This window comes from Grampus griseus, assembly GCF_964374135.1.
Source record: "Grampus griseus genome assembly, chromosome: 9".
In the NCBI taxonomy this organism is placed as follows: Eukaryota; Metazoa; Chordata; class Mammalia; order Artiodactyla; family Delphinidae; genus Grampus; species Grampus griseus.
In genome coordinates, this window is record NC_139003.1 from 107,237,090 (window position 1) to 107,518,581 (window position 281,492).

Sequence of the window (281,492 nt, forward strand, 5' to 3'; positions counted from 1 at the left end):
GTCGCTTATGCGCTTTGTTTTAAAAGAAGTACACGTCCGGGGACCCCTAGGCCCCACGGGTGTGCATCATTTTCCCTCCAAGGTCACTGAGTGCCTCCAGACACCTGTGGGCCGGCTGAGAAACGTTGAGGTCCATTGTTTGATTCCCTCGGAGCACCCCTGTGCGTGCCGAGTGCTGGGCAACCACACACTGCGCGTTCCTTGAGGAGCGCTACATCTCCAGAGCCCTCGAACGCCCTCAGGGCAACATGGCTGGTGAGTGCGAAGTGCCCAGGAAGACTCTGTCATGGCCCTTGTGTGAGCTGCCATGAGAGAACGCTGTGCTTGGAACACTGCGAGGCCCGCCCTCATACCTGAAGTCACTCTGCTCGAGGAGAAATTCAGCATCTTAGCATGCTATGTGGCTCCCGTCACGCCCAACATGAATCCGTGCCTGGAAGTAAGGCCCTGATTTGCCGTGCAGAAGCGGAGGCGTGCTGCAGCTTCCAGGAGGCGGAGGCCTCTGCTCTGCATACCTTGAACGGCAGCACAGCTTTCTGGACACCTGGGAGGCTAGCTGGGGCACCCTGTTCCCGGCAGGAACACTGAGTAACCCCAGGCGCACCTGGGTCTGCTAAGCAACATCCAGGCCCGTAGCCCTTTAGAGCCCCTCTGTGCACGCCGAGCGTAGGGAAACGCACTGCCCTCTCTTTTGGAGCAGCTTGGTTTCCTCAGCACTCGCACACGTTCACGAACACCGTTCTGGCACATCCCACATGGTGCGGAGGTCTTACGCGTTGCCCTAATCGGAGCTGCGCTCAGAGTAACCCTCGTCTTCGCATTCCATCCAGGACCTCCTGACTGAAGGCACCGTGCCTCCTAGAGGACGGCGGCTTGGGTTCTTACTGCAATTCAAGTCCTGTTCCTTCTTTGGCACTGCAGGCAGCCCCAGGCCCAGAGGAGCAGCTACGGCGTTCCTTGGTTGAGACAGTTCGCTGGATGCGGGACTCCCTACTGCGATAAGTTGACTCAGGGAAGGAAACACAGGGTGACCGGTGTCTCTTGGGACTCGTTAGAAACCACAGGGATGTACGCTGAGTGTGCCCATGGAAACGGGGGCCTGCTGGAACTAGCCCTGCTTTCCCATTTGGAGGGCGGCATTCATGCCTGCCTTGGAGCTCCGTGACATTCCCGGCTCCCGACAGGCCAGTGAGCCCTGGAAGAATGCTTCGGGGAAAATTATGTTTGCTCTCTCTAAACCAGGGGCTTCCGTGGCCGCGGTGGCGGTCCGCATGACAGGCTCTAGAGCTAAAGGGAACCTCAACGTGAGAACTCGCCTCCAGGTTAGGCCCTGAGTAGCCGTGCAGAAAGGGAGGCATGCAGCTCTTTCCAGGAGTTCTTAGTCGCTTTGCTTTAAAGGAAGTACACGTCCGGGGACTCCTAGGCCCCACGGGTGTGCATCATTTTCCCTCCAAGGTCACTGAGTGCCTCCAGACACCTGTGGGCCGGCTGAGCAACGTCGAGGTCTACTGGTTGATTCCCTCCGAGGACACCTGTGCGTGCAGAGTGCTGGGCAACCACACACTGCGCGTTCCTTGGATAGTGCTACATCTCCAGAGCCCTCGAACGCCCTCAGGACAACATAGCTGGTGAGTGCGAAGTGCCCAGGAAGACTCTGTCATGGCCCTTGTGTGAGCTGCCATGAGAGAACGCTGTGCTTGGAACACTGCGAGGCCCGCCCTCGTACCTGAAGTCACTCTGCTTGAGGAGAAATTCAACATCTTAGCATGCTGTGTGGCTCCCGGCACACCCATCGTGAACCCATGCCTGGAAGTAAGGCCCTGATTTGCCGTGCAGAAGCGGAGGCGTGCTGCAGCTTCCAGGAGGCGGAGGCCTCTGCTCTGCATACCTTGAACGGCAGCACAGCTTTCTGGACACCTGGGAGGCTAGCCGGGGCACCCTGTTCCTGGCAGGAACACTGAGTAACCCCAGGCGCACCTGGGTCTGCTAAGCAACATCCAGGCCCGTAGCCCTTTAGAGCCCCTCTGTGCACGCCGAGCGTAGGGAAACGCACTGCCCTCTCTTTTGGAGCAGCTTGGTTTCCTCAGCACTCGCACACGTTCACGAACACCGTTCTGGCACATCCCACATGGCGCGGAGGTCTTACGCGTTGCCCTAATCGGAGCTGCGCTCAGAGTAACCCTCGTCTTCGCATTCCATCCAGGACCTCCTGACTGAAGGCACCGTGCCTCCTACAGGACGGCGGCTTGGGTTCTTACTGCAATTCAAGTCCTGTTCCTTCTTTGGCACTGCAGGCAGCCCCAGGCCCAGAGGAGCAGCTACGGCGTTCCTTGGTTGAGACAGTTCGTTGGATGCGGGACTCCCTACTGCGATAAGTTGACTCAGGGAAGGAAACACAGGGTGACCGGTGTCTCTTGGGACTCGTTAGAAACCACAGGGATGTACGCTGAGTGTGCCCATGAAAACGGGGGCCTGCTGGAACTAGCCCTGCTTTCCCATTTGGAGGGCGGCATTCATGCCTGCCTTGGAGCTCCCTGACATTCCCGGCTCCCGACAGGCCAGTGAGCCCTGGAAGAATGCTTCGGGGAAAATTATGTTTGCTCTCTCTAAACCAGGGGCTTCCGTGGCCGCGGTGGCGGTCCGCATGACAGGCTCTAGAGCTAAAGGGAACCTCAACGTGAGAACTCGCCTCCAGGTTAGGCCCTGAGTAGCCGTGCAGAAAGGGAGGCATGCAGCTCTTTCCAGGAGTTCTTAGTCACTTATGCGCTTTGTTTTAAAAGAAGTACACGTCCGGGGACTCCTAGGCCCCACGGGTGTGCATCATTTTCCCTCCAAGTTCACTGAGTGCCTCCAGACACCTGTGGGCCGGCTGAGCAACGTCGAGGTCCATTGTTTGATTCCCTCGGAGCACCCCTGTGCGTGCCGAGTGCTGGGCAACCACACACTGCGCGTTCCTTGAGGAGCGCTACATCTCCAGAGCCCTCGAACGCCCTCAGGACAACATGGCTGGTGAGTGCGAAGTGCCCAGGAAGACTCTGTCATGGCCCTTGTGTGAGCTGCCATGAGAGAACGCTGTGCTTGGAACACTGCGAGGCCCCCCCTCGTACCTGAAGTCACTCTGCTCGAGGAGAAAGTCAGCATCTTAGCATGCTGTGTGGCTCCTGGCACGCCCAGTATGAACCCGTGCCTGGAAGTAAGGCCCTGATTTGCCCTGCAGAAGCGGAGGCATGCTGCAGCTTCCTGGAGGCGTTGGCCTCTGCTCTGCATACCTTGAACGGCAGCACAGCTTTCTGGACACCTGGGAGGCTAGCCGGGGCACCCTGTTTCCGCAGGAACACTGAGTAACCCCAGGCGCACCTGGGTCTGCTAAGCAACATCCAGGCCCGTACCCTTTAGAGCCCCTCTGTGCACGCCGAGCGTAGGGAAACGCACTGCCCTCTCTTTTGGAGCAGCTTGGTTTCCTCAGCACTCGCACACGTTCACGAACACCGTTCTGGCACATCCCACATGGCACGGAGGTCTTACGCGTTGCCCTAATCGGAGCTGCGCTCAGAGTAACCCTCGTCTTCGCATTCCATCCAGGACCTCCTGACTGAAGGCACCGTGCCTCCTAGAGGACGGCGGCTTGGTTTCTTACTGCAATTCAAGTCCTGTTCCTTACTTGGCACTGCAGGCAGCCCCAGGCCCAGAGGAGCAGCTACGGCGTTCCTTGGTTGAGACAGTTCGCTGGATGCGGGACTCCCTACTGCGATAAGTTGACTCAGGGAAGGAATCACAGGGTGACTTGTGTCTCTTGGGACTCGTTAGAAACCACAGGGATGTACGCTGAGTGTGCCCATGAAAACGGGGGCCTGCTGGAACTAGCCCTGCTTTCCCATTTGGAGGGCGGCATTCATGCCTGCCTTGGAGCTCCCTGACATTCCCGGTTCCCGACAGGCCAGTGAGCCCTGGAAGAATGCTTCGGGGAAAATTATGTTTGCTCTCTCTAAACCAGGGGCTTCCGTGGCTGCGGTGGCGGTCCGCATGACAGGCTCTAGAGCTAAAGGGAACCTCAACGTGAGAACTCGCCTCCAGGTTAGGCCCTGAGTAGCCGTGCAGAAAGGGAGGCATGCAGCTCTTTCCAGGAGTTCTTAGTCGCTTATGCGCTTTGTTTTAAAAGAAGTACACGTCCGGGGACCCCTAGGCCCCACGGGTGTGCATCATTTTCCCTCCAAGGTCACTGAGTGCCTCCAGACACCTGTGGGCCGGCTGAGCAACGTCGAGGTCCATTGTTTGATTCCCTCGGAGCACCCCTGTGCGTGCTGAGTGCTGGGCAACCACACACTGCGCGTTCCTTGAGGAGCGCTACATCTCCAGAGCCCTCAAACGCCCTCAGGGCAACATGGCTGGTGAGTGCGAAGTGCCCAGGAAGACTCTGTCATGGCCCTTGTGTGAGCTGCCATGAGAGAACGCTGTGCTTGGAACACTGCGAGGCCCACCCTCGTACCTGAAGTCACTCTGCTTGAGGAGAAAGTCAACATCTTAGCATGTTGTGTGGCTCCTGGCACGCCCAGCATGAACCCGTGCCTGGAAGAAAGGCCCTGATTTGCCCTGCAGAAGCGGAGGCATGCTGCAGCTTCCAGGAGGCGTTGGCCTCTGCTCTGCATACCTTGAACGGCAGCACAGCTTTCTGGACACCTGGGAGGCTAGCCGGGGCACCCTGTTTCCGCAGGAACACTGAGTAACCCCAGGCGCACCTGGGTCTGCTAAGCAACATCCAGGCCCGTAGCCCTTTAGAGCCCCTCTGTGCACGCCGAGCGTAGGGAAACGCACTGCCCTCTCTTTTGGAGCAGCTTGGTTTCCTCAGCACTCGCACACGTTCACGAACACCGTTCTGGCACATCCCACATGGCGCGGAGGTCTTACGCGTTGCCCTAATCGGAGCTGCGCTCAGAGTAACCCTCGTCTTCGCATTCCATCCAGGACCTCCTGACTGAAGGCACCGTGCCTCCTAGAGGACGGCGGCTTGGGTTCTTACTGCAATTCAAGTCCTGTTCCTTCCTTGGCACTGCAGGCAGCCCCAGGCCCAGAGGAGCAGCTACGGCGTTCCTTGGTTGAGACAGTTCGCTGGATGCGGGACTCCCTACTGCGATAAGTTGACTCAGGGAAGGAAACACAGGGTGACCGGTGTCTCTTGGGACTCGTTAGAAACCACAGGGATGTACGCTGAGTGTGCCCATGAAAACGGGGGCCTGCTGGAACTAGCCCTGCTTTCCCATTTGGAGGGCGGCATTCATGCCTGCTTTGGAGCTCCGTGACATTCCCGGCTCCCGACAGGCCAGTGAGCCCTGGAAGAATGCTTCGGGGAAAATTATGTTTGCTCTCTCTAAACCAGGGGCTTCCGTGGCCGCGGTGGCGGTCCGCATGACAGGCTCTAGAGCTAAAGGGAACCTCAACGTGAGAACTCGCCTCCAGGTTAGGCCCTGAGTAGCCGTGCAGAAAGGGAGGCATGCAGCTCTTTCCAGGAGTTCTTAGTCGCTTTGCTTTAAAGGAAGTACACGTCCGGGGACTCCTAGGCCCCACGGGTGTGCATCATTTTCCCTCCAAGGTCACTGAGTGCCTCCAGACACCTGTGGGCCGGCTGAGCAACGTCGAGGTCCACTGGTTGATTCCCTCCGAGGACCCCTGTGCGTGCCGAGTGCCGGGCAACCACACACTGCGCGTTCCTTGGGTAGCGCTACATCTCCAGAGCCCTCGAACTCCCTCAGGACAACATGGCTGGTGAGTGCGAACTGCCCAGGAAGACTCTGTCATGGCCCTTGTGTGAGCTGCCATGAGAGAACGCTGTGCTTGGAACACTGCGAGGCCCGCCCTCGTACCTGAAGTCACTCTGCTTGAGGAGAAAGTCAACATCTTAGCATGCTGTGTGGCTCCCGGCACACCCATCGTGAACCCATGCCTGGAAGTAAGGCCCTGATTTGCCGTGCAGAAGCGGAGGCGTACTGCAGCTTCCAGGAGGCGGAGGCCTCTGCTCTGCATACCTTGAACGGCAGCACAGCTTTCTGGACACCTGGGAGGCTAGCCGGGGCACCCTGTTCCCGGCAGGAACACTGAGTAACCCCAGGCGCACCTGGGTCTGCTAAGCAACATCCAGGCCCGTAGCCCTTTAGAGCCCCTCTGTGCACGCCGAGCGTAGGGAAACGCACTGCCCTCTCTTTTGGAGCAGCTTGGTTTCCTCAGCACTCGCACACGTTCACGAACACCGTTCTGGCACATCCCACATGGCGCGGAGGTCTTACGCGTTGCCCTAATCGGAGCTGCGCTCAGAGTAACCCTCGTCTTCGCATTCCATCCAGGACCTCCTGACTGAAGGCACCGTGCCTCCTAGAGGACGGCGGCTTGGGTTCTTACTGCAATTCAAGTCCTGTTCCTTCTTTGGCACTGCAGGCAGCCCCAGGCCCAGAGGAGCAACTACGGCGTTCCTTGGTTGAGACAGTTCGCTGGATGCGGGACTCCCTACTGCGATAAGTTGACTCAGGGAAGGAAACACAGGGTGACCGGTGTCTCTTGGGACTCGTTAGAAACCACAGGGATGTACGCTGAGTGTGCCCATGAAAACGGGGGCCTGCTGGAACTAGCCCTGCTTTCCCATTTGGAGGGCGGCATTCATGCCTGCCTTGGAGCTCCGTGACATTCCCGGCTCCCGACAGGCCAGTGAGCCCTGGAAGAATGCTTCAGGGAAAATTATGTTTGCTCTCTCTAAACCAGGGGCTTCCGTGGCCGCGGTGGCGGTCCGCATGACAGGCTCTAGAACTAAAGGGAACCTCAACGTGAGAACTCGCCTCCAGGTTAGGCCCTGAGTAGCCGTGCAGAAAGGGAGGCATGCAGCTCTTTCCAGAAGTTCTTAGTCGCTTTGCCTTAAAGGAAGTGCACGTCCGGGGAATCCTAGGCCCCACGGGTGTGCATCATTTTCCCTCCAAGGTCACTGAGTGCCTCCAGACACCTGTGGGCCGGCTGAGCAACGTCGAGGTCCATTGTTTGATTCCCTCGGAGCACCCCTGTGCGTGCCGAGTGCTGGGCAACCACACACTGCGCGTTCCTTGAGGAGCGCTACATCTCCAGAGCCCTCGAACGCCCTCAGGGCAACATGGCTGGTGAGTGCGAAGTGCCCAGGAAGACTCTGTCATGGCCCTTGTGTGAGCTGCCATGAGAGAACGCTGTGCTTGGAACACTGCGAGGCCCGCCCTCATACCTGAAGTCACTCTGCTCGAGGAGAAATTCAGCATCTTAGCATGCTATGTGGCTCCCGTCACGCCCAACATGAATCCGTGCCTGGAAGTAAGGCCCTGATTTGCCCTGCAGAAGCGGAGGCGTGCTGCAGCTTCCAGGAGGCGGAGGCCTCTGCTCTGCATACCTTGAACGGCAGCACAGCTTTCTGGACACCTGGGAGGCTAGCCGGGGCACCCTGTTCCCGGCAGGAACACTGAGTAACCCCAGGCGCACCTGGGTCTGCTAAGCAACATCCAGGCCCGTAGCCCTTTAGAGCCCCTCTGTGCACGCCGAGCGTAGGGAAACGCACTGCCCTCTCTTTTGGAGCAGCTTGGTTTCCTCAGCACTCGCACACGTTCACGAACACCGTTCTGGCACATCCCACATGGCGCGGAGGTCTTACGCGTTGCCCTAATCGGAGCTGCGCTCAGAGTAACCCTCGTCTTCGCATTCCATCCAGGACCTCCTGACTGAAGGCACCATGCCTCCTAGAGGACGGCGGCTTGGGTTCTTACTGCAATTCAAGTCCTGTTCCTTCTTTGGCACTGCAGGCAGCCCCAGGCCCAGAGGAGCAACTACGGCGTTCCTTGGTTGAGACAGTTCGCTGGATGCGGGACTCCCTACTGCGATAAGTTGACTCAGGGAAGGAAACACAGGGTGACCGGTGTCTCTTGGGACTCTTTAGAAACCACAGGGATGTACGCTGAGTGTGCCCATGAAAACGGGGGCCTGCTGGAACTAGCCCTGCTTTCCCATTTGGAGGGCGGCATTCATGCCTGCCTTGGAGCTCCGTGACATTCCCGGCTCCCGACAGGTCAGTGAGCCCTGGAAGAATGCTTCAGGGAAAATTATGTTTGCTCTCTCTAAACCAGGGGCTTCCGTGGCCGCGGTGGCGGTCCGCATGACAGGCTCTAGAACTAAAGGGAACCTCAACGTGAGAACTCGCCTCCAGGTTAGGCCCTGAGTAGCCGTGCAGAAAGGGAGGCATGCAGCTCTTTCCAGGAGTTCTTAGTCGCTTTGCCTTAAAGGAAGTGCACGTCCGGGGAATCCTAGGCCCCACGGGTGTGCATCATTTTCACTCCAAGGTCACTGAGTGCCTCCAGACACCTGTGGGCCGGCTGAGCAACGTCGAGGTCCATTGTTTGATTCCCTCGGAGCACCCCTGTGCGTGCCGAGTGCTGGGCAACCACACACTGCGCGTTCCTTGAGGAGCGCTACATCTCCAGTGCCCTCGAACGCCCTCAGGGCAACATGGCTGGTGAGTGCGAAGTGCCCAGGAAGACTCTGTCATGGCCCTTGTGTGAGCTGCCATGAGAGAACGCTGTGCTTGGAACACTGCGAGGCCCGCCCTCATACCTGAAGTCACTCTGCTCGAGGAGAAATTCAGCATCTTAGCATGCTATGTGGCTCCCGTCACGCCCAACATGAATCCGTGCCTGGAAGTAAGGCCCTGATTTGCCCTGCAGAAGCGGAGGCGTGCTGCAGCTTCCAGGAGGCGGAGGCCTCTGCTCTGCATACCTTGAACGGCAGCACAGCTTTCTGGACACCTGGGAGGCTAGCTGGGGCACCCTGTTCCCGGCAGGAACACTGAGTAACCCCAGGCGCACCTGGGTCTGCTAAGCAACATCCAGGCCCGTAGCCCTTTAGAGCCCCTCTGTGCACGCCGAGCGTAGGGAAACGCACTGCCCTCTCTTTTGGAGCAGCTTGGTTTCCTCAGCACTCGCACACGTTCACGAACACCGTTCTGGCACATCCCACATGGCGCGGAGGTCTTACGCGTTGCCCTAATCGGAGCTGCGCTCAGAGTAACCCTCGTCTTCGCATTCCATCCAGGACCTCCTGACTGAAGGCACCGTGCCTCCTAGAGGACGGCGGCTTGGGTTCTTACTGCAATTCAAGTCCTGTTCCTTCTTTGGCACTGCAGGCAGCCCCAGGCCCAGAGGAGCAGCTACGGCGTTCCTTGGTTGAGACAGTTCGCTGGATGCGGGACTCCCTACTGCGATAAGTTGACTCAGGGAAGGAAACACAGGGTGACCGGTGTCTCTTGGGACTCGTTAGAAACCACAGGGATGTACGCTGAGTGTGCCCATGGAAACGGGGGCCTGCTGGAACTAGCCCTGCTTTCCCATTTGGAGGGCGGCATTCATGCCTGCCTTGGAGCTCCGTGACATTCCCGGCTCCCGACAGGCCAGTGAGCCCTGGAAGAATGCTTCGGGGAAAATTATGTTTGCTCTCTCTAAACCAGGGGCTTCCGTGGCCGCGGTGGCGGTCCGCATGACAGGCTCTAGAGCTAAAGGGAACCTCAACGTGAGAACTCGCCTCCAGGTTAGGCCCTGAGTAGCCGTGCAGAAAGGGAGGCATGCAGCTCTTTCCAGGAGTTCTTAGTTGCTTATGCGCTTTGTTTTAAAGGAAGTACATGTCCGGGGCTCCTAGGTCCCATGGGTGTGCATCATTTTCCCTCCAAGGTCACTGAGTGCCTCCAGACACCTGTGGACCAGCTGAGCAACGTCGAGGTCCACTGGTTGATTCCCTCCGAGGACCCCTGTGCGTGCCGAGTGCTGGGCAACCACACACTGCGCGTTCCTTGGGTAGCGCTACATCTCCAGAGCCCTCGAACTCCCTCAGGACAACATGGCTGGTGAGTGCGAAGTGCCCAGGAAGACTCTGTCGTGGCCCTTGTGTGAGCTGCCATGAGAGAACGCTGTGCTTGGAACACTGCGAGGCCCGCCCTCGTACCTGAAGTCACTCTGCTTGAGGAGAAAGTCAACATCTTAGCATGCTGTGTGGCTCCCGGCACACCCATCATGAACCCATGCCTGGAAGTAAGGCCCTGATTTGCCGTGCAGAAGCGGAGGCGTACTGCAGCTTCCAGGAGGCGGAGGCCTCTGCTCTGCATACCTTGAACGGCAACACAGCTTTCTGGACACCTGGGAGGCTAGCCGGGGCACCCTGTTCCCGGCAGGAACACTGAGTAACCCCAGGCGCACCTGGGTCTGCTAAGCAACATCCAGGCCCGTAGCCCTTTAGAGCCCCTCTGTGCACGCCGAGCGTAGGGAAACGCACTGCCCTCTCTTTTGGAGCAGCTTGGTTTCCTCAGCACTCGCACACGTTCACGAACACCGTTCTGGCACATCCCACATGGCGCGGAGGTCTTACGCGTTGCCCTAATCGGAGCTGCGCTCAGAGTAACCCTCGTCTTCGCATTCCATCCAGGACCTCTTGACTGAAGGCACCGTGCCTCCTAGAGGACGGCGGCTTGGGTTCTTACTGCAATTCAAGTCCTGTTCCTTCTTTGGCACTGCAGGCAGCCCCAGGCCCAGAGGAGCAGCTACGGCGTTCCTTGGTTGAGACAGTTCGCTGGATGCGGGACTCCCTACTGCGATAAGTTGACTCAGGGAAGGAAACACAGGGTGACCGGTGTCTCTTGGGACTCGTTAGAAACCACAGGGATGTACGCTGAGTGTGCCCATGAAAACGGGGGCCTGCTGGAACTAGCCCTGCTTTCCCATTTGGAGGGCGGCATTCATGCCTGCCTTGGAGCTCCGTGACATTCCCGGCTCCCGACAGGCCAGTGAGCCCTGGAAGAATGCTTCAGGGAAAATTATGTTTGCTCTCTCTAAACCAGGGGCTTCCGTGGCCGCGGTGGCGGTCCGCATGACAGGCTCTAGAACTAAAGGGAACCTCAACGTGAGAACTCGCCTCCAGGTTAGGCCCTGAGTAGCCGTGCAGAAAGGGAGGCATGCAGCTCTTTCCAGGAGTTCTTAGTCGCTTTGCCTTAAAGGAAGTGCACGTCCGGGGAATCCTAGGCCCCACGGGTGTGCATCATTTTCACTCCAAGGTCACTGAGTGCCTCCAGACACCTGTGGGCCGGCTGAGCAACGTCGAGGTCCATTGTTTGATTCCCTCGGAGCACCCCTGTGCGTGCCGAGTGCTGGGCAACCACACACTGCGCGTTCCTTGAGGAGCGCTACATCTCCAGAGCCCTCGAACGCCCTCAGGGCAACATGGCTGGTGAGTGCGAAGTGCCCAGGAAGACTCTGTCATGGCCCTTGTGTGAGCTGCCATGAGAGAACGCTGTGCTTGGAACACTGCGAGGCCCGCCCTCATACCTGAAGTCACTCTGCTCGAGGAGAAATTCAGCATCTTAGCATGCTATGTGGCTCCCGTCACGCCCAACATGAATCCGTGCCTGGAAGTAAGGCCCTGATTTGCCCTGCAGAAGCGGAGGCGTGCTGCAGCTTCCAGGAGGCGGAGGCCTCTGCTCTGCATACCTTGAACGGCAGCACAGCTTTCTGGACACCTGGGAGGCTAGCTGGGGCACCCTGTTCCCGGCAGGAACACTGAGTAACCCCAGGCGCACCTGGGTCTGCTAAGCAACATCCAGGCCCGTAGCCCTTTAGAGCCCCTCTGTGCACGCCGAGCGTAGGGAAACGCACTGCCCTCTCTTTTGGAGCAGCTTGGTTTCCTCAGCACTCGCACACGTTCACGAACACCGTTCTGGCACATCCCACATGGCGTGGAGGTCTTACGCGTTGCCCTAATCGGAGCTGCGCTCAGAGTAACCCTCGTCTTCGCATTCCATCCAGGACCTCTTGACTGAAGGCACCGTGCCTCCTAGAGGACGGCGGCTTGGGTTCTTACTGCAATTCAAGTCCTGTTCCTTCTTTGGCACTGCAGGCAGCCCCAGGCCCAGAGGAGCAGCTATGGCGTTCCTTGGTTGAGACAGTTCGCTGGATGCGGGACTCCCTACTGCGATAAGTTGACTCAGGGAAGGAAACACAGGGTGACCGGTGTCTCTTGGGACTCGTTAGAAACCACAGGGATGTACGCTGAGTGTGCCCATGAAAACGGGGGCCTGCTGGAACTAGCCCTGCTTTCCCATTTGGAGGGCGGCATTCATGCCTGCCTTGGAGCTCCCTGACATTCCCGGCTCCCGACAGGCCAGTGAGCCCTGGAAGAATGCTTCGGGGAAAATTATGTTTGCTCTCTCTAAACCAGGGGCTTCCGTGGCCGCGGTGGCGGTCCGCATGACAGGCTCTAGAGCTAAAGGGAACCTCAACGTGAGAACTCGCCTCCAGGTTAGGCCCTGAGTAGCCGTGCAGAAAGGGAGGCATGCAGCTCTTTCCAGGAGTTCTTAGTCGCTTATGCGCTTTGTTTTAAAAGAAGTACACGTCCGGGGACCCCTAGGCCCCACGGGTGTGCATCATTTTCCCTCCAAGGTCACTGAGTGCCTGCAGACACCTGTGGGCCGGCTGAGCAACGTCGAGGTCCATTGTTTGATTCCCTCGGAGCACCCCTGTGCGTGCCGAGTGCTGGGCAACCACACACTGCGCGTTCCTTGAGGAGCGCTACATCTCCAGAGCCCTCGAACGCCCTCAGGGCAACATGGCTGGTGAGTGCGAAGTGCCCAGGAAGACTCTGTCATGGCCCTTGTGTGAGCTGCCATGAGAGAACGCTGTGCTTGGAACACTGCGAGGCCCGCCCTCGTACCTGAAGTCACTCTGCTCGAGGAGAAAGTCAGCATCTTAGCATGCTGTGTGGCTCCCGGCACACCCAGCGTGAACCCGTGCCTGGAAGTAAGGCCCTGATTTGCCCTGCAGAAGCGGAGGCGTGCTGCAGCTTCCAGGAGGTGGAGGCCTCTGCTCTGCATACCTTGAACGGCAGCACAGCTTTCTGGACACCTGGGAGGCTAGCTGGGGCACCCTGTTCCCGGCAGGAACACTGAGTAACCCCAGGCGCACCTGGGTCTGCTAAGCAACATCCAGGCCCGTAGCCCTTTAGAGCCCCTCTGTGCACGCCGAGCGTAGGGAAACGCACTGCCCTCTCTTTTGGAGCAGCTTGGTTTCCTCAGCACTCGCACACGTTCACGAACACCGTTCTGGCACATCCCACATGGCGCGGAGGTCTTACGCGTTGCCCTAATCGGAGCTGCGCTCAGAGTAACCCTCGTCTTCGCATTCCATCCAGGACCTCCTGACTGAAGGCACCGTGCCTCCTAGAGGACGGCGGCTTGGGTTCTTACTGCAATTCAAGTCCTGTTCCTTCCTTGGCACTGCAGGCAGCCCCAGGCCCAGAGGAGCAGCTACGGCGTTCCTTGGTTGAGACAGTTCGCTGGATGCGGGACTCCCTACTGCGATAAGTTGACTCAGGGAAGGAAACACAGGGTGACTGGTGTCTCTTGGGACTCGTTAGAAACCACAGGGATGTACGCTGAGTGTGCCCATGAAAATGGGGGCCTGCTGGAACTAGCCCTGCTTTCCCATTTGGAGGGCGGCATTCATGCCTGCCTTGGAGCTCCGTGACATTCCCGGCTCCCGACAGGCCAGTGAGCCCTGGAAGAATGCTTCGGGGAAAATTATGTTTGCTCTCTCTAAACCAGGGGCTTCCGTGGCCGCGGTGGCAGTCCGCATGACAGGCTCTAGAGCTAAAGGGAACCTCAACGTGAGAACTCGCCTCCAGGTTAGGCCCTGAGTAGCCGTGCAGAAAGGGAGGCATGCAGCTCTTTCCAGGAGTTCTTAGTTGCTTATGCGCTTTGTTTTAAAGGAAGTACATGTCCGGGGCTCCTAGGTCCCATGGGTGTGCATCATTTTCCCTCCAAGTTCACTGAGTGCCTCCAGACACCTGTGGACCAGCTGAGCAACGTCGAGGTCCACTGGTTGATTCCCTCCGAGGACCCCTGTGCGTGCCGAGTGCTGGGCAACCACACACTGCGCGTTCCTTGGGTAGCGCTACATCTCCAGAGCCCTCGAACTCCCTCAGGACAACATGGCTGGTGAGTGCGAAGTGCCCAGGAAGACTCTGTCGTGGCCCTTGTGTGAGCTGCCATGAGAGAACGCTGTGCTTGGAACACTGCGAGGCCCGCCCTCGTACCTGAAGTCACTCTGCTTGAGGAGAAAGTCAACATCTTAGCATGCTGTGTGGCTCCCGGCACACCCATCGTGAACCCATGCCTGGAAGTAAGGCCCTGATTTGCCGTGCAGAAGCGGAGGCGTACTGCAGCTTCCAGGAGGGGGAGGCCTCTGCTCTGCATACCTTGAACGGCAGCACAGCTTTCTGGACACCTGGGAGGCTAGCCGGGGCACCCTGTTCCCGGCAGGAACACTGAGTAACCCCAGGCGCACCTGGGTCTGCTAAGCAACATCCAGGCCCGTAGCCCTTTAGAGCCCCTCTGTGCACGCCGAGCGTAGGGAAACGCACTGCCCTCTCTTTTGGAGCAGCTTGGTTTCCTCAGCACTCGCACACGTTCACGAACACCGTTCTGGCACATCCCACATGGCGCGGAGGTCTTACGCGTTGCCCTAATCGGAGCTGCGCTCAGAGTAACCCTCGTCTTCGCATTCCATCCAGGACCTCTTGACTGAAGGCACCGTGCCTCCTAGAGGACGGCGGCTTGGGTTCTTACTGCAATTCAAGTCCTGTTCCTTCTTTGGCACTGCAGGCAGCCCCAGGCCCAGAGGAGCAGCTACGGCGTTCCTTGGTTGAGACAGTTCGCTGGATGCGGGACTCCCTACTGCGATAAGTTGACTCAGGGAAGGAAACACAGGGTGACCGGTGTCTCTTGGGACTCGTTAGAAACCACAGGGATGTACGCTGAGTGTGCCCATGAAAACGGGGGCCTGCTGGAACTAGCCCTGCTTTCCCATTTGGAGGGCGGCATTCATGCCTGCCTTGGAGCTCCCTGACATTCCCGGCTCCCGACAGGCCAGTGAGCCCTGGAAGAATGCTTCGGGGAAAATTATGTTTGCTCTCTCTAAACCAGGGGCTTCCGTGGCCGCGGTGGCGGTCCGCATGACAGGCTCTAGAGCTAAAGGGAACCTCAACGTTAGAACTCGCCTCCAGGTTAGGCCCTGAGTAGCCGTGCAGAAAGGGAGGCATGCAGCTCTTTCCAGGAGTTCTTAGTCGCTTATGCGCTTTGTTTTAAAAGAAGTACACGTCCGGGGACCCCTAGGCCCCACGGGTGTGCATCATTTTCCCTCCAAGGTCACTGAGTGCCTCCAGACACCTGTGGGCCGGCTGAGCAACGTCGAGGTCCATTGTTTGATTCCCTCGGAGCACCCCTGTGCGTGCCGAGTGCTGGGCAACCACACACTGCGCGTTCCTTGAGGAGCGCTACATCTCCAGAGCCCTCGAACGCCCTCAGGGCAACATGGCTGGTGAGCGCGAAGTGCCCAGGAAGACTCTGTCATGGCCCTTGTGTGAGCTGCCATGAGAGAACGCTGTGCTTGGAACACTGCGAGGCCCGCCCTCGTACCTGAAGTCACTCTGCTCGAGGAGAAAGTCAGCATCTTAGCATGCTGTGTGGCTCCCGGCACACCCAGCGTGAACCCGTGCCTGGAAGTAAGGCCCTGATTTGCCGTGCAGAAGCGGAGGCGTGCTGCAGCTTCCAGGAGGCGGAGGCCTCTGTTCTGCATACCTTGAACGGCAGCACAGCTTTCTGGACACCTGGGAGGCTAGCCGGGGCACCCTGTTCCCGGCAGGAACACTGAGTAACCCCAGGGGCACCTGGGTCTGCTAAGCAACATCCAGGCCCGTAGCCCTTTAGAGCCCCTCTGTGCACGCCGAGCGTAGGGAAACGCACTGCCCTCTCTTTTGGAGCAGCTTGGTTTCCTCAGCACTCGCACACGTTCACGAACACCGTTCTGGCACATCCCACATGGCGCGGAGGTCTTACGCGTTGCCCTAATCGGAGCTGCGCTCAGAGTAACCCTCGTCTTCGCATTCCATCCAGGACCTCCTGACTGAAGGCACCGTGCCTCCTAGAGGACGGCGGCTTGGGTTCTTACTGCAATTCAAGTCCTGTTCCTTCCTTGGCACTGCAGGCAGCCCCAGGCCCAGAGGAGCAGCTACGGCGTTCCTTGGTTGAGACAGTTCGCTGGATGCGGGACTCCCTGGTGCGGTAAGTTGACTCAGGGAAGGAAACACAGGGTGACCGGTGTCTCTTGGGACTCGTTAGCAACCACAGGGATGTACGCTGAGTGTGCCCATGAAAACGGGGGCCTGCTGGAACTAGCCCAGCTTTCCCACTTGGAGGGCGGCATTCATGCCTGCCTTGGAGCTCCCTGACAATCCCGGCTCCCGACAGGCCAGTGAGCCCTGGAAGAATGCTTCGGGGAAAATTATGAGTTTGCTCTCTCTAAACCAGGGGCTTCCGTGGCCGCGGTGGCGGTCCGCATGACAGGCTCTAGAGCTAAAGGGAACCTCAACGTGAGAACTCGCCTCCAGGTTAGGCCCTGAGTAGCCGTTCAGAAAGGGAGGCATGCAGCTCTTTCCAGGAGTTCTTAGTCGCTTATGCGCTTTGTTTTAAAGGAAGTACATGTCCGGGGCTCCTAGGTCCCATGGGTGTGCATCATTTTCCCTCCAAGGTCACTGAGTGCCTCCAGACACCTGTGGGCCAGCTGAGCAACGTCGAGGTCCACTGGTTGATTCCCTCCGAGGACCCCTGTGCGTGCCGAGTGCTGGGCAACCACACACTGCGCGTTCCTTGGGTAGCTCTACATCTCCAGAGCCCTCGAACTCCCTCAGGACAACATGGCTGGTGAGTGCGAAGTGCCCAGGAAGACTCTGTCATGGCCCTTGTGTGAGCTGCCATGAGAGAACGCTGTGCTTGGAACACTGCGAGGACCACCCTCGTACCTGAAGTCACTCTGCTCGAGGAGAAAGTCAGCATGTTAGCATGCTGTGTGGCTCCCGGCACACCCATCGTGAACCCATGCCTGGAAGTAAGGCCCTGATTTGCCGTGCAGAAGCGGAGGCGTACTGCAGCTTCCAGGAGGCGGAGGCCTCTGCTCTACATACCTTGAACGGCAGCACAGCTTTCTGGACACCTGGGAGGCTAGCCGGGGCACCCTGTTCCCGGCAGGAACACTGAGTAACCCCAGGCGCACCTGGGTCTGCTAAGCAACATCCAGGCCCGTAGCCCTTTAGAGCCCCTCTGTGCACGCCGAGCGTAGGGAAACGCACTGCCCTCTCTTTTGGAGCAGCTTGGTTTCCTCAGCACTCGCACACGTTCACGAACACCGTTCTGGCACATCCCACATGGCGCGGAGGTCTTACGCGTTGCCCTAATCGGAGCTGCGCTCAGAGTAACCCTCGTCTTCGCATTCCATCCAGGACCTCTTGACTGAAGGCACCGTGCCTCCTAGAGGACGGCGGCTTGGGTTCTTACTGCAATTCAAGTCCTGTTCCTTCTTTGGCACTGCAGGCAGCCCCAGGCCCAGAGGAGCAACTACGGCGTTCCTTGTTTGAGACAGTTCGCTGGATGCGGGACTCCCTACTGCGATAAGTTGATTCAGGGAAGGAAACACAGGGTGACCGGTGTCTCTTGGGACTCGTTAGAAACCACAGGGATGTACGCTGAGTGTGCCCATGAAAACGGGGGCCTGCTGGAACTAGCCCTGCTTTCCCATTTGGAGGGCGGCATTCATGCCTGCCTTGGAGCTCCCTGACATTCCCGGCTCCCGACAGGCCAGTGAGCCCTGGAAGAATGCTTCGGGGAAAATTATGTTTGCTCTCTCTAAACCAGGGGCTTCCGTGGCCGCGGTGGCGGTCCGCATGACAGGCTCTAGAAATAAAGGGAACCTCAACGTGAGAACTCGCCTCCAGGTTAGGCCCTGAGTAGCCGTGCAGAAAGGGAGGCATGCAGCTCTTTCCAGGAGTTCTTAGTCACTTTGCCTTAAAGGAAGTGCACGTCCGGGGACTCCTAGGCCCCACGGGTGTGCATCATTTTCCCTCCAAGGTCACTGAGTGCCTCCAGACACCTGTGGGCCGGCTGAGCAACGTCGAGGTCCATTGTTTGATTCCCTCGGAGGACCCCTGTGCGTGCCGAGTGCTGGGCAACCACACACTGCGCGTTCCTTGAGGAGCGCTACATCTCCAGAGCCCTCGAACGCCCTCAGTACAACATGGCTGATGAGTGCGAAGTGCCCAGGAAGACTCTGTCATGGCCCTTGTGTGAGCTGCCATGAGAGAACGCTGTGCTTGGAACACTGCGAGGCCCGCCCTCGTACCTGAAGTCACTCTGCTCGAGGAGAAAGTCAGCATCTTAGCATGCTGTGTGGCTCCTGGCACGCCCAGCATGAACCCGTGCCTGGAAGTAAGGCCCTGATTTGCCCTGCAGAAGCGGAGGCATGCTGCAGCTTCCAGGAGGCGTTGGCCTCTGCTCTGCATACCTTGAACGGCAGCACAGCTTTCTGGACACCTGGGAGGCTAGCCGGGGCACCCTGTTTCCGCAGGAACACTGAGTAACCCCAGGCGCACCTGGGTCTGCTAAGCAACATCCAGGCCCGTAGCCCTTTAGAGCCCCTGTGTGCACGCCGAGCGTAGGGAAACGCACTACCCTCTCATTTGGAGTAGCTTGGTTTCCTCAGCACTCGCACACGTTCACGAACACCGTTCTGGCACATCCCACATGGCACGGAGGTCTTACGCGTTGCCCTAATCGGAGCTGCGCTCAGAGTAACCCTCGTCTTCGCATTCCATCCAGGACCTCCTGACTGAAGGCACCGTGCCTCCTAGAGGACGGCGGCTTGGGTTCTTACTGCAATTCAAGTCCTGTTCCTTCCTTGGCACTGCAGGCAGCCCCAGGCCCAGAGGAGCAACTACGGCGTTCCTTGGTTGAGACAGTTCGGTGGATGCGGGACTCCCTACTGCGATAAGTTGACTCAGGGAAGGAATCACAGGGTGACTGGTGTCTCTTGGGACTCGTTAGAAACCACAGGGATGTACGCTGAGTGTGCCCATGAAAATGGGGGCCTGCTGGAACTAGCCCTGCTTTCCCGTTTGGAGGGCGGCATTCATGCCTGACTTGGAGCTCCCTGACATTCCCGGCTCCCGACAGGCCAGTGAGCCCTGGAAGAATGCTTCGGGGAAAATTATGTTTGCTCTCTCTAAACCAGGGGCTTCCGTGGCCGCGGTGGCGGTCCGCATGACAGACTCTAGAGCTAAAGGGAACCTCAACGTGAGAACTCGCCTCCAGGTTAGGCCCTGAGTAGCCGTGCAGAAAGGGAGGCAGGCAGCTCTTTCCAGGAGTTCTTAGTCGCTTATGCGCTTTGTTTTAAAGGAAGTACACGTCCGGGGCTCCTAGGTCCCATGGGTGTGCATCATTTTCCCTCCAAGGTCACTGAGTGCCTCCAGACACCTGTGAGCCAGCTGAGCAATGTCGAGGTCCACTGGTTCATTCCCTCCGAGGACCCCTGTGCGTGCCGAGTGCTGGGCAACCACACACTGCGCGTTCCTTGGGTAGCGCTACATCTCCAGAGCCCTCGAACGCCCTCAGGACAACATAGCTGGTGAGTGCGTAGTGCCCAGGAAGACTCTGTCATGGCCCTTGTGTGAGCTGCCATGAGAGAACGCTGTGCTTGGAACACTGCGAGGCCCGCCCTCGTACCTGAAGTCACTCTGCTTGAGGAGAAAGTCAACATCTTAGCATGCTGTGTGGCTCCCGGCACACCCATCGTGAACCCATGCCTGGAAGTAAGGCCCTGATTTGCCGTGCAGAAGCGGAGGCGTGCTGCAGCTTCCAGGAGGCGGAGGCCTCTGCTCTGCATACCTTTAACGGCAGCACAGCTTTCTGGACACCTGGGAGGCTAGCCGGGGCACCCTGTTCCCGGCAGGAACACTGAGTAACCCCAGGCGCACCTGGGTCTGCTAAGCAACATCCAGGCCCGTAGCCCTTTAGAGCCCCTCTGTGCACGCCGAGCGTAGGGAAACGCACTGCCCTCTCTTTTGGAGCAGCTTGGTTTCCTCAGCACTCGCACACGTTCACGAACACCGTTCTGGCACATCCCACATGGCGCGGAGGTCTTACGCGTTGCCCTAATCGGAGCTGCGCTCAGAGTAACCCTCGTCTTCGCATTCCATCCAGGACCTCCTGACTGAAGGCACCGTGCCTCCTAGAGGATGGCGGCTTGGGTTCTTACTGCAATTCAAGTCCTGTTCCTTCTTTGGCACTGCAGGCAGCCCCAGGCCCAGAGGAGCAGCTACGGCGTTCCTTGGTTCAGACAGTTCGCTGGATGCGGGACTCCCTACTGCGATAAGTTGACTCAGGGAAGGAAACACAGGGTGACCGGTGTCTCTTGGGACTCGTTAGAAACCACAGGGATGTACGCTGAGTGTGCCCATGAAAACGGGGGCCTGCTGGAACTAGCCCTGCTTTCCCATTTGGAGGGCGGCATTCATGCCTGCCTTGGAGCTCCCTGACATTCCCGGCTCCCGACAGGCCAGTGAGCCCTGAAAGAATGCTTCGGGGAAAATTATGTTTGCTCTCTCTAAACCAGGGGCTTCCGTGGCCACGGTGGCGGTCCGCATGACAGGCTCTAGAGCTAAAGGGAACCTCAACGTGAGAACTCGCCTCCAGGTTAGGCCCTGAGTAGCCGTGCAGAAAGGGAGGCATGCAGCTCTTTCCAGGAGTTCTTAGTCGCTTATGCACTTTGTTTTAAAAGAAGTACAGGTCCGGGGACCCATAGGCCCCACGGGTGTGCATCATTTTCCCTCCAAGGTCACTGAGTGCCTCCAGACACCTGTGGGCCGGCTGAGCAACGTCGAGGTCCATTGTTTGATTCCCTCGGAGCACCCCTGTGCGTGCCGAGTGCTGGGCAACCACACACTGCGCGTTCCTTGAGGAGCGCTACATCTCCAGAGCCCTCGAACGCCCTCAGGACAACATGGCTGGTGAGTGCGAAGTGCCCAGGAAGACTCTGTCATGGCCCTTGTGTGAGCTGCCATTAGAGAACGCTGTGCTTGGAACACTGCGAGGCCCACCCTCGTACCTGAAGTCACTCTGCTCGAGGAGAAAGTCAGCATCTTAGCTTGCTGTGTGGCTCCTGGCACGCCCAGCATGAACCCGTGCCTGGAAGTAAGGCCCTGATTTGCCCTGCAGAAGCGGAGGCATGCTGCAGCTTCCAGGAGGCGTTGGCCTCTGCTCTGCATACCTTGAACGGCAGCACAGCTTTCTGGACACCTGGGAGGCTAGCCGGGGCACCCTGTTTCCGCAGGAACACTGAGTAACCCCAGGCGCACCTGGGTCTGCTAAGCAACATCCAGGCCCGTAGCCCTTTAGAGCCCCTCTGTGCACGCCGAGCGTAGGGAAACGCACTGCCCTCTCTTTTGGAGCAGCTTGGTTTCCTCAGCACTCGCACACGTTCACGAACACCGTTCTGGCACATCCCACATGGCGCGGAGGTCTTACGCGTTGCCCTAATCGGAGCTGCGCTCAGAGTAACCCTCGTCTTCGCATTCCATCCAGGACCTCCTGACTGAAGGCACCGTGCCTCCTAGAGGACGGCGGCTTGGGTTCTTACTGCAATTCAAGTCCTGTTCCTTCTTTGGCACTGCAGGCAGCCCCAGGCCCAGAGGAGCAGCTACGGCGTTCCTTGGTTGAGACAGTTCACTGGATGCGGGACTCCCTACTGCGATAAGTTGACTCAGGGAAGGAAACACAGGGTGACCGGTGTCTCTTGGGACTCGTTAGAAACCACAGGGATGTACGCTGAGTGTGCCCATGAAAACGGGGGCCTGCTGGAACTAGCCCTGCTTTCCCATTTGGAGGGCGGCATTCATGCCTGCCTTGGAGCTCCCTGACATTCCCGGCTCCCGACAGGCCAGTGAGCCCTGGAAGAATGCTTCGGGGAAAATTATGTTTGCTCTCTCTAAACCAGGGGCTTCCGTGGCCGCGGTGGCGGTCCGCATGACAGGCTCTAGAGCTAAAGGGAACCTCAACGTGAGAACTCGCCTCCAGGTTAGGCCCTGAGTAGCCGTGCAGAAAGGGAGGCATGCAGCTCTTTCCAGGAGTTCTTAGTCGCTTATGCGCTTTGTTTTAAAAGAAGTACACGTCCGGGGACCCCTAGGCCCCACGGGTGTGCATCATTTTCCCTCCAAGGTCACTGAGTGCCTCCAGACACCTGTGGGCCGGCTGAGCAACGTCGAGGTCCATTGTTTGATTCCCTCGGAGCACCCCTGTGCGTGCCGAGTGCTGGGCAACCACACACTGCGCGTTCCTTGAGGAGCGCTACATCTCCAGAGCCCTCGAACGCCCTCAGGGCAACATGGCTGGTGAGTGCGAAGTGCCCAGGAAGACTCTGTCATGGCCCTTGTGTGAGCTGCCATGAGAGAACGCTGTGCTTGGAACACTGCGAGGCCCGCCCTCATACCTGAAGTCACTCTGCTCGAGGAGAAATTCAGCATCTTAGCATGCTATGTGGCTCCCGTCACGCCCAACATGAATCCGTGCCTGGAAGTAAGGCCCTGATTTGCCGTGCAGAAGCGGAGGCGTGCTGCAGCTTCCAGGAGGCGGAGGCCTCTGCTCTGCATACCTTGAACGGCAGCACAGCTTTCTGGACACCTGGGAGGCTAGCTGGGGCACCCTGTTCCCGGCAGGAACACTGAGTAACCCCAGGCGCACCTGGGTCTGCTAAGCAACATCCAGGCCCGTAGCCCTTTAGAGCCCCTCTGTGCACGCCGAGCGTAGGGAAACGCACTGCCCTCTCTTTTGGAGCAGCTTGGTTTCCTCAGCACTCGCACACGTTCACGAACACCGTTCTGGCACATCCCACATGGTGCGGAGGTCTTACGCGTTGCCCTAATCGGAGCTGCGTTCAGAGTAACCCTCGTCTTCGCATTCCATCCAGGACCTCCTGACTGAAGGCACCGTGCCTCCTAGAGGACGGCGGCTTGGGTTCTTACTGCAATTCAAGTCCTGTTCCTTCTTTGGCACTGCAGGCAGCCCCAGGCCCAGAGGAGCAGCTACGGCGTTCCTTGGTTGAGACAGTTCGCTGGATGCGGGACTCCCTACTGCGATAAGTTGACTCAGGGAAGGAAACACAGGGTGACCGGTGTCTCTTGGGACTCGTTAGAAACCACAGGGATGTACGCTGAGTGTGCCCATGGAAACGGGGGCCTGCTGGAACTAGCCCTGCTTTCCCATTTGGAGGGCGGCATTCATGCCTGCCTTGGAGCTCCGTGACATTCCCGGCTCCCGACAGGCCAGTGAGCCCTGGAAGAATGCTTTGGGGAAAATTATGTTTGCTCTCTCTAAACCAGGGGCTTCCGTGGCCGCGGTGGCGGTCCGCATGACAGGCTCTAGAGCTAAAGGGAACCTCAACGTGAGAACTCGCCTCCAGGTTAGGCCCTGAGTAGCCGTGCAGAAAGGGAGGCATGCAGCTCTTTCCAGGAGTTCTTAGTCGCTTTGCTTTAAAGGAAGTACACGTCCGGGGACTCCTAGGCCCCACGGGTGTGCATCATTTTCCCTCCAAGGTCACTGAGTGCCTCCAGACACCTGTGGGCCGGCTGAGCAACGTCGAGGTCTACTGGTTGATTCCCTCCGAGGACACCTGTGCGTGCAGAGTGCTGGGCAACCACACACTGCGCGTTCCTTGGGTAGCGCTACATCTCCAGAGCCCTCGAACGCCCTCAGGACAACATAGCTGGTGAGTGCGAAGTGCCCAGGAAGACTCTGTCATGGCCCTTGTGTGAGCTGCCATGAGAGAACGCTGTGCTTAGAACACTGCGAGGCCCGCCCTCGTACCTGAAGTCACTCTGCTTGAGGAGAAAGTCAACATCTTAGCATGCTGTGTGGCTCCCGGCACACCCATCGTGAACCCATGCCTGGAAGTAAGGCCCTGATTTGCCGTGCAGAAGCGGAGGCGTGCTGCAGCTTCCAGGAGGCGGAGGCCTCTGCTCTGCATACCTTGAACGGCAGCACAGCTTTCTGGACACCTGGGAGGCTAGCCGGGGCACCCTGTTCCTGGCAGGAACACTGAGTAACCCCAGGCGCACCTGGGTCTGCTAAGCAACATCCAGGCCCGTAGCCCTTTAGAGCCCCTCTGTGCACGCCGAGCGTAGGGAAACGCACTGCCCTCTCTTTTGGAGCAGCTTGGTTTCCTCAGCACTCGCACACGTTCACGAACACCGTTCTGGCACATCCCATATGGCGCGGAGGTCTTACGCGTTGCCCTAATCGGAGCTGCGCTCAGAGTAACCCTCGTCTTCGCATTCCATCCAGGACCTCCTGACTGAAGGCACCGTGCCTCCTAGAGGACGGCGGCTTGGGTTCTTACTGCAATTCAAGTCCTGTTCCTTCTTTGGCACTGCAGGCAGCCCCAGGCCCAGAGGAGCAGCTACGGCGTTCCTTGGTTGAGACAGTTCGCTGGATGCGGGACTCCCTACTGCGATAAGTTGACTCAGGGAAGGAAACACAGGGTGACCGGTGTCTCTTGGGACTCGTTAGAAACCACAGGGATGTACGCTGAGTGTGACCATGAAAACGGGGGCCTGCTGGAACTAGCCCTGCTTTCCCATTTGGAGGGCGGCATTCATGCCTGCCTTGGAGCTCCCTGACATTCCCGGCTCCCGACAGGCCAGTGAGCCCTGGAAGAATGCTTCGCGGAAAATTATGTTTGCTCTCTCTAAACCAGGGGCTTCCGTGGCCGCGGTGGCGGTCCGCATGACAGGCTCTAGAGCTAAAGGGAACCTCAACGTGAGAACTCGCCTCCAGGTTAGGCCCTGAGTAGCCGTGCAGAAAGGGAGGCATGCAGCTCTTTCCAGGAGTTCTTAGTCACTTATGCGCTTTGTTTTAAAAGAAGTACACGTCCGGGGACTCCTAGGCCACACGGGTGTGCATCATTTTCCCTCCAAGGTCACTGAGTGCCTCCAGACACCTGTGGGCCGGCTGAGCAACGTCGAGGTCCATTGTTTGATTCCCTCGGAGCACCCCTGTGCGTGTCGAGTGCTGGGCAACCACACACTGCGCGTTCCTTGAGGAGCGCTACATCTCCAGAGCCCTCGAACGCCCTCAGGACAACATGGCTGGTGAGTGCGAAGTGCCCAGGAAGACTCTGTCATGGCCCTTGTGTGAGCTGCCATGAGAGAACGCTGTGCTTGGAACACTGCGAGGCCCACCCTCGTACCTGAAGTCACTCTGCTCGAGGAGAAAGTCAGCATCTTAGCATGCTGTGTGGCTCCTGGCACGCCCAGCATGAACCCGTGCCTGGAAGTAAGGCCCTGATTTGCCCTGCAGAAGCGGAGGCATGCTGCAGCTTCCAGGAGGCGTTGGCCTCTGCTCTGCATACCTTGAACGGCAGCACAGCTTTCTGGACACCTGGGAGGCTAGCCGGGGCACCCTGTTTCCGCAGGAACACTGAGTAACCCCAGGCGCACCTGGGTCTGCTAAGCAACATCCAGGCCCGTACCCTTTAGAGCCCCTCTGTGCACGCCGAGCGTAGGAAACGCACTGCCCTCTCTTTTGGAGCAGCTTGGTTTCCTCAGCACTCGCACACGTTCACGAACACCGTTCTGGCACATCCCACATGGCACGGAGGTCTTACGCGTTGCCCTAATCGGAGCTGCGCTCAGAGTAACCCTCGTCTTCGCATTCCATCCAGGACCTCCTGACTGAAGGCACCGTGCCTCCTAGAGGACGGCGGCTTGGTTTCTTACTGCAATTCAAGTCCTGTTCCTTACTTGGCACTGCAGGCAGCCCCAGGCCCAGAGGAGCAGCTACGGCGTTCCTTGGTTGAGACAGTTCGCTGGATGCGGGACTCCCTACTGCGATAAGTTGACTCAGGGAAGGAATCACAGGGTGACTTGTGTCTCTTGGGACTCGTTAGAAACCACAGGGATGTACGCTGAGTGTGCCCATGAAAATGGGGGCCTGCTGGAACTAGCCCTGCTTTCCCATTTGGAGGGCGGCATTCATGCCTGCCTTGGAGCTCCCTGACATTCCCGGCTCCCGACAGGCCAGTGAGCCCTGGAAGAATGCTTCGGGGAAAATTATGTTTGCTCTCTCTAAACCAGGGGCTTCCGTGGCCGCGGTGGCGGTCCGCATGACAGGCTCTAGAGCTAAAGGGAACCTCAACGTGAGAACTCGCCTCCAGGTTAGGCCCTGAGTAGCCGTGCAGAAAGGGAGGCATGCAGCTCTTTCCAGGAGTTCTTAGTCGCTTATGCGCTTTGTTTTAAAGGAAGTACACGTCCGGGGCTCCTAGGTCCCATGGGTGTGCATCATTTTCCCTCCAAGGTCACTGAGTGCCTCCAGACACCTGTGAGCCGGCTGAGCAACATCGAGGTCCACTGGTTCATTCCCTCCGAGGACCCCTGTGCGTGCCGAGTGCTGGGCAACCACACACTGCGCGTTCCTTGGGTAGCGCTACATCTCCAGAGCCCTCGAACGCCCTCAGGACAACATAGCTGGTGAGTGCGAAGTGCCCAGGAAGACTCTGTCATGGCCCTTGTGTGAGCTGCCATGAGAGAACGCTGTGCTTGGAACACTGCGAGGCCCGCCCTCGTACCTGAAGTCACTCTGCTTGAGGAGAAAGTCAACATCTTAGCATGCTGTGTGGCTCCCAGCACACCCATCGTGAACCCATGCCTGGAAGTAAGGCCCTGATTTGCCGTGCAGAAGCGGAGGCGTGCTGCAGCTTCCAGGAGGCGGCGGGCTCTGCTCTGCATACCTTGAATGGCAGCACAGCTTTCTGGACACCTGGGAGGCTAGCCGGGGCACCCTGTTCCCGGCAGGAACACTGAGTAACCCCAGGCGCACCTGGGTCTGCTAAGCAAAGTCCAGGCCCGTAGCCCTTTGGAGCCCCTCTGTGCACGCCGAGCGTAGGGAAACGCACTGCCCTCTCTTTTGGAGCAGCTTGGTTTCCTCAGCACTCGCACACGTTCACGAACACCGTTCTGGCACATCCCACATGGCGCGGAGGTCTTACGCGTTGCCCTAATCGGAGCTGCGCTCAGAGTAACCCTCGTCTTCGCATTCCATCCAGGACCTCCTGACTGAAGGCACCGTGCCTCCTAGAGGACGGCGGCTTGGGTTCTTACTGCAATTCAAGTCCTGTTCCTTCTTTGGCACTGCAGGCAGCCCCAGGCCCAGAGGAGCAGCTACGGCGTTCCTTGGTTGAGACAGTTCGCTGGATGCGGGACTCCCTGGTGCGGTAAGTTGACTCAGGGAAGGAAACACAGGGTGACCGGTGTCTCTTGGGACTCGTTAGAAACCACAGGGATGTACGCTGAGTGTGCCCATGAAAACGGGGGCCTGCTGGAACTAGCCCAGCTTTCCCATTTGGAGGGCGGCATTCATGCCTGCCTTGGAGCTCCCTGACAATCCCGGCTCCCGACAGGCCAGTGAGCCCTGGAAGAATGCTTCGGGGAAAATTATGAGTTTGCTCTCTCTAAACCAGGGGCTTCCGTGGCCGCGATGGCGGTCCGCATGACAGGCTCTAGAGCTAAAGGGAACCTCAACGTGAGAACTCGCCTCCAGGTTAGGCCCTGAGTAGCCGTGCAGAAAGGGAGGCATGCAGCTCTTTCCAGAAGTTCTTAGTCGCTTTGCCTTAAAGGAAGTGCACGTCCGGGGACTCCTAGGCCCCACGGGTGTGCATCATTTTCCCTCCAAGGTCACTGAGTGCCTCCAGACAGCTGTGGGCCGGCTGAGCAACGTCGAGGTACATTGTTTGATTCCCTCGGAGGACCCCTGTGCGTGCCGAGTGCTGGGCAACCACACACTGCGCGTTCCTTGAGGAGCGCTACATCTCCAGAGCCCTCGAACGCCCTCAGGACAACATGGCTGGTGAGTGCGAAGTGCCCAGGAAGACTCTGTCATGGCCCTTGTGTGAGCTGCCATGAGAGAACGCTGTGCTTGGAACACTGCGAGGACCACCCTCGTACCTGAAGTCACTCTGCTCGAGGAGAAAGTCAGCATCTTAGCATGCTGTGTGGCTCCTGGCACGCCCAGCATGAACCCGTGCCTGGAAGTAAGGCCCTGATTTGCCCTGCAGAAGCAGAGGCATGCTGCAGCTTCCAGGAGGCGTTGGCCTCTGCTCTGCATACCTTGAACGGCAGCACATCTTTCTGGACACCTGGGAGGCTAGCCGGGGCACCCTGTTTCGGCAGGAACACTGAGTAACCCCAGGCGCACCTGGGTCTGCTAAGCAACATCCAGGCCCGTAGCCCTTTAGAGCCCCTCTGTGCACGCCGAGCGTAGGGAAACGCACTACCCTCTCATTTGGAGTAGCTTGGTTTCCTCAGCACTCGCACACGTTCACGAACACCGTTCTGGCACATCCCACATGGCACGGAGGTCTTACGCGTTGCCCTAATCGGAGCTGCGCTCAGAGTAACCCTCGTCTTCGCATTCCATCCAGGACCTCCTGACTGAAGGCACCGTGCCTCCTAGAGGACGGCGGCTTGGGTTCTTACTGCAATTCAAGTCCTGTTCCTTCCTTGGCACTGCAGGCAGCCCCAGGCCCAGAGGAGCAGCTACGGCGTTCCTTGGTTGAGACAGTTCGCTGGATGCGGGACTCCCTACTGCGATAAGTTGACTCAGGGAAGGAATCACAGGGTGACTGGTGTCTCTTGGGACTCGTTAGAAACCACAGGGATGTACGCTGAGTGTGCCCATGAAAATGGGGGCCTGCTGGAACTAGCCCTGCTTTCCCATTTGGAGGGCCGCATTCATGCCTGCCTTGGAGCTCCCTGACATTCCCGGCTCCCGACAGGCCAGTGAGCCCTGGAAGAATGCTTCGGGGAAAATTATGTTTGCTCTCTCTAAACCAGGGGCTTCCGTGGCCGTGGTGGCGGTCCGCATGACAGACTCTAGAGCTAAAGGGAACCTCAACGTGAGAACTCGCCTCCAGGTTAGGCCCTGAGTAGCCGTGCAGAAAGGGAGGCATGCAGCTCTTTCCAGGAGTTCTTAGTCGCTTATGCGCTTTGTTTTAAAGGAAGTACACGTCCGGGGACTCCTAGGCCCCACGGGTGTGCATCATTTTCCCTCCAAGGTCACTGAGTGCCTCCAGACACCTGTGGGCCGGCTGAGCAACGTCGAGGTCTACTGGTTGATTCCCTCCGAGGACCCCTGTGCGTGCAGAGTGCTGGGCAACCACACACTGCGCGTTCCTTGGGTAGCGCTACATCTCCAGAGCCCTCGAACGCCCTCAGGACAACATGGCTGGTGAGTGCGAAGTGCCCAGGAAGACTCTGTCATGGCCCTTGTGTGAGCTGCCATGAGAGAACGCTGTGCTTGGAACACTGCGAGGCCCGCCCTCGTACCTGAAGTCACTCTGCTCGAGGAGAAAGTCAGCATCTTAGCATGCTGTGTGGCTCCCGGCACACCCAGCGTGAACCCGTGCCTGGAAGTAAGGCCCTGATTTGCCGTGCAGAAGCGGAGGCGTGCTGCAGCTTCCAGGAGGCGGAGGCCTCTGTTCTGCATACCTTGAACGGCAGCACAGCTTTCTGGACACCTGGGAGGCTAGCCGGGGCACCCTGTTCCCGGCAGGAACACTGAGTAACCCCAGGCGCACCTGGGTCTGCTAAGCAAAGTCCAGGCCCGTAGCCCTTTGGAGCCCCTCTGTGCACGCCGAGCATAGGGAAACGCACTGCCCTCTCTTTTGGAGCAGCTTGGTTTCCTCAGCACTCGCACACGTTCACGAACACCGTTCTGGCACATCCCACATGGCGCGGAGGTCTTACGCGTTGCCCTAATCGGAGCTGCGCTCAGAGTAACCCTCGTCTTCGCATTCCATCCAGGACCTCCTGACTGAAGGCACCGTGCCTCCTAGAGGACGGCGGCTTGGGTTCTTACTGCAATTCAAGTCCTGTTCCTTCCTTGGCACTGCAGGCAGCCCCAGGCCCAGAGGAGCAGCTACGGCGTTCCTTGGTTGAGACAGTTCGCTGGATGCGGGACTCCCTACTGCGATAAGTTGACTCAGGGAAGGAAACACAGGGTGACCGGTGTCTCTTGGGACTCGTTAGAAACCACAGGGATGTACGCTGAGTGTGCCCATGAAAACGGGGGCCTGCTGGAACTAGCCCAGCTTTCCCATTTGGAGGGCGGCATTCATGCCTGCCTTGGAGCTCCCTGACAATCCCGGCTCCCGACAGGCCAGTGAGCCCTGGAAGAATGCTTCGGGGAAAATTATGAGTTTGCTCTCTCTAAACCAGGGGCTTCCGTGGCCGCGGTGGCGGTCCGCATGACAGGCTCTAGAGCTAAAGGGAACCTCAACGTGAGAACTCGCCTCCAGGTTAGGCCCTGAGTAGCCGTGCAGAAAGGGAGGCATGCAGCTCTTTCCAGGAGTTCTTAGTCGCTTATGCGCTTTGTTTTAAAGGAAGTACACGTCCGGGGCTCCTAGGTCCCATGGGTGTGCATCATTTTCCCTCCAAGGTCACTGAGTGCCTCCAGACACCTGTGAGCCGGCTGAGCAACGTCGAGGTCCACTGGTTCATTCCCTCCGAGGACCCCTGTGCGTGCCGAGTGCTGGGCAACCACACACTGCGCGTTCCTTGGGTAGCGCTACATCTCCAGAGCCCTCGAACGCCCTCAGGACAACATAGCTGGTGAGTGCGAAGTGCCCAGGAAGACTCTGTCGTGGCCCTTGTGTGAGCTGCCATGAGAGAACGCTGTGCTTGGAACACTGCGAGGCCCGCCCTCGTACCTGAAGTCACTCTGCTCGAGGAGAAAGTCAGCATCTTAGCATGCTGTGTGGCTCCCGGCACACCCAGCGTGAACCCGTGCCTGGAAGTAAGGCCCTGATTTGCCGTGCAGAAGCGGAGGCGTGCTGCAGCTTCCAGGAGGTGGAGGCCTCTGTTCTGCATACCTTGAACGGCAGCACAGCTTTCTGGACACCTGGGAGGCTAGCCGGGGCACCCTGTTCCCGGCAGGAACACTGAGTAACCCCAGGCGCACCTGGGTCTGCTAAGCAAAGTCCAGGCCCGTAGCCCTTTGGAGCCCCTCTGTGCACGCCGAGCGTAGGGAAACGCACTGCCCTCTCTTTTGGAGCAGCTTGGTTTCCTCAGCACTCGCACACGTTCACGAACACCGTTCTGGCACATCCCACATGGCGCGGAGGTCTTACGCGTTGCCCTAATCGGAGCTGCGCTCAGAGTAACCCTCGTCTTCGCATTCCATCCAGGACCTCCTGACTGAAGGCACCGTGCCTCCTAGAGGACGGCGGCTTGGGTTCTTACTGCAATTCAAGTCCTGTTCCTTCCTTGGCACTGCAGGCAGCCCCAGGCCCAGAGGAGCAGCTACGGCGTTCCTTGGTTGAGACAGTTCGCTGGATGCGGGACTCCCTACTGCGATAAGTTGACTCAGGGAAGGAAACACAGGGTGACCGGTGTCTCTTGGGACTCGTTAGAAACCACAGGGATGTACGCTGAGTGTGCCCATGAAAACGGGGGCCTGCTGGAACTAGCCCAGCTTTCCCATTTGGAGGGCGGCATTCATGCCTGCCTTGGAGCTCCCTGACAATCCCGGCTCCCGACAGGCCAGTGAGCCCTGGAAGAATGCTTCGGGGAAAATTATGAGTTTGCTCTCTCTAAACCAGGGGCTTCCGTGGCCGCGGTGGCGGTCCGCATGACAGGCTCTAGAGCTAAAGGGAACCTCAACGTGAGAACTCGCCTCCAGGTTAGGCCCTGAGTAGCCGTGCAGAAAGGGAGGCATGCAGCTCTTTCCAGGAGTTCTTAGTCGCTTATGCGCTTTGTTTTAAAGGAAGTACACGTCCGGGGCTCCTAGGTCCCATGGGTGTGCATCATTTTCCCTCCAAGGTCACTGAGTGCCTCCAGACACCTGTGAGCCGGCTGAGCAACGTCGAGGTCCACTGGTTCATTCCCTCCGAGGACCCCTGTGCGTGCCGAGTGCTGGGCAACCACACACTGCGCGTTCCTTGGGTAGCGCTACATCTCCAGAGCCCTCGAACGCCCTCAGGACAACATAGCTGGTGAGTGCGAAGTGCCCAGGAAGACTCTGTCGTGGCCCTTGTGTGAGCTGCCATGAGAGAACGCTGTGCTTGGAACACTGCGAGGCCCGCCCTCGTACCTGAAGTCACTCTGCTCGAGGAGAAAGTCAGCATCTTAGCATGCTGTGTGGCTCCCGGCACACCCAGCGTGAACCCGTGCCTGGAAGTAAGGCCCTGATTTGCCGTGCAGAAGCGGAGGCGTGCTGCAGCTTCCAGGAGGTGGAGGCCTCTGTTCTGCATACCTTGAACGGCAGCACAGCTTTCTGGACACCTGGGAGGCTAGCCGGGGCACCCTGTTCCCGGCAGGAACACTGAGTAACCCCAGGCGCACCTGGGTCTGCTAAGCAAAGTCCAGGCCCGTAGCCCTTTGGAGCCCCTCTGTGCACGCCGAGCGTAGGGAAACGCACTGCCCTCTCTTTTGGAGCAGCTTGGTTTCCTCAGCACTCGCACACGTTCACGAACACCGTTCTGGCACATCCCACATGGCGCGGAGGTCTTACGCGTTGCCCTAATCGGAGCTGCGCTCAGAGTAACCCTCGTCTTCGCATTCCATCCAGGACCTCCTGACTGAAGGCACCGTGCCTCCTAGAGGACGGCGGCTTGGGTTCTTACTGCAATTCAAGTCCTGTTCCTTCTTTGGCACTGCAGGCAGCCCCAGGCCCAGAGGAGCAGCTACGGCGTTCCTTGGTTGAGACAGTTCGCTGGATGCGGGACTCCCTACTGCGATAAGTTGACTCAGGGAAGGAAACACAGGGTGACCGGTGTCTCTTGGGACTCGTTAGAAACCACAGGGATGTACGCTGAGTGTGCCCATGAAAACGGGGGCCTGCTGGAACTAGCCCTGCTTTCCCATTTGGAGGGCGGCATTCATGCCTGCCTTGGAGCTCCCTGACATTCCCGGCTCCCGACAGGCCAGTGAGCCCTGGAAGAATGCTTCGGGGAAAATTATGTTTGCTCTCTCTAAACCAGGGGCTTCCGTGGCCGCGGTGGCGGTCCGCATGACAAGCTCTAGAGCTAAAGGGAACCTCAACGTGAGAACTCGCCTCCAGGTTAGGCCCTGAGTAGCCGTGCAGAAAGGGAGGCATGCAGCTCTTTCCAGGAGTTCTTAGTCGCTTTGCTTTAAAGGAAGTACACGTCCGGGGACTCCTAGGCCCCACGGGTGTGCATCATTTTCCCTCCAAGGTCACTGAGTGCCTCCAGACACCTGTGGGCCGGCTGAGCAACGTCGAGGTCTACTGGTTGATTCCCTCCGAGGACCCCTGTGCGTGCCGAGTGCTGGGCAACCACACACTGCGCGTTCCTTGGGTAGCGCTACATCTCCAGAGCCCTCGAACGCCCTCAGGACAACATGGCTGGTGAGTGCGAAGTGCCCAGGAAGACTCTGTCATGGCCCTTGTGTGAGCTGCCATGAGAGAACGCTGTGCTTGGAACACTGCGAGGCCCGCCCTCGTACCTGAAGTCACTCTGCTCGAGGAGAAAGTCAGCATCTTAGCATGCTGTGTGGCTCCCGGCACACCCAGCGTGAACCCGTGCCTGGAAGTAAGGCCCTGATTTGCCGTGCAGAAGCGGAGGCGTGCTGCAGCTTCCAGGAGGCGGAGGCCTCTGTTCTGCATACCTTGAACGGCAGCACAGCTTTCTGGACACCTGGGAGGCTAGCCGGGGTACCCTGTTCCCGGCAGGAACACTGAGTAACCCCAGGCGCACCTGGGTCTGCTAAGCAACATCCAGGCCCGTAGCCCTTTAGAGCCCCTCTGTGCACGCCGAGCGTAGGGAAACGCACTGCCCTCTCTTTTGGAGCAGCTTGGTTTCCTCAGCACTCGCACACGTTCACGAACACCGTTCTGGCACATCCCACGTGGCGCGGAGGTCTTACGCGTTGCCCTAATCGGAGCTGCGCTCAGAGTAACCCTCGTCTTCGCATTCCATCCAGGACCTCCTGACTGAAGGCACCGTGCCTCCTAGAGGACGGCGGCTTGGGTTCTTACTGCAATTCAAGTCCTGTTCCTTCTTTGGCACTGCAGGCAGCCCCAGGCCCAGAGGAGCAGCTACGGCGTTCCTTGGTTGAGACAGTTCGCTGGATGCGGGACTCCCTACTGCGATAAGTTGACTCAGGGAAGGAAACACAGGGTGACCGGTGTCTCTTGGGACTCGTTAGAAACCACAGAGATGTACGCTGAGTGTGCCCATGGAAACGGGGGCCTGCTGGAACTAGCCCTGCTTTCCCATTTGGAGGGCGGCATTCATGCCTGCCTTGGAGCTCCGTGACATTCCCGGCTCCCGACAGGCCAGTGAGCCCTGGAAGAATGCTTCGGGGAAAATTATGTTTGCTCTCTCTAAACCAGGGGCTTCCGTGGCCGCGGTGGCGGTCCGCATGACAGGCTCTAGAGCTAAAGGGAACCTCAACGTGAGAACTCGCCTCCAGGTTAGGCCCTGAGTAGCCGTGCAGAAAGGGAGGCATGCAGCTCTTTCCAGGAGTTCTTAGTCGCTTTGCTTTAAAGGAAGTACAAGTCCGGGGACTCCTAGGCCCCACGGGTGTGCATCATTTTCCCTCCAAGGTCACTGAGTGCCTCCAGACACCTGTGGGCCGGCTGAGCAACGTCGAGGTCTACTGGTTGATTCCCTCCGAGGACCCCTGTGCGTGCAGAGTGCTGGGCAACCACACACTGCGCGTTCCTTGGGTAGCGTTACATCTCCAGAGCCCTCGAACGCCCTCAGGACAACATGGCTGGTGAGTGCGAAGTGCCCAGGAAGACTCTGTCGTGGCCCTTGTGTGAGCTGCCATGAGAGAACGCTGTGCTTGGAACACTGCGAGGCCCGCCCTCGTACCTGAAGTCACTCTGCTCGAGGAGAAAGTCAGCATCTTAGCATGCTGTGTGGCTCCTGGCACGCCCAGCATGAACCCGTGCCTGGAAGTAAGGCCCTGATTTGCCCTGCAGAAGCGGAGGCATGCTGCAGCTTCCAGGAGGCGTTGGCCTCTGCTCTGCATACCTTGAACGGCAGCACAGCTTTCTGGACACCTGGGAGGCTAGCCGGGGCACCCTGTTTCGGCAGGAACACTGAGTAACCCCAGGCGCACCTGGGTCTGCTAAGCAACATCCAGGCCCGTAGCCCTTTAGAGCCCCTCTGTGCACGCCGAGCGTAGGGAAACGCACTGCCCTCTCTTTTGGAGCAGCTTGGTTTCCTCAGCACTCGCACACGTTCACGAACACCGTTCTGGCACATCCCACATGGCGCGGAGGTCTTACGCGTTGCCCTAATCGGAGCTGCGCTCAGAGTAACACTCGTCTTCGCATTCCATCCAGGACCTCCTGACTGAAGGCACCGTGCCTCCTAGAGGACGGCGGCTTGGGTTCTTACTGCAATTCAAGTCCTGTTCCTTCTTTGGCACTGCAGGCAGCCCCAGGCCCAGAGGAGCAGCTACGGCGTTCCTTGGTTGAGACAGTTCGCTGGATGCGGGACTCCCTACTGCGATAAGTTGACTCAGGGAAGGAAACACAGGGTGACCGGTGTCTCTTGGGACTCGTTAGAAACCACAGGGATGTACGCTGAGTGTGCCCATGAAAACGGGGGCCTGCTGGAACTAGGCCAGCTTTCCCATTTGGAGGGCGGCATTCATGCCTGCCTTGGAGCTCCCTGACAATCCCGGCTCCCGACAGGCCAGTGAGCCCTGGAAGAATGCTTCGGGGAAAATTATGAGTTTGCTCTCTCTAAACCAGGGGCTTCCGTGGCCGCGGTGGCGGTCCGCATGACAGGCTCTAGAGCTAAAGGGAACCTCAACGTGAGAACTCGCCTCCAGGTTAGGCCCTGAGTAGCCGTGCAGAAAGGGAGGCATGCAGCTCTTTCCAGGAGTTCTTAGTCGCTTATGCGCTTTGTTTTAAAGGAAGTACATGTCCGGGGCTCCTAGGTCCCATGGGTGTGCATCATTTTCCCTCCAAGGTCACTGAGTGCCTCCAGACACCTGTGGGCCAGCTGAGCAACGTCGAGGTCCACTGGTTGATTCCCTCCGAGGACCCCTGTGCGTGCCGAGTGCTGGGCAACCACACACTGCGCGTTCCTTGGGTAGCGCTACATCTCCAGAGCCCTCGAACTCCCTCAGGACAACATGGCTGGTGAGTGCGAAGTGCCCAGGAAGACTCTGTCATGGCCCTTGTGTGAGCTGCCATGAGAGAACGCTGTGCTTGGAACACTGCGAGGCCCGCCCTCGTACCTGAAGTCACTCTGCTTGAGGAGAAAGTCAACATCTTAGCATGCTGTGTGGCTCCCGGCACACCCATCGTGAACCCATGCCTGGAAGTAAGGCCCTGATTTGCCGTGCAGAAGCGGAGGCGTACTGCAGCTTCCAGGAGGCGGAGGCCTCTGCTCTGCATACCTTGAACGGCAGCACAGCTTTCTGGACACCTGGGAGGCTAGCCGGGGCACCCTGTTCCCGGCAGGAACACTGAGTAACCCCAGGCGCACCTGGGTCTGCTAAGCAACATCCAGGCCCGTAGCCCTTTAGAGCCCCTCTGTGCACGCCGAGCGTAGGGAAACGCACTGCCCTTTCTTTTGGAGCAGCTTGGTTTCCTCAGCACTCGCACACGTTCACGAACACTGTTCTGGCACATCCCACATGGCGCGGAGGTCTTACGCGTTGCCCTAATCGGAGCTGCGCTCAGAGTAACCCTCGTCTTCGCATTCCATCCAGGACCTCTTGACTGAAGGCACCGTGCCTCCTAGAGGATGGCGGCTTGGGTTCTTACTGCAATTCAAGTCCTGTTCCTTCTTTGGCACTGCAGGCAGCCCCAGGCCCAGAGGAGCAACTACGGCGTTCCTTGGTTGAGACAGTTCGCTGGATGCGGGACTCCCTACTGCGATAAGTTGACTCAGGGAAGGAAACACAGGGTGACCGGTGTCTCTTGGGACTCGTTAGAAACCACAGGGATGTACGCTGAGTGTGCCCATGAAAACGGGGGCCTGCTGGAACTAGCCCTGCTTTCCCATTTGGAGGGCGGCATTCATGCCTGCCTTGGAGCTCCGTGACATTCCCGGCTCCCGACAGGCCAGTGAGCCCTGGAAGAATGCTTCGGGGAAAATTATGTTTGCTCTCTCTAAACCAGGGGCTTCCGTGGCCGCGGTGGCGGTCCACATGACAGGCTCTAGAACTAAAGGGAACCTCAACGTGAGAACTCGCCTCCAGGTTAGGCCCTGAGTAGCCGTGCAGAAAGGGAGGAATGCAGCTCTTTCCAGAAGTTCTTAGTCGCTTTGCCTTAAAGGAAGTGCACGTCCGGGGACTCCTAGGCCCCACGGGTGTGCATCATTTTCCCTCCAAGGTCACTGAGTGCCTCCAGACACCTGTGGGCCGGCTGAGCAACGTCGAGGTCCATTGTTTGATTCCCTCGGAGGACCCCTGTGCGTGCCGAGTGCTGGGCAACCACACACTGCGCGTTCCTTGAGGAGCGCTACATCTCCAGAGCCCTCGAACGCCCTCAGGACAACATGGCTGGTGAGTGCGAAGTGCCCAGGAAGACTCTGTCATGGCCCTTGTGTGAGCTGCCATGAGAGAACGCTGTGCTTGGAACACTGCGAGGCCCGCCCTCGTACCTGAAGTCACTCTGCTCGAGGAGAAAGTCAGCATCTTAGCATGCTGTGTGGCTCCCAGCACACCCAGCGTGAACCCGTGCCTGGAAGTAAGGCCCTGATTTGCCGTGCAGAAGCGGAGGCGTGCTGCAGCTTCCAGGAGGCGGAGGCCTCTGTTCTGCATACCTTGAACGGCAGCACAGCTTTCTGGACACCTGGGAGGCTAGCCGGGGCACCCTGTTCCCGGCAGGAACACTGAGTAACCCCAGGCGCACCTGGGTCTGCTAAGCAAAGTCCAGGCCCGTAGCCCTTTGGAGCCCCTCTGTGCACGCCGAGCGTAGGGAAACGCACTGCCCTCTCTTTTGGAGCAGCTTGGTTTCCTCAGCACTCGCACACGTTCACGAACACCGTTCTGGCACATCCCACATGGCGCGGACGTCTTACGCGTTGCCCTAATCGGAGCTGCGCTCAGAGTAACCCTCGTCTTCGCATTCCATCCAGGACCTCCTGAGTGAAGGCACCGTGCCTCCTAGAGGACGGCGGCTTGGGTTCTTACTGCAATTCAAGTCCTGTTCCTTCTTTGGCACTGCAGGCAGCCCCAGGCCCAGAGGAGCAGCTACGGCGTTCCTTGGTTGAGACAGTTCGCTGGATGCGGGACTCCCTACTGCGATAAGTTGACTCAGGGAAGGAAACACAGGGTGACCGGTGTCTCTTGGGACTCGTTAGGAACCACAGGGATGTACGCTGAGTGTGCCCATGAAAACGGGGGCCTGCTGGAACTAGCCCTGCTTTGCCATTTGGAGGGCGGCATTCATGCCTGTCTTGAAGCTCCCTGACATTCCCGGCTCCCGACAGGCCAGTGAGCCCTGGAAGAATGCTTCGGGGAAAATTATGTTTGCTCTCTCTAAACCAGGGGCTTCCGTGGCCGCGGTGGCGGTCCGCATGACAGACTCTAGAGCTAAAGGGAACCTCAACGTGAGAACTCGCCTCCAGGTTAGGCCCTGAGTAGCCGTGCAGAAAGGGAGGCATGCAGCTCTTTCCAGGAGTTCTTAGTCGCTTATGCGCTTTGTTTTAAAAGAAGTACACGTCCGGGGACCCCTAGGCCCCACGGGTGTGCATCATTTTCCCTCCAAGGTCACTGAGTGCCTCCAGACACCTGTGGGCCGGCTGAGCAACGTCGAGGTCCACTGGTTCATTCCCTCCGAGGACCCCTGTGCGTGCCGAGTGCTGGGCAACCACACACTGCGCGTTCCTTGGGGAGCGCTACATCTCCAGAGCCCTCGAACACCCTCAGGACAACATGGCTGGTGAGTGCGAAGTGCCCAGGAAGACTCTGTCATGGCCCTTGTGTGAGCTGCCATGAGAGAACGCTGTGCTTGGAACACTGCGAGGCCCGCCCTCGTACCTGAAGTCATTCTGCTCGAGGAGAAAGTCAGCATGTTAGCATGCTGTGTGGCTCCCGGCACACCCATCGTGAACCCATGCCTGGAAGTAAGGCCCTGATTTGCCGTGCAGAAGCGGAGGCGTGCTGCAGCTTCCAGGAGGCGGAGGCCTCTGCTCTGCATACCTTGAACGGCAGCACAGCTTTCTGGACACCTGGGAGGCTAGCCGGGGCACCCTGTTCCCGGCAGGAACACTGAGTAACCCCAGGCGCACCTGGGTCTGCTAAGCAACATCCAGGCCCGTAGCCCTTTAGAGCCCCTCTGTGCACGCCGAGCGTAGGGAAACGCACTGCCCTCTCTTTTGGAGCAGCTTGGTTTCCTCAGCACTCGCACACGTTCACGAACACCGTTCTGGCACATCCCACATGGCGCGGAGGTCTTACGCGTTGCCCTAATCGGAGCTGCGCTCAGAGTAACCCTCGTCTTCGCATTCCATCCAGGACCTCCTGACTGAAGGCACCGTGCCTCCTAGAGGACGGCGGCTTGGGTTCTTACTGCAATTCAAGTCCTGTTCCTTCTTTGGCACTGCAGGCAGCCCCAGGCCCAGAGGAGCAGCTACGGCGTTCCTTGGTTGAGACAGTTCGCTGGATGCGGGACTCCCTACTGCGATAAGTTGACTCAGGGAAGGAAACACAGGGTGACCGGTGTCTCTTGGGACTCGTTAGAAACCACAGGGATGTACGCTGAGTGTGCCCATGAAAACGGGGGCCTGCTGGAACTAGCCCTGCTTTCCCATTTGGAGGGCGGCATTCATTCCTGCCTTGGAGCTCCCTGACATTCCCGGCTCCCGACAGGCCAGTGAGCCCTGGAAGAATGCTTCGGGGAAAATTATGTTTGCTCTCTCTAAACCAGGGGCTTCCGTGGCCGCGGTGGCGGTCCGCATGACAGGCTCTAGAGCTAAAGGGAACCTCAACGTGAGAACTCGCCTCCAGGTTAGGCCCTGAGTAGCCGTGCAGAAAGGGAGGCATGCAGCTCTTTCCAGGAGTTCTTAGTCGCTTAGCCTTAAAGGAAGTACACGTCCGGGGACTCCTAGGCCCCACGGGTGTGCTTCATTTTCCCTCCAAGGTCACTGAGTGCCTCCAGACACCTGTGGGCCGGCTGAGCAACGTCGAGGTCCACTGGTTGATTCCCTCCGAGGACCCCAGTGCGTGCCGAGTGCTGGGCAACCACACACTGCGCGTTCCTTGGGTAGCGCTACATCTCCAGAGCCCTCGAACGCCCTCAGGACAACATGGCTGGTGAGTGCGAAGTGCCCAGGAAGACTCTGTCATGGCCCTTGTGTGAGCTGCCATGAGAGAACGCTGTGCTTGGAACACTGTGAGGCCCGCCCTCGTACCTGAAGTCACTCTGCTCGAGGAGAAAGTCAGCATCTTAGCATGCTGTGTGGCTCCCGGCATACCCAGCGTGAACCCGTGCCTGGAAGTAAGGCCCTGATTTGCCGTGCAGAAGCGGAGGCGTGCTGCAGCTTCCAGGAGGCGGAGGCCTCTGCTCTGCATACCTTGAACGGCAGCACAGCTTTCTGGACACCTGGGAGGCTAGCCGGGGCATCCTGTTCCCGGAAGGAACACTGAGTAACCCCAGGCGCACCTGGGTCTGCTAAGCAACATCCAGGCCCGTAGCCCTTTAGAGCCCCTCTGTGCACGCCGAGCGTAGGGAAACGCACTGCCCTCTCTTTTGGAGCAGCTTGGTTTCCTCAGCACTCGCACACGTTCACGAACACCGTTCTGGCACATCCCACATGGCGCGGAGGTCTTACGCGTTGCCCTAATCGGAGCTGCGCTCAGAGTAACCCTCGTCTTCGCATTCCATCCAGGACCTCCTGACTGAAGGCACCGTGCCTCCTAGAGGACGGCGGCTTGGGTTCTTACTGCAATTCAAGTCCTGTTCCTTCTTTGGCACTGCAGGCAGCCCCAGGCCCAGAGGAGCAGCTACGGCGTTCCTTGGTTGAGACAGTTCGCTGGATGCGGGACTCCCTACTGCAATAAGTTGACTCAGGGAAGGAAACACAGGGTGACCGGTGTCTCTTGGGACTCGTTAGAAACCACAGGGATGTACGCTGAGTGTGCCCATGAAAACGGGGGCCTGCTGGAACTAGCCCTGCTTTCCCATTTGGAGGGCGGCATTCATGCCTGCCTTGGAGCTCCGTGACATTCCCGGCTCCCGACAGGCCAGTGAGCCCTGGAAGAATGCTTCGGGGAAAATTATGTTTGCTCTCTCTAAACCAGGGGCTTCCGTGGCCACGGTGGCGGTCCGCATGACAGGCTCTAGAGCTAAAGGGAACCTCAACGTGAGAACTCGCCTCCAGGTTAGGCCCTGAGTAGCCGTGCAGAAAGGGAGGCATGCAGTTCTTTCCAGGAGTTCTTAGTCGCTTATGCGCTTTGTTTTAAAAGAAGTACACGTCCGGGGACCCCTAGGCCCCACGGGTGTGCATCATTTTCCCTCCAAGGTCACTGAGTGCCTCCAGACACCTGTGGGCCGGCTGAGCAACGTCGAGGTCCATTGTTTGATTCCCTCGGAGCACCCCTGTGCGTGCCGAGTGCTGGGCAACCACACACTGCGCGTTCCTTGAGGAGCGCTGCATCTCCAGAGCCCTCGAACGCCCTCAGGGCAACATGGCTGGTGAGTGCGAAGTGCCCAGGAAGACTCTGTCATGGCCCTTGTGTGAGCTGCCATGAGAGAACGCTGTGCTTGGAACACTGCGAGGCCCGCCCTCATACCTGAAGTCACTCTGCTCGAGGAGAAATTCAGCATCTTAGCATGCTATGTGGCTCCCGTCACGCCCAACATGAATCCGTGCCTGGAAGTAAGGCCCTGATTTGCCGTGCAGAAGCGGAGGCGTACTGCAGCTTCCAGGAGGCGGAGGCCTCTGCTCTGCATACCTTGAACGGCAGCACAGCTTTCTGGACACCTGGGAGGCTAGCTGGCGCACCCTGTTCCCGGCAGGAACACTGAGTAACCCCAGGCGCACCTGGGTCTGCTAAGCAACATCCAGGCCCGTAGCCCTTTAGAGCCCCTCTGTGCACGCCGAGCGTAGGGAAACGCACTGCCCTCTCTTTTGGAGCAGCTTGGTTTCCTCAGCACTCGCACACGTTCACGAACACCGTTCTGGCACATCCCACATGGTGCGGAGGTCTTACGCGTTGCCCTAATCGGAGCTGCGCTCAGAGTAACCCTCGTCTTCGCATTCCATCCAGGACCTCCTGACTGAAGGCACCGTGCCTCCTAGAGGACGGCGGCTTAGGTTCTTACTGCAATTCAAGTCCTGTTCCTTCTTTGGCACTGCAGGCAGCCCCAGGCCCAGAGGAGCAGCTGCGGCGTTCCTTGGTTGAGACAGTTCGCTGGATGCGGGACTCCCTACTGCGATAAGTTGACTCAGGGAAGGAAACACAGGGTGACCGGTGTCTCTTGGGACTCGTTAGAAACCACAGGGATGTACGCTGAGTGTGCCCATGGAAACAGGGGCCTGCTGGAACTAGCCCTGCTTTCCCATTTGGAGGGCGGCATTCATGCCTGCCTTGGAGCTCCGTGACATTCCCGGCTCCCGACAGGCCAGTGAGCCCTGGAAGAATGCTTCGGGGAAAATTATGTTTGCTCTCTCTAAACCAGGGGCTTCCGTGGCCGCGGTGGCGGTCCGCATGACAGGCTCTAGAGCTAAAGGGAACCTCAACGTGAGAACTCGCCTCCAGGTTAGGCCCTGAGTAGCCGTGCAGAAAGGGAGGCATGCAGCTCTTTCCAGGAGTTCTTAGTCGCTTATGCGCTTTGTTTTAAAGGAAGTACATGTCCGGGGCTCCTAGGTCCCATGGGTGTGCATCATTTTCCCTCCAAGGTCACTGAGTGCCTCCAGACACCTGTGGGCCGGCTGAGCAACGTCGAGGTCCACTGGTTCATTCCCTCCGAGGACCCCTGTGCGTGCCGAGTGCTGGGCAACCACACACTGCGCGTTCCTTGGGTAGCGCTACATCTCCAGAGCCCTCGAACACCCTCAGGACAACATGGCTGGTGAGTGCGAAGTGCCCAGGAAGACTCTGTCATGGCCCTTGTGTGAGCTGCCATGAGAGAACGCTGTGCTTGGAAAACTGCGAGGCCCGGCCTCGTACCTGAAGTCACTCTGCTCGAGGAGAAAGTGAGCATGTTAGCATGCTGTGTGGCTCCCGACACACCCAGCGTGAACCCATGCCTGGAAGTAAGGCCCTGATTTGCCGTGTAGAAGCGGAGGCGTGCTGCAGCTTCCAGGAGGCGGAGGCCTCTGCTCTGCATACCTTGAACGGCAGCACAGCTTTCTGGACACCTGGGAGGCTAGCCGGGGCACCCTGTTCCCGGCAGGAACACTGAGTAACCCCAGGCGCACCTGGGTCTGCTAAGCAACATCCAGGCCCGTAGCCCTTTAGAGCCCCTCTGTGCACGCCGAGCGTAGGGAAACGCACTGCCCTCTCTTTTGGAGCAGCTTGGTTTCCTCAGCACTCGCACACGTTCACGAACACCGTTCTGGCACATCCCACATGGCGCGGAGGTCTTACGCGTTGCCCTAATCGGAGCTGCGCTCAGAGTAACCCTCGTCTTCGCATTCCATCCAGGACCTCCTGACTGAAGGCACCGTGCCTCCTAGAGGACGGCGGCTTGGGTTCTTACTGCAATTCAAGTCCTGTTCCTTCTTTGGCACTGCAGGCAGCCCCAGGCCCAGAGGAGCAGCTACGGCGTTCATTGGTTGAGACAGTTCGCTGGATGCGGGACTCCCTACTGCGATAAGTTGACTCAGGGAAGGAAACACAGGGTGACCGGTGTCTCTTGGGACTCGTTAGAAACCACAGGGATGTACGCTGAGTGTGCCCATGAAAACGGGGGCCTGCTGGAACTAGCCCTGCTTTGCCATTTGGAGGACGGCATTCATGCCTGCCTTGGAGCTCCCTGACATTCCCGGCTCCCGACAGGCCAGTGAGCCCTGGAAGAATGCTTCGGGGAAAATTATGAGTTTCCTCTCTCTAAACCAGGGGCTTCCGTGGCCGCGGTGGCGGTCCGCATGACAGGCTCTAGAGCTAAAGGGAACCTCAACGTGAGAACTCGCCTCCAGGTTAGGCCCTGAGTAGCCGTGCAGAAAGGGAGGCATGCAGCTCTTTCCAGGAGTTCTTAGTCGCTTTGCTTTAAAGGAAGTACACGTCCGGGGACTCCTAGGCCCCACGGGTGTGCATCATTTTCCCTCCAAGGTCACTGAGTGCCTGCAGACACCTGTGGGCCGGCTGAGCAACGTCGAGGTCCACTGGTTGATTTCCTCGGAGGACCCCTGTGCGTGCCGAGTGCTGGGCAACCACACACTGCGCGTTCCTTGAGGAGCGCTACATCTCCAGAGCCCTCGAACACCCTCAGGACAACATGGCTGGTGAGTGCGAAGTGCCCAGGAAGACTCTATCATGGCCCTTGTGTGAGCTGCCATGAGAGAACGCTGTGCTTGGAACACTGCGAGGCCCTCCCTCGTACCTGAAGTCACTCTGCTGGAGGAGAAAGTCAGCATCTTAGCATGTTGTGTGGCTCCCGGCACACCCCGCGTGAACCCATGCCTGGAAGTAAGGCCCTGATTTGCCGTGCAGAAGCGGAGGCGTGCTGCAGCTTCCAGGAGGCGGAGGCCTCTGCTCTGCATACCTTGAACGGCAGCACAGCTTTCTGGACACCTGGGAGGCTAGCCGGGGCACCCTGTTCCCGGCAGGAACACTGAGTAACCCCAGGCGCACCTGGGTCTGCTAAGCAACATCCAGGGCCGTAGCCCATTAGAGCCACTCTGTGCACGCCGAGCGTAGGGAAACGCACTGCCCTCTCTTTTGGAGCAGCTTGGTTTCCTCAGCACTCGCACACGTTCACGAACACCGTTCTGGCACATCCCACATGGCGCGGAGGTCTTACGCGTTGCCCTAATCGGAGCTGCGCTCAGTGTAACCCTCGTCTTCGCATTCCATCCAGGACCTCCTGACTGAAGGCACCATGCCTCCTAGAGGACGGCGGCTTGGGTTCTTACTGCAATTCAAGTCCTGTTCCTTCTTTGGCTCTGCAGGCAGCCCCAGGCCCAGAGGAGCAGCTACGGCGTTCCTTGGTTGAGACAGTTCGCTGGATGCGGGCCTCCCTACTGCGATAAGTTGACTCAGGGTAGGAAACACAGGGTAACCGGTGTCTCTTGGGACTCCTTAGAAACCACAGGGATGTACACTGAGTGTGCCCATGAAAACGGGGGCCTGCTGGAACTAGCCCTGCTTTCCCATTTGGAGGGCGGCATTCATGCCTGCCTTGAAGCTCCCTGACATTCCCGGCTCCCGACAGGCCATTGAGCCCTGGAAGAATGCTTCGGGGAAAATTATGAGTTTGCTCTCCCTAAACCAGGGTCTTCCATGGCCGCGGTGGCGGTCTGCATGACAGGCTCTAGAGCTAAAGGGAACCTCAACGTGAGAACTCGCCTCCAGGTTAGGCCCTGAGTAGCCGTGCAGAAAGGGAGGCATGCAGCTCTTTCCAGGAGTTCTTAGTCGCTTTGCTTTAAAGGAAGTACACGTCCGGGGACTCCTAGGCCCCACGTTTGTGCATCATTTTCCCTCCAAGATCACTGAGTGCCTCCAGACACCTGTGGGCCGGCTGAGCAACATCTAGGTCCACTGGTTGATTCCCTCGGAGGACCCCTGTGCGTGCCGAGTGCTGGGCAACCACACACTGCGCGTTCCTTGAGGAGCGCTACATCTCCAGATCCTTCGAACGCCCTCAGGACAACATGGCTGGTGAGTGCGAAGTGCCCAGGAAGACTCTGTCATGGCCCTTGTGTGAGCTGCCATGAGAGAACGCTGTGCTTGGAACACTGCGAGGACCTCCCTCGTACCTGAAGTCACTCTGCTGGAGGAGAAAGTCAGCATCTTAGCGTGTTGTGTGGCTCCCGGCACACCCAGCGTGAACCCATGCCTGGAAGTAACGCCCTGATTTGCCGTGCAGAAACGGAGGCGTGCTGCAGCTTCCAGGAGGCGGAGGCCTCTGCTCTGCATACCTTGAACGGCAGCAGAGCTTTCTGGACACCTGGGAGGCTAGCCGGGGCACCCTGTTCCCGGGAGGAACACTGAGTAACCCCAGGCGCTCCTGGGTCTACTAAGCAACATCCACGGCCGTAGACCATTAGAGCCCCTCTGTGCACGCCGAGCGTAGGGAAACGCACTGCCCTCTCTTTTGGAGCAGCTTGGTTTCCTCAGCACTCGCACACGTTCACGAACACCGTTCTGGCACATCCCACATGGCGCGGAGGTCTTACGCGTTGCCCTAATCGGAGCTGCGCTCAGAGTAACCCTCGTCTTTGCATTCCATCCAGGACCTCCTGACTGAAGGCACCGTGCCTCCTAGAGGACGGCGGCTTGGGTTCTTACTGCAATTCAAGTTCTGTTCCTTCTTGGGCACTGCAGGCAGCCCCAGGCCCAGAGGAGCAGCTACGGCATTCCTTGGTTGAGATAGTTCGCTGAATGCGGGACTCCCTACTTCGACAAGTTGACTCAGAGAAGGAAATACAGGGTAACCGGTGTCTCTTGGGACTCGTTAGAAACCACAGGGATGTACGCTGAGTGTGCCCATGATAACGAGGGCCTGCTGGAACTAGCCCTGCTTTCCCATTTTGAGGGCGGCATTCATGCCTGCCTTGAAGCTCCCTGACATTCCCGGCTCCCGACAGGCCAGTGAGCCCTGGAAGAATGCTTCGGGGAAAATTATGAGTTTGCTCTCCCTAAACCAGGGGCTTCCATGGCCGCGGTGGCGGTCCGCATGACAGGCTCTAGAGCTAAAGGGAACCTCAACGTGAGAACTCGCCTCCAGGTTAGGCCCTGAGTAGCCGTGCAGAAAGGGAGGCATGCAGCTCTTTCCAGGAGTTCTTAGTCGCTTTGCTTTAAAGGAAGTACACGTCCGGGGACTCCTAGGCCCCACGGGTGTGCATCATTTTCCCTCCAAGGTCACTGAGTGCCTGCAGACACCTGTGGGCCGGCTGAGCAACGTCGAGGTCCACTGGTTGATTTCCTCGGAGGACCCCTGTGCGTGCCGAGTGCTGGGCAACCACACACTGCGCGTTCCTTGAGGAGCGCTACATCTCCAGAGCCCTCGAACACCCTCAGGACAACATGGCTGGTGAGTGCGAAGTGCCCAGGAAGACTCTATCATGGCCCTTGTGTGAGCTGCCATGAGAGAACGCTGTGCTTGGAACACTGCGAGGCCCGCCCTCGTACCTGAAGTCACTCTGCTCGAGGAGAAAGTCAGCATCTTAGCATGCTGTGTGGCTCCCGGCACACCCAGCGTGAACCCGTGCCTGGAAGTAAGGCCCTGATTTGCCGTGCAGAAGCGGAGGCATGCTGCAGCTTCCAGGAGGCGGAGGCCTCTGTTCTGCATACCTTGAACGGCAGCACAGCTTTCTGGACACCTGGGAGGCTAGCCGGGGCACCCTGTTCCCGGCAGGAACACTGAGTAACCCCAGGCGCACCTGGGTCTGCTAAGCAAAGTCCAGGCCCGTAGCCCTTTGGAGCCCCTCTGTGCACGCCGAGCGTAGGGAAACGCACTGCCCTCTCTTTTGGAGCAGCTTGGTTTCCTCAGCACTCGCACACGTTCACGAACACCGTTCTGGCACATCCCACATGGCGCGGAGGTCTTACGTGTTGTCCTAATCGGAGCTGCGCTCAGAGTAACCCTCGTCTTCGCATTCCATCCAGGACCTCCTGACTGAAGGCACCGTGCCTCCTAGAGGACGGCGGCTTGGGTTCTTACTGCAATTCAAGTCCTGTTCCTTCTTTGGCACTGCAGGCAGCCCCAGGCCCAGAGGAGCAGCTACGGCGTTCCTTGGTTGAGACAGTTCGCTGGATGCGGGACTCCCTGGTGCGGTAAGTTGACTCAGGGAAGGAAACACAGGGTGACCGGTGTCTCTTGGGACTCGTTAGAAACCACAGGGATGTACGCTGAGTGTGCCCATGAAAACGGGGGCCTGCTGGAACTAGCCCAGCTTTCCCATTTGGAGGGCGGCATTCATGCCTGCCTTGGAGCTCCCTGACAATCCCGGCTCCCGACAGGCCAGTGAGCCCTGGAAGAATGCTTCGGGGAAAATTATGAGTTTGCTCTCTCTAAACCAGGGGCTTCCGTGGCCGTGGTGGCGGTCCGCATGACAGGCTCTAGAGCTAAAGGGAACCTCAATGTGAGAACTCGCCTCCAGGTTAGGCCCTGAGTAGCCGTGCAGAAAGGGAGGCATGCAGCTCTTTCCAGGAGTTCTTAGTCGCTTTGCTTTAAAGGAAGTACACGTCCGGGGACTCCTAGGCCCCACGGGTGTGCATCATTTTCCCTCCAAGGTCACTGAGTGCCTCCAGACACCTGTGGGCCGGCTGAGCAACGTCGAGGTCCATTGTTTGATTCCCTCGGAGGACCCCTGTGCGTGCCGAGTGCTGGGCAACCACACACTGCGCGTTCCTTGAGGAGCGCTACATCTCCAGAGCCCTCGAACGCCCTCAGGACAACATGGCTGGTGAGTGCGAAGTGCCCAGGAAGACTCTATCATGGCCCTTGTGTGAGCTGCCATGAGAGAACGCTGTGCTTGGAACACTGCGAGGCCCGCCCTCATACCTGAAGTCACTCTGCTCGAGGAGAAAGTCAGCATCTTAGCATGCTGTGTGGCTCCTGGCACGCCCAGCATGAACCCGTGCCTGGAAGTAAGGCCCTGATTTGCCCTGCAGAAGCGGAGGCATGCTGCAGCTTCCAGGAGGCGTTGGCCTCTGCTCTGCATACCTTGAACGGCAGCACAGCTTTCTGGACACCTGGGAGGCTAGCCGGGGCACCCTGTTTCCGCAGGAACACTGAGTAACCCCAGGCGCACCTGGGTCTGCTAAGCAACATCCAGGCCCGTAGCCCTTTAGAGCCCCTCTGTGCACGCCGAGCGTAGGGAAACGCACTGCCCTCTCTTTTGGAGCAGCTTGGTTTCCTCAGCACTCGCACACGTTCACGAACACCGTTCTGGCACATCCCACATGGCGCGGAGGTCTTACGCGTTGCCCTAATCGGAGCTGCGCTCAGAGTAACCCTCGTCTTCGCATTCCATCCAGGACCTCCTGACTGAAGGCACCGTGCCTCCTAGAGGACGGCGGCTTGGGTTCTTACTGCAATTCAAGTCCTGTTCCTTCTTTGGCACTGCAGGCAGCCCCAGGCCCAGAGGAGCAGCTACGGCGTTCCTTGGTTGAGACAGTTCGCTGGATGCGGGACTCCCTACTGCGATAAGTTGACTCAGGGAAGGAAACACAGGGTGACCGGTGTCTCTTGGGACTCGTTAGAAACCACAGGGATGTACGCTGAGTGTGCCCATGGAAACGGGGGCCTGCTGGAACTAGCCCTGCTTTCCCATTTGGAGGGCGGCATTCATGCCTGCCTTGGAGCTCCGTGACATTCCCGGCTCCCGACAGGCCAGTGAGCCCTGGAAGAATGCTTCGGGGAAAATTATGTTTGCTCTCTCTAAACCAGGGGCTTCCGTGGCCGCGGTGGCGGTCCGCATGACAGGCTCTAGAGCTAAAGGGAACCTCAACGTGAGAACTCGCCTCCAGGTTAGGCCCTGCGTAGCCGTGCAGAAAGGGAGGCATGCAGCTCTTTCCAGGAGTTCTTAGTCGCTTTGCTTTAAAGGAAGTACACGTCCGGGGACTCCTAGGCCCCACGGGTGTGCATCATTTTCCCTCCAAGGTCACTGAGTGCCTCCAGACACCTGTGGGCCAGCTGAGCAACATCGAGGTCCACTGGTTGATTCCCTCCGAGGACCCCTGTGCGTGCCGAGTGCTGGGCAACCACACACTGCGCGTTCCTTGGGTAGCGCTACATCTCCAGAGCCCTCGAACGCCCTCAGGACAACATGGCTGGTGAGTGCGAAGTGCCCAGGAAGACTCTGTCATGGCCCTTGTGTGAGCTGCCATGATAGAACGCTGTGCTTGGAACACTGTGAGGCCCACGCTCGTACCTGAAGTCACTCTGCTCGAGGAGAAAGTCAGCATCTTAGCATGCTGTGGGGCTCCCGGCACACCCAGCGTGAACCCGTGCCTGGAAGTAAGGCCCTGATTTGCCGTGCAGAAGCGAAGGCGTGCTGCAGCTTCCAGGAGGCGGAGGCCTCTGCTCTGCATACCTTGAATGGCAGCACAGCTTTCTGGACACCTGGGAGGCTAGCCGGGGCACCCTGTTCCCGGCAGGAACACTGAGTAACCCCAGGCGCACCTGGGTCTGCTAAGCAACATCCAGGCCCGTAGCCCTTTAGAGCCCCTCTGTGCACGCCGAGCGTAGGGAAACGCACTGCCCTCTCTTTTGGAGCAGCTTGGTTTCCTCAGCACTCGCACACGTTCACGAACACCGTTCTGGCACATCCCACATGGCGCGGAGGTCTTACGCGTTGCCCTAATCGGAGCTGCGCTCAGAGTAACCCTCGTCTTCGCATTCCATCCAGGACCTCCTGACTGAAGGCACCATGCCTCCTAGAGGACGGCGGCTTGGGTTCTTACTGCAATTCAAGTCCTGTTCCTTCTTTGGCACTGCAGGCAGCCCCAGGCCCAGAGGAGCAGCTACGGCGTTCCTTGGTTGAGACAGTTCGCTGGATGCGGGACTCCCTACTGCGATAAGTTGACTCAGGGAAGGAAACACAGGGTGACCGGTGTCTCTTGGGACTCTTTAGAAACCACAGGGATGTACGCTGAGTGTGCCCATGAAAACGGGGGCCTGCTGGAACTAGCCCTGCTTTCCCATTTGGAGGGCGGCATTCATGCCTGCCTTGGAGCTCCCTGACATTCCCGGCTCCCGACAGGCCAGTGAGCCCTGGAAGAATGCTTCGGGGAAAATTATGTTTGCTCTCTCTAAACCAGGGGCTTCCGTGGCCGCGGTGGCGGTCCGCATGACAGGCTCTAGAGCTAAAGGGAACCTCAACGTGAGAACTCGCCTCCAGGTTAGGCCCTGAGTAGCCGTGCAGAAAGGGAGGCATGCAGCTCTTTCCAGGAGTTCTTAGTCGCTTAGCCTTAAAGGAAGTACACGTCCGGGGACTCCTAGGCCCCACGGGTGTGCATCATTTTCCCTCCAAGGTCACTGAGTGCCTCCAGACACCTGTGGGACGGCTGAGCAACGTCGAGGTCCATTGTTTGATTCCCTCGGAGGACCCCTGTGCGTGCCGAGTGCTGGGAAACCACACACTGCGCGTTCCTTGAGGAGCGCTACATCTCCAGAGCCCTCGAACGCCCTCAGGGCAACATGGCTGGTGAGTGCGAAGTGCCCAGGAAGACTCTGTCATGGCCCTTGTGTGAGCTGCCATGAGAGAACGCTGTGCTTGGAACACTGCGAGGCCCGCCCTCGTACCTGAAGTCACTCTGCTTGAGGAGAAAGTCAACATCTTAGCATGCTGTGTGGCTCCCGGCACACCCATCGTGAACCCATGCCTGGAAGTAAGGCCCTGATTTGCCGTGCAGAAGCAGAGGCGTACTGCAGCTTCCAGGAGGCGGAGGCCTCTGCTCTGCATACCTTGAACGGCAGCAGAGCTTTCTGGACACCTGGGAGGCTAGCCGGGGCACCCTGTTCCCGGCAGGAACACTGAGTAACCCCAGGCGCACCTGGGTCTGCTAAGCAACATCCAGGCCCGTAGCCCTTTAGAGCCCCTCTGTGCACGCCGAGCGTAGGGAAACGCACTGCCCTCTCTTTTGGAGCAGCTTGGTTTCCTCAGCACTCGCACACGTTCACGAACACCGTTCTGGCACATCCCACATGGCGCGGAGGTCTGACGCGTTGCCCTAATGGAGCTGCGCTCAGAGTAACCCTCGTCTTCGCATTCCTACCAGGACCTCTTGACTGAAGGCACCGTGCCTCCTAGAGGACGGCGGCTTGGGTTCTTACTGCAATTCAAGTCCTGTTCCTTCTTTGGCACTGCAGGCAGGCCCAGGCCCAGAGGAGCAGCTACGGCGTTCCTTGGTTGAGACAGTTCGCTGGATGCGGGACTCCCTACTGCGATAAGTTGACTCAGGGAAGGAAACACAGGGTGACCAGTGTCTCTTGGGACTCGTTAGAAACCACAGGGATGTACGCTGAGTGTGCCCATGAAAACGGGGGCCTGCTGGAACTAGCCCAGCCTTCCCATTTGGAGGGCGGCATTCATGCCTGCCTTGGAGCTCCCTGACAATCCCGGCTCCCGACAGGCCAGTGAGCCCTGGAAGAATGCTTCGGGGAAAATTATGAGTTTGCTCTCTCTAAACCAGGGGCTTCCGTGGCCGCGGTGGCGGTCCGCATGACAGGCTCTAGAGCTAAAGGGAACCTCAACGTGAGAACTCGCCTCCAGGTTAGGCCCTGAGTAGCCGTGCAGAAAGGGAGGCATGCAGCTCTTTCCAGGAGTTCTTAGTCGCTTATGCGCTTTGTTTTAAAAGAAGTACACGTCCGGGGACCCCTAGGCCCCACGGGTGTGCATCATTTTCCCTCCAAGGTCACTGAGTGCCTCCAGACACCTGTGGGCCAGCTGAGCAACGTCGAGGTCCATTGTTTGATTCCCTTGAGCACCCCTGTGCGTGCCGAGTGCTGGGCAACCACACACTGCGCGTTCCTTGAGGAGCGCTACATCTCCAGAGCCCTCGAACGCCCTCAGGGCAACATGGCTGGTGAGTGCGAAGTGCCCAGGAAGACTCTATCATGGCCCTTGTGTGAGCTGCCATGAGAGAACGCTGTGCTTGGAACACTGCGAGGCCCTCCCTCGTACCTGAAGTCACTCTGCTGGAGGAGAAAGTCAGCATCTTAGCATGTTGTGTGGCTCCCGGCACACCCAGCGTGAACCCATGCCTGGAAGTAAGGCCCTGATTTGCCGTGCAGAAGCGGAGGCGTGCTGCAGCTTCCAGGAGGCGGAGGCCTCTGCTCTGCATACCTTGAACGGCAGCACAGCTTTCTGGACACCTGGGAGGCTAGCCGGGGCACGCTGTTCCCGGCAGGAACACTGAGTAACCCCAGGCGCACCTGGGTCTGCTAAGCAACATCCAGGGCCGTAGCCCATTAGAGCCACTCTGTGCACGCCGAGCGTAGGGAAACGCACTGCCCTCTCTTTTGGAGCAGCTTGGTTTCCTCAGCACTCGCACACGTTCACGAACACCGTTCTGGCACATCCCACATGGCGCGGAGGTCTTACGCGTTGCCCTAATCGGAGCTGCGCTCAGTGTAACCCTCGTCTTCGCATTCCATCCAGGACCTCCTGACTGAAGGCACCGTGCCTCCTAGAGGACGGCGGCTTGGGTTCTTACTGCAATTCAAGTCCTGTTCCTTCTTTGGCTCTGCAGGCAGCCCCAGGCCCAGAGGAGCAGCTACGGCGTTCCTTGGTTGAGACAGTTCGCTGGATGCGGGCCTCCCTACTGCGATAAGTTGACTCAGGGTAGGAAACACAGGGTAACCGGTGTCTCTTGGGACTCCTTAGAAACCACAGGGATGTACACTGAGTGTGCCCATGAAAACGGGGGCCTGCTGGAACTAGCCCAGCTTTCCCATTTGGAGGGCGGCATTCATGCCTGCCTTGGAGCTCCCTGACATTCCCGGCTCCCGACAGGCCAGTGAGTCCTTGAAGAATGCTTCGGGGAAAATTATGTTTGCTCTCTCTAAACCAGGGGCTTCCGTGGCCGCGGTGGCGGTCTGCATGACAGGCTCTAGAGCTAAAGGGAACCTCAACGTGAGAACTCGCCTCCAGGTTAGGCCCTGAGTAGCCGTGCAGAAAGGGAGGCATGCAGCTCTTTCCAGGAGTTCTTAGTCGCTTTGCTTTAAAGGAAGTACACGTCCGGGGACTCCTAGGCCCCACGGGTGTGCATCATTTTCCCTCCAAGGTCACTGAGTGCCTGCAGACACCTGTGGGCCGGCTGAGCAACGTCGAGGTCCACTGGTTGATTTCCTCGGAGGACCCCTGTGCGTGCCGAGTGCTGGGCAACCACACACTGCGCGTTCCTTGAGGAGCGCTACATCTCCAGAGCCCTCGAACACCCTCAGGACAACATGGCTGGTGAGTGCGAAGTGCCCAGGAAGACTCTATCATGGCCCTTGTGTGAGCTGCCATGAGAGAACGCTGTGCTTGGAACACTGCGAGGCCCTCCCTCGTACCTGAAGTCACTCTGCTGGAGGAGAAAGTCAGCATCTTAGCATGTTGTGTGGCTCCCGGCACACCCAGCGTGAACCCATGCATGGAAGTAAGGCCCTGATTTGCCGTGCAGAAGCGGAGGCGTGCTGCAGCTTCCAGGAGGCGGAGGCCTCTGCTCTGCATACCTTGAACGGCAGCACAGCTTTCTGGACACCTGGGAGGCTAGCCGGGGCACCCTGTTCCCGGCAGGAACACTGAGTAACCCCAGGCGCACCTGGGTCTGCTAAGCAACATCCAGGGCCGTAGCCCATTAGAGCCACTCTGTGCACGCCGAGCGTAGGGAAACGCACTGCCCTCTCTTTTGGAGCAGCTTGGTTTCCTCAGCACTCGCACACGTTCACGAACACCGTTCTGGCACATCCCACATGGCGCGGAGGTCTTACGCGTTGCCCTAATCGGAGCTGCGCTCAGTGTAACCCTCGTCTTCGCATTCCATCCAGGACCTCCTGACTGAAGGCACCATGCCTCCTAGAGGACGGCGGCTTGGGTTCTTACTGCAATTCAAGTCCTGTTCCTTCTTTGGCTCTGCAGGCAGCCCCAGGCCGAGACGAGCAGCTACGGCGTTCCTTGGTTGAGACAGTTCGCTGGATGCGGGCCTCCCTACTGCGATAAGTTGACTCAGGGTAGGAAACACAGGGTAACCGGTGTCTCTTGGGACTCCTTAGAAACCACAGGGATGTACACTGAGTGTGCCCATGAAAACGGGGGCCTGCTGGAACTAGCCCTGCTTTCCCATTTGGAGGGCGGCATTCATGCCTGCCTTGAAGCTCCCTGACATTCCCGGCTCCCGACAGGCCATTGAGCCCTGGAAGAATGCTTCGGGGAAAATTATGAGTTTGCTCTCCCTAAACCAGGGTCTTCCATGGCCGCGGTGGCGGTCTGCATGACAGGCTCTAGAGCTAAAGGGAACCTCAACGTGAGAACTCGCCTCCAGGTTAGGCCCTGAGTAGCCGTGCAGAAAGGGAGGCATGCAGCTCTTTCCAGGAGTTCTTAGTCGCTTTGCTTTAAAGGAAGTACACGTCCGGGGACTCCTAGGCCCCACGTTTGTGCATCATTTTCCCTCCAAGATCACTGAGTGCCTCCAGACACCTGTGGGCCGGCTGAGCAACATCTAGGTCCACTGGTTGATTCCCTCGGAGGACCCCTGTGCGTGCCGAGTGCTGGGCAACCACACACTGCGCGTTCCTTGAGGAGCGCTACATCTCCAGATCCTTCGAACGCCCTCAGGACAACATGGCTGGTGAGTGCGAAGTGCCCAGGAAGACTCTGTCATGGCCCTTGTGTGAGCTGCCATGAGAGAACGCTGTGCTTGGAACACTGCGAGGACCTCCCTCGTACCTGAAGTCACTCTGCTGGAGGAGAAAGTCAGCATCTTAGCATGTTGTGTGGCTCCCGGCACACCCAGCGTGAACCCATGCCTGGAAGTAAGGCCCTGATTTGCCGTGCAGAAACGGAGGCGTGCTGCAGCTTCCAGGAGGCGGAGGCCTCTGCTCTGCATACCTTGAACGGCAGCAGAGCTTTCTGGACACCTGGGAGGCTAGCCGGGGCACCCTGTTCCCGGGAGGAACACTGAGTAACCCCAGGCGCTCCTGGGTCTACTAAGCAACATCCACGGCCGTAGACCATTAGAGCCCCTCTGTGCACGCCGAGCGTAGGGAAACGCACTGCCCTCTCTTTTGGAGCAGCTTGGTTTCCTCAGCACTCGCACACGTTCACGAACACCGTTCTGGCACATCCCACATGGCGCGGACGTCTTACGCGTTGCCCTAATCGGAGCTGCGCTCAGAGTAACCCTCGTCTTTGCATTCCATCCAGGACCTCCTGACTGAAGGCACCGTGCCTCCTAGAGGACGGCGGCTTGGGTTCTTACTGCAATTCAAGTTCTGTTCCTTCTTGGGCACTGCAGGCAGCCCCAGGCCCAGAGGAGCAGCTACGGCATTCCTTGGTTGAGATAGTTCGCTGAATGCGGGACTCCCTACTTCGACAAGTTGACTCAGAGAAGGAAATACAGGGTAACCGGTGTCTCTTGGGACTCGTTAGAAACCACAGGGATGTACGCTGAGTGTGCCCATGATAACGAGGGCCTGCTGGAACTAGCCCTGCTTTCCCATTTTGAGGGCGGCATTCATGCCTGCCTTGAAGCTCCCTGACATTCCCGGCTCCCGACAGGCCAGTGAGCCCTGGAAGAATGCTTCGGGGAAAATTATGAGTTTGCTCTCCCTAAACCAGGGGCTTCCATGGCCGCGGTGGCGGTCCGCATGACAGGCTCTAGAGCTAAATGGAACCTCAACGTGAGAACTCGCCTCCAGGTTAGGCCCTGAGTAGCCGTGCAGAAAGGGAGGCATGCAGCTCTTTCCAGGAGTTCTTAGTCGCTTTGCTTTAAAGGAAGTACATGTCCGGGGACTCCTAGGCCAAACGGGTGTGCATCATTTTCCCTCCAAGGTCACTGAGTGCCTCCAGACACCTGTGGGCCGGCTGAGCAACGTCGAGGTCTACTGGTTGATTCCCTCCGAGGACCCCTGTGCGTGCCGAGTGCTGGGCAACCACACACTGCGCGTTCCTTGGGTAGCGCTACATCTCCAGAGCCCTCGAACGCCCTCAGGACAACATGGCTGGTGAGTGCGAAGTGCCCAGGAAGACTCTGTCATGGCCCTTGTGTGAGCTGCCATGAGAGAACGCTGTGCTTGGAACACTGCGAGGCCCGCCCTCGTACCTGAAGTCACTCTGCTCGAGGAGAAAGTCAGCATCTTAGCATGCTGTGTGGCTCCCGGCACACCCAGCGTGAACCCGTGCCTGGAAGTAAGGCCCTGATTTGCCGTGCAGAAGCGGAGGCATGCTGCAGCTTCCAGGAGGCGGAGGCCTCTGTTCTGCATACCTTGAACGGCAGCACAGCTTTCTGGACACCTGGGAGGCTAGCCGGGGCACCCTGTTCCCGGCAGGAACACTGAGTAACCCCAGGCGCACCTGGGTCTGCTAAGCAAAGTCCAGGCCCGTAGCCCTTTGGAGCCCCTCTGTGCACGCCGAGCGTAGGGAAACGCACTGCCCTCTCTTTTGGAGCAGCTTGGTTTCCTCAGCACTCGCACACGTTCACGAACACCGTTCTGGCACATCCCACATGGCGCGGAGGTCTTACGTGTTGTCCTAATCGGAGCTGCGCTCAGAGTAACCCTCGTCTTCGCATTCCATCCAGGACCTCCTGACTGAAGGCACCGTGCCTCCTAGAGGACGGCGGCTTGGGTTCTTACTGCAATTCAAGTCCTGTTCCTTCTTTGGCACTGCAGGCAGCCCCAGGCCCAGAGGAGCAGCTACGGCGTTCCTTGGTTGAGACAGTTCGCTGGATGCGGGACTCCCTGGTGCGGTAAGTTGACTCAGGGAAGGAAACACAGGGTGACCGGTGTCTCTTGGGACTCGTTAGAAACCACAGGGATGTACGCTGAGTGTGCCCATGAAAACGGGGGCCTGCTGGAACTAGCCCAGCTTTCCCATTTGGAGGACGGCATTCATGCCTGCCTTGGAGCTCCCTGACAATCCCGGCTCCCGACAGGCCAGTGAGCCCTGGAAGAATGCTTCGGGGAAAATTATGAGTTTGCTCTCTCTAAACCAGGGGCTTCCGTGGCCGTGGTGGCGGTCCGCATGACAGGCTCTAGAGCTAAAGGGAACCTCAATGTGAGAACTCGCCTCCAGGTTAGGCCCTGAGTAGCCGTGCAGAAAGGGAGGCATGCAGCTCTTTCCAGGAGTTCTTAGTCGCTTTGCTTTAAAGGAAGTACACGTCCGGGGACTCCTAGGCCCCACGGGTGTGCATCATTTTCCCTCCAAGGTCACTGAGTGCCTCCAGACACCTGTGGGCCGGCTGAGCAACGTCGAGGTCCATTGTTTGATTCCCTCGGAGGACCCCTGTGCGTGCCGAGTGCTGGGCAACCACACACTGCGCGTTCCTTGAGGAGCGCTACATCTCCAGAGCCCTCGAACGCCCTCAGGACAACATGGCTGGTGAGTGCGAAGTGCCCAGGAAGACTCTATCATGGCCCTTGTGTGAGCTGCCATGAGAGAACGCTGTGCTTGGAACACTGCGAGGCCCGCCCTCATACCTGAAGTCACTCTGCTCGAGGAGAAAGTCAGCATCTTAGCATGCTGTGTGGCTCCTGGCACGCCCAGCATGAACCCGTGCCTGGAAGTAAGGCCCTGATTTGCCCTGCAGAAGCGGAGGCATGCTGCAGCTTCCAGGAGGCGTTGGCCTCTGCTCTGCATACCTTGAACGGCAGCACAGCTTTCTGGACACCTGGGAGGCTAGCCGGGGCACCCTGTTTCCGCAGGAACACTGAGTAACCCCAGGCGCACCTGGGTCTGCTAAGCAACATCCAGGCCCGTAGCCCTTTAGAGCCCCTCTGTGCACGCCGAGCGTAGGGAAACGCACTGCCCTCTCTTTTGGAGCAGCTTGGTTTCCTCAGCACTCGCACACGTTCACGAACACCGTTCTGGCACATCCCACATGGCGCGGAGGTCTTACGCGTTGCCCTAATCGGAGCTGCGCTCAGAGTAACCCTCGTCTTCGCATTCCATCCAGGACCTCCTGACTGAAGGCACCGTGCCTCCTAGAGGACGGCGGCTTGGGTTCTTACTGCAATTCAAGTCCTGTTCCTTCTTTGGCACTGCAGGCAGCCCCAGGCCCAGAGGAGCAGCTACGGCGTTCCTTGGTTGAGACAGTTCGCTGGATGCGGGACTCCCTACTGCGATAAGTTGACTCAGGGAAGGAAACACAGGGTGACCGGTGTCTCTTGGGACTCGTTAGAAACCACAGGGATGTACGCTGAGTGTGCCCATGGAAACGGGGGCCTGCTGGAACTAGCCCTGCTTTCCCATTTGGAGGGCGGCATTCATGCCTGCCTTGGAGCTCCGTGACATTCCCGGCTCCCGACAGGCCAGTGAGCCCTGGAAGAATGCTTCGGGGAAAATTATGTTTGCTCTCTCTAAACCAGGGGCTTCCGTGGCCGCGGTGGCGGTCCGCATGACAGGCTCTAGAGCTAAAGGGAACCTCAACGTGAGAACTCGCCTCCAGGTTAGGCCCTGCGTAGCCGTGCAGAAAGGGAGGCATGCAGCTCTTTCCAGGAGTTCTTAGTCGCTTTGCTTTAAAGGAAGTACACGTCCGGGGACTCCTAGGCCCCACGGGTGTGCATCATTTTCCCTCCAAGGTCACTGAGTGCCTCCAGACACCTGTGGGCCAGCTGAGCAACATCGAGGTCCACTGGTTGATTCCCTCCGAGGACCCCTGTGCGTGCCGAGTGCTGGGCAACCACACACTGCGCGTTCCTTGGGTAGCGCTACATCTCCAGAGCCCTCGAACGCCCTCAGGACAACATGGCTGGTGAGTGCGAAGTGCCCAGGAAGACTCTGTCATGGCCCTTGTGTGAGCTGCCATGAGAGAACGCTGTGCTTGGAACACTGTGAGGCCCGCCCTCGTACCTGAAGTCACTCTGCTCGAGGAGAAAGTCAGCATCTTAGCATGCTGTGGGGCTCCCGGCACACCCAGCGTGAACCCGTGCCTGGAAGTAAGGCCCTGATTTGCCGTGCAGAAGCGAAGGCGTGCTGCAGCTTCCAGGAGGCGGAGGCCTCTGCTCTGCATACCTTGAATGGCAGCACAGCTTTCTGGCCACCTGGGAGGCTAGCCGGGGCACCCTGTTCCCGGCAGGAACACTGAGTAACCCCAGGCGCACCTGGGTCTGCTAAGCAACATCCAGGCCCGTAGCCCTTTAGAGCCCCTCTGTGCACGCCGAGCGTAGGGAAACGCACTGCCCTCTCTTTTGGAGCAGCTTGGTTTCCTCAGCACTCGCACACGTTCACGAACACCGTTCTGGCACATCCCACATGGCGCGGAGGTCTTACGCGTTGCCCTAATCGGAGCTGCGCTCAGAGTAACCCTCGTCTTCGCATTCCATCCAGGACCTCCTGACTGAAGGCACCGTGCCTCCTAGAGGACGGCGGCTTGGGTTCTTACTGCAATTCAAGTCCTGTTCCTTCTTTGGCACTGCAGGCAGCCCCAGGCCCAGAGGAGCAGCTACGGCGTTCCTTGGTTGAGACAGTTCGCTGGATGCGGGACTCCCTACTGCGATAAGTTGACTCAGGGAAGGAAACACAGGGTGACCGGTGTCTCTTGGGACTCTTTAGAAACCACAGGGATGTACGCTGAGTGTGCCCATGAAAACGGGGGCCTGCTGGAACTAGCCCTGCTTTCCCATTTGGAGGGCGGCATTCATGCCTGCCTTGGAGCTCCCTGACATTCCCGGCTCCCGACAGGCCAGTGAGCCCTGGAAGAATGCTTCGGGGAAAATTATGTTTGCTCTCTCTAAACCAGGGGCTTCCGTGGCCGCGGTGGCGGTCCGCATGACAGGCTCTAGAAATAAAGGGAACCTCAACGTGAGAACTCGCCTCCAGGTTAGGCCCTGAGTAGCCGTGCAGAAAGGGAGGCATGCAGCTCTTTCCAGGAGTTCTTAGTCGCTTAGCCTTAAAGGAAGTACACGTCCGGGGACTCCTAGGCCCCACGGGTGTGCATCATTTTCCCTCCAAGGTCACTGAGTGCCTCCAGACACCTGTGGGACGGCTGAGCAACGTCGAGGTCCATTGTTTGATTCCCTCGGAGGACCCCTGTGCGTGCCGAGTGCTGGGAAACCACACACTGCGCGTTCCTTGAGGAGCGCTACATCTCCAGAGCCCTCGAACGCCCTCAGGGCAACATGGCTGGTGAGTGCGAAGTGCCCAGGAAGACTCTGTCATGGCCCTTGTGTGAGCTGCCATGAGAGAACGCTGTGCTTGGAACACTGCGAGGCCCGCCCTCGTACCTGAAGTCACTCTGCTTGAGGAGAAAGTCAACATCTTAGCATGCTGTGTGGCTCCCGGCACACCCATCGTGAACCCATGCCTGGAAGTAAGGCCCTGATTTGCCGTGCAGAAGCAGAGGCGTACTGCAGCTTCCAGGAGGCGGAGGCCTCTGCTCTGCATACCTTGAACGGCAGCACAACTTTCTGGACACCTGGGAGGCTAGCCGGGGCACCCTGTTCCCGGCAGGAACACTGAGTAACCCCAGGCGCACCTGGGTCTGCTAAGCAACATCCAGGCCCGTAGCCCTTTAGAGCCCCTCTGTGCACGCCGAGCGTAGGGAAACGCACTGCCCTCTCTTTTGGAGCAGCTTGGTTTCCTCAGCACTCGCACACGTTCACGAACACCGTTCTGGCACATCCCACATGGCGCGGAGGTCTTACGCGTTGCCCTAATCGGAGCTGCGCTCAGAGTAACCCTCGTCTTCGCATTCCTACCAGGACCTCTTGACTGAAGGCACCGTGCCTCCTAGAGGACGGCGGCTTGGGTTCTTACTGCAATTCAAGTCCTGTTCCTTCTTTGGCACTGCAGGCAGGCCCAGGCCCAGAGGAGCAGCTACGGCGTTCCTTGGTTGAGACAGTTCGCTGGATGCGGGACTCCCTACTGCGATAAGTTGACTCAGGGAAGGAAACACAGGGTGACCAGTGTCTCTTGGGACTCGTTAGAAACCACAGGGATGTACGCTGAGTGTGCCCATGAAAACGGGGGCCTGCTGGAACTAGCCCAGCCTTCCCATTTGGAGGGCGGCATTCATGCCTGCCTTGGAGCTCCCTGACAATCCCGGCTCCCGACAGGCCAGTGAGCCCTGGAAGAATGCTTCGGGGAAAATTATGAGTTTGCTCTCTCTAAACCAGGGGCTTCCGTGGCCGCGGTGGCGGTCCGCATGACAGGCTCTAGAGCTAAAGGGAACCTCAACGTGAGAACTCGCCTCCAGGTTAGGCCCTGAGTAGCCGTGCAGAAAGGGAGGCATGCAGCTCTTTCCAGGAGTTCTTAGTCGCTTATGCGCTTTGTTTTAAAAGAAGTACACGTCCGGGGACCCCTAGGCCCCACGGGTGTGCATCATTTTCCCTCCAAGGTCACTGAGTGCCTCCAGACACCTGTGGGCCAGCTGAGCAACGTCGAGGTCCATTGTTTGATTCCCTTGAGCACCCCTGTGCGTGCCGAGTGCTGGGCAACCACACACTGCGCGTTCCTTGAGGAGCGCTACATCTCCAGAGCCCTCGAACGCCCTCAGGCCAACATGGCTGGTGAGTGCGAAGTGCCCAGGAAGACTCTATCATGGCCCTTGTGTGAGCTGCCATGAGAGAACGCTGTGCTTGGAACACTGCGAGGCCCTCCCTCGTACCTGAAGTCACTCTGCTGGAGGAGAAAGTCAGCATCTTAGCATGTTGTGTGGCTCCCGGCACACCCAGCGTGAACCCATGCCTGGAAGTAAGGCCCTGATTTGCCGTGCAGAAGCGGAGGCGTGCTGCAGCTTCCAGGAGGCGGAGGCCTCTGCTCTGCATACCTTGAACGGCAGCACAGCTTTCTGGACACCTGGGAGGCTAGCCGGGGCACGCTGTTCCCGGCAGGAACACTGAGTAACCCCAGGCGCACCTGGGTCTGCTAAGCAACATCCAGGGCCGTAGCCCATTAGAGCCACTCTGTGCACGCCGAGCGTAGGGAAACGCACTGCCCTCTCTTTTGGAGCAGCTTGGTTTCCTCAGCACTCGCACACGTTCACGAACACCGTTCTGGCACATCCCACATGGCGCGGAGGTCTTACGCGTTGCCCTAATCGGAGCTGCGCTCAGTGTAACCCTCGTCTTCGCATTCCATCCAGGACCTCCTGACTGAAGGCACCGTGCCTCCTAGAGGACGGCGGCTTGGGTTCTTACTGCAATTCAAGTCCTGTTCCTTCTTTGGCTCTGCAGGGAGCCCCAGGCCCAGAGGAGCAGCTACGGCGTTCCTTGGTTGAGACAGTTCGCTGGATGCGGGCCTCCCTACTGCGATAAGTTGACTCAGGGTAGGAAACACAGGGTAACCGGTGTCTCTTGGGACTCCTTAGAAACCACAGGGATGTACACTGAGTGTGCCCATGAAAACGGGGGCCTGCTGGAACTAGCCCAGCTTTCCCATTTGGAGGGCGGCATTCATGCCTGCCTTGGAGCTCCCTGACATTCCCGGCTCCCGACAGGCCAGTGAGTCCTTGAAGAATGCTTCGGGGAAAATTATGTTTGCTCTCTCTAAACCAGGGGCTTCCGTGGCCGCGGTGGCGGTCTGCATGACAGGCTCTAGAGCTAAAGGGAACCTCAACGTGAGAACTCGCCTCCAGGTTAGGCCCTGAGTAGCCGTGCAGAAAGGGAGGCATGCAGCTCTTTCCAGGAGTTCTTAGTCGCTTTGCTTTAAAGGAAGTACACGTCCGGGGACTCCTAGGCCCCACGGGTGTGCATCATTTTCCCTCCAAGGTCACTGAGTGCCTCCAGACACCTGTGGGCCGGCTGAGCAACGTCGAGGTCTACTGGTTGATTCCCTCCGAGGACCCCTGTGCGTGCCGAGTGCTGGGCAACCACACACTGCGCGTTCCTTGGGTAGCGCTACATCTCCAGAGCCCTCGAACGCCCTCAGGACAACATGGCTGGTGAGTGCGAAGTGCCCAGGAAGACTCTGTCATGGCCCTTGTGTGAGCTGCCATGAGAGAACGCTGTGCTTGGAACACTGCGAGGACCTCCCTCGTACCTGAAGTCACTCTGCTGGAGGAGAAAGTCAGCATCTTAGCATGTTGTGTGGCTCCCGGCTCACCCAGCGTGAACCCATGCCTGGAAGTAAGGCCCTGATTTGCCGTGCAGAAACGGATGTGTGCTGCAGCTTCCAGGAGGCGGAGGCCTCTGCTCTGCATACCTTGAACGGCAGCAGAGCTTTCTGGACACCTGGGAGGCTAGCCGGGGCACCCTGTTCCCGGGAGGAACACTGAGTAACCCCAGGCGCTCCTGGGTCTTCTAAGCAACATCCAGGGCCGTAGACCACTAGAGCCCCTCTGTGCACGCCGAGCGTAGGGAAACGCACTGCCCTCTCTTTTGGAGCAGCTTGGTTTCCTCAGCACTCGCACACGTTCACGAACACCGTTCTGGCACATCCCACATGGCGCGGAGGTCTTACGCGTTGCCCTAATCGGAGCTGCGCTCAGAGTAACCCTCGTCTTTGCATTCCATCCAGGACCTCCTGACTGAAGGCACCGTGCCTCCTAGAGGACCGCGGCTTGGGTTCTTACTGCAATTCAAGTTCTGTTCCTTCTTGGGCACTGCAGGCAGCCCCAGGCCCAGAGGAGCAGCTACGACATTCCTTGGTTGAGATAGTTCGCTGAATGCGGGACTCCCTACTTCGACAAGTTGACTCAGAGAAGGAAACACAGGGTAACCGGTGTCTCTTGGGACTCGTTAGAAACCACAGGGATGTACGCTGAGTGTGCCCATGATAACGAGGGCCTGCTGGAACTAGCCCTGCTTTCCCATTTTGAGGGCGGCATTCATGCCTGCCTTGAAGCTCCCTGACATTCCCGGCTCCCGACAGGCCAGTGAGCCCTGGAAGAATGCTTCGGGGAAAATTATGAGTTTGCTCTCCCTAAACCAGGGGCTTCCATGGCCGCGGTGGCGGTCTGCATGCCAGGCTCTAGAGCTAAAGGGAACCTCAACGTGAGAACTCGCCTCCAGGTTAGGCCCTGAGTAGCCGTGCAGAAAGGGAGGCATGCAGCTCTTTCCAGGAGTTCTTAGTCGCTTTGCTTTAAAGGAAGTACACGTCCGGGGACTCCTAGGCCCCACGGGTGTGCATCATTTTCCCTCCAAGGTCACTGAGTGCCTCCAGACACCTGTGGGCCGGCTGAGCAACGTCGAGGTCTACTGGTTGATTCCCTCCGAGGACCCCTGTGCGTGCCGAGTGCTGGGCAACCACACACTGCGCGTTCCTTGGGTAGCGCTACATCTCCAGAGCCCTCGAACGCCCTCAGGACAACATGGCTGGTGAGTGCGAAGTGCCCAGGAAGACTCTGTCATGGCCCTTGTGTGAGCTGCCATGAGAGAACGCTGTGCTTGGAACACTGCGAGGCCCGCCCTCGTACCTGAAGTCACTCTGCTCGAGGAGAAAGTCAGCATCTTAGCATGCTGTGTGGCTCCCGGCACACCCAGCGTGAACCCGTGCCTGGAAGTAAGGCCCTGATTTGCCGTGCAGAAGCGGAGGCATGCTGCAGCTTCCAGGAGGCGGAGGCCTCTGTTCTGCATACCTTGAAGGGCAGCACAGCTTTCTGGACACCTGGGAGGCTAGCCGGGGCACCCTGTTCCCGGCAGGAACACTGAGTAACCCCAGGCGCACCTGGGTCTGCTAAGCAAAGTCCAGGCCCGTAGCCCTTTGGAGCCCCTCTGTGCACGCCGAGCGTAGGGAAACGCACTGCCCTCTCTTTTGGAGCAGCTTGGTTTCCTCAGCACTCGCACACGTTCACGAACACCGTTCTGGCACATCCCACATGGCGCGGAGGTCTTACGTGTTGTCCTAATCGGAGCTGCGCTCAGAGTAACCCTCGTCTTCGCATTCCATCCAGGACCTCCTGACTGAAGGCACCGTGCCTCCTAGAGGACGGCGGCTTGGGTTCTTACTGCAATTCAAGTCCTGTTCCTTCTTTGGCACTGCAGGCAGCCCCAGGCCCAGAGGAGCAGCTACGGCGTTCCTTGGTTGAGACAGTTCGCTGGATGCGGGACTCCCTACTTCGATAAGTTGACTCAGGGAAGGAAACACAGGGTGGCCGGTGTATCTTGGGACTCGTTAGAAACCACAGGGATGTACGCTGAGTGTGCCCATGAAAACGGGGGCCTGCTGGAACTAGCCCAGCTTTCCCATTTGGAGGGCGGCATTCATGCCTGCCTTGGAGCTCCCTGACAATCCCGGCTCCCGACAGGCCAGTGAGCCCTGGAAGAATGCTTCGGGGAAAATTATGAGTTTGCTCTCTCTAAACCAGGGGCTTCCGTGGCCGCGGTGGCGGTCCGCATGACAGGCTCTAGAGCTAAAGGGAACCTCAATGTGAGAACTCGCCTCCAGGTTAGGCCCTGAGTAGCCGTGCAGAAAGGGAGGCATGCAGCTCTTTCCAGGAGCTCTTAGTCGCTTATGCGCTTTGTTTTAAAGGAAGTACATGTCCGGGGCTCCTAGGTCCCATGGGTGTGCATCATTTTCCCTCCAAGGTCACTGAGTGCCTCCAGACACCTGTGGGCCAGCTGAGCAACGTCGAGGTCCACTGGTTGATTCCCTCGGAGGACCCCTGTGCGTGCCGAGTGCTGGGCAACCACACACTGCGCGTTCCTTGGGTAGCGCTACATCTCCAGAGCCCTCGAACTCCCTCAGGACAACATGGCTGGTGAGTACGAAGTGCCCAGGAAGACTCTGTCATGGCCCTTGTGTGAGCTGCCATGAGAGAACGCTGTGCTTGGAACACTGCGAGGCCCGCCCTCGTACCTGAAGTCACTCTGCTTGAGGAGAAAGTCAACATCTTAGCATGCTGTGTGGCTCCCGGCACACCAATCGTGAACCCATGCCTGGAAGTAAGGCCCTGATTTGCCGTGCAGAAGCGGAGGCGTACTGCAGCTTCCAGGAGGCGGAGGCCTCTGCTCTGCATACCTTGAACGGCAGCACAGCTTTCTGGACACCTGGGAGGCTAGCCGGGGCACCCTGTTCCCGGCAGGAACACTGAGTAACCCCAGGCGCACCTGGGTCTGCTAAGCAACATCCAGGCCCGTAGCCCTTTAGAGCCCCTCTGTGCACGCCGAGCGTAGGGAAACGCACTGCCCTCTCTTTTGGAGCAGCTTGGTTTCCTCAGCACTCGCACACGTTCACGAACACCGTTCTGGCACATCCCACATGGCGCGGAGGTCTTACGCGTTGCCCTTATCGGAGCTGCGCTCAGAGTAACCCTCGTCTTCGCATTCCATCCAGGACCTCCTGACTGAAGGCACCGTGCCTCCTAGAGGACGGCGGCTTGGGTTCTTACTGCAATTCAAGTCCTGTTCCTTCTTTGGCACTGCAGGCAGCCCCAGGCCCAGAGGAGCAGCTACGGCGTTCCTTGGTTGAGACAGTTCGCTGGATGCGGGCCTCCCTACTGCGATAAGTTGACTCAGGGTAGGAAACACAGGGTAACCGGTGTCTCTTGGGACTCCTTAGAAACCACAGGGATGTACACTGAGTGTGCCCATGAAAACGGGGGCCTGCTGGAACTAACCCTGCTTTCCCATTTGGAGGGCGGCATTCATGCCTGCCTTGAAGCTCCCTGACATTCCCGGCTCCCGACAGGCCAGTGAGCCCTGGAAGAATGCTTCGGGGAAAATTATGAGTTTGCTCTCTCTAAACCAGGGGCTTCCGTGGCCGCGGTGGTGGTCCGCATGACAGGCTCTAGAGCTAAAGGGAACCTCAACGTGAGAACTCGCCTCCAGGTTAGGCCCTGAGTAGCCGTGCAGAAAGGGAGGCATGCAGCTCTTTCCAGGAGTTCTTAGTCGCTTATGCGCTTTGTTTTAAAGGAAGTACACGTCCGGGGACTCCTAGGCCCCACGGGTGTGCATCATTTTCCCTCCAAGGTCACTGAGTGCCTCCAGACACCTGTGGGCCGGCTGAGCAATGTCGAGGTCTACTGGTTGATTCCCTCCGAGGACCCCTGTGCGTGCCGAGTGCTGGGCAACCACACACTGCGCGTTCCTTGGGTAGCGCTACATCTCCAGAGCCCTCGAACGCCCTCAGGACAACATGGCTGGTGAGTGCGAAGTGCCCAGGAAGACTCTGTCATGGCCCTTGTGTGAGCTGCCATGAGAGAACGCTGTGCTTGGAACACTGCGAGGCCCGCCCTCGTACCTGAAGTCACTCTACTCGAGGAGAAAGTCAGCATCTTAGCATGCTGTGTGGCTCCCGGCACACCCAGCGTGAACCCGTGCCTGGAAGTAAGGCCCTGATTTGCCGTGCAGAAGCGGAGGCGTGCTGCAGCTTCCAGGAGGCGGAGGCCTCTGTTCTGCATACCTTGAACGGCAGCACAGCTTTCTGGACACCTGGGAGGCTAGCCGGGGCACCCTGTTCCCGGCAGGAACACTGAGTAACCCCAGGCGCACCTGGGTCTGCTAAGCAAAGTCCAGGCCCGTAGCCCTTTGGAGCCCCTCTGTGCACGCCGAGCGTAGGGAAACGCACTGCCCTCTCTTTTGGAGCAGCTTGGTTTCCTCAGCACTCGCACACGTTCACGAACACCGTTCTGGCACATCCCACATGGCGCGGAGGTCTTACGCGTTGCCCTAATCGGAGCTGCGCTCAGAGTAACCCTCGTCTTCGCATTCCATCCAGGACCTCCTGACTGAAGGCACCGTGCCTCCTAGAGGACGGCGGCTTGGGTTCTTACTGCAATTCAAGTCCTGTTCCTTCTTTGGCACTGCAGGCAGCCCCAGGCCCAGAGGAGCAGCTACGGCGTTCCTTGGTTGAGACAGTTCGCTGGATGCGGGACTCCCTGGTGCGGTAAGTTGACTCAGGGAAGGAAACACAGGGTGACCGGTGTCTCTTGGGACTCGTTAGAAACCACAGGGATGTACGCTGAGTGTGCCCATGAAAACGGGGGCCTGCTGGAACTAGCCAAGCTTTCCCATTTGGAGGGCGGCATTCATGCCTGCCTTGGAGCTCCCTGACAATCCCGGCTCCCGACAGGCCAGTGAGCCCTGGAAGAATGCTTCGGGGAAAATTATGAGTTTGCTCTCTCTAAACCAGGGGCTTCCGTGGCCGCGGTGGCGGTCCGCATGACAGGCTCTAGAGCTAAAGGGAACCTCAACGTGAGAACTCGCCTCCAGGTTAGGCCCTGAGTAGCCGTGCAGAAAGGGAGGCATGCATCTCTTTCCAGGAGTTCTTAGTCGCTTTGCTTTAAAGGAAGTACACGTCCGGGGACTCCTAGGCCCCACGGGTGTGCATCATTTTCCCTCCAAGATCACTGAGTGCCTCCAGACACTTGTGGGCCGGCTGAGCAACATCTAGGTCCACTGGTTGATTCCCTCGGAGGACCCCTGTGCGTGCCGAGTGCTGGGCAACCACACACTGCGCGTTCCTTGAGGAGCGCTACATCTCCAGATCCTTCGAACGCCCTCAGGACAACATGGCTGGTGAGTGCGAAGTGCCCAGGAAGACTCTGTCATGGCCCTTGTGTGAGCTGCCATGAGAGAACGCTGTGCTTGGAACACTGCGAGGACCTCCCTCGTACCTGAAGTCACTCTGCTGGAGGAGAAAGTCAGCATCTTAGCATGTTGTGTGGCTCCCGGCACACCCAGCGTGAACCCATGCCTGGAAGTAAGGCCCTGATTTGCCGTGCAGAAGCGGAGGCATGCTGCAGCTTCCAGGAGGCGGAGGCCTCTGCTCTGCATACCTTGAACGGCAGCAGAGCTTTCTGGACACCTGGGAGGCTAGCCGGGGCACGCTGTTCCCGGGAGGAACACTGAGTAACCCCAGGCGCTCCTGGGTCTGCTAAGCAACATCCAGTGCCGTAGACCATTAGAGCCCCTCTGTGCACGCCGAGCGTAGGGAAACGCACTGCCCTCTCTTTTGGAGCAGCTTGGTTTCCTCAGCACTCGCACACGTTCACGAACACCGTTCTGGCACATCCCACATGGCGCGGAGGTCTTACGCGTTGCCCTAATCGGAGCTGCGCTCAGAGTAACCCTCGTCTTTGCATTCCATCCAGGACCTCCTGACTGAAGGCACCGTGCCTCCTAGAGGACGGCGGCTTGGGTTCTTACTGCAATTCAAGTTCTGTTCCTTCTTGGGCACTGCAGGCAGCCCCAGGCCCAGAGGAGCAGCTACGGCGTTCCTTGTTTGAGACAGTTCGCTGGATGCGGGACTCCCTGGTGCGGTAAGTTGACTCAGGGAAGGAAACACAGGGTGACCGGTGTCTCTTGGGACTCGTTAGAAACCACAGGGATGTACGCTGAGTGTGCCCATGAAAACGGGGGCCTGCTGGAACTAGCCCAGCTTTCCCATTTGGAGGGCGGCATTCATGCCTGCCTTGGGGCTCCCTGACAATCCCGGCTCCCGACAGGCCAGTGAGCCCTGGAAGAATGCTTCGGGGAAAATTATGAGTTTGCTCTCTCTAAACCAGGGGCTTCCGTGGCCGCGGTGGCGGTCCGCATGACAGGCTCTAGAGCTAAAGGGAACCTCAACGTGAGAACTCGCCTCCAGGTTAGGCCCTGAGTAGCCGTGCAGAAAGGGAGGCATGCAGCTCTTTCCAGGAGTTCTTAGTCGCTTTGCTTTAAAGGAAGTACACGTCCGGGGACTCCTAGGCCCCACGGGTGTGCATCATTTTCCCTCCAAGGTCACTGAGTGCCTCCAGACACCTGTGGGCCGGCTGAGCAACGTCGAGGTCTACTGGTTGATTCCCTCCGAGGACCCCTGTGCGTGCCGAGTGCTGGGCAACCACACACTGCGCGTTCCTTGGGTAGCGCTACATCTCCAGAGCCCTCGAACGCCCTCAGGACAACATGGCTGGTGAGTGCGAAGTGCCCAGGAAGACTCTGTCATGGCCCTTGTGTGAGCTGCCATGAGAGAACGCTGTGCTTGGAACACTGCGAGGCCCGCCCTCGTACCTGAAGTCACTCTGCTCGAGGAGAAAGTCAGCATCTTAGCATGCTGTGTGGCTACCGGCACACCCAGCGTGAACCCGTGCCTGGAAGTAAGGCCCTGATTTGCCGTGCAGAAGCGGAGGCGTGCTGCAGCTTCCAGGAGGCGGAGGCCTCTGTTCTGCATACCTTGAACGGCAGCACAGCTTTCTGGACACCTGGGAGGCTAGCCGGGGCACCCTGTTCCCGGCAGGAACACTGAGTAACCCCAGGCGCACCTGGGTCTGCTAAGCAACATCCAGGCCCGTAGCCCTTTAGAGCCCTCTGTGCACGCCGAGCGTAGGGAAACGCACTGCCCTCTCTTTTGGAGCAGCTTGGTTTCCTCAGCACTCGCACACGTTCACGAACACCGTTCTGGCACATCCCACATGGCGCGGAGGTCTTACGCGTTGCCCTAATCGGAGCTGCGCTCAGAGTAACCCTCGTCTTCGCATTCCATCCAGGACCTCTTGACTGAAGGCACCGTGCCTCCTAGAGGACGGCGGCTTGGGTTCTTACTGCAATTCAAGTCCTGTTCCTTCTTTGGCACTGCAGGCAGCCCCAGGCCCAGAGGAGCAACTACGGCGTTCCTTGGTTGAGACAGTTCGCTGGATGCGGGACTCCCTACTGCGATAAGTTGACTCAGGGAAGGAAACACAGGGTGACCGGTGTCTCTTGGGACTCGTTAGAAACCACAGGGATGTACGCTGAGTGTGCCCATGAAAACGGGGGCCTGCTGGAACTAGCCCTGCTTTCCCATTTGGAGGGCGGCATTCATGCCTGCCTTGGAGCTCCGTGACATTCCCGGCTCCCGACAGGCCAGTGAGCCCTGGAAGAATGCTTCGGGGAAAATTATGTTTGCTCTCTCTAAACCAGGGGCTTCCGTGGCCGCGGTGGCGGTCCGCATGACAGGCTCTAGAGCTAAAGGGAACCTCAACGTGAGAACTCGCCTCCAGGTTAGGCCCTGAGTAGCCGTGCAGAAAGGGAGGCATGCAGCTCTTTCCAGGAGTTCTTAGTCGCTTTGCTTTAAAGGAAGTACACGTCCGGGGACTCCTAGGCCCCACGGGTGTGCATCATTTTCCCTCCAAGATCACTGAGTGCCTCCAGACACCTGTGGGCCGGCTGAGCAACATCTAGGTCCACTGGTTGATTCCCTCGGAGGACCCCTGTGCGTGCCGAGTGCTGGGCAACCACACACTGCGCGTTCCTTGAGGAGCGCTACATCTCCAGATCCTTCGAACGCCCTCAGGACAACATGGATGGTGAGTGCGAAGTGCCCAGGAAGACTCTGTCACGGCCCTTGTGTGAGCTGCCATGAGAGAACGCTGTGCTTGGAACACTGCGAGGACCTCCCTCGTACCTGAAGTCACTCTGCTGGAGGAGAAAGTCAGCATCTTAGCATGTTGTGTGGCTCCCGGCACACCCAGCGTGAACCCATGCCTGGAAGTAAGGCCCTGATTTGCCGTGCAGAAGCGGAGGCGTGCTGCAGCTTCCAGGAGGCGGAGGCCTCTGCTCTGCATACCTTGAACGGCAGCAGAGCTTTCTGGACACTTGGGAGGCTAGCCGGGGCACGCTGTTCCCGGGAGGAACACTGAGTAACCCCAGGCGCTCCTGGGTCTGCTAAGCAACATCCAGGGCCGTAGACCATTAGAGCCCCTCTGTGCACGCCGAGCGTAGGGAAACGCACTGCCCTCTCTTTTAGAGCAGCTTGGTTTCCTCAGCACTCGCACACGTTCACGAACACCGTTCTGGCACATCCCACATGGCGCGGAGGTCTTACGCGTTGCCCTAATCGGAGCTGCGCTCAGAGTAACCCTCGTCTTTGCATTCCATCCAGGACCTCCTGACTGAAGGCACCGTGCCTCCTAGAGGACGGCGGCTAGGGTTCTTACTGCAATTCAAGTTCTGTTCCTTCTTGGGCACTGCAGGCAGCCCCAGGCCCAGAGGAGCAGCTACGGCGTTCCTTGGTTGAGACAGTTCGCTGGATGCGGGACTCCCTACTTCGAAAAGTTGACTCAGGGAAGGAAACACAGGGTAACCGGTGTCTCTTGGGACTCGTTAGAAACCACAGGGATGTACGCTGAGTGTGCCCATGATAACGGGGGCCTGCTGGAACTAGCCCTGCTTTCCGATTTTGAGGGCGGCATTCATGACTGCCTTGAAGCTCCCTGACATTCCCGGCTCCCGACAGGCCAGTGAGCCCTGGAAGAATGCTTCGGGGAAAATTATGAGTTTGCTCTCCCTAAACCAGGGGCTTCCATGGCCGCGGTGGCGGTCTGCATGACAGGCTCTAGAGCTAAAGGGAACCTCAACGTGAGAACTCGCCTCCAGGTTAGGCCCTGAGTAGCCGTGCAGAAAGGGAGGCATGCAGCTCTTTCCAGGAGTTCTTAGTCGCTTTGCTTTAAAGGAAGTACACGTCCGGGGACTCCTAGGCCCCACGGGTGTGCATCATTTTCCCTCCAAGGTCACTGAGTGCCTCCAGACACCTGTGGGCCGGCTGAGCAACGTCGAGGTCTACTGGTTGATTCCCTCCGAGGACCCCTGTGCGTGCCGAGTGCTGGGCAACCACACACTGCGCGTTCCTTGGGTAGCGCTACATCTCCAGAGCCCTCGAACGCCCTCAGGACAACATGGCTGGTGAGTGCGAAGTGCCCAGGAAGACTCTGTCATGGCCCTTGTGTGAGCTGCCATGAGAGAACGCTGTGCTTGGAACACTGCGAGGCCCACCCTCGTACCTGAAGTCACTCTGCTCGAAGAGAAAGTCAGCATCTTAGCATGCTGTGTGGATCCCGGCACACCCAGTGTGAACCCGTGCCTGGAAGTAAGGCCCTGATTTGCCGTGCAGAAGCGGAGGCGTGCTGCAGCTTCCAGGAGGCGGAGGCCTCTGTTCTGCATACCTTGAACGGCAGCACAGCTTTCTGGACACCTGGGAGGCTAGCCAGGGCACCCTGTTCCCGGCAGGAACACTGAGTAACCCCAGGCACACCTGGGTCTGCTAAGCAAAGTCCAGGCCCGTAGCCCTTTGGAGCCCCTCTGTGCACGCCGAGCATAGGGAAACGCACTGCCCTCTCTTTTGGAGCAGCTTGGTTTCCTCAGCACTCGCACACGTTCACGAGCACCGTTCTGGCACATCCCACATGGCGCGGAGGTCTTACGCGTTGCCCTAATCGGAGCTGCGCTCAGAGTAACCCTCGTCTTCGCATTCCATCCAGGACCTCCTGACTGAAGGCACCGTGCCTCCTAGAGGACGGCGGCTTGGGTTCTTACTGCAATTCAAGTCCTGTTCCTTCTTTGGCACTGCAGGCAGCCCCAGGCCCAGAGGAGCAGCTACGGCGTTCCTTGGTTGAGACAGTTCGCTGGATGCGGGACTCCCTGGTGCGGTAAGTTGACTCAGGGAAGGAAACACAGGGTGACCGGTGTCTCTTGGGACTCGTTAGAAACCACAGGGATGTACGCTGAGTGTGCCCATGAAAACGGGGGCCTGCTGGAACTAGCCCTGCTTTCCCATTTGGAGGGCGGCATTCATGCCTGCCTTGGAGCTCCGTGACATTCCCGGCTCCCGACAGGCCAGTGAGCCCTGGAAGAATGCTTCGGGGAAAATTATGTTTGCTCTCTCTAAACCAGGGGCTTCCGTGGCCGCGGTGGCGGTCCGCATGACAGGCTCTAGAGCTAAAGGGAACCTCAACGTGAGAACTCGCCTCCAGGTTAGGCCCTGAGTAGCCGTGCAGAAAGGGAGGCATGCATCTCTTTCCAGGAGTTCTTAGTCGCTTTGCTTTAAAGGAAGTACACGTCCGGGGACTCCTAGGCCCCACGGGTGTGCATCATTTTCCCTCCAAGATCACTGAGTGCCTCCAGACACCTGTGGGCCGGCTGAGCAACATCTAGGTCCACTGGTTGATTCCCTCGGAGGACCCCTGTGCGTGCCGAGTGCTGGGCAACCACACACTGCGCGTTCCTTGAGGAGCGCTACATCTCCAGATCCTTCGAACGCCCTCAGGACAACATGGCTGGTGAGTGCGAAGTGCCCAGGAAGACTCTGTCATGGCCCTTGTGTGAGCTGCCATGAGAGAACGCTGTGCTTGGAACACTGCGAGGACCTCCCTCGTACCTGAAGTCACTCTGCTGGAGGAGAAAGTCAGCATCTTAGCATGTTGTGTGGCTCCCGGCACACCCAGCGTGAACCCATGCCTGGAAGTAAGGCCCTGATTTGCCGTGCAGAAGCGGAGGCGTGCTGCAGCTTCCAGGAGGCGGAGGCCTCTGCTCTGCATACCTTGAACGGCAGCAGAGCTTTCTGGACACTTGGGAGGCTAGCCGGGGCACGCTGTTCCCGGGAGGAACACTGAGTAACCCCAGGCGCTCCTGGGTCTGCTAAGCAACATCCAGGGCCGTAGACCATTAGAGCCCCTCTGTGCACGCCGAGCGTAGGGAAACGCACTGCCCTCTCTTTTAGAGCAGCTTGGTTTCCTCAGCACTCGCACACGTTCACGAACACCGTTCTGGCACATCCCACATGGCGCGGAGGTCTTACGCGTTGCCCTAATCGGAGCTGCGCTCAGAGTAACCCTCGTCTTTGCATTCCATCCAGGACCTCCTGACTGAAGGCACCGTGCCTCCTAGAGGACGGCGGCTAGGGTTCTTACTGCAATTCAAGTTCTGTTCCTTCTTGGGCACTGCAGGCAGCCCCAGGCCCAGAGGAGCAGCTACGGCGTTCCTTGGTTGAGACAGTTCGCTGGATGCGGGACTCCCTACTTCGAAAAGTTGACTCAGGGAAGGAAACACAGGGTAACCGGTGTCTCTTGGGACTCGTTAGAAACCACAGGGATGTACGCTGAGTGTGCCCATGATAACGGGGGCCTGCTGGAACTAGCCCTGCTTTCCGATTTTGAGGGCGGCATTCATGCCTGCCTTGAAGCTCCCTGACATTCCCGGCTCCCGACAGGCCAGTGAGCCCTGGAAGAATGCTTCGGGGAAAATTATGAGTTTGCTCTCCCTAAACCAGGGGCTTCCATGGCCGCGGTGGCGGTCTGCATGACAGGCTCTAGAGCTAAAGGGAACCTCAACGTGAGAACTCGCCTCCAGGTTAGGCCCTGAGTAGCCGTGCAGAAAGGGAGGCATGCAGCTCTTTCCAGGAGTTCTTAGTCGCTTTGCTTTAAAGGAAGTACACGTCCGGGGACTCCTAGGCCCCACGGGTGTGCATCATTTTCCCTCCAAGGTCACTGAGTGTCTCCAGACACCTGTGGGCCGGCTGAGCAACGTCGAGGTCTACTGGTTGATTCCCTCCGAGGACCCCTGTGCGTGCCGAGTGCTGGGCAACCACACACTGCGCGTTCCTTGGGTAGCGCTACATCTCCAGAGCCCTCGAACGCCCTCAGGACAACATGGCTGGTGAGTGCGAAGTGCCCAGGAAGACTCTGTCATGGCCCTTGTGTGAGCTGCCATGAGAGAACGCTGTGCTTGGAACACTGCGAGGCCCACCCTCGTACCTGAAGTCACTCTGCTCGAAGAGAAAGTCAGCATCTTAGCATGCTGTGTGGATCCCGGCACACCCAGTGTGAACCCGTGCCTGGAAGTAAGGCCCTGATTTGCCGTGCAGAAGCGGAGGCGTGCTGCAGCTTCCAGGAGGCGGAGGCCTCTGTTCTGCATACCTTGAACGGCAGCACAGCTTTCTGGACACCTGGGAGGCTAGCCAGGGCACCCTGTTCCCGGCAGGAACACTGAGTAACCCCAGGCACACCTGGGTCTGCTAAGCAAAGTCCAGGCCCGTAGCCCTTTGGAGCCCCTCTGTGCACGCCGAGCATAGGGAAACGCACTGCCCTCTCTTTTGGAGCAGCTTGGTTTCCTCAGCACTCGCACACGTTCACGAACACCGTTCTGGCACATCCCACATGGCGCGGAGGTCTTACGCGTTGCCCTAATCGGAGCTGCGCTCAGAGTAACCCTCGTCTTCGCATTCCATCCAGGACCTCCTGACTGAAGGCACCGTGCCTCCTAGAGGACGGCGGCTTGGGTTCTTACTGCAATTCAAGTCCTGTTCCTTCTTTGGCACTGCAGGCAGCCCCAGGCACAGAGGAGCAGCTACGGCGTTCCTTGGTTGAGACAGTTCGCTGGATGCGGGACTCCCTGGTGCGGTAAGTTGACTCAGGGAAGGAAACACAGGGTGACCGGTGTCTCTTGGGACTCGTTAGAAACCACAGGGATGTACGCTGAGTGTGCCCATGAAAACGGGGGCCTGCTGGAACTAGCCCAGCTTTCCCATTTGGAGGGCGGCATTCATGCCTGCCTTGGAGCTCCCTGACAATCCCGGCTCCCGACAGGCCAGTGAGCCCTGGAAGAATGCTTCGGGGAAAATTATGAGTTTGCTCTCTCTAAACCAGGGGCTTCCGTGGCCGCGGTGGCGGTCCGCATGACAGGCTCTAGAGCTAAAGGGAACCTCAACGTGAGAACTCGCCTCCAGGTTAGGCCCTGAGTAGCCGTGCAGAAAGGGAGGCATGCATCTCTTTCCAGGAGTTCTTAGTCGCTTTGCTTTAAAGGAAGTACACGTCCGGGGACTCCTAGGCCCCACGGGTGTGCATCATTTTCCCTCCAAGATCACTGAGTGCCTCCAGACACCTGTGGGCCGGCTGAGCAACATCTAGGTCCACTGGTTGATTCCCTCGGAGGACCCCTGTGCGTGCCGAGTGCTGGGCAACCACACACTGCGCGTTCCTTGAGGAGCGCTACATCTCCAGATCCTTCGAATGCCCTCAGGACAACATGGCTGGTGAGTGCGAAGTGCCGAGGAAGACTGTGTCATGGCCCTTGTGTGAGCTGCCATGAGAGAACGCTGTGCTTGGAACACTGCGAGGACCTCCCTCGTACCTGAAGTCACTCTGCTGGAGGAGAAAGTCAGCATCTTAGCATGTTGTGTGGCTCCCGGCACACACAGCGTGAACCCATGCCTGGAAGTAAGGCCCTGATTTGCCGTGCAGAAGCGGAGGCGTGCTGCAGCTTCCAGGAGGCGGAGGCCTCTGCTCTGCATACCTTGAACGGCAGCAGAGCTTTCTGGACACCTGGGAGGCTAGCCGGGGCACACTGTTCCCGGGAGGAACACTGAGTAACCCCAGGCGCTCCTGGGTCTGCTAAGCAACATCCAGGGCCGTAGACCATTAGAGCCCCTCTGTGCACGCCGAGCATAGGGAAACGCACTGCCCTCTCTTTTGGAGCAGCTTGGTTTCCTCAGCACTCGCACACGTTCACGAACACCGTTCTGGCACATCCCACATGGCGCGGAGGTCTTACGCGTTGCCCTAATCGGAGCTGCGCTCAGAGTAACCCTCGTCTTTGCATTCCATCCAGGACCTCCTGACTGAAGGCACCGTGCCTCCTAGAGGACGGCGGCTTGGGTTCTTACTGCAATTCAAGTTCTGTTCCTTCTTGGGCACTGCAGGCAGCCCCAGGCCCAGAGGAACAGCTACGGCGTTCCTTGGTTGAGACAGTTCGCTGGATGCGGGACTCCCTACTTCGAAAAGTTGACTCAGAGAAGGAAACACAGGGTAACCGGTGTCTCTTGGGACTCGTTAGAAACCACAGGGATGTACGCTGAGTGTGCCCAAGATAACGGGGGCCTGCTGGAACTAGCCCTGCTTTCCCATTTTGAGGGCGGCATTCATGCCTGCCTTGAAGCTCCCTGACATTCCCGGCTCCCGACAGGCCAGTGAGCCCTGGAAGAATGCTTCGGGGAAAATTATGAGTTTGCTCTCCCTAAACCAGGGGCTTCCATGGCCGCGGTGGCGGTCTGCATGACAGGCTCTAGAGCTAAAGGGAACCTCAACGTGAGAACTCGCCTCCAGGTTAGGCCCTGAGTAGCCGTGCAGAAAGGGAGGCATGCAGCTCTTTCCAGGAGTTCTTAGTCGCTTTGCTTTAAAGGAAGTACACGTCCGGGGACTCCTAGGCCCCACGGGTGTGCATCATTTTCCCTCCAAGGTCACTGAGTGCCTCCAGACACCTGTGGGCCGGCTGAGCAACGTCGAGGTCTACTGGTTGATTCCCTCCGAGGACCCCTGTGCGTGCCGAGTGCTGGGCAACCACACACTGCGCGTTCCTTGGGTAGCGCTACATCTCCAGAGCCCTCGAACGCCCTCAGGACAACATGGCTGGTGAGTGCGAAGTGCCCAGGAAGACTCTGTCATGGCCCTTGTGTGAGCTGCCATGAGAGAACGCTGTGCTTGGAACACTGCGAGGCACGCCCTCGTACCTGAAGTCACTCTGCTCGAGGAGAAAGTCAGCATCTTAGCATGCTGTGTGGCTCCCGGCACACCCAGCGTGAACCCGTGCCTGGAAGTAAGGCCCTGATTTGCCGTGCAGAAGCAGAGGCGTGCTGCAGCTTCCAGGAGGCGGAGGCCTCTGTTCTGCATACCTTGAACGGCAGCACAGCTTTCTGGACACCTGGGAGGCTAGCCGGGGCACCCTGTTCCCGGCAGGAACACTGAGTAACCCCAGGCGCACCTGGGTCTGCTAAGCAAAGTCCAGGCCCGTAGCCCTTTGGAGCCCCTCTGTGCACGCCGAGCGTAGGGAAACGCACTGCCCTCTCTTTTGGAGCAGCTTGGTTTCCTCAGCACTCGCACACGTTCACGAACACCGTTCTGGCACATCCCACATGGCGCGGAGGTCTTACGCGTTGCCCTAATCGGAGCTGCGCTCAGAGTAACCCTCGTCTTCGCATTCCATCCAGGACCTCCTGACTGAAGGCACCGTGCCTCCTAGAGGACGGCGGCTTGGGTTCTTACTGCAATTCAAGTCCTGTTCCTTCTTTGGCACTGCAGGCAGCCCCAGGCCCAGAGGAGCAGCTACGGCGTTCCTTGGTTGAGACAGTTCGCTGGATGCGGGACTCCCTGGTGCGGTAAGTTGACTCAGGGAAGGAAACACAGGGTGACCGGTGTCTCTTGGGACTCGTTAGAAACCACAGGGATGTACGCTGAGTGTGCCCATGAAAACGGGGGCCTGCTGGAACTAGCCCTGCTTTCCCATTTGGAGGGCGGCATTCATGCCTGCCTTGGAGCTCCGTGACATTCCCGGCTCCCGACAGGCCAGTGAGCCCTGGAAGAATGCTTCGGGGAAAATTATGTTTGCTCTCTCTAAACCGGGGGCTTCCGTGGCCGCGGTGGCGGTCCGCATGACAGGCTCTAGAGCTAAAGGGAACCTCAACGTGAGAACTCGCCTCCAGGTTAGGCCCTGAGTAGCCGTGCAGAAAGGGAGGCATGCAGCTCTTTCCAGGAGTTCTTAGTCGCTTTGCTTTAAAGGAAGTACACGTCCGGGGACTCCTAGGCCCCACGGGTGTGCATCATTTTCCCTCCAAGATCACTGAGTGCCTCCAGACACCTGTGGGCCGGCTGAGCAACATCTAGGTCCACTGGTTGATTCCCTCGGAGGACCCCTGTGCGTGCCGAGTGCTGGGCAACCACACACTGCGCGTTCCTTGAGGAGCGCTACATCTCCAGATCCTTCGAACGCCCTCAGGACAACATGGCTGGTGAGTGCGAAGTGCCCAGGAAGACTCTGTCATGGCCCTTGTGTGAGCTGCCATGAGAGAACGCTGTGCTTGGAACACTGCGAGGACCTCCCTCGTACCTGAAGTCACTCTGCTGGAGGAGAAAGTCAGCATCTTAGCATGTTGTGTGGCTCCCGGCACACCCAGCGTGAACCCATGCCTGGAAGTAAGGCCCTGATTTGCCGTGCAGAAGCGGAGGCGTGCTGCAGCTTCCAGGAGGCGGAGGCCTCTGCTCTGCATACCTTGAACGGCAGCAGAGCTTTCTGGACACCTGGGAGGCTAGCCGGGGCACGCTGTTCCCGGGAGGAACACTGAGTAACCCCAGGCGCTCCTGGGTCTGCTAAGCAACATCCAGGGCCGTAGACCATTAGAGCCCCTCTGTGCACGCCGAGCGTAGGGAAACGCACTGCCCTCTCCTTTGGAGCAGCTTGGTTTCCTCAGCACTCGCACACGTTCACGAACACCGTTCTGGCACATCCCACATGGCGCGGAGGTCTTACGCGTTGCCCTAATTGGAGCTGCGCTCAGAGTAACCCTCGTCTTTGCATTCCATCCAGGACCTCCTGACTGAAGGCACCGTGCCTCCTAGAGGACGGCGGCTTGGGTTCTTACTGCAATTCAAGTTCTGTTCCTTCTTGGGCACTGCAGGCAGCCCCAGGCCCAGAGGAGCAGCTACGGCGTTCCTTGGTTGAGACAGTTCGCTGGATGCGGGACTCCCTACTTAGAAAAGTTGACTCAGAGAAGGAAACACAGGGTAACCGGTGTCTCTTGGGACTCGTTAGAAACCACAGGGATGTACGCTGAGTGTGCCCATGATAACGGGGGCCTGCTGGAACTAGCCCTGCTTTCCCATTTTGAGGGCGGCATTCATGCCTGCCTTGAAGCTCCCTGACATTCCCGGCTCCCGACAGGCCAGTGAGCCCTGGAAGAATGCTTCGGGGAAAATTATGAGTTTGCTCTCCCTAAACCAGGGGCTTCCGTGGCCGCGGTGGCGGTCCGCATGTCAGGCTCTAGAGCTAAAGGGAACCTCAACAAGAGAACTCGCCTCCAGGTTAGGCCCTGAGTAGCCGTGCAGAAAGGGAGGCATGCAGCTCTTTCCAGGAGTTCTTAGTCGCTTATGCGCTTTGTTTTAAAGGAAGTACACGTCCGGGGACTCCTAGGCCCCACGGGTGTGCATCATTTTCCCTCCAAGGTCACTGAGTGCCTCCAGACACCTGTGGGCCGGCTGAGCAATGTCGAGGTCTACTGGTTGATTCCCTCCGAGGAACCCTGTGCGTGCCGAGTGCTGGGCAACCACACACTGCGCGTTCCTTGGGTAGCGTTACATCTCCAGAGCCCTCGAACGCCCTCAGGACAACATGGCTGGTGAGTGCGAAGTGCCCAGGAAGACTCTGTCATGGCCCTTGTGTGAGCTGCCATGAGAGAACGCTGTGCTTGGAACACTGCGAGGCCCGCCCTCGTACCTGAAGTCACTCTGCTCGAGGAGAAAGTCAGCATCTTAGCATGCTGTGTGGCTCCCGGCACACCCAGCGTGAACCCGTGCCTGGAAGTAAGGCCCTGATTTGCCGTGCAGAAGCGGAGGCGTGCTGCAGCTTCCAGGAGGCGGAGGCAACTGTTCTGCATACCTTGAACGGCAGCACAGCTTTATGGACACCTGGGAGGCTAGCCGGGGCACCCTGTTCCCGGCAGGAACACTGAGTAACCCCAGGCGCACCTGGGTCTGCTAAGCAAAGTCCAGGCCCGTAGCCCTTTGGAGCCCCTCTGTGCACGCCGAGCGTAGGGAAACGCACTGCCCTCTCTTTTGGAGCAGCTTGGTTTCCTCAGCACTCGCACACGTTCACGAACACCGTTCTGGCACATCCCACATGGCGCGGAGGTCTTACGCGTTGCCCTAATCGGAGCTGCGCTCAGAGTAACCCTCGTCTTCGCATTCCATCCAGGACCTCCTGACTGAAGGCACCGTGCCTCCTAGAGGACGGCGGCTTGGGTTCTTACTGCAATTCAAGTCCTGTTCCTTCTTTGGCACTGCAGGCAGCCCCAGGCCCAGAGGAGCAGCTACGGCGTTCCTTGGTTGAGACAGTTCGCTGGATGCGGGACTCCCTGGTGCGGTAAGTTGACTCAGGGAAGGAAACACAGGGTGACCGGTGTCTCTTGGGACTCGTTAGAAACCACAGGGATGTACGCTGAGTGTGCCCATGAAAACGGGGGCCTGCTGGAACTAGCCCAGCTTTCCCATTTGGAGGGCGGCATTCATGCCTGCCTTGGAGCTCCCTGACAATCCCGGCTCCCGACAGGCCAGTGAGCCCTGGAAGAATGCTTCGGGGAAAATTATGAGTTTGCTCTCTCTAAACCAGGGGCTTCCGTGGCCGCGGTGGCGGTCCGCATGACAGGCTCTAGAGCTAAAGGGAACCTCAACGTGAGAACTCGCCTCCAGGTTAGGCCCTGAGTAGCCGTGCAGAAAGGGAGGCATGCATCTCTTTCCAGGAGTTCTTAGTCGCTTTGCTTTAAAGGAAGTACACGTCCGGGGACTCCTAGGCCCCACGGGTGTGCATCATTTTCCCTCCAAGATCACTGAGTGCCTCCAGACACCTGTGGGCCGGCTGAGCAACATCTAGGTCCACTGGTTGATTCCCTCGGAAGACCCCTGTGCGTGCCGAGTGCTGGGCAACCACACACTGCGCGTTCCTTGAGGAGCGCTACATCTCCATATCCTTCGAACGCCCTCAGGACAACATGGCTGGTGAGTGCGAAGTGCCCAGGAAGACTGTGTCATGGCCCTTGTGTGAGCTGCCATGAGAGAACGCTGTGCTTGGAACACTGCGAGGACCTCCCTCGTACCTGAAGTCACTCTGCTGGAGGAGAAAGTCAGCATCTTAGCATGTTGTGTGGCTCCCGGCACACACAGCGTGAACCCATGCCTGGAAGTAAGGCCCTGATTTGCCGTGCAGAAGCGGAGGCGTGCTGCAGCTTCCAGGAGGCGGAGGCCTCTGCTCTGCATACCTTGAATGGCAGCAGAGCTTTCTGGACACCTGGGAGGCTAGCCGGGGCACGCTGTTCCCGGGAGGAACACTGAGTAACCCCAGGCGCTCCTGGGTCTGCTAAGCAACATCCAGGGCCGTAGACCATTAGAGCCCCTCTGTGCATGCCGAGCGTAGGGAAACGCACTGCCCTCTCTTTTGGAGCAGCTTGGTTTCCTCAGCACTCGCGCACGTTCACGAACACCGTTCTGGCACATCCCACATGGCGCGGAGGTCTTACGCGTTGCCCTAATCGGAGCTGCGCTCAGAGTAACCCTCGTCTTTGCATTCCATCCAGGACCTCCTGACTGAACGCACCGTGCCTCCTAGAGGACGGCGGCTTGGGTTCTTACTGCAATTCAAGTTCTGTTCCTTCTTGGGCACTGCAGGCAGCCCCAGGCCCAGAGGAGCAGCTACGGCGTTCCTTGGTTGAGACAGTTCGCTGGATGCGGGACTCCCTGGTGCGGTAAGTTGACTCAGGGAAGGAAACACAGGGTGACCGGTGTCTCTTGGGACTCGTTAGAAACCACAGGGATGTACGCTGAGTGTGCCCATGATAACGGGGGCCTGCTGGAACTAGCCCTGCTTTCCCATTTTGAGGGTGGCATTCATGCCTGCCTTGAAGCTCCCTGACATTCCCGGCTCCTGACAGGCCAGTGAGCCCTGGAAGAATGCTTCGGGGAAAATTATGAGTTTGCTCTCCCTAAACCAGGGGCTTCCATGGCCGCGGTGGCGGTCTGCATGACAGGCTCTAGAGCTAAAGGGAACCTCAACGTGAGAACTCGCCTCCAGGTTAGGCCCTGAGTAGCCGTGCAGAAAGGGAGGCATGCAGCTCTTTCCAGGAGTTCTTAGTCGCTTTGCTTTAAAGGAAGTACACGTCCGGGGACTCCTAGGCCCCACGGGTGTGCATCATTTTCCCTCCAAGATCACTGAGTGCCTCCAGACACCTGTGGGCCGGCTGAGCAACGTCGAGGTCTACTGGTTGATTCCCTCCGAGGACCCCTGTGCGTGCCGAGTGCTGGGCAACCACACACTGCGCGTTCCTTGGGTAGCGCTACATCTCCAGAGCCCTCGAACGCCCTCAGGACAACATGGCTGGTGAGTGCGAAGTGCCCAGGAAGACTCTGTCATGGCCCTTGTGTGAGCTGCCATGAGAGAACGCTGTGCTTGGAACACTGCGAGGCCCGCCCTCGTACCTGAAGTCACTCTGCTCGAGGAGAAAGTCAGCATCTTAGCATGCTGTATGGCTCCCGGCACACCCAGCGTGAACCCGTGCCTGGAAGTAAGGCCCTGATTTGCCGTGCAGAAGCGGAGGCGTGCTGCAGCTTCCAGGAGGCGGAGGCCTCTGTTCTGCATACCTTGAACGGCAGCACAGCTTTCTGGACACCTGGGAGGCTAGCCGGGGCACCCTGTTCCCGGCAGGAACACTGAGTAACCCCAGGCGCACCTGGGTCTGCTAAGCAAAGTCCAGGCCCGTAGCCCTTTGGAGCCCCTCTGTGCACGCCGAGCGTAGGGAAACGCACTGCCCTCTCTTTTGGAGCAGCTTGGTTTCCTCAGCACTCGCACACGTTCACGAACACCGTTCTGGCACATCCCACATGGCGCGGACGTCTTACGCGTTGCCCTAATCGGAGCTGCGCTCAGAGTAACCCTCGTCTTCGCATTCCATCCAGGACCTCCTGACTGAAGGCACCGTGCCTCCTAGAGGACGGCGGCTTGGGTTCTTACTGCAATTCAAGTCCTGTTCCTTCTTTGGCACTGCAGGCAGCCCCAGGCCCAGAGGAGCAGCTACGGCGTTCCTTGGTTGAGACAGTTCGCTGGATGCGGGACTCCCTGGTGCGGTAAGTTGACTCAGGGAAGGAAACACAGGGTGACCGGTGTCTCTTGGGACTCGTTAGAAACCACAGGGATGTACGCTGAGTGTGCCCATGAAAACGGGGGCCTGCTGGAACTAGCCCAGCTTTCCCATTTGGAGGGCGGCATTCATGCCTGCCTTGGAGCTCCCTGACAATCCCGGCTCCCGACAGGCCAGTGAGCCCTGGAAGAATGCTTCGGGGAAAATTATGAGTTTGCTCTCTCTAAACCAGGGGCTTCCGTGGCCGCGGTGGCGGTCCGCATGACAGGCTCTAGAGCTAAAGGGAACCTCAACGTGAGAACTCGCCTCCAGGTTAGGCCCTGAGTAGCCGTGCAGAAAGGGAGGCATGCAGCTCTTTCCAGGAGTTCTTAGTCGCTTATGCGCTTTGTTTTAAAGGAAGTACATGTCCGGGGCTCCTAGGTTCAATGGGTGTGCATCATTTTCCCTCCAAGGTCACTGAGTGCCTCCAGACACCTGTGGGCCAGCTGAGCAACGTCGAGGTCCACTGGTTGATTCCCTCGGAGGACCCCTGTGCGTGCCGAGTGCTGGGCAACCACACACTGCGCGTTCCTTGGGTAGCGCTACATCTCCAGAGCCCTCGAACTCCCTCAGGACAACATGGCTGGTGAGTGCGAAGTGCCCAGGAAGACTCTGTCATGGCCCTTGTGTGAGCTGCCATGAGAGAACGCTGTGCTTGGAACACTGCGAGGCCCGCCCTCGTACCTGAAGTCACTCTGCTTGAGGAGAAAGTCAACATCTTAGCATGCTGTGTGGCTCCCGGCACACCCATCGTGAACCCATGCCTGGAAGTAAGACCCTGATTTGCCGTGCAGAAGCGGAGGCATACTGCAGCTTCCAGGAGGCGGAGACCTCTGCTCTGCATACCTTGAACGGCAGCACAGCTTTCTGGACACCTGGGAGGCTAGCCGGGGCACCCTGTTCCTGGCAGGAACACTGAGTAACCCCAGGCGCACCTGGGTCTGCTAAGCAACATCCAGGCCCGTAGCCCTTTAGAGCCCCTCTGTGCACGCCGAGCGTAGGGAAACGCACTGCCCTCTCTTTTGGAGCAGCTTGGTTTCCTCAGCACTCGCACACGTTCACGAACACCGTTCTGGCACATTCCACATGGCGCGGAGGTCTTACGCGTTGCCCTAATTGGAGCTGCGCTCAGAGTAACCCTCGTCTTCGCATTCCATCCAGGACCTCTTGACTGAAGGCACCGTGCCTCCTAGAGGACGGCGGCTTGGGTTCTTACTGCAATTCAAGTCCTGTTCCTTCTTTGGCACTGCAGGCAGCCCCTGGCTCAGAGGAGCAACTACGGCATTCCTTGGTTGAGACAGTTCGCTGGATGCGGGACTCCCTACTGCGATAAGTTGACTCAGGGAAGGAAACACAGGGTGGCCGGTGTATCTTGGGACTCGTTAGAAACCACAGGGATGTACGCTGAGTGTGCCCATGAAAACGGGGGCCTGCTGGAACTAGCCCTGCTTTCCCATTTGGAGGGCGGCATTCATGCCTGCCTTGGAGCTCCGTGACATTCCCGGCTCCCGACAGGCCAGTGAGCCCTGGAAGAATGCTTCGGGGAAAATTATGTTTGCTCTCTCTAAACCAGGGGCTTCCGTGGCCGCGGTGGCGGTCCGCATGACAGGCTCTAGAGCTAAAGGGAACCTCAATGTGAGAACTCGCCTCCAGGTTAGGCCCTGAGTAGCCGTGCAGAAAGGGAGGCATGCATCTCTTTCCAGGAGTTCTTAGTCGCTTTGCTTTAAAGGAAGTACACGTCCGGGGACTCCTAGGCCCCACGGGTGTGCATCATTTTCCCTCCAAGATCACTGAGTGCCTCCAGACACCTGTGGGCCGGCTGAGCAACATCTAGGTCCACTGGTTGATTCCCTCGGAGGACCCCAGTGCGTGCCGAGTGCTGGGCAACCACACACTGCGCGTTCCTTGAGGAGCGCTACATCTCCAGATCCTTCGAACGCCCTCAGGACAACATGGCTGGTGAGTGCGAAGTGCCCAGGAAGACTCTGTCATGGCCCTTGTGTGAGCTGCCATGAGAGAACGCTGTGCTTGGAACACTGCGAGGACCTCCCTCGTACCTGAAGTCACTCTGCTGGAGGAGAAAGTCAGCATCTTAGCATGTTGTGTGGCTCCCGGCACACCCAGCGTGAACCCATGCCTGGAAGTAAGGCCCTGATTTGCCGTGCAGAAGCGGAGGCGTGCTGCAGCTTCCAGGAGGCGGAGGCCTCTGCTCTGCATACCTTGAACGGCAGCAGAGCTTTCTGGACACCTGGGAGGCTAGCCGGGGCACGCTGTTCCCGGGAGGAACACTGAGTAACCCCAGGCGCTCCTGGGTCTGCTAAGCAACATCCAGGGCCGTAGACCATTAGAGCCCCTCTGTGCACGCCGAGCGTAGGGAAACGCACTGCCCTCTCTTTTGGAGCAGCTTGGTTTCCTCAGCACTCGCACACGTTCACGAACACCGTTCTGGCACATTCCACATGGCGCGGAGGTCTTACGCGTTGCCCTAATCGGAGCTGCGCTCAGAGTAACCCTCGTCTTTGCATTCCATCCAGGACCTCCTGACTGAAGGCACCGTGCCTCCTAGAGGACGGCGGCTTGGGTTCTTACTGCAATTCAAGTTCTGTTCCTTCTTGGGCACTGCAGGCAGCCCCAGGCCCAGAGGAGCAGCTACGGCGTTCCTTGGTTGAGACAGTTCGCTGGATTCGGGACTCCCTACTTAGAAAAGTTGACTCAGAGAAGGAAACACAGGGTAACCGGTGTCTCTTGGGACTCGTTAGAAACCACAGGGATGTACGCTGAGTGTGCCCATGATAACGGGGGCCTGCTGGAACTAGCCCTGCTTTCCCATTTTGAGGGCGGCATTCATGCCTGCCTTGAAGCTCCCTGACATTCCCGGCTCCCGAGAGGCCAGTGAGCCCTGGAAGAATGCTTCGGGGAAAATTATGAGTTTGCTCTCCCTAAACCAGGGGCTTCCATGGCCGCGGTGGCGGTCCGCATGACAGGCTCTAGAGCTAAAGGGAACCTCAACGTGAGAACTCGCCTCCAGGTTAGGCCCTGAGTAGCCGTGCAGAAAGGGAGGCATGCAGCTCTTTCCAGGAGTTCTTAGTCGCTTTGCTTTAAAGGAAGTACACGTCCGGGGACTCCTAGGCCCCACGGGTGTGCATCATTTTCCCTCCAAGGTCACTGAGTGCCTCCAGACACCTGTGGGCCGGCTGAGCAACGTCGAGGTCTACTGGTTGATTCCCTCCGAGGACCCCTGTGCGTGCCGAGTGCTGGGCAACCACACACTGCGCGTTCCTTGGGTAGCGCTACATCTCCAGAGCCCACGAACGCCCTCAGGACAACATGGCTGGTGAGTGCGAAGTGCCCAGGAAGACTCTGTCATGGCCCTTGTGTGAGCTGCCATGAGAGAACGCTGTGCTTGGAACACTGCGAGGCCCGCCCTCGTACCTGAAGTCACTCTGCTCGAGGAGAACGTCAGCATCTTAGCATGCTGTGTGGCTCCCGGCACACCCAGCGTGAACCCGTGCCTGGAAGTAAGGCCCTGATTTGCCGTGCAGAAGCGGAGGCGTGCTGCAGCTTCCAGGAGGCGGAGGCCTCTGTTCTGCATACCTTGAACGGCAGCACAGCTTTCTGGACACCTGGGAGGCTAGCCGGGGCACCCTGTTCCCGGCAGGAACACTGAGTAACCCCAGGCGCACCTGGGTCTGCTAAGCAACATCCAGGCCCGTAGCCCTTTAGAGCCCCTCTGTGCACGCCGAGCGTAGGGAAACGCACTGCCCTCTCTTTTGGAGCAGCTTGGTTTCCTCAGCACTCGCACACGTTCACGAACACCGTTCTGGCACATCCCACATGGCGCGGAGGTCTTACGCGTTGCCCTAATCGGAGCTGCGCTCAGAGTAACCCTCGTCTTCGCATTCCATCCAGGACCTCTTGACTGAAGGCACCGTGCCTCCTAGAGGACGGCGGCTTGGGTTCTTACTGCAATTCAAGTCCTGTTCCTTCTTTGGCACTGCAGGCAGCCCCAGGCCCAGAGGAGCAACTACGGCGTTCCTTGGTTGAGACAGTTCGCTGGATGCGGGACTCCCTACTGCGATAAGTTGACTCAGGGAAGGAAACACAGGGTGACCGGTGTCTCTTGGGACTCGTTAGAAACCACAGGGATGTACGCTGAGTGTGCCCATGATAACGGGGGCCTGCTGGAACTAGCCCTGCTTTCCCATTTTGAGGGCGGCATTCATGCCTGCCTTGAAGCTCCCTGACATTCCCGGCTCCCGACAGGCCAGTGAGCCCTGGAAGAATGCTTCGGGGAAAATTATGAGTTTGCTCTCCCTAAACCAGGGGCTTCCGTGGCCGCGGTGGCGGTCCGCATGTCAGGCTCTAGAGCTAAAGGGAACCTCAACAAGAGAACTCGCCTCCAGGTTAGGCCCTGAGTAGCCGTGCAGAAAGGGAGGCATGCAGCTCTTTCCAGGAGTTCTTAGTCGCTTTGCTTTAAAGGAAGTACACGTCCGGGGACTCCTAGGCCCCACGGGTGTGCATCATTTTCCCTCCAAGGTCACTGAGTGCCTCCAGACACCTGTGGGCCGGCTGAGCAACGTCGAGGTCTACTGGTTGATTCCCTCCGAGGACCCCTGTGCGTGCCGAGTGCTGGGCAACCACACACTGCGCGTTCCTTGGGTAGCGCTACATCTCCAGAGCCCTCGAACGCCCTCAGGACAACATGGCTGGTGAGTGCGAAGTGCCCAGGAAGACTCTGTCATGGCCCTTGTGTGAGCTGCCATGAGAGAACGCTGTGCTTGGAACACTGCGAGGCCCGCCCTCGTACCTGAAGTCACTCTGCTCGAGGAGAAAGTCAGCATCTTAGCATGCTGTGTGGCTCCCGGCACACCCAGCGTGAACCCGTGCCTGGAAGTAAGGCCCTGATTTGCCGTGCAGAAGCGGAGGCGTGCTGCAGCTTCCAGGAGGCGGAGGCCTCTGTTCTGCATACCTTGAACGGCAGCACAGCTTTCTGGACACCTGGGAGGCTAGCCGGGGCACCCTGTTCCCGGCAGGAACACTGAGTAACCCCAGGCGCACCTGGGTCTGCTAAGCAAAGTCCAGGCCCGTAGCCCTTTGGAGCCCCTCTGTGCACGCCGAGCGTAGGGAAACGCACTGCCCTCTCTTTTGGAGCAGCTTGGTTTCCTCAGCACTCGCACACGTTCACGAACACCGTTCTGGCACATCCCACATGGCGCGGAGGTCTTACGCGTTGCCCTAATCGGAGCTGCGCTCAGAGTAACCCTCGTCTTCGCATTCCATCCAGGACCTCCTGACTGAAGGCACCGTGCCTCCTAGAGGACGGCGGCTTGGGTTCTTACTGCAATTCAAGTCCTGTTCCTTCTTTGGCACTGCAGGCAGCCCCAGGCCCAGAGGAGCAGCTACGGCGTTCCTTGGTTGAGACAGTTCGCTGGATGCGGGACTCCCTGGTGCGGTAAGTTGACTCAGGGAAGGAAACACAGGGTGACCGGTGTCTCTTGGGACTCGTTAGAAACCACAGGGATGTACGCTGAGTGTGCCCATGAAAACGGGGGCCTGCTGGAACTAGCCCTGCTTTCCCATTTGGAGGGCGGCATTCATGCCTGCCTTGGAGCTCCGTGACATTCCCGGCTCCCGACAGGCCAGTGAGCCCTGGAAGAATGCTTCGGGGAAAATTATGTTTGCTCTCTCTAAACCAGGGGCTTCCGTGGCCGCGGTGGCGGTCCGCATGACAGGCTCTAGAGCTAAAGGGAACCTCAACGTGAGAACTCGCCTCCAGGTTAGGCCCTGAGTAGCCGTGCAGAAAGGGAGGCATGCATCTCTTTCCAGGAGTTCTTAGTCGCTTTGCTTTAAAGGAAGTACACGTCCGGGGACTCCTAGGCCCCACGGGTGTGCATCATTTTCCCTCCAAGATCACTGAGTGCCTCCAGACACCTGTGGGCCGGCTGAGCAACATCTAGGTCCACTGGTTGATTCCCTCGGAGGACCCCTGTGCGTGCCGAGTGCTGGGCAACCACACACTGCGCGTTCCTTGAGGAGCGCTACATCTCCAGATCCTTCGAACGCCCTCAGGACAACATGGCTGGTGAGTGCGAAGTGCCCAGGAAGACTCTGTCATGGCCCTTGTGTGAGCTGCCATGAGAGAACGCTGTGCTTGGAACACTGCGAGGACCTCCCTCGTACCTGAAGTCACTCTGCTGGAGGAGAAAGTCAGCATCTTAGCATGTTGTGTGGCTCCCGGCACACCCAGCGTGAACCCATGCCTGGAAGTAAGGCCCTGATTTGCCGTGCAGAAGCGGAGGCGTGCTGCAGCTTCCAGGAGGCGGAGGCCTCTGCTCTGCATACCTTGAACGGCAGCAGAGCTTTCTGGACACCTGGGAGGCTAGCCGGGGCACGCTGTTCCCGGGAGGAACACTGAGTAACCCCAGGCGCTCCTGGGTCTGCTAAGCAACATCCAGGGCCGTAGACCATTAGAGCCCCTCTGTGCACGCCGAGCGTAGGGAAACGCACTGCCCTCTCTTTTGGAGCAGCTTGGTTTCCTCAGCACTCGCACACGTTCACGAACACCGTTCTGGCACATCCCACATGGCGCGGAGGTCTTACGCGTTGCCCTAATCGGAGCTGCGCGCAGAGTAACCCTCGTCTTTGCATTCCATCCAGGACCTCCTGACTGAAGGCACCGTGCCTCCTAGAGGACGGCGGCTTGGGTTCTTACTGCAATTCAAGTTCTGTTCCTTCTTGGGCACTGCAGGCAGCCCCAGGCCCAGAGGAGCAGCTACGGCGTTCCTTGGTTGAGACAGTTCGCTGGATGCGGGACTCCCTACTTAGAAAAGTTGACTCAGACAAGGAAACACAGGGTAACCGGTGTCTCTTGGGACTCGTTAGAAACCACAGGGATGTACGCTGAGTGTGCCCATGATAACGGGGGCCTGCTGGAACTAGCCCTGCTTTCCCATTTTGAGGGCGGCATTCATGCCTGCCTTGAAGCTCCCTGACATTCCCGGCTCCCGACAGGCCAGTGAGCCCTGGAAGAATGCTTCGGGGAAAATTATGAGTTTGCTCTCCCTAAACCAGGGGCTTCCGTGGCCGCGGTGGCGGTCCGCATGTCAGGCTCTAGAGCTAAAGGGAACCTCAACAAGAGAACTCGCCTCCAGGTTAGGCCCTGAGTAGCCGTGCAGAAAGGGAGGCATGCAGCTCTTTCCAGGAGTTCTTAGTCGCTTTGCTTTAAAGGAAGTACACGTCCGGGGACTCCTAGGCCCCACGGGTGTGCATCATTTTCCCTCCAAGGTCACTGAGTGCCTCCAGACACCTGTGGGCCGGCTGAGCAACGTCGAGGTCTACTGGTTGATTCCCTCCGAGGACCCCTGTGCGTGCCGAGTGCTGGGCAACCACACACTGCGCGTTCCTTGGGTAGCGCTACATCTCCAGAGCCCTCGAACGCCCTCAGGACAACATGGCTGGTGAGTGCGAAGTGCCCAGGAAGACTCTGTCATGGCCCTTGTGTGAGCTGCCATGAGAGAACGCTGTGCTTGGAACACTGCGAGGCCCGCCCTCGTACCTGAAGTCACTCTGCTCGAGGAGAAAGTCAGCATCTTAGCATGCTGTGTGGCTCCCGGCACACCCAGCGTGAACCCGTGCCTGGAAGTAAGGCCCTGATTTGCCGTGCAGAAGCGGAGGCGTGCTGCAGCTTCCAGGAGGCGGAGGCCTCTGCTCTGCATACCTTGAACGGCAGCACAGCTTTCTGGACACCTGGGAGGCTAGCCGGGGCACCCTGTTCCCGTCAGGAACACTGAGTAACCCCAGGCGCACCTGGGTCTGCTAAGCAAAGTCCAGGCCCGTAGCCCTTTGGAGCCCCTCTGTGCACGCCGAGCGTAGGGAAACGCACTGCCCTCTCTTTTGGAGCAGCTTGGTTTCCTCAGCACTCGCACACGTTCACGAACACCGTTCTGGCACATCCCACATGGCGCGGAGGTCTTACGCGTTGCCCTAATCGGAGCTGCGCTCAGAGTAACCCTCGTCTTCGCATTCCATCCAGGACCTCCTGACTGAAGGCACCGTGCCTCCTAGAGGACGGCGGCTTGGGTTCTTACTGCAATTCAAGTCCTGTTCCTTCTTTGGCACTGCAGGCAGCCCCAGGCCCAGAGGAGCAGCTACGGCGTTCCTTGGTTGAGACAGTTCGCTGGATGCGGGACTCCCTGGTGCGGTAAGTTGACTCAGGGAAGGAAACACAGGGTGACCGGTGTCTCTTGGGACTCGTTAGAAACCACAGGGATGTACGCTGAGTGTGCCCATGAAAACGGGGGCCTGCTGGAACTAGCCCAGCTTTCCCATTTGGAGGGCGGCATTCATGCCTGCCTTGGAGCTCCCTGACAATCCCGGCTCCCGACAAGCCAGTGAGCCCTGGAAGAATGCTTCGGGGAAAATTATGAGTTTGCTCTCTCTAAACCAGGGGCTTCCGTGGCCGCGGTGGCGGTCCGCATGACAGGCTCTAGAGCTAAAGGGAACCTCAACGTGAGAACTCGCCTCCAGGTTAGGCCCTGAGTAGCCGTGCAGAAAGGGAGGCATGCAGCTCTTTCCAGGAGTTCTTAGTCGCTTATGCGCTTTGTTTTAAAGGAAGTACACGTCCGGGGACTCCTAGGCCCCACGGGTGTGCATCATTTTCCCTCCAAGGTCACTGAGTGCCTCCAGACACCTGTGGGCCGGCTGAGCAACGTCGAGGTCCACTGGTTGATTCCCTCCGAGGACCCCTGTGCGTGCCGAGTGCTGGGCAACCACACACTGCGCGTTCCTTGGGTAGCGCTACATCTCCAGAGCCCTCGAACGCCCTCAGGACAACATGGCTGGTGAGTGCGAAGTGCCCAGGAAGACTCTGTCATGGCCCTTGTGTGAGCTGCCATGAGAGAACGCTGTGCTTGGAACACTGCGAGGCCCGCCCTCGTACCTGAAGTCACTCTGCTCGAGGAGAAAGTCAGCATCTTAGCATGCTGTGTGGCTCCCGGCACACCCAGCGTGAACCCGTGCCTGGAAGTAAGGCCCTGATTTGCCGTGCAGAAGCGGAGGCGTGCTGCAGCTTCCAGGAGGCGGAGGCCTCTGTTCTGCATACCTTGAACGGCAGCACAGCTTTCTGGACACCTGGGAGGCTAGCCGGGGCACCCTGTTCCCGGCAGGAACACTGAGTAACCCCAGGCGCACCTGGGTCTGCTAAGCAACATCCAGGCCCGTAGCCCTTTAGAGCCCCTCTGTGCACGCCGAGCGTAGGGAAACGCACTGCCCTCTCTTTTGGAGCAGCTTGGTTTCCTCAGCACTCGCACACGTTCACGAACACCGTTCTGGCACATCCCACATGGCGCGGAGGTCTTACGCGTTGCCCTAATCGGAGCTGCGCTCAGAGTAACCCTCGTCTTCGCATTCCATCCAGGACCTCCTGACTGAAGGCACCGTGCCTCCTAGAGGACGGCGGCTTGGGTTCTTACTGCAATTCAAGTCCTGTTCCTTCTTTGGCACTGCAGGCAGCCCCAGGCCCAGAGGAGCAACTACGGCGTTCCTTGGTTGAGACAGTTCGCTGGATGCGGGACTCCCTACTGCGATAAGTTGACTCAGGGAAGGAAACACAGGGTGACCGGTGTCTCTTGGGACTCGTTAGAAACCACAGGGATGTACGCTGAGTGTGCCCATGAAAACGGGGGCCTGCTGGAACTAGCCCTGCTTTCCCATTTGGAGGGCGGCATTCATGCCTGCCTTGGAGCTCCGTGACATTCCCGGCTCCCGACAGGCCAGTGAGCCCTGGAAGAATGCTTCGGGGAAAATTATGTTTGCTCTCTCTAAACCAGGGGCTTCCGTGGCCGCGGTGGCGGTCCGCATGACAGGCTCTAGAGCTAAAGGGAACCTCAACGTGAGAACTCGCCTCCAGGTTAGGCCCTGAGTAGCCGTGCAGAAAGGGAGGCATGCAGCTCTTTCCAGGAGTTCTTAGTCGCTTTGCTTTAAAGGAAGTACACGTCCGGGGACTCCTAGGCCCCACGGGTGTGCATCATTTTCCCTCCAAGATCACTGAGTGCCTCCAGACACCTGTGGGCCGGCTGAGCAACATCTAGGTCCACTGGTTGATTCCCTCGGAGGACCCCTGTGCGTGCCGAGTGCTGGGCAACCACACACTGCGCGTTCCTTGAGGAGCGCTACATCTCCAGATCCTTCGAACGCCCTCAGGACAACATGGCTGGTGAGTGCGAAGTGCCCAGGAAGACTCTGTCATGGCCCTTGTGTGAGCTGCCATGAGAGAACGCTGTGCTTGGAACACTGCGAGGACCTCCCTCGTACCTGAAGTCACTCTGCTGGAGGAGAAAGTCAGCATCTTAGCATGTTGTGTGGCTCCCGGCACACCCAGCGTGAACCCATGCCTGGAAGTAAGGCTCTGATTTGCCGTGCAGAAGCGGAGGCGTGCTGCAGCTTCCAGGAGGCGGAGGCCTCTGCTCTGCATACCTTGAACGGCAGCAGAGCTTTCTGGACACCTGGGAGGCTAGCCGGGGCACGCTGTTCCCGGGAGGAACACTGAGTAACCCCAGGCGCTCCTGGGTCTGCTAAGCAACATCCAGGGCCGTAGACCATTAGAGCCCCTCTGTGCACGCCGAGCGTAGGGAAACGCACTGCCCTCTCTTTTGGAGCAGCTTGGTTTCCTCAGCACTCGCACACGTTCACGAACACCGTTCTGGCACATCCCACATGGCGCGGAGGTCTTACGCGTTGCCCTAATCGGAGCTGCGCGCAGAGTAACCCTCGTCTTTGCATTCCATCCAGGACCTCCTGACTGAAGGCACCGTGCCTCCTAGAGGACGGCGGCTTGGGTTCTTACTGCAATTCAAGTTCTGTTCCTTCTTGGGCACTGCAGGCAGCCCCAGGCCCAGAGGAGCAGCTACGGCGTTCCTTGGTTGAGACAGTTCGCTGGATGCGGGACTCCCTACTTAGAAAAGTTGACTCAGACAAGGAAACACAGGGTAACCGGTGTCTCTTGGGACTCGTTAGAAACCACAGGGATGTACGCTGAGTGTGCCCATGATAACGGGGGCCTGCTGGAACTAGCCCTGCTTTCCCATTTTGAGGGCGGCATTCATGCCTGCCTTGAAGCTCCCTGACATTCCCGGCTCCCGACAGGCCAGTGAGCCCTGGAAGAATGCTTCGGGGAAAATTATGAGTTTGCTCTCCCTAAACCAGGGGCTTCCGTGGCCGCGGTGGCGGTCCGCATGTCAGGCTCTAGAGCTAAAGGGAACCTCAACAAGAGAACTCGCCTCCAGGTTAGGCCCTGAGTAGCCGTGCAGAAAGGGAGGCATGCAGCTCTTTCCAGGAGTTCTTAGTCGCTTTGCTTTAAAGGAAGTACACGTCCGGGGACTCCTAGGCCCCACGGGTGTGCATCATTTTCCCTCCAAGGTCACTGAGTGCCTCCAGACACCTGTGGGCCGGCTGAGCAACGTCGAGGTCTACTGGTTGATTCCCTCCGAGGACCCCTGTGCGTGCCGAGTGCTGGGCAACCACACACTGCGCGTTCCTTGGGTAGCGCTACATCTCCAGAGCCCTCGAACGCCCTCAGGACAACATGGCTGGTGAGTGCGAAGTGCCCAGGAAGACTCTGTCATGGCCCTTGTGTGAGCTGCCATGAGAGAACGCTGTGCTTGGAACACTGCGAGGCCCGCCCTCGTACCTGAAGTCACTCTGCTCGAGGAGAAAGTCAGCATCTTAGCATGCTGTGTGGCTCCCGGCACACCCAGCGTGAACCCGTGCCTGGAAGTAAGGCCCTGATTTGCCGTGCAGAAGCGGAGGCGTGCTGCAGCTTCCAGGAGGCGGAGGCCTCTGTTCTGCATACCTTGAACGGCAGCACAGCTTTCTGGACACCTGGGAGGCTAGCCGGGGCACCCTGTTCCCGGCAGGAACACTGAGTAACCCCAGGCGCACCTGGGTCTGCTAAGCAAAGTCCAGGCCCGTAGCCCTTTGGAGCCCCTCTGTGCACGCCGAGCGTAGGGAAACGCACTGCCCTCTCTTTTGGAGCAGCTTGGTTTCCTCAGCACTCGCACACGTTCACGAACACCGTTCTGGCACATCCCACATGGCGCGGAGGTCTTACGCGTTGCCCTAATCGGAGCTGCGCTCAGAGTAACCCTCGTCTTCGCATTCCATCCAGGACCTCCTGACTGAAGGCACCGTGCCTCCTAGAGGACGGCGGCTTGGGTTCTTACTGCAATTCAAGTCCTGTTCCTTCTTTGGCACTGCAGGCAGCCCCAGGCCCAGAGGAGCAACTACGGCGTTCCTTGGTTGAGACAGTTCGCTGGATGCAGGACTCCCTGGTGCGGTAAGTTGACTCAGGGAAGGAAACACAGGGTGACCGGTGTCTCTTGGGACTCGTTAGAAACCACAGGGATGTACGCTGAGTGTGCCCATGAAAACGGGGGCCTGCTGGAACTAGCCCAGCTTTCCCATTTGGAGGGCGGCATTCATGCCTGCCTTGGAGCTCCCTGACAATCCCGGCTCCCGACAGGCCAGTGAGCCCTGGAAGAATGCTTCGGGGAAAATTATGAGTTTGCTCTCTCTAAACCAGGGGCTTCCGTGGCCGCGGTGGCGGTCCGCATGACAGGCTCTAGAGCTAAAGGGAACCTCAACGTGAGAACTCGCCTCCAGGTTAGGCCCTGAGTAGCCGTGCAGAAAGGGAGGCATGCAGCTCTTTCCAGGAGATCTTAGTCGCTTTGCTTTAAAGGAAGTACACGTCCGGGGACTCCTAGGCCCCACGGGTGTGCATCATTTTCCCTCCAAGGTCACTGAGTGCCTCCAGACACCTGTGGGCCGGCTGAGCAACGTCGAGGTCTACTGGTTGATTCCCTCCGAGGACCCCTGTGCGTGCCGAGTGCTGGGCAACCACACACTGCGCGTTCCTTGGGTAGCGCTACATCTCCAGAACCCTCGAACGCCCTCAGGACAACATGGCTGGTGAGTGCGAAGTGCCCAGGAAGACTCTGTCATGGCCCTTGTGTGAGCTGCCATGAGAGAACGCTGTGCTTGGAACACTGCGAGGCCCGCCCTCGTACCTGAAGTCACTCTGCTCGAGGAGAAAGTCAGCATCTTAGCATGCTGTGTGGCTCCCGGCACACCCAGCGTGAACCCATGCCTGGAAGTAAGGCCCTGATTTGCCCTGCAGAAGCGGAGGCGTGCTGCAGCTTCCAGGAGGCGGAGGCCTCTGCTCTGCATACCTTGAACGGCAGCACAGCTTTCTGGACACCTGGGAGGCTAGCCGGGGCACGCTGTTCCCGGGAGGAACACTGAGTAACCCCAGGCGCTCCTGGGTCTGCTAAGCAACATCCAGGGCCGTAGACCATTAGGGCCCCTCTGTGCACGCCGAGCGTAGGGAAACGCACTGCCCTCTCTTTTGGAGCAGCTTGGTTTCCTCAGCACTCGCACACGTTCACGAACACCGTTCTGGCACATTCCACATGGCGCGGAGGTCTTACGCGTTGCCCTAATCGGAGCTGCGCTCAGAGTAACCCTCGTCTTTGCATTCCATCCAGGACCTCCTGACTGAAGGCACCGTGCCTCCTAGAGGACGGCGGCTTGGGTTCTTACTGCAATTCAAGTTCTGTTCCTTCTTGGGCACTGCAGGCAGCCCCAGGCCCAGAGGAGCAGCTACGGCGTTCCTTGGTTGAGACAGTTCGCTGGATGCGGGACTCCCTACTTCGAAAAGTTGACTCAGAGAAGGAAACACAGGGTAACCGGTGTCTCTTGGGACTCGTTAGAAACCACAGGGATGTACGCTGAGTGTGCCCATGATAACGGGGGCCTGCTGGAACTAGCCCTGCTTTCCCATTTTGAGGGCGGCATTCATGCCTGCCTTGGAGCTCCCTGACATTCCCGGCTCCCGACAGGCCAGTGAGCCCTGGAAGAATGCTTCGGGGAAAATTATGTTTGCTCTCTCTAAACCAGGGGCTTCCGTGGCCGCGGTGGCGGTCCGCATGACAGGCTCTAGAGCTAAAGGGAACCTCAACGTGAGAACTCGCCTCCAGGTTAGGCCCTGAGTAGCCGTGCAGAAAGGGAGGCATGCATCTCTTTCCAGGAGTTCTTAGTCGCTTTGCTTTAAAGGAAGTACACGTCCGGGGACTCCTAGGCCCCACGGGTGTGCATCATTTTCCCTCCAAGGTCACTGAGTGCCTCCAGACACCTGTGGGCCGGCTGAGCAACGTCGAGGTCTACTGGTTGATTCCCTCCGAGGACCCCTGTGCGTGCCGAGTGCTGGGCAACCACACACTGCGCGTTCCTTGGGTAGCGCTACATCTCCAGAGCCCTCGAACGCCCTCAGGACAACATGGCTGGTGAGTGCGAAGTGCCCAGGAAGACTCTGTCATGGCCCTTGTGTGAGCTGCCATGAGAGAACGCTGTGCTTGGAACACTGCGAGGCCCGCCCTCGTACCTGAAGTCACTCTGCTCGAGGAGAAAGTCAGCATCTTAGCATGCTGTGTGGCTCCCGGCACACCCAGCGTGAACCCGTGCCTGGAAGTAAGGCCCTGATTTGCCGTGCAGAAGCGGAGGCGTGCTGCAGCTTCCAGGAGGCGGAGGCCTCTGTTCTGCATACCTTGAACGGCAGCACAGCTTTCTGGACACCTGGGAGGCTAGCCGGGGCACCCTGTTCCCGGCAGGAACACTGAGTAACCCCAGGCGCACCTGGGTCTGCTAAGCAACATCCAGGCCCGTAGCCCTTTAGAGCCCCTCTGTGCACGCCGAGCGTAGGGAAACGCACTGCCCTCTCTTTTGGAGCAGCTTGGTTTCCTCAGCACTCGCACACGTTCATGAACACCGTTCTGGCACATCCCACATGGCGCGGAGGTCTTACGCGTTGCCCTAATCGGAGCTGCGCTCAGAGTAACCCTCATCTTCGCATTCCATCCAGGACCTCTTGACTGAAGGCACCGTGCCTCCTAGAGGACGGCGGCTTGGGTTCTTACTGCAATTCAAGTCCTGTTCCTTCTTTGGCACTGCAGGCAGCCCCAGGCCCAGAGGAGCAACTACGGCGTTCCTTGGTTGAGACAGTTCGCTGGATGCGGGACTCCCTGGTGCGGTAAGTTGACTCAGGGAAGGAAACACAGGGTGACCGGTGTCTCTTGGGACTCGTTAGAAACCACAGGGATGTACGCTGAGTGTGCCCATGAAAACGGGGGCCTGCTGGAACTAGCCCTGCTTTCCCATTTGGAGGGCGGCATTCATGCCTGCCTTGGAGCTCCATGACATTCCCGGCTCCCGACAGGCCAGTGAGCCCTGGAAGAATGCTTCGGGGAAAATTATGTTTGCTCTCTCTAAACCAGGGGCTTCCGTGGCCGCGGTGGCGGTCCGCATGACAGGCTCTAGAGCTAAAGGGAACCTCAACGTGAGAACTCGCCTCCAGGTTAGGCCCTGAGTAGCCGTGCAGAAAGGGAGGCATGCATCTCTTTCCAGGAGTTCTTAGTCGCTTTGCTTTAAAGGAAGTACACGTCCGGGGACTCCTAGGCCCCACGGGTGTGCATCATTTTCCCTCCAAGATCACTGAGTGCCTCCAGACACCTGTGGGCCGGCTGAGCAACATCTAGGTCCACTGGTTGATTCCCTCGGAGGACCCCTGTGCGTGCCGAGTGCTGGGCAACCACACACTGCGCGTTCCTTGAGGAGCGCTACATCTCCAGATCCTTCGAACGCCCTCAGGACAACATGGCTGGTGAGTGCGAAGTGCCCAGGAAGACTCTGTCATGACCCTTGTGTGAGCTGCCATGAGAGAACGCTGTGCTTGGAACACTGCGAGGACCTCCCTCGTAACTGAAGTCACTCTGCTGGAGGAGAAAGTCAGCATCTTAGCATGTTGTGTGGCTCCCGGCACACCCAGCGTGAACCCATGCCTGGAAGTAAGGCCCTGATTTGCCGTGCAGAAGCGGAGGCGTGCTGCAGCTTCCAGGAGGCGGAGGCCTCTGCTCTGCATACCTTGAACGGCAGCAGAGCTTTCTGGACACCTGGGAGGCTAGCCGGGGCACGCTGTTCCCGGGAGGAACACTGAGTAACCCCAGGCGCTCCTGGGTCTGCTAAGCAACATCCAGGGCCGTAGACCATTAGAGCCCCTCTGTGCACGCCGAGCGTAGGGAAACGCACTGCCCTCTCTTTTGGAGCAGCTTGGTTTCCTCAGCACTCGCACACGTTCACGAACACCGTTCTGGCACATCCCACATGGCGCGGAGGTCTTACGCGTTGCCCTAATCGGAGCTGCGCTCAGAGTAACCCTCGTCTTCGCATTCCATCCAGGACCTCCTGACTGAAGGCACCGTGCCTCCTAGAGGACGGCGGCTTGGGTTCTTACTGCAATTCAAGTCCTGTTCCTTCTTTGGCACTGCAGGCAGCCCCAGGCACAGAGGAGCAGCTACGGCGTTCCTTGGTTGAGACAGTTCGCTGGATGCGGGACTCCCTGGTGCGGTAAGTTGACTCAGGGAAGGAAACACAGGGTGACCGGTGTCTCTTGGGACTCGTTAGAAACCACAGGGATGTACGCTGAGTGTGCCCATGAAAACGGGGGCCTGCTGGAACTAGCCCAGCTTTCCCATTTGGAGGGCGGCATTCATGCCTGCCTTGGAGCTCCCTGACAATCCCGGCTCCCGACAGGCCAGTGAGCCCTGGAAGAATGCTTCGGGGAAAATTATGAGTTTGCTCTCTCTAAACCAGGGGCTTCCGTGGCCGCGGTGGCGGTCCGCATGACAGGCTCTAGAGCTAAAGGGAACCTCAACGTGAGAACTCGCCTCCAGGTTAGGCCCTGAGTAGCCGTGCAGAAAGGGAGGCATGCATCTCTTTCCAGGAGTTCTTAGTCGCTTTGCTTTAAAGGAAGTACACGTCCGGGGACTCCTAGGCCCCACGGGTGTGCATCATTTTCCCTCCAAGGTCACTGAGTGCCTCCAGACACCTGTGGGCCAGCTGAGCAACGTCGAGGTCTACTGGTTGATTCCCTCCGAGGACCCCTGTGCGTGCCGAGTGCTGGGCAACCACACACTGCGCGTTCCTTGGGTAGCGCTACATCTCCAGAGCCCTCGAACGCCCTCAGGACAACATGGCTGGTGAGTGCGAAGTGCCCAGGAAGACTCTGTCATGGCCCTTGTGTGAGCTGCCATGAGAGAACGCTGTGCTTGGAACACTGCGAGGCCCGCCCTCGTACCTGAAGTCACTCTGCTCGAGGAGAAAGTCAGCATCTTAGCATGCTGTGTGGCTCCCGGCACATCCAGCGTGAACCCGTGCCTGGAAGTAAGGCCCTGATTTTCCGTGCAGAAGCGGAGGCGTGCTGCAGCTTCCAGGAGGCGGAGGCCTCTGTTCTGCATACCTTGAACGGCAGCACAGCTTTCTGGACACCTGGGAGGCTAGCCGGGGCACCCTGTTCCCGGCAGGAACACTGAGTAACCCCAGGCGCACCTGGGTCTGCTAAGCAACATCCAGGCCCGTAGCCCTTTAGAGCCCCTCTGTGCACGCCGAGCGTAGGGAAACGCACTGCCCTCTCTTTTGGAGCAGCTTGGTTTCCTCAGCACTCGCACACGTTCACGAACACCGTTCTGGCACATCCCACATGGCGCGGAGGTCTTACGCGTTGCCCTAATCGGAGCTGCGCTCAGAGTAACCCTCGTCTTCGCATTCCATCCAGGACCTCTTGACTGAAGGCACCGTGCCTCCTAGAGGACGGCGGCTTGGGTTCTTACTGCAATTCAAGTCCTGTTCCTTCTTTGGCACTGCAGGCAGCCCCAGGCCCAGAGGAGCAGCTACGGCGTTCCTTGGTTGAGACAGTTCGCTGGATGCGGGACTCCCTACTGCGATAAGTTGACTCAGGGAAGGAAACACAGGGTGACCGGTGTCTCTTGGGACTCGTTAGAAACCACAGGGATGTACGCTGAGTGTGCCCATGAAAACGGGGGCCTGCTGGAACTAGCCCTGCTTTCCCATTTGGAGGGCGGCATTCATGCCTGCCTTGGAGCTCCGTGACATTCCCGGCTCCCGACAGGCCAGTGAGCCCTGGAAGAATGCTTCGGGGAAAATTATGTTTGCTCTCTCTAAACCAGGGGCTTCCGTGGCCGCGGTGGCGGTCCGCATGACAGGCTCTAGAGCTAAAGGGAACCTCAACGTGAGAACTCGCCTCCAGGTTAGGCCCTGAGTAGCCGTGCAGAAAGGGAGGCATGCAGCTCTTTCCAGGAGTTCTTAGTCGCTTTGCTTTAAAGGAAGTACACGTCCGGGGACTCCTAGGCCCCACGGGTGTGCATCATTTTCCCTCCAAGATCACTGAGTGCCTCCAGACACCTGTGGGCCGGCTGAGCAACATCTAGGTCCACTGGTTGATTCCCTCGGAGGACCCCTGTGCGTGCCGAGTGCTGGGCAACCACACACTGCGCGTTCCTTGAGGAGCGCTACATCTCCAGATCCTTCGAACGCCCTCAGGACAACATGGCTGGTGAGTGCGAAGTGCCCAGGAAGACTCTGTCATGGCCCTTGTGTGAGCTGCCATGAGAGAACGCTGTGCTTGGAACACTGCGAGGACCTCCCTCGTACCTGAAGTCACTCTGCTGGAGGAGAAAGTCAGCATCTTAGCATGTTGTGTGGCTCCCGGCACACCCAGCGTGAACCCATGCCTGGAAGTAAGGCCCTGATTTGCCGTGCAGAAGCGGAGGCGTGCTGCAGCTTCCAGGAGGCGGAGGCCTCTGCTCTGCATACCTTGAACGGCAGCAGAGCTTTCTGGACACCTGGGAGGCTAGCCGGGGCACGCTGTTCCCGGGAGGAACACTGAGTAACCCCAGGCGCTCCTGGGTCTGCTAAGCAACATCCAGGGCCGTAGACCATTAGAGCCCCTCTGTGCACGCCGAGCGTAGGGAAACGCACTGCCCTCTCTTTTAGAGCAGCTTGGTTTCCTCACCACTCGCACACGTTCACGAACACCGTTCTGGCACATCCCACATGGCGCGGAGGTCTTACGCGTTGCCCTAATCGGAGCTGCGCTCAGAGTAACCCTCGTCTTTGCATTCCATCCAGGACCTCCTGACTGAAGGCACCGTGCCTCCTAGAGGACGGCGGCTAGGGTTCTTACTGCAATTCAAGTTCTGTTCCTTCTTGGGCACTGCAGGCAGCCCCAGGCCCAGAGGAGCAGCTACGGCGTTCCTTGGTTGAGACAGTTCGCTGGATGCGGGACTCCCTACTTCGAAAAGTTGACTCAGAGAAGGAAACACAGGGTAACCGGTGTCTCTTGGGACTCGTTAGAAACCACAGGGATGTACGCTGAGTGTGCCCATGATAACGGGGGCCTGCTGGAACTAGCCCTGCTTTCCCATTTTGAGGGCGGCATTCATGCCTGCCTTGGAGCTCCCTGACATTCCCGGCTCCCGACAGGCCAGTGAGCCCTGGAAGAATGCTTCGGGGAAAATTATGAGTTTGCTCTCCCTAAACCAGGAGCTTCCATGGCCGCGGTGGCGGTCTGCATGACAGGCTCTAGAGCTAAAGGGAACCTCAACGTGAGAACTCGCCTCCAGGTTAGGCCCTGAGTAGCCGTGCAGAAAGGGAGGCATGCAGCTCTTTCCAGGAGTTCTTAGTCGCTTTGCTTTAAAGGAAGTACACGTCCGGGGACTCCTAGGCCCCACGGGTGTGCATCATTTTCCCTCCAAGGTCACTGAGTGCCTCCAGACACCTGTGGGCCGGCTGAGCAACGTCGAGGTCTACTGGTTGATTCCCTCCGAGGACCCCTGTGCGTGCCGAGTGCTGGGCAACCACACACTGCGCGTTCCTTGGGTAGCGCTACATCTCCAGAGCCCTCGAACGCCCTCAGGACAACATGGCTGGTGAGTGCGAAGTGCCCAGGAAGACTCTGTCATGGCCCTTGTGTGAGCTGCCATGAGAGAACGCTGTCCTTGGAACACTGAGAGGCCCGCCCTCGTACCTGAAGTCACTCTGCTCGAGGAGAAAGTCAGCATCTTAGCATGCTGTGTGGCTCCCGGCACACCCAGCGTGAACCCGTGCCTGGAAGTAAGGCCCTGATTTGCCGTGCAGAAGCGGAGGCGTGCTGCAGCTTCCAGGAGGCGGAGGCCTCTGTTCTGCATACCTTGAACGGCAGCACAGCTTTCTGGACACCTGGGAGGCTAGCCGGGGCACCCTGTTCCCGGCAGGAACACTGAGTAACCCCAGGCGCACCTGGGTCTGCTAAGCAACATCCAGGCCCGTAGCCCTTTAGAGCCCCTCTGTGCACGCCGAGCGTAGGGAAACGCACTGCCCTCTCTTTTGGAGCAGCTTGGTTTCCTCAGCACTCGCACACGTTCACGAACACCGTTCTGGCACATCCCACATGGCGCGGAGGTCTTACGCGTTGCCCTAATCGGAGCTGCGCTCAGAGTAACCCTCGTCTTCGCATTCCATCCAGGACCTCTTGACTGAAGGCACCGTGCCTCCTAGAGGACGGCGGCTTGGGTTCTTACTGCAATTCAAGTCCTGTTCCTTCTTTGGCACTGCAGGCAGCCCCAGGCCCAGAGGAGCAACTACGGCGTTCCTTGGTTGAGACAGTTCGCTGGATGCGGGACTCCCTACTGCGATAAGTTGACTCAGGGAAGGAAACACAGGGTGACCGGTGTCTCTTGGGACTCGTTAGAAACCACAGGGATGTACGCTGAGTGTGCCCATGAAAACGGGGGCCTGCTGGAACTAGCCCTGCTTTCCCATTTGGAGGGCGGCATTCATGCGTGCCTTGGAGCTCCCTGACATTCCCGGCTCCCGACAGGCCAGTGAGCCCTGGAAGAATGCTTCGGGGAAAATTATGTTTGCTCTCTCTAAACCAGGGGCTTCCGTGGCCGCGGTGGCGGTCCGCATGACAGGCTCTAGAGCTAAAGGGAACCTCAACGTGAGAACTCGCCTCCAGGTTAGGCCCTGAGTAGCCGTGCAGAAAGGGAGGCATGCATCTCTTTCCAGGAGTTCTTAGTCGCTTTGCTTTAAAGGAAGTACACGTCCGGGGACTCCTAGGCCCCACGGGTGTGCATCATTTTCCCTCCAAGATCACTGAGTGCCTCCAGACACCTGTGGGCCAGCTGAGCAACATCTAGGTCCACTGGTTGATTCCCTCGGAGGACCCCTGTGCGTGCCGAGTGCTGGGCAACCACACACTGCGCGTTCCTTGAGGAGCGCTACATCTCCAGATCCTTCGAACGCCCTCAGGACAACATGGCTGGTGAGTGCGAAGTGCCCAGGAAGACTCTGTCATGGCCCTTGTGTGAGCTGCCATGAGAGAACGCTGTGCTTGGAACACTGCGAGGACCTCCCTCGTACCTGAAGTCACTCTGCTGGAGGAGAAAGTCAGCATCTTAGCATGTTGTGTGGCTCCCGGCACACCCAGCGTGAACCCATGCCTGGAAGTAAGGCCCTGATTTGCCGTGCAGAAGCGGAGGCGTGCTGCAGTTTCCAGGAGGCGGAGGCCTCTGCTCTGCATACCTTGAACGGCAGCAGAGCTTTCTGGACACCTGGGAGGCTAGCCGGGGCACGCTGTTCCCGGGAGGAACACTGAGTAACCCCAGGCGCTCCTGGGTCTGCTAAGCAACATCCAGGGCCGTAGACCATTAGAGCCCCTCTGTGCACGCGGAGCGTAGGGAAACGCACTGCCCTCTCTTTTAGAGCAGCTTGGTTTCCTCAGCACTCGCACACGTTCACGAACACCGTTCTGGCACATCCCACATGGCGCGGAGGTCTTACGCGTTGCCCTAATCGGAGCTGCGCTCAGAGTAACCCTCGTCTTTGTATTCCATCCAGGACCTCCTGACTGAAGGCACCGTGCCTCCTAGAGGACGGCGGCTAGGGTTCTTACTGCAATTCAAGTTCTGTTCCTTCTTGGGCACTGCAGGCAGCCCCAGGCCCAGAGGAGCAGCTACGGCGTTCCTTGGTTGAGACAGTTCGCTGGATGCGGGACTCCCTACTTCGAAAAGTTGACTCAGAGAAGGAAACACAGGGTAACCGGTGTCTCTTGGGACTCGTTAGAAACCACAGGGATGTACGCTGAGTGTGCCCATGATAACGGGGGCCTGCTGGAACTAGCCCTGCTTTCCCATTTTGAGGGCGGCATTCATGCCTGCCTTGAAGCTCCCTGACATTCCCGGCTCCCGACAGGCCAGTGAGCCCTGGAAGAATGCTTCGGGGAAAATTATGAGTTTGCTCTCCCTAAACCAGGGGCTTCCATGGCCGCGGTGGCGGTCTGCATGACAGGCTCTAGAGCTAAAGGGAACCTCAACGTGAGAACTCGCCTCCAGGTTAGGCCCTGAGTAGCCGTGCAGAAAGGGAGGCATGCAGCTCTTTCCAGGAGTTCTTAGTCGCTTTGCTTTAAAGGAAGTACACGTCCGGGGACTCCTAGGCCCCACGGGTGTGCATCATTTTCCCTCCAAGGTCACTGAGTGCCTCCAGACACCTGTGGGCCGGCTGAGCAACGTCGAGGTCTACTGGTTGATTCCCTCCGAGGACCCCTGTGCGTGCCGAGTGCTGGGCAACCACACACTGCGCGTTCCTTGGGTAGCGCTACATCTCCAGAGCCCTCGAACGCCCTCAGGACAACATGGCTGGTGAGTGCGAAGTGCCCAGGAAGACTCTGTCATGGCCCTTGTGTGAGCTGCCATGAGAGAACGCTGTGCTTGGAACACTGCGAGGCCCACCCTCGTACCTGAAGTCACTCTGCTCGAGGAGAAAGTCAGCATCTTAGCATGCTGTGTGGATCCCGGCACACCCAGTGTGAACCCGTGCCTGGAAGTAAGGCCCTGATTTGCCGTGCAGAAGCGGAGGCGTGCTGCAGCTTCCAGGAGGTGGAGGCCTCTGTTCTGCATACCTTGAACGGCAGCACAGCTTTCTGGACACCTGGGAGGCTAGCCAGGGCACCCTGTTCCCGGCAGGAACACTGAGTAACCCCAGGCACACCTGGGTCTGCTAAGCAAAGTCCAGGCCCGTAGCCCTTTGGAGCCCCTCTGTGCACGCCGAGCGTAGGGAAACGCACTGCCCTCTCTTTTGGAGCAGCTTGGTTTCCTCAGCACTCGCACACGTTCACGAACACCGTTCTGGCACATCCCACATGGCGCGGAGGTCTTACGCGTTGCCCTAATCGGAGCTGCGCTCAGAGTAACCCTCGTCTTCGCATTCCATCCAGGACCTCCTGACTGAAGGCACCGTGCCTCCTAGAGGACGGCGGCTTGGGTTCTTACTGCAATTCAAGTCCTGTTCCTTCTTTGGCACTGCAGGCAGCCCCAGGCACAGAGGAACAGCTACGGCGTTCCTTGGTTGAGACAGTTCGCTGGATGCGGGACTCCCTGGTGCGGTAAGTTGACTCAGGGAAGGAAACACAGGGTGACCGGTGTCTCTTGGGACTCGTTAGAAACCACAGGGATGTACGCTGAGTGTGCCCATGAAAACGGGGGCCTGCTGGAACTAGCCCAGCTTTCCCATTTGGAGGGCGGCATTCATGCCTGCCTTGGAGCTCCCTGACAATCCCGGCTCCCGACAGGCCAGTGAGCCCTGGAAGAATGCTTCGGGGAAAATTATGAGTTTGCTCTCTCTAAAAAAGGGGCTTCCGTGGCCGCGGTGGCGGTCCGCATGACAGGCTCTAGAGCTAAAGGGAACCTCAACGTGAGAACTCGCCTCCAGGTTAGGCCCTGAGTAGCCGTGCAGAAAGGGAGGCATGCAGCTCTTTCCAGGAGTTCTTAGTCGCTTTGCTTTAAAGGAAGTACACGTCCGGGGACTCCTAGGCCCCACGGGTGTGCATCATTTTCCCTCCAAGATCACTGAGTGCCTCCAGACACCTGTGGGCCGGCTGAGCAACATCTAGGTCCACTGGTTGATTCCCTCGCAGGACCCCTGTGCGTGCCGAGTGCTGGGCAACCACACACTGCGCGTTCCTTGAGGAGCGCTACATCTCCAGATCCTTCGAACGCCCTCAGGACAACATGGCTGGTGAGTGCGAAGTGCCGAGGAAGACTGTGTCATGGCCCTTGTGTGAGCTGCCATGAGAGAACGCTGTGCTTGGAACACTGCGAGGCCCGCCCTCGTACCTGAAGTCACTCTGCTGGAGGAGAAAGTCAGCATCTTAGCATGTTGTGTGGCTCCCGGCACACACAGCGTGAACCCATGCCTGGAAGTAAGGCCCTGATTTGCCGTGCAGAAGCGGAGGCGTGCTGCAGCTTCCAGGAGGCGGAGGCCTCTGCTCTGCATACCTTGAACGGCAGCAGAGCTTTCTGGACACCTGGGAGGCTAGCCGGGGCACGCTGTTCCCGGGAGGAACACTGAGTAACCCCAGGCGCTCCTGGGTCTGCTAAGCAACATCCAGGGCCGTAGACCATTAGAGCCCCTCTGTGCACGCCGAGCGTAGGGAAACGCACTGCCCTCTCTTTTGGAGCAGCTTGGTTTCCTCAGCACTCGCACACGTTCACGAACACCGTTCTGGCACATCCCACATGGCGCGGAGGTCTTACGCGTTGCCCTAATCGGAGCTGCGCTCAGAGTAACCCTCGTCTTTGCATTCCATCCAGGACCTCCTGACTGAAGGCACCGTGCCTCCTAGAGGATGGCGGCTTGGGTTCTTACTGCAATTCAAGTTCTGTTCCTTCTTGGGCACTGCAGGCAGCCCCAGGCCCAGAGGAGCAGCTACGGCGTTCCTTGGTTGAGACAGTTCGCTGGATGCGGGACTCCCTACTTCGAAAAGTTGACTCAGAGAAGGAAACACAGGGTAACCGGTGTCTCTTGGGACTCGTTAGAAACCACAGGGATGTACGCTGAGTGTGCCCATGATAACGGGGGCCTGCTGGAACTAGCCCTGCTTTCCCATTTTGAGGGCGGCATTCATGCCTGCCTTGAAGCTCCCTGACATTCCCGGTTCCCGACAGGCCAGTGAGCCCTGGAAGAATGCTTCGGGGAAAATTATGAGTTTGCTCTCCCTAAACCAGGGGCTTCCATGGCCGCGGTGGCGGTCTGCATGACAGGCTCTAGAGCTAAAGGGAACCTCAACGTGAGAACTCGCCTCCAGGTTAGGCCCTGAGTAGCCGTGCAGAAAGGGAGGCATGCAGCTCTTTCCAGGAGTTCTTAGTCGCTTTGCTTTAAAGGAAGTACACGTCCGGGGACTCCTAGGCCCCACGGGTGTGCATCATTTTCCCTCCAAGGTCACTGAGTGCCTCCAGACACCTGTGGGCCGGCTGAGCAACGTCGAGGTCTACTGGTTGATTCCCTCCGAGGACCCCTGTGCGTGCCGAGTGCTGGGCAACCACACACAGCGCGTTCCTTGGGTAGCGCTACATCTCCAGAGCCCTCGAACGCCCTCAGGACAACATGGCTGGTGAGTGCGAAGTGCCCAGGAAGACTCTGTCATGGCCCTTGTGTGAGCTGCCATGAGAGAACGCTGTGCTTGTAACACTGCGAGGCACGCCCTCGTACCTGAAGTCACTCTGCTCGAGGAGAAAGTCAGCATCTTAGCATGCTGTGTGGCTCCCGGCACACCCAGCGTGAACCCGTGCCTGGAAGTAAGGCCCTGATTTGCCGTGCAGAAGCGGAGGCGTGCTGCAGCTTCCAGGAGGCGGAGGCCTCTGTTCTGCATACCTTGAACGGCAGCACAGCTTTCTGGACACCTGGGAGGCTAGCCGGGGCACCCTGTTCCCGGCAGGAACACTGAGTGACCCCAGGCGCACCTGGGTCTGCTAAGCAAAGTCCAGGCCCGTAGCCCTTTAGAGCCCCTCTGTGCACGCCGAGCGTAGGGAAACGCACTGCCCTCTCTTTTGGAGCAGCTTGGTTTCCTCAGCACTCGCACACGTTCACGAACACCGTTCTGGCACATCCCACATGGCGCGGAGGTCTTACGCGTTGCCTTAATCGGAGCTGCGCTCAGAGTAACCCTCGTCTTCGCATTCCATCCAGGACCTCTTGACTGAAGGCACCGTGCCTCCTAGCGGACGGCGGCTTGGGTTCTTACTGCAATTCAAGTCCTGTTCCTTCTTTGGCACTGCAGGCAGCCCCAGGCCCAGAGGAGCAGCTACGGCGTTCCTTGGTTGAGACAGTTCGCTGGATGCGGGACTCCCTACTGCGATAAGTTGACTCAGGGAAGGAAACACAGGGTGACCGGTGTCTCTTGGGACTCGTTAGAAACCACAGGGATGTACGCTGAGTGTGCCCATGAAAACGGGGGCCTGCTGGAACTAGCCCTGCTTTCCCATTTGGAGGGCGGCATTCATGCCTGCCTTGGAGCTCCGTGACATTCCCGGCTCCCGACAGGCCAGTGAGCCCTGGAAGAATGCTTCGGGGAAAATTATGTTTGCTCTCTCTAAACCAGGGGCTTCCGTGGCCGCGGTGGCGGTCCGCATGACAGGCTCTAGAGCTAAAGGGAACCTCAACGTGAGAACTCGCCTCCAGGTTAGGCCCTGAGTAGCCGTGCAGAAAGGGAGGCATGCAGCTCTTTCCAGGAGTTCTTAGTCGCTTGGCTTTAAAGGAAGTACACGTCCGGGGACTCCTAGGCCCCTCGGGTGTGCATCATTTTCCCTCCAAGATCACTGAGTGCCTCCAGACACCTGTGGGCCGGCTGAGCAACATCTAGGTCCACTGGTTGATTCCCTCGGAGAACCCCTGTGCGTGCCGAGTGCTGGGCAACCACACACTGCGCGTTCCTTGAGGAGCGCTACATCTCCAGATCCTTCGAACGCCCTCAGGACAACATGGCTGGTGAGTGCGAAGTGCCCAGGAAGACTCTGTCATGGCCCTTGTGTGAGCTGCCATGAGAGAACTCTGTGCTTGGAACACTGCGAGGACCTCCCTCGTACCTGAAGTCACTCTGCTGGAGGAGAAAGTCAGCATCTTAGCATGTTGTGTGGCTCCCGGCACACCCAGCGTGAACCCATGCCTGGAAGTAAGGCCCTGATTTGCCGTGCAGAAGCGGAGGCGTACTGCAGCTTCCAGGAGGCGGAGGCCTCTGCTCTGCATACCTTGAACGGCAGCAGAGCTTTCTGGACACCTGGGAGGCTAGCCGGGGCACGCTGTTCCCGGGAGGAACACTGAGTAACCCCAGGCGCTCCTGGGTCTGCTAAGCAACATCCAGGGCCGTAGACCATTAGAGCCCCTCTGTGCACGCCGAGCGTAGGGAAACGCACTGCCCTCTCTTTTGGAGCAGCTTGGTTTCCTCAGCACTCGCACACGTTCACGAACACCGTTCTGGCACATCCCACATGGCGCGGAGGTCTTACGTGTTGCCCTAATCGGAGCTGCGCTCAGAGTAACCCTCGTCTTTGCATTCCATCCAGGACCTCCTGACTGAAGGCACCGTGCCTCCTAGAGGACGGCGGCTTGGGTTCTTACTGCAATTCAAGTCCTGTTCCTTCTTGGGCACTGCAGGCAGCCCCAGGCCCAGAGGAGCAGCTACGGCGTTCCTTGGTTGAGACAGTTCGCTGGATGCGGGACTCCCTGGTGCGGTAAGTTGACTCAGGGAAGGAAACACAGGGTGACCGGTGTCTCTTGGGACTCGTTAGAAACCACAGGGATGTACGCTGAGTGTGCCCATGAAAACGGGGGCCTGCTGGAACTAGCCCAGCTTTCCCATTTGGAGGGCGGCATTCATGCCTGCCTTGGAGCTCCCTGACAATCCCGGCTCCCGACAGGCCAGTGAGCCCTGGAAGAATGCTTCGGGGAAAATTATGAGTTTGCTCTCTCTAAACCAGGGGCTTCCGTGGCCGCGGTGGCGGTCCGCATGACAGGCTCTAGAGCTAAAGGGAACCTCAACGTGAGAACTCGCCTCCAGGTTAGGCCCTGAGTAGCCGTGCAGAAAGGGAGGCATGCAGCTCTTTCCAGGAGTTCTTAGTCACTTTGCTTTAAAGGAAGTACACGTCCGGGGACTCCTAGGCCCCTCGGGTGTGCATCATTTTCCCTCCAAGATCACTGAGTGCCTCCAGACACCTGTGGGCCGGCTGAGCAACATCTAGGTCCACTGGTTGATTCACTCGGAGGACCCCTGTGCGTGCCGAGTGCTGGGCAACCACACACTGCGCGTTCCTTGAGGAGCGCTACATCTCCAGATCCTTCGAACGCCCTCAGGACAACATGGCTGGTGAGTGCGAAGTGCCCAGGAAGACTCTGTCATGGCCCTTGTGTGAGCTGCCATGAGAGAACGCTGTGCTTGGAACACTGCGAGGACCTCCCTCGTACCTGAAGTCACTCTGCTGGAGGAGAAAGTCAGCATCTTAGCATGTTGTGTGGCTCCCGGCACACCCAGCGTGAACCCATGCCTGGAAGTAAGGCCCTGATTTGCCGTGCAGAAGCGGAGGCGTGCTGCAGCTTCCAGGAGGCGGAGGCCTCTGCTCTGCATACCTTGAACGGCAGCAGAGCTTTCTGGACACCTGGGAGGCTAGCCGGGGCACGCTGTTCCCGGGAGGAACACTGAGTAACCCCAGGCGCTCCTGGGTCTGCTAAGCAACATCCAGGGCCGTAGACCATTAGAGCCCCTCTGTGCACGCCGAGCGTAGGGAAACGCACTGCCCTCTCTTTTGGAGCAGCTTGGTTTCCTCAGCACTCGCACACGTTCACGAACACCGTTCTGGCACATCCCACATGGCGCGGAGGTCTTACGCGTTGCCCTAATCGGAGCTGCGCTCAGAGTAACCCTCGTCTTCGCATTCCATCCAGGACCTCCTGACTGAAGGCACCGTGCCTCCTAGAGGACGGCGGCTTGGGTTCTTACTGCAATTCAAGTCCTGTTCCTTCTTTGGCACTGCAGGCAGCCCCAGGCCCAGAGGAGCAGCTACGGCGTTCCTTGGTTGAGACAGTTCGCTGGATGCGGGACTCCCTGGTGCGGTAAGTTGACTCAGGGAAGGAAACACAGGGTGACCGGTGTCTCTTGGGACTCGTTAGAAACCACAGGGATGTACGCTGAGTGTGCCCATGAAAACGGGGGCCTGCTGGAACTAGCCCAGCTTTCCCATTTGGAGGGCGGCATTCATGCCTGCCTTGGAGCTCCCTGACAATCCCGGCTCCCGACAGGCCAGTGAGCCCTGGAAGAATGCTTCGGGGAAAATTATGAGTTTGCTCTCTCTAAACCAGGGGCTTCCGTGGCCGCGGTGGCGGTCCGCATGACAGGCTCTAGAGCTAAAGGGAACCTCAACGTGAGAACTCGCCTCCAGGTTAGGCCCTGAGTAGCCGTGCAGAAAGGGAGGCATGCAGCTCTTTCCAGGAGTTCTTAGTCGCTTTGCTTTAAAGGAAGTACACGTCCGGGGACTCCTAGGCCCCTCGGGTGTGCATCATTTTCCCTCCAAGATCACTGAGTGCCTCCAGACACCTGTGGGCCGGCTGAGCAACATCTAGGTCCACTGGTTGATTCCCTCGGAGGACCCCTGTGCGTGCCGAGTGCTGGGCAACCACACACTGCGCGTTCCTTGAGGAGCGCTACATCACCAGATCCTTCGAACGCCCTCAGGACAACATGGCTGGTGAGTGCGAAGTGCCCAGGAAGACTCTGTCATGGCCCTTGTGTGAGCTGCCATGAGAGAACGCTGTGCTTGGAACACTGCGAGGACCTCCCTCGTACCTGAAGTCACTCTGCTGGAGGAGAAAGTCAGCATCTTAGCATGTTGTGTGGCTCCCGGCACACCCAGCGTGAACCTATGCCTGGAAGTAAGGCCCTGATTTGCCGTGCAGAAGCGGAGGCGTGCTGCAGCTTCCAGGAGGCGGAGGCCTCTGCTCTGCATACCTTGAACGGCAGCAGAGCTTTCTGGACACCTGGGAGGCTAGCCGGGGCACGCTGTTCCCGGGAGGAACACTGAGTAACCCCAGGCGCTCCTGGGTCTGCTAAGCAACATCCAGGGCCGTAGACCATTAGAGCCCCTCTGTGCACGCCGAGCGTAGGGAAACGCACTGCCCTCTCTTTTGGAGCAGCTTGGTTTCCTCAGCACTCGCACACGTTCACGAACACCGTTCTGGCACATCCCACATGGCGCGGAGGTCTTACGCGTTGCCCTAATCGGAGCTGCGCTCAGAGTAACCCTCGTCTTTGCATTCCATCCAGGACCTCCTGACTGAAGGCACCGTGCCTCCTAGAGGACGGCGGCTTGGGTTCTTACTGCAATTCAAGTTCTGTTCCTTCTTGGGCACTGCAGGCAGCCCCAGGCCCAGAGGAGCAGCTACGGCGTTCCTTGGTTGAGACAGTTCGCTGGATGCGGGACTCCCTACTTCGAAAAGTTGACTCAGAGAAGGAAACACAGGGTAACCGGTGTCTCTTGGGACTCGTTAGAAACCACAGGGATGTACGCTGAGTGTGCCCATGATAACGGGGGCCTGCTGGAACTAGCCCTGCTTTCCCGTTTTGAGGGCGGCATTCATGCCTGCCTTGAAGCTCCCTGACATTCCCGGCTCCCGACAGGCCAGTGAGCCCTGGAAGAATGCTTCGGGGAAAATTATGAGTTTGCTCTCCCTAAACCAGGGGCTTCCATGGCCGCGGTGGCGGTCCGCATGACAGGCTCTAGAGCTAAAGGGAACCTCAACGTGAGAACTCGCCTCCAGGTTAGGCCCTGAGTAGCCGTGCAGAAAGGGAGGCATGCAGCTCTTTCCAGGAGTTCTTAGTCGCTTTGCTTTAAAGGAAGTACACGTCCGGGGACTCCTAGGCCCCACGGGTGTGCATCATTTTCCCTCCAAGGTCACTGAGTGCCTCCAGACACCTGTGGGCCGGCTGAGCAACGTCGAGGTCTACTGGTTGATTCCCTCCGAGGACCCCTGTGCGTTCCGAGTGCTGGGCAACCACACACTGCGCGTTCCTTGGGTAGCGCTACATCTCCAGAGCCCTCGAACGCCCTCAGGACAACATGGCTGGTGAGTGCGAAGTGCCCAGGAAGACTCTGTCATGGCCCTTGTGTGAGCTGCCATGAGAGAACGCTGTGCTTGGAACACTGCGAGGCCCACCCTCGTACCTGAAGTCACTCTGCTCGAGGAGAAAGTCAGCATCTTAGCATGCTGTGTGGCTCCCGGCACACCCATCGTGAACCCGTGCCTGGAAGTAAGGCCCTGATTTGCCGTGCAGAAGCGGAGGCGTGCTGCAGCTCCCAGGAGGCGGAGGCCTCTGTTCTGCATACCTTGAACGGCAGCACAGCTTTCTGGACACCTGGGAGGCTAGCCGGGGCACCCTGTTCCCGGCAGGAACACTGAGTAACCCCAGGCGCACCTGGGTCTGCTAAGCAAAGTCCAGGCCCGTAGCCCTTTGGAGCCCCTCTGTGCACGCCGAGCGTAGGGAAACGCACTGCCCTCTCTTTTGGAGCAGCTTGGTTTCCTCAGCACTCGCACACGTTCACGAACACCGTTCTGGCACATCCCACATGGCGCGGAGGTCTTACGCGTTGCCCTAATCGGAGCTGCGCTCAGAGTAACCCTCGTCTTCGCATTCCATCCAGGACCTCCTGACTGAAGGCACCGTGCCTCCTAGAGGACGGCGGCTTGGGTTCTTACTGCAATTCAAGTCCTGTTCCTTCTTTGGCACTGCAGGCAGCCCCAGGCCCAGAGGAGCAGCTACGGCGTTCCTTGGTTGAGACAGTTCGCTGGATGCGGGACTCCCTGGTGCGGTAAGTTGACTCAGGGAAGGAAACACAGGGTGACCGGTGTCTCTTGGGACTCGTTAGAAACCACAGGGATGTACGCTGAGTGTGCCCATGAAAACGGGGGCCTGCTGGAACTAGCCCAGCTTTCCCATTTGGAGGGCGGCATTCATGCCTGCCTTGGAGCTCCCTGACAATCCCGGCTCCCGACAGGCCAGTGAGCCCTGGAAGAATGCTTCGGGGAAAATTATGAGTTTGCTCTCTCTAAACCAGGGGCTTCCGTGGCCGCGGTGGCGGTCCGCATGACAGGCTCTAGAGCTAAAGGGAACCTCAACGTGAGAACTCGCCTCCAGGTTAGGCCCTGAGTAGCCGTGCAGAAAGGGAGGCATGCAGCTCTTTCCAGGAGTTCTTAGTCGCTTTGCTTTAAAGGAAGTACACGTCCGGGGACTCCTAGGCCCCTCGGGTGTGCATCATTTTCCCTCCAAGATCACTGAGTGCCTCCAGACACCTGTGGGCCGGCTGAGCAACATCTAGGTCCACTGGTTGATTCCCTCGGAGGACCCCTGTGCGTGCCGAGTGCTGGGCAACCACACACTGCGCGTCCCTTGAGGAGCGCTACATCTCCAGATCCTTCGAACGCCCTCAGGACAACATGGCTGGTGAGTGCGAAGTGCCCAGGAAGACTCTGTCATGGCCCTTGTGTGAGCTGCCATGAGAGAACGCTGTGCTTGGAACACTGCGAGGACCTCCCTCGTACCTGAAGTCACTCTGCTGGAGGAGAAAGTCAGCATCTTAGCATGTTGTGTGGCTCCCGGCACACCCAGCGTGAACCCATGCCTGGAAGTAAGGCCCTGATTTGCCGTGCAGAAGCGGAGGCGTGCTGCAGCTTCCAGGAGGCGGAGGCCTCTGCTCTGCATACCTTGAACGGCAGCAGAGCTTTCTGGACACCTGGGAGGCTAGCCGGGGCACGCTGTTCCCGGGAGGAACACTGAGTAACCCCAGGCGCTCCTGGGTCTGCTAAGCAACATCCAGGGCCGTAGACCATTAGAGCCCCTCTGTGCATGCCGAGCGTAGGGAAACGCACTGCCCTCTCTTTTGGAGCAGCTTGGTTTCCTCAGCACTCGCACACGTTCACGAACACCGTTCTGGCACATCCCACATGGCGCGGAGGTCTTACGCGTTGCCCTAATCGGAGCTGCGCTCAGAGTAACCCTCGTCTTTGCATTCCATCCAGGACCTCCTGACTGAAGGCACCGTGCCTCCTAGAGGACGGCGGCTTGGGTTCTTACTGCAATTCAAGTTCTGTTCCTTCTTGGGCACTGCAGGCAGCCCCAGGCCCAGAGGAGCAGCTACGGCGTTCCTTGGTTGAGACAGTTCGCTGGATGCGGGACTCCCTACTTCGAAAAGTTGACTCAGAGAAGGAAACACAGGGTAACCGGTGTCTCTTGGGACTCGTTAGAAACCACAGGGATGTACGCTGAGTGTGCCCATGATAACGGGGGCCTGCTGGAACTAGCCCTGCTTTCCCGTTTTGAGGGCGGCATTCATGCCTGCCTTGAAGCTCCCTGACATTCCCGGCTCCCGACAGGCCAGTGAGCCCTGGAAGAATGCTTCGGGGAAAATTATGAGTTTGCTCTCCCTAAACCAGGGGCTTCCATGGCCGCGGTGGCGGTCTGCATGACAGGCTCTAGAGCTAAAGGGAACCTCAACGTGAGAACTCGCCTCCAGGTTAGGCCCTGAGTAGCCGTGCAGAAAGGGAGGCATGCAGCTCTTTCCAGGAGTTCTTAGTCGCTTTGCTTTAAAGGAAGTACACGTCCGGGGACTCCTAGGCCCCACGGGTGTGCATCACTTTCCCTCCAAGGTCACTGAGTGCCTCCAGACACCTGTGGGCCGGCTGAGCAACGTCGAGGTCCACTGGTTGATTCCCTCCGAGGACCCCTGTGCGTGCCGAGTGCTGGGCAACCACACACTGCGCGTTCCTTGGGTAGCGCTACATCTCCAGAGCCCTCGAACGCCCTCAGGACAACATGGCTGGTGAGTGCGAAGTGCCCAGGAAGACTCTGTCATGGCCCTTGTGTGAGCTGCCATGAGAGAACGCTGTGCTTGGAACACTGCGAGGCCCGCCCTCGTACCTGAAGTCACTCTGCTCGAGGAGAAAGTCAGCATCTTAGCATGCTGTGTGGCTCCCGGCACACCCAGCGTGAACCCGTGCCTGGAAGTAAGGCCCTGATTTGCCGTGCAGAAGCGGAGGCGTGCTGCAGCTTCCAGGAGGCGGAGGCCTCTGTTCTGCATACCTTGAACGGCAGCACAGCTTTCTGGACACCTGGGAGGCTAGCCGGGGCACCCTGTTCCCGGCAGGAACACTGAGTAACCCCAGGCGCACCTGGGTCTGCTAAGCAAAGTCCAGGCCCGTAGCCCTTTGGAGCCCCTCTGTGCACGCCGAGCGTAGGGAAACGCACTGCCCTCTCTTTTGGAGCAGCTTGGTTTCCTCAGCACTCGCACACGTTCACGAACACCGTTCTGGCACATCCCACATGGCGCGGAGGTCTTACGCGTTGCCCTAATCGGAGCTGCGCTCAGAGTAACCCTCGTCTTCGCATTCCATCCAGGACCTCCTGACTGAAGGCACCGTGCCTCCTAGAGGACGGCGGCTTGGGTTCTTACTGCAATTCAAGTCCTGTTCCTTCTTTGGCACTGCAGGCAGCCCCAGGCCCAGAGGAGCAGCTACGGCGTTCCTTGGTTGAGACAGTTCGCTGGATGCGGGACTCCCTGGTGCGGTAAGTTGACTCAGGGAAGGAAACACAGGGTGACCGGTGTCTCTTGGGACTCGTTAGAAACCACAGGGATGTACGCTGAGTGTGCCCATGAAAACGGGGGCCTGCTGGAACTAGCCCAGCTTTCCCATTTGGAGGGCGGCATTCATGCCTGCCTTGGAGCTCCCTGACAATCCCGGCTCCCGACAGGCCAGTGAGCCCTGGAAGAATGCTTCGGGGAAAATTATGAGTTTGCTCTCTCTAAACCAGGGGCTTCCGTGGCCGCGGTGGCGGTCCGCATGACAGGCTCTAGAGCTAAAAGGAACCTCAACGTGAGAACTCGCCTCCAGGTTAGGCCCTGAGTAGCCGTGCAGAAAGGGAGGCATGCAGCTCTTTCCAGGAGTTCTTAGTCGCTTTGCTTTAAAGGAAGTACACGTCCGGGGACTCCTAGGCCCCTCGGGTGTGCATCATTTTCCCTCCAAGATCACTGAGTGCCTCCAGACACCTGTGGGCCGGCTGAGCAACATCTAGGTCCACTGGTTGATTCCCTCGGAGGACCCCTGTGCATGCCGAGTGCTGGGCAACCACACACTGCGCGTTCCTTGAGGAGCGCTACATCTCCAGATCCTTCGAACGCCCTCAGGACAACATGGCTGGTGAGTGCGAAGTGCCCAGGAAGACTCTGTCATGGCCCTTGTGTGAGCTGCCATGAGAGAACGCTGTGCTTGGAACACTGCGAGGACCTCCCTCGTACCTGAAGTCACTCTGCTGGAGGAGAAAGTCAGCATCTTAGCATGTTGTGTGGCTCCCGGCACACCCAGCGTGAACCTATGCCTGGAAGTAAGGCCCTGATTTGCCGTGCAGAAGCGGAGGCGTGCTGCAGCTTCCAGGAGGCGGAGGCCTCTGCTCTGCATACCTTGAACGGCAGCAGAGCTTTCTGGACACCTGGGAGGCTAGCCGGGGCACGCTGTTCCCGGGAGGAACACTGAGTAACCCCAGGCGCTCCTGGGTCTGCTAAGCAACATCCAGGGCCATAGACCATTAGAGCCCCTCTGTGCACGCCGAGCGTAGGGAAACGCACTGCCCTCTCTTTTGGAGCAGCTTGGTTTCCTCAGCACTCGCACACGTTCACGAACACCGTTCTGGCACATCCCACATGGCGCGGAGGTCTTACGCGTTGCCCTAATCGGAGCTGCGCTCAGAGTAACCCTCGTCTTTGCATTCCATCCAGGACCTCCTGACTGAAGGCACCGTGCCTCCTAGAGGACGGCGGCTTGGGTTCTTACTGCAATTCAAGTTCTGTTCCTTCTTGGGCACTGCAGGCAGCCCCAGGCCCAGAGGAGCAGCTACGGCGTTCCTTGGTTGAGACAGTTCGCTGGATGCGGGACTCCCTACTTCGAAAAGTTGACTCAGAGAAGGAAACACAGGGTAACCGGTGTCTCTTGGGACTCGTTAGAAACCACAGGGATGTACGCTGAGTGTGCCCATGATAACGGGGGCCTGCTGGAACTAGCCCTGCTTTCCCGTTTTGAGGGCGGCATTCATGCCTGCCTTGAAGCTCCCTGACATTCCCGGCTCCCGACAGGCCAGTGAGCCCTGGAAGAATGCTTCGGGGAAAATTATGAGTTTGCTCTCCCTAAACCAGGGGCTTCCATGGCCGCGGTGGCTGTCTGCATGACAGGCTCTAGAGCTAAAGGGAACCTCAACGTGAGAACTCGCCTCCAGGTTAGGCCCTGAGTAGCCGTGCAGAAAGGGAGGCATGCAGCTCTTTCCAGGAGTTCTTAGTCGCTTTGCTTTAAAGGAAGTACACGTCCGGGGACTCCTAGGCCCCACGGGTGTGCATCATTTTCCCTCCAAGGTCACTGAGTGCCTCCAGACACCTGTGGGCCAGCTGAGCAACGTCGAGGTCCACTGGTTGATTCCCTCCGAGGACCCCTGTGCGTGCCGAGTGCTGGGCAACCACACACTGTGCGTTCCTTGGGTAGCGCTACATCTCCAGAGCCCTCGAACTCCCTCAGGACAACATGGCTGGTGAGTGCGAAGTGCCCAGGAAGACTCTGTCATGGCCCTTGTGTGAGCTGCCATGAGAGAACGCTGTGCTTGGAACACTGCGAGGCCCGCCCTCGTACCTGATGTCACTCTGCTTGAGGAGAAAGTCAACATCTTAGCATGCTGTGTGGCTCCCGGCACACCCATCGTGAACCCATGCCTGGAAGTAAGGCCCTGATTTGCCGTGCAGAAGCGGAGGCGTGCTGCAGCTTCCAGGAGGCGGAGGCCTCTGCTCTGCATACCTTGAACGGCAGCACAGCTTTCTGGACACCTGGGAGGCTAGCCGGGGCACCCTGTTCCCGGCAGGAACACTGAGTAACCCCAGGCGCACCTGGGTCTGCTAAGCAACATCCAGGCCCGTAGCCCTTTAGAGCCCCTCTGTGCACGCCGAGCGTAGGGAAACGCACTGCCCTCTCTTTTGGAGCAGCTTGGTTTCCTCAGCACTCGCACACGTTCACGAACACCGTTCTGGCACATCCCACATGGCGCGGAGGTCTTATGCGTTGCCCTAATCGGAGCTGCGCTCAGAGTAACCCTCGTCTTCGCATTCCATCCAGGACCTCCTGACTGAAGGCACCGTGCCTCCTAGAGGACGGCGGCTTGGGTTCTTACTGCAATTCAAGTCCTGTTCCTTCTTTGGCACTGCAGGCAGCCCCAGGCCCAGAGGAGCAGCTACGGCGTTCCTTGGTTGAGACAGTTCGCTGGATGCGGGACTCCCTACTGCGATAAGTTGACTCAGGGAAGGAAACACAGGGTGACCGGTGTCTCTTGGGACTCGTTAGAAACCACAGGGATGTACGCTGAGTGTGCCCATGAAAACGGGGGCCTGCTGGAACAAGCCCTACTTTCCCATTTGGAGGGCGGCATTCATGCCTGCCTTGGAGCTCCCTGACATTCCCGGCTCCCGACAGGCCAGTGAGCCCTGGAAGAATGCTTCGGGGAAAATTATGTTTGCTCTGTCTAAACCAGGGGCTTCCGTGGCCGCGGTGGCGGTCCGCATGACAGGCTCTAGAGCTAAAGGGAACCTCAACGTGAGAACTCGCCTCCAGGTTAGGCCCTGAGTAGCCGTGCAGAAAGGGAGGCATGCAGCTCTTTCCAGGAGTTCTTAGTCGCTTATGCGCTTTGTTTTAAAAGAAGTACACGTCCGGGGACCCCTAGGCCCCACGGGTGTGCATCATTTTCCCTCCAAGGTCACTGAGTGCCTCCAGACACCTGTGGGCCGGCTGAGCAACGTCGAGGTCCATTGTTTGATTCCCTCGGAGCACCCCTGTGCGTGCCGAGTGCTGGGCAACCACACACTGCGCGTTCCTTGAGGAGCGCTACATCTCCAGAGCCCTCGAACGCCCTCAGGGCAACATGGCTGGTGAGTGCGAAGTGCCCAGGAAGACTCTGTCATGGCCCTTGTGTGAGCTGCCATGAGAGACGCTGTGCTTGGAACACTGCGAGGCCCGCCCTCATACCTGAAGTCACTCTGCTCGAGGAGAAATTCAGCATCTTAGCATGCTATGTGGCTCCCGTCACGCCCAACATGAATCCGTGCCTGGAAGTAAGGCCCTGATTTGCCGTGCAGAAGCGGAGGCGTGCTGCAGCTTCCAGGAGGCGGAGGCCTCTGCTCTGCATACCTTGAACGGCAGCACAGCTTTCTGGACACCTGGGAGGCTAGCTGGGGCACCCTGTTCCCGGCAGGAACACTGAGTAACCCCAGGCGCACCTGGGTCTGCTAAGCAACATCCAGGCCCGTAGCCCTTTAGAGCCCCTCTGTGCACGCCGAGCGTAGGGAAACGCACTGCCCTCTCTTTTGGAGCAGCTTGGTTTCCTCAGCACTCGCACACGTTCACGAACACCGTTCTGGCACATCCCACATGGCGCGGAGGTCTTACGCGTTGCCCTAATCGGAGCTGCGCGCAGAGTAACCCTCGTCTTCGCATTCCATCCAGGACCTCCTGACTGAAGGCACCGTGCCTCCTAGAGGACGGCGGCTTGGGTTCTTACTGCAATTCAAGTCCTGTTCCTTCTTTGGCACTGCAGGCAGCCCCAGGCCCAGAGGAGCAGCTACGGCGTTCCTTGGTTGAGACAGTTCGCTGGATGCGGGACTGCCTACTGCGATAAGTTGACTCAGGGAAGGAAACACAGGGTGACCGGTGTCTCTTGGGACTCGTTAGAAACCACAGGGATGTACGCTGAGTGTGCCCATGGAAACGGGGGCCTGCTGGAACTAGCCCTGCTTTCCCATTTGGAGGGCGGCATTCATGCCTGCCTTGGAGCTCCGTGACATTCCCGGCTCCCGACAGGCCAGTGAGCCCTGGAAGAATGCTTCGGGGAAAATTATGTTTGCTCTCTCTAAACCAGGGGCTTCCGTGGCCGCGGTGGCGGTCCGCATGACAGGCTCTAGAGCTAAAGGGAACCTCAACGTGAGAACTCGCCTCCAGGTTAGGCCCTGAGTAGCCGTGCAGAAAGGGAGGCATGCAGCTCTTTCCAGGAGTTCTTAGTCGCTTATGCGCTTTGTTTTAAAGGAAGTACACGTCCGGGGCTCCTAGGTCCCATGGGTGTGCATCATTTTCCCTCCAAGGTCACTGAGTGCCTCCAGACACCTGTGGGTCGGCTGAGCAACGTCGAGGTCCACTGGTTCATTCCCTCCGAGGACCCCCGTGCGTGCCGAGTGCTGGGCAACCACACACTGCGCGTTCCTTGGGTAGCGCTACATCTCCAGAGCCCTCGAACACCCTCAGGACAACATGGCTGGTGAGTGCGAAGTGCCCAGGAAGACTCTGTCATGGCCCTTGTGTGAGCTGCCATGAGAGAACGCTGTGCTTGGAACACTGTGAGGCCCGCCCTCGTACCTGAAGTCACTCTGCTCGAGGAGAAAGTCAGCATCTTAGCATGCTGTGTGGCTCCCGGCACACCCAGCGTGAACCCGTGCCTGGAAGTAAGGCCCTGATTTGCCGTGCAGAAGCGGAGGCGTGCTGCAGCTTCCAGGAGGCGGAGGCCTCTGCTCTGCATACCTTGAACGGCAGCACAGCTTTCTGGACACCTGGGAGGCTAGCCGGGGCACCCTGTTCCCGGCAGGAACACTGAGTAACCCCAGGCGCACCTGGGTCTGCTAAGCAACATCCAGGCCCGTAGCCCTTTAGAGCCCCTCTGTGCACGCCGAGCGTAGGGAAACGCACTGCCCTCTCTTTTGGAGCAGCTTGGTTTCCTCAGCACTCGCACACGTTCACGAACACCGTTCTGGCACATCCCACATGGCGCGGAGGTCTTACGCGTTGCCCTAATCGGAGCTGCGCTCAGAGTAACCCTCGTCTTCGCATTCCATCCAGGACCTCCTGACTGAAGGCACCGTGCCTCCTAGAGGACGGCGGCTTGGGTTCTTACTGCAATTCAAGTCCTGTTCCTTCTTTGGCACTGCAGGCAGCCCCAGGCCCAGAGGAGCAGCTACGGCGTTCCTTGGTTGAGACAGTTCGCTGGATGCGGGACTCCCTACTGCGATAAGTTGACTCAGGGAAGGAAACACAGGGTGACCGGTGTCTCTTGGGACTCGTTAGAAACCACAGGGATGTACGCTGAGTGTGCCCATGAAAACGGGGGCCTGCTGGAACTAGTCCTGCTTTCCCATTTGGAGGGCGGCATTCATGCCTGCCTTGGAGCTCCCTGACATTCCCGGCTCCCGACAGGCCAGTGAGCCCTGGAAGAATGCTTCGGGGAAAATTATGTTTGCTCTCTCTAAACCAGGGGCTTCCGTGGCCGCGGTGGCGGTCCGCATGACAGGCTCTAGAGCTAAAGGGAACCTCAACGTGAGAACTCACCTCCAGGTTAGGCCCTGAGTAGCCGTGCAGAAAGGGAGGCATGCAGCTCTTTCCAGGAGTTCTTAGTCGCTTATGCGCTTTGTTTTAAAAGAAGTACACGTCCCGGGACACCTAGGCCCCACGGGTGTGCATCATTTTCCCTCCAAGGTCACTGAGTGCCTCCAGACACCTGTGGGCCGGCTGAGCAACGTCGAGGTCCATTGTTTGATTCCCTCGGAGCACCCCTGTGCGTGCCGAGTGCTGGGCAACCACACACTGCGCGTTCCTTGAGGAGCGCTACATCTCCAGAGCCCTCGAACGCCCTCAGGGCAACATGGCTGGTGAGTGCGAAGTGCCCAGGAAGACTCTGTCATGGCCCTTGTGTGAGCTGCCATGAGAGACGCTGTGCTTGGAACACTGCGAGGCCCGCCCTCATACCTGAAGTCACTCTGCTCGAGGAGAAATTCAGCATCTTAGCATGCTATGTGGCTCCCGTCACGCCCAACATGAATCTGTGCCTGGAAGTAAGGCCCTGATTTGCCCTGCAGAAGCGGAGGCGTGCTGCAGCTTCCAGGAGGCGGAGGCCTCTGCTCTGCATACCTTGAACGGCAGCACAGCTTTCTGGACACCTGGGAGGCTAGCTGGGGCACCCTGTTCCCGGCAGGAACACTGAGTAACCCCAGGCGCACCTGGGTCTGCTAAGCAACATCCAGGCCCGTAGCCCTTTAGAGCCCCTCTGTGCACGCCGAGCGTAGGGAAACGCACTGCCCTCTCTTTTGGAGCAGCTTGGTTTCCTCAGCACTCGCACACGTTCACGAACACCGTTCTGGCACATCCCACATGGCGCGGAGGTCTTACGCGTTGCCCTAATCGGAGCTGCGCGCAGAGTAACCCTCGTCTTCGCATTCCATCCAGGACCTCCTGACTGAAGGCACCGTGCCTCCTAGAGGACGGCGGCTTGGGTTCTTACTGCAATTCAAGTCCTGTTCCTTCTTTGGCACTGCAGGCAGCCCCAGGCCCAGAGGAGCAGCTACGGCGTTCCTTGGTTGAGACAGTTCGCTGGATGCGGGACTGCCTACTGCGATAAGTTGACTCAGGGAAGGAAACACAGGGTGACCGGTGTCTCTTGGGACTCGTTAGAAACCACAGGGATGTACGCTGAGTGTGCTCATGGAAACGGGGGCCTGCTGGAACTAGCCCTGCTTTCCCATTTGGAGGGCGGCATTCATGCCTGCCTTGGAGCTCCGTGACATTCCCGGCTCCCGACAGGCCAGTGAGCCCTGGAAGAATGCTTCGGGGAAAATTATGTTTGCTCTCTCTAAACCAGGGGCTTCCGTGGCCGCGGTGGCGGTCCGCATGACAGGCTCTAGAGCTAAAGGGAACCTCAACGTGAGAACTCGCCTCCAGGTTAGGCCCTGAGTAGCCGTGCAGAAAGGGAGGCATGCAGCTCTTTCCAGGAGTTCTTAGTCGCTTATGCGCTTTGTTTTAAAAGAAGTACACGTCCGGGGACCCCTAGGCCCCACGGGTGTGCATCATTTTCCCTCCAAGGTCACTGAGTGCCTCCAGACACCTGTGGGCCGGCTGAGCAACGTCGAGGTCCATTGTTTGATTCCCTCGGAGCACCCCTGTGCGTGCCGAGTGCTGGGCAAGAACACACTGCGCGTTCCTTGAGGAGCGCTACATCTCCAGAGCCCTCGAACGCCCTCAGGGCAACATGGCTGGTGAGTGCGAAGTGCCCAGGAAGACTCTGTCATGGCCCTTGTGTGAGCTGCCATGAGAGACGCTGTGCTCGGAACACTGCGAGGCCCGCCCTCATACCTGAAGTCACTCTGCTCGAGGAGAAATTCAGCATCTTAGCATGCTATGTGGCTCCCGTCACGCCCAACATGAATCCGTGCCTGGAAGTAAGGCCCTGATTTGCCGTGCAGAAGCGGAGGCGTGCTGCAGCTTCCAGGAGGCGGAGGCCTCTGCTCTGCATACCTTGAACAGCAGCACAGCTTTCTGGACACCTGGGAGGCTAGCTGGGGCACCCTGTTCCCGGCAGGAACACTGAGTAACCCCAGGCGCACCTGGGTCTGCTAAGCAACATCCAGGCCCGTAGCCCTTTAGAGCCCCTCTGTGCACGCCGAGCGTAGGGAAACGCACTGCCCTCTCTTTTGGAGCAGCTTGGTTTCCTCAGCACTCGCACACGTTCACGAACACCGTTCTGGCACATCCCACATGGCGCGGAGGTCTTACGCGTTGCCCTAATCGGAGCTGCGCGCAGAGTAACCCTCGTCTTCGCATTCCATCCAGGACCTCCTGACTGAAGGCACCGTGCCTCCTAGAGGACGGCGGCTTGGGTTCTTACTGCAATTCAAGTCCTGTTCCTTCTTTGGCACTGCAGGCAGCCCCAGGCCCAGAGGAGCAGCTACGGCGTTCCTTGGTTGAGACAGTTCGCTGGATGCGGGACTGCCTACTGCGATAAGTTGACTCAGGGAAGGAAACACAGGGTGACCGGTGTCTCTTGGGACTCGTTAGAAACCACAGGGATGTACGCTGAGTGTGCCCATGGAAACGGGGGCCTGCTGGAACTAGCCCTGCTTTCCCATTTGGAGGGCGGCATTCATGCCTGCCTTGGAGCTCCGTGACATTCCCGGCTCCCGACAGGCCAGTGAGCCCTGGAAGAATGCTTCGGGGAAAATTATGTTTGCTCTCTCTAAACCAGGGGCTTCCGTGGCCGCGGTGGCGGTCCGCATGACAGGCTCTAGAGCTAAAGGTAACCTCAACGTGAGAAATCGCCTCCAGGTTAGGCCCTGAGTAGCCGTGCAGAAAGGGAGGCATGCAGCTCTTTCCAGGAGTTCTTAGTCGCTTATGCGCTTTGTTTTAAAGGAAGTACACGTCCGGGGCTCCTAGGTCCCATGGGTGTGCATCATTTTCCCTCCAAGGTCACTGAGTGCCTCCAGACACCTGTGGGCCGGCTGAGCAACGTCGAGGTCCACTGGTTCATTCCCTCCGAGGACACCTGTGCATGCCGAGTGCTGGGCAACCACACACTGCGCGTTCCTTGGGTAGCGCTACATCTCCAGAGCCCTCGAACACCCTCAGGACAACATGGCTGCTGAGTGCGAAGTGCCCAGGAAGACTCTGTCATGGCCCTTGTGTGAGCTGCCATGAGAGAACGCTGTGCTTGGAACACTGCGAGGCCCGCCCTCGTACCTGAAGTCACTCTGCTCGAGGAGAAAGTCAGCATGTTAGCATGCTATGTGGCTCCCGGCACACCCATCGTGAACCCATGCCTGGAAGTAAGGCCCTGATTTGCCGTGCAGAAGCGGAGGCGTGCTGCAGCTTCCAGGAGGCGGAGGCCTCTGCTCTGCATACCTTGAACGGCAGCACAGCTTTCTGGACACCTGGGAGGCTAGCCGGGGCACCCTGTTCCCGGCAGGAACACTGAGTAACCCCAGGCGCACCTGGGTCTGCTAAGCAACATCCAGGCCCGTAGCCCTTTAGAGCCCCTCTGTGCACGCCGAGCGTAGGGAAACGCACTGCCCTCTCTTTTGGAGCAGCTTGGTTTCCTCAGCACTCGCACACGTTCACGAACACCGTTCTGGCACATCCCACATGGCGTGGAGGTCTTACGCGTTGCCCTAATCGGAGCTGCGCTCAGAGTAACCCTCGTCTTCGCATTCCATCCAGGACCTCCTGACTGAAGGCACCGTGCCTCCTAGAGGACGGCGGCTTGGGTTCTTACTGCAATTCAAGTCCTGTTCCTTCTTTGGCACTGCAGGCAGCCCCAGGCCCAGAGGAGCAGCTACGGCGTTCCTTGGTTGAGACAGTTCGCTGGATGCGGGACTCCCTACTGCGATAAGTTGACTCAGGGAAGGAAACACAGGGTGACCGGTGTCTCTTGGGACTCGTTAGAAACCACAGGGATGTACGCTGAGTGTGCCCATGAAAACGGGGGCCTGCTGGAACTAGCCCAGCTTTCCTATTTGGAGGGCGGCATTCATGCCTGCCTTGGAGCTCCCTGACAATCCCGGCTCCCGACAGGCCAGTGAGCCCTGGAAGAATGCTTCGGGGAAAATTATGTTTGCTCTCTCTAAACCAGGGGCTTCCGTGGCCGCGGTGGCGGTCCGCATGACAGGCTCTAGAGCTAAAGGGAACCTCAACGTGAGAACTCGCCTCCAGGTTACGCCCTGAGTAGCCGTGCAGAAAGGGAGGCATGCAGCTCTTTCCAGGAGTTCTTAGTCGCTTAGCCTTAAAGGAAGTACACGTCCGGGGACTCCTAGGCCCCACGGGTGTGCATCATTTTCCCTCCAAGGTCACTGAGTGCCTCCAGACACCTGTGGGACGGCTGAACAACGTCGAGCTCCATTGTTTGATTCCCTCGGAGGACCCCTGTGCGTGCCGAGTGCTGGGAAACCACACACTGCGCGTTCCTTGAGGAGCGCTACATCTCCAGAGCCCTCGAACGCCCTCAGGGCAACATGGCTGGTGAGTGCGAAGTGCCCAGGAAGACTCTGTCATGGCCCTTGTGTGAGCTGCCATGAGAGAACGCTGTGCTTGGAACACTGCGAGGCCCGCCCTCGTACCTGAAGTCACTCTGCTCGAGGAGAAAGTCAGCATCTTAGCATGCTGTGTGGCTCCCGGCACACCCAGCGTGAACCCGTGCCTGGAAGTAAGGCCCTGATTTGCCCTGCAGAAGCGGAGGCGTGCTGCAGCTTCCAGGAGGCGGAGGCCTCTGTTCTGCATACCTTGAACGGCAGCACAGCTTTCTGGACACCTGGGAGGCTAGCCGGGGCACCCTGTTCCCGGCAGGAACACTGAGTAACCCCAGGCGCACCTGGGTCTGCTAAGCAAAGTCCAGGCCCGTAGCCCTTTGGAGCCCCTCTGTGCACGCCGAGCGTAGGGAAACGCACTGCCCTCTCTTTTGGAGCAGCTTGGTTTCCTCAGCACTCGCACACGTTCACGAACACCGTTCTGGCACATCCCACATGGCGCGGACGTCTTACGCGTTGCCCTAATCGGAGCTGCGCTCAGAGTAACCCTCGTCTTCGCATTCCATCCAGGACCTCCTGACTGAAGGCACCGTGCCTCCTAGAGGACGGCGGCTTGGGTTCTTACTGCAATTCAAGTTCTGTTCCTTCTTGGGCACTGCAGGCAGCCCCAGGCCCAGAGGAGCAGCTACGGCGTTCCTTGGTTGAGACAGTTCGCTGGATGCGGGACTCCCTACTTAGAAAAGTTGACTCAGACAAGGAAACACAGGGTAACCGGTGTCTCTTGGGACTCGTTAGAAACCACAGGGATGTACGCTGAGTGTGCCCATGATAACGGGGGCCTGCTGGAACTAGCCCTGCTTTCCCATTTTGAGGGCGGCATTCATGCCTGCCTTGAAGCTCCCTGACATTCCCGGCTCCCGACAGGCCAGTGAGCCCTGGAAGAATGCTTCGGGGAAAATTATGTTTGCTCTCTCTAAACCAGGGGCTTCCGTGGCCGCGGTGGCGGTCCGCATGACAGGCTCTAGAGCTAAAGGGAACCTCAACGTGAGAACTCGCCTCCAGGTTAGGCCCTGAGTAGCCGTGCAGAAAGGGAGGCATGCAGCTCTTTCCAGGAGTTCTTAGTTGCTTATGCGCTTTGTTTTAAAGGAAGTACATGTCCGGGGCTCCTAGGTCCCATGGGTGTGCATCATTTTCCCTCCAAGGTCACTGAGTGCCTCCAGACACCTGTGGGCCGGCTGAGCAACGTCGAGGTCCATTGTTTGATTCCCTCGGAGCACCCCTGTGCGTGCCGAGTGCTGGGCAACCACACACTGCGCGTTCCTTGAGGAGCGCTACATCTCCAGAGCCCTCGAACGCCCTCAGGGCAACATGGCTGGTGAGTACGAAGTGCCCAGGAAGACTCTGTCATGGCCCTTGTGTGAGCTGCCATGAGAGACGCTGTGCTTGGAACACTGCGAGGCCCGCCCTCATACCTGAAGTCACTCTGCTCGAGGAGAAATTCAGCATCTTAGCATGCTATGTGGCTCCCGTCACGCCCAACATGAATCCGTGCCTGGAAGTAAGGCCCTGATTTGCCCGGCAGAAGCGGAGGCGTGCTGCAGCTTCCAGGAGGCGGAGGCCTCTGCTCTGCATACCTTGAACGGCAGCACAGCTTTCTGGACACCTGGGAGGCTAGCCGGGGCACCCTGTTCCCGGCAGGAACACTGAGTAACCCCAGGCGCACCTGGGTCTGCTAAGCAACATCCAGGCCCGTAGCCCTTTAGAGCCCCTCTGTGCACGCCGAGCGTAGGGAAATGCACTGCCCTCTCTTTTGGAGCAGCTTGGTTTCCTCAGCACTCGCACACGTTCACGAACACCGTTCTGGCACATCCCACATGGCGCGGAGGTCTTACGCGTTGCCCTAATCGGAGCTGCGCGCAGAGTAACCCTCGTCTTCGCATTCCATCCAGGACCTCCTGACTGAAGGCACCGTGCCTCCTAGAGGACGGCGGCTTGGGTTCTTACTGCAATTCAAGTCCTGTTCCTTCTTTGGCACTGCAGGCAGCCCCAGGCCCAGAGGAGCAGCTACGGCGTTCCTTGGTTGAGACAGTTCGCTGGATGCGGGACTGCCTACTGCGATAAGTTGACTCAGGGAAGGAAACACAGGGTGACCGGTGTCTCTTGGGACTCGTTAGAAACCACAGGGATGTACGCTGAGTGTGCCCTTGGAAACGGGGGCCTGCTGGAACTAGCCCTGCTTTCCCATTTGGAGGGCGGCATTCATGCCTGCCTTGGAGCTCCGTGACATTCCCGGCTCCTGACAGGCCAGTGAGCCCTGGAAGAATGCTTCGGGGAAAATTATGTTTGCTCTCTCTAAACCAGGGGCTTCCGTGGCCGCGGTGGCGGTCCGCATGACAGGCTCTAGAGCTAAAGGGAACCTCAACGTGAGAACTCGCCTCCAGGTTAGGCCCTGAGTAGCCGTGCAGAAAGGGAGGCATGCAGCTCTTCCCAAGAGTTCTTAGTCGCTTATGCGCTTTGTTTTAAAGGAAGTACACGTCCGGGGCTCCTAGGTCCCATGGGTGTGCATCATTTTCCCTCCAAGGTCACTGAGTGCCTCCAGACACCTGTGGGCCGGCTGAGCAACGTCGAGGTCCACTGGTTGATTCCCTCGGAGCACCCCTGTGCGTGCCGTGTGCTGGGCAACCACACACTGCGCGTTCCTTGGGTAGCGCTACATCTCCAGAGCCCTCGAACTCCCTCAGGACAACATGGCTGGTGAGTGCGAAGTGCCCAGGAATACTCTGTCATGGCCCTTGTGTGAGCTGCCATGAGAGAACGCTGTGCTTGGAACACTGCGAGGCCCGCCCTCGTACCTGAAGTCACTCTGCTTGAGGAGAAAGTCAACATCTTAGCATGTTGTGTGGCTCCCGGCACACCCATCGTGAACCCATGCCTGGAAGTAAGGCCCTGATTTGCCGTGCAGAAGCGGAGGCGTACTGCAGCTTCCAGGAGGCGGAGGCCTCTGCTCTGCATACCTTGAACGGCAGCACAGCTTTCTGGACACCTGGGAGGCTAGCCGGGGCACCCTGTTCCCGGCAGGAACACTGAGTAACCCCAGGCGCACCTGGGTCTGCTAAGCAACATCCAGGCCCGTAGCCCTTTAGAGCCCCTCTGTGCACGCCGAGCATAGGGAAACGCACTGCCCTCTCTTTTGGAGCAGCTTGGTTTCCTCAGCACTCGCACACGTTCACGAACACCGTTCTGGCACATCCCACATGGCGCGGAGGTCTTACGCATTGCCCTAATCGGAGCTGCGCTCAGAGTAACCCTCGTCTTCGCATTCCATCCAGGACCTCCTGACTGAAGGCACCGTGCCTCCTAGAGGACGGCGGCTTGGGTTCTTACTGCAATTCAAGTCCTGTTCCTTCTTTGGCACTGCAGGCAGCCCCAGGCCCAGAGGAGCAGCTACGGCGTTCCTTGGTTGAGACAGTTCGCTGGATGCGGGACTCCCTACTGCGATAAGTTGACTCAGGGAAGGAAACACAGGGTGACCGGTGTCTCTTGGGACTCGTTAGAAACCACAGGGATGTACGCTGAGTGTGCCCATGAAAACGGGGGCCTGCTGGAACTAGCCCTGCTTTCCCATTTGGAGGGCGGCATTCATGCCTGCCTTGGAGCTCCCTGACATTCCCGGCTCCCGACAGGCCAGTGAGCCCTGGAAGAATGCTTCGGGGAAAATTATGTTTGCTCTCTCTAAACCAGGGGCTTCCGTGGCCGCGGTGGCGGTCCGCATGACAGGCTCTAGAGCTAAAGAGAACCTCAACGTGAGAACTCGCCTCCAGGTTAGGCCCTGAGTAGCCGTGCAGAAAGGGAGGCATGCAGCTCTTTCCAGGAGTTCTTAGTCGCTTATGCGCATTGTTTTAAAAGAAGTACACGTCCGGGGACCCCTAGGCCCCACGGGTGTGCATCATTTTCCCTCCTAGGTCACTGCGTGCCTCCAGACACCTGTGGGCCGGCTGAGCAACGTCGAGGTCCATTGTTTGATTCCCTCGGAGGACCCCTGTGCGTGCCGAGTGCTGGGAAACCACACACTGCGCGTTCCTTGAGGAACGCTACATCTCCAGAGCCCTCGAACGCCCTCAGGGCAACATGGCTGGTGAGTGCGAAGTGCCCAGGAAGACTCTGTCATGGCCCTTGTGTGAGCTGCCATGAGAGAACGCTGTGCTTGGAACACTGCGAGGCCCGCCCTCGTACCTGAAGTCACTCTGCTCGAGGAGAAAGTCAGCATCTTAGCATGCTGTGTGGCTCCCGGCACACCCAGCATGAACCCGTGCCTGGAAGTAAGGCCCTGATTTGCCCTGCAGAAGCGGAGGCGTGCTGCAGCTTCCAGGAGGCGGAGGCCTCTGCTCTGCATACCTTGAACGGCAGCACAGCTTTCTGGACACCTGGGAGGCTAGCCGGGGCACCCTGTTCCCGGCAGGAACACTGAGTAACCCCAGGCGCACCTGGGTCTGCTAAGCAACATCCAGGCCCGTAGCCCTTTAGAGCCCCTCTGTGCACGCCGAGCGTAGGGAAACGCACTGCCCTCTCTTTTGGAGCAGCTTGGTTTCCTCAGCACTCGCACACGTTCACGAACACCGTTCTGGCACATCCCACATGGCGCGGAGGTCTTACGCGTTGCCCTAATCGGAGCTGCGCTCAGAGTAACCCTCGTCTTCGCATTCCATCCAGGACCTCCTGACTGAAGGCACCGTGCCTCCTAGAGGACGGCGGCTTGGGTTCTTACTGCAATTCAAGTCCTGTTCCTTCTTTGGCACTGCAGGCAGCCCCAGGTCCAGAGGAGCAGCTACGGCGTTCCTTGGTTGAGACAGTTCGCTGGATGCGGGACTCCCTACTGCGATAAGTTGACTCAGGGAAGGAAACACAGGGTGACCGGTGTCTCTTGGGACTCGTTAGAAACCACAGGGATGTACGCTGAGTGTGCCCATGAAAACGGGGGCCTGCTGGAACTAGCCCTGCTTTCCCATTTGGAGGGCGGCATTCATGCCTGCCTTGGAGCTCCCTGACATTCCCGGCTCCCGACAGGCCAGTGAGTCCTTGAAGAATGCTTCGGGGAAAATTATGTTTGCTCTCTCTAAACCAGGGGCTTCCGTGGCCGCGGTGGCGGTCCGCATGACAGGCTCTAGAGCTAAAGGGAACCTCAACGTGAGAACTCGCCTCCAGGTTAGGCCCTGAGTAGCCGTGCAGAAAGGGAGGCATGCAGCTCTTTCCAGGAGTTCTTAGTCGCTTAGCCTTAAAGGAAGTACACGTCCGGGGACTCCTAGGCCCCACGGGTGTGCATCATTTTCCCTCCAAGGTCACTGAGTGCCTCCAGACACCTGTGGGACGGCTGAGCAACGTCGAGGTCCACTGGTTGATTCCCTCCGAGGACCCCTGTGCGTGCCGAGTGCTGGGCAACCACACACTGCGCGTTCCTTGGATAGCGCTACATTTCCAGAGCCCTCGAACGCCCTCAGGACAACATGGCTGGTGAGTGCGAAGTGCCCAGGAAGACTCTGTCATGGCCCTTGTGTGAGCTGCCATGATAGAACGCTGTGCTTGGAACACTGTGAGGCCCGCCCTCGTACCTGAAGTCACTCTGCTCGAGGAGAAAGTCAGCATCTTAGCATGCTGTGTGGCTCCCGGCACACCCAGCGTGAACCCGTGCCTGGAAGTAAGGCCCTGATTTGACGTGCAGAAGCGGAGGCGTGCTGCAGCTTCCAGGAGGCGGAGGCCTCTGCTCTGCATACCTTGAACGGCAGCACAGCTTTCTGGACACCTGGGAGGCTAGCCGGGGCACCCTGTTCCCGGCAGGAACACTGAGTAACCCCAGGCGCACCTGGGTCTGCTAAGCAACATCCAGGCCCGTAGCCCTTTAGAGCCCCTCTGTGCATGCCGAGCGTAGGGAAACGCACTGCCCTCTCTTTTGGAGCAGCTTGGTTTCCTCAGCACTCGCACACGTTCACGAACACCGTTCTGGCACATCCCACATGGCGCGGAAGTCTTACGCATTGCCCTAATCGGAGCTGCGCTCAGAGTAACCCTCGTCTTCGCATTCCATCCAGGACCTCCTGACTGAAGGCACCGTGCCTCCTAGAGGACGGCGGCTTGGGTTCTTACTGCAATTCAAGTCCTGTTCCTTCTTTGGCACTGCAGGCAGCCCCAGGCCCAGAGGAGCAGCTACGGCATTCCTTGGTTGAGACAGTTCACTGGATGCGGGACTCCCTACTGCGATAAGTTGACTCAGGGAAGGAAACACAGGGTGACCGGTGTCTCTTGGGACTCGTTAGAAACCACAGGGATGTACGCTGAGTGTGCCCATGAAAACGGGGGCCTGCTGGAACTAGCCCTGCTTTCCCATTTGGAGGGCGGCATTCATGCCTGCCTTGGAGCTCCCTGACATTCCCGGCTCCCGACAGGCCAGTGAGTCCTTGAAGAATGCTTCGGGGAAAATTATGTTTGCTCTCTCTAAACCAGGGGCTTCCGTGGCCGCGGTGGCGGTCCGCATGACAGGCTCTAGAGCTAAAGGGAACCTCAACGTGAGAACTCGCCTCCAGGTTAGGCCCTGAGTAGCCGTGCAGAAAGGGAGGCATGCAGCTCTTTCCAGGAGTTCTTAGTCGCTTAGCTTTAAAGGAAGTACACGTCCGGGGACTCCTAGGCCCCACGGGTGTGCATCATTTTCCCTCCAAGGTCACTGAGTGCCTCCAGACACCTGTGGGACGGCTGAGCAACGTCGAGGTCCATTGTTTGATTCCCTCGGAGGACCCCTGTGCGTGCCAAGTGCTGGGAAACCACACACTGCGCGTTCCTTGAGGAGCGCTACATCTCCAGAGCCCTCGAACGCCCTCAGGGCAACATGGCTGGTGAGTGCGAAGTGCCCAGGAAGACTCTGTCATGGCCCTTGTGTGAGCTGCCATGAGAGAACGCTGTGCTTGGAACACTGCGAGGCCCGCCCTCGTACCTGAAGTCACTCTGCTCGAGGAGAAAGTCAGCATCTTAGCATGCTGTGTGGCTCCCGGCACACCCAGCGTGAACCCGTGCCTGGAAGTAAGGCCCTGATTTGCCGTGCAGAAGCGGAGGCGTGCTGCAGCTTCCAGGAGGCGGAGGCCTCTGCTCTGCATACCTTGAACGGCAGCACAGCTTTCTGGACACCTGGGAGGCTAGCCGGGGCACCCTGTTCCCGGCAGGAACACTGAGTAACCCCAGGCGCACCTGGGTCTGCTAAGCAACATCCAGGCCCGTAGCCCTTTAGAGCCCCTCTGTGCACGCCGAGCGTAGAGAAACGCACTGCCCTCTCTTTTGGAGCAGCTTGGTTTCCTCAGCACTCGCACACGTTCACGAACACCGTTCTGGCACATCCCACATGGCGCGGAGGTCTTACGCGTTGCCCTAATCGGAGCTGCGCGCAGAGTAACCCTCGTCTTCGCATTCCATCCAGGACCTCCTGACTGAAGGCACCGTGCCTCCTAGAGGACGGCGGCTTGGGTTCTTACTGCAATTCAAGTCCTGTTCCTTCTTTGGCACTGCAGGCAGCCCCAGGCCCAGAGGAGCAGCTACGGCGTTCCTTGGTTGAGACAGTTCGCTGGATGCGGGACTGCCTACTGCGATAAGTTGACTCAGGGAAGGAAACACAGGGTGACCGGTGTCTCTTGGGACTCGTTAGAAACCACAGGGATGTACGCTGAGTGTGCCCATGGAAACGGGGGCCTGCTGGAACTAGCCCTGCTTTCCCATTTGGAGGGCGGCATTCATGCCTGCCTTGGAGCTCCCTGACATTCCCGGCTCCCGACAGGCCAGTGAGCCCTGGAAGAATGATTCGGGGAAAATTATGTTTGCTCTCTCTAAACCAGGGGCTTCCGTGGCCGCGGTGGCGGTCCGCATGACAGGCTCTAGAGCTAAAGGGAACCTCAACGTGAGAACTCGCCTCCAGGTTAGGCCCTGAGTAGCCGTGCAGAAAGGGAGGCATGCAGCTCTTTCCAGGAGTTCTTAGTCGCTTATGCGCTTTGTTTTAAAGGAAGTACACGTCCGGGGCTCCTAGGTCCCATGGGTGTGCATCATTTTCCCTCCAAGGTCACTGAGTGCCTCCAGACACCTGTGGGCCGGCTGAGCAACGTCGAGGTCCACTGGTTCATTCCCTCCGAGGACCCCTGTGCGTGCCGAGTGCTGGGCAACCACACACTGCGCGTTCCTTGGGTAGCGCTACATCTCCAGAGCCCTCGAACACCCTCAGGACAACATGGCTGGTGAGTGCGAAGTGCCCAGGAAGACTCTGTCATGGCCCTTGTGTGAGCTGCCATGAGAGAACGCTGTGCTTGGAACACTGCGAGGCCCGCCCTCGTACCTGAAGTCACTCTGCTCGAGGAGAAAGTCAGCATGTTAGCATGCTATGTGGCTCCCGGCACACCCATCGTGAACCCATGCCTGGAAGTAAGGCCCTGATTTGCCGTGCAGAAGCGGAGGCGTGCTGCAGCTTCCAGGAGGCGGAGGCCTCTGCTCTGCATACCTTGAACGGCAGCACAGCTTTCTGGACACCTGGGAGGCTAGCCGGGGCACCCTGTTCCCGGCAGGAACACTGAGTAACCCCAGGCGCACCTGGGTCTGCTAAGCAACATCCAGGCCCGTAGCCCTTTAGAGCCCCTCTGTGCACGCCGAGCGTAGGGAAACGCACTGCCCTCTCTTTTGGAGCAGCTTGGTTTCCTCAGCACTCGCACACGTTCACGAACACCGTTCTGGCACATCCCACATGGCGCGGAGGTCTTACGCGTTGCCCTAATCGGAGCTGCGCTCAGAGTAACCCTCGTCTTCGCATTCCATCCAGGACCTCCTGACTGAAGGCACCGTGCCTCCTAGAGGACGGCGGCTTGGGTTCTTACTGCAATTCAAGTCCTGTTCCTTCTTTGGCACTGCAGGCAGCCCCAGGCCCAGAGGAGCAGCTACGGCGTTCCTTGGTTGAGACAGTTCGCTGGATGCGGGACTGCCTACTGCGATAAGTTGACTCAGGGAAGGAAACACAGGGTGACCGGTGTCTCTTGGGACTCGTTAGAAACCACAGGGATGTACGCTGAGTGTGCCCATGGAAACGGGGGCCTGCTGGAACTAGCCCTGCTTTCCCATTTGGAGGGCGGCATTCATGCCTGCCTTGGAGCTCCGTGACATTCCCGGCTCCCGACAGGCCAGTGAGCCCTGGAAGAATGCTTCGGGGAAAATTATGTTTGCTCTCTCTAAACCAGGGGCTTCCGTGGCCGCGGTGGCGGTCAGCATGACAGGCTCTAGAGCTAAAGGGAACCTCAACGTGAGAACTCGCCTCCAGGTTAGGCCCTGAGTAGCCGTGCAGAAAGGGAGGCATGCAGCTCTTTCCAGGAGTTCTTAGTCGCTTATGCGCTTTGTTTTAAAGGAAGTACATGTCCGGGGCTCCTAGGTCCCATGGGTGTGCATCATTTTCCCTCCAAGGTCACTGAGTGCCTCTAGACACCTGTGGGCCAGCTGAGCAACGTCGAGGTCCACTGGTTGATTCCCTCCGAGGACCCCTGTGCGTGCTGAGTGCTGGGCAACCACACACTGCGCGTTCCTTGGGTAGCGCTACATATCCAGAGCCCTCGAACTCCCTCAGGACAACATGGCTGGTGAGTGCGAAGTGCCCAGGAAGACTCTGTCATGGCCCTTGTGTGAGCTGCCATGAGAGAACGCTGTGCTTGGAACACTGCGAGGCCCGCCCTCGTACCTGAAGTCACTCTGCTTGAGGAGAAAGTCAACATCTTAGCATGTTGTGTGGCTCCCGGCACACCCATCGTGAACCCATGCCTGGAAGTAAGGCCCTGATTTGCCGTGCAGAAGCGGAGGCGTACTGCAGCTTCCAGGAGGCGGAGGCCTCTGCTCTGCATACCTTGAACGGCAGCACAGCTTTCTGGACACCTGGGAGGCTAGCCGGGGCACCCTGTTCCCGGCAGGAACACTGAGTAACCCCAGGCGCACCTGGGTCTGCTAAGCAACATCCAGGCCCGTAGCCCTTTAGAGCCCCTCTGTGCACGCCGAGCGTAGGGAAACGCACTGCCCTCTCTTTTGGAGCAGCTTGGTTTCCTCAGCACTCGCACACGTTCACGAACACCGTTCTGGCACATCCCACATGGCGCGGAGGTCTTACGCGTTGCCCTAATCGGAGCTGCGCTCAGAGTAACCCTCGTCTTCGCATTCCATCCAGGACCTCCTGACTGAAGGCACCGTGCCTCCTAGAGGACGGCGGCTTGGGTTCTTACTGCAATTCAAGTCCTGTTCCTTCTTTGGCACTGCAGGCAGCCCCAGGCCCAGAGGAGCAGGTACGGCGTTCCTTGGTTGAGACAGTTCGCTGGATGCGGGACTCCCTACTGCGATAAGTTGACTCAGGGAAGGAAACACAGGGTGACCGGTGTCTCTTGGGACTCGTTAGAAACCACAGGGATGTACGCTGAGTGTGCCCATGAAAACGGGGGCCTGCTGGAACTAGCACTGCTTTCCCATTTGGAGGGCGGCATTCATGCCTGCCTTGGAGCTCCCTGACATTCCCGGCTCCCGACAGGCCAGTGAGCCCTGGAAGAATGCTTCGGGGAAAATTATGTTTGCTCTCTCTAAACCAGGGGCTTCCGTGGCCGCGGTGGCGGTCCGCATGACAGGCTCTAGAGCTAAAGGGAACCTCAACGTGAGAACTCGCCTCCAGGTTAGGCCCTGAGTAGCCGTGCAGAAAGGGAGGCATGCAGCTCTTTCCAGGAGTTCTTAGTCGCTTATGCGCTTTGTTTTAAAAGAAGTACACGTCCGGGGACCCCTAGGCCCCACGGGTGTGCATCATTTTCCCTCCAAGGTCACTGAGTGCCTCCAGACACCTGTGGGCCGGCTGAGCAACGTCGAGGTCCATTGTTTGATTCCCTCGGAGCACCCCTGTGCGTGCCGAGTGCTGGGCAACCACACACTGCGCGTTCCTTGAGGAGCGCTACATCTCCAGAGCCCTCGAACGCCCTCAGGGCAACATGGCTGGTGAGTGCGAAGTGCCCAGGAAGACTCTGTCATGGCCCTTGTGTGAGCTGCCATGAGAGACGCTGTGCTTGGAACACTGCGAGGCCCGCCCTCATACCTGAAGTCACTCTGCTCGAGGAGAAATTCAGCATCTTAGCATGCTATGTGGCTCCCGTCACGCCCAACATGAATCCGTGCCTGGAAGTAAGGCCCTGATTTGCCCTGCAGAAGCGGAGGCGTGCTGCAGCTTCCAGGAGGCGGAGGCCTCTGCTCTGCATACCTTGAACGGCAGCACAGCTTTCTGGACACCTGGGAGGCTAGCTGGGGCACCCTGTTCCCGGCAGGAACACTGAGTAACCCCAGGCGCACCTGGGTCTGCTAAGCAACATCCAGGCCCGTAGCCCTTTAGAGCCCCTCTGTGCACGCCGAGCGTAGGGAAACGCACTGCCCTCTCTTTTGGAGCAGCTTGGTTTCCTCAGCACTCGCACACGTTCACGAACACCGTTCTGGCACATCCCACATGGCGCGGAGGTCTTACGCGTTGCCCTAATCGGAGCTGCGCGCAGAGTAACCCTCGTCTTCGCATTCCATCCAGGACCTCCTGACTGAAGGCACCGTGCCTCCTAGAGGACGGCGGCTTGGGTTCTTACTGCAATTCAAGTCCTGTTCCTTCTTTGGCACTGCAGGCAGCCCCAGGCCCAGAGGAGCAGCTACGGCGTTCCTTGGTTGAGACAGTTCGCTGGATGCGGGACTGCCTACTGCGATAAGTTGACTCAGGGAAGGAAACACAGGGTGACCGGTGTCTCTTGGGACTCGTTAGAAACCACAGGGATGTACGCTGAGTGTGCCCATGGAAACGGGGGCCTGCTGGAACTAGCCCTGCTTTCCCATTTGGAGGGCGGCATTCATGCCTGCCTTGGAGCTCCGTGACATTCCCGGCTCCCGACAGGCCAGTGAGCCCTGGAAGAATGCTTCGGGGAAAATTATGTTTGCTCTCTCTAAACCACGGGCTTCCGTGGCCGCGGTGGCGGTCCGCATGACAGGCTCTAGAGCTAAAGGGAACCTCAACGTGAGAACTCGCCTCCAGGTTAGGCCCTGAGTAGCCGTGCAGAAAGGGAGGCATGCAGCTCTTTCCAGGAGTTCTTAGTCGCTTATGCGCTTTGTTTTAAAGGAAGTACACGTCCGGGGCTCCTAGGTCCCATGGGTGTGCATCATTTTCCCTCCAAGGTCACTGAGTGCCTCCAGACACCTGTGGGCCGGCTGAGCAACGTCGAGGTCCACTGGTTGATTCCCTCGGAGCACCCCTGTGCGTGCCGAGTGCTGGGCAACCACACACTGCGCGTTCCTTGGGTAGCGCTACATCTCCAGAGCCCTCGAACTCCCTCAGGACAACATGGCTGGTGAGTGCGAAGTGCCCAGGAAGACTCTGTCATGGCCCTTGTGTGAGCTGCCATGAGAGAACGCTGTGCTTGGAACACTGCGAGGCCCGCCCTCGTACCTGAATTCACTCTGCTTGAGGAGAAAGTCAACATCTTAGCATGTTGTGTGGCTCCCGGCACACCCATCGTGAACCCATGCCTGGAAGTAAGGCCCTGATTTGCCGTGCAGAAGCGGAGGCGTACTGCAGCTTCCAGGAGGCGGAGGCCTCTGCTCTGCATACCTTGAACGGCAGCACAGCTTTCTGGACACCTGGGAGGCTAGCCGGGGCACCCTGTTCCCGGCAGGAACACTGAGTAACCCCAGGCGCACCTGGGTCTGCTAAGCAACATCCAGGCCCGTAGCCCTTTAGAGCCCCTCTGTGCACGCCGAGCGTAGGGAAACGCACTGCCCTCTCTTTTGGAGCAGCTTGGTTTCCTCAGCACTCGCACACGTTCACGAACACCGTTCTGGCACATCCCACATGGCGCGGAGGTCTTACGCGTTGCCCTAATCGGAGCTGCGCTCAGAGTAACCCTCGTCTTCGCATTCCATCCAGGACCTCCTGACTGAAGGCACCGTGCCTCCTAGAGGACGGCAGCTTGGGTTCTTACTGCAATTCAAGTCCTGTTCCTTCTTTGGCACTGCAGGCAGCCCCAGGCCCAGAGGAGCAGCTACGGCGTTCCTTGGTTGAGACAGTTCGCTGGATGCGGGACTCCCTACTGCGATAAGTTGACTCAGGGAAGGAAACACAGGGTGACCGGTGTCTCTTGGGACTCGTTAGAAACCACAGGGATGTACGCTGAGTGTGCCCATGAAAACGGGGGCCTGCTGGAACTAGCCCTGCTTTCCCATTTGGAGGGCGGCATTCATGCCTGCCTTGGAGCTCCCTGACATTCCCGGCTCCCGACAGGCCAGTGAGCCCTGGAAGAATGCTTCGGGGAAAATTATGTTTGCTCTCTCTAAACCAGGGGCTTCCGTGGCCGCGGTGGCGGTCCGCATGACAGGCTCTAGAGCTAAAGGGAACCTCAACGTGAGAACTCGCCTCCAGGTTAGGCCCTGAGTAGCCGTGCAGAAAGGGAGGCATGCAGCTCTTTCCAGGAGTTCTTAGCCGCTTAGCCTTAAAGGAAGTACACGTCCGGGGACTCCTAGGCCCCACGGGTGTGCATCATTTTCCCTCCAAGGTCACTGAGTGCCTCCAGACACCTGTGGGCCGGCTGAGCAACGTCGAGGTCCACTGGTTGATTCCCTCCGAGGACCCCTGTGCGTGCCGAGTGCTGGGCAACCACACACTGCGCGTTCCTTGGGTAGCGCTACATCTCCAGAGCCCTCGAACGCCCTCAGGACAACATGGCTGGTGAGTGCGAAGTGCCCAGGAAGACTCTGTCATGGCCCTTGTGTGAGCTGCCATGATAGAACGCTGTGCTTGGAACACTGTGAGGCCCGCCCTCGTACCTGAAGTCACTCTGCTCGAGGAGAAAGTCAGCATCTTAGCATGCTGTGTGGCTCCCAGCACACCCAGCGTGAACCCGTGCCTGGAAGTAAGGCCCTGATTTGCCGTGCAGAAGCGGAGGCGTGCTGCAGCTTCCAGGAGGCGGAGGCCTCTGCTCTGCATACCTTGAACGGCAGCACAGCTTTCTGGACACCTGGGAGGCTAGCCGGGGCACCCTGTTCCCGGCAGGAACACTGAGTAACCCCTTGCGCACCTGGGTCTGCTAAGCAACATCCAGGCCCGTAGCCCTTTAGAGCCCCTCTGTGCATGCCGAGCGTAGGGAAACGCACTGCCCTCTCTTTTGGAGCAGCTTGGTTTCCTCAGCACTCGCACACGTTCACGAACACCGTTCTGGCACATCCCACATGGCGCGGAAGTCTTACGCATTGCCCTAATCGGAGCTGTGCTCAGAGTAACCCTCGTCTTCGCATTCCATCCAGGACCTCCTGACTGAAGGCACCGTGCCTCCTAGAGGACGGCGGCTTGGGTTCTTACTGCAATTCAAGTCCTGTTCCTTCTTTGGCACTGCAGGCAGCCCCAGGCCCAGAGGAGCAGCTACGGCGTTCCTTGGTTGAGACAGTTCACTGGATGCGGGACTCCCTACTGCGATAAGTTGACTCAGGGAAGGAAACACAGGGTGACCGGTGTCTCTTGGGACTCGTTAGAAACCACAGGGATGTACGCTGAGTGTGCCCATGAAAACGGGGGCCTGCTGGAACTAGCCCTGCTTTCCCATTTGGAGGGCGGCATTCATGCCTGCCTTGGAGCTCCCTGACATTCCCGGCTCCCGACAGGCCAGTGAGTCCTGGAAGAATGCTTCGGGGAAAATTATGTTTGCTCTCTCTAAACCAGGGGCTTCCGTGGCCGCGGTGGCGGTCCGCATGACAGGCTCTAGAGCTAAAGGGAACCTCAACGTGAGAACTCGCCTCCAGGTTAGGCCCTGAGTAGCCGTGCAGAAAGGGAGGCATGCAGCTCTTTCCAGGAGTTCTTAGTCGCTTAGCCTTAAAGGAAGTACACGTCCGGGGACTCCTAGGCCCCACGGGTGTGCATCATTTTCCCTCCAAGGTCACTGAGTGCCTCCAGACACCTGTGGGACGGCTGAGCAACGTCGAGGTCCACTGGTTGATTCCCTCCGAGGACCCCTGTGCGTGCCGAGTGCTGGGCAACCACACACTGCGCGTTCCTTGGGTAGCGCTACATCTCCAGAGCCCTCGAACGCCCTCAGGACAACATGGCTGGTGAGTGCGAAGTGCCCAGGAAGACTCTGTCATGGCCCTTGTGTGAGCTGCCATGATAGAACGCTGTGCTTGTAACACTGTGAGGCCCGCCCTCGTACCTGAAGTCACTCTGCTCGAGGAGAAAGTCAGCATCTTAGCATGCTGTGTGGCTCCCGGCACACCCAGCGTGAACCCGTGCCTGGAAGTAAGGCCCTGATTTGCCGTGCAGAAGCGGAGGCGTGCTGCAGCTTCCAGGAGGCGGAGGCCTCTGCTCTGCATACCTTGAACGGCAGCACAGCTTTCTGGACACCTGGGAGGCTAGCCGGGGCACCCTGTTCCCGGCAGGAACACTGAGTAACCCCAGGCGCACCTGGGTCTGCTAAGCAACATCCAGGCCCGTAGCCCTTTAGAGCCCCTCTGTGCACGCCGAGCGTAGGGAAACGCACTGCCCTCTCTTTTGGAGCAGCTTGGTTTCCTCAGCACTCGCACACGTTCACGAACACCGTTCTGGCACATCCCACATGGCGCGGAGGTCTTACGCGTTGCCCTAATCGGAGCTGCGCTCAGAGTAACCCTCGTCTTCGCATTCCATCCAGGACCTCCTGACTGAAGGCACCGTGCCTCCTAGAGGACGGCGGCTTGGGTTCTTACTGCAATTCAAGTCCTGTTCCTTCTTTGGCACTGCAGGCAGCCCCAGGCCCAGAGGAGCAGCTACGGCGTTCCTTGGTTGAGACAGTTCGCTGGATGCGGGACTCCCTACTGCGATAAGTTGACTCAGGGAAGGAAACACAGGGTGACCGGTGTCTCTTGGGACTCGTTAGAAACCACAGGGATGTACGCTGAGTGTGCCCATGAAAACGGGGGCCTGCTGGAACTAGCCCTGCTTTCCCATTTGGAGGGCGGCATTCATGCCTGCCTTGGAGCTCCGTGACAATCCCGGCTCCCGACAGGCCAGTGAGCCCTGGAAGAATGCTTCGGGGAAAATTATGTTTGCTCTCTCTAAACCAGGGGCTTCCGTGGCCGCGGTGGCGGTCCGCATGACAGGCTCTAGAGCTAAAGGGAACCTCAACGTGAGAACTCGCCTCCAGGTTAGGCCCTGAGTAGCCGTGCAGAAAGGGAGGCATGCAGCTCTTTCCAGGAGTTCTTACTCGCTTATGCGCTTTGTTTTAAAAGAAGTACACGTCCGGGGACCCCTAGGCCCCACGGGTGTGCATCATTTTCCCTCCAAGGTCACTGAGTGCCTCCAGACACCTGTGGGCCGGCTGAGCAACGTCGAGGTCCATTGTTTGATTCCCTCGGAGCACCCCTGTGCGTGCCGAGTGCTGGGCAACCACACACTGCGCGTTCCTTGAGGAGCGCTACATCTCCAGAGCCCTCGAACGCCCTCAGGGCAACATGGCTGGTGAGTGCGAAGTGCCCAGGAAGACTCTGTCATGGCCCTTGTGTGAGCTGCCATGAGAGACGCTGTGCTTGGAACACTGCGAGGCCCGCCCTCATACCTGAAGTCACTCTGCTCGAGGAGAAATTCAGCATCTTAGCATGCTATGTGGCTCCCGTCACGCCCAACATGAATCCGTGCCTGGAAGTAAGGCCCTGATTTGCCGTGCAGAAGCGGAGGCGTGCTGCAGCTTCCAGGAGGCGGAGGCCTCTGCTCTGCATACCTTGAACGGCAGCACAGCTTTCTGGACACCTGGGAGGCTAGCCGGGGCACCCTGTTCCCGGCAGGAACACTGAGTAACCCCAGGCGCACCTGGGTCTGCTAAGCAACATCCAGGCCCGTAGCCCTTTAGAGCCCCTCTGTGCATGCCGAGCGTAGGGAAACGCACTGCCCTCTCTTTTGGAGCAGCTTGGTTTCCTCAGCACTCGCACACGTTCACGAACACCGTTCTGGCACATCCCACATGGCGCGGAAGTCTTACGCATTGCCCTAATCGGAGCTGCGCTCAGAGTAACCCTCGTCTTCGCATTCCATCCAGGACCTCCTGAATGAAGGCACCGTGCCTCCTAGAGGACGGCGGCTTGGGTTCTTACTGCAATTCAAGTCCTGTTCCTTCTTTGGCACTGCAGGCAGCCCCAGGCCCAGAGGAGCAGCTACGGCGTTCCTTGGTTGAGACAGTTCACTGGATGCGGGACTCCCTACTGCGATAAGTTGACTCAGGGAAGGAAACACAGGGTGACCGGTGTCTCTTGGGACTCGTTAGAAACCACAGGGATGTACGCTGAGTGTGCCCATGAAAACGGGGGCCTGCTGGAACTAGCCCTGCTTTCCCATTTGGAGGGCGGCATTCATGCCTGCCTTGGAGCTCCCTGACATTCCCGGCTCCCGACAGGCCAGTGAGCCCTGGAAGAATGCTTCGGGGAAAATTATGTTTGCTCTCTCTAAACCAGGGGCTTCCGTGGCCGCGGTGGCGGTCCGCATGACAGGCTCTAGAGCTAAAGGGAACCTCAACGTGAGAACTCGCCTCCAGGTTAGGCCCTGAGTAGCCGTGCAGAAAGGGAGGCATGCAGCTCTTTCCAGGAGTTCTTAGTCGCTTAGCCTTAAAGGAAGTACACGTCCGGGGACTCCTAGGCCCCACGGGTGTGCATCATTTTCCCTCCAAGGTCACTGAGTGCCTCCAGACACCTGTGGGACGGCTGAGCAACGTCGAGGTCCACTGGTTGATTCCCTCCGAGGACCCCTGTGCGTGCCGAGTGCTGGGCAACCACACACTGCGCGTTCCTTGGGTAGCGCTACATCTCCAGAGCCCTCGAACGCCCTCAGGACAACATGGCTGGTGAGTGCGAAGTGCCCAGGAAGACTCTGTCATGGCCCTTGTGTGAGCTGCCATGATAGAACGCTGTGCTTGTAACACTGTGAGGCCCGCCCTCGTACCTGAAGTCACTCTGCTCGAGGAGAAAGTCAGCATCTTAGCATGCTGTGTGGCTCCCGGCACACCCAGCGTGAACCCGTGCCTGGAAGTAAGGCCCTGATTTGCCGTGCAGAAGCGGAGGCGTGCTGCAGCTTCCAGGAGGCGGAGGCCTCTGCTCTGCATACCTTGAACGGCAGCACAGCTTTCTGGACACCTGGGAGGCTAGCCGGGGCACCCTGTTCCCGGCAGGAACACTGAGTAACCCCAGGCGCACCTGGGTCTGCTAAGCAACATCCAGGCCCGTAGCCCTTTAGAGCCCCTCTGTGCACGCCGAGCGTAGGGAAACGCACTGCCCTCTCTTTTGGAGCAGCTTGGTTTCCTCAGCACTCGCACACGTTCACGAACACCGTTCTGGCACATCCCACATGGCGCGGAGGTCTTACGCGTTGCCCTAATCGGAGCTGCGCGCAGAGTAACCCTCGTCTTCGCATTCCATCCAGGACCTCCTGACTGAAGGCACCGTGCCTCCTAGAGGACGGCGGCTTGGGTTCTTACTGCAATTCAAGTCCTGTTCCTTCTTTGGCACTGCAGGCAGCCCCAGGCCCAGAGGAGCAGCTACGGCGTTCCTTGGTTGAGACAGTTCGCTGGATGCGGGACTGCCTACTGCGATAAGTTGACTCAGGGAAGGAAACACAGGGTGACAGGTGTCTCTTGGGACTCGTTAGAAACCACAGGGATGTACGCTGAGTGTGCCCATGGAAACGGGGGCCTGCTGGAACTAGCCCTGCTTTCCCATTTGGAGGGCGGCATTCATGCCTGCCTTGGAGCTCCGTGACATTCCCGGCTCCCGACAGGCCAGTGAGCCCTGGAAGAATGCTTCGGGGAAAATTATGTTTGCTCTCTCTAAACCAGGGGCTTCCGTGGCCGCGGTGGCGGTCCGCATGACAGGCTCTAGAGCTAAAGGGAACCTCAACGTGAGAACTCGCCTCCAGGTTAGGCCCTGAGTAGCCGTGCAGAAAGGGAGGCATGCAGCTCTTTCCAGGAGTTCTTAGTCGCTTTGCTTTAAAGGAAGTACACGTCCGGGGACTCCTAGGCCCCACGGGTGTGCATCATTTTCCCTCCAAGGTCACTGAGTGCCTCCAGACACCTGTGGGCCGGCTGAGCAACGTCGAGGTCCACTGGTTGATTCCCTCCGAGGACCCCTGTGCGTGCCGAGTGCTGGGCAACCACACACTGCGCGTTCCTTGGGTAGCGCTACATCTCCAGAGCCCTCGAACGCCCTCAGGACAACATGACTGGTGAGTGCGAAGTGCCCAGGAAGACTCTGTCATGGCCCTTGTGTGAGCTGCCATGATAGAACGCTGTGCTTGGAACACTGTGAGGCCCGCCCTCGTACCTGAAGTCACTCTGCTCGAGGAGAAAGTCAGCATCTTAGCATGCTGTGTGGCTCCCGGCACACCCAGCGTGAACCCGTGCCTGGAAGTAAGGCCCTGATTTGCCGTGCAGAAGCGGAGGCGTGCTGCAGCTTCCAGGAGGCGGAGGCCTCTGCTCTGCATACCTTGAACGGCAGCACAGCTTTCTGGACACCTGGGAGGCTAGCCGGGGCACCCTGTTCCCGGCAGGAACACTGAGTAACCCCAGGCGCACCTGGGTCTGCTAAGCAACATCCAGGCCCGTAGCCCTTTAGAGCCACTCTGTGCATGCCGAGCGTAGGGAAACGCACTGCCCTCTCTTTTGGAGCAGCTTGGTTTCCTCAGCACTCGCACACGTTCACGAACACCGTTCTGGCACATCCCACATGGCGCGGAAGTCTTACGCATTGCCCTAATCGGAGCTGCGCTCAGAGTAACCCTCGTCTTCGCATTCCATCCAGGACCTCCTGACTGAAGGCACCGTGCCTCCTAGAGGACGGCGGCTTGGGTTCTTACTGCAATTCAAGTCCTGTTCCTTCTTTGGCACTGCAGGCAGCCCCAGGCCCAGAGGAGCAGCTACGGCGTTCCTTGGTTGAGACAGTTCACTGGATGCGGGACTCCCTACTGCGATAAGTTGACTCAGGGAAGGAAACACAGGGTGACCGGTGTCTCTTGGGACTCGTTAGAAACCACAGGGATGTACGCTGAGTGTGCCCATGAAAACGGGGGCCTGCTGGAACTAGCCCTGCTTTCCCATTTGGAGGGCGGCATTCATGCCTGCCTTGGAGCTCCCTGACATTCCCGGCTCCCGACAGGCCAGTGAGCCCTGGAAGAATGCTTCGGGGAAAATTATGTTTGCTCTCTCTAAACCAGGGGCTTCCGTGGCCGCGGTGGCGGTCCGCATGACAGGCTCTAGAGCTAAAGGGAACCTCAACGTGAGAACTCGCCTCCAGGTTAGGCCCTGAGTAGCCGTGCAGAAAGGGAGGCATGCAGCTCTTTCCAGGAGTTCTTAGTCGCTTAGCCTTAAAGGAAGTACACGTCCGGGGACTCCTAGGCCCCACGGGTGTGCATCATTTTCCCTCCAAGGTCACTGAGTGCCTCCAGACACCTGTGGGACGGCTGAGCAACGTCGAGGTCCACTGGTTGATTCCCTCCGAGGACCCCTGTGCGTGCCGAGTGCTGGGCAACCACACACTGCGCGTTCCTTGGGTAGCGCTACATCTCCAGAGCCCTCGAACGCCCTCAGGACAACATGGCTGGTGAGTGCGAAGTGCCCAGGAAGACTCTGTCATGGCCCTTGTGTGAGCTGCCATGAGAGAACACTGTGCTTGGAACACTGCGAGGCCCGCCCTCGTACCTGAAGTCACTCTGCTTGAGGAGAAAGTCAACATCTTAGCATGTTGTGTGGCTCCCGGCACACCCATCGTGAACCCATGCCTGGAAGTAAGGCCCTGATTTGCCGTGCAGAAGCGGAGGCGTACTGCAGCTTCCAGGAGGCGGAGGCCTCTGCTCTGCATACCTTGAACGGCAGCACAGCTTTCTGGACACCTGGGAGGCTAGCCGGGGCACCCTGTTCCCGGCAGGAACACTGAGTAACCCCAGGCGCACCTGGGTCTGCTAAGCAACATCCAGGCCCGTAGCCCTTTAGAGCCCCTCTGTGCACGCCGAGCGTAGGGAAACGCACTGCCCTCTCTTTTGGAGCAGCTTGGTTTCCTCAGCACTCGCACACGTTCACGAACACCGTTCTGGCACATCCCACATGGCGCGGAGGTCTTACGCGTTGCCCTAATCGGAGCTGCGCTCAGAGTAAACCTCGTCTTCGCATTCCATCCAGGACCTCCTGACTGAAGGCACCGTGCCTCCTAGAGGACAGCGGCTTGGGTTCTTACTGCAATTCAAGTCCTGTTCCTTCTTTGGCACTGCAGGCAGCCCCAGGCCCAGAGGAGCAGCTACGGCGTTCCTTGGTTGAGACAGTTCGCTGGATGCGGGACTCCCTACTGCGATAAGTTGACTCAGGGAAGGAAACACAGGGTGACCGGTGTCTCTTGGGACTCGTTAGAAACCACAGGGATGTACGCTGAGTGTGTCCATGAAAACGGGGGCCTGCTGGAACTAGCCCTGCTTTCCCATTTGGAGGGCGGCATTCATGCCTGCCTTGGAGCTCCCTGACATTCCCGGCTCCCGACAGGCCAGTGAGCCCTGGAAGAATGCTTCGGGGAAAATTATGTTTGCTCTCTCTAAACCAGGGGCTTCCGTGGCCGCGGTGGCGGTCCGCATGACAGGCTCTAGAGCTAAAGGGAACCTCAACGTGAGAACTCGCCTCCAGGTTAGGCCCTGAGTAGCCGTGCAGAAAGGGAGGCATGCAGCTCTTTCCAGGAGTTCTTAGTCGCTTATGCGCTTTGTTTTAAAAGAAGTACACGTCCGGGGACCCCTAGGCCCCACGGGTGTGCATCATTTTCCCTCCAAGGTCACTGAGTGCCTCCAGACACCTGTGGGCCGGCTGAGCAACGTCGAGGTCCATTGTTTGATTCCCTCGGAGCACCCCTGTGCGTGCCGAGTGCTGGGCAACCACACACTGCGCGTTCCTTGAGGAGCGCTACATCTCCAGAGCCCTCGAACGCCCTCAGGGCAACATGGCTGGTGAGTGCGAAGTGCCCAGGAAGACTCTGTCATGGCCCTTGTGTGAGCTGCCATGAGAGAACGCTGTGCTTGGAACACTGCGAGGCCCGCCCTCATACCTGAAGTCACTCTGCTCGAGGAGAAATTCAGCATCTTAGCATGCTATGTGGCTCCCGTCACGCCCAACATGAATCCGTGCCTGGAAGTAAGGCCCTGATTTGCCGTGCAGAAGCGGAGGCGTGCTGCAGCTTCCAGGAGGCGGAGGCCTCTGCTCTGCATACCTTGAACGGCAGCACAGCTTTCTGGACACCTGGGAGGCTAGCTGGGGCACCCTGTTCCCGGTAGGAACACTGAGTAACCCCAGGCGCACCTGGGTCTGCTAAGCAACATCCAGGCCCGTAGCCCTTTAGAGCCCCTCTGTGCACGCCGAGCGTAGGGAAACGCACTGCCCTCTCTTTTGGAGCAGCTTGGTTTCCTCAGCACTCGCACACGTTCACGAACACCGTTCTGGCTCATCCCACATGGCGCGGAGGTCTTACGCGTTGCCCTAATCGGAGCTGCGCGCAGAGTAACCCTCGTCTTCGCATTCCATCCAGGACCTCCTGACTGAAGGCACCGTGCCTCCTAGAGGACGGCGGCTTGGGTTCTTACTGCAATTCAAGTCCTGTTCCTTCTTTGGCACTGCAGGCAGCCCCAGGCCCAGAGGAGCAGCTACGGCGTTCCTTGGTTGAGACAGTTCGCTGGATGCGGGACTGCCTACTGCGATAAGTTGACTCAGGGAAGGAAACACAGGGTGACCGGTGTCTCTTGGGACTCGTTAGAAACCACAGGGATGTACGCTGAGTGTGCCCATGGAAACGGGGGCCTGCTGGAACTAGCCCTGCTTTCCCATTTGGAGGGCGGCATTCATGCCTGCCTTGGAGCTCCGTGACATTCCCGGCTCCCGACAGGCCAGTGAGCCCTGGAAGAATGCTTCGGGGAAAATTATGTTTGCTCTCTCTAAACCAGGGGCTTCCGTGGCCGCGGTGGCGGTCCGCATGACAGGCTCTAGAGCTAAAGGGAACCTCAACGTGAGAACTCGCCTCCAGGTTAGGCCCTGAGTAGCCGTGCAGAAAGGGAGGCATGCAGCTCTTTCCAGGAGTTATTAGCCGCTTAGCCTTAAAGGAAGTACACGTCCGGGGACTCCTAGGCCCCACAGGTGTGCATCATTTTCCCTCCAAGGTCACTGAGTGCCTCCAGACACCTGTGGGCCGGCTGAGCAACGTCGAGGTCCACTGGTTGATTCCCTCCGAGGACCCCTGTGCGTGCCGAGTGCTGGGCAACCACACACTGCGCGTTCCTTGGGTAGCGCTACATCTCCAGAGCCCTCGAACGCCCTGAGGACAACATGACTGGTGAGTGCGAAGTGCCCAGGAAGACTCTGTCATGGCCCTTGTGTGAGCTGCCATGATAGAACGCTGTGCTTGGAACACTGTGAGGCCCGCCCTCGTACCTGAAGTCACTCTGCTCGAGGAGAAAGTCAGCATTTTAGCATGCTGTGTGGCTCCCGGCACACCCAGCGTGAACCCGTGCCTGGAAGTAAGGCCCTGATTTGCCGTGCAGAAGCGGAGGCGTGCTGCAGCTTCCAGGAGGCGGAGGCCTCTGCTCTGCATACCTTGAACGGCAGCACAGCTTTCTGGACACCTGGGAGGCTAGCCGGGGCACCCTGTTCCCGGCAGGAACACTGAGTAACCCCAGGCGCACCTGGGTCTGGTAAGCAACATCCAGGCCCGTAGCCCTTTAGAGCCCCTCTGTGCATGCCGAGCGTAGGGAAACGCACTGCCCTCTCTTTTGGAGCAGCTTGGTTTCCTCAGCACTCGCACACGTTCACGAACACCGTTCTGGCACATCCCACATGGCGCGGAAGTCTTACGCATTGCCCTAATCGGAGCTGCGCTCAGAGTAACCCTCGTCTTCGCATTCCATCCAGGACCTCCTGACTGAAGGCACCGTGCCTCCTAGAGGACGGCGGCATGGGTTCTTACTGCAATTCAAGTCCTGTTCCTTCTTTGGCACTGCAGGCAGCCCCAGGCCCAGAGGAGCAGCTACGGCATTCCTTGGTTGAGACAGTTCACTGGATGCGGGACTCCCTACTGCGATAAGTTGACTCAGGGAAGGAAACACAGGGTGACCGGTGTCTCTTGGGACTCGTTAGAAACCACAGGGATGTACGCTGAGTGTGCCCATGAAAACGGGGGCCTGCTGGAACTAGCCCTGCTTTCCCATTTGGAGGGCGGCATTCATGCCTGCCTTGGAGCTCCCTGACATTCCCGGCTCCCGACAGGCCAGTGAGTCCTTGAAGAATGCTTCGGGGAAAATTATGTTTGCTCTCTCTAAACCAGGGGCTTCCGTGGCCACGGTGGCGGTCCGCATGACAGGCTCTAGAGCTAAAGGGAACCTCAACGTGAGAACTCGCCTCCAGGTTAGGCCCTGAGTAGCCGTGCAGAAAGGGAGGCATGCAGCTCTTTCCAGGAGTTCTTAGTCGCTTAGCCTTAAAGGAAGTACACGTCCGGGGACTCCTAGGCCCCACGGGTGTGCATCATTTTCCCTCCAAGGTCACTGAGTGCCTCCAGACACCTGTGGGACGGCTGAGCAACGTCGAGGTCCACTGGTTGATTCCCTCCGAGGACCCCTGTGCGTGCCGAGTGCTGGGCAACCACACACTGCGCGTTCCTTGGGTAGCGCTACATCTCCAGAGCCCTCGAACGCCCTCAGGACAACATGGCTGGTGAGTGCGAAGTGCCCAGGAAGACTCTGTCATGGCCCTTGTGTGAGCTGCCATGATAGAACGCTGTGCTTGTAACACTGTGAGGCCCGCCCTCGTACCTGAAGTCACTCTGCTCGAGGAGAAAGTCAGCATCTTAGCATGCTGTGTGGCTCCCGGCACACCCAGCGTGAACCCGTGCCTGGAAGTAAGGCCCTGATTTGCCGTGCAGAAGCGGAGGCATGCTGCAGCTTCCAGGAGGCGGAGGCCTCTGCTCTGCATACCTTGAACGGCAGCACAGCTTTCTGGACACCTGGGAGGCTAGCCGGGGCACTCTGTTCCCGGCAGGAACACTGAGTAACCCCAGGCGCACCTGGGTCTGCTAAGCAACATCCAGGCCCGTAGCCCTTTAGAGCCCCTCTGTGCATGCCGAGCGTAAGGAAACGCACTGCCCTCTCTTTTGGAGCAGCTTGGTTTCCTCAGCACTCGCACACGTTCACGAACACCGTTCTGGCACATCCCACATGGCGCGGAGGTCTTACGCGTTGCCCTAATCGGAGCTGCGCTCAGAGTAACCCTCGTCTTCGCATTCCATCCAGGACCTCCTGACTGAAGGCACCGTGCCTCCTAGAGGACGGCGGCTTGGGTTCTTACTGCAATTCAAGTCCTGTTCCTTCTTTGGCACTGCAGGCAGCCCCAGGCCCAGAGGAGCAGCTACGGCGTTCCTTGGTTGAGACAGTTCGCTGGATGCGGGACTCCCTACTGCGATAAGTTGACTCAGGGAAGGAAACACAGGGTGACCGGTGTCTCTTGGGACTCGTTAGAAACCACAGGGATGTACGCTGAGTGTGCCCATGAAAACGGGGGCCTGCTGGAACTAGCCCTGCTTTCCCATTTGGAGGGCGGCATTCATGCCTGCCTTGGAGCTCCCTGACATTCCCGGCTCCCGACAGGCCAGTGAGCCCTGGAAGAATGCTTCGGGGAAAATTATGTTTGCTCTCTCTAAACCAGGGGCTTCCGTGGCCGCGGTGGCGGTCCGCATGACAGGCTCTAGAGCTAAAGGGAACCTCAACGTGAGAACTCGCCTCCAGGTTAGGCCCTGAGTAGCCGTGCAGAAAGGGAGGCATGCAGCTCTTTCCAGGAGTTCTTAGTCGCTTATGCGCTTTGTTTTAAAGGAAGTACACGTCCGGGGCTCCTAGGTCCCATGGGTGTGCATCATTTTCCCTCCAAGGTCACTGAGTGCCTCCAGACACCTGTGGGACGGCTGAGCAACGTCGAGGTCCATTGTTTGATTCCCTCGGAGGACCCCTGTGCGTGCCAAGTGCTGGGAAACCACACACTGCGCGTTCCTAGAGGAGCGCTACATCTCCAGAGCCCTCGAACGCCCTCAGGGCAACATGGCTGGTGAGTGCGAAGTGCCCAGGAAGACTCTGTCATGGCCCTTGTGTGAGCTGCCATGAGAGAACGCTGTGCTTGGAACACTGCGAGGCCCGCCCTCGTACCTGAAGTCACTCTGCTCGAGGAGAAAGTCAGCATCTTAGCATGCTGTGTGGCTCCCGGCACACCCAGCGTGAACCCGTGCCTGGAAGTAAGGCCCTGATTTGCCGTGCAGAAGCGGAGGCGTGCTGCAGCTTCCAGGAGGCGGAGGCCTCTGCTCTGCATACCTTGAACGGCAGCACAGCTTTCTGGACACCTGGGAGGCTAGCCGGGGCACCCTGTTCCCGGCAGGAACACTGAGTAACCCCAGGCGCACCTGGGTCTGCTAAGCAACATCCAGGCCCGTAGCCCTTTAGAGCCCCTCTGTGCACGCTGAGCGTAGGGAAACGCACTGCCCTCTCTTTTGGAGCAGCTTGGTTTCCTCAGCACTCGCACACGTTCACGAACACCGTTCTGGCACATCCCACATGGCGCGGACGTCTTACGCGTTGCCCTAATCGGAGCTGCGCTCAGAGTAACCCTCGTCTTCGCATTCCATCCAGGACCTCCTGACTGAAGGCACCGTGCCTCCTAGAGGACGGCGGCTTGGGTTCTTACTGCAATTCAAGTCCTGTTCCTTCTTTGGCACTGCAGGCAGCCCCAGGCCCAGAGGAGCAGCTACGGCGTTCCTTGGTTGAGACAGTTCGCTGGATGCGGGACTGCCTACTGCGATAAGTTGACTCAGGGAAGGAAACACAGGGTGACCGGTGTCTCTTGGGACTCGTTAGAAACCACAGGGATGTACGCTGAGTGTGCCCATGAAAACGGGGACCTGCTGGAACTAGCCCTGCTTTCCCATTTGGAGGGCGGCATTCATGCCTGCCTTGGAGCTCCCTGACATTCCCGGCTCCCGACAGGCCAGTGAGCCCTGGAAGAATGCTTCGGGGAAAATTATGTTTGCTCTCTCTAAACCAGGGGCTTCCGTGGCCGCGGTGGCAGTCCGCATGACAGGCTCTAGAGCTAAAGGGAACCTCAACGTGAGAACTCGCCTCCAGGTTAGGCCCTGAGTAGCCGTGCAGAAAGGGAGGCATGCAGCTCTTTCCAGGAGTTCTTACTCGCTTAGCCTTAAAGGAAGTACACGTCCGGGGACTCCTAGGCCCCACGGGTGTGCATCATTTGCCCTCCAAGGTCACTGAGTGCCTCCAGACACCTGTGGGACGGCTGAGCAACGTCGAGGTCCATTGTTTGATTCCCTCGGAGGACCCCTGTGCGTGCCGAGTGCTGGGAAACCACACACTGCGCGTTCCTTGAGGAGCGCTACATCTCCAGAGCCCTCGAACGCCCTCAGGGCAACATGGCTGGTGAGTGCGAAGTGCCCAGGAAGACTCTGTCATGGCCCTTGTGTGAGCTGCCATGAGAGAACGCTGTGCTTGGAACACTGCGAGGCCCGCCCTCGTACCTGAAGTCACTCTGCTCGAGGAGAAAGTCAGCATCTTAGCATGCTGTGTGGCTCCCGGCACACCCAGCGTGAACCCGTGCCTGGAAGTAAGGCCCTGATTTGCCCTGCAGAAGTGGAGGCGTGCTGCAGCTTCCAGGAGGCGGAGGCCTCTGCTCTGCATACCTTGAACGGCAGCACAGCTTTCTGGACACCTGGGAGGCTAGCCGGGGCACCCTGTTCCCGGCAGGAACACTGAGTAACCCCAGGCGCACCTGGGTCTGCTAAGCAACATCCAGGCCCGTAGCCCTTTAGAGCCCCTCTGTGCACGCCGAGCGTAGGGAAACGCACTGCCCTCTCTTTTGGAGCAGCTTGGTTTCCTCAGCACTCGCACACGTTCACGAACACCGTTCTGGCACATCCCACATGGCGCGGAGGTCTTACGCGTTGCCCTAATCGGAGCTGCGCTCAGAGTAACCCTCGTCTTCGCATTCCATCCAGGACCTCTTGACTGAAGGCACCGTGCCTCCTAGAGGACGGCGGCTTGGGTTCTTACTGCAATTCAAGTCCTGTTCCTTCTTTGGCACTGCAGGCAGCCCCAGGCCCAGAGGAGCAGCTACGGCGTTCCTTGGTTGAGACAGTTCGCTGGATGCGGGACTCCCTACTGCGATAAGTTGACTCAGGGAAGGAAACACAGGGTGACCGGTGTCTCTTGGGACTCGTTAGAAACCACAGGGATGTACACTGAGTGTGCCCATGAAAACGGGGGCCTGCTGGAACTAGCCCTGCTTTCCCATTTGGAGGGCGGCATTCATGCCTGCCTTGGAGCTCCCTGACATTCCCGGCTCCCGACAGGCCAGTGAGCCCTGGAAGAATGCTTCGGGGAAAATTATGTTTGCTCTCTCTAAACCAGGGGCTTCCGTGGCCGCGGTGGCGGTCCGCATGACAGGCTCTAGAGCTAAAGGGAACCTCAACGTGAGAACTCGCCTCCAGGTTAGGCCCTGAGTAGCCGTGCAGAAAGGGAGGCATGCAGCTCTTTCCAGGAGTTCTTAGTCGCTTATGCGCTTTGTTTTAAAAGAAGTACACGTCCGGGGACCCCTAGGCCCCACGGGTGTGCATCATTTTCCCTCCAAGGTCACTGAGTGCCTCCAGACACCTGTGGGCCGGCTGAGCAACGTCGAGGTCCATTGTTTGATTCCCTCGGAGCACCCCTGTGCGTGCCGAGTGCTGGGCAACCACACACTGCGCGTTCCTTGAGGAGCGCTACATCTCCAGAGCCCTCGAACGCCCTCAGGGCAACATGGCTGGTGAGTGCGAAGTGCCCAGGAAGACTCTGTCATGGCCCTTGTGTGAGCTGCCATGAGAGAACGCTGTGCTTGGAACACTGCGAGGCCCGCCCTCATACCTGAAGTCACTCTGCTCGAGGAGAAATTCAGCATCTTAGCATGCTATGTGGCTCCCGTCACGCCCAACATGAATCCGTGCCTGGAAGTAAGGCCCTGATTTGCCCTGCAGAAGCGGAGACGTGCTGCAGCTTCCAGGAGGCGGAGGCCTCTGCTCTGCATACCTTGAACGGCAGCACAGCTTTCTGGACACCTGGGAGGCTAGCTGGGGCACCCTGTTCCCGGCAGGAACACTGAGTAACCCCAGGCGCACCTGGGTCTGCTAAGCAACATCCAGGCCCGTAGCCCTTTAGAGCCCCTCTGTGCACGCCGAGCGTAGGGAAACGCACTGCCCTCTCTTTTGGAGCAGCTTGGTTTCCTCAGCACTCGCACACGTTCACGAACACCGTTCTGGCACATCCCACATGGCGCGGAGGTCTTACGCGTTGCCCTAATCGGAGCTGCGCGCAGAGTAACCCTCGTCTTCGCATTCCATCCAGGACCTCCTGACTGAAGGCACCGTGCCTCCTAGAGGACGGCGGCTTGGGTTCTTACTGCAATTCAAGTCCTGTTCCTTCTTTGGCACTGCAGGCAGCCCCAGGCCCAGAGGAGCAGCTACGGCGTTCCTTGGTTGAGACAGTTCGCTGGATGCGGGACTGCCTACTGCGATAAGTTGACTCAGGGAAGGAAACACAGGGTGACCGGTGTCTCTTGGGACTCGTTAGAAACCACAGGGATGTACGCTGAGTGTGCCCATGGAAACGGGGGCCTGCTGGAACTAGCCCTGCTTTCCCATTTGGAGGGCGGCATTCATGCCTGCCTTGGAGCTCCCTGACATTCCCGGCTCCCGACAGGCCAGTGAGCCCTGGAAGAATGCTTCGGGGAAAATTATGTTTGCTCTCTCTAAACCAGGGGCTTCCGTGGCCGCGGTGGCGGTCCGCATGACAGGCTCTAGAGCTAAAGGGAACCTCAACGTGAGAACTCGCCTCCAGGTTAGGCCCTGAGTAGCCGTGCAGAAAGGGAGGCATGCAGCTCTTCCCAGGAGTTCTTAGTCGCTTATGCGCTTTGTTTTAAAGGAAGTACACGTCCGGGGCTCCTAGGTCCCATGGGTGTGCATCATTTTCCCTCCAAGGTCACTGAGTGCCTCCAGACACCTGTGGGCCGGCTGAGCAACGTCGAGGTCCACTGGTTCATTCCCTCCGAGGACCCCTGTGCGTGCCGAGTGCTGGGCAACCACACACTGCGCGTTCCTTGGGTAGCGCTACATCTCCAGAGCCCTCGAACACCCTCAGGACAACATGGCTGGTGAGTGCGAAGTGCCCAGGAAGACTCTGTCATGGCCCTTGTGTGAGCTGCCATGAGAGAACGCTGTGCTTGGAACACTGCGAGGCCCGCCCTCGTACCTGAAGTCACTCTGCTCGAGGAGAAAGTCAGCATGTTAGCATGCTGTGTGGCTCCCGGCACACCCATCGTGAACCCATGCCTGGAAGTAAGGCCCTGATTTGCCGTGCAGAAGCGGAGGCGTGCTGCAGCTTCCAGGAGGCGGAGGCCTCTGCTCTGCATACCTTGAACGGCAGCACAGCTTTCTGGACACCTGGGAGGCTAGCCGGGGCACCCTGTTCCCGGCAGGAACACTGAGTAACCCCAGGCGCACCTGGGTCTGCTAAGCAACATCCAGGCCCGTAGCCCTTTAGAGCCCCTCTGTGCACGCCGAGCGTAGGGAAACGCACTGCCCTCTCTTTTGGAGCAGCTTGGTTTCCTCAGCACTCGCACACGTTCACGAACACCGTTCTGGCACATCCCACATGGCGCGGAGGTCTTACGCGTTGCCCTAATCGGAGCTGCGCTCAGAGTAACCCTCGTCTTCGCATTCCATCCAGGACCTCCTGACTGAAGGCACCGTGCCTCCTAGAGGACGGCGGCTTGGGTTCTTACTGCAATTCAAGTCCTGTTCCTTCTTTGGCACTGCAGGCAGCCCCAGGCCCAGAGGAGCAGCTACGGTGTTCCTTGGTTGAGACAGTTCGCTGGATGCGGGACTCCCTACTGCGATAAGTTGACTCAGGGAAGGAAACACAGGGTGACCGGTGTCTCTTGGGACTCGTTAGAAACCACAGGGATGTACGCTGAGTGTGCCCATGAAAACGGGGGCCTGCTGGAACTAGCCCTGCTTTCCCATTTGGAGGGCGGCATTCATGCCTGCCTTGGAGCTCCCTGACATTCCCGGCTCCCGACAGGCCAGTGAGCCCTGGAAGAATGCTTCGGGGAAAATTATGTTTGCTCTCTCTAAACCAGGGGCTTCCGTGGCCGCGGTGGCGGTCCGCATGACAGGCTCTAGAGCTAAAGGGAACCTCAACGTGAGAACTCGCCTCCAGGTTAGGCCCTGAGTAGCCGTGCAGAAAGGGAGGCATGCAGCTCTTTCCAGGAGTTATTAGCCGCTTAGCCTTAAAGGAAGTACACGTCCGGGGACTCCTAGGCCCCACGGGTGTGCATCATTTTCCCTCCAAGGTCACTGAGTGCCTCCAGACACCTGTGGGCCGGCTGAGCAACGTCGAGGTCCACTGGTTGATTCCCTCCGAGGACCCCTGTGCGTGCCGAGTGCTGGGCAACCACACACTGCGCGTTCCTTGGGTAGCGCTACATCTCCAGAGCCCTCGAACGCCCTCAGGACAACATGTCTGGTGAGTGCGAAGTGCCCAGGAAGACTCTGTCATGGCCCTTGTGTGAGCTGCCATGATAGAACGCTGTGCTTGGAACACTGTGAGGCCCGCCCTCGTACCTGAAGTCACTCTGCTCGAGGAGAAAGTCAGCATCTTAGCATGCTGTGTGGCTCCCGGCACACCCAGCGTGAACCCGTGCCTGGAAGTAAGGCCCTGATTTGCCGTGCAGAAGCGGAGGCGTGCTGCAGCTTCCAGGAGGCGGAGGCCTCTGCTCTGCATACCTTGAACGGCAGCACAGCTTTCTGGACACCTGGGAGGCTAGCCGGGGCACCCTGTTCCCGGCAGGAACACTGAGTAACCCCAGGCGCACCTGGGTCTGCTAAGCAACATCCAGGCCCGTAGCCCTTTAGAGCCCCTCTGTGTATGCCGAGCGTAGGGAAACGCACTGCCCTCTCTTTTGGAGCAGCTTGGTTTCCTCAGCACTCGCACACGTTCACGAACACCGTTCTGGCACATCCCACATGGCGCGGAAGTCTTACGCATTGCCCTAATCGGAGCTGCGCTCAGAGTAACCCTCGTCTTCGCATTCCATCCAGGACCTCCTGACTGAAGGCACCGTGCCTCCTAGAGGACGGCGGCTTGGGTTCTTACTGCAATTCAAGTCCTGTTCCTTCTTTGGCACTTCAGGCAGCCCCAGGCCCAGAGGAGCAGCTACGACGTTCCTTGGTTGAGACAGTTCACTGGATGCGGGACTCCCTACTGCGATAAGTTGACTCAGGGAAGGAAACACAGGGTGACCGGTGTCTCTTGGGACTCGTTAGAAACCACAGGGATGTACGCTGAGTGTGCCCATGAAAACGGGGGCCTGCTGGAACTAGCCCTGCTTTCCCATTTGGAGGGCGGCATTCATGCCTGCCTTGGAGCTCCCTGACATTCCCGGCTCCCGACAGGCCAGTGAGCCCTGGAAGAATGCTTCGGGGAAAATTATGTTTGCTCTCTCTAAACCAGGGGCTTCCGTGGCCGCGGTGGCGGTCCGCATGACAGGCTCTAGAGCTAAAGGGAACCTCAACGTGAGAACTCGCCTCCAGGTTAGGCCCTGAGTAGCCGTGCAGAAAGGGAGGCATGCAGCTCTTTCCAGGAGTTCTTAGTCGCTTATGCGCTTTGTTTTAAAGGAAGTACACGTCCGGGGACTCCTAGGCCCCACGGGTGTGCATCATTTTCCCTCCAAGGTCACTAAATGCCTCCAGACACCTGTGGGCCGGCTGAGCAACGTGGAGGTCCACTGGTTGATTCCCTCCGAGGACCCCTGTGCGTGCCGAGTGCTGGGCAACCACACACTGCGCGTTCCTTGGGTAGCGCTACATCTCCAGAGCCCTCGAACGCCCTCAGGACAACATGGCTGGTGAGTGCGAAGTGCCCAGGAAGACTCTGTCATGGCCCTTGTGTGAGCTGCCATGAGAGAACGCTGTGCTTGGAACACTGCGAGGCACGCCCTCGTACCTGAAGTCACTCTGCTCGAGGAGAAAGTCAGCATCTTAGCATGCTGTGTGGCTCCCGGCACGCCCAGCATGAATCCGTGCCTGGAAGTAAGGCCCTGATTTGCCGTGCAGAAGCGGAGGCGTGCTGCAGCTTCCAGGAGGCGGTGGCCTCTGCTCTGCGTACCTTGAACGGCAGCACAGCTTTCTGGACACCTGGGAGGCTAGCCGGGGCACCCTGTCCCCGGCAGGAACACTGAGTAACCCCAGGCGCACCTGGGTCTGCTAAGCAACATCCAGGCCCGTAGCCCTTTAGAGCCCCTCTGTGCACGCCGAGTGTAGGGAAACGCATTGCCCTCTCTTTTGGAGCAGCTTGGTTTCCTCAGCACTCGCACACGTTCACGAACACCGTTCTGGCACATCCCACATGGCGCGGAGTTCTTACGCGTTGTCCTAATCGGAGCTGCGCTCAGAGTAACCCTCGTCTTCGCATTCCATCCAGGACCTGCTGACTGAAGGCACCGTGCCTCCTAGAGGATGGCGGCTTGGGTTCTTACTGCAATTCAAGTCCTGTTCCTTCTTTGGCATTGCAGGCAGCCCCAGGCCCAGAGCAGCAGCTACGGCGTTCCTTGGTTGAGACAGTTCGCTGGATGCGGGCCTCCCTACTTCGATAAGTTGACTCAGGGAAGGAAACACAGGGTGACCGGTGTCTCTTGGGACTCGTTAGAAACCACAGGGATGTACGCTGAGTGTGCCCATGAAAACGGGGGCCTGCTGGAACTAGCCCTGCTTTCCCATTTGGAGGGCGGCATTCATGCCTGCCTTGAAGCTCCCTGACATTCCCGGCTCCCGACAGGCCAGTGAGCCCTGGAAGAATGCTTCGGGGAAAATTATGAGTTTGCTCTCTCTAAACCAGGGGCTTCCGTGGCCGCGGTGGCGGTCCGCATGACAGGCTCTAGAGCTAAAGGGAACCTCAACGTGAGAACTCGCCTCCAGGTTAGGCCCTGAGTAGCCGTGCAGAAAGGGAGGCATGCAGCTCTTTCCAGGAGTTCTTAGTCGCTTTGTTTTAAAGGAAGTACACGTCCGGGGACTCCTAGGCCCCACGGGTGTGCATCATTTTCCCTCCAAGGTCACTGAGTGCCTCCAGACACCTGTGGGCTGGCTGAGCAACGTCGAGGTCCACTGGTTGATTCCCTCGGAGGACCCCTGTGCGTGCCGAGTGCTGGGCAACCACACACTGCGCGTTCCTTGAGGAGCGCTACATCTCCAGAGCCCTCGAACGCCCTCAGGACAACATGGCTGGTGAGCGCGAAGTGCCCAGGAAGACTCTGTCGTGGCCCTTGTGTGAGCTGCCGTGAGAGAACGCTGTGCTTGGAACACTGCGAGGCCCGCCCTCGTACCTGAAGTCACTCTGCTCGAGGAGAAAGTCAGCATCTTAGCATGCTGTGTGGCTCCCGGCACACCCAGCATGAACCCGTGCCTGGAAGTAAGGCCCTGATTTGCCGTGCAGAAGCGGAGGCGTGCTGCAGCTTCCAGGAGGCGGTGGCCTCTGCTCTGCATACCTTGAACGGCAGCACAGCTTTCTGGACACCTGGGAGGCTAGCCGGGGCACCCTGTTCCCGGCAGGAACACTAAGTGACCCCAGGCGCACCTGGGTCTGCTAAGCAACATCCAGACCCGTAGCCCTTTAGAGCCCCTCTGTGCACGCCGATCATAGGGAAACGCACTGCCCTCTCTTTTGGAGCAGCTTGGTTTCCTCAGCACTCACACACGTTCACGAACACCGTTCTGGCACATCCCACATGGCGCGGAGGTCTTACGCGTTGTCCTAATCGGAGCTGCGCTCAGAGTAACCCTCGTCTTCGCATTCCATCCAGGACCTCCTGACTGAAGGCACCGTGCCTCCTAGAGGACGGCGGCTTGGGTTCTTACTGCAATTCAAGTCCTGTTCCTTCTTTGGCACTGCAGGCAGCCCCAGGCCCAGAGGAGCAGCTACGGCGTTCCTTGGTTGAGACAGTTCGCTGGATGCGGGACTCCCTACTTCTATAAGTTGACTCAGGGAAGGAAACGCAGTGTAACCGGTGTCTCTTGGGACTCGTTAGAAACCACAGGGATGTACGCTGAGTGTGCCCATGAAAACAGGGGCCTGCTGGAACTAGCCCTGCTTTCCCATTTGGAGGGCGGCATTCATGCCTGCCTTGAAGCTCCCTGACATTCCCGGCTCCCGACAGGCCAGTGAGCCCTGGAAGAATGCTTCGGGGAAAATTATGAGTGTGCTCTCTCTAAACCAGGGGCTTCCGTGGCCGCGGTGGCGGTCCGCATGACAGGCTCTAGAGCTAAAGGGAACCTCAACGTGAGAATTCGCCTCCAGGTTAGGCCCTGAGTAGCCGTGCAGAAAGGGAGGCATGCAGCTCTTTCCAGGAGTTCTTAGTCGCTTTGTTTTAAAGGAAGTACACGTCCGGGGACTCCTAGGCCCCACGGGTGTGCATCATTTTCCCTCCAAGGTCACTGAGTGCCTCCAGACACCTGTGGGCCGGCTGAGCAACGTCGAGGTCCACTGGTTGATTCCCTCGGAGGACCCCTGTGCGTGCCGAGTGCTGGGCAACCACACACTGCGCGTTCCTTGAGGAGCGCTACATCTCCAGAGCCCTCGATCGCCCTCAGGACAACATGGCTGGTGAGCGCGAAGTGCCCAGGAAGACTCTGTCATGGCCCTTGTGTGAGCTGCCGTGAGAGAACGCTGTGCTTGGGACACTGCGAGGCCCGCCCTCGTACCTGAAGTCACTCTGCTCGAGGAGAAAGTCAGCATCTTAGCATGCTGTGTGGCTCCCGGCACACCCAGCATGAACCCGTGCCTGGAAGTAAGGCCCTGATTTGCCGTGCAGAAGCGGAGGCATGCTGCAGCTTCCAGGAGGCGGTGGCCTCTGCTCTGCGTACCTTGAACGGCAGCACAGCTTTCTGGACACCTGGGAGGCTAGCCGGGGCACCCTGTTCTCGGCAGGAACACTGAGTGACCCCAGGCGCACCTGGGTCTGCTAAGCAACATCTAGGCCCGTAGCCCTTTAGAGCCCCTCTGTGCACGCCGAGCGTAGGGAAACGCACTGCCCTCTCTTTTGGAGCAGCTTCGTTTCCTCAGCACTCGCACACGTTCACGAACACCGTTCTGGCACATCCCTCATGGCGCGGAGGTCTTACGCGTTGTCCTAATCGGAGCTGCGCTCAGAGTAACCCTCGTCTTCGCATTCCATCCAGGACCTCCTGACTGAAGGCACCGTGCCTCCTAGAGAACGGCGGCATGGGTTCTTACTGCAATTCAAGTCCTGTTCCTTCTTTGGCACTGCAGGCAGCCCCAGGCCCAGAGCAGCAGCTACGGCGTTCCTTGGTTGAGACAGTTCGCTGGATGCGGGCCTCCCTACTTGGATAAGTTGACTCAGGGAAGGAAACACAGGGTGACCGGTGTCTCTTGGGACTCGTTAGAAACCACAGGGATGTACGCTGAGTGTGCCCATGAAAACGGGGGCCTGCTGGAACTAGCCCTGCTTTCCCATTTGGAGGGCGGCATTCATGCCTGCCTTGAAGCTCCCTGACATTCCCGGCTCCCGACAGGCCAGTGAGCCCTGGAAGAATGCTTCGGGGAAAATTATCAGTGTGCTCACTCTAAACCAGGGGCTTCCGTGGCCGCGGTGGCGGTCCGCATGACAGGCTCTAGAGCTAAAGGGAACCTCAACGTGAGAACTCGCCTCCAGGTTAGGCCCTGAGTAGCCGTGCAGAAAGGGAGGCATGCAACTCTTTCCAGGAGTTCTTAGTCACTTTGTTTTAAAGGAAGTACACGTCCGGGGACTCCTAGGCCCCACGGGTGTGCATCATTTTCCCTCCAAGGTCACTGAGTGCCTCCAGACACCTGTGGGCCAGCTGAGCAACGTCGAGGTCCACTGGTTGATTCCCTCGGAGGACCCCTGTGCGTGCCGAGTGCTGGGCAACCACACACTGCGCGTTCCTTGAGGAGCGCTACATCTCCAGAGACCTCGAACGCCCTCAGGACAACATGGCTGGTGAGCGCGAAGTGCCCAGGAAGACTCTGTCATGGCCCTTGTGTGAGCTGCCGAGAGAGAACGCTGTGCTTGGGACACTGCGAGGCCCGCCCTCGTACCTGAAGTCACTCTGCTCGAGGAGAAAGTCAGCATCTTAGCATGCTGTGTGGCTCCCGGCACGCCCAGCATGAACCCGTGCCTGGAAGTAAGGCCCTGATTTGCCGTGCAGAAGTGGAGGCGTGCTGCAGCTTCCAGGAGGCTTTGGCCTCTGCTCTGTATACCTTGAACGGCAGCACAGCTTTCTGGACACCTGGGAGGCTAGCCGGGGCACCCTGTTCTCGGCAGGAACACTGAGTGACCCCAGGCGCACCTGGGTCTGCTAAGCAACATCCAGGCCCGTAGCCCTTTAGAGCCCCTCTGTGCACGCCGAGCATAGGGAAACGCACTGCTCTCTCTTTTGGAGCAGCTTGGTTTCCTCAGCACTCGCACACGTTCACGAACACCGTTCTGGCACATCCCACATGGCGCGGAGGTCTTACGCGTTGTCCTAATCGGAGCTGCGCTCAGAGTAACCCTCGTCTTCGCATTCCATCCAGGACCTCCTGACTGAAGGCACCGTGCCTCCTAGAGGACGGCGGCTTGGGTTCTTACTGCAATTCAAGTCCTGTTCCTTCTTTGGCACTGCAGGCAGCCCCAGGTCCAGAGCAGCAGCTACGGCGTTCCTTGGTTGAGACAGTTCGCTGGATGCGGGCCTCCCTACTTCGATAAGTTGACTCAGGGAAGGAAACACAGGGTGACCGGTGTCTCTTGGGACTCGTTAGAAACCACAGGGATGTACGCTGAGTGTGTCCATGAAAACGGGGGCCTGCTGGAACTAGCCCTGCTTTCCCATTTGGAGGGCGGCATTCATGCCTGCCTTGGAGCTCCCTGACATTCCCGGCTCCCGACAGGCCAGTGAGCCCTGGAAGAATGCTTCGGGGAAAATTATGAGTTTGCTCTCTCTAAACCAGGGGCTTCCGTGGCCGCGGTGGCGGTCCGCATGACAGGCTCTAGAGCTAAAGGGAACCTCAACGTGAGAACTCGCCTCCAGGTTAGGCCCTGAGTAGCCGTGCAGAAAGGGAGGCATGCAGCTCTTTCCAGGAGTTCTTAGTCCCTTTGTTTTAAAGGAAGTACACGTCCGGGGACTCCTAGGCCCCACGGGTGTGCATCATTTTCCCTCCAAGGTCACTGAGTGCCTCCAGACACCTGTGGGCCGGCTGAGCAACGTCGAGGTCCACTGGTTGATTCCCTCGGAGGACCCCTGTGCGTGCCGAGTGCTGGGCAACCACACACTGCGCGTTCCTTGAGGAGCGCTACATCTCCAGAGCCCTCGAACGCCCTCAGGACAACATGGCTGGTGAGCGCGAAGTGCCCAGGTAGACTCTGTCATGGCCCTTGTGTGAGCTGCCGTGAGAGAACGCTGTGCTTGGAACACTGCGAGGCCCGCCCTCGTACCTGAAGTCACTCTGCTCGAGGAGAAAGTCAGCATCTTAGCATGCTGTGTGGCTCCCGGCACGCCCAGCATGAACCCGTGCCTGGAAGTAAGGCCCTGATTTGCCGTGCAGAAGCGGAGGCGTGCTGCAGCTTCCAGGAGGCTGTGGCCTCTGCTCTGCGTACCTTGAACGGCAGCACAGCTTTCTGGACACCTGGGAGGCTAGCCGGGGCACCCTGTTCCCGGCAGGAACACTGAGTGACCCCAGGCGCACCTGGGTCTGCTAAGCAACATCCAGGCCCGTAGCCCTTTAGAGCCCCTCTGTGCACGCCGAGCATAGGGAAACGCACTGCCCTCTCTTTTGGAGCAGCTTGGTTTCCTCAGCACTCGCACACGTTCACGAACACCGTTCTGGCACATCCCACATGGCGCGGAGGTCTTACGCGTTGTCCTAATCGGAGCTGCTCTCAGAGTAACCCTCGTCTTCGCATTCCATCCAGGACCTCCTGACTGAAGGCACCGTGCCTCCTAGAGAACGGCGGCTTGGGTTCTTACTGCAATTCAAGTCCTGTTCCTTCTTTGGCACTGCAGGCAGCCCCAGGCCCAGAGCAGCAGCTACGGCGTTCCTTGGTTGAGACAGTTCGCTGGATGCGGGCCTCCCTACTTGGATAAGTTGACTCAGGGAAGGAAACACAGGGTGACCGGTGTCTCTTGGGACTCGTTAGAAACCACAGGGATGTACGCTGAGTGTGCCCATGAAAACGGGGGCCTGCTGGAACTAGCCCTGCTTTCCCATTTGGAGGGCGGCATTCATGCCTGCCTTGAAGCTCCCTGACATTCCCGGCTCCCGACAGGCCAGTGAGCCCTGGAAGAATGCTTCGGGGAAAATTATCAGTGTGCTCACTCTAAACCAGGGGCTTCCGTGGCCGCGGTGGCGGTCCGCATGACAGGCTCTAGAGCTAAAGGGAACCTCAACGTGAGAACTCGCCTCCAGGTTAGGCCCTGAGTAGCCGTGCAGAAAGGGAGGCATGCAACTCTTTCCAGGAGTTCTTAGTCACTTTGTTTTAAAGGAAGTACACGTCCGGGGACTCCTAGGCCCCACGGGTGTGCATCATTTTCCCTCCAAGGTCACTGAGTGCCTCCAGACACCTGTGGGCCAGCTGAGCAACGTCGAGGTCCACTGGTTGATTCCCTCGGAGGACCCCTGTGCGTGCCGAGTGCTGGGCAACCACACACTGCGCGTTCCTTGAGGAGCGCTACATCTCCAGAGACCTCGAACGCCCTCAGGACAACATGGCTGGTGAGCGCGAAGTGCCCAGGAAGACTCTGTCATGGCCCTTGTGTGAGCTGCCGAGAGAGAACGCTGTGCTTGGGACACTGCGAGGCCCGCCCTCGTACCTGAAGTCACTCTGCTCGAGGAGAAAGTCAGCATCTTAGCATGCTGTGTGGCTCCCGGCACGCCCAGCATGAACCCGTGCCTGGAAGTAAGGCCCTGATTTGCCGTGCAGAAGTGGAGGCGTGCTGCAGCTTCCAGGAGGCTTTGGCCTCTGCTCTGTATACCTTGAACGGCAGCACAGCTTTCTGGACACCTGGGAGGCTAGCCGGGGCACCCTGTTCTCGGCAGGAACACTGAGTGACCCCAGGCGCACCTGGGTCTGCTAAGCAACATCCAGGCCCGTAGCCCTTTAGAGCCCCTCTGTGCACGCCGAGCATAGGGAAACGCACTGCTCTCTCTTTTGGAGCAGCTTGGTTTCCTCAGCACTCGCACACGTTCACGAACACCGTTCTGGCACATCCCACATGGCGCGGAGGTCTTACGCGTTGTCCTAATCGGAGCTGCGCTCAGAGTAACCCTCGTCTTCGCATTCCATCCAGGACCTCCTGACTGAAGGCACCGTGCCTCCTAGAGGACGGCGGCTTGGGTTCTTACTGCAATTCAAGTCCTGTTCCTTCTTTGGCACTGCAGGCAGCCCCAGGTCCAGAGCAGCAGCTACGGCGTTCCTTGGTTGAGACAGTTCGCTGGATGCGGGCCTCCCTACTTCGATAAGTTGACTCAGGGAAGGAAACACAGGGTGACCGGTGTCTCTTGGGACTCGTTAGAAACCACAGGGATGTACGCTGAGTGTGTCCATGAAAACGGGGGCCTGCTGGAACTAGCCCTGCTTTCCCATTTGGAGGGCGGCATTCATGCCTGCCTTGGAGCTCCCTGACATTCCCGGCTCCCGACAGGCCAGTGAGCCCTGGAAGAATGCTTCGGGGAAAATTATGAGTTTGCTCTCTCTAAACCAGGGGCTTCCGTGGCCGCGGTGGCGGTCCGCATGACAGGCTCTAGAGCTAAAGGGAACCTCAACGTGAGAACTCGCCTCCAGGTTAGGCCCTGAGTAGCCGTGCAGAAAGGGAGGCATGCAGCTCTTTCCAGGAGTTCTTAGTCCCTTTGTTTTAAAGGAAGTACACGTCCGGGGACTCCTAGGCCCCACGGGTGTGCATCATTTTCCCTCCAAGGTCACTGAGTGCCTCCAGACACCTGTGGGCCGGCTGAGCAACGTCGAGGTCCACTGGTTGATTCCCTCGGAGGACCCCTGTGCGTGCCGAGTGCTGGGCAACCACACACTGCGCGTTCCTTGAGGAGCGCTACATCTCCAGAGCCCTCGAACGCCCTCAGGACAACATGGCTGGTGAGCGCGAAGTGCCCAGGTAGACTCTGTCATGGCCCTTGTGTGAGCTGCCGTGAGAGAACGCTGTGCTTGGAACACTGCGAGGCCCGCCCTCGTACCTGAAGTCACTCTGCTCGAGGAGAAAGTCAGCATCTTAGCATGCTGTGTGGCTCCCGGCACGCCCAGCATGAACCCGTGCCTGGAAGTAAGGCCCTGATTTGCCGTGCAGAAGCGGAGGCGTGCTGCAGCTTCCAGGAGGCTGTGGCCTCTGCTCTGCGTACCTTGAACGGCAGCACAGCTTTCTGGACACCTGGGAGGCTAGCCGGGGCACCCTGTTCCCGGCAGGAACACTGAGTGACCCCAGGCGCACCTGGGTCTGCTAAGCAACATCCAGGCCCGTAGCCCTTTAGAGCCCCTCTGTGCACGCCGAGCATAGGGAAACGCACTGCCCTCTCTTTTGGAGCAGCTTGGTTTCCTCAGCACTCGCACACGTTCACGAACACCGTTCTGGCACATCCCACATGGCGCGGAGGTCTTACGCGTTGTCCTAATCGGAGCTGCTCTCAGAGTAACCCTCGTCTTCGCATTCCATCCAGGACCTCCTGACTGAAGGCACCGTGCCTCCTAGAGAACGGCGGCTTGGGTTCTTACTGCAATTCAAGTCCTGTTCCTTCTTTGGCACTGCAGGCAGCCCCAGGCCCAGAGCAGCAGCTACGGCGTTCCTTGGTTGAGACAGTTCGCTGGATGCGGGCCTCCCTACTTGGATAAGTTGACTCAGGGAAGGAAACACAGGGTGACCGGTGTCTCTTGGGACTCGTTAGAAACCACAGGGATGTACGCTGAGTGTGCCCATGAAAACGGGGGCCTGCTGGAACTAGCCCTGCTTTCCCATTTGGAGGGCGGCATTCATGCCTGCCTTGAAGCTCCCTGACATTCCCGGCTCCCGACAGGCCAGTGAGCCCTGGAAGAATGCTTCGGGGAAAATTATCAGTGTGCTCACTCTAAACCAGGGGCTTCCGTGGCCGCGGTGGCGGTCCGCATGACAGGCTCTAGAGCTAAAGGGAACCTCAACGTGAGAACTCGCCTCCAGGTTAGGCCCTGAGTAGCCGTGCAGAAAGGGAGGCATGCAACTCTTTCCAGGAGTTCTTAGTCACTTTGTTTTAAAGGAAGTACACGTCCGGGGACTCCTAGGCCCCACGGGTGTGCATCATTTTCCCTCCAAGGTCACTGAGTGCCTCCAGACACCTGTGGGCCAGCTGAGCAACGTCGAGGTCCACTGGTTGATTCCCTCGGAGGACCCCTGTGCGTGCCGAGTGCTGGGCAACCACACACTGCGCGTTCCTTGAGGAGCGCTACATCTCCAGAGACCTCGAACGCCCTCAGGACAACATGGCTGGTGAGCGCGAAGTGCCCAGGAAGACTCTGTCATGGCCCTTGTGTGAGCTGCCGAGAGAGAACGCTGTGCTTGGGACACTGCGAGGCCCGCCCTCGTACCTGAAGTCACTCTGCTCGAGGAGAAAGTCAGCATCTTAGCATGCTGTGTGGCTCCCGGCACGCCCAGCATGAACCCGTGCCTGGAAGTAAGGCCCTGATTTGCCGTGCAGAAGTGGAGGCGTGCTGCAGCTTCCAGGAGGCTTTGGCCTCTGCTCTGTATACCTTGAACGGCAGCACAGCTTTCTGGACACCTGGGAGGCTAGCCGGGGCACCCTGTTCTCGGCAGGAACACTGAGTGACCCCAGGCGCACCTGGGTCTGCTAAGCAACATCCAGGCCCGTAGCCCTTTAGAGCCCCTCTGTGCACGCCGAGCATAGGGAAACGCACTGCTCTCTCTTTTGGAGCAGCTTGGTTTCCTCAGCACTCGCACACGTTCACGAACACCGTTCTGGCACATCCCACATGGCGCGGAGGTCTTACGCGTTGTCCTAATCGGAGCTGCGCTCAGAGTAACCCTCGTCTTCGCATTCCATCCAGGACCTCCTGACTGAAGGCACCGTGCCTCCTAGAGGACGGCGGCTTGGGTTCTTACTGCAATTCAAGTCCTGTTCCTTCTTTGGCACTGCAGGCAGCCCCAGGTCCAGAGCAGCAGCTACGGCGTTCCTTGGTTGAGACAGTTCGCTGGATGCGGGCCTCCCTACTTCGATAAGTTGACTCAGGGAAGGAAACACAGGGTGACCGGTGTCTCTTGGGACTCGTTAGAAACCACAGGGATGTACGCTGAGTGTGTCCATGAAAACGGGGGCCTGCTGGAACTAGCCCTGCTTTCCCATTTGGAGGGCGGCATTCATGCCTGCCTTGGAGCTCCCTGACATTCCCGGCTCCCGACAGGCCAGTGAGCCCTGGAAGAATGCTTCGGGGAAAATTATGAGTTTGCTCTCTCTAAACCAGGGGCTTCCGTGGCCGCGGTGGCGGTCCGCATGACAGGCTCTAGAGCTAAAGGGAACCTCAACGTGAGAACTCGCCTCCAGGTTAGGCCCTGAGTAGCCGTGCAGAAAGGGAGGCATGCAGCTCTTTCCAGGAGTTCTTAGTCCCTTTGTTTTAAAGGAAGTACACGTCCGGGGACTCCTAGGCCCCACGGGTGTGCATCATTTTCCCTCCAAGGTCACTGAGTGCCTCCAGACACCTGTGGGCCGGCTGAGCAACGTCGAGGTCCACTGGTTGATTCCCTCGGAGGACCCCTGTGCGTGCCGAGTGCTGGGCAACCACACACTGCGCGTTCCTTGAGGAGCGCTACATCTCCAGAGCCCTCGAACGCCCTCAGGACAACATGGCTGGTGAGCGCGAAGTGCCCAGGTAGACTCTGTCATGGCCCTTGTGTGAGCTGCCGTGAGAGAACGCTGTGCTTGGAACACTGCGAGGCCCGCCCTCGTACCTGAAGTCACTCTGCTCGAGGAGAAAGTCAGCATCTTAGCATGCTGTGTGGCTCCCGGCACGCCCAGCATGAACCCGTGCCTGGAAGTAAGGCCCTGATTTGCCGTGCAGAAGCGGAGGCGTGCTGCAGCTTCCAGGAGGCTGTGGCCTCTGCTCTGCGTACCTTGAACGGCAGCACAGCTTTCTGGACACCTGGGAGGCTAGCCGGGGCACCCTGTTCCCGGCAGGAACACTGAGTGACCCCAGGCGCACCTGGGTCTGCTAAGCAACATCCAGGCCCGTAGCCCTTTAGAGCCCCTCTGTGCACGCCGAGCATAGGGAAACGCACTGCCCTCTCTTTTGGAGCAGCTTGGTTTCCTCAGCACTCGCACACGTTCACGAACACCGTTCTGGCACATCCCACATGGCGCGGAGGTCTTACGCGTTGTCCTAATCGGAGCTGCTCTCAGAGTAACCCTCGTCTTCGCATTCCATCCAGGACCTCCTGACTGAAGGCACCGTGCCTCCTAGAGAACGGCGGCTTGGGTTCTTACTGCAATTCAAGTCCTGTTCCTTCTTTGGCACTGCAGGCAGCCCCAGGCCCAGAGCAGCAGCTACGGCGTTCCTTGGTTGAGACAGTTCGCTGGATGCGGGCCTCCCTACTTGGATAAGTTGACTCAGGGAAGGAAACACAGGGTGACCGGTGTCTCTTGGGACTCGTTAGAAACCACAGGGATGTACGCTGAGTGTGCCCATGAAAACGGGGGCCTGCTGGAACTAGCCCTGCTTTCCCATTTGGAGGGCGGCATTCATGCCTGCCTTGAAGCTCCCTGACATTCCCGGCTCCCGACAGGCCAGTGAGCCCTGGAAGAATGCTTCGGGGAAAATTATCAGTGTGCTCACTCTAAACCAGGGGCTTCCGTGGCCGCGGTGGCGGTCCGCATGACAGGCTCTAGAGCTAAAGGGAACCTCAACGTGAGAACTCGCCTCCAGGTTAGGCCCTGAGTAGCCGTGCAGAAAGGGAGGCATGCAACTCTTTCCAGGAGTTCTTAGTCACTTTGTTTTAAAGGAAGTACACGTCCGGGGACTCCTAGGCCCCACGGGTGTGCATCATTTTCCCTCCAAGGTCACTGAGTGCCTCCAGACACCTGTGGGCCAGCTGAGCAACGTCGAGGTCCACTGGTTGATTCCCTCGGAGGACCCCTGTGCGTGCCGAGTGCTGGGCAACCACACACTGCGCGTTCCTTGAGGAGCGCTACATCTCCAGAGACCTCGAACGCCCTCAGGACAACATGGCTGGTGAGCGCGAAGTGCCCAGGAAGACTCTGTCATGGCCCTTGTGTGAGCTGCCGAGAGAGAACGCTGTGCTTGGGACACTGCGAGGCCCGCCCTCGTACCTGAAGTCACTCTGCTCGAGGAGAAAGTCAGCATCTTAGCATGCTGTGTGGCTCCCGGCACGCCCAGCATGAACCCGTGCCTGGAAGTAAGGCCCTGATTTGCCGTGCAGAAGTGGAGGCGTGCTGCAGCTTCCAGGAGGCTTTGGCCTCTGCTCTGTATACCTTGAACGGCAGCACAGCTTTCTGGACACCTGGGAGGCTAGCCGGGGCACCCTGTTCTCGGCAGGAACACTGAGTGACCCCAGGCGCACCTGGGTCTGCTAAGCAACATCCAGGCCCGTAGCCCTTTAGAGCCCCTCTGTGCACGCCGAGCATAGGGAAACGCACTGCTCTCTCTTTTGGAGCAGCTTGGTTTCCTCAGCACTCGCACACGTTCACGAACACCGTTCTGGCACATCCCACATGGCGCGGAGGTCTTACGCGTTGTCCTAATCGGAGCTGCGCTCAGAGTAACCCTCGTCTTCGCATTCCATCCAGGACCTCCTGACTGAAGGCACCGTGCCTCCTAGAGGACGGCGGCTTGGGTTCTTACTGCAATTCAAGTCCTGTTCCTTCTTTGGCACTGCAGGCAGCCCCAGGTCCAGAGCAGCAGCTACGGCGTTCCTTGGTTGAGACAGTTCGCTGGATGCAGGCCTCCCTACTTCGATAAGTTGACTCAGGGAAGGAAACACAGGGTGACCGGTGTCTCTTGGGACTCGTTAGAAACCACAGGGATGTACGCTGAGTGTGTCCATGAAAACGGGGGCCTGCTGGAACTAGCCCTGCTTTCCCATTTGGAGGGCGGCATTCATGCCTGCCTTGGAGCTCCCTGACATTCCCGGCTCCCGACAGGCCAGTGAGCCCTGGAAGAATGCTTCGGGGAAAATTATGAGTTTGCTCTCTCTAAACCAGGGGCTTCCGTGGCCGCGGTGGCGGTCCGCATGACAGGCTCTAGAGCTAAAGGGAACCTCAACGTGAGAACTCGCCTCCAGGTTAGGCCCTGAGTAGCCGTGCAGAAAGGGAGGCATGCAGCTCTTTCCAGGAGTTCTTAGTCCCTTTGTTTTAAAGGAAGTACACGTCCGGGGACTCCTAGGCCCCACGGGTGTGCATCATTTTCCCTCCAAGGTCACTGAGTGCCTCCAGACACCTGTGGGCCGGCTGAGCAACGTCGAGGTCCACTGGTTGATTCCCTCGGAGGACCCCTGTGCGTGCCGAGTGCTGGGCAACCACACACTGCGCGTTCCTTGAGGAGCGCTACATCTCCAGAGCCCTCGAACGCCCTCAGGACAACATGGCTGGTGAGCGCGAAGTGCCCAGGTAGACTCTGTCATGGCCCTTGTGTGAGCTGCCGTGAGAGAACGCTGTGCTTGGAACACTGCGAGGCCCGCCCTCGTACCTGAAGTCACTCTGCTCGAGGAGAAAGTCAGCATCTTAGCATGCTGTGTGGCTCCCGGCACGCCCAGCATGAACCCGTGCCTGGAAGTAAGGCCCTGATTTGCCGTGCAGAAGCGGAGGCGTGCTGCAGCTTCCAGGAGGCTGTGGCCTCTGCTCTGCGTACCTTGAACGGCAGCACAGCTTTCTGGACACCTGGGAGGCTAGCCGGGGCACCCTGTTCCCGGCAGGAACACTGAGTGACCCCAGGCGCACCTGGGTCTGCTAAGCAACATCCAGGCCCGTAGCCCTTTAGAGCCCCTCTGTGCACGCCGAGCATAGGGAAACGCACTGCCCTCTCTTTTGGAGCAGCTTGGTTTCCTCAGCACTCGCACACGTTCACGAACACCGTTCTGGCACATCCCACATGGCGCGGAGGTCTTACGCGTTGTCCTAATCGGAGCTGCTCTCAGAGTAACCCTCGTCTTCGCATTCCATCCAGGACCTCCTGACTGAAGGCACCGTGCCTCCTAGAGAACGGCGGCTTGGGTTCTTACTGCAATTCAAGTCCTGTTCCTTCTTTGGCACTGCAGGCAGCCCCAGGCCCAGAGCAGCAGCTACGGCGTTCCTTGGTTGAGACAGTTCGCTGGATGCGGGCCTCCCTACTTGGATAAGTTGACTCAGGGAAGGAAACACAGGGTGACCGGTGTCTCTTGGGACTCGTTAGAAACCACAGGGATGTACGCTGAGTGTGCCCATGAAAACGGGGGCCTGCTGGAACTAGCCCTGCTTTCCCATTTGGAGGGCGGCATTCATGCCTGCCTTGAAGCTCCCTGACATTCCCGGCTCCCGACAGGCCAGTGAGCCCTGGAAGAATGCTTCGGGGAAAATTATGAGTTTGCTCTCTCTAAACCAGGGGCTTCCGTGGCCGCGGTGGTGGTCCGCATGACAGGCTCTAGAGCTAAAGGGAACCTCAACGTGAGAACTCGCCTCCAGGTTAGGCCCTGAGTAGCCGTGCAGAAAGGGAGGCATGCAGCTCTTTCCAGGAGTTCTTACTCGCTTTGCTTTAAAGGAAGTACACGTCCGGGGACTCCTAAGCCCCCCGGGTGTGCATCATTTTCCCTCCAAGGTCACTGAGTGCCTCCAGACACCTGTGGGCCGGCTGAGCAACGTCGAGGTCCACGGGTTGATTCCTTCGGAAGACCCCTGTGCGTGCCGAGTGCTGGGCAACCACACACTGCGCGTTCCTTGAGGAGCGCTACATCTCCAGAGCCCTCGAACGCCCTCAGGACAACATGGCTGGTGAGCACGAAGTGCCCAGGAAGACTCTGTCATGGCCCTTGTGTGAGCTGCCATGAGAGAACGCTGTGCTTGGAACACTGCGAGGCCCGCCCTCGTACCTGAAGTCACTCTGCTCGAGGAGAAAGTCAGCATCTTAGCATGCTGTGTGGCTCCCGGCACGCCCAGCATGAACCCGTGCCTGGAAGTAAGGCACTGATTTGCCGTGCAGATGCGGAGGCATGGTGCAGCTTCCAGGAGGCGTTGGCCTCTGCTCTGCATACCTTGAACGGCAGCACAGCTTTCTGGACAACTGGGAGGCTAGCCGGGGCACCCTGTTCCTGGCAGGAACACTGAGTGACCCCAGGCGCACCTGGGTCTGCTAAGCAACATCCAGGCCCGTAGCCCTTTAGAGCCCCTCTGTGCACGCCGAGCGTAGGGAAACGCACTGCCCTCTCTTTTGGAGCAGCTTGGTTTCCTCAGCACTCGCACACGTTCACGAACACCGTTCTGGCACATCCCACATGGCGTGGAGGTCTTACGCGTTGTCCTAATCGGAGCTGCGCTCAGAGTAACCCTCGTCTTCGCATTCCAACCAGGACCTCCTGACTGAAGGCACCGTGCCTCCTAGAGGACGGCGGCTTGGGTTCTTACTGCAATTCAAGTCCTGTTCCTTCTTTGGCACTGCAGGCAGCCCCAGGCCCAGAGCAGCAGCTACGGCGTTCCTTGGTTGAGACAGTTCGCTGGATGCGGGCCTCCCTACTTCGATAATTTGAGTCAGGGAAGGAAACACAGGGTGACCGGTGTCTCTTGGGACTCGTTAGAAACCACAGGGATGTACGCTGAGTGTGCCCATGAAAACGGGGGCCTGCTGGAACTAGCCCTGCTTTCCCATTTGGAGGGCGGCATTCATGCCTGCCTTGAAGCTCCCTGACATTCCCGGCTCCCGACAGGCCAGTGAGCCCTGGAAGAATGCTTCGGGGAAAATTATGAGTTTGCTCTCTCTAAACCAGGGGCTTCCGTGGCCGCGGTGGCGGTCCGCATGACAGGCTCTAGAGCTAAAGGGAACCTCAACGTGAGAACTCGCCTCCAGGTTAGGCCCTGAGTAGCCGTGCAGAAAGGGAGGCATGCAGCTCTTTCCAGGAGTTCTTAGTCGCTTATGCGGTTTGTTTTAAAGGAAGTACACGTCCGGGGACTCCTAGGCCCCACGGGTGTGCATCATTTTCCCTCCAAGGTCACTGAGTGCCTCCAGACACCTGTGGGCCGGATGAGCAACGTCGAGGTCCACTGGTTGATTCCCTCGGAGGACCCCTGTGCGTGCCGAGTGCTGGGCAACCACACACTGCGCGTTCCTTGAGGAGCGCTACATCTCCAGAGCCCTCGAACGCCCTCAGGACAACATGGCTGGTGAGCGCGAAGTGCCCAGGAAGACTCTGTCATGGCCCTTGTGTGAGCTGCCATGAGAGAACGCTGTGCTTGGAACACTGCGAGGCCCGCCCTCGTACCTGAAGTCACTCTCCTCGAGGAGAAAGTCAGCATCTTAGCATACTGTGTGGCTCCCAGCACGCTCAGCATGAACCCGTGCCTAGAAGTAAGGCGCTGATTTGCCGTGCAGAAGCGGAGGCGTGCTGCAGCTTCCAGGAGGCAGTGGCCTCTGCTCTGCGTACGTTGAACGGCAGCACAGCTTTCTGGACACCTGGGAGCCTAGCCGGGGCACCCTGTTCCCGGCAGGAACACTGAGTAACCCCAGGCGCACCTGGGTCTCCTAAGCAAAATCCAGGCCCGTAGCCCTATAGAGCCCCTCTGTGCACGCCGAGCATAGGGAAACTTACTGCCCTCTCTTTTGGAGCAGCTTGGTTTCTTCAACATTCGAACACATTCACGAACACCGTTCTGGCACATCCCACATGGCGCGGAGGTCTTACGCGTTGCCCTAATCGGAGCTGCGCTCAGAGTAAACCTCGTCTTCGCATTCCATCCAGGACCTCCTGACTGAAGGCACCGTGCCTCCTAGAGAACGGCGGCATGGGTTCTTACTGCAATTCAAGTCCTGTTCCTTCTTTGGCACTGCAGGCAGCCCCAGGCCCAGAGCAGCAGCTACGGCGTTCCTTGGTTGAGACAGTTCGCTGGATGCGGGCCTCCCTACTTGGATAAGTTGACTCAGGGAAGGAAACACAGGGTGACCGGTGTCTCTTGGGACTCGTTAGAAACCACAGGGATGTACGCTGAGTGTGCCCATGAAAACGGGGGCCTGCTGGAACTAGCCCTGCTTTCCCATTTGGAGGGCGGCATTCATGCCTGCCTTGAAGCTCCCTGACATTCCCGGCTCCCGACAGGCCAGTGAGCCCTGGAAGAATGCTTCGAGGAAAATTATCAGTGTGCTCTCTCTAAACCAGGGGCTTCCGTGGCCGCGGTGGCGGTCCGCATGACAGGCTCTAGAGCTAAAGGGAACCTCAACGTGAGAACTCGCCTCCAGGTTAGGCCCTGAGTAGCCGTGCAGAAAGGGAGGCATGCAACTCTTTCCAGGAGTTCTTAGTCACTTTGTTTTAAAGGAAGTACACGTCCGGGGACTCCTAGGCCCCACGGGTGTGCATCATTTTCCCTCCAAGGTCACTGAGTGCCTCCAGACACCTGTGGGCCAGCTGAGCAACGTCGAGGTCCACTGGTTGATTCCCTCGGAGGACCCCTGTGCGTGCCGAGTGCTGGGCAACCACACACTGCGCGTTCCTTGAGGAGCGCTACATCTCCAGAGACCTCGAACGCCCTCAGGACAACATGGCTGGTGAGCGCGAAGTGCCCAGGAAGACTCTGTCATGGCCCTTGTGTGAGCTGCCGAGAGAGAACGCTGTGCTTGGGACACTGCGAGGCCCGCCCTCGTACCTGAAGTCACTCTGCTCGAGGAGAAAGTCAGCATCTTAGCATGCTGTGTGGCTCCCGGCACGCCCAGCATGAACCCGTGCCTGGAAGTAAGGCCCTGATTTGCCGTGCAGAAGTGGAGGCGTGCTGCAGCTTCCAGGAGGCGTTGGCCTCTGCTCTGTATACCTTGAACGGCAGCACAGCTTTCTGGACACCTGGGAGGCTAGCCGGGGCACCCTGTTCTCGGCAGGAACACTGAGTGACCCCAGGCGCACCTGGGTCTGCTAAGCAACATCCAGGCCCGTAGCCCTTTAGAGCCCCTCTGTGCACGCCGAGCATAGGGAAACGCACTGCTCTCTCTTTTGGAGCAGCTTGGTTTCCTCAGCACTCGCACACGTTCACGAACACCGTTCTGGCACATCCCACATGGCGCGGAGGTCTTACGCGTTGTCCTAATCGGAGCTGCGCTCAGAGTAACCCTCGTCTTCGCATTCCATCCAGGACCTCCTGACTGAAGGCACCGTGCCTCCTAGAGGACGGCGGCTTGGGTTCTTACTGCAATTCAAGTCCTGTTCCTTCTTTGGCACTGCAGGCAGCCCCAGGCCCAGAGGAGCAGCTACGGCGTTCCTTGGTTGAGACAGTTCGCTGGATGCGGGCCTCCCTACTTCGATAAGTTGACTCAGGGAAGGAAACACAGGGTGACCGGTGTCTCTTGGGACTCGTTAGAAACCACAGGGATGTACGCTGAGTGTGTCCATGAAAACGGGGGCCTGCTGGAACTAGCCCTGCTTTCCCATTTGGAGGGCGGCATTCATGCCTGCCTTGGAGCTCCCTGACATTCCCGGCTCCCGACAGGCCAGTGAGCCCTGGAAGAATGCTTCGGGGAAAATTATGAGTTTGCTCTCTCTAAACCAGGGGCTTCCGTGGCCGCGGTGGCGGTCCGCATGACAGGCTCTAGAGCTAAAGGGAACCTCAACGTGAGAACTCGCCTCCAGGTTAGGCCCTGAGTAGCCGTGCAGAAAGGGAGGCATGCAGCTCTTTCCAGGAGTTCTTAGTCCCTTTGTTTTAAAGGAAGTACACGTCCGGGGACTCCTAGGCCCCACGGGTGTGCATCATTTTCCCTCCAAGGTCACTGAGTGCCTCCAGACACCTGTGGGCCGGCTGAGCAACGTCGAGGTCCACTGGTTGATTCCCTCGGAGGACCCCTGTGCGTGCCGAGTGCTGGGCAACCACACACTGCGCGTTCCTTGAGGAGCGCTACATCTCCAGAGCCCTCGAACGCCCTCAGGACAACATGGCTGGTGAGCGCGAAGTGCCCAGGTAGACTCTGTCATGGCCATTGTGTGAGCTGCCGTGAGAGAACGCTGTGCTTGGAACACTGCGAGGCCCGCCCTCGTACCTGAAGTCACTCTGCTCGAGGAGAAAGTCAGCATCTTAGCATGCTGTGTGGCTCCCGGCACGCCCAGCATGAACCCGTGCCTGGAAGTAAGGCCCTGATTTGCCGTGCAGAAGCGGAGGCGTGCTGCAGCTTCCAGGAGGCTGTGGCCTCTGCTCTGCGTACCTTGAACGGCAGCACAGCTTTCTGGACACCTGGGAGGCTAGCCGGGGCACCCTGTTCCCGGCAGGAACACTGAGTGACCCCAGGCGCACCTGGGTCTGCTAAGCAACATCCAGGCCCGTAGCCCTTTAGAGCCCCTCTGTGCACGCCGAGCATAGGGAAACGCACTGCCCTCTCTTTTGGAGCAGCTTGGTTTCCTCAGCACTCGCACACGTTCACGAACACCGTTCTGGCACATCCCACATGGCGCGGAGGTCTTACGCGTTGTCCTAATCGGAGCTGCTCTCAGAGTAACCCTCGTCTTCGCATTCCATCCAGGACCTCTTGACTGAAGGCACCGTGCCTCCTAGAGAACGGCGGCTTGGGTTCTTACTGCAATTCAAGTCCTGTTCCTTCTTTGGCACTGCAGGCAGCCCCAGGCCCAGAGCAGCAGCTACGGCGTTCCTTGGTTGAGACAGTTCGCTGGATGCGGGCCTCCCTACTTGGATAAGTTGACTCAGGGAAGGAAACACAGGGTGACCGGTGTCTCTTGGGACTCGTTAGAAACCACAGGGATGTACGCTGAGTGTGCCCATGAAAACGGGGGCCTGCTGGAACTAGCCCTGCTTTCCCATTTGGAGGGCGGCATTCATGCCTGCCTTGAAGCTCCCTGACATTCCCGGCTCCCGACAGGCCAGTGAGCCCTGGAAGAATGCTTCGGGGAAAATTATGAGTTTGCTCTCTCTAAACCAGGGGCTTCCGTGGCCGCGGTGGTGGTCCGCATGACAGGCTCTAGAGCTAAAGGGAACCTCAACGTGAGAACTCGCCTCCAGGTTAGGCCCTGAGTAGCCGTGCAGAAAGGGAGGCATGCAGCTCTTTCCAGGAGTTCTTACTCGCTTTGCTTTAAAGGAAGTACACGTCCGGGGACTCCTAAGCCCCACGGGTGTGCATCATTTTCCCTCCAAGGTCACTGAGTGCCTCCAGACACCTGTGGGCCGGCTGAGCAACGTCGAGGTCCACGGGTTGATTCCTTCGGAGGACCCCTGTGCGTGCCGAGTGCTGGGCAACCACACACTGCGCGTTCCTTGAGGAGCGCTACATCTCCAGAGCCCTCGAACGCCCTCAGGACAACATGGCTGGTGAGCACGAAGTGCCCAGGAAGACTCTGTCATGGCCCTTGTGTGAGCTGCCATGAGAGAACGCTGTGCTTGGAACACTGCGAGGCCCGCCCTCGTACCTGAAGTCACTCTGCTCGAGGAGAAAGTCAGCATCTTAGCATGCTGTGTGGCTCCCGGCACGCCCAGCATGAACCCGTGCCTGGAAGTAAGGCACTGATTTGCCGTGCAGAAGCGGAGGCATGGTGCAGCTTCCAGGAGGCGTTGGCCTCTGCTCTGCATACCTTGAACGGCAGCACAGCTTTCTGGACAACTGGGAGGCTAGCCGGGGCACCCTGTTCCTGGCAGGAACACTGAGTGACCCCAGGCGCACCTGGGTCTGCTAAGCAACATCCAGGCCCGTAGCCCTTTAGAGCCCCTCTGTGCACGCCGAGCGTAGGGAAACGCACTGCCCTCTCTTTTGGAGCAGCTTGGTTTCCTCAGCACTCGCACACGTTCACGAACACCGTTCTGGCACATCCCACATGGCGTGGAGGTCTTACGCGTTGTCCTAATCGGAGCTGCGCTCAGAGTAACCCTCGTCTTCGCATTCCAACCAGGACCTCCTGACTGAAGGCACCGTGCCTCCTAGAGGACGGCGGCTTGGGTTCTTACTGCAATTCAAGTCCTGTTCCTTCTTTGGCACTGCAGGCAGCCCCAGGCCCAGAGCAGCAGCTACGGCGTTCCTTGGTTGAGACAGTTCGCTGGATGCGGGCCTCCCTACTTCGATAATTTGACTCAGGGAAGGAAACACAGGGTGACCGGTGTCTCTTGGGACTCGTTAGAAACCACAGGGATGTACGCTGAGTGTGCCCATGAAAACGGGGGCCTGCTGGAACTAGCCCTGCTTTCCCATTTGGAGGGCGGCATTCATGCCTGCCTTGAAGCTCCCTGACATTCCCGGCTCCCGACAGGCCAGTGAGCCCTGGAAGAATGCTTCGGGGAAAATTATGAGTTTGCTCTCTCTAAACCAGGGGCTTCCGTGGCCGCGGTGGCGGTCCGCATGACAGGCTCTAGAGCTAAATGGAACCTCAACGTGAGAACTCGCCTCCAGGTTAGGCCCTGAGTAGCCGTGCAGAAAGGGAGGCATGCAGCTCTTTCCAGGAGTTCTTAGTCGCTTATGCGGTTTGTTTTAAAGGAAGTACACGTCCGGGGACTCCTAGGCCCCACGGGTGTGCATCATTTTCCCTCCAAGGTCACTGAGTGCCTCCAGACACCTGTGGGCCGGATGAGCAACGTCGAGGTCCACTGGTTGATTCCCTCGGAGGACCCCTGTGCGTGCCGAGTGCTGGGCAACCACACACTGCGCGTTCCTTGAGGAGCGCTACATCTCCAGAGCCCTCGAACGCCCTCAGGACAACATGGCTGGTGAGCGCGAAGTGCCCAGGAAGACTCTGTCATGGCCCTTGTGTGAGCTGCCATGAGAGAACGCTGTGCTTGGAACACTGCGAGGCCCGCCCTCGTACCTGAAGTCACTCTCCTCGAGGAGAAAGTCAGCATCTTAGCATACTGTGTGGCTCCCAGCACGCTCAGCATGAACCCGTGCCTAGAAGTAAGGCGCTGATTTGCCGTGCAGAACCGGAGGCGTGCTGCAGCTTCCAGGAGGCAGTGGCCTCTGCTCTGCGTACGTTGAACGGCAGCACAGCTTTCTGGACACCTGGGAGCCTAGCCGGGGCACCCTGTTCCCGGCAGGAACACTGAGTAACCCCAGGCGCACCTGGGTCTCCTAAGCAAAATCCAGGCCCGTAGCCCTATAGAGCCCCTCTGTGCACGCCGAGCATAGGGAAACTTACTGCCCTCTCTTTTGGAGCAGCTTGGTTTCTTCAACATTCGAACACATTCACGAACACCGTTCTGGCACATCCCACATGGCGCGGAGGTCTTACGCGTTGCCCTAATCGGAGCTGCGCTCAGAGTAAACCTCGTCTTCGCATTCCATCCAGGACCTCCTGACTGAAGGCACCGTGCCTCCTAGAGGACGGCGGCTTTGGTTCTTACTGCAATTCAAGTCCTGTTCCTTCTTTGGCACTGCAGGCATCCCCAGGCCCAGAGTAGCAGCTACGGCGTTCCTTGGTTGAGACAGTTCGCTGGATGCGGGCCTCCCTACGTCGATAAGTTGACTCAGGGAAGGAAACACAGGGTGACCGGTGTCTCTTGGGACTCGTTAGAAACCACAGGGATGTACGCTGAGTGTGCCCATGAAAATGGGGGCCTGCTGGAACTAGCCCTGCTTTCCCATTTGGAGGGCGGCATTCATGCCTGCCTTGAAGCTCCCTGACATTCCCGGCTCCCGACAGGCCAGTGAGCCCTGGAAGAATGCTTCGGGGAAAATTATGAGTTTGCTCTCTCTAAACCAGGGGCTTCCGTGGCCGTGGTGGCGGTCCGCATGACAGGCTCTAGAGCTAAAGGGAACCTCAACGTGAGAACTCGCCTCCAGGTTAGGCCCTGAGTAGCCGTGCAGAAAGGGAGGCATGCAGCTCTTTCCAGGAGTTCTTAGTCGCTTTGTTTTAAAGGAAGTACACGTCCGGGGACTCCTAGGCCCCACGGGTGTGCATCATTTTCCCTCCAAGGTCACTGAGTGCCTCCAGACACCTGTGGGCCGGCTGAGCAACATCGAGGTCCACTGGTTGATTCCCTCGGAGGACCCCTGTGCGTGCCGAGTGCTGGGCAACCACACACTGCGCGTTCCTTGAGGAGCGCTACATCTCCAGAGCCCTCGAACGCCCTCAGGACAACATGGCTGGTGAGCACGAAGTGCCCAGGAAGACTCTGTCATGGCCCTTGTGAGAGCTGCCATGAGAGAACGCTGTGCTGGGAACACTGCGAGGCCCGCCCTCGTACCTGAAGTCACTCTGCTCGAGGAGAAAGTCAGCATCTTAGCATGCTGTGTGGCTCCCGGCACACCCAGCATGAACCCGTGCCTGGAAGTAAGGCCCTGATTTGCCGTGCAGAAGCGGAGTCATGCTGCAGCTTCCAGGAGGTGGTGGCCTCTGCTCTGCGTACATTGAACGGCAACACAGCTTTCTGGACACCTGGGAGGCTAGCCGGGGCACCCTGTTCCCGGCAGGAACACTGAGTAACCCCAGGCGCACCTGGGTCTGCTAAGCAACATCCAGGCCCATAGCCCTTTTGAGCCCCTCTGTGCACGTCGAGCATAGGGAAACGCACTGCCCTCTCTTTTGGAGCAGCTTGGTTTCCTCAGCACTCGCACACGTTCACGAACACCATTCTGGAACATCCCACATGGCGCGGAGGTCTTACGCGTTGCCCCAATCGGAGCTGCGCTCAGAGTAACCCTCGTCTTCGCATTCCATCCAGGACCTCCTGACTGAAGGCACCGTGCCTCCTAGAGGACGGTGGCTTGGGTTCTTACTGCAATTCAAGTCCTGTTCCTTCTTTGGCACTGCAGGCAGCCCCAGGCCCAGAGGAGCAGCTACGGCGTTCCTTGGTTGAGACAGTTCGCTGGATGCGGGCCTCCCTACTTCGATAAGTTGACTCAGGGAAGGAAACACAGGGTGACCGGTGTCTCTTGGGACTCGTTAGAAACCACAGGGATGTACGCTGAGTGTGCCCATGAAAACGGGGGTCTGCTGGAACTAGCTCTGCTTTCCCATTTGGAGGGCGGCATTCATGCCTGCCTTGAAGCTCCCTGACATTCCCGGCTCCCGACAGGCCAGTGAGCCCTGGAAGAATGCTTCGGGGAAAATTATGAGTTTGCTCTCTCTAAACCAGGGGCTTCCGTGGCCGCGGTGGCGGTCCGCATGACAGGCTCTAGAGCTAAAGGGAACCTCAACGTGAGAACTCGCCTCCAGGTTAGGCCCTGAGTAGCCGTGCAGAAAGGGAGGCATGCAGCTCTTTCCAGGAGTTCTTAGTCACTTTGTTTTAAAGGAAGTACACGGCCGGGGACTCCTAGGCCCCACGGGTGTGCATCATTTTCCCTCCAAGGTCACTGAGTGCCTCCAGACACCTGTGGGCCAGCTGAGCAACGTCGAGGTCCACTGGTTGATTCCCTCGGAGGACCCCTGTGCGTGCCGAGTTCTGGGCAACCACACACTGCGCGTTCCTTGAGGAGCGCTACATCTCCAGAGCCCTCGAACGCCCTCAGGACAACATGGCTGTTGAGCGCGAAGTGCCCAGGAAGACTCTGTCATGGCCCTTGTGTGAGCTGCCATGAGAGAACGCTGTGCTTGGAACACTGCGAGGGCCGCCCTCGTACCTGAAGTCACTCTCCTCGAGGAGAAAGTCAGCATCTTAGCATGCTTGTGTGGCTCCCAGCACGCTCAGCATGAACCCGTGCCTGGAAGTAAGGCCCTGATTTGACGTGCAGAAGCGGAGGCGTGCTGCAGCTTCCAGGACGCGGTGGCCTCTGCTCTGCATACCTTGAACGGCAGCACAGCTTTCTGGACACCTGGAAGTCTAGCAAGGGGCACCCTCTTCCCGGCAGGAACACTGAGTAACCCCAGGCGCACCTGGGTCTGCTAAGCAACATCCAGGCCCATAGCCCTTTAGAGCCCCTCTGTGCACGTCGAGCATAGGGAAACGCACTGCCCTCTCTTTTGGAGCAGCTTGGTTTCCTCAGCACTCGCACACGTTCACGAACACCATTCTGGCACATCCCACATGGCGCGGAGGTCTTATGCGTTGCCCTAATCGGAGCTGCGCTCAGAGTAACCCTCGTCTTCGCATTCCATCCAGGACCTCCTGACTGAAGGCACCGTGCCTCCTAGAGGACGGCGGCTTGGGTTCTTACTGCAATTCAAGTCCTGTTCCTTCTTTGGCACTGCAGGCAGGCCCAGGCCCAGAGGAGCAGCTACGGCGTTCCTTGGTTGAGACAGTTCGCTGGATGCGGGCCTCCCTACTTCGATAAGTTGACTCAGGGAAGGAAACACAGGGTGACCGGTGTCTCTTGGGACTCGTTAGAAACCACAGGGATGTACGCTGAGTGTGCCCATGAAAACGGGGGTCTGCTGGAACTAGCTCTGCTTTCCCATTTGGAGGGCGGCATTCATGCCTGCCTTGAAGCTCCCTGACATTCCCGGCTCCCGACAGGCCAGTGAGCCCTGGAAGAATGCTTCGGGGAAAATTATGAGTTTGCTCTCTCTAAACCAGGGGCTTCCGTGGCCGCGGTGGCGGTCCGCATGACAGGCTCTAGAGCTAAAGGGAACCTCAACGTGAGAACTCGCCTCCAGGTTAGGCCCTGAGTAGCCGTGCAGAAAGGGAGGCATGCAGCTCTTTCCAGGAGTTCTTAGTCGCTTTGTTTTAAAGGAAGTACACGTCCGGGGACTCCTAGGCCCCACGGGTGTGCATCATTTTACCTCCAAGGTCACTGATTGCCTCCAGACACCTGTGGGCCAGCTGAGCAACGTCGAGGTCCACTGGTTGATTCCCTCGGAGGACCCCTGTGCGTGCCGAGTGCTGGGCAACCACACACTGCGCGTTCCTTGAGGAGCGCTACATCTCCAGAGCCCTCGAACGCCCTCAGGACAACATGGCTGGTGAGCACGAAGTGCCCAGGAAGACTCTGTCATGGCACTTGTGTGAGCTGCCATGAGAGAACGCTGTGCTTGGAACACTGCGAGGCCCGCCCTCGTACCTGAAGTCACTCTGATGGAGGAGAAAGTCAGCATCTTAGCATGCTTGTGTGGCTCCCAGCACGCTCAGCATGAACCCGTGCCTGGAAGTAAGGCCCTGATTTGCCGTGCAGAAGCGGAGGCGTGCTGCAGCTTCCAGGACGCGGTGGCCTCTGCTCTGCATACCTTGAACGGCAGCACAGCTTTCTGGACACCTGGAAGGCTAGCAAGGGGCACCCTCTTCCCGGCAGGAACACTGAGTAACCCCAGGCGCACCTGGGTCTGCTAAGCAACATCCAGGCCCATAGCCCTTTAGAGCCCCTCTGTGCACGTCGAGCATAGGGAAACGCACTGCCCTCTCTTTTGGAGCAGCTTGGTTTCCTCAGCACTCGCACACGTTCACGAACACAATTCTGGCACATCCCACATGGCGCGGAGGTCTTACGCGTTGCCCTAATCGGAGCTGCGCTCAGAGTAACCCTCGTCTTCGCATTCCATCCAGGACCTCCTGACTGAAGGCACCGTGCCTCCTAGAGGACGGCGGCTTGGGTTCTTACTGCAATTCAAGTCCTGTTCCTTCTTTGGCACTGCAGGCAGCCCCAGGCCCAGAGGAGCAGCTACGGCGTTCCTTGGTTGAGACAGTTCGCTGGATGCGGACCTCCCTACTTCGATAAGTTGACTCAGGGAAGGAAACACAGGGTGACCGGTGTCTCTTGGGACTCGTTAGAAACCACAGGGATGTACGCTGAGTGTGCCCATGAAAACGGGGGTCTGCCTGAACTAGCTCTGCTTTCCCATTTGGAGGGCGGCATTCATGCCTGCCTTGAAGCTCCCTGACATTCCCGGCTCCCGACAGGCCAGTGAGTCCTGGAAGAATGCTTCGGGGAAAATTATGAGTTTGCTCTCTCTAAACCAGGGGCTTCCGTGGCCGCGGTGGCGGTCCGCATGACAGGCTCTAGAGCTAAAGGGAACCTCAACGTGAGAACTCGCCTCCAGGTTAGGACGTGAGTAGCCGTGCAGAAAGGGAGGCATGCAGCTCTTTCCAGGAGTTCTTAGTCGCTTATGCGCTTTGTTTTAAGGGAAGTACAAGTCCGGGTACTCCTAGGTCCCACGGGTGTGCATCATTTTCCCTCCAAGGTCACTGAGTGCCTCCAGACACCTGTGGGCCAGCTGAGCAGCGTCGAGGTCCATTGGTTGATTCCCTCGGAGGACCTCTGTGCGTGCCGAGTGCTGGGCAACCACACACTGCGCGTTCCTTGAGGAGCGCTACATCTCCAGAGCCCTCGAACGCCCTCAGGACAACATGGCTGGTGAGCGCGAAGTGCCCAGGAAGACTCTGTCATGGCCCTTGTGTGAGCTGCCATGAGAGAACGCTGTGCTTGGAACACTGCGAGGCCCGCCCTCGTACCTGAAGTCACTCTGATGGAGGAGAAAGTCAGCATCTTAGCATGCTGTGTGGCTCCCGGCACGCCCAGCATGAACCCGTGCCTGGAAGTAAGGCCCTGATTTGCCGTGCAGAAGCGGAGGCGTGCTGCAGCTTCCAGGACGTGGTGGTCTCTGCTCTGCATACCTTGAACGGCAGCACAGCTTTCTGGACACCTGGAAGGCTAGCAAGGGGCCCCCTCTTCCCAGCAGGAACACTGAGTAACACCAGGCGCACCTGGGTCTGCTAAGCAACATCCAGGCCCGTAGCCCTTTAGAGCCCCTCTGTGCACGTCGAGCATAGGGAAACGCACTGCCCTCTCTTTTGGAGCAGCTTGGTTTCCTCAGCACTCGCAGACGTTCACGAACACTGTTGTGGCACATCCCACATGGCGCGGAGGTCTTACGCGTTGCCCTAATCGGAGCTGCGCTCAGAGTAACCCTCGTCTTCGCATTCCATCCAGGACCACCTGACTGAAGGCACCGTGCCTCCTAGAGGACGGCAGCTTGGGTTCTTACTGCAATTCAAGTCCTGTTCCTTCTTTGGCACTGCATGCAGCCCCAGGCCCAGAGCAGCAGCTACGGCTTCCCTTGGTTAAGACAGTTCGCTGGATGCGGGCCTCCCTACTTCGATAAGTTGACTCAGGGAAGGAAACACAGGGTGACCGGTGTCTCTTGGGACTCGTTAGAAACCACAGGGATGTACGCTGAGTGTGCCCATGAAAACGGGGGCCTGCTGGACCTAGCCCTGCTTTCCCATTTGGAGGGCGGCATTCATGCCTGCCTTGAAGCTCCCTGACATTCCCGGTTCCCGACAGGCCAGTGAGCCCTGGAAGAATGCTTCGGGGAAAATTATGAGTTTGCTCTCTCTAAACCAGGGGCTTCCGTGGCCGCGGTGGCGGTCCAGATGACAGGCTCTAGAGCTAAAGGGAACCTCAACGTGAGAACTCGCCTCCAGGTTAGGCCCTGAGTAGCCGTGCAGAAAGGGAGGCATGCAGCTCTTTCCAGGAGTTCTTAGTCGCTTTGTTTTAAAGCAAGTACACGTCCGGGGACTCCTAGGCCCCACGGGTGTGCATCATTTTCCCTCCAAGGTCACTGAGTGCCTCCAGACACCTGTGGGCCGGCTGAGCAACGTCGAGGTCCACTGGTTGATTCCCTCGGAGGACCCCTGTGCGTGCCGAGTGCTGGGCAACCACACACTGCGCGTTCCTTGAGGAGCGCTACATCTCCAGAGCCCTCGAACGCCCTCAGGACAACATGGCTGGTGAGCACGAAGTGCCCAGGAAGACTCTGTCATGGCCCTTGTGTGAGCTGCCATGAGAGAACGCTGTGCTTGGAACACTGCGAGGCCCGCCCTCGTACCTGAAGTCACTCTCCTCGAGGAGAAAGTCAGCATCTTAGCATGCTTGTGTGGCTCCCAGCACGCTCAGCATGAACCCGTGCCTGGAAGTAAGGCGCTGATTTGCCGTGCAGAAGCGTAGGCGTGCTGCAGCTTCCAGGAGGCGGTGGCCTCTGCTCTGCGTACGTTGAACGGCAGCACAGCTTTCTGGACACCTGGGAGCCTAGCCGGGGCACCCTGTTCCCGGCAGGAACACTGAGTAACCCCAGGCGCACCTGGGTCTCCTAAGCAACATCCAGGCCCGTAGCCCTATAGAGCCCCTCTGTGCACGCCGAGCATAGGGAAACGTACTGCCCTCTCTTTTGGAGCAGCTTGGTTTCCTCAGCATTCGAACACATTCACGAACACCGTTCTGGCACATCCCACATGGCGCGGAGGTCTTACGCGTTGCCCTAATCGGAGCTGCGCTCAGAGTAACCCTCGTCTACGCATTCCATCCAGGACCTCCTGACTGAAGGCACCGTGCCTCCTAGAGGACGGCGGCTTTGGTTCTTACTGCAATTCAAGTCCTGTTCCTTCTTTGGCACTGCAGGCATCCCCAGGCCCAGAGGAGCAGCTACGGCGTTCCTTGGTTGAGACAGTTCGCTGGATGCGGGACTCCCTACTGCGATAAGTTGACTCAGGGAAGGAAACACAGGGTGACCGGTGTCTCTTGGGACTCGTTAGAAACCACAGGGATGTACGCTGAGTGTGCCCATGAAAACGGGGGCCTGCTGGAACTAGCCCTGCTTTCCCATTTGGAGGGCGGCATTCATGCCTGCCTTGAAGCTCCCTGACATTCCCGGCTCCCGACAGGCCAGTGAGCCCTGGAAGAATGCTTCGGGGAAAATTATGAGTTTGCTCTCTCTAAACCAGGGGCTTCTGTGGCCCTGGTGGCGGGCCGCATGACAGGCTCTAGAGCTAAAGGGAACCTCAACGTGAGAACTCGCCTCCAGGTTAGGCCCTGAGTAGCCGTGCAGAAAGGGAGGCATGCAGCTCTTTCCAGGGGTTCTTAGTCACTTTGTTTTAAAGGAAGTACACGTCTGGGGATTCCTAGGCCCCACGGGTGTGCATCATTTTCCCTCCAAGGTCACTGAGTGCCTCCAGACACCTGTGGGCCGGCTGAGCAACGTCGAGGTCCACTGGTTGATTCCCTCGGAGGACCCCTGTGCGTGCCGAGTGCTGGGCAACCACACACTGCGCGTTCCTTGAGGAGCGCTACATCTCCAGAGCACTCGAACGCCCTCAGGACAACATGGCTGGTGAGAACGAAGTGCCCAGGAAGACACTGTCATGGCCCTTGTGTGAGCTGCCATGAGAGAACGCTGTGTTTGGAACACTGCGAGGCCCGCCCTCGTACCTGAAGTCACTCTGATGGAGGAGAAATTCAGCATCTTAGCATGCTGTGTGGCTCCCGGCACACCCAGCATGAACCCGTGCCTGGAAGTAAGGCCCTGATTTGCCGTGCAGAAGCGGAGGCATGCTGCAGCTTCCAGGAGGTGGTGGCCTCTGCTCTGCGTACGTTGAACGGCAACACAGCTTTCTGGACACCTGGGAGGCTAGCCGGGGCACCCTGTTCCCGGCAGGAACACTGAGTAACCACAGGCGCACCTGGGTCTGCTAAGCAACATCCAGGCCCGTAGCCCTTTAGAGCCCCTCTGTGCACGCCGATCATAGGGAAACGCACTGCCCTCTCTTTTGGAGCAGCTTGGTTTCCTCAGCACTCGCACACGTTCACGAACACCGTTCTGGCACATCCCACATGGCGCGGAGGTCTTACGCGTTGTCCTAATCGGAGCTGCGCTCAGAGTAACCCTCGTCTTCGCATTCCATCCAGGACCTCCTGACTGAAGGCACCGTGCCTCCTAGAGGACGGCGGCTTGGGTTCTTACTGCAATTCAAGTCCTGTTCCTTCTTTGGCACTGCAGGCAGCCCCAGGCCCAGAGGAGCAGCTACGGCGTTCCTTGGTAGAGACAGTTCGCTGGATGCTGGACTCCCTGCTTCGATAAGTTGACTCAGGGAAGGAAACACAGGGTGACCGGTGTCTCTTGGGACTCGTTAGAAACCACAGGGATGTACGCTGAGTGTGCCCATGAAAACGGGGGCCTGCTGGAACTAGCCCTGCTTTCCCATTTGGAGGGCGGCATTCATGCCTGCCTTGAAGCTCCCTGACATTCCCGGCTCCCGACAGGCCAGTGAGCCCTGGAAGAATGCTTCGAGGAAAATTATGAGTTTGCTCTCTCTAAACCAGGGGCTTCCGTGGTCGCGGTGGCGGTCCGCATGACAGGCTCTAGAGCTAAAGGGAACCTCAACGTGAGAACTCGCCTCCAGGTTAGGCCCTGAGTAGCCGTGCAGAAAGGGAGGCATGCAGCTCTTTCCAGGAGTTCTTAGTCGCTTTGTTTTAAAGGAAGTACACGTCCGGGGACTCCTAGGTCCCACGGGTGTGCATCACTTTCCCTCCAAGGTCACTGAGTGCCTCCAGACACCTGTGGGCCGGCTGAGCAACATCGAGGTCCACTGGTTGATTCCCTCGGAGGACCCCTGTGCGTGCCGAGTGCTGGGCAACCACACACTGCGCGTTCCTTGAGGAGCGCTACATCTCCAGAGCCCTCGAACGCCCTCAGGACAACATGGCTGGTGAGCGCGAAGTGCCCAGGAAGACTCTGTCATGGCCCTTGTGTGAGCTGCCATGAGAGAACGCTGTGCTTGGAACACTGCGAGGGCCGCCCTCGTACCTGAAGTCACTCTCCTCGAGGAGAAAGTCAGCATCTTAGCATGCTTGTGTGGCTCCCAGCACGCTCAGCATGAACCCGTGCCTGGAAGTAAGGCCCTGATTTGCCGTGCAGAAGCGGAGGCGTGCTGCAGCTTCCAGGACGCGGTGGCCTCTGCTCTGCATACCTTGAACGGCAGCACAGCTTTCTGGACACCTGGAAGTCTAGCAAGGGGCACCCTCTTCCCGGCAGGAACACTGAGTAACCCCAGGCGCACCTGGGTCTGCTAAGCAACATCCAGGCCCATAGCCCTTTAGAGCCCCTCTGTGCACGTCGAGCATAGGGAAACGCACTGCCCTCTCTTTTGGAGCAGCTTGGTTTCCTCAGCACTCGCACACGTTCACGAACACCATTCTGGCACATCCCACATGGCGCGGAGGTCTTACGCGTTGCCCTAATCGGAGCTGCGCTCAGAGTAACCCTCGTCTTCGCATTCCATCCAGGACCTCCTGACTGAAGGCACCGTGCCTCCTAGAGGACGGCGGCTTGGGTTCTTACTGCAATTCAAGTCCTGTTCCTTCTTTGGCACTGCAGGCAGGCCCAGGCCCAGAGGAGCAGCTACGGCGTTCCTTGGTTGAGACAGTTCGCTGGATGCGGGCCTCCCTACTTCGATAAGTTGACTCAGGGAAGGAAACACAGGGTGACCGGTGTCTCTTGGGACTCGTTAGAAACCACAGGGATGTACGCTGAGTGTGCCCATGAAAACGGGGGTCTGCTGGAACTAGCTCTGCTTTCCCATTTGGAGGGCGGCATTCATGCCTGCCTTGAAGCTCCCTGACATTCCCGGCTCCCGACAGGCCAGTGAGCCCTGGAAGAATGCTTCGGGGAAAATTATGAGTTTGCTCTCTCTAAACCAGGGGCTTCCGTGGCCGCGGTGGCGGTCCGCATGACAGGCTCTAGAGCTAAAGGGAACCTCAACGTGAGAACTCGCCTCCAGGTTAGGCCCTGAGTAGCCGTGCAGAAAGGGAGGCATGCAGCTCTTTCCAGGAGTTCTTAGTCGCTTTGTTTTAAAGGAAGTACACGTCCGGGGACTCCTAGGCCCCACGGGTGTGCATCATTTTCCCTCCAAGGTCACTGAGTGCCTCCAGACACCTGTGGGCCAGCTGAGCAACGTCGAGGTCCACTGGTTGATTCCCTCGGAGGACCCCTGTGCGTGCCGAGTGCTGGGCAACCACACACTGCGCGTTCCTTGAGGAGCGCTACATCTCCAGAGCCCTCGAACGCCCTCAGGACAACATGGCTGGTGAGCACGAAGTGCCCAGGAAGACTCTGTCATGGCCCTTGTGTGAGCTGCCATGAGAGAACGCTGTGCTTGGAACACTGCGAGGCCCGCCCTCGTACCTGAAGTCACTCTGATGGAGGAGAAAGTCAGCATCTTAGCATGCTTGTGTGGCTCCCAGCACGCTCAGCATGAACCCGTGCCTGGAAGTAAGGCCCTGATTTGCCGTGCAGAAGCGGAGGCGTGCTGCAGCTTCCAGGACGCGGTGGCCTCTGCTCTGCATACCTTGAACGGCAGCACAGCTTTCTGGACACCTGGAAGGCTAGCAAGGGGCACCCTCTTCCCGGCAGGAACACTGAGTAACCCCAGGCGCACCTGGGTCTGCTAAGCAACATCCAGGCCCATAGCCCTTTAGAGCCCCTCTGTGCACGTCAAGCATAGGGAAACGCACTGCCCTCTCTTTTGGAGCAGCTTGGTTTCCTCAGCACTCGCACACGTTCACGAACACAATTCTGGCACATCCCACATGGCGCGGAGGTCTTACGCGTTGCCCTAATCGGAGCTGCGCTCAGAGTAACCCTCGTCTTCGCATTCCATCCAGGACCTCCTGACTGAAGGCACCGTGCCTCCTAGAGGACGGCGGCTTGGGTTCTTACTGCAATTCAAGTCCTGTTCCTTCTTTGGCACTGCAGGCAGCCCCAGGCCCAGAGGAGCAGCTACGGCGTTCCTTGGTTGAGACAGTTCGCTGGATGCGGACCTCCCTACTTCGATAAGTTGACTCAGGGAAGGAAACACAGGGTGACCGGTGTCTCTTGGGACTCGTTAGAAACCACAGGGATGTACGCTGAGTGTGCCCATGAAAACGGGGGTCTGCTGGAACTAGCTCTGCTTTCCCATTTGGAGGGCGGCATTCATGCCTGCCTTGAAGCTCCCTGACATTCCCGGCTCCCGACAGGCCAGTGAGTCCTGGAAGAATGCTTCGGGGAAAATTATGAGTTTGCTCTCTCTAAACCAGGGGCTTCCGTGGCCGCGGTGGCGGTCCGCATGACAGGCTCTAGAGCTAAAGGGAACCTCAACGTGAGAACTCGCCTCCAGGTTAGGACGTGAGTAGCCGTGCAGAAAGGGAGGCATGCAGCTCTTTCCAGGAGTTCTTAGTCGCTTATGCGCTTTGTTTTAAGGGAAGTACAAGTCCGGGTACTCCTAGGTCCCACGGGTGTGCATCATTTTCCCTCCAAGGTCACTGAGTGCCTCCAGACACCTGTGGGCCAGCTGAGCAGCGTCGAGGTCCATTGGTTGATTCCCTCGGAGGACCTCTGTGCGTGCCGAGTGCTGGGCAACCACACACTGCGCGTTCCTTGAGGAGCGCTAAATCTCCAGAGCCCTCGAACGCCCTCAGGACAACATGGCTGGTGAGCGCGAAGTGCCCAGGAAGACTCTGTCATGGCCCTTGTGTGAGCTGCCATGAGAGAACGCTGTGCTTGGAACACTGCGAGGCCCGCCCTCGTACCTGAAGTCACTCTGATGGAGGAGAAAGTCAGCATCTTAGCATGCTGTGTGGCTCCCGGCACGCCCAGCATGAACCCGTGCCTGGAAGTAAGGCCCTGATTTGCCGTGCAGAAGCGGAGGCGTGCTGCAGCTTCCAGGACGTGGTGGTCTCTGCTCTGCATACCTTGAACGGCAGCACAGCTTTCTGGACACCTGGAAGGCTAGCAAGGGGCCCCCTCTTCCCAGCAGGAACACTGAGTAACACCAGGCGCACCTGGGTCTGCTAAGCAACATCCAGGCCCGTAGCCCTTTAGAGCCCCTCTGTGCACGTCGAGCATAGGGAAACGCACTGCCCTCTCTTTTGGAGCAGCTTGGTTTCCTCAGCACTCGCAGACGTTCACGAACACTGTTGTGGCACATCCCACATGGCGCGGAGGTCTTACGCGTTGCCCTAATCGGAGCTGCGCTCAGAGTAACCCTCGTCTTCGCATTCCATCCAGGACCACCTGACTGAAGGCACCGTGCCTCCTAGAGGACGGCAGCTTGGGTTCTTACTGCAATTCAAGTCCTGTTCCTTCTTTGGCACTGCATGCAGCCCCAGGCCCAGAGCAGCAGCTACGGCTTCCCTTGGTTAAGACAGTTCGCTGGATGCGGGCCTCCCTACTTCGATAAGTTGACTCAGGGAAGGAAACACAGGGTGACCGGTGTCTCTTGGGACTCGTTAGAAACCACAGGGATGTACGCTGAGTGTGCCCATGAAAACGGGGGCCTGCTGGACCTAGCCCTGCTTTCCCATTTGGAGGGCGGCATTCATGCCTGCCTTGAAGCTCCCTGACATTCCCGGTTCCCGACAGGCCAGTGAGCCCTGGAAGAATGCTTCGGGGAAAATTATGAGTTTGCTCTCTCTAAACCAGGGGCTTCCGTGGCCGCGGTGGCGGTCCAGATGACAGGCTCTAGAGCTAAAGGGAACCTCAACGTGAGAACTCGCCTCCAGGTTAGGCCCTGAGTAGCCGTGCAGAAAGGGAGGCATGCAGCTCTTTCCAGGAGTTCTTAGTCGCTTTGTTTTAAAGCAAGTACACGTCCGGGGACTCCTAGGCCCCACGGGTGTGCATCATTTTCCCTCCAAGGTCACTGAGTGCCTCCAGACACCTGTGGGCCGGCTGAGCAACGTCGAGGTCCACTGGTTGATTCCCTCGGAGGACCCCTGTGCGTGCCGAGTGCTGGGCAACCACACACTGCGCGTTCCTTGAGGAGCGCTACATCTCCAGAGCCCTCGAACGCCCTCAGGACAACATGGCTTGTGAGCACGAAGTGCCCAGGAAGACTCTGTCATGGCCCTTGTGTGAGCTGCCATGAGAGAACGCTGTGCTTGGAACACTGCGAGGCCCGCCCTCGTACCTGAAGTCACTCTCCTCGAGGAGAAAGTCAGCATCTTAGCATGCTTGTGTGGCTCCCAGCACGCTCAGCATGAACCCGTGCCTGGAAGTAAGGCGCTGATTTGCCGTGCAGAAGCGTAGGCGTGCTGCAGCTTCCAGGAGGCGGTGGCCTCTGCTCTGCGTACGTTGAACGGCAGCACAGCTTTCTGGACACCTGGGAGCCTAGCCGGGGCACCCTGTTCCCGGCAGGAACACTGAGTAACCCCAGGCGCACCTGGGTCTCCTAAGCAACATCCAGGCCCGTAGCCCTATAGAGCCCCTCTGTGCACGCCGAGCATAGGGAAACGTACTGCCCTCTCTTTTGGAGCAGCTTGGTTTCCTCAGCATTCGAACACATTCACGAACACCGTTCTGGCACATCCCACATGGCGCGGAGGTCTTACGCGTTGCCCTAATCGGAGCTGCGCTCAGAGTAACCCTCGTCTACGCATTCCATCCAGGACCTCCTGACTGAAGGCACCGTGCCTCCTAGAGGACGGCGGCTTTGGTTCTTACTGCAATTCAAGTCCTGTTCCTTCTTTGGCACTGCAGGCATCCCCAGGCCCAGAGGAGCAGCTACGGCGTTCCTTGGTTGAGACAGTTCGCTGGATGCGGGACTCCCTACTGCGATAAGTTGACTCAGGGAAGGAAACACAGGGTGACCGGTGTCTCTTGGGACTCGTTAGAAACCACAGGGATGTACGCTGAGTGTGCCCATGAAAATGGGGGCCTGCTGGAACTAGCCCTGCTTTCCCATTTGGAGGGCGGCATTCATGCCTGCCTTGAAGCTCCCTGACATTCCCGGCTCCCGACAGGCCAGTGAGCCCTGGAAGAATGCTTCGGGGAAAATTATGAGTTTGCTCTCTCTAAACCAGGGGCTTCTGTGGCCCTGGTGGCGGTCCGCATGACAGGCTCTAGAGCTAAAGGGAACCTCAACGTGAGAACTCGCCTCCAGGTTAGGCCCTGAGTAGCCGTGCAGAAAGGGAGGCATGCAGCTCTTTCCAGGGGTTCTTAGTCACTTTGTTTTAAAGGAAGTACACGTCTGGGGATTCCTAGGCCCCACGGGTGTGCATCATTTTCCCTCCAAGGTCACTGAGTGCCTCCAGACACCTGTGGGCCGGCTGAGCAACGTCGAGGTCCACTGGTTGATTCCCTCGGAGGACCCCTGTGCGTGCCGAGTGCTGGGCAACCACACACTGCGCGTTCCTTGAGGAGCGCTACATCTCCAGAGCACTCGAACGCCCTCAGGACAACATGGCTGGTGAGAACGAAGTGCCCAGGAAGACACTGTCATGGCCCTTGTGTGAGCTGCCATGAGAGAACGCTGTGCTTGGAACACTGCGAGGCCCGCCCTCGTACCTGAAGTCACTCTGATGGAGGAGAAATTCAGCATCTTAGCATGCTGTGTGGCTCCCGGCACACCCAGCATGAACCCGTGCCTGGAAGTAAGGCCCTGATTTGCCGTGCAGATGCGGAGGCGTGCTGCAGCTTCCAGGACGTGGTGGCCTCTGCTCTGCGTACGTTGAACGGCAGCACAGCTTTCTGGACACCTGGGAGCCTAGCCGGGGCACCCTCTTCCTGGCAGGAACACTGAGTAACCCCAGGCGCACCTGGGTCTGCTAAGCAACATCCAGGCCCGTAGCCCTTTAGAGCCCCTCTGTGCACGCCGAGCATAGGGAAACGCACTGCCCTCTCTTTTGGAGCAGCTTGGTTTCCTCAGCACTCGCACACGTTCACGAACACCGTTCTGGCACATCCCACATGGCGCGGAGGTCTTACGCGTTGTCCTAATCGGAGCTGCGCTCAGAGTAACCCTCGTCTTCGCATTCCATCCAGGACCTCCTGACTGAAGGCACCGTGCCTCCTAGAGGACGGCGGCTTAGGTTCTTACTGCAATTCAAGTCCTGTTCCTTCTTTGGCACTGCAGGCAGCCCCAGGCCCAGAGGAGCAGCTACTGCGTTCCTTGGTTGAGACGATTCGCTGGATGCGGGCCTCCCTACTTCGATAAGTTGACTCAGGGAAGGAAACACAGGGTGACCGGTGTCTCTTGGGACTCGTTAGAAACCACAGGGATGTACGCTGAGTGTGCCCATGAAAACGGGGGCCTGCTGGAACTAGCCCTGCTTTCCCATTTGGAGGGCGGCATTCATGCCTGCCTTGAAGCTCCCTGACATTCCCGGCTCCCGACAGGCCAGTGAGCCCTGGAAGAATGCTTCAGGGAAAATTATGAGTTTGCTCTCTCTAAACCAGGGGCTTCCGTGGCCGCGGTGGCGGTCTGCATGACAGGCTCTAGAGCTAAAGGGAACCTCAACGTGAGAACTCGCCTCCAGGTTAGGCCCTGAGTAGCCGTGCAGAAAGGGAGGCATGCAGCTCTTTCCAGGAGTTCTTAGTCGCTTTGTTTTAAAGGAAGTACACGTCCGGGGACTCCTAGGTCCCACGGGTGTGCATCACTTTCCCTCCAAGGTCACTGAGTGCCTCCAGACACCTGTGGGCCGGCTGAGCAACATCGAGGTCCACTGGTTGATTCCCTCGGAGGACCCCTGTGCGTGCCGAGTGCTGGGCAACCACACACTGCGCGTTCCTTGAGGAGCGCTACATCTCCAGAGCCCTCGAACGCCCTCAGGACAACATGGCTGGTGAGCGCGAAGTGCCCAGGAAGACTCTGTCATGGCCCTTGTGTGAGCTGCCATGAGAGAACGCTGTGCTTGGAACACTGCGAGGGCCGCCCTCGTACCTGAAGTCACTCTCCTCGAGGAGAAAGTCAGCATCTTAGCATGCTTGTGTGGCTCCCAGCACGCTCAGCATGAACCCGTGCCTGGAAGTAAGGCCCTGATTTGCCGTGCAGAAGCGGAGGCGTGCTGCAGCTTCCAGGACGCGGTGGCCTCTGCTCTGCATACCTTGAACGGCAGCACAGCTTTCTGGACACCTGGAAGTCTAGCAAGGGGCACCCTCTTCCCGGCAGGAACACTGAGTAACCCCAGGCGCACCTGGGTCTGCTAAGCAACATCCAGGCCCATAGCCCTTTAGAGCCCCTCTGTGCACGTCGAGCATAGGGAAACGCACTGCCCTCTCTTTTGGAGCAGCTTGGTTTCCTCAGCACTCGCACACGTTCACGAACACCATTCTGGCACATCCCACATGGCGCGGAGGTCTTACGCGTTGCCCTAATCGGAGCTGCGCTCAGAGTAACCCTCGTCTTCGCATTCCATCCAGGACCTCCTGACTGAAGGCACCGTGCCTCCTAGAGGACGGCGGCTTGGGTTCTTACTGCAATTCAAGTCCTGTTCCTTCTTTGGCACTGCAGGCAGGCCCAGGCCCAGAGGAGCAGCTACGGCGTTCCTTGGTTGAGACAGTTCGCTGGATGCGGGTCTCCCTACTTCGATAAGTTGACTCAGGGAAGGAAACACAGGGTGACCGGTGTCTCTTGGGACTCGTTAGAAACCACAGGGATGTACGCTGAGTGTGCCCATGAAAACGGGGGTCTGCTGGAACTAGCTCTGCTTTCCCATTTGGAGGGCGGCATTCATGCCTGCCTTGAAGCTCCCTGACATTCCCGGCTCCCGACAGGCCAGTGAGTCCTGGAAGAATGCTTCGGGGAAAATTATGAGTTTGCTCTCTCTAAACCAGGGGCTTCCGTGGCCGCGGTGGCAGTCCGCATGACAGGCTCTAGAGCTAAAGGGAACCTCAACGTGAGAACTCGCCTCCAGGTTAGGACGTGAGTAGCCGTGCAGAAAGGGAGGCATGCAGCTCTTTCCAGGAGTTCTTAGTCGCTTATGCGCTTTGTTTTAAGGGAAGTACAAGTCCGGGTACTCCTAGGTCCCACGGGTGTGCATCATTTTCCCTCCAAGGTCACTGAGTGCCTCCAGACACCTGTGGGCCAGCTGAGCAGCGTCGAGGTCCATTGGTTGATTCCCTCGGAGGACCTCTGTGCGTGCCGAGTGCTGGGCAACCACACACTGCGCGTTCCTTGAGGAGCGCTACATCTCCAGAGCCCTCGAACGCCCTCAGGACAACATGGCTGGTGAGCGCGAAGTGCCCAGGAAGACTCTGTCATGGCCCTTGTGTGAGCTGCCATGAGAGAACGCTGTGCTTGGAACACTGCGAGGCCCGCCCTCGTACCTGAAGTCACTCTGATGGAGGAGAAAGTCAGCATCTTAGCATGCTGTGTGGCTCCCGGCACGCCCAGCATGAACCCGTGCCTGGAAGTAAGGCCCTGATTTGCCGTGCAGAAGCGGAGGCGTGCTGCAGCTTCCAGGACGTGGTGGTCTCTGCTCTGCATACCTTGAACGGCAGCACAGCTTTCTGGACACCTGGAAGGCTAGCAAGGGGCCCCCTCTTCCCAGCAGGAACACTGAGTAACACCAGGCGCACCTGGGTCTGCTAAGCAACATCCAGGCCCGTAGCCCTTTAGAGCCCCTCTGTGCACGTCGAGCATAGGGAAACGCACTGCCCTCTCTTTTGGAGCAGCTTGGTTTCCTCAGCACTCGCAGACGTTCACGAACACTGTTGTGGCACATCCCACATGGCGCGGAGGTCTTACGCGTTGCCCTAATCGGAGCTGCGCTCAGAGTAACCCTCGTCTTCGCATTCCATCCAGGACCACCTGACTGAAGGCACCGTGCCTCCTAGAGGACGGCAGCTTGGGTTCTTACTGCAATTCAAGTCCTGTTCCTTCTTTGGCACTGCATGCAGCCCCAGGCCCAGAGCAGCAGCTACGGCTTCCCTTGGTTAAGACAGTTCGCTGGATGCGGGCCTCCCTACTTCGATAAGTTGACTCAGGGAAGGAAACACAGGGTGACCGGTGTCTCTTGGGACTCGTTAGAAACCACAGGGATGTACGCTGAGTGTGCCCATGAAAACGGGGGCCTGCTGGACCTAGCCCTGCTTTCCCATTTGGAGGGCGGCATTCATGCCTGCCTTGAAGCTCCCTGACATTCCCGGTTCCCGACAGGCCAGTGAGCCCTGGAAGAATGCTTCGGGGAAAATTATGAGTTTGCTCTCTCTAAACCAGGGGCTTCCGTGGCCGCGGTGGCGGTCCAGATGACAGGCTCTAGAGCTAAAGGGAACCTCAACGTGAGAACTCGCCTCCAGGTTAGGCCCTGAGTAGCCGTGCAGAAAGGGAGGCATGCAGCTCTTTCCAGGAGTTCTTAGTCGCTTTGTTTTAAAGCAAGTACACGTCCGGGGACTCCTAGGCCCCACGGGTGTGCATCATTTTCCCTCCAAGGTCACTGAGTGCCTCCAGACACCTGTGGGCCGGCTGAGCAACGTCGAGGTCCACTGGTTGATTCCCTCGGAGGACCCCTGTGCGTGCCGAGTGCTGGGCAACCACACACTGCGCGTTCCTTGAGGAGCGCTACATCTCCAGAGCCCTCGAACGCCCTCAGGACAACATGGCTTGTGAGCACGAAGTGCCCAGGAAGACTCTGTCATGGCCCTTGTGTGAGCTGCCATGAGAGAACGCTGTGCTTGGAACACTGCGAGGCCCGCCCTCGTACCTGAAGTCACTCTCCTCGAGGAGAAAGTCAGCATCTTAGCATGCTTGTGTGGCTCCCAGCACGCTCAGCATGAACCCGTGCCTGGAAGTAAGGCGCTGATTTGCCGTGCAGAAGCGTAGGCGTGCTGCAGCTTCCAGGAGGCGGTGGCCTCTGCTCTGCGTACGTTGAACGGCAGCACAGCTTTCTGGACACCTGGGAGCCTAGCCGGGGCACCCTGTTCCCGGCAGGAACACTGAGTAACCCCAGGCGCACCTGGGTCTCCTAAGCAACATCCAGGCCCGTAGCCCTATAGAGCCCCTCTGTGCACGCCGAGCATAGGGAAACGTACTGCCCTCTCTTTTGGAGCAGCTTGGTTTCCTCAGCATTCGAACACATTCACGAACACCGTTCTGGCACATCCCACATGGCGCGGAGGTCTTACGCGTTGCCCTAATCGGAGCTGCGCTCAGAGTAACCCTCGTCTACGCATTCCATCCAGGACCTCCTGACTGAAGGCACCGTGCCTCCTAGAGGACGGCGGCTTTGGTTCTTACTGCAATTCAAGTCCTGTTCCTTCTTTGGCACTGCAGGCATCCCCAGGCCCAGAGGAGCAGCTACGGCGTTCCTTGGTTGAGACAGTTCGCTGGATGCGGGACTCCCTACTGCGATAAGTTGACTCAGGGAAGGAAACACAGGGTGACCGGTGTCTCTTGGGACTCGTTAGAAACCACAGGGATGTACGCTGAGTGTGCCCATGAAAATGGGGGCCTGCTGGAACTAGCCCTGCTTTCCCATTTGGAGGGCGGCATTCATGCCTGCCTTGAAGCTCCCTGACATTCCCGGCTCCCGACAGGCCAGTGAGCCCTGGAAGAATGCTTCGGGGAAAATTATGAGTTTGCTCTCTCTAAACCAGGGGCTTCTGTGGCCCTGGTGGCGGTCCGCATGACAGGCTCTAGAGCTAAAGGAACCTCAACGTGAGAACTCGCCTCCAGGTTAGGCCCTGAGTAGCCGTGCAGAAAGGGAGGCATGCAGCTCTTTCCAGGGGTTCTTAGTCACTTTGTTTTAAAGGAAGTACACGTCTGGGGATTCCTAGGCCCCACGGGTGTGCATCATTTTCCCTCCAAGGTCACTGAGTGCCTCCAGACACCTGTGGGCCGGCTGAGCAACGTCGAGGTCCACTGGTTGATTCCCTCGGAGGACCCCTGTGCGTGCCGAGTGCTGGGCAACCACACACTGCGCGTTCCTTGAGGAGCGCTACATCTCCAGAGCACTCGAACGCCCTCAGGACAACATGGCTGGTGAGAACGAAGTGCCCAGGAAGACACTGTCATGGCCCTTGTGTGAGCTGCCATGAGAGAACGCTGTGCTTGGAACACTGCGAGGCCCGCCCTCGTACCTGAAGTCACTCTGATGGAGGAGAAATTCAGCATCTTAGCATGCTGTGTGGCTCCCGGCACACCCAGCATGAACCCGTGCCTGGAAGTAAGGCCCTGATTTGCCGTGCAGAAGCGGAGGCATGCTGCAGCTTCCAGGAGGTGGTGGCCTCTGCTCTGCGTACCTTGAACGGCAACACAGCTTTCTGGACACCTGGGAGGCTAGCCGGGGCACCCTGTTCCCGGCAGGAACACTGAGTAACCACAGGCGCACCTGGGTCTGCTAAGCAACATCCAGGCCCGTAGCCCTTTAGAGCCCCTCTGTGCACGCCGATCATAGGGAAACGCACTGCCCTCTCTTTTGGAGCAGCTTGGTTTCCTCAGCACTCGCACACGTTCACGAACACCGTTCTGGCACATCCCACATGGCGCGGAGGTCTTACGCGTTGTCCTAATCGGAGCTGCGCTCAGAGTAACCCTCGTCTTCGCATTCCATCCAGGACCTCCTGACTGAAGGCACCGTGCCTCCTAGAGGACGGCGGCTTGGGTTCTTACTGCAATTCAAGTCCTGTTCCTTCTTTGGCACTGCAGGCAGCCCCAGGCCCAGAGGAGCAGCTACGGCGTTCCTTGGTAGAGACAGTTCGCTGGATGCTGGACTCCCTGCTTCGATAAGTTGACTCAGGGAAGGAAACACAGGGTGACCGGTGTCTCTTGGGACTCGTTAGAAACCACAGGGATGTACGCTGAGTGTGCCCATGAAAACGGGGGCCTGCTGGAACTAGCCCTGCTTTCCCATTTGGAGGGCGGCATTCATGCCTGCCTTGAAGCTCCCTGACATTCCCGGCTCCCGACAGGCCAGTGAGCCCTGGAAGAATGCTTCGAGGAAAATTATGAGTTTGCTCTCTCTAAACCAGGGGCTTCCGTGGTCGCGGTGGCGGTCCGCATGACAGGATCTAGAGCTAAAGGGAACCTCAACGTGAGAACTCGCCTCCAGGTTAGGCCCTGAGTAGCCGTGCAGAAAGGGAGGCATGCAGCTCTTTCCAGGAATTCTTAGTCGCTTATGCACTTTGTTTAAAGGAAGTACACGTCCGGGGACTCCTAGGTCCCACGGGTGTGCATCATTTTCCCTCCAAGGTCACTGAGTGCCTCCAGACACCTGTGGGCCGGCTGAGCAGCGTCGAGGTCCATTGGTTGATTCCCTCGGAGCTCCCGTGTGCGTGCCGAGTGCTGGGCAACCACACACTGCGCGTTCCTTGAGGAGCGCTACATCTCCAGAGCCCTCGAATGCCCTCAGGACAACATGGCTGGTGAGTGCGAAGTGCCCAGGAAGACTCTGTCATGGCCCTTGTGTGAGCTGCCATGAGAAAACGCTGTGCTTGGAACACTGCGAGGGCCGCCCTCATACCTGAAGTCACTCTGCTCGAGGAGAAAGTCAGCATCTTAGCATGCTGTGTGGCTCCCGGCACACCCAGCATGAACCCGTGCCTGGAAGTAAGGCCCTGATTTGCCGTGCAGAAGCGGAGGCGTGCTGCAGCTTCCAGGACGTGGTGGCCTCTGCTCTGCGTACGTTGAACGGCAGCACAGCTTTCTGGACACCTGGGAGCCTAGCCGGGGCACCCTCTTCCTGGCAGGAACACTGAGTAACCCCAGGCGCACCTGGGTCTGCTAAGCAACATCCAGGCCCGTAGCCCTTTAGAGCCCCTCTGTGCACGCCGAGCATAGGGAAACGCACTGCCCTCTCTTTTGGAGCAGCTTGGTTTCCTCAGCACTCGCACACGTTCACGAACACCGTTCTGGCACATCCCACATGGCGCTGAGGTCTTACGCGTTGTCCTAATCGGAGCTGCGCTCAGAGTAACCCTCGTCTTCGCATTCCATCCAGGACCTCCTGACTGAAGGCACCGTGCCTCCTAGAGGACGGCGGCTTAGGTTCTTACTGCAATTCAAGTCCTGTTCCTTCTTTGGCACTGCAGGCAGCCCCAGGCCCAGAGGAGCAGCTACTGCGTTCCTTGGTTGAGACGATTCGCTGGATGCGGGCCTCCCTACTTCGATAAGTTGACTCAGGGAAGGAAACACAGGGTGACCGGTGTCTCTTGGGACTCGTTAGAAACCACAGGGATGTACGCTGAGTGTGCCCATGAAAACGGGGGCCTGCTGGAACTAGCCCTGCTTTCCCATTTGGAGGGCGGCATTCATGCCTGCCTTGAAGCTCCCTGACATTCCCGGCTCCCGACAGGCCAGTGAGCCCTGGAAGAATGCTTCAGGGAAAATTATGAGTTTGCTCTCTCTAAACCAGGGGCTTCCGTGGCCGCGGTGGCGGTCTGCATGACAGGCTCTAGAGCTAAAGGGAACCTCAACGTGAGAACTCGCCTCCAGGTTAGGCCCTGAGTAGCCGTGCAGAAAGGGAGGCATGCAGCTCTTTCCAGGAGTTCTTAGTCGCTTTGTTTTAAAGGAAGTACACGTCCGGGGACTCCTAGGTCCCACGGGTGTGCATCACTTTCCCTCCAAGGTCACTGAGTGCCTCCAGACACCTGTGGGCCGGCTGAGCAACATCGAGGTCCACTGGTTGATTCCCTCGGAGGACCCCTGTGCGTGCCTAGTGCTGGGCAACCAGACACTGCGCGTTCCTTGAGGAGCGCTACATCTCCAGAGCCCTCGAACGCCCTCAGGACAACATGGCTGGTGAGCGTGAAGTGCCCAGGAAGACTCTGTCATGGCCCTTGTGTGAGCTGCCATGAGAGAACGCTGTGCTTCGAACACTGCGAGGCCCACCCTCGTACCTGAAGTCACTCTGCTCGAGGAGAAAGTCAGCATCTTAGCATGCTGTGTGGCTCCCGGCACGCCCAGCATGAACCCGTGCCTGGAAGTAAGGCCCTGATTTGCCGTGCAGAAGCGGAGGCGTGCTGCAGCTTCCAGGACAAGGTGGCCTCTGCTCTGCGTACCTTGAACGGCAGCACAGCTTTCTGGACACCTGGGAGGCTAGCCGGGGTACCCTGTCCCCGGCAGGAACACTGAGTAACCCCAGGCGCACCTGGGTCTGCTAAGCAACATCCAGGCCCGTAGCCCTTTAGAGCCCCTCTGTGCACGCCGAGCGTAAGGAAACGCACTGCCCTCTCTTTTGGAGCAGCTTGGTTTCCTCAGCACTCGCACACGTTCACGAACACCGTTCTGGCACATCCCACATGGCGCGGAGGTCTTACGCGTTGCCCTAATCGGAGCTGCGCTCAGAGTAACCCTCATCTTCGCATTCCATCCAGGGCCTCCTGAGTGAAGGCACCGTGCCTCCTAGAGGACGGCGGCTTGGGTTCTTACTGCAATTCAAGTCCTGTTCCTTCTTTGGCACTGCAGGCAGCCCCAGGCCCAGAGGAGCAGCTACGGCGTTCCTTGGTTGAGACGGTTCGCTGGATGCGGGCCTCCCTACTTCGTTAAGTTGACTCAGGGAAGGAAACACAGGGTGACCGGTGTCTCTTGGGACTCGTTAGAAACCACAGGGATGTACGCTGAGTGTGCCCATGAAAACGGGGGCCTGCTGGAACTAGCCCTGCTTTCCCATTTGGAGGGCGGCATTCATGCCTGCCTTGAAGCTCCCTGACATTCCCGGCTCCCGACAGGCCAGTGAGCCCTGGAAGAATGCTTCGGGGAAAATTATGAGTTTGCTCTCTCTAAACCAGGGGCTTCCGTGGCCGTGGTGGCGGTCCGCATGACAGGCTCTAGAGCTAAAGGGAACCTCAACGTGAGAACTCGCCTCCAGGTTAGGCCCTGAGTAGCCGTGCAGAAAGGGAGGCATGCAGCTCTTTCCAGGAATTCTTAGTCGCTTTGTTTTAAAGGAAGTACAGGTCCGGGGACTCCTAGGCCCCACGGGTGTGCATTATTTTCCCTCCAAGGTCACTGAGTGCCTCCAGACACCTGTGGGCCGGCTGAGCAACGTCGAGGTCCACTGGTTGATTCCCTCGGAGGACCCCTGTGCGTGCCGAGTGCTGGGCAACCACACACTGCGCATTCCTTGGGGAGCGCTACATCTCCAGAGCCCTCAAACGCCCTCAGGACAACATGGCTGGTGAGCGCGAAGTGCCCAGGAAGACTCTGTCATGGCCCTTGTGTGAGCTGCCATGAGAGAACGCTATGCTTCGAACACTGCGAGGCCCACCCTCGTACCTGAAGTCACTCTGCTCGAGGAGAAAGTCAGCATCTTAACATGCTGTGTGGCTCCCGGCACGCCCAGCATGAACCCGTGCCTGGAAGTAAGGCCCTGATTTGCCGTGCAGAAGCGGAGGCGTGCTGCAGCTTCCAGGACAAGGTGGCCTCTGCTCTGCGTACCTTGAACGGCAGCACAGCTTTCTGGACACCTGGGAGGCTAGCCGGGGCACCCTGTTCCCGGCAGGAACACTGAATAATCCCAGGCGCACCTGGGTCTGCTAAGCAACATCCAGGCCCGTAGCCCTTTAGAGCCCCTCTGTGCAAGCCGAGCGTAGGGAAACGCACTGCCCTCTCTTTTGGAGCAGCTTGGTTTCCTCAGCACTCGCACACGTTCACGAACACCGTTCTGGCACATCCCACATGGCGCGGAGGTCTTATGCGTTGCCCTAATCGGAGCTGCGCTCAGAGTAACCCTCGTCTTCGCATTCCATCCAGGGCCTCCTGAGTGAAGGCACCGTGCCTCCTAGAGGACGGCGGCTTGGGTTCTTACTGCAATTCAAGTCCTGTTCCTTCTTTGGCACTGCAGGCAGCCCCAGGCCCAGAGGAGCAGCTACGGCGTTCCTTGGTTGAGACGGTTCGCTGGATGCGGGCCTCCCTACTTCGATAAGTTGACTCAGGGAAGGAAACACAGGGTGACCGGTGTCTCTTGGGACTGGTTAGAAACCACAGGGATGTACGCTGAGTGTGCCCATGAAAACGGGGGCCTGCTGGAACTAGCCCTGCTTTCCCATTTGGAGGGCGGCATTCATGCCTGCCTTGAAGCTCCCTGACATTCCCGGCTCCCGACAGGCCAGTGAGCCCTGGAAGAATGCTTCGGGGAAAATTATGAGTTTGCTCTCTCTAAACCAGGGGCTTCCGTGGCCGCGGTGGCGGTCCGCATGACAGGCTCTAGAGCTAAAGGGAACCTCAACGTGAGAACTCGCCTCCAGGTTAGGCCCTGAGTAGCCGTGCAGAAAGGGAGGCATGCAGCTCTTTCCAGGAGTTCTTAGTCGCTTTGCTTTAAAGGAAGTACACGTCCGGGGACTCCTAGGCCCCACGGGTGTGCATCATTTTCCCTCCAAGGTCACTGAGTGCCTCCAGACACCTGTGGGCCGGCTGAGCAACGTGGAGGTCCACTGGTTGATTCCCTCGGAGGACCCCTGTGCGTGCCGAGTGCTGGGCAACCACACACTGCGCGTTCCTTGGGGAGCGCTACATCTCCAGAGCCCTCGAACGCCCTCAGGACAACATGGCTGGTGAGCGCGAAGTGCCCAGGAAGACTCTGTCATGGCCCTTGTGTGAGCTGCCATGAGAGAACGCTGTGCATCGAACACTGCGAGGCCCACCCTCGTACCTGAAGTCACTCTGCTCGAGGAGAAAGTCAGCATCTTAGCATGCTGTGTGGCTCCCGGCACGCCCAGCATGAACCCGTGCCTGGAAGTAAGGCCCTGATTTGCCGTGCAGAAGCGGAGGCGTGCTGCAGCTTCCAGGACAAGGTGGCCTCTGCTCTGCGTACCTTGAACGGCAGCACAGCTTTCTGGACACCTGGGAGGCTAGCCGGGGTACCCTGTCCCCGGCAGGAACACTGAGTAACCCCAGGCGCACCTGGGTCTGCTAAGCAACATCCAGGCCCGTAGCCCTTTAGAGCCCCTCTGTGCACGCCGAGCGTAAGGAAACGCACTGCCCTCTCTTTTGGAGCAGCTTGGTTTCCTCAGCACTCGCACACGTTCACAAACACCGTTCTGGCACATCCCACATGGCGCGGAGGTCTTACGCGTTGCCCTAATCGGAGCTGCGCTCAGCGTAACCCTCGTCTTCGCATTCCATCCAGGGCCTCCTGAGTGAAGGCACCGTTCCTCCTAGAGGACGGCGGCTTGGGTTCTTACTGCAATTCAAGTCCTGTTCCTTCTTTGGCACTGCAGGCAGCCCCAGGCCCAGAGGAGCAGCTACGGCGTTCCTTGGTTGAGACGGTTCGCTGGATGCGGGCCTCCCTACTTCGATAAGTTGACTCAGGGAAGGAAACACAGGGTGACCGGTGTCTCTTGGGACTCGTTAGAAACCACAGGGATGTACGCTGAGTGTGCCCATGAAAACGGGGGCCTGCTGGAACTAGCCCTGCTTTCCCATTTGGAGGGCGGCATTCATGCCTGCCTTGAAGCTCCCTGACATTCCCGGCTCCCGACAGGCCAGTGAGCCCTGGAAGAATGCTTCGGGGAAAATTATGAGTTTGCTCTCTCTAAACCAGGGGCTTCCGTGGCCGCGGTGGCGGTCCGCATGACAGGCTCTAGAGCTAAAGGGAACCTCAACGTGAGAACTCGCCTCCAGGTTAGGCCCTGAGTAGCCGTGCAGAAAGGGAGGCATGCAGCTCTTTCCAGGAGTTCTTAGTCGCTTTGCTTTAAAGGAAGTACACGTCCGGGGACTCCTAGGCCCCACGGGTGTGCATCATTTTCCCTCCAAGGTCACTGAGTGCCTCCAGACACCTGTGGGCTGGCTGAGCAACGTCGAGGTCCACTGGTTGATTCCCTCGGAGGACCCCTGTGCGTGTCGAGTGCTGGGCAACCACACACTGCGCATTCCTTGAGGAGCGCTACATCTCCAGAGCCCTCGAACGCCCTCAGGACAACATGGCTGGTGAGCGTGAAGTGCCCAGGAAGACTCTGTCATGGCCCTTGTGTGAGCTAACATGAGAGAACGCTGTGCTTGGAACAGTGCGAGGCCCGCCCTCGTACCTGAAGTCACTCTGCTCGAGGAGAAATTCAGCATCTTAGCATGCTCTGTGGCTCCCGGCACGCGCAGCATGAACCCGTGCCTGGAAGTAAGGCCCTGATTTGCCGTGCAGAAGCGGAGGCGTGCTGCAGCTTCCAGGAGGCGGTGGCCTCTGCTCTGCGTACCTTGAATGGCAGCACAGCTTTCTGGACACCTGGGAGGCTAGCCGGGGCACCCTGCCCCCGGCAGGAACACTGAGTAACCCCAGGCGCACCTCGGTCTGCTAAGCAACATCCAGGCCCGTAGCCCTTTAGAGCCCCTCTGTGCACGCCGAGCATAGGGAAACGCACTGCCCTCTCTTTTGGAGCAGCTTGGTTTCCTCAGCACTCGCACACGTTCACGAACACCGTTCTGGCACATCCCACATGGCGCGGAGGTCTTACGCGTTGCCCTAATCGGAGCTGCGCTCAGAGTAACCCTCGTCTTCGCATTCCATCCAGGGCCTCCTGAGTGAAGGCACCGTGCCTCCTAGAGGACGGCGGCTTGTGTTCTTACTGCAATTCAAGTCCTGTTCCTTCTTTGGCACTGCAGGCAGCCCCAGGCCCAGAGGAGCAGCTACGGCGTTCCTCGGTTGAGACGGTTCGCTGGATGCGGGCCTCCCTACTTCGATAAGTTGACTCAGGGAAGGAAACACAGGGTGACCGGTGTCTCTTGGGACTCGTTAGAAACCACAGGGATGTACGCTGAGTGTGCCCATGAAAACGGGGGCCTGCTGGAACTAGCCCTGCTTTCCCATTTGGAGGGCGGCATTCATGCCTGCCTTGAAGCTCCCTGACATTCCCGGCTCCCGACAGGCCAGTGAGCCCTGGAAGAATGCTTCGGGGAAAATTATGAGTTTGCTCTCTCTAAACCAGGGGCTTCCGTGGCCGCGGTGGCAGTCCACATGACAGGCTCTAGAGCTAAAGGGAACCTCAACGTGAGAACTCGCCTCCAGGTTAGGCCCTGAGTAGCCGTGCAGAAAGGGAGGCATGCAGCTCTTTCCAGGAGTTCTTAGTCGCTTTGTTTTAAAGGAAGTACAGTCCGGGGACTCCTAGGCCCCACGGGTGTGCATTATATTCCCTCCAATGTCACTGAGTGCCTCCAGACACCTGTGGGCCCGTTGAGCAACGTCGAGGTCCACTGGTTGATTCCCTCGGAGGACCCCTGTGCGTGCCGAGTGCTGGGCAACCACACACTGCGCGTTCCTTGAGGAGCGCTACATCTCCAGAGCCCTCGAACGCCCTCAGGACAACATGGCTGGTGAGCGCGAAGTGCCCAGGAAGACTCTGTCATGGCCCTTGTGTGAGCTGCCATGAGAGAACGCTGTGCTTGGAACACTGCGAGGCCCGCCCTCGTACCTGAAGTCACTCTGCTCGAGGAGAAAGTCAGCATCTTAGCATGCTGTGTGGCTCCCAGCTCGCCGAGCATGAACCCGTGCCTGGAAGTAAGGCCCTGATTTGCCGTGCAGAAGCGGAGGCGTGCTGCAGCTTCCAGGAGGCGGTGGCCTCTGCTCTGCATACCTTGAACGGCAGCACAGCTTTCTGGACACCTGGGAGGCTAGCCGGGGCACCCTGTTCCCGGCAGGAACACTGAGTAACCCCAGGCGCACCTGGGTCTGCTAAGCAACATCCAGGCCTGTAGCCCTTTAGAGCCCCTCTGTGCACGCCGAGCGGAGGGAAACGCACTGCCCTCTCTTTTGGAGCAGCTTGGTTTCCTCAGCACTCGCACACGTTCACGAACACCGTTCTGGCACATCCCACATGGCGCGGAGGTCTTACGTGTTGCCCTAATCGGAGCTGCGCTCCGAGTAACCCTCGTCTTCGCATTCCATCCAGGGCCTCCTGAGTGAAGGCACCGTGCCTCCTCGAGGACGGCGGCTTGGGTTCTTACTGCAATTCAAGTCCTGTTCCTTCTTTGGCACTGCAGGCAGCCCCAGGCCCAGAGGAGCAGCTACGGCGTTCCTTGGTTGAGACGGTTCGCTGGATGCGGGCCTCCCTACTTCGATAAGTTGACTCAGGGAAGGAAACACAGGGTGACCGGTGTCTCTTGGGACTCGTTAGAAACCACAGGGATGTACGCTGAGTGTGCCCATGAAAACGGGGGCCTGCTGGAACTAGCCCTGCTTTCCCATTTGGAGGGCGGCATTCATGCCTGCCTTGAAGCTCCCTGACATTCCCGGCTCCCGACAGGCCAGTGAGCCCTGGAAGAATGCTTCGGGGAAAATTATGAGTTTGCTCTCTCTAAACCAGGGGCTTCCGTGGCCGCGGTGGCGGTCCTCATGACAGGCTCTAGAGCTAAAGGGAACCTCAACGTGAGAACTCGCCTCCAGGTTAGGCCCTGAGTAGCCGTGCAGAAAGGGAGGCATGCAGCTCTTTCCAGGAGTTCTTAGTCGCTTTGCTTTAAAGGAAGTACACGTCCGGGGACTCCTAGGCCCCACGGGTGTGCATCATTTTCCCTCCAAGGTCACTGAGTGCCTCCAGACACCTGTGGGCTGGCTGAGCAACGTCGAGGTCCACTGGTTGATTCCCTCGGAGGACCCCTGTGCGTGTCGAGTGCTGGGCAACCACACACTGCGCGTTCCTTGAGGAGCGCTACATCTCCAGAGCCCTCGAACGCCCTCAGGACAACATGGCTGGTGAGCGCGAAGTGCCCAGGAAGACTCTGTCATGGCCCTTGTGTGAGCTGCCATGAGAGAACGCTGTGCTTGGAACACTGCGAGGCCCGCCCTCGTACCTGAAGTCACTCTGCTCGAGGAGAAATTCAGCATCTTAGCATGCTCTGTGGCTCCCGGCACGCGCAGCATGAACCCGTGCCTGGAAGTAAGGCCCTGATTTGCCGTGCAGAAGCGGAGGCGTGCTGCAGCTTCCAGGAGGCGGTGGCCTCTGCTCTGCGTACCTTGAATGGCAGCACAGCTTTCTGGACACCTGGGAGGCTAGCCGGGGCACCCTGCCCCCGGCAGGAACACTGAGTAACCCCAGGCGCACCTCGGTCTGCTAAGCAACATCCAGGCCCGTAGCCCTTTAGAGCCCCTCTGTGCACGCCGAGCGTAGGGAAACGCACTGCCCTCTCTTTTGGAGCAGCTTGGTTTCCTCAGCACTCGCACACGTTCACGAACACCGTTCTGGCACATCCCACATGGCGCGGAGGTCTTACGCGTTGCCCTAATCGGAGCTGCGCTCAGAGTAACCCTCGTCTTCGCATTCCATCCAGGGCCTCCTGAGTGAAGGCACCGTGCCTCCTAGAGGACGGCGGCTTGGGTTCTTACTGCAATTCAAGTCCTGTTCCTTCTTTGGCACTGCAGGCAGCCCCAGGCCCAGAGGAGCAGCTACGGCGTTCCTCGGTTGAGACGGTTCGCTGGATGCGGGCCTCCCTACTTCGATAAGTTGACTCAGGGAAGGAAACACAGGGTGACCGGTGTCTCTTGGGACTGGTTAGAAACCACAGGGATGTATGCTGAGTGTGCCCATGAAAATGGGAGCCTGCTGGAACTAGCCCTGCTTTCCCATTTGGAGGGCGGCATTCATGCCTGCCTTGAAGCTCCCTGACATTCCCGGCTCCCGACAGGCCAGTGAGCCCTGGAAGAATGCTTCGGGGAAAATTATGAGTTTGCTCTCTCTAAACCAGGGGCTTCCGTGGCCGCGGTGGCAGTCCACATGACAGGCTCTAGAGCTAAAGGGAACCTCAACGTGAGAACTCGCCTCCAGGTTAGGCCCTGAGTAGCCGTGCAGAAAGGGAGGCATGCAGCTCTTTCCAGGAGTTCTTAGTCGCTTTGTTTTAAAGGAAGTACAGTCCGGGGACTCCTAGGCCCCACGGGTGTGCATTATATTCCCTCCAATGTCACTGAGTGCCTCCAGACACCTGTGGGCCCGTTGAGCAACGTCGAGGTCCACTGGTTGATTCCCTCGGAGGACCCCTGTGCGTGCCGAGTGCTGGGCAACCACACACTGCGCGTTCCTTGAGGAGCGCTACATCTCCAGAGCCCTCGAACGCCCTCAGGACAACATGGCTGGTGAGCGCGAAGTGCCCAGGAAGACTCTGTCATGGCCCTTGTGTGAGCTGCCATGAGAGAACGCTGTGCTTGGAACACTGCGAGGCCCGCCCTCGTACCTGAAGTCACTCTGCTCGAGGAGAAAGTCAGCATCTTAGCATGCTGTGTGGCTCCCAGCTCGCCGAGCATGAACCCGTGCCTGGAAGTAAGGCCCTGATTTGCCGTGCAGAAGCGGAGGCGTGCTGCAGCTTCCAGGAGGCGGTGGCCTCTGCTCTGCATACCTTGAACGGCAGCACAGCTTTCTGGACACCTGGGAGGCTAGCCGGGGCACCCTGTTCCCGGCAGGAACACTGAGTAACCCCAGGCGCACCTGGGTCTGCTAAGCAACATCCAGGCCTGTAGCCCTTTAGAGCCCCTCTGTGCACGCCGAGCGGAGGGAAACGCACTGCCCTCTCTTTTGGAGCAGCTTGGTTTCCTCAGCACTCGCACACGTTCACGAACACCGTTCTGGCACATCCCACATGGCGCGGAGGTCTTACGTGTTGCCCTAATCGGAGCTGCGCTCCGAGTAACCCTCGTCTTCGCATTCCATCCAGGGCCTCCTGAGTGAAGGCACCGTGCCTCCTCGAGGACGGCGGCTTGGGTTCTTACTGCAATTCAAGTCCTGTTCCTTCTTTGGCACTGCAGGCAGCCCCAGGCCCAGAGGAGCAGCTACGGCGTTCCTTGGTTGAGACGGTTCGCTGGATGCGGGCCTCCCTACTTCGATAAGTTGACTCAGGGAAGGAAACACAGGGTGACCGGTGTCTCTTGGGACTCGTTAGAAACCACAGGGATGTACGCTGAGTGTGCCCATGAAAACGGGGGCCTGCTGGAACTAGCCCTGCTTTCCCATTTGGAGGGCGGCATTCATGCCTGCCTTGAAGCTCCCTGACATTCCCGGCTCCCGACAGGCCAGTGAGCCCTGGAAGAATGCTTCGGGGAAAATTATGAGTTTGCTCTCTCTAAACCAGGGGCTTCCGTGGCCGCGGTGGCGGTCCTCATGACAGGCTCTAGAGCTAAAGGGAACCTCAACGTGAGAACTCGCCTCCAGGTTAGGCCCTGAGTAGCCGTGCAGAAAGGGAGGCATGCAGCTCTTTCCAGGAGTTCTTAGTCGCTTTGCTTTAAAGGAAGTACACGTCCGGGGACTCCTAGGCCCCACGGGTGTGCATCATTTTCCCTCCAAGGTCACTGAGTGCCTCCAGACACCTGTGGGCTGGCTGAGCAACGTCGAGGTCCACTGGTTGATTCCCTCGGAGGACCCCTGTGCGTGTCGAGTGCTGGGCAACCACACACTGCGCGTTCCTTGAGGAGCGCTACATCTCCAGAGCCCTCGAACGCCCTCAGGACAACATGGCTGGTGAGCGCGAAGTGCCCAGGAAGACTCTGTCATGGCCCTTGTGTGAGCTGCCATGAGAGAACGCTGTGCTTGGAACACTGCGAGGCCCGCCCTCGTACCTGAAGTCACTCTGCTCGAGGAGAAATTCAGCATCTTAGCATGCTCTGTGGCTCCCGGCACGCGCAGCATGAACCCGTGCCTGGAAGTAAGGCCCTGATTTGCCGTGCAGAAGCGGAGGCGTGCTGCAGCTTCCAGGAGGCGGTGGCCTCTGCTCTGCGTACCTTGAATGGCAGCACAGCTTTCTGGACACCTGGGAGGCTAGCCGGGGCACCCTGCCCCCGGCAGGAACACTGAGTAACCCCAGGCGCACCTCGGTCTGCTAAGCAACATCCAGGCCCGTAGCCCTTTAGAGCCCCTCTGTGCACGCCGAGCGTAGGGAAACGCACTGCCCTCTCTTTTGGAGCAGCTTGGTTTCCTCAGCACTCGCACACGTTCACGAACACCGTTCTGGCACATCCCACATGGCGCGGAGGTCTTACGCGTTGCCCTAATCGGAGCTGCGCTCAGAGTAACCCTCGTCTTCGCATTCCATCCAGGGCCTCCTGAGTGAAGGCACCGTGCCTCCTAGAGGACGGCGGCTTGGGTTCTTACTGCAATTCAAGTCCTGTTCCTTCTTTGGCACTGCAGGCAGCCCCAGGCCCAGAGGAGCAGCTACGGCGTTCCTCGGTTGAGACGGTTCGCTGGATGCGGGCCTCCCTACTTCGATAAGTTGACTCAGGGAAGGAAACACAGGGTGACCGGTGTCTCTTGGGACTGGTTAGAAACCACAGGGATGTATGCTGAGTGTGCCCATGAAAATGGGAGCCTGCTGGAACTAGCCCTGCTTTCCCATTTGGAGGGCGGCATTCATGCCTGCCTTGAAGCTCCCTGACATTCCCGGCTCCCGACAGGCCAGTGAGCCCTGGAAGAATGCTTCGGGGAAAATTATGAGTTTGCTCTCTCTAAACCAGGGGCTTCCGTGGCCGCGGTGGCAGTCCACATGACAGGCTCTAGAGCTAAAGGGAACCTCAACGTGAGAACTCGCCTCCAGGTTAGGCCCTGAGTAGCCGTGCAGAAAGGGAGGCATGCAGCTCTTTCCAGGAGTTCTTAGTCGCTTTGTTTTAAAGGAAGTACAGTCCGGGGACTCCTAGGCCCCACGGGTGTGCATTATATTCCCTCCAATGTCACTGAGTGCCTCCAGACACCTGTGGGCCCGTTGAGCAACGTCGAGGTCCACTGGTTGATTCCCTCGGAGGACCCCTGTGCGTGCCGAGTGCTGGGCAACCACACACTGCGCGTTCCTTGAGGAGCGCTACATCTCCAGAGCCCTCGAACGCCCTCAGGACAACATGGCTGGTGAGCGCGAAGTGCCCAGGAAGACTCTGTCATGGCCCTTGTGTGAGCTGCCATGAGAGAACGCTGTGCTTGGAACACTGCGAGGCCCGCCCTCGTACCTGAAGTCACTCTGCTCGAGGAGAAAGTCAGCATCTTAGCATGCTGTGTGGCTCCCAGCTCGCCGAGCATGAACCCGTGCCTGGAAGTAAGGCCCTGATTTGCCGTGCAGAAGCGGAGGCGTGCTGCAGCTTCCAGGAGGCGGTGGCCTCTGCTCTGCATACCTTGAACGGCAGCACAGCTTTCTGGACACCTGGGAGGCTAGCCGGGGCACCCTGTTCCCGGCAGGAACACTGAGTAACCCCAGGCGCACCTGGGTCTGCTAAGCAACATCCAGGCCTGTAGCCCTTTAGAGCCCCTCTGTGCACGCCGAGCGGAGGGAAACGCACTGCCCTCTCTTTTGGAGCAGCTTGGTTTCCTCAGCACTCGCACACGTTCACGAACACCGTTCTGGCACATCCCACATGGCGCGGAGGTCTTACGTGTTGCCCTAATCGGAGCTGCGCTCCGAGTAACCCTCGTCTTCGCATTCCATCCAGGGCCTCCTGAGTGAAGGCACCGTGCCTCCTCGAGGACGGCGGCTTGGGTTCTTACTGCAATTCAAGTCCTGTTCCTTCTTTGGCACTGCAGGCAGCCCCAGGCCCAGAGGAGCAGCTACGGCGTTCCTTGGTTGAGACGGTTCGCTGGATGCGGGCCTCCCTACTTCGATAAGTTGACTCAGGGAAGGAAACACAGGGTGACCGGTGTCTCTTGGGACTCGTTAGAAACCACAGGGATGTACGCTGAGTGTGCCCATGAAAACGGGGGCCTGCTGGAACTAGCCCTGCTTTCCCATTTGGAGGGCGGCATTCATGCCTGCCTTGAAGCTCCCTGACATTCCCGGCTCCCGACAGGCCAGTGAGCCCTGGAAGAATGCTTCGGGGAAAATTATGAGTTTGCTCTCTCTAAACCAGGGGCTTCCGTGGCCGCGGTGGCGGTCCTCATGACAGGCTCTAGAGCTAAAGGGAACCTCAACGTGAGAACTCGCCTCCAGGTTAGGCCCTGAGTAGCCGTGCAGAAAGGGAGGCATGCAGCTCTTTCCAGGAGTTCTTAGTCGCTTTGCTTTAAAGGAAGTACACGTCCGGGGACTCCTAGGCCCCACGGGTGTGCATCATTTTCCCTCCAAGGTCACTGAGTGCCTCCAGACACCTGTGGGCTGGCTGAGCAACGTCGAGGTCCACTGGTTGATTCCCTCGGAGGACCCCTGTGCGTGTCGAGTGCTGGGCAACCACACACTGCGCGTTCCTTGAGGAGCGCTACATCTCCAGAGCCCTCGAACGCCCTCAGGACAACATGGCTGGTGAGCGCGAAGTGCCCAGGAAGACTCTGTCATGGCCCTTGTGTGAGCTGCCATGAGAGAACGCTGTGCTTGGAACACTGCGAGGCCCGCCCTCGTACCTGAAGTCACTCTGCTCGAGGAGAAATTCAGCATCTTAGCATGCTCTGTGGCTCCCGGCACGCGCAGCATGAACCCGTGCCTGGAAGTAAGGCCCTGATTTGCCGTGCAGAAGCGGAGGCGTGCTGCAGCTTCCAGGAGGCGGTGGCCTCTGCTCTGCGTACCTTGAATGGCAGCACAGCTTTCTGGACACCTGGGAGGCTAGCCGGGGCACCCTGCCCCCGGCAGGAACACTGAGTAACCCCAGGCGCACCTCGGTCTGCTAAGCAACATCCAGGCCCGTAGCCCTTTAGAGCCCCTCTGTGCACGCCGAGCGTAGGGAAACGCACTGCCCTCTCTTTTGGAGCAGCTTGGTTTCCTCAGCACTCGCACACGTTCACGAACACCGTTCTGGCACATCCCACATGGCGCGGAGGTCTTACGCGTTGCCCTAATCGGAGCTGCGCTCAGAGTAACCCTCGTCTTCGCATTCCATCCAGGGCCTCCTGAGTGAAGGCACCGTGCCTCCTAGAGGACGGCGGCTTGGGTTCTTACTGCAATTCAAGTCCTGTTCCTTCTTTGGCACTGCAGGCAGCCCCAGGCCCAGAGGAGCAGCTACGGCGTTCCTCGGTTGAGACGGTTCGCTGGATGCGGGCCTCCCTACTTCGATAAGTTGACTCAGGGAAGGAAACACAGGGTGACCGGTGTCTCTTGGGACTCGTTAGAAACCACAGGGATGTACGCTGAGTGTGCCCATGAAAACGGGGGCCTGCTGGAACTAGCCCTGCTTTCCCATTTGGAGGGCGGCATTCATGCCTGCCTTGAAGCTCCCTGACATTCCCGGCTCCCGACAGGCCAGTGAGCCCTGGAAGAATGCTTCGGGGAAAATTATGAGTTTGCTCTCTCTAAACCAGGGGCTTCCGTGGCCGCGGTGGCGGTCCGCATGACAGGCTCTAGAGCTAAAGGGAACCTCAACGTGAGAACTCGCCTCCAGGTTAGGCCCTGAGTAGCCGTGCAGAAAGGGAGGCATGCAGCTCTTTCCAGGAGTTCTTAGTCGCTTTGCTTTAAAGGAAGTACACGTCCGGGGACTCCTAGGCCCCACGGGTGTGCATCATTTTCCCTCCAAGGTCACTGAGTGCCTCCAGACACCTGTGGGCTGGCTGAGCAACGTCGAGGTCCACTGGTTGATTCCCTCGGAGGACCCCTGTGCGTGTCGAGTGCTGGGCAACCACACACTGCGCGTTCCTTGAGGAGCGCTACATCTCCAGAGCCCTTGAACGCCCTCAGGACAACATGGCTGGTGAGCGCGAAGTGCCCAGGAAGACTCTGTCATGGCCCTTGTGTGAGCTGCCATGAGAGAACGCTGTGCTTGGAACAGTGCGAGGCCCGCCCTCGTACCTGAAGTCACTCTGCTCGAGGAGAAATTCAGCATCTTAGCATGCTCTGTGGCTCCCGGCACGCGCAGCATGAACCCGTGCTTGGAAGTAAGGCCCTGATTTGCCGTGCAGAAGCGGAGGCGTGCTGCAGCTTCCAGGAGGCGGTGGCCTCTGCTCTGCGTACCTTGAATGGCAGCACAGCTTTCTGGACACCTGGGAGGCTAGCCAGGGCACCCTGTCCCCGGCAGGAACACTGAGTAACCCCAGGCGCACCTCGGTCTGCTAAGCAACATCCAGGCCCGTAGCCCTTTAGAGCCCCTCTGTGCACGCCGAGCGTAGGGAAACGCACTGCCCTCTCTTTTGGAGCAGCTTGGTTTCCTCAGCACTCGCACACGTTCACGAACACCGTTCTGGCACATCCCACATGGCGCGGAGGTCTTACGCGTTGCCCTAATCGGAGCTGCGCTCAGAGTAACCCTCGTCTTCGCATTCCATCCAGGACCTCCTGACTGAAGGCACTGTGCCTCCTAGAGGACGGCGGCTTGGGTTCTTACTGCAATTCAAGTCCTGTTCCTTCTTTGACACTGCAGGCAGCCCCAGGCCCAGAGGAGCAGCTACGGCGTTCCTTGGTTGAGACGGTTCACTGGATGCGGGCCTCCCTACTTCGATAAGTTGACTCAGGGAAGGAAACACAGGGTGACCGGTGTCTCTTGGGACTGGTTAGAAACCACAGGGATGTATGCTGAGTGTGCCCATGAAAATGGGAGCCTGCTGGAACTAGCCCTGCTTTCCCATTTGGAGGGCGGCATTCATGCCTGCCTTGAAGCTCCCTGACATTCCCGGCTCCCGACAGGCCAGTGAGCCCTGGAAGAATGCTTCGGGGAAAATTATGAGTTTGCTCTCTCTAAACCAGGGGCTTCCGTGGCCGCGGTGGCAGTCCACATGACAGGCTCTAGAGCTAAAGGGAACCTCAACGTGAGAACTCGCCTCCAGGTTAGGCCCTGAGTAGCCGTGCAGAAAGGGAGGCATGCAGCTCTTTCCAGGAGTTCTTAGTCGCTTTGTTTTAAAGGAAGTACAGGTCCGGGGACTCCTAGGCCCCACGGGTGTGCATTACATTCCCTCCAATGTCACTGAGTGCCTCCAGACACCTGTGGGCCCGTTGAGCAACGTCGAGGTCCACTGGTTGATTCCCTCGGAGGACCCCTGTGCGTGCCGAGTGCTGGGCAACCACACACTGCGCGTTCCTTGAGGAGCGCTACATCTCCAGAGCCCTCGAACGCCCTCAGGACAACATGGCTGGTGAGCGCGAAGTGCCCAGGAAGACTCTGTCATGGCCCTTGTGTGAGCTGCCATGAGAGAACGCTGTGCTTGGAACACTGCGAGGCCCGCCCTCGTACCTGAAGTCACTCTGCTCGAGGAGAAAGTCAGCATCTTAGCATGCTGTGTGGCTCCCAGCTCGCCGAGCATGAACCCGTGCCTGGAAGTAAGGCCCTGATTTGCCGTGCAGAAGCGGAGGCGTGCTGCAGCTTCCAGGAGGCGGTGGCCTCTGCTCTGCATACCTTGAACAGCAGCACAGCTTTCTGGACACCTGGGAGGCTAGCCGGGGCACCCTGTTCCCGGCAGGAACACTGAGTAACCCCAGGCGCACCTGGGTCTGCTAAGCAACATCCAGGCCTGTAGCCCTTTAGAGCCCCTCTGTGCACGCCGAGCGGAGGGAAACGCACTGCCCTCTCTTTTGGAGCAGCTTGGTTTCCTCAGCACTCGCACACGTTCACGAACACCGTTCTGGCACATCCCACATGGCGCGGAGGTCTTACGTGTTGCCCTAATCGGAGCTGCGCTCAGAGTAACCCTCGTCTTCGCATTCCATCCAGGGCCTCCTGAGTGAAGGCACCGTGCCTCCTCGAGGACGGCGGCTTGGGTTCTTACTGCAATTCAAGTCCTGTTCCTTCTTTGGCACTGCAGGCAGCCCCAGGCCCAGAGGAGCAGCTACGGCGTTCCTTGGTTGAGATGGTTCGCTGGATGCGGGCCTCCCTACTTCGATAAGTTGAATCAGGGAAGGAAACACAGGGTGACCGGTGTCTCTTGGGACTCGTTAGAAACCACAGGGATGTACGCTGAGTGTGCCCATGAAAACGGGGGCCTGCTGGAACTAGCCCTGCTTTCCCATTTGGAGGGCGGCATTCATGCCTGCCTTGAAGCTCCCTGACATTCCCGGCTCCCGACAGGCCAGTGAGCCCTGGAAGAATGCTTCGGGGAAAATTATGAGTTTGCTCTCTCTAAACCAGGGGCTTCCGTGGCCGCGGTGGCGGTCCTCATGACAGGCTCTAGAGCTAAAGGGAACCTCAACGTGAGAACTCGCCTCCAGGTTAGGCCCTGAGTAGCCGTGCAGAAAGGGAGGCATGCAGCTCTTTCCAGGAGTTCTTAGTCGCTTTGCTTTAAAGGAAGTACACGTCCGGGGACTCCTAGGCCCCACGGGTGTGCATCATTTTCCCTCCAAGGTCACTGAGTGCCTCCAGACACCTGTGGGCTGGCTGAGCAACGTCGAGGTCCACTGGTTGATTCCCTCGGAGGACCCCTGTGCGTGTCGAGTGCTGGGCAACCACACACTGCGCGTTCCTTGAGGAGCGCTACATCTCCAGAGCCCTCGAACGCCCTCAGGACAACATGGCTGGTGAGCGCGAAGTGCCCAGGAAGACTCTGTCATGGCCCTTGTGTGAGCTGCCATGAGAGAACGCTGTGCTTGGAACACTGCGAGGCCCGCCCTCGTACATGAAGTCACTCTCCTCTAGGAGAAAGTCAGGATCTTAGCATGCTGGTGTGGCTCCCGGCATGCTCAGCATGAACCCGTGCCTGGAAGTAAGGCGCTGATTTGCCGTGCAGAAGCGGAGGCGTGCTGCAGCTTCCAGGAGGCGGTGGCCTCTGCTCTGCGTACGTTGAACGGCAGCACAGCTTTCTGGACACCTGGGAGCCTACCCGGGGCACCCTGTTCCCGGCAGGAACACTGAGTAACCCCAGGCGCACCTGGGTCTGCTAAGCAACATCCAGGCCCGTAGCCCTATAGAGCCCCTCTGTGCACGTCGAGGGTAGGGAAATGCACTGCCCTCTCTTTTGGAGCAGCTTGGTTTCCTCAGCACTCGCACACGTTCACGAACACCGTTCTGGCACATCCCACATGGCGCGGAGGTCTTACGCGTTGTCCTAATCGGAGCTGCGCTCAGAGTAACCCTCGTCTTCGCATTTCATCCAGGACCTCCTGAGTGAAGGCACCATGCCTCCTAGAGGACGGCGGCTTGGGTTCTTACTGCAATTCAAGTCCTGTTCCTTCTTTGGCACTGCAGGCAGCCACAGGCCCAGAGGAGCAGCTACGGCGTCCCTTGGTTGAGACAGTTCGCTGGATGCGGGCCTCCCTACTTCGATAAGTTGACTCAGGGAAGGAAACACAGGGTGACCGGTGTCTCTTGGGACTCGTTAGAAACCACAGGGATGTACGCTGCGTGTGCCCATGAAAATGGGGGCCTGCTGGAACTAGCCCTGCTTTCCCATTTGGAGGGCGGCATTCATGCCTGCCTTGAAGGTCCCTGACATTCCCGGCTCCCGACAGGCCAGTGAGCCCTGGAAGAATGCTTCAGGGAAAATTATGAGTTTGCTCTCTCTAAACCAGGGGCTTCCGTGGCCGCGGTGGCGGTCCGCATGACAGGCTCTAGAGCTAAAGGGAACCTCAACGTGAGAACTCACCTCCAGGTTAGGCCCTGAGTAGCCGTGCAGAAAGGGAGGCATGCAGCTCTTTCCAGGAGTTCTTAGTCGCTTATGCGCTTTGTTTTAAAGGAAGTACAAGTCCGGGGACTCCTAGGTCCCATGGGTGTGCATCATTCTCCCTCCAAGGTCACTGAGTGCCTCCAGACACCTGTGGGCCGGCTGAGCAGCGTCGAGGTCCATTGGTTGATTCCCTCGGATCTCCCGTGTGTGTGCCGAGTGCTGGGCAACCACACACTGCGCGTTCCTTGAGGAGCGCTACATCTCCAGAGCCCTCGAATGCCCTCAGTACAACATGGCTGGTGAGTGCGAAGTGCCCAGGAAGACTCTGTCATGGCCCTTGTGTGAGCTTCCATGAGAGAACGCTGTGCTTGGAACACTGCGAGGCCCGCCCTCGTACCTGAAGTCACTCGGCTCGAGGAGAAAGTCAGCATCTTAGCATGCTGTGTGGCTCCCGGCACGCCCAGCATGAACCCGTGCCTGGAAGTAAGGCCCTGATTTGCCGTGCAGAAGCTGAGGCGTGCTGCAGCTTCCAGGAGGCGGTGGCCTCTGCTCTGCGTACCTTGAACGGCAGCACAGCTTTCTGGACACCTGGGAGGCTAGCCGGGGCACCCTGTTCCCGGCAGGAACACTGAGTAACTCCAGGCGCACCTTGGTCTTCTAAGCAACATCCAGGCCCGTAGCCCTTAAAGCCCCTCTGTGCACGCCGAGCATAGGGAAACGCACTGCCCTCTCTTTTGGAGCAGCTTGGTTTCCTCAGCACTCGCACACGTTCACGAACACCGTTCTGGCACATCCCACATGGCGCGGAGGTCTTACGCGTTGCCCTAATCGGAGCTGCGCTCAGAGTAACCTTCGTCTTCGCATTCCATCCAGGACCTCCTGACTGAAGGCACCGTGCCTCCTAGAGGACGGCGGCTTGGGTTCTTACTGCAATTCAAGTCCTGTTCCTTCTTTGGCACTGCAGGCAGCCCCAGGCCCAGAGGAGCAGCTACGGCGTTCCTTGGTTGAGATGGTTCGCTGGATGCGGTCCTCCCTACTTCGATAAGTTGACTCAGGGAAGGAAACAGAGGGTGACCGGTGTCTCTTGGGACTCGTTAGAAACCACAGGGATGTACGCTGAGTGTGCCCATGAACACGGGGGCCTGCTGGAACTAGCCCTGCTTTCCCATTTGGAGGGCGGCATTCATGCCTGCCTTGAAGCTCCCTGACATTCCCGGCTCCCGACAGGCCAGTGAGCCCTGGAAGAATGCTTCGGGGAAAATTATGAGTTTGCTCTCTCTAAACCAGGGGCTTCCGTGGCCGCGGTGGCGGTCCGCATGACAGGCTCTAGAGCTAAAGGGAACCTCAACGTGAGAACTCGCCTCCAGGTTAGGCCCTGAGTAGCCGTGCAGAAAGGGAGGCATGCAGCTCTTTCCAGGAGTTCTTAGTCGCTTTGTTTTAAAGGAAGTACACGTCCGGGGACTCCTAGGCCCCACGGGTGTGCATCATTTTCCCTCCAAGGTCACTGAGTGCCTCCAGACACCTGTGGGCCGGCTGAGCAACGTCGAGGTCCACTGGTTGATTCCCTCGGAGGACCCCTGTGCGTGCCGAGTGCTGGGCAACCACACACTGCGCGTTCCTTGAGGAGCGCTACATCTCCAGAGCCCTCGAACGCCCTCAGGACAACATGGCTGGTGAGCGCGAAGTGCCCAGGAAGACTCTGTCATGGCCCTTGTGTGAGCTGCCATGAGAGAACGCTGTGCTTGAACACTGCGAGTCCCGCCCTCGTACCTGAAGTCACTCTGCTCGAGGAGAAAGTCAGCATCTTAGCATGCTGTGTGGCTCCCGGCACGCCCAGGATGAACCCGTGCCTGGAAGTAAGGCCCTGATTTGCCGTGCAGAAGCGGAGGCGTGCTGCAGCTTCCAGGAGGCGGCGGCCTCTGCTCTGCGTACCTTGAACGGCAGCACAGCTTTCTGGACACCTGGGAGGGTAGCCGGGGCACCCTGTTCCCAGCAGGAACACTGAGTGACCCCAGGCGCACCTGGGTCTGCTAAGCAACATCCAGGCCCGTAGCCCTTTAGAGCCCCTCTGTGCAAGCCGAGCATAGGGAAACGCACTGCCCTCTCTTTTGGAGCAGCGTGGTTTCCTCAGCGCTCGCACACGTTCACGAACACCGTTCTGGCACATCCCACATGGCGCGGAGGTCTTACGCGTTGTCCTAATCGGAGCTGCGCTCAGAGTAACCCTCGTCTTCGCATTCCATCCAGGACCTCCTGACTGAAGGCACCGTGCCTCCTAGAGGACGGCGGCTTGGGTTCTTACTGCAATTCAAGTCCTGTTCCTTCTTTGGCACTGCAGGCAGCCCCAGGCCCAGAGGAGCAGCTACGGCGTCCCTTGGTTGAGACAGTTCGCTGGATGCGGGCCTCCCTACTTCGATAAGTTGACTCAGGGAAGGAAACACAGGGTGACCGGTGTCTCTTGGGACTCGTTAGAAACCACAGGGATGTACGCTGAGTGTGCCCATGAAAACGGGGGCTTGCTGGAACTAGCCCTGCTTTCCCATTTGGAGGGCGGCATTCATGCCTGCCTTGAAGCTCCCTGACATTGCCGGCTCCCGACAGGCCAGTGAGCCCTGGAAGAATGCATCGGGGAAAATTATGAGTTTGCTCTCTCTAAACCAGGGGCTTCCGTTGCCGCGGTGGCGGTCCGCATGACAGGCTCTAGAGCTAAAGGGAACCTCAACGTGAGAACTCGCCTGCAGGTTAGGCCCTGAGTAGCCGTGCAGAAAGGGAGGCATGCAGCTCTTTCCAGGAGTTCTTAGTCGCTTTGTTTTAAAGGAAGTACACGTCCGGGGATTCCTAGGCCCCACGGGTGTGCCTCATTTTCCCTCCAAGGTCACTGAGTGCCTCCAGACACCTGTGGGCCGGCTGAGCAACGTTGAGGTCCACTGGTTGATTCCCTCGGAGGACCCCTGTGCGTGCCGAGTGCTGGGCAACCACACACTGCGCGTTCCTTGAGGAGCGCTACATCTCCAGAGCCCTCGAATGCCCTCAGGACAACATGGCTGGTGAGCACGAAGTGCCCAGGAAGACTCTGTCATGGCCCTTGTGTGAGCTGCCATGAGAGAACGCTGTGCTTGAACACTGCGAGTCCCGCCCTCGTACCTGAAGTCACTCTGCTCGAGGAGAAAGTCAGCATCTTAGCATGCTGTGTGGCTCCCGGCACGCCCAGCATGAACCCGTGCCTGGAAGTAAGGCCCTGATTTGCCGTGCAGAAGCGGAGGCGTGCTGCAGCTTCCAGGAGGCGGTGGCCTCTGCTCTGCGTACCTTGAACGGCAGCACAGCTTTCTGGACACCTGGGAGGGTAGCCGGGGCACCCTGTTCCCAGCAGGAACACTGAGTGACCCCAGGCGCACCTGGGTCTGCTAAGCAACATCCAGGCCCGTAGCCCTTTAGAGCCCCTCTGTGCAAGCCGAGCATAGGGAAACGCACTGCCCTCTCTTTTGGAGCAGCGTGGTTTCCTCAGCGCTCGCACACGTTCACGAACACCGTTCTGGCACATCCCACATGGCGCGGAGGTCTTACGCGTTGTCCTAATCGGAGCTGCGCTCAGAGTAACCCTCGTCTTCGCATTCCATCCAGGACCTCCTGACTGAAGGCACCGTGCCTCCTAGAGGACGGCGGCTTGGGTTCTTACTGCAATTCAAGTCCTGTTCCTTCTTTGGCACTGCAGGCAGCCCCAGGCCCAGAGGAGCAGCTACGGCGTCCCTTGGTTGAGACAGTTCGCTGGATGCGGGCCTCCCTACTTCGATAAGTTGACTCAGGGAAGGAAACACAGGGTGACCGGTGTCTCTTGGGACTCGTTAGAAACCACAGGGATGTACGCTGAGTGTACCCATGAAAACGGGGGCCTGCTGGAACTAGCCCTGCTTTCCCATTTGGAGGGCGGCATTCATGCCTGCCTTGAAGCTCCCTGACATTCCCAGCTCCCGACAGGCCAGTGAGCCCTGGAAGAATGCTTCGGGGAAAATTATGAGTTTGCTCTCTCTAAACCAGGGGCTTCCGTGGCCGCGGTGGCGGTCCGCATGACAGGCTCTAGAGCTAAAGGGAACCTCAACGTGAGAACTCGCCTCCAGGTTAGGCCCTGAGTAGCCGTGCAGAAAGGGAGGCATGCAGCTCTTTCCAGGAGTTCTTAGTCGCTTTGTTTTAAAGGAAGTACACGTCCGGGGACTCCTAGGCCCCACGGGTGTGCATCATTTTCCCTCCAAGGTCACTGAGTGCCTCCAGACACCTGTGGGCCGGCTGAGCAACGTCGAGGTCCACTGGTTGATTCCCTCGGAGGACCCCTGTGCGTGCCGAGTGCTGGGCAACCACACACTGCGCGTTCCTTGAGGAGTGCTACATCTCCAGAGCCCTCGAACGCCCTCAGGACAACATGGCTGGTGAGCGCGAAGTGCCCAGGAAGACTCTGTCATGGCCCTTGTGTGAGCTGCCATGAGAGAACGCTGTGCTTGAACACTGCGAGGCCCGCCCTCGTACCTGAAGTCACTCTGCTCGAGGAGAAAGTCAGCATCTTAGCATGCTGTGTGGCTCCCGGCACGCCCAGCATGAACCCGTGCCTGGAAGTAAGGCCCTGATTTGCCGTGCAGAAGCGGAGGCGTGCTGCAGCTTCCAGGAGGCGGTGGCCTCTGCTCTGCGTACCTTGAACGGCAGCACAGCTTTCTGGACACCTGGGAGGCTAGCCGGGGCACCCTGTTCCCGGCAGGAACACTGAGTGACCCCAGGTGCACCTGGGTCTGCTAAGCAACATCCAGGCCCGTAGCACTTTAGAGCCACTCTGTGCAAGCCGAGCGTAGGGAAACGCACTGCCCTCTCTTTTGGAGCAGCTTGGTTTCCTCAGCGCTCGCACACGTTCACGAACACCGTTCTGGCACATCCCACATGGCGCGGAGGTCTTACGCGTTGTCCTAATCGGAGCTGCGCTCAGAGTAACCCTCGTCTTCGCATTCCATCCAGGACCTCCTGACTGAAGGCACCGTGCCTCCTAGAGGACGGCGGCTTGGGTTCTTACTGCAATTCAAGTCCTGTTCCTTCTTTGGCACTGCAGGCAGCCCCAGGCCCAGAGGAGCAGCTACGGCGTCCCTTGGTTGAGACAGTTCGCTGGATGCGGGCCTCCCTACTTCGAAAAGTTGACTCAGGGAAGGAAACACAGGGTGACCGGTGTCTCTTGGGACTCGTTAGAAACCACAGGGATGTACGCTGAGTGTGCCCATGAAAACGGGGGCTTGCTGGAACTAGCCCTGCTTTCCCATTTGGAGGGCGGCATTCATGCCTGCCTTGAAGCTCCCTGACATTGCCGGCTCCCGACAGGCCAGTGAGCCCTGGAAGAATGCATCGGGGAAAATTATGAGTTTGCTCTCTCTAAACCAGGGGCTTCCGTTGCCGCGGTGGCGGTCCGCATGACAGGCTCTAGAGCTAAAGGGAACCTCAACGTGAGAACTCGCCTCCAGGTTAGGCCCTGAGTAGCCGTGCAGAAAGGGAGGCATGCAGCTCTTTCCAGGAGTTCTTAGTCGCTTTGTTTTAAAGGAAGTACACGTCCGGGGATTCCTAGGCCCCACGGGTGTGCCTCATTTTCCCTCCAAGGTCACTGAGTGCCTCCAGACACCTGTGGGCCGGCTGAGCAACGTCGAGGTCCACTGGTTGATTCCCTCGGAGGACCCCTGTGCGTGCCGAGTGCTGGGCAACCACACACTGCGCGTTCCTTGAGGAGCGCTACATCTCCAGAGCCCTCGAACGCCCTCAGGACAACATGGCTGGTGAGCGCGAAGTGCTCAGGAAGACTCTGTCATGGCCCTTGTGTGAGCTGCCATGAGAGAACGCTGTGCTTGAACACTGCGAGGCCCGCCCTTGTACCTGAAGTCACTCTGCTCGAGGAGAAAGTCAGCATCTTAGCATGCTGTGTGGCTCCCGGCACGCCCAGCATGAACCCGTGCCTGGAAGTAAGGACCTGATTTGCCGTGCAGAAGCGGAGGCGTGCTGCAGCTTCCAGGAGGCGGTGGCCTCTGCTCTGCGTACCTTGAACGGCAGCACAGCTTTCTGGACACCTGGGAGGCTAGCCGGGGCACCCTGTTCCTGGCAGGAACACTGAGTGACCCCAGGCGCACCTGGGTCTGCTAAGCAACATCCAGGCCCGTAGCCCTTTAGAGCCCCTCTGTGCATGCCGAGCGTAGGGAAACGCACTGCCCTCTCTTTTGGAGCAGCTTGGTTTCCTCAGCGCTCGCACACGTTCACGAACACCGTTCTGGCACATCCCACATGGCGCGGAGGTCTTACGCGTTGTCCTAATCGGAGCTGCGCTCAGAGTAACGCTCGTCTTCGCATTCCATCCAGGACCTCCTGAGTGAAGGCACCGTGCCTCCTAGAGGACGGCGGCTTGGGTTCTTACTGCAATTCAAGTCCTGTTCCTTCTTTGGCACTGCAGGCAGCCCCAGGCCAAGAGGAACAGCTACGGCGTCCCTTGGTTGAGACAGTTCGCTGGATGCGGGCCTCCCTACTTCGATAAGTTGACTCAGGGAAGGAAACACAGGGTGACCGGTGTCTCTTGGGACTCGTTAGAAACCACAGGGATGTACGCTGAGTGTGCCCATGAACACGGGGGCCTGCTGGAACTAGCCCTGCTTTCCCATTTGGAGGGCGGCATTCATGACTGCCTTGAAGCTCCCTGACATTCCCGGCTCCCGACAGGCCAGTGAGCCCTGGAAGAATGCTTCGGGGAAAATATGAGTTTGCTCTCTCTAAACCAGGGGCTTCCGTGGCCGCGGTGGGGGTCCGCATGACAGGCTCTAGAGCTAAAGGGAACCTCAACGTGGGAACTCGCCTCCAGGTTAGGCCCTGAGTAGCCGTGCAGAAAGGGAGGCATGCAGCTCTTTCCAGGAGTTCTTAGTCGCTTTGTTTTAAAGGAAGTACACGTCCGGGGACTCCTAGGCCCCACGGGTGTGCATCATTTTCCCTCCAAGGTCACTGAGTGCCTCCAGACACCTGTGGGCCGGCTGAGCAACGTCGAGGTCCACTGGTTGATTCCCTCGGAGGACCCCTGTGCGTGCCGAGTGCTGGGCAACCACACACTGCGCGTTCCTTGAGGAGCGCTACATCTCCAGAGCCCTCGAACGCCCTCAGGACAACATGGCTGGTGAGCGCGAAGTGCCCAGGAAGACTCTGTCATGGCCCTTGTGTGAGCTGCCATGAGAGAACGCTGTGCTTGAACACTGCGAGGCCCGCCCTCGTACCTGAAGTCACTCTGCTCGAGGAGAAAGTCAGCATCTTAGCATGCTGTGTGGCTCCCGGCACGCCGAGCATGAACCCGTGCCTGGAAGTAAGGCCCTGATTTGCCGTGCAGAAGCGGAGGCGTGCTGCAGCTTCCAGGAGGCGGTGGCCTCTGCTCTGCGTACCTTGAACGGCAGCACAGCTTTCTGGACACCTGGGAGGCTAGCCGGGGCACCCTGTTCCCGGCAGGAACACTGAGTGACCCCAGGTGCACCTGGGTCTGCTAAGCAACATCCAGGCCCGTAGCCCTTTAGAGCCACTCTGTGCAAGCCGAGCGTAGGGAAACGCACTGCCCTCTCTTTTGGAGCAGCTTGGTTTCCTCAGCGCTCGCACACGTTCACGAACACCGTTCTGGCACATCCCACATGGCGCGGAGGTCTTACGCGTTGTCCTAATCGGAGCTGCGCTCAGAGTAACCCTCGTCTTCGCATTCCATCCAGGACCTCCTGACTGAAGGCACCGTGCCTCCTAGAGGACGGCGGCTTGGGTTCTTACTGCAATTCAAGTCCTGTTCCTTCTTTGGCACTGCAGGCAGCCCCAGGCCCAGAGGAGCAGCTACGGCGTCCCTTGGTTGAGACAGTTCGCTGGATGCGGGCCTCCCTACTTCGATAAGTTGACTCAGGGAAGGAAACACAGGGTGACCGGTGTCTCTTGGGACTCGTTAGAAACCACAGGGATGTACGCTGAGTGTGCCCATGAAAACGGGGGCTTGCTGGAACTAGCCCTGCTTTCCCATTTGGAGGGCGGCATTCATGCCTGCCTTGAAGCTCCCTGACATTGCCGGCTCCCGACAGGCCAGTGAGCCCTGGAAGAATGCATCGGGGAAAATTATGAGTTTGCTCTCTCTAAACCAGGGGCTTCCGTGGCCGCGGTGGCGGTCCGCATGACAGGCTCTAGAGCTAAAGGGAACCTCAACGTGAGAACTCGCCTCCAGGTTAGGCCCTGAGTAGCCGTGCAGAAAGGGAGGCATGCAGCTCTTTCCAGGAGTTCTTAGTCGCTTTGTTTTAAAGGAAGTACACGTCCGGGGATTCCTAGGCCCCACGGGTGTGCCTCATTTTCCCTCCAAGGTCACTGAGTGCCTCCAGCCACCTGTGGGCCGGCTGAGCAACGTCGAGGTCCACTGGTTGATTCCCTCGGAGGACCCCTGTGCGTGCCGAGTGCTGGGCAACCACACACTGCGCGTTCCTTGAGGAGCGCTACATCTCCAGAGCCCTCGAACGCCCTCAGGACAACATGGCTGGTGAGCGCGAAGTGCTCAGGAAGACTCTGTCATGGCCCTTGTGTGAGCTGCCATGAGAGAACGCTGTGCTTGAACACTGCGAGGCCCGCCCTTGTACCTGAAGTCACTCTGCTCGAGGAGAAAGTCAGCATCTTAGCATGCTGTGTGGCTCCCGGCACGCCCAGCATGAACCCGTGCCTGGAAGTAAGGACCTGATTTGCCGTGCAGAAGCGGAGGCGTGCTGCAGCTTCCAGGAGGCGGTGGCCTCTGCTCTGCGTACCTTGAACGGCAGCACAGCTTTCTGGACACCTGGGAGGCTAGCCGGGGCACCCTGTTCCTGGCAGGAACACTGAGTGACCCCAGGCGCACCTGGGTCTGCTAAGCAACATCCAGGCCCGTAGCCCTTTAGAGCCCCTCTGTGCATGCCGAGCATAGGGAAACGCACTGCCCTCTCTTTTGGAGCAGCTTGGTTTCCTCAGCGCTCGCACACGTTCACGAACACCGTTCTGGCACATCCCACATGGCGCGGAGGTCTTACGCGTTGTCCTAATCGGAGCTGCGCTCAGAGTAACCCTCGTCTTCGCATTCCATCCAGGACCTCCTGACTGAAGGCACCGTGCCTCCTAGAGGACGGCGGCTTGGGTTCTTACTGCAATTCAAGTCCTGTTCCTTCTTTGGCACTGCAGGCAGCCCCAGGCCCAGAGGAGCAGCTACGGCGTTCCTTGGTTGAGATGGTTCGCTGGATGCGGTCCTCCCTACTTCGATAAGTTGACTCAGGGAAGGAAACAGAGGGTGACCGGTGTCTCTTGGGACTCGTTAGAAACCACAGGGATGTACGCTGAGTGTGCCCATGAACACGGGGGCCTGCTGGAACTAGCCCTGCTTTCCCATTTGGAGGGCGGCATTCATGCCTGCCTTGAAGCTCCCTGACATTCCCGGCTCCCGACAGGCCAGTGAGCCCTGGAAGAATGCTTCGGGGAAAATATGAGTTTGCTCTCTCTAAACCAGGGGCTTCCGTGGCCGCGGTGGGGGTCCGCATGACAGGCTCTAGAGCTAAAGGGAACCTCAACGTGAGAACTCGCCTCCAGGTTAGGCCCTGAGTAGCCGTGCAGAAAGGGAGGCATGCAGCTCTTTCCAGGAGTTCTTAGTCGCTTTGTTTTAAAGGAAGTACACGTCCGGGGACTCCTAGGCCCCACGGGTGTGCATCATTTTCCCTCCAAGGTCACTGAGTGCCTCCAGACACCTGTGGGCCGGCTGAGCAACGTCGAGGTCCACTGGTTGATTCCCTCGGAGGAGCCCTGTGCGTGCCGAGTGCTGGGCAACCACACACTGCGCGTTCCTTGAGGAGCGCTACATCTCCAGAGCCCTCGAACGCCCTCAGGACAACATGGCTGGTGAGCGCGAAGTGCCCAGGAAGACTCTGTCATGGCCCTTGTGTGAGCTGCCATGAGAGAACGCTGTGCTTGAACACTGCGAGGCCCGCCCTCGTACCTGAAGTCACTCTGCTCGAGGAGAAAGTCAGCATCTTAGCATGCTGTGTGGCTCCCGGCACGCCCAGCATGAACCCGTGCCTGGAAGTAAGGCCCTGATTTGCCGTGCAGAAGCGGAGGCGTGCTGCAGCTTCCAGGAGGCGGTGGCCTCTGCTCTGCGTACCTTGAACGGCAGCACAGCTTTCTGGACACCTGGGAGGCTAGCCGGGGCACCCTGTTCCCAGCAGGAACACTGAGTGACCCCAGGCGCACCTGGGTCTGCTAAGCAACATCCAGGCCCATAGCCCTTTAGAGCCCCTCTGTGCAAGCCGAGCATAGGGAAACGCACTGCCCTCTCTTTTGGAGCAGCTTGGTTTCCTCAGCGCTCGCACACGTTCACGAACACCGTTCTGGCACATCCCACATGGCGCGGAGGTCTTACGCGTTGTCCTAATCGGAGCTGCGCTCAGAGTAACCCTCGTCTTCGCATTCCATCCAGGACCTCCTGACTGAAGGCACCGTGCCTCCTAGAGGACGGCGGCTTTGGTTCTTACTGCAATTCAAGTCCTGTTCCTTCTTTGGCACTGCAGGCAGCCCCAGGCCCAGAGGAGCAGCTACGGCGTCCCTTGGTTGAGACAGTTCGCTGGATGCGGGCCTCCCTACTTCGATAAGTTGACTCAGGGAAGGAAACACAGGGTGACCGGTGTCTCTTGGGACTCGTTAGAAACCACAGGGATGTACGCTGAGTGTGCCCATGAAGACAGGGGCCTGCTGGAAGTAGCCCTGCTTTCCCATTTGGAGGGCGGCATTCATGCCTGCCTTGAAGCTCCCTGACATTGCCGGCTCCCGACAGGCCAGTGAGCCCTGGAAGAATGCTTCGGGGAAAATTATGAGTTTGCTCTCTCTAAACCAGGGGCTTCCGTGGCCGCGGTGGCGGTCCGCATGACAGGCTCTAGAGCTAAAGGGAACCTCAACGTGAGAACTCGCCTCCAGTTTAGGCCCTGAGTAGCCGTGCAGAAAGGGAGGCATGCAGCTCTTTCCAGGAGTTCTTAGTCGCTTTGTTTTAAAGGAAGTACACATCCGGGGACTCCTAGGCCCCACGGGTGTGCATCATTTTCCCTCCAAGGTCACTGAGTGCCTCCAGACACCTGTGGGCCGGCTGAGCAACGTCGAGATCCACTGGTTGATTCCCTCGGAGGAGCCCTGTGCGTGCCGAGTGCTGGGCAACCACACACTGCGCGTTCCTTGAGGAGCGCTACATCTCCAGAGCCCTCGAACGCCCTCAGGACAACATGGCTGGTGAGCGCGAAGTGCCCAGGAAGACTCTGTCATGGCCCTTGTGTGAGCTGCCATGAGAGAACGCTGTGCTTGGAACACTGCGAGGCCCGCCCTCGTACCTGAAGTCACTCTGCTCGAGGAGAAAGTCAGCATCTTAGCATGCTGTGTGGCTCCCGGCACGCCCAGCATGAACCCGTGCCTGGAAGTAAGGCCCTGATTTGCCGTGCAGAAGCGGAGGCGTGCTGCAGCTTCCAGGAGGCGGTGGCCTCTGCTCTGCGTACCTTGAACGGCAGCACAGCTTTCTGGACACCTGGGAGGCTAGCCGGGGCACCCTATTCCCGGCAGGAACACTGAGTGACCCCAGGCGAACCTGGGTCTGCTAAGCAACATCCAGACCCGTAGCCCTTTAGAGCCCCTCTGTGCACGCCGAGCGTAGGGAAACGCACTGCCCTCTCTTTTGGAGCAGCTTGGTTTCCTCAGCACTCGCACACGTTCACGAACACCGTTCTGGCACATCCCACATGGCGCGGAGGTCTTACACGTTGTCCTAATCGGAGCTGCGCTCAGAGTAACCCTCGTCTTCGCATTCCATCCAGGACCTCCTGACTGAAGGCACCGTGCCTCCTAGAGGACGGCGGCTTGGGTTCTTACTGCAATTCAAGTCCTGTTCCTTCTTTGGCACTGCAGGCAGCCCCAGGCCCAGAGGAGCAGCTACGGCGTTCCTTGGTTGAGACAGTTCGCTGGATGCGGGCCTCCCTACTTCGATAAGTTGACTCAGGGAAGGAAACACAGGGTGACCGGTGTCTCTTGGGACTGGTTAGAAACCACAGGGATGTACGCTGAGTGTGCCCATGAAAACGGGGGCCTGCTGGAACTAGCCCTGCTTTCCCATTTGGAGGGCGGCATTCATGCCTGCCTTGAAGCTCCCTGACATTCCCGGCTCCCGACAGGCCAGTGAGCCCTGGAATAATGCTTCGGGGAAAATTATGAGTTTGCTCTCTCTAAACCAGGGACTTCCGTGGCCGCGGTGGCGGTCCGCATGACAGGCTCTAGAGCTAAAGGGAACCTCAACGTGAGAACTCGCCTCCAGGTTAGGCCCTGAGTAGCCGTGCAGAAAGGGAGGCATGCAGCTCTTTCCAGGAATTCTTAGTCGCTTTGTTTTAAACGAAGTACACGTCCGGGGACTCCTAGGCCCCATGGGTGTGCATCATTTTCCCTCCAAGGTCACTGAGTGCATCCAGACACCTGTGGGCCGGCTGAGCAACGTCGAGGTCCACTGGTTGATTCCCTCGGAGGAGCCCTGTGCGTGCCGAGTGCTGGGCAACCACACACTGCGCGTTCCTTGAGGAGCGCTACATCTCCAGAGCCCTCGAACGCCCTCAGGACAACATGGCTGGTGAGCGCGAAGTGCCCAGGAAGACTCTGTCATGGCCCTTGTGTGAGCTGCCATGAGAGAACGCTGTGCTTGGAACACTGCGAGGCCCGCCCTCGTACCTTAAGTCACTCTGCTCGAGGAGAAAGTCAGCATCTTAGCATGCTGTGTGGCTCCCGGCACGCCCAGCATGAACCCGTGCCTGGAAGTAAGGCCCTGATTTGCCGTGCAGAAGCGGAGGCGTGTGCAGCTTCCAGGAGGCGGTGGCCTCTGCTCTGCGTACCTTGAACGGCAGCACAGCTTTCTGGACACCTGGGAGGCTAGCCGGGGCACCCTATTCCCGGCAGGAACACTGAGTGACCCCAGGCGAACCTGGGTCTGCTAAGCAACATCCAGACCCGTAGCCCTTTAGAGCCCCTCTGTGCACGCCGAGCGTAGGGAAACGCACTGCCCTCTCTTTTGGAGCAGCTTGGTTTCCTCAGCACTCGCACACGTTCACGAACACCGTTCTGGCACATCCCACATGGCGCGGAGGTCTTACACGTTGTCGTAATCGGAGCTGCGCTCAGAGTAACCCTCGTCTTCGCATTCCATCCAGGACCTCCTGACTGAAGGCACCGTGCCTCCTAGAGGACGGCGGCTTGGGTTCTTACTGCAATTCAAGTCCTGTTCCTTCTTTGGCACTGCAGGCAGCCCCAGGCCCAGAGGAGCAGCTACGGCGTTCCTTGGTTGAGACAGTTCGCTGGATGCGGGCCTCCCTACTTCGATAAGTTGACTCAGGGAAGGAAACACAGGGTGACCGGTGTCTCTTGGGACTGGTTAGAAACCACAGGGATGTACGCTGAGTGTGCCCATGAAAACGGGGGCCTGCTGGAACTAGCCCTGCTTTCCCATTTGGAGGGCGGCATTCATGCCTGCCTTGAAGCTCCCTGACATTCCCGGCTCCCGACAGGCCAGTGAGCCCTGGAAGAATGCTTCAGGGAAAATTATGAGTTTGCTCTCTCTAAACCAGGGACTTCCGTGGCCGCGGTGGCGGTCCGCATGACAGGCTCTAGAGCTAAAGGGAACCTCAACGTGAGAACTCGCCTCCAGGTTAGGCCCTGAGTAGCCGTGCAGAAAGGGAGGCATGCAGCTCTTTCCAGGAATTCTTAGTCGCTTTGTTTTAAAGGAAGTACACGTCCGGGGACTCCTAGGCCCCACGGGTGTGCATCATTTTCCCTCCAAGGTCACTGAGTGCCTCCAGACACCTGTGGGCCGGCTGAGCAACGTCGAGGTCCACTGGTTGATTCCCTCGGAGGAGCCCTGTGCGTGCCGAGTGCTGGGCAACCACACACTGCGCGTTCCTTGAGGAGCGCTACATCTCCAGAGCCCTCGAACGCCCTCAGGACAACATGGCTGGTGAGCGCGAAGTGCCCAGGAAGACTCTGTCATGGCCCTTGTGTGAGCTGCCATGAGAGAACGCTGTGCTTGGAACACTGCGAGGCCCGCCCTCGTACCTGAAGTCACTCTGATGGAGGAGAAAGTCAGCATCTTAGCATGCTGTGTGGCTCCCGGCACGCCCAGCATGAATCCGTGCCTGGAAGTAAGGCCCTGATTTGCCGTGCAGAAGCGGAGGCGTGCTGCAGCTTCCAGGAGGCGGTGGCCTCTGCTCTGCGTACCTTGAACGGCAGCACAGCTTTCTGGACACCTGGGAGGCTAGCCGGGGCACCCTGTTCCCGGCAGGAACACTGAGTAACCCCAGGCGCACCTGGGTCTGCTAAGCAACATCCAGGCCCTTAGCCCTTTAGAGCCCCTCTGTGCACGCCGAGCGTAGGGAAACGCACTGCCCTCTCTTTTGGAGCAGCTTGGTTTCCTCAGCACTCGCACACGTTCACGAACACCGTTCTGGCACATCCCACATGGCGCGGAGGTCTTACGCGTTGTCCTAATCGGAGCTGCGCTCAGAGTAACCCTCGTCTTCGCATTCCATCCAGGACCTCCTGACTGAAGGCACCGTGCCTCCTAGAGGACGGCGGCTTTGGTTCTTACTGCAATTCAAGTCCTGTTCCTTCTTTGGCACTGCAGGCAGCCCCAGGCCCAGAGCAGCAGCAACGGCGTTCCTTGGTTGAGACAGTTCGCTGGATGCGGGCCTCCCTACTTCGATAAGTTGACTCAGGGAAGGAAACACAGGGTGACCGGTGTCTCTTGGGACTCGTTAGAAACCACAGGGATGTACGCTGAGTGTGCCCATGAAAACGGGGGCCTGCTGGAAGTAGCCCTGCTTTCCCATTTGGAGGGCGGCATTCATGCCTGCCTTGAAGCTCCCTGACATTGCCGGCTCCCGACAGGCCAGTGAGCCCTGGAAGAATGCTTCGGGGAAAATTATGAGTTTGCTCTCTCTAAACCAGGGGCTTCCGTGGCCGCGGTGGCGGTCCGCATGACAGGCTCTAGAGCTAAAGGGAACCTCAACGTGAGAAATCGCCTCCAGGTTAGGCCCTGAGTAGCCGTGCAGAAAGGGAGGCATGCAGCTCTTTCCAGGAGTTCTTAGTCGCTTTGTTTTAAAGGAAGTACACGTCCGGGGACTCCTAGGCCCCACGGGTGTGCATCATTTTCCCTCCAAGGTCACTGAGTGCCTCCAGACACCTGTGGGCCGGCTGAGCAACGTCGAGATCCACTGGTTGATTCCCTCGGAGGAGCCCTGTGCGTGCCGAGTGCTGGGCAACCACACACTGCGCGTTCCTTGAGGAGCGCTACATCTCCAGAGCCCTCGAACGCCCTCAGGACAACATGGCTGGTGAGCGCGAAGTGCCCAGGAAGACTCTGTCATGGCCCTTGTGTGAGCTGCCATGAGAGAACGCTGTGCTTGGAACACTGCGAGGCCCGCCCTCGTACCTGAAGTCACTCTGCTCGAGGAGAAAGTCAGCATCTTACCATGCTGTGTGGCTCCCGGCACGCCCAGCATGAACCCGTGCCTGGAAGTAAGGCCCTGATTTGCCGTGCAGAAGCGGAGGCGTGCTGCAGCTTCCAAGAGGCGGTGGCCTCTGCTCTGCGTACCTTGAACGGCAGCACAGCTTTCTGGACACCTGGGAGGCTAGCCGGGGCACCCTGTTCCCGGCAGGAACACTGAGTGACCCCAGGCGCACCTGGGTCTGCTAAGCAACATCCAGGCCCGTAGCCCTTTAGAGCCCCTCTGTGCACGCCGAGCGTAGGGAAACGCACTGCCCTCTCTTTTGGAGCAGCTTGGTTTCCTCAGCACTCGCACACGTTCACGAACACCGTTCTGGCACATCCCACATGGCGCGGAGGTCTTACGCGTTGTCCTAATCGGAGCTGCGCTCAGAGTAACCCTCGTCTTCGCATTCCATCCAGGACCTCCTGACTGAAGGCACCGTGCCTCCTAGAGGACGGCGGCTTGGGTTCTTACTGCAATTCAAGTCCTGTTCCTTCTTTGGCACTGCAGGCAGCCCCAGGCCCAGAGCAGCAGCAACGGCGTTCCTTGGTTGAGACAGTTCGCTGGATGCGGGCCTCCCTACTTCGATAAGTTGACTCAGGGAAGGAAACACAGGGTGACCGGTGTCTCTTGGGACTCGTTAGAAACCACAGGGATATACGCTGAGTGTGCCCATGAAAACGGGGGCCTGCTGGAAGTAGCCCTGCTTTCCCATTTGGAGGGCGGCATTCATGCCTGCCTTGAAGCTCCCTGACATTGCCGGCTCCCGACAGGCCAGTGAGCCCTGGAAGAATGCTTCGGGGAAAATTATGAGTTTGCTCTCTCTAAACCAGGGGCTTCCGTGGCCGCGGTGGCGGTCCGCATGACAGGCTCTAGAGCTAAAGGGAACCTCAACGTGAGAACTCGCCTCCAGGTTAGGCCCTGAGTAGCCGTACAGAAAGGGAGGCATGCAGCTCTTTCCAGGAATTCTTAGTCGCTTTGTTTTAAAGGAAGTACACGTCCGGGGACTCCTAGGCCCCAAGGGTGTGCATCATTTTCCCTCCAAGGTCACTGAGTGCCTCCAGACACCTGTGGGCCGGCTGAGCAACGTCGAGGTCCACTGGTTGATTCCCTCAGAGGACCCCTGTGCGTGCCGAGTGCTGGGCAACCACACACTGCGCGTTCCTTGAGGAGCGCTACATCTCCAGAGCCCTCGAACGCCCTCAGGACAACATGGCTGGTGAGCGCGAAGTGCCCAGGAAGACTCTGTCATGGCCCTTGTGTGAGCTGCCATGAGAGAACACTGTCCTTGGAACACTGCGAGGCCCGCCCTCGTACCTGAAGTCACTCTGCTCGAGGAGAAAGTCAGCATCTTAGCATGCTGTGTGGCTCCCGGCACGCCCAGCATGAACCCGTGCCTGGAAGTAAGGCCTTGATTTGCCGTGCAGAAGCAGAGGCGTGCTGCAGCTTCCAGGGGGCGGTGGCCTCTGCTCTGCGTACCTTGAACGGCAGCACAGCTTTCTGGACACCTGGGAGGCTAGCCGGGGCACCCTGTCCCCGGCAGGAACACTGAGTGACCCCAGGCGCACCTGGGTCTGCTAAGCAACATCCAGGCCCGTAGCCCTTTAGAGCCCCTCTGTGCACGCCGAGCGTAGGGAAACGCACTGCCCTCTCTTTTGGAGCAGCTTGGTTTCCTCAGCACTCGCACACGTTCACGAACACCGTTCTGGCACATCCCACATGGCGCGGAGGTCTTACACGTTGTCCTAATCGGAGCTGCGCTCAGAGTAACCCTCGTCTTCGCATTCCATCCAGGACCTCCTGACTGAAGGCACCGTGCCTCCTAGAGGATGGCGGCTTGGGTTCTTACTGCAATTCAAGCCCTGTTCCTTCTTTGGCACTGCAGGCAGCCCCAGGCCCAGAGGAGCAGCTACGGCGTTCCTTGGTTGAGACAGTTCGCTGGATGCGGGCCTCCCTACTTCGATAAGTTGACTCAGGGAAGGAAACACAGGGTGACCGGTGTCTCTTGGGACTCGTTAGAAACCACAGGGATGTACGCTGAGTGTGCCCATGAAAACGGGGGCCTGCTGGAAGTAGCCCTGCTTTCCCATTTGGAGGGCGGCATTCATGCCTGCCTTGAAGCTCCCTGACATTGCCGGCTCCCGACAGGCCAGTGAGCCCTGGAAGAATGCTTCGGGGAAAATTATGAGTTTGCTCTCTCTAATCCAGGGGCTTCCGTGGCCGCGGTGGTGGTCCGCATGACAGGCTCTAGAGCTAAAAGGAACCTCAACGTGAGAACTCGCCTCCAGATTAGGCCCTGAGTAGCCGTGCAGAAAGGGAGGCATGCAGCTCTTTCCAGGAGTTCTTAGTCGCTTTGTTTTAAAGGAAGTACACGTCCGGGGACTCCTAGGCCCCACGGGTGTGCATCATTTTCCCTCCAAGGTCACTGAGTGCCTCCAGACACCTGTGGGCCGGCTGAGCAACGTCGAGGTCCACTGGTTGATTCCCTCGGAGGACCCCTGTGCGTGCCGAGTGCTGGGCAACCACACACTGCGCGTTCCTTGAGGAGCGCTACATCTCCAGAGCCCTCGAACACCCTCAGGACAACATGGCTGGTGAGCGCGAAGTGCCCAGGAAGACTCTGTCATGGCCCTTGTGTGAGCTGCCATGAGAGAACGCTGTGCTTGGAACACTGCGAGGCCCGCCCTCGTACCTGAAGTCACTCTGCTCGAGGAGAAAGTCAGCATCTTAGCATGCTGTGTGGCTCCCGGCACGCCCAGCATGAACCCGTGCCTGGAAGTAAGGCCCTGATTTGCCGTGCAGAAGCGGAGGCGTGCTGCAGCTTCCAGGAGGCGGTGGCCTCTGCTCTGCGTACCTTGAACGGCAGCACAGCTTTCTGGACACCTGGGAGGCTAGCCGGGGCACCCTGTTCCCGGCAGGAACACTGAGTGACCCCAGGCGCACCTGGGTCTGCTAAGAAACATCCAGACCCGTAGCCCTTTAGAGCCCCTCTGTGCACGCCGAGCGTAGGGAAACGCACTGCCCTCTCTTTTGGAGCAGCTTGGTTTCCTCAGCACTCGCACACGTTCACGAACACCGTTCTGGCACATCCCACATGGCGCGGAGGTCTTACACGTTGTCCTAATCGGAGCTGCGCTCAGAGTAACCCTCGTCTTCGCATTCCATCCAGGACCTCCTGACTGAAGGCACCGTGCCTCCTAGAGGACGGCGGCTTGGGTTCTTACTGCAATTCAAGTCCTGTTCCTTCTTTGGCACTGCAGGCAGCCCCAGGCCCAGAGGAGCAGCTACGGCGTTCCTTGGTTGAGACAGTTCGCTGGATGCGGGCCTCCCTACTTCGATAAGTTGACTCAGGGAAGGAAACACAGGGTGACCGGTGTCTCTTGGGACTCGTTAGAAACCACAGGGATGTACGCTGAGTGTGCCCATGAAAACGGGGGCCTGCTGGAACTAGCCCTGCTTTCCCATTTGGAGGGCGGCATTCATGCCTGCCTTGAAGCTCCCTGACATTCCCGGCTCCCGACAGGCCAGTGAGCCCTGGAAGAATGCTTCGGGGAAAATTATGAGTTTGCTCTCTCTAAACCAGGGGCTTCCGTGGCCGCGGTGGCGGTCCGCATGACAGGCTCTAGAGCTAAAGGGAACCTCAACGTGAGAACTCGCCTCCAGGTTAGGCCCTGAGTAGCCATGCAGAAAGGGAGGCATGCAGCTCTTTCCAGGAGTTCTTAGTCGCTTTATTTTAAAGGAAGTACACGTCCGGGGACTCCTAGGCCCCACGGGTGTGCATCATTTTCCCTCCAAGGTCACTGAGTGCCTCCAGACACCTGTGGGCCGGCTGAGCAACGTCGAGGTCCACTGGTTGATTCCCTCGGAGGACCCCTGTGCGTGCCGAGTGCTGGGCAACCACACACTGCGCGTTCCTTGAGGAGCGCTACATCTCCAGAGCCCTCGAACGCCCTCAGGACAACATGGCTGGTGAGCGCGAAGTGCCCAGGAAGACTCTGTCATGGCCCTTGTGTGAGCTGCCATGAGAGAACGCTGTGCTTGGAACACTGCGAGGCCCGCCCTCGTACCTGAAGTCACTCTGCTCGAGGAGAAAGTCAGCATCTTAGCATGCTGTGTGGCTCCCGGCACGCCCAGCATGTACCCGTGCCTGGAAGTAAGGCCCTGATTTGCCGTGCAGAAGCGGAGGCGTGCTGCAGCTTCCAAGAGGCGCTGGCCTCTGCTCTGCGTACCTTGAACGGCAGCACAGCTTTCTGGACACCTGGGAGGCTAGCCGGGGCACCCTGTTCCCGGCAGGAACACTGAGTAACCCCAGGGGCACCTGGGTCTGCTAAGCAACATCCAGGCCCGTAGCCCTTTAGAGCCCCTCTGTGCACGCCGAGCGTAGGGAAACGCACTGCCCTCTCTTTTGGAGCAGCTTGGTTTCCTCAGCACTCACACACGTTCACGAACACCGTTCTGGCACATCCCACATGGCGCGGAGGTCTTACGCGTTGTCCTAATCGGAGCTGCGCTCAGAGTAACCCTCGTCTTCGCATTCCATCCAGGACCTCCTGACTGAAGGCACCGTGCCTCCTAGAGGACGGCGGCTTGGGTTCTTACTGCAATTCAAGTCCTGTTCCTTCTTTGGCACTGCAGGCAGCCCCAGGCCCAGAGGAATAGCTACGGCGTTCCTTGGTTGAGACAGTTCGCTGGATGCGGGCCTCCCTACTTCGATAAGTTGACTCAGGGAAGGAAACACAGGGTGACCGGTGTCTCTTGGGACTCGTTAGAAACCACAGGGATGTACGCTGAGTGTGCCCATGAAAACGGGGGCCTGCTGGACCTAGCCCTGCTTTCCCATTTGGAGGGCGGCATTCATGCCTGCCTTGAAGCTCCCTGACATTGCCGGCTCCCGACAGGCCAGTGAGCCCTGGAAGAATGCTTCGGGGAAAATTATGAGTTTGCTCTCTCTAATCCAGGGGCTTCCGTGGCCACGGTGGTGGTCCGCATGACAGGCTCTAGAGCTAAAAGGAACCTCAACGTGAGAACTCGCCTCCAGGTTAGGCCCTGAGTAGCCGTGCAGAAAGGGAGGCATGCAGCTCTTTCCAGGAGTTCTTAGTCGCTTTGTTTTAAAGGAAGTACACGTCCGGGGACTCCTAGGCCCCACGGGTGTGCATCATTTTCCCTCCAAGGTCACTGAGTGCCTCCAGACACCTGTGGGCCGGCTGAGCAACGTCGAGGTCCACTGGTTGATTCCCTCGGAGGACCCCTGTGCGTGCCGAGTGCTGGGCAACCACACACTGCGCGTTCCTTGAGGAGCGCTACATCTCCAGAGCCCTCGAACACCCTCAGGACAACATGGCTGGTGAGCGCGAAGTGCCCAGGAAGACTCTGTCATGGCCCTTGTGTGAGCTGCCATGAGAGAACGCTGTGCTTGGAACACTGCGAGGCCCGCCCTCGTACCTGAAGTCACTCTGCTCGAGGAGAAAGTCAGCATCTTACCATGCTGTGTGGCTCCCGGCACACCCAGCATGAACCCGTGCCTGGAAGTAAGGCCCTGATTTGCCGTGCAGAAGCGGAGGCGTGCTGCAGCTTCCAGGAGGCGGTGGCCTCTGCTCTGCGTACCTTGAACGGCAGCACAGCTTTCTGGACACCTGGGAGGCTAGCCGGGGCACCCTGTTCCCGGCAGGAACACTGAGTGACCCCAGGCGCACCTGGGTCTGCTAAGCAACATCCAGACCCGTAGCCCTTTAGAGCCCCTCTGTGCACGCCGAGCGTAGGGAAACGCACTGCCCTCTCTTTTGGAGCAGCTTGGTTTCCTCAGCACTCGCACACGTTCACGAACACCGTTCTGGCACATCCCACATGGCGCGGAGGTCTTAGGCGTTGTCCTAATCGGAGCTGCGCTCAGAGTAACCCTCGTCTTCGCATTCCATCCAGGACCTCCTGACTGAAGGCACCGTGCCTCCTAGAGGACGGCGGGTTGGGTTCTTACTGCAATTCAAGTCCTGTTCCTTCTTTGGCACTGCAGGCAGCCCCAGGCCCAGAGGAGCAGCTACGGCGTTCCTTGGTTGAGACAGTTCGCTGGATGCGGGCCTCCCTACTTCGATAAGTTGACTCAGGGAAGGAAACACAGGGTGACCGGTGTCTCTTGGGACTCGTTAGAAACCACAGGGATGTACGCTGAGTGTGCCCATGAAAACGGGGGCCTGCTGGAACTAGCCCTGCTTTCCCATTTGGAGGGCGGCATTCATGCCTGCCTTGAAGCTCCCTGACATTCCCGGCTCCCGACAGGCCAGTGAGCCCTGGAAGAGTGCTTCAGGGAAAATTATGAGTTTGCTCTCTCTAAACCAGGGGCTTCCGTGGCCGCGGTGGCGGTCCGCATGACAGGCTCTAGAGCTAAAGGGAACCTCAACGTGAGAACTCGCCTCCAGGTTAGGCCCTGAGTAGCCGTGCAGAAAGGGAGGCATGCAGCTCTTTCCAGGAGTTCTTAGTCGCTTTGTTTTAAAGGAAGTACACGTCCGGGGACTCCTAGGCCCCACGGGTGTTCATCATTTTCCCTCCAAGGTCACTGAATGCCTCCAGACACCTGTGGGCCGGCTGAGCAACGTCGAGATCCACTGGTTGATTCCCTCGGAGGAGCCCTGTGCGTGCCGAGTGCTGGGCAACCACACACTGCGCGTTCCTTGAGGAGCGCTACATCTCCAGAGCCCTCGAACGCCCTCAGGACAACATGGCTGGTGAGCGCGAAGTGCCCAGGAAGACTCTGTCATGGCCCTTGTGTGAGCTGCCATGAGAGAACGCTGTGCTTGGAACACTGCGAGGCCCGCCCTCGTACCTGAAGTCACTCTGCTCGAGGAGAAAGTCAGCATCTTAGCATGCTGTGTGGCTCCCGGCACGCCCAGCATGAACCCGTGCCTGGAAGTAAGGCCCTGATTTGCCGTGCAGAAGCGGAGGCGTGCTGCAGCTTCCAGGAGGCGGTGGCCTCTGCTCTGCGTACCTTGAACGGCAGCACAGCTTTCTGGACACCTGGGAGGCTAGCCGGGGCACCCTGTTCCCGGCAGGAACACTGAGTAACCCCAGGCGCACCTGGGTCTGCTAAGCAACATCCAGGCCCGTAGCCCTTTAGAGCCCCTCTGTGCACGCCGAGCGTAGGGAAACGCACTGCCCTCTCTTTTGGAGCAGCTTGGTTTCCTCAGCACTCGCACACGTTCACGAACACCGTTCTGGCACATCCCACATGGCGCGGAGGTCTTACGCGTTGTCCTAATCGGAGCTGCGCTCAGAGTAACCCTCGTCTTCGCATTCCATCCAGGACCTCCTGACTGAAGGCACCGTGCCTCCTAGAGGACGGCGGCTTGGGTTCTTACTGCAATTCAAGTCCTGTTCCTTCTTTGGCACTGCAGGCAGCCCCAGGCCCAGAGCAGCAGCAACGGCGTTCCTTGGTTGAGACAGTTCGCTGGATGCGGGCCTCCCTACTTCGATAAGTTGACTCAGGGAAGGAAACACAGGGTGACCGGTGTCTCTTGGGACTCGTTAGAAACCACAGGGATGTACGCTGAGTGTGCCCATGAAAACGGGGGCCTGCTGGAAGTAGCCCTGCTTTCCCATTTGGAGGGCGGCATTCATGCCTGCCTTGAAGCTCCCTGACATTGCCGGCTCCCGACAGGCCAGTGAGCCCTGGAAGAATGCTTCGGGGAAAATTATGAGTTTGCTCTCTCTAAACCAGGGGCTTCCGTGGCCGCGGTGGCGGTCCGCATGACAGGCTCTAGAGCTAAAAGGAACCTCAACGTGAGAACTCGCCTCCAGGTTAGGCCCTGAGTAGCCGTGCAGAAAGGGAGGCATGCAGCTCTTTCCAGGAGTTCTTAGTCGCTTTGTTTTAAAGGAAGTACACGTCCGGGGACTCCTAGGCCCCACGGGTGTGCATCATTTTCCCTCCAAGGTCACTGAGTGCCTCCAGACACCTGTGGGCCGGCTGAGCAACGTCGAGGTCCACTGGTTGATTCCCTCGGAGGACCCCTGTGCGTGCCGAGTGCTGGGCAACCACACACTGCGCGTTCCTTGAGGAGCGCTACATCTCCAGAGCCCTCGAACACCCTCAGGACAACATGGCTGGTGAGCGCGAAGTGCCCAGGAAGACTCTGTCATGGCCCTTGTGTGAGCTGCCATGAGAGAACGCTGTGCTTGGAACACTGCGAGGCCCGCCCTCGTACCTGAAGTCACTCTGCTCGAGGAGAAAGTCAGCATCTTAGCATGCTGTGTGGCTCCCGGCACGCCCAGCATGAACCCGTGCCTGGAAGTAAGGCCCTGATTTGCCGTGCAGAAGCGGAGGCGTGCTGCAGCTTCCAGGAGGCGGAGGCCTCTGCTCTGCGTACCTTGAACGGAAGCACAGCTTTCTGGACACCTGGGAGGCTAGCCGGGGCACCCTGTTCCCGGCAGGAACACTGAGTGACCCCAGGCGCACCTGGGTCTGCTAAGCAACATCCAGGCCCGTAGCCCTTTTGAGCCCCTCTGTGCACGCCGAGCGTAGGGAAACGCACTGCCCTCTCTTTTGGAGCAGCTTGGTTTCCTCAGCACTCGCACACGTTCACGAACACCATTCTGGCACATCCCACATGGCGCGGAGGTCTTACGCGTTGTCCTAATCGGAGCTGCGCTCAGAGTAACCCTCGTCTTCGCATTCCATCCAGGACCTCCTGACTGAAGGCACCGTGCCTCCTAGAGGACGGCGGCTTGGGTTCTTACTGCAATTCAAGTCCTGTTCCTTCTTTGGCACTGCAGGCAGCCCCAGGCCCAGAGGAGCAGCTACGGCGTTCCTTGGTTGAGACAGTTCGCTGGATGCGGGCCTCCCTACTTCGATAAATTAACTCAGGGAAGGAAACACAGGGTGACCGGTGTCTCTTGGGACTCGTTAGAAACCACAGGGATGTACGCTGAGTGTGCCCATGAAAACGGGGGCCTGCTGGAACTAGCCCTGCTTTCCCATTTGGAGGGCGGCATTCATGCCTGCCTTGAAGCTCCCTGACATTGCTGGCTCCCGACAGGCCAGTGAGCCCTGGAAGAATGCTTCGGGGAAAATTATGAGTTTGCTCTCTCTAAACCAGGGGCTTCCGTGGCCGCGGTGGCGGTCCGCATGACAGGCTCTAGAGCTATAGGGAACCTCAACGTGAGAACTCGCCTCCAGGTTAGGCCCTGAGTAGCCGTGCAGAAAGGGAGGCATGCAGCTCTTTCCAGGAGTTCTTAGTCCAGTTGTTTTAAAGGAAGTACACGTCCGGGGACTCCTAGGCCCCATGGGTGTGCATCATTTTCCCTCCAAGGTCACTGAGTGCCTCCAGACACCTGTGGGCCGGCTGAGCAACGTCGAGGTCCACTGGTTGATTCCCTCGGAGGACCCCTGTGCGTGCCGAGTGCTGGGCAACCACACACTGTGCGTTCCTTGAGGAGCGCTACATCTCCAGAGCCCTCGAACGCCCTCAGGACAACATGGCTGGTGAGCGCGAAGTGCCCAGGAAGACTCTGTCATGGCCCTTGTGTGAGCTGCCATGAGAGAACGCTGTGCTTGGAACACTGCGAGGCCCGCCCTCGTACCTGAAGTCACTCTGCTCGAGGAGAAAGTCAGCATCTTAGCATGCTGTGTGGCTCCCGGCACGCCCAGCATGAACCCGTGCCTGGAAGTAAGGCCCTGATTTGCCGTGCAGAAGCGGAGGCGTGCTGCAGCTTCCAGGAGGCGGTGGCCTCTGCTCTGCGTACCTTGAACGGCAGCACAGCTTTCTGGACACCTGGGAGGCTAGCCGGGGCACCCTGTTCCCGGCAGGAACACTGAGTGACCCCAGGCGCACCTGGGTCTGCTAAGCAACATCCAGGCCCGTAGCCCTTTAGAGCCCCTCTGTGCACGCCGAGCATAGGGAAACGCACTGCCCTCTCTTTTGGAGCAGCTTGGTTTCCTCAGCACTCGCACACGTTCACGAACACCGTTCTGGCACATCCCACATGGCGCGGAGGTCTTACGCGTTGTCCTAATCGGAGCTGCGCTCAGAGTAACCCTCGTCTTCGCATTCCATCCAGGACCTCCTGACTGAAGGCACCGTGCCTCCTAGAGGACGGCGGCTTGGGTTCTTACTGCAATTCAAGTCCTGTTCCTTCTTTGGCACTGCAGGCAGCCCCAGGCCCAGAGGAGCAGGTACGGCGTTCCTTGGTTGAGACAGTTCGCTGGATGCGGGCCTCCCTACTTCGATAAGTTAACTCAGGGAAGGAAACACAGGGTGACCGGTGTCTCTTGGGACTCGTTAGAAACCACAGGGATGTACGCTGAGTGTGCCCATGAAAACAGGGGCCTGCTGGAACTAGCCCTGCTTTCCCATTTGGAGGGCGGCATTCATGCCTGCCTTGAAGCTCCCTGACATTCCCGGCTCCCGACAGGCCAGTGAGCCCTGGAAGAATGCTTCGGGGAAAATTATGAGTTTGCTCTCTCTAAACCAGGGGCTTCCGTGGCCGCGGTGGCGGTCCGCATGACAGGCTCTAGAGCTAAAGGGAACCTCAACGTGAGAACTCGCCTCCAGGTTAGGCCCTGAGTAGCCGTGCAGAAAGGGAGGCATGCAGCTCTTTCCAGGAGTTCTTAGTCACTTTGTTTTAAAGGAAGTACACGTCCGGGGACTCCTAGGCCCCACGGGTGTGCATCATTTTCCCTCCAAGGTCACTGAGTGCCTCCAGACACCTGTGGGCCGGCTGAGCAACGTCGAGGTCCACTGGTTGATTCCCTCGGAGGACCCCTGTGCGTGCCGAGTGCTGGGCAACCACACACTGCGCGTTCCTTGAGGAGCGCTACATCTCCAGAGCCCTCGAACGCCCTCAGGACAACATGGCTGGTGAGCGCGAAGTGCCCAGGAAGACTCTGTCATGGCCCTTGTGTGAGCTGCCATGAGAGAACGCTGTGCTTGGAACACTGCGAGGCCCGCCCTCGTACCTGAAGTCACTCTGCTCGAGGAGAAAGTCAGCATCTTAGCATGCTGTGTGGCTCCCGGCACGCCCAGCATGAACCCGTGCCTGGAAGTAAGGCCCTGATTTGCCGTGCAGAAGCGGAGGCGTGCTGCAGCTTCCAGGAGGCGGTGGCCTCTGCTCTGCGTACCTTGAACGGCAGCACAGCTTTCTGGACACCTGGGCGGCTAGCCGGGGCACCCTGTTCCCGGCAGGAACACTGAGTAACCCCAGGGGCACCTGGGTCTGTTAAGCAACATCCAGGCCCGTAGCCCTTTAGAGCCCCTCTGTGCACGCCGAGCGTAGGGAAACGCACTGCCCTCTCTTTTGGAGCAGCTTGGTTTCCTCAGCACTCACACACGTTCACGAACACCGTTCTGGCACATCCCACATGGCGCGGAGGTCTTACGCGTTGTCCTAATCGGAGCTGCGCTCAGAGTAACCCTCGTCTTCGCATTCCATCCAGGACCTCCTGACTGAAGGCACCGTGCCTCCTAGAGGACGGCGGCTTGGGTTCTTACTGCAATTCAAGTCCTGTTCCTTCTTTGGCACTGCAGGCAGCCCCAGGCCCAGAGGAGCAGCTACGGCGTTCCTTGGTTGAGACAGTTCGCTGGATGCGGGCCTCCCTACTTCGATAAGTTGACTCAGGGAAGGAAACACAGGGTGACTGGTGTCTCTTGGGACTCGTTAGAAACCACAGGGATGTACGCTGAGTGTGCCCATGAAAACGGGGGCCTGCTGGAAGTAGCCCTGCTTTCCCATTTGGAGGGCGGCATTCATGCCTGCCTTGAAGCTCCCTGACATTGCCGGCTCCCGACAGGCCAGTGAGCCCTGGAAGAATGCTTCGGGGAAAATTATGAGTTTGCTCTCTCTAATCCAGGGGCTTCCGTGGCCGCGGTGGTGGTCCGCATGACAGGCTCTAGAGCTAAAAGGAACCTCAACGTGAGAACTCGCCTCCAGGTTAGGCCCTGAGTAGCCGTGCAGAAAGGGAGGCATGCAGCTCTTTCCAGGAGTTCTTAGTCGCTTTGTTTTAAAGGAAGTACACGTCCGGGGACTCCTAGGCCCCACGGGTGTGCATCATTTTCCCTCCAAGGTCACTGAGTGCCTCCACACACCTGTGGGCCGGCTGAGCAACGTCGAGGTCCACTGGTTGATTCCCTCGGAGGACCCCTGTGCGTGCCGAGTGCTGGGCAACCACACACTGCGCGATCCTTGAGGAGCGCTACATCTCCAGAGCCCTCGAACACCCTCAGGACAACATGGCTGGTGAGCGCGAAGTGCCCAGGAAGACTCTGTCATGGCCCTTGTGTGAGCTGCCATGAGAGAACGCTGTGCTTGGAACACTGCGAGGCCCGCCCTCGTACCTGAAGTCACTCTGCTCGAGGAGAAAGTCAGCATCTTAGCATGCTGTGTGGCTCCCGGCACGCCCAGCATGAACCCGTGCCTGGAAGTAAGGCCCTGATTTGCCGTGCAGAAGCGGAGGCGTGCTGCAGCTTCCAGGAGGCGGTGGCCTCTGCTCTGCGTACCTTGAACGGAAGCACAGCTTTCTGGACACCTGGGAGGCTAGCCGGGGCACCCTGTTCCCGGCAGGAACACTGAGTGACCCCAGGCGCACCTGGGTCTGCTAAGCAACATCCAGGCCCGTAGCCCTTTAGAGCCCCTCTGTGCACGCCGAGCGTAGGGAAACGCACTGCCCTCTCTTTTGGAGCAGCTTGGTTTCCTCAGCACTCGCACACGTTCACGAACACCATTCTGGCACATCCCACATGGCGCGGAGGTCTTACGCGTTGTCCTAATCGGAGCTGCGCTCAGAGTAACCCTCGTCTTCGCATTCCATCCAGGACCTCCTGACTGAAGGCACCGTGCCTCCTAGAGGACGGCGGCTTGGGTTCTTACTGCAATTCAAGTCCTGTTCCTTCTTTGGCACTGCAGGCAGCCCCAGGCCCAGAGCAGCAGCTACGGCGTTCCTTGGTTGAGACAGTTCGCTGGATGCGGGCCTCCCTACTTCGATAAGTTGACTCAGGGAAGGAAACACAGGGTGACCGGTGTCTCTTGGGACTCGTTAGAAACCACAGGGATGTACGCTGAGTGTGCCCATGAAAACGGGGGCCTGCTGGAAGTAGCCCTGCTTTCCCATTTGGAGGGCGGCATTCATGCCTGCCTTGAAGCTCCCTGACATTGCCGGCTCCCGACAGGCCAGTGAGCCCTGGAAGAATGCTTCGGGGAAAATTATGAGTTTGCTCTCTCTAATCCAGGGGCTTCCGTGGCCGCGGTGGTGGTCCGCATGACAGGCTCTAGAGCTAAAGGGAACCTCAACGTGAGAACTCGCCTCCAGGTTAGGCCCTGAGTAGCCGTGCAGAAAGGGAGGCATGCAGCTCTTTCCAGGAGTTCTTAGTCGCTTTGTTTTAAAGGAAGTACACGTCCGGGGACTCCTAGGCCCCACGGGTGTGCATCATTTTCCCTCCAAGGTCACTGAGTGCCTCCAGACACCTGTGGGCCGGCTGAGCAACGTCGAGGTCCACTGGTTGATTCCCTCGGAGGACCCCTGTGCGTGCCGAGTGCTGGGCAACCACACACTGCGCGTTCCTTGAGGAGTGCTACATCTCCAGAGCCCTCGAACACCCTCAGGACAACATGGCTGGTGAGCGCGAAGTGCCCAGGAAGACTCTGTCATGGCCCTTGTGTGAGCTGCCATGAGAGAACGCTGTGCTTGGAACACTGCGAGGCCCGCCCTCGTACCTGAAGTCACTCTGCTCGAGGAGAAAGTCAGCATCTTAGCATGCTGTGTGGCTTCCAGCACGCCCAGCATGAACCCGTGCCTGGAAGTAAGGCCCTGATTTGCCGTGCAGAAGCGGAGGCGTGCTGCAGCTTCCAGGAGGCGGTGGCCTCTGCTCTGCATACCTTGAACGGCAGCACAGCTTTCTGGACACCTGGGAGGCTAGCCGGGGCACCCTGTTCCCGGCAGGAACACTGAGTGACCCCAGGCGCACCTGGGTCTGCTAAGCAACATCCAGACCCGTAGCCCTTTAGAGCCCCTCTGTGCACGCCGAGCGTAGGGAAACGCACTGCCCTCTCTTTTGGAGCAGCTTGGTTTCCTCAGCACTCGCACACGTTCACGAACACCGTTCTGGCACATCCCACATGGCGCGGAGGTCTTACACGTTGTCCTAATCGGAGCTGCGCTCAGAGTAACCCTCGTCTTCGCATTCCATCCAGGACCTCCTGACTGAAGGCACCGTGCCTCCTGGAGGACGGCGGCTTGGGTTCTTACTGCAATTCAAGTCCTGTTCCTTCTTTGGCACTGCAGGCAGCCCCAGGCCCAGAGGAGCAGCTACGGCATTCCTTGGTTGAGACAGTTCGCAGGATGCGGGCCTCCCTACTTCGATAAGTTGACTCAGGGAAGGAAACACAGGGTGACCGGTGTCTCTTGGGACTCGTTAGAAACCACAGGGATGTACGCTGAGTGTGCCCATGAATACGGGGGCCTGCTGGAACTAGCCCTGCTTTCCCATTTGGAGGGCGGCATTCATGCCTGCCTTGAAGCTCCCTGACATTCCCGGCTCCCGACAGGCCAGTGAGCCCTGGAAGAATGCTTCGGGAAAATTATGAGTTTGCTCTCTCTAAACCAGGGGCTTCCGTGGCCGCGGTGGCGGTCCGCATGACAGGCTCTAGAGCTAAAGGGAACCTCAACGTGAGAACTCGCCTCCAGGTTAGGCCCTGAGTAGCCGTGTAGAAAGGGAGGCATGCAGCTCTTTCCAGGAGTTCTTCGTCGCTTTGTTTTAAAGGAAGTACACGTCCGGGGACTCCTAGGCCCCACGGGTGTGCATCATTTTCCCTCCAAGGTCACTGAGTGCCTCCAGACACCTGTGGGCCAGCTGAGCAACGTCGAGGTCCACTGGTTGATTCCCTCGGAGGACCCCTGTGCGTGCCGTGTGCTGGGCAACCACACAGTGCGCGTTCCTTGAGGAGCGCTACATCTCCAGAGCCCTCGAACGCCCTCAGCACAACATGGCTGGTGAGCGCGAAGTGCCCAGGAAGACTCTGTCATGGCCCTTGTGTGAGCTGCCGTGAGAGAACGCTGTGCTTGGAACACTGCGAGGCCCGCCCTCGTACCTGAAGTCACTCTGCTCGAGGAGAAAATCAGCATCTTAGCATGCTGTGTGGCTCCCGGCACGCCCAGCATGAACCCGTGCCTGGAAGTAAGGCCCTGATTTGCCGTGCAGAAGCGGAGGCGTGCTGCAGCTTCCAGGAGGCGGTGGCCTCTGCTCTGCGTACCTTGAACGGCAGCACAGCTTTCTGGACACCTGGGAGGCTAGCCAGGGCACCCTGTTCCCGGCAGGAACACTGAGTGACCCCAGGCGCACCTGGGTCTGCTAAGCAACATCCAGGCCCGTAGCCCTTTAGAGCCCCTCTGTGCACGCCGAGCGTAGGGAAACGCACTGCCCTCTCTTTTGGAGCAGCTTGGTTTCCTCAGCACTCGCACACGTTCACGAACACCGTTCTGGCACATCCCACATGGCGCGGAGGTCTTACGCGTTGTCCTAATCGGAGCTGCGCTCAGAGTAAGCCTCGTCTTCGCATTCCATCCAGGACCTCCTGACTGAAGGCACCGTGCCTCCTAGAGGACGGCGGCTTGGGTTCTTACTGCAATTCAAGTCCTGTTCCTTCTTTGGCACTGCAGGCAGCCCCAGGCCCAGAGGAGCAGCTACGGCGTTCCTTGGTTGAGACAGTTCGCTGGATGCGGGCCTCCCTACTTTGACAAGTTAACTCAGGGAAGGAAACACAGGGTGACCGGTGTCTCTTGGGACTCGTTAGAAACCACAGGGATGTACGCTGAGTGTGCCCATGAAAACGGGGGCCTGCTGGAACTAGCCCTGCTTTCCCATTTGGAGGGCGGCATTCATGCCTGCCTTGAATCTCCCTGACATTGCCGGCTCCCGACAGGCCAGTGAGCCCTGGAAGAATGCTTTGGGGAAAATTATGAGTTTGCTCTCTCTAAACCAGGGGCTTCCGTGGCCGCGGTGGCGGTCCGCATGACAGGCTCTAGAGCTAAAGGGAACCTCAACGTGAGAACTCGCCTCCAGGTTAGGCCCTGAGTAGCCGTGCAGAAAGGGAGGCATGCAGCTCTTTCCAGGAGTTCTTAGTCACTTTGTTTTAAAGGAAGTACACGTCCGGGGACTCCTAGGCCCCACGGGTGTGCATCATTTTCCCTCCAAGGTCACTGAGTGCCTCCAGACACCTGTGGGCCGGCTGAGCAACGTCGAGGTCCACTGGTTGATTCCCTCGGAGGACCCCTGTGCGTGCCGAGTGCTGGGAAACCACACACTGCGCGTTCCTTGAGGAGCGCTACATCTCCAGAGCCCTCGAACGCCCTCAGGACAACATGGCTGGTGAGCGCGAAGTGCCCAGGAAGACTCTGTCATGGCCCTTGTGTGAGCTGCCATGAGAGAACGCTGTGCTTGGAACACTGCGAGGCCCGCCCTCATACCTGAAGTCACTCTGCTCGAGGAGAAAGTCAGCATCTTAGCATGCTGTGTGGCTCCCGGCACGCCCAGCATGAACCCGTGCCTGGAAGTAAGGCCCTGATTTGCCGTGCAGAAGCGGAGGCGTGCTGCAGCTTCCAGGACAAGGTGGCCTCTGCTCTGCGTACCTTGAACGGCAGCACAGCTTTCTGGACACCTGGGAGGCTAGCCGGGGCACCCTGTTCCCGGCAGGAACACTGAGTAACCCCAGGGGCACCTGGGTCTGCTAAGCAACATCCAGGCCCGTAGCCCTTTAGAGCCCCTCTGTGCACGCCGAGCGTAGGGAAACGCACTGCCCTCTCTTTTGGAGCAGCTTGGTTTCCTCAGCACTCACACACGTTCACGAACACCGTTCTGGCACATCCCACATGGCGCGGAGGTCTTACGCGTTGTCCTAATCGGAGCTGCGCTCAGAGTAACCCTCGTCTTTGCATTCCATCCAGGACCTCCTGACTGAAGGCACCGTGCCTCCTAGAGGACGGCGGCTTGGGTTCTTACTGCAATTCAAGTCCTGTTCCTTCTTTGGCACTGCAGGGAGCCCCAGGCCCAGAGGAGTAGCTACGGCGTTCCTTGGTTGAGACAGTTCGCTGGATGCGGGCCTCCCTACTTCGATAAGTTGACTCAGGGAAGGAAACACAGGGTGACCGGTGTCTCTTGGGACTCGTTAGAAACCACAGGGATGTACGCTGAGTGTGCCCATGAAAACGGGGGCCTGCTGGAAGTAGCCCTGCTTTCCCATTTGGAGGGCGGCATTCATGCCTGCCTTGAAGCTCCCTGACATTGCCGGCTCCCGACAGGCCAGTGAGCCCTGGAAGAATGCTTCGGGGAAAATTATGAGTTTGCTCTCTCTAAACCAGGGGCTTCCGTGGCCGCGGTGGCGGTCCGCATGACAGGCTCTAGAGCTAAAGGGAACCTCAACGTGAGAACTCGCCTCCAGGTTAGGCCCTGAGTAGCCGTGCAGAAAGGGAGGCATGCAGCTCTTTCCAGGAGTTCTTAGTCGCTTTGTTTTAAAGGAAGTACACGTCCGGGGACTCCTAGGCCCCACGGGTGTGCATCATTTTCCCTCCAAGGTCACTGAGTGCCTCCAGATACCTGTGGGCCGGCTGAGCAACGTCGAGGTCCACTGGTTGATTCCCTCGGAGGAGCCCTGTGCGTGCCGAGTGCTGGGCAACCACACACTGCGCGTTCCTTGAGGAGCGCTACATCTCCAGAGCCCTCGAACGCCCTCAGGACAACATGGCTGGTGAGCGCGAAGTGCCCAGGAAGACTCTGTCATGGCCCTTGTGTGAGCTGCCATGAGAGAACGCTGTGCTTGGAACACTGCGAGGCCCGCCCTCGTACCTGAAGTCACTCTGCTCGAGGAGAAAGTCAGCATCTTAGCATGCTGTGTGGCTCCCGGCACGCCCAGCATGAACCCGTGCCTGGAAGTAAGGCCCTGATTTGCCGTGCAGAAGCGGAGGCGTGCTGCAGCTTCCAGGAGGCGGTGGCCTCTGCTCTGCGTACCTTGAACGGCAGCACAGCTTTCTGGACACCTGGGAGGCTAGCCGGGGCACCCTGTTCCCGGCAGGAACACTGAGTAACCCCAGGCGCACCTGGGTCTGCTAAGCAACATCCAGGCCCGTAGCCCTTTAGAGCCCCTCTGTGCACGCCGAGCGTAGGGAAACGCACTGCCCTCTCTTTTGGAGCAGCTTGGTTTCCTCAGCACTCGCACACGTTCACGAACACCGTTCTGGCACATCCCACATGGCGCGGAGGTCTTACGCGTTGTCCTAATCGGAGCTGCGCTCAGAGTAACCCTCGTCTTCGCATTCCATCCAGGACCTCCTGACTGAAGGCACCGTGCCTCCTAGAGGACGGCGGCTTGGGTTCTTACTGCAATTCAAGTCCTGTTCCTTCTTTGGCACTGCAGGCAGCCCCAGGCCCAGAGGAGCAGCTACGGCGTTCCTTGGTTGAGACAGTTCGCTGGATGCGGGCCTCCCTACTTCGATAAGTTGACTCAGGGAAGGAAACACAGGGTGACCGGTGTCTCTTGGGACTCGTTAGAAACCACAGGGATGTACGCTGAGTGTGTCCGTGAAAACGGGGGCCTGCTGGAACTAGCCCTGCTTTCCCATTTGGAGGGCGGCATTCATGCCTGCCTTGAAGCTCCCTGACATTCCCGGCTCCCGACAGGCCAGTGAGCCCTGGAAGAATGCTTCGGGGAAAATTATGAGTTTGCTCTCTCTAAACCAGGGGCTTCCGTGGCCGCGGTGGCGGTCCGCATGAGAGGCTCTAGAGCTAAAGGGAACCTCAACGTGAGAACTCGCCTCCAGGTTAGGCCCTGAGTAGCCGTGCAGAAAGGGAGGCATGCAGCTCTTTCCAGGAGTTCTTAGTCGCTTTGTTTTAAAGGAAGTACACGTCCGGGGACTCCTAGGCCCCACAGGTGTGCATCATTTTCCCTCCAAGGTCACTGAGTGCCTCCAGACACCTGTGGGCCGGCTGAGCAACGTCGAGGTCCACTGGTTGATTCCCTCGGAGGAGCCCTGTGCGTGCCGAGTGCTGGGCAACCACACACTGCGCGTTCCTTGAGGAGCGCTACATCTCCAGAGCCCTCGAACGCCCTCAGGACAACATGGCTGGTGAGCGCGAAGTGCCCAGGAAGACTCTGTCATGGCCCTTGTGTGAGCTGCCATGAGAGAACGCTGTGCTTGGAACACTGCGAGGCCCGCCCTCGTACCTGAAGTCACTCTGCTCGAGGAGAAAGTCAGCATCTTAGCATGCTGTGTGGCTCCCGGCACGCCCAGCATGAACCCATGCCTGGAAGTAAGGCCCTGATTTGCCGTGCAGAAGCGGAGGCGTGCTGCAGCTTCCAGGAGGCGGTGGCCTCTGCTCTGCGTGCCTTGAACGGCAGCACAGCTTTCTGGACACCTGGGAGGCTAGCCGGGGCACGCTGTCCCCGGCAGGAACACTGAGTAACCCCAGGCGCACCTGGGTCTGCTAAGCAACATCCAGGCCCGTAGCCCTTTAGAGCCCCTCTGTGCACGCCGAGCGTAGGGAAACGCACTGCCCTCTCTTTTGGAGCAGCTTGGTTTCCTCAGCACTCGCACACGTTCACGAACACCGTTCTGGCACATCCCACATGGCGCGGAGGTCTTACGCATTGTCCTAATCGGAGCTGCGCTCAGAGTAACCCTCGTCTTCGCATTCCATCCAGGACCTCCTGACTGAAGGCACCGTGCCTCCTAGAGGACGGCGGCTTGGGTTCTTACTGCAATTCAAGTCCTGTTCCTTCTTTGGCACTGCAGGCAGCCCCAGGCCCAGAGGAGCAGCTACGGCGTTCCTTGGTTGAGACAGTTCGCTGGATGCGGGCCTCCCTACTTCGATAAGTTGACTCAGGGAAGGAAACACAGGGTGACCGGTGTCTCTTGGGACTCGTTAGAAACCACAGAGATGTACGCTGAGTGTGCCCATGAGAACGGGGGCCTGCTGGAACTAGCCCTGCTTTCCCATTTGGAGGGCGGCATTCATGCCTGCCTTGAAGCTCCCTGACATTCCCGGCTCCCGACAGGCCAGTGAGCCCTGGAAGAATGCTTCGGGGAAAATTATGAGTTTGCTCTCTCTAAACCAGGGGCTTCCGTGGTCGCGGTGGCGGTCCGCATGACAGGCTCTAGAGCTAAAGGGAACCTCAACGTGAGAACTCGCCTCCAGGTTAGGCCCTGAGTAGCCGTACAGAAAGGGAGGCATGCAGGTCTTTCCAGGAATTCTTAGTCGCTTTGTTTTAAAGGAAGTACACGTCCGGGGACTCCTAGGCCCCAAGGGTGTGCATCATTTTCCCTCCAAGGTCACTGAGTGCCTCCAGACACCTGTGGGCCGGCTGAGCAACGTCGAGGTCCACTGGTTGATTCCCTCGGAGGACCCCTGTGCGTGCCGAGTGCTGGGCAACCACACACTGCGCGTTCCTTGAGGAGCGCTACATCTCCAGAGCCCTCGAACACCCTCAGGACAACATGGCTGGTGAGCGCGAAGTGCCCAGGAAGACTCTGTCATGGCCCTTGTGTGAGCTGCCATGAGAGAACGCTGTGCTTGGAACACTGCGAGGCCCGCCCTCGTACCTGAAGTCACTCTGCTCGAGGAGAAAGTCAGCATCTTAGCATGCTGTGTGGCTCCCGGCACGCCCAGCATGAACCCGTGCCTGGAAGTAAGGCCCTGATTTGCCGTGCAGAAGTGGAGGCGTGCTGCAGCTTCCAGGAGGCAGTGGCCTCTGCTCTGCATACCTTGAACGGCAGCACAGCTTTCTGGACACCTGGGAGGCTAGCCGGGGCACCCTGTTCCCGGCAGGAACACTGAGTGACCCCAGGCGCACCTGGGTCTGCTAAGCAACATCCAGGCCCGTAGCCCTTTAGAGCCCCTCTGTGCACGCCGAGCGTAGGGAAACGCACTGCCCTCTCTTTTGGAGCAGCTTGGTTTCCTCAGCACTCGCACACGTTCACGAACACCGTTCTGGCACATCCCACATGGCGCGGAGGTCTTACACGTTGTCCTAATCGGAGCTGCGCTCAGAGTAACCCTTGTCTTCGCATTCCATCCAGGACCTCCTGACTGAAGGCACCGTGCCTCCTAGAGGACGGCGGCTTGGGTTCTTACTGCAATTCAAGTCCTGTTCCTTCTTTGGCACTGCAGGCAGCCCCAGGCCCAGAGGAGCAGCTACGGCGTTCCTTGGTTGAGACAGTTCGCTGGATGCGGGCCTCCCTACTTCGATAAGTTGACTCAGGGAAGGAAACACAGGGTGACCGGTGTCTCTTGGGACTCGTTAGAAACCACAGGGATGTACGCTGAGTGTGCCCATGAAAACGGGGGCCTGCTGGAACTAGCCCTGCTTTCCCATTTGGAGGGCGGCATTCATGCCTGCCTTGAAGCTCCCTGACATTCCCGGCTCCCGACAGGCCAGTGAGCCCTGGAAGAATGCTTCGGGGAAAATTATGAGTTTGCTCTCTCTAAACCAGGGGCTTCCGTGGCCGCGGTGGCGGTCCGCATGACAGGCTCTAGAGCTAAAGGGAACCTCAACGTGAGAACTCGCCTCCAGGTTAGGCCCTGAGTAGCCGTGCAGAAAGGGAGGCATGCAGCTCTTTCCAGGAATTCTTAGTCGCTTTGTTTTAAAGGAAGTACACGTCCGGGGACTCCTAGGCCCCAAGGGTGTGCATCATTTTCCCTCCAAGGTCACTGAGTGCCTCCAGACACCTGTGGGCCGGCTGAGCAACGTCGAGGTCCACTGGTTGATTCCCTCGGAGGACCCCTGTGCGTGCCGAGTGCTGGGCAACCACACACTGCGCGTTCCTTGAGGAGCGCTACATCTCCAGAGCCCTCGAACGCCCTCAGGACAACATGGCTGGTGAGCGCGAAGTGCCCAGGAAGACTCTGTCATGGCCCTTGTGTGAGCTGCCATGAGAGAACGCTGTCCTTGGAACACTGCGAGGCCCGCCCTCGTACCTGAAGTCACTCTGCTCGAGGAGAAAGTCAGCATCTTAGCATGCTGTGTGGCTCCCGGCACGCCCAGCATGAACCCGTGCCTGGAAGTAAGGCCCTGATTTGCCGTGCAGAAGCGGAGGCGTGCTGCAGCTTCCAGGAGGCGGTGGCCTCTGCTCTGCGTACCTTGAACGGCAGCACAGCTTTCTGGACACCTGGGAGGCTAGCCGGGGCACCCTGTTCCCGGCAGGAACACTGAGTGACCCCAGGCGCACCTGGGTCTGCTAAGCAACATCCAGGCCCGTAGCCCTTTAGAGCCCCTCTGTGCACGCCGAGCGTAGGGAAACGCACTGCCCTCTCTTTTGGAGCAGCTTGGTTTCCTCAGCACTCGCACACGTTCACGAACACCGTTCTGGCACATCCCACATGGCGCGGAGGTCTTACGCGTTGTCCTAATCGGAGCTGCGCTCAGAGTAACCCTCGTCTTCGCATTCCATCCAGGACCTCCTGACTGAAGGCACCGTGCCTCCTAGAGGACGGCGGCTTGAGTTCTTACTGCAATTCAAGTCCTGTTCCTTCTTTGGCACTGCAGGCAGCCCCAGGCCCAGAGGAGCAGCTACGGCGTTCCTTGGTTGAGACAGTTCGCTGGATGCGGGCCTCCCTACTTCGATAAGTTGACTCAGGGAAGGAAACACAGGGTGACCGGTGTCTCTTGGGACTCGTTAGAAACCACAGGGATGTACGCTGAGTGTGCCCATGAAAACGGGGGCCTGCTGGAAGTAGCCCTGCTTTCCCATTTGGAGGGCGGCATTCATGCCTGCCTTGAAGCTCCCTGACATTGCCGGCTCCCGACAGGCCAGTGAGCCCTGGAAGAATGCTTCGGGGAAAATTATGAGTTTGCTCTCTCTAATCCAGGGGCTTCCGTGGCCGCGGTGGTGGTCCGCATGACAGGCTCTAGAGCTAAAGGGAACCTCAACGTGAGAACTCGCCTCCAGGTTAGGCCCTGAGTAGCCGTGCAGAAAGGGAGGCATGCAGCTCTTTCCAGGAGTTCTTAGTCGCTTTGTTTTAAAGGAAGTACACGTCCGGGGACTCCTAGGCCCCACGGGTGTGCATCATTTTCCCTCCAAGGTCACTGAGTGCCTCCAGACACCTGTGGGCCGGCTGAGCAACGTCGAGGTCCACTGGTTGATTCCCTCGGAGGACCCCTGTGCGTGCCGAGTGCTGGGCAACCACACACTGCGCGTTCCTTGAGGAGCGCTACATCTCCAGAGCCCTCGAACACCCTCAGGACAACATGGCTGGTGAGCGCGAAGTGCCCAGGAAGACTCTGTCATGGCCCTTGTGTGAGCTGCCATGAGAGAACGCTGTGCTTGGAACACTGCGAGGCCTGCCCTCGTACCTGAAGTCACTCTGCTCGAGGAGAAAGTCAGCATCTTAGCATGCTGTGTGGCTTCCAGCACGCCCAGCATGAACCCGTGCCTGGAAGTAAGGCCCTGATTTGCCGTGCAGAAGCGGAGGCGTGCTGCAGCTTCCAGGAGGCGGTGGCCTCTGCTCTGCATACCTTGAACGGCAGCACAGCTTTCTGGACACCTGGGAGGCTAGCCGGGGCACCCTGTTCCCGGCAGGAACACTGAGTGACACCAGGCGCACCTGGGTCTGCTAAGCAACATCCAGACCCGTAGCCCTTTAGAGCCCCTCTGTGCACGCCGAGCGTAGGGAAACGCACTGCCCTCTCTTTTGGAGCAGCTTGGTTTCCTCAGCACTCGCACACGTTCACGAACACCGTTCTGGCACATCCCACATGGCGCGGAGGTCTTACACGTTGTCCTAATCGGAGCTGCGCTCAGAGTAACCCTCGTCTTCGCATTCCATCCAGGACCTCCTGACTGAAGGCACCGTGCCTCCTGGAGGACGGCGGCTTGGGTTCTTACTGCAATTCAAGTCCTGTTCCTTCTTTGGCACTGCAGGCAGCCCCAGGCCCAGAGGAGCAGCTACGGCATTCCTTGGTTGAGACAGTTCGCAGGATGCGGGCCTCCCTACTTCGATAAGTTGACTCAGGGAAGGAAACACAGGGTGACCGGTGTCTCTTGGGACTCGTTAGAAACCACAGGGATGTACGCTGAGTGTGCCCATGAAAACGGGGGCCTGCTGGAACTAGCCCTGCTTTCCCATTTGGAGGGCGGCATTCATGCCTGCCTTGAAGCTCCCTGACATTCCCGGCTCCCGACAGGCCAGTGAGCCCTGGAAGAATGCTTCGGGAAAATTATGAGTTTGCTCTCTCTAAACCAGGGGCTTCCGTGGCCGCGGTGGCGGTCCGCATGACAGGCTCTAGAGCTAAAGGGAACCTCAACGTGAGAACTCGCCTCCAGGTTAGGCCCTGAGTAGCCGTGTAGAAAGGGAGGCATGCAGCTCTTTCCAGGAGTTCTTCGTCGCTTTGTTTTAAAGGAAGTACACGTCCGGGGACTCCTAGGCCCCACGGGTGTGCATCATTTTCCCTCCAAGGTCACTGAGTGCCTCCAGACACCTGTGGGCCAGCTGAGCAACGTCGAGGTCCACTGGTTGATTCCCTCGGAGGACCCCTGTGCGTGCCGTGTGCTGGGCAACCACACAGTGCGCGTTCCTTGAGGAGCGCTACATCTCCAGAGCCCTCGAACGCCCTCAGCACAACATGGCTGGTGAGCGCGAAGTGCCCAGGAAGACTCTGTCATGGCCCTTGTGTGAGCTGCCGTGAGAGAACGCTGTGCTTGGAACACTGCGAGGCCCGCCCTCGTACCTGAAGTCACTCTGCTCGAGGAGAAAATCAGCATCTTAGCATGCTGTGTGGCTCCCGGCACGCCCAGCATGAACCCGTGCCTGGAAGTAAGGCCCTGATTTGCCGTGCAGAAGCGGAGGCGTGCTGCAGCTTCCAGGAGGCGGTGGCCTCTGCTCTGCGTACCTTGAACGGCAGCACAGCTTTCTGGACACCTGGGAGGCTAGCCAGGGCACCCTGTTCCCGGCAGGAACACTGAGTGACCCCAGGCGCACCTGGGTCTGCTAAGCAACATCCAGGCCCGTAGCCCTTTAGAGCCCCTCTGTGCACGCCGAGCGTAGGGAAACGCACTGCCCTCTCTTTTGGAGCAGCTTGGTTTCCTCAGCACTCGCACACGTTCACGAACACCGTTCTGGCACATCCCACATGGCGCGGAGGTCTTACGCGTTGTCCTAATCGGAGCTGCGCTCAGAGTAAGCCTCGTCTTCGCATTCCATCCAGGACCTCCTGACTGAAGGCACCGTGCCTCCTAGAGGACGGCGGCTTGGGTTCTTACTGCAATTCAAGTCCTGTTCCTTCTTTGGCACTGCAGGCAGCCCCAGGCCCAGAGGAGCAGCTACGGCGTTCCTTGGTTGAGACAGTTCGCTGGATGCGGGCCTCCCTACTTTGATAAGTTAACTCAGGGAAGGAAACACAGGGTGACCGGTGTCTCTTGGGACTCGTTAGAAACCACAGGGATGTACGCTGAGTGTGCCCATGAAAACGGGGGCCTGCTGGAACTAGCCCTGCTTTCCCATTTGGAGGGCGGCATTCATGCCTGCCTTGAATCTCCCTGACATTGCCGGCTCCCGACAGGCCAGTGAGCCCTGGAAGAATGCTTTGGGGAAAATTATCAGTTTGCTCTCTCTAAACCAGGGGCTTCCGTGGCCGCGGTGGCGGTCCGCATGACAGGCTCTAGAGCTAAAGGGAACCTCAACGTGAGAACTCGCCTCCAGGTTAGGCCCTGAGTAGCCGTGCAGAAAGGGAGGCATGCAGCTCTTTCCAGGAGTTCTTAGTCACTTTGTTTTAAAGGAAGTACACGTCCGGGGACTCCTAGGCCCCACGGGTGTGCATCATTTTCCCTCCAAGGTCACTGAGTGCCTCCAGACACCTGTGGGCCGGCTGAGCAACGTCGAGGTCCACTGGTTGATTCCCTCGGAGGACCCCTGTGCGTGCCGAGTGCTGGGAAACCACACACTGCGCGTTCCTTGAGGAGCGCTACATCTCCAGAGCCCTCGAACGCCCTCAGGACAACATGGCTGGTGAGCGCAAAGTGCCCAGGAAGACTCTGTCATGGCCCTTGTGTGAGCTGCCATGAGAGAACGCTGTGCTTGGAACACTGCGAGGCCCGCCCTCATACCTGAAGTCACTCTGCTCGAGGAGAAAGTCAGCATCTTAGCATGCTGTGTGGCTCCCGGCACGCCCAGCATGAACCCGTGCCTGGAAGTAAGGCCCTGATTTGCCGTGCAGAAGCGGAGGCGTGCTGCAGCTTCCAGGACAAGGTGGCCTCTGCTCTGCGTACCTTGAACGGCAGCACAGCTTTCTGGACACCTGGGAGGCTAGCCGGGGCACCCTGTTCCCGGCAGGAACACTGAGTAACCCCAGGGGCACCTGGGTCTGCTAAGCAACATCCAGGCCCGTAGCCCTTTAGAGCCCCTCTGTGCACGCCGAGCGTAGGGAAACGCACTGCCCTCTCTTTTGGAGCAGCTTGGTTTCCTCAGCACTCACACACGTTCACGAACACCGTTCTGGCACATCCCACATGGCGCGGAGGTCTTACGCGTTGTCCTAATCGGAGCTGCGCTCAGAGTAACCCTCGTCTTTGCATTCCATCCAGGACCTCCTGACTGAAGGCACCGTGCCTCCTAGAGGACGGCGGCTTGGGTTCTTACTGCAATTCAAGTCCTGTTCCTTCTTTGGCACTGCAGGGAGCCCCAGGCCCAGAGGAGTAGCTACGGCGTTCCTTGGTTGAGACAGTTCGCTGGATGCGGGCCTCCCTACTTCGATAAGTTGACTCAGGGAAGGAAACACAGGGTGACCGGTGTCTCTTGGGACTCGTTAGAAACCACAGGGATGTACGCTGAGTGTGCCCATGAAAACGGGGGCCTGCTGGAAGTAGCCCTGCTTTCCCATTTGGAGGGCGGCATTCATGCCTGCCTTGAAGCTCCCTGACATTGCCGGCTCCCGACAGGCCAGTGAGCCCTGGAAGAATGCTTCGGGGAAAATTATGAGTTTGCTCTCTCTAAACCAGGGGCTTCCGTGGCCGCGGTGGCGGTCCGCATGACAGGCTCTAGAGCTAAAGGGAACCTCAACGTGAGAACTCGCCTCCAGGTTAGGCCCTGAGTAGCCGTGCAGAAAGGGAGGCATGCAGCTCTTTCCAGGAGTTCTTAGTCGCTTTGTTTTAAAGGAAGTACACGTCCGGGGACTCCTAGGCCCCACGGGTGTGCATCATTTTCCCTCCAAGGTCACTGAGTGCCTCCAGATACCTGTGGGCCGGCTGAGCAACGTCGAGGTCCACTGGTTGATTCCCTCGGAGGAGCCCTGTGCGTGCCGAGTGCTGGGCAACCACACACTGCGCGTTCCTTGAGGAGCGCTACATCTCCAGAGCCCTCGAACGCCCTCAGGACAACATGGCTGGTGAGCGCGAAGTGCCCAGGAAGACTCTGTCATGGCCCTTGTGTGAGCTGCCATGATAGAACGCTGTGCTTGGAACACTGCGAGGCCCGCCCTCGTACCTGAAGTCACTCTGCTCGAGGAGAAAGTCAGCATCTTAGCATGCTGTGTGGCTCCCGGCACGCCCAGCATGAACCCGTGCCTGGAAGTAAGGCCCTGATTTGCCGTGCAGAAGCGGAGGCGTGCTGCAGCTTCCAGGAGGCGGTGGCCTCTGCTCTGCGTACCTTGAACGGCAGCACAGCTTTCTGGACACCTGGGAGGCTAGCCGGGGCACCCTGTTCCCGGCAGGAACACTGAGTAACCCCAGGCGCACCTGGGTCTGCTAAGCAACATCCAGGCCCGTAGCCCTTTAGAGCCCCTCTGTGCACGCCGAGCGTAGGGAAACGCACTGCCCTCTCTTTTGGAGCAGCTTGGTTTCCTCAGCACTCGCACACGTTCACGAACACCGTTCTGGCACATCCCACATGGCGCGGAGGTCTTACGCGTTGTCCTAATCGGAGCTGCGCTCAGAGTAACCCTCGTCTTCGCATTCCATCCAGGACCTCCTGACTGAAGGCACCGTGCCTCTTAGAGGACGGCGGCTAGGGTTCTTACTGCAATTCAAGTCCTGTTCCTTCTTTGGCACTGCAGGCAGCCCCAGGCCCAGAGGAGCAGCTACGGCGTTCCTTGGTTGAGACAGTTCGCTGGATGCGGGCCTCCCTACTTCGATAAGTTGACTCAGGGAAGGAAACACAGGGTGACCGGTGTCTCTTGGGACTCGTTAGAAACCACAGGGATGTACGCTGAGTGTGTCCGTGAAAACGGGGGCCTGCTGGAACTAGCCCTGCTTTCCCATTTGGAGGGCGGCATTCATGCCTGCCTTGAAGCTCCCTGACATTCCCGGCTCCCGACAGGCCAGTGAGCCCTGGAAGAATGCTTCGGGGAAAATTATGAGTTTGCTCTCTCTAAACCAGGGGCTTCCGTGGCCGTGGTGGCGGTCCGCATGAGAGGCTCTAGAGCTAAAGGGAACCTCAACGTGAGAACTCGCCTCCAGGTTAGGCCCTGAGTAGCCGTGCAGAAAGGGAGGCATGCAGCTCTTTCCAGGAGTTCTTAGTCGCTTTGTTTTAAAGGAAGTACACGTCCGGGGACTCCTAGGCCCCACGGGTGTGCATCATTTTCCCTCCAAGGTCACTGAGTGCCTCCAGACACCTGTGGGCCGGCTGAGCAACGTCGAGGTCCACTGGTTGATTCCCTCGGAGGAGCCCTGTGCGTGCCGAGTGCTGGGCAACCACACACTGCGCGTTCCTTGAGGAGCGCTACATCTCCAGAGCCCTCGAACGCCCTCAGGACAACATGGCTGGTGAGCGCGAAGTGCCCAGGAAGACTCTGTCATGGCCCTTGTGTGAGCTGCCATGAGAGAACGCTGTGCTTGGAACACTGCGAGGCCCGCCCTCGTACCTGAAGTCACTCTGCTCGAGGAGAAAGTCAGCATCTTAGCATGCTGTGTGGCTCCCGGCACGCCCAGCATGAACCCATGACTGGAAGTAAGGCCCTGATTTGCCGTGCAGAAGCGGAGGCGTGCTGCAGCTTCCAGGAGGCGGTGGCCTCTGCTCTGCGTGCCTTGAACGGCAGCACAGCTTTCTGGACACCTGGGAGGCTAGCCGGGGCACGCTGTCCCCGGCAGGAACACTGAGTAACCCCAGGCGCACCTGGGTCTGCTAAGCAACATCCAGGCCCGTAGCCCTTTAGAGCCCCTCTGTGCACGCCGAGCGTAGGGAAACGCACTGCCCTCTCTTTTGGAGCAGCTTGGTTTCCTCAGCACTCGCACACGTTCACGAACACCGTTCTGGCACATCCCACATGGCGCGGAGGTCTTACGCATTGTCCTAATCGGAGCTGCGCTCAGAGTAACCCTCGTCTTCGCATTCCATCCAGGACCTCCTGACTGAAGGCACCGTGCCTCCTAGAGGACGGCGGCTTGGGTTCTTACTGCAATTCAAGTCCTGTTCCTTCTTTGGCACTGCAGGCAGCCCCAGGCCCAGAGGAGCAGCTACGGCGTTCCTTGGTTGAGACAGTTCGCTGGATGCGGGCCTCCCTACTTCGATAAGTTGACTCAGGGAAGGAAACACAGGGTGACCGGTGTCTCTTGGGACTCGTTAGAAACCACAGAGATGTACGCTGAGTGTGCCCATGAGAACGGGGGCCTGCTGGAACTAGCCCTGCTTTCCCATTTGGAGGGCGGCATTCATGCCTGCCTTGAAGCTCCCTGACATTCCCGGCTCCCGACAGGCCAGTGAGCCCTGGAAGAATGCTTCGGGGAAAATTATGAGTTTGCTCTCTCTAAACCAGGGGCTTCCGTGGTCGCGGTGGCGGTCCGCATGACAGGCTCTAGAGCTAAAGGGAACCTCAACGTGAGAACTCGCCTCCAGGTTAGGCCCTGAGTAGCCGTACAGAAAGGGAGGCATGCAGGTCTTTCCAGGAATTCTTAGTCGCTTTGTTTTAAAGGAAGTACACGTCCGGGGACTCCTAGGCCCCAAGGGTGTGCATCATTTTCCCTCCAAGGTCACTGAGTGCCTCCAGACACCTGTGGGCCGGCTGAGCAACGTCGAGGTCCACTGGTTGATTCCCTCGGAGGACCCCTGTGCGTGCCGAGTGCTGGGCAACCACACACTGCGCGTTCCTTGAGGAGCGCTACATCTCCAGAGCCCTCGAACACCCTCAGGACAACATGGCTGGTGAGCGCGAAGTGCCCAGGAAGACTCTGTCATGGCCCTTGTGTGAGCTGCCATGAGAGAACGCTGTGCTTGGAACACTGCGAGGCCCGCCCTCGTACCTGAAGTCACTCTGCTCGAGGAGAAAGTCAGCATCTTAGCATGCTGTGTGGCTCCCGGCACGCCCAGCATGAACCCGTGCCTGGAAGTAAGGCCCTGATTTGCCGTGCAGAAGTGGAGGCGTGCTGCAGCTTCCAGGAGGCGGTGGCCTCTGCTCTGCATACCTTGAACGGCAGCACAGCTTTCTGGACACCTGGGAGGCTAGCCGGGGCACCCTGTTCCCGGCAGGAACACTGAGTGACCCCAGGCGCACCTGGGTCTGCTAAGCAACATCCAGGCCCGTAGCCCTTTAGAGCCCCTCTGTGCACGCCGAGCGTAGGGAAACGCACTGCCCTCTCTTTTGGAGCAGCTTGGTTTCCTCAGCACTCGCACACGTTCACGAACACCGTTCTGGCACATCCCACATGGCGCGGAGGTCTTACACGTTGTCCTAATCGGAGCTGCGCTCAGAGTAACCCTCGTCTTCGCATTCCATCCAGGACCTCCTGACTGAAGGCACCGTGCCTCCTAGAGGACGGCGGCTTGGGTTCTTACTGCAATTCAAGTCCTGTTCCTTCTTTGGCACTGCAGGCAGCCCCAGGCCCAGAGGAGCAGCTACGGCGTTCCTTGGTTGAGACAGTTCGCTGGATGCGGGCCTCCCTACTTCGATAAGTTGACTCAGGGAAGGAAACACAGGGTGACCGGTGTCTCTTGGGACTCGTTAGAAACCACAGGGATGTACGCTGAGTGTGCCCATGAAAACGGGGGCCTGCTGGAACTAGCCCTGCTTTCCCATTTGGAGGGCGGCATTCATGCCTGCCTTGAAGCTCCCTGACATTCCCGGCTCCCGACAGGCCAGTGAGCCCTGGAAGAATGCTTCGGGGAAAATTATGAGTTTGCTCTCTCTAAACCAGGGGCTTCCGTGGCCGCGGTGGCGGTCCGCATGACAGGCTCTAGAGCTAAAGGGAACCTCAACGTGAGAACTCGCCTCCAGGTTAGGCCCTGAGTAGCCGTGCAGAAAGGGAGGCATGCAGCTCTTTCCAGGAATTCTTAGTCGCTTTGTTTTAAAGGAAGTACACGTCCGGGGACTCCTAGGCCCCAAGGGTGTGCATCATTTTCCCTCCAAGGTCACTGAGTGCCTCCAGACACCTGTGGGCCGGCTGAGCAACGTCGAGGTCCACTGGTTGATTCCCTCGGAGGACCCCTGTGCGTGCCGAGTGCTGGGCAACCACACACTGCGCGTTCCTTGAGGAGCGCTACATCTCCAGAGCCCTCGAACGCCCTCAGGACAACATGGCTGGTGAGCGCGAAGTGCCCAGGAAGACTCTGTCATGGCCCTTGTGTGAGCTGCCATGAGAGAACGCTGTCCTTGGAACACTGCGAGGCCCGCCCTCGTACCTGAAGTCACTCTGCTCGAGGAGAAAGTCAGCATCTTAGCATGCTGTGTGGCTCCCGGCACGCCCAGCATGAACCCGTGCCTGGAAGTAAGGCCCTGATTTGCCGTGCAGAAGCGGAGGCGTGCTGCAGCTTCCAGGAGGCGGTGGCCTCTGCTCTGCGTACCTTGAACGGCAGCACAGCTTTCTGGACACCTGGGAGGCTAGCCGGGGCACCCTGTTCCCGGCAGGAACACTGAGTGACCCCAGGCGCACCTGGGTCTGCTAAGCAACATCCAGGCCCGTAGCCCTTTAGAGCCCCTCTGTGCACGCCGAGCGTAGGGAAACACACTGCCCTCTCTTTTGGAGCAGCTTGGTTTCCTCAGCACTCGCACACGTTCACGAACACCGTTCTGGCACATCCCACATGGCGCGGAGGTCTTACGCGTTGCCCTAATCGGAGCTGCGCTCAGAGTAACCCTCGTCTTCGCATTCCATCCAGGACCTCCTGACTGAAGGCACCGTGCCTCCTAGAGGACGGCGGCTTGAGTTCTTACTGCAATTCAAGTCCTGTTCCTTCTTTGGCACTGCAGGCAGCCCCAGGCCCAGAGGAGCAGCTACGGCGTTCCTTGGTTGAGACAGTTCGCTGGATGCGGGACTCCCTACTGCGATAAGTTGACTCAGGGAAGGAAACACAGGGTGACCGGTGTCTCTTGGGACTCGTTAGAAACCACAGGGATGTACGCTGAGTGTGCCCATGAAAACGGGGGCCTGCTGGAACTAGCCCTGCTTTCCCATTTGGAGGGCGGCATTCATGCCTGCCTTGAAGCTCCCTGACATTCCCGGCTCCCGACAGGCCAGTGAGCCCTGGAAGAATGCTTCGGGGAAAATTATGAGTTTGCTCTCTCTAAACCAGGGGCTTCCGTGGCCGCGGTGGCGGTCCGCATGACAGGCTCTAGAGCTAAAGGGAACCTCAACGTGAGAACTCGCCTCCAGGTTAGGCCCTGAGTAGCCGTGCAGAAAGGGAGGCATGCAGCTCTTTCCAGGAGTTCTTAGTCGCTTTGTTTTAAAGGAAGTACACGTCCGGGGACTCCTAGGCCCCACGGGTGTGCATCATTTTCCCTCCAAGGTCACTGAGTGCCTCCAGACACCTGTGGGCCGGCTGAGCAACGTCGAGGTCCACTGGTTGATTCCCTCGGAGGACCCCTGTGCGTGCCGAGTGCTGGGCAACCACACACTGCGCGTTCCTTGAGGAGCGCTACATCTCCAGAGCCCTCGAACGCCCTCAGGACAACATGGCTGGTGAGCGCGAAGTGCCCAGGAAGACTCTGTCATGGCCCTTGTGTGAGCTGCCATGAGAGAACGCTGTGCTTGGAACACTGCGAGGCCCGCCCTCGTACCTGAAGTCACTCTGCTCGAGGAGAAAGTCAGCATCGTAGCATGCTGTGTGGCTCCCGGCACGCCCAGCATGAACCCGTGCCTGGAAGTAAGGCCCTGATTTGCCGTGCAGAAGCGGAGGCGTGCTGCAGCTTCCAGGAGGCGGTGGCCTCTGCTCTGCATACCTTGAACGGCAGCACAGCTTTCTGGACACCTGGGAGGCTAGCCGGGGCACCCTGTTCCCGGCAGGAACACTGAGTGACCCCAGGCGCACCTGGGTCTGCTAAGCAACATCCAGACCCGTAGCCCTTTAGAGCCCCTCTGTGCACGCCGAGCGTAGGGAAACGCACTGCCCTCTCTTTTGGAGCAGCTTGGTTTCCTCAGCACTCGCACACGTTCACGAACACCGTTCTGGCACATCCCACATGGCGCGGAGTTCTTACGCGTTGTCCTAATCGGAGCTGCGCTCAGAGTAACCCTCGTCTTCGCATTCCATCCAGGACCTCCTGACTGAAGGCACCGTGCCTCCTAGAGGACGGCGGCTTGGGTTCTTACTGCAATTCAAGTCCTGTTCCTTCTTTGGCACTGCAGGCAGCCCCAGGCCCAGAGGAGCAGCTGCGGCGTTCCTTGGTTGAGACAGTTCGCTGGATGCGGGCCTCCCTACTTCGATAAGTTGACTCAGGGAAGGAAACACAGGGTGACCGGTGTCTCTTGGGACTCGTTAGAAACCACAGGGATGTACGCTGAGTGTGCCCATGAAAACGGGGGCCTGCTGGAACTAGCCCTGCTTTCCCATTTGGAGGGCGGCATTCATGCCTGCCTTGAAGCTCCCTGACATTCCCGGCTCCCGACAGGCCAGTGAGCCCTGGAAGAATGCTTCGGGGAAAATTATGAGTTTGCTCTCTCTAAACCAGGGGCTTCCGTGGCCGCGGTGGCGGTCCGCATGACAGGCTCTAGAGCTAAAGGGAACCTCAACGTGAGAACTCGCCTCCAGGTTAGGCCCTGAGTAGCCGTGTAGAAAGGGAGGCATGCAGCTCTTTCCAGGAGTTCTTAGTCGCTTTGTTTTAAAGGAAGTACACGTCCGGGGACTCCTAGGCCCCACGGGTGTGCATCATTTTCCCTCCAAGGTCACTGAGTGCCTCCAGACACCTGTGGGCCGGCTGAGCAACGTCGAGGTCCACTGGTTGATTCCCTCGGTGGACCCCTGTGCGTGCCGAGTGCTGGGCAACCACACACTGCGCGTTCCTTGAGGAGCGCTACATCTCCAGAGCCCTCGAACGCCCTCAGGACAACATGGCTGGTGAGCGTGAAGTGCCCAGGAAGACTCTGTCATGGCCCTTGTGTGAGCTGCCATGAGAGAACGCTGTGCTTGGAACACTGCGAGGCCCGCCCTCATACCTGAAGTCACTCTGCTGGAGGAGAAAGTCAGCATCTTAGCATGCTGTGTGGCTCCCGGCACACCCAGCATGAACCCGTGCCTGGAAGTAAGGCCCTGATTTGCCGTGCAGAAGCGGAGGCGTGCTGCAGCTTCCAGGAGGCGGTGGCCTCTGCTCTGCATTCCTTGAATGGCAGCACAGCTTTCTGGACACCTGGGAGGCTAGCCGGGGCACCCTGTTCCGGCAGGAACACTGAGTGACCCCAGGCGCACCTGGGTCTGCTAAGCAACATCCAGGCCCGTAGCCCTTTAGAGCCCCTCTGTGCACACCGAGCGTAGGGAAACGCACTGCCCTCTCTTTTGGAGCAGCTTGGTTTCCTCAGCACTCGCACACGTTCACGAACACCGTTCTGGCACATCCCACATGGCGCGGAGGTCTTACGCGTTGTCCTAATCGCAGCTGCGCTCAGAGTAACCCTCGTCTTCGCATTCCATCCAGGACCTCCTGACTGAAGGCACCGTGCCTCCTAGAGGACGGCAGCTTGGGTTCTTACTGCAATTCAAGTCCTGTTCCTTCTTTGGCACTGCAGGCAGCCCCAGGCCCAGAGGAGCAGCTACGGCATTCCTTGGTTGAGACAGTTCGCTGGATGCGGGCCTCCCTACTTCGATAATTTGACCCACGGAAGGAAACAGAGGGTGACCGGTGTCTCTTGGGACTCGTTAGAAACCACAGGGATGTACGCTGAGTGTGCCCATGAAAACGGGGGCCTGCTGGAACTAGCCCTGCTTTCCCATTTGGAGGGCGGCATTCATGCCTGCCTTGAAGCTCCCTGACATTGCCGGCTCCCGACAGGCCAGTGAGCCCTGGAAGAATGCTTCGGGGAAAATTATGAGTTTGCTCTCTCTAAACCAGGGGCTTCCGTGGCCGCGGTGGCAGTCCGCATGACAGGCTCTAGAGCTAAAGGGAACCTCAGCGTGAGAACTCGCCTCCAGGTTAGGCCCTGAGTAGCCATGCAGAAAGGGAGGCATGCAGCTCTTTCCAGGAGTTCTTTAGTCCCTTATGCGCTTTGTTTTAAAGGAAGTACACGTCCGGGGACTCCTAGGCCCCACGGGTGTGCATCATTTTCCCTCCAAGGTCACTGAGTGCCTCCAGACACCTGTGGGCCGGCTGAGCAACGTCGAGGTCCATTGGTTGATTCCCGCGGAGGACCTCTGTGCGTGCCGAGTGCTGGGCAACAACACACTGCGCGTTCCTTGAGGAGCGCTACATCTCCAGAGCCCTCGAACGCCCTCAGGACAACATGGCTGGTGAGTGCGAAGTTCCCAGGAAGACTCTGTCATGGCCCTTGTGTGAGCCGCCATGAGAGAACGCTGTGCTTGGAACACTGCAAGGCCCGCCCTCTTACCTGAACTCACTCTGCTCTAGGAGAAAGTCAGCATCTTAGCATGCTGTGTGGCTCCCGGCACGCCCAGCATGAACCCGTGCCTGGAAGTAAGGCCCTGATTTGCCGTGCAGAAGCGGAGGCATGCTGCAGCTTCCAGGAGGCGGTGGCCTCTGCTCTGCATACCTTGAACGGCAGCACAGCTTTGTGGACACCTGGGAGGCTAGCCGGGGCACCCTGTTCCCGGCAGGAACACTGAGTAACCCCAGGCGCACCTGGGTCTGCTAAGCAACATCCAGGCCCGTAGCCCTTTAGAGCCCCTCTGTGCACGCCGAGCGTAGGGAAACGCACTGCCCTCTCTTTTGGAGCAGCTTGGTTTCCTCAGCACTCGCACACGTTCACGAACACCGTTCTGGCACATCCCACATGGCGCGGAGGTCTTACGCGTTGTCCTAATCGGAGCTGCGCTCAGAGTAACCCTCGTCTTCGCATTCCATCCAGGACCACCTGACTGAAGGCACCGTGCCTCCTAGAGGACGGCGGCTTGGGTTCTTACTGCAATTCAAGTCCTGTTCCTTCTTTGGCACTGCAGGCAGCCCCAGGCCCAGAGGAGCAGCTACGGCGTTCCTTGGTTGAGACAGTTCGCTGGATGCGGGCCTCCCTACTTCGATAAGTTGACCCACGGAAGGAAACAGAGGGTGACCCGTGTCTCTTGGGACTCGTTAGAAACCACAGGGATGTACGCTGAGTGTGCCCATGAAAACGGGGGCCTGCTGGAACTAGCCCTGCTTTCCCATTTGGAGGGCGGCATTCATGCCTGCCTTGAAGCTCCCTGAAATTCCCGGCTCCCGACAGGCCAGTGAGCCCTGGAAGAATGCTTCGGGGAAAATTATGAGTTTGCTCTCTCTAAACCAGGGGCTTCCGTGGCCGCGGTGGCGGTCCGCATGACAGGCTCTAGAGCTAAAGGGAACCTCAACGTGAGAACTCACCTCCAGGTTAGGCCCGGAGTAGCCGTGCAGAAAGGGAGGCATGCAGCTCTTTCCAGGAGTTCTTAGTCGCTTTGTTTTAAAGGAAGTACACGTCCGGGGACTCCTAGGCCCCACGGGTGTGCATCATTTTCCCTCCAAGGTCACTGAGTGCCTCCAGACATGTGTGGGCCAGCTGAGCAACGTCGAGGTCCACTGGTTGATTCCCTCGGAGGACCCCTGTGCGTGCCGAGTGCTGGGCAACCAGACACTGCGCGTTCCTTGAGGAGCGCTACATCTCCAGAGCCCTCGAACGCCCTCAGGACAACATGGCGCGAAGTGCCCAGGAAGACTCTGTCATGGCCCTTGTGTGAGCTGCCATGAGAGAACGCTGTGCTTGGAACACTGCGAGGCCCGCCCTCGTACCTGAAGTCACTCTGCTCGAGGAGAAAGTCAGCATCTTAGCATGCTGTGTGGGTCCCGGCACGCCCAGCATGAACCCGTGCCTGGAAGTAAGGCCCTGATTTGCCGTGCAGAAGCGGAGGCATGCTGCAGCTTCCAGGAGGCGGTGGCCTCTGCTCTGCGTACCTTGAACGGAAGCACAGCTTTCTGGACACCTGGGAGGCTAGCCGGGGCACCCTCTTCCCGGCAGGAACACTGAGTGACCCCAGGCGCACCTGGGTCTGCTAAGCAACATCCAGGCCCGTAGCCCTTTAGAGCCCCTCTGTGCACGCCGAGCGTAGGGAAAAGCACTGCCCTCTCTTTTGGAGCAGCTTGGTTTCCTCAGCACTCGCACACGTTCACGAACACCGTTCTGGCACATCCCACATGGCGCGGAGGTCTTACGCGTTGTCCTAATCGGAGCTGCGCTCAGAGTAACCCTCGTCTTCGCATTCCATCCAGGACCTCCTGACTGAAGGCACCGTGCCTCCTAGAGGATGGCGGCTTGGGTTCTTACTGCAATTCAAGTCCTGTTCCTTCTTTGGCACTGCAGGCAGCCCCAGGCCCAGAGGAGCAGCTACGGCGTTCCTTGGTTGAGACAGTTCGCTGGATGCGGGCCTCCCTACTTCGATAAGTTGACTCAGGGAAGGAAACACAGGGTGACCGGTGTCTCTTGGGGCTCGTTAGAAACCACAGGGATGTACGCTGAGTGTGCCCATGAAAACGGGGGCCTGCTGGAACTAGCCCTGCTTTCCCATTTGGAGGGCGGCATTCATGCCTGCCTTGGAGCTCCCTGACATTCCCGGCTCCCGACAGGCCAGTGAGCCCTGGAAGAATGCTTCGGGGAAAATTATGAGTTTGCTCTCTCTAAACCAGGGGCTTCCGTGGCAACGGTGGCGGTCCGCATGACAGGCTCTAGAGCTAAAGGGAACCTCAACGTGAGAACTCGCCTCCAGGTTAGGCCCTGAGTAGCCGTGCAGAAAGGGAGGCATGCAGCTCTTTCCAGGAATTCTTAGTCGCTTTGTTTTAAAGGAAGTACACGTCCGGGGACTCCTAGGCCCCACGGGTGTGCATCATTTTCCCTCCAAGGTCACTGAGTACCTCCAGACACCTGTGGGCCGGCTGAGCAACGTCAAGGTCCACGGGTTAATTCCCTCGGAGGATCCCTGTGCGTGCCGAGTGCTGGGCAACCACACACTGCGCGTTCCTTGAGGAGCGCTACATCTCCAGAGCCCTCGAACGCCCTCAGGACAACATGGCTGGTGAGCGCGAAGTGCCCAGGAAGACTCTGTCATGGCCCTTGTGTGAACTGCCATGAGAGAACGCTGTGCTTGGAACACTGCGAGGCCCGCCCTCGTACCTGAAGTCACTCTGCTCGAGGAGAAAGTCAGCATCTTAGCATGCTGTGTGGCTCCCGGCACGCCCAGCATGAACCCGTGTCTGGAAGTAAGGCCCTGATTTGCCGTGCAGAAGCGGAGGCGTGCTGCAGCTTCCAGGAGGCGGTGGCCTCTGCTCTGCGTACCTTGAACGGCAGCACAGCTTTCTGGACACCTGGGAGGCTAGCCGGGGCACCCTGTTCCCGGCAGGAACACTGAGTAACCCCAGGCGCACCTGGGTCTGCTAAGCAACATCCAGGCCCGTAGCCCTTTAGAGCCCCTCTGTGCACGCCGAGCGTAGGGAAACGCACTGCCCTCTCTTTTGGAGCAGCTTGGTTTCCTCAGCACTCACACACGTTCACGAACACCGTTCTGGCACATCCCACATGGCGCGGAGGTCTTACGCGTTGTCCTAATCGGAGCTGCGCTCAGAGTAACCCTCGTCTTCGCATTCCATCCAGGACCTCCTGACTGAAGGCACCGTGCCTCCTAGAGGACGGCGGCTTGGGTTCTTACTGCAATTCAAGTCCTGTTCCTTCTTTGGCACTGCAGGCAGCCCCAGGCCCAGAGGAGCAGCTACGGCGTTCCTTGGTTGAGACTGTTCGCTGGATGCGGGCCTCCCTACGTCGATAAGTTGACTCAGGGAAGGAAACACAGGGTGACCGGTGTCTCTTGGGACTCGTTAGAAACCACAGGGATGTACGCTGAGTGTGCCCATGAAAACGGAGGCCTGCTGGAACTAGCCCTGCTTTCCCATTTGGAGGGCGGCATTCATGCCTGCCTTGAAGCTCCCTGACATTGCCGGCTCCCGACAGGCCAGTGAGCCCTGGAAGAATGCTTCCGGGAAAATTATGAGTTTGCTCTCTCTAAACCAGGGGCTTCCGTGGCCATGGTGGCGGTCCGCATGACAGGCTCTAGAGCTAAAGGGAACCTCAACGTGAGAACTCGCCTCCAGGTTAGGCCCTGAGTAGCCGTGCAGAAAGGGAGGCATGCAGCTCTTTCCAGGAGTTCTTAGTCGCTTTGTTTTAAAGGAAGTACACGTCCGGCGACTCCTAGGCCCCACGGGTGTGCATCATTTTCCCTCCAAGTTCACTGAGTGCCTCCAGACACCTGTGGGCCGGTTGAGCAACGTCGAGGTCCACTGGTTGATTCCCTCGGAGGACACCTGTGCGCGCCGAGTGCTGGGCAACCACACACTGCACGTTCCTTGAGGAGCGCTACATCTCCAGAGCCCTCGAACGCCCTCAGGACAACATGGCTGGTGAGCGCGAAGTTCCCAGGAAGACTCTGTCATGGCCCTTGTGTGAGCTGCCATGAGAGAACGCTGTGCTTGGAACACTGCGAGGCCCGCCCTCGTACCTGAAGTCACTCTGCTCGAGGAGAAAGTCAGCATCTTAGCATGCTGTGTGGCTCCCGGCACGCCCAGCATGAACCCGTGCCTGGAAGTAAGGCCCTAATTTGCCGTGCAGAAGCGGAGGCGTGCTGCAGCTTCCAGGAGGCGGTGGCCTCTGCTCTGCGTACTTGAACGGCAGCACAGCTTTCTGGACACCTGGGAGGCTAACCGGATCACCCTGTTCCCGGCAGGAACACTGAGTAACCCCAGGTGCACCTGGGTCTGCTAAGCAACATCCAGGCCCGTAGCCCTTTAGAGCCCCTCTGTGCACGCCGAGCGTAGGGAAACGCACTGCCCTCTCTTTTGGAGCAGCTTGGTTTCCTCAGCACTCGCACACGTTCACGAACACCGTTCTGGCACATCCCACATGGCGCGGAGGTCTTACG